At 45.5% G+C, this 234586-nt stretch overlaps 1 protein-coding gene, 1 non-coding gene and 2 pseudogenes across 2 annotated transcripts; 1 reads left to right on the top strand and 3 right to left on the bottom strand.

Moving 5' to 3' along the window:
• Nucleotides 1-22150: 22150 nt before the first annotated feature.
• Nucleotides 22151-141056, bottom strand: NUP210 (nucleoporin 210). Its single transcript, XM_037167396.2, has 40 exons — nucleotides 140654-141056; nucleotides 121026-121162; nucleotides 119455-119586; nucleotides 113197-113293; nucleotides 110363-110513; nucleotides 108455-108587; nucleotides 103919-104077; nucleotides 103298-103366; nucleotides 100720-100826; nucleotides 99911-100051; nucleotides 98933-99070; nucleotides 97790-97945; nucleotides 92764-92962; nucleotides 87662-87807; nucleotides 79232-79453; nucleotides 77362-77535; nucleotides 67479-67671; nucleotides 66849-66955; nucleotides 64822-64926; nucleotides 64635-64736; nucleotides 57557-57685; nucleotides 56361-56488; nucleotides 56132-56267; nucleotides 54661-54723; nucleotides 54253-54432; nucleotides 51651-51731; nucleotides 50260-50391; nucleotides 48776-48934; nucleotides 45278-45369; nucleotides 42870-43044; nucleotides 41303-41478; nucleotides 38777-38997; nucleotides 32416-32552; nucleotides 30740-30863; nucleotides 29565-29711; nucleotides 27583-27833; nucleotides 26226-26442; nucleotides 24934-25029; nucleotides 24771-24854; nucleotides 22151-23516 (listed from the first exon to the last, which is right to left on the bottom strand). Exons 1-40 carry the CDS (start codon nucleotides 140836-140838, stop codon nucleotides 23416-23418), a joined length of 5682 nt encoding a protein of 1893 aa, XP_037023291.2. The 5' UTR covers nucleotides 140839-141056; the 3' UTR covers nucleotides 22151-23415.
• LOC119065388 (ubiquitin-conjugating enzyme E2 L3-like) lies at nucleotides 27844-29149 on the bottom strand (annotated as a pseudogene).
• Nucleotides 118641-118742, bottom strand: LOC119065465 (uncharacterized; annotated as a pseudogene).
• A 78397-nt stretch (nucleotides 141057-219453) lies between the features above and the next one.
• Nucleotides 219454-219672, top strand: LOC119065466 (small nucleolar RNA U3). The gene has a single exon (XR_005085598.2). It is a non-coding gene; the product is annotated as a small nucleolar RNA U3 (small nucleolar RNA).
• Nucleotides 219673-234586: the final 14914 nt, after the last annotated feature.

Here is a 234586-nt window from a genome sequence, read left to right as displayed (position 1 = left end):
ATGCGCCTGTTACATAGTGAGGGGTGGAGCCTTAGGTATTCACCCAGGAGGGGTAACCCATGTTGCTGCATTGTGACCCTGAGGGTAAGGGGTTTGAGAGGGAACAGTGGCACTTGCTCTGCTCTCTGTGGGCTTTCACTCCCACCACCTCCCATAAGCAAATTGGGACCTTCTGGTGCTGATTCCCAGGTGGGTTGGCTTGTGTGCATTCTAGGACCCTGTGGGTCTCTCCAACAAACTCTCCTGTGAGGCTGGGAGTTTCTCCCACTGCTGCCTCAACCCCCACAGGTGTTTTCAATCAAAGGTTGAGGCTTTATTTCTCTGCACTGGATCTCTGGGTTGCTGAATCTGTCTCATTCCCAAATTGTTCCTCTGGGTTTATCTGTGCAAGGATGTGGGACCACCTGCTCCACCAACTACCACTATAGCTTTACCAGCCAGCTGAAGCCTTGCCTGGCCAGTTCTCCGGCCACCACCTTGCCGGGAGTCTTCTCTGCGCACTTGTGTCTGCCCCTTTTACCAGTCTGGATGAGTGTGTCTTCTTTAACTCCTTGGTTCTTGAACTTCCATACAGTTCAATTTTCTGTCAGTTCTGGTTGCTTTTTGTTTTTAAATTGTTGATATCCTTCTTTTGGTTGTGCGTGGAGGCACAGTGTGTCTACCTACACCTCCATCTTCCATACTTTTATAGTAGACCACATGGTCTTCTGTCCAGCATGTAAGAGGCAATGGTGTAGCCACTGGGATACTTCTCTTCCTGACAGGCCAGTAGGCACCATTTCCAGCCACTGTACCATGGGTAGAGCCTCATCATTCCTGGGGGAAGCAAGAGGTGCATGCCTGGTCACATGACATATTGATTTGTTTCTGTGCCCTAATTCCCAGAGGTCTTGCCATAAGGCCTGTCCCCATAATGGCCTATGCATGACCATCCATTTATTTGCATGCCATGTAGAGATCCATAATGTTAGTGCCCAGTACACCACTCGATTCTCTGCAAATAGTCAGGGACAGTGCTTCATTGTCAGTCATGAGCCACACAGCCTGAAGTTCTGCCCACTGCTACTGTCCCCTACTCCAGTGTCAAACCAGATTGTATCTGTTTCTGATTGAATTGCTACAGTAGTCCGCATGGTGAGCTGGCCCCTGCTGGAGGCATATTCTGAGGGAATAGCTGCCTGCCCTTCATGGAAGGAGCTGGCTTCCAGTTCTTCTATTGTGGTAGGGACAGCAGAGGGTTCATCTACATAGGTAATAGGACACAGAACTTACTGCACCATGGCCCATAGGGGGCTAGTTGACAGAGTATTTCTTTGTTGCAGATAAGCCCCCCACTTAGCCAATGTGCAGTTCCACTATGAGGCTTGGCCATCCAATCTTGGACTCACCCAGCAATGGGATAAGTGGTCCTTACAGTTACTGGGGCAGTTCCTGTTGTAGACTCCATGGCCTAAAGGACAGCATACACTGCCACCAGTTGCTTTTCAGTCATGGAGTACTGTACCTCTGCTCGCTTCCATAGTTGGGACCAGCATCCCCAGGGGTCGACATAGCCATTCCCATCACTGCCATAGGCCCCACCCAAAGCCTTTTTGTGTCACATGTACATCTAGCTCACAGGATCTAGCAGGATCCAGAGCATGCAAGGCCTCAGAGTATTTAATTATGCGCTTCTCTCCTTGTAACACTTGTTGGGGTCTAAGTCCCAACTTGCTTCCTTTTTTACCAAGGCATACAAGGGGCAAACAACTTGAGTGAGGTGGGGTACAAACACTCTCCAGTACCTGAGCAGGCCCCAAAGCGTTTCGAGCTGTTTCATAGCAGTAGGGGTAATACACCCGAATCTATCACATCAGGGATTGCATTTGTCTTACCTGACCAGGCAACCCCCCAAAATTTGACAGACAATCCAGGCCTTGCAGCTTGGCCTCACTGATGGCCCAGCCACATGACTTCAGGTGAAACAGCACTTGCGGCACTGCTTTCTCTAAACTCTGCAAGAGCATCACTGGTTAGAAAAATGTCGTCAATGTGGTGAAAAAGGCACATTTCAGCAGGCCATGCCACTTAGCCAGGTCCTCTGCCACAGGTCCATGACAGGTAGTCAGGCTGTGCAAATACCCTTGAGGGAGCACTGTGAAGGTCCACTGTTGGCCTTTCCATGCGAAGGCCAACTGATCTTGACTCTCTGGGGCAATATCAATGGAGAAAAAGGCATTTGCTGGATCAGCTACAAAGTGGTAACCATTAGTTACCCAGCCCATCAAGACTACCACAGAAGGGACTGCTGCATAGATTGGGGGAATGAACTTATTGAGCTCCCAGTAATCTACCGTCATTCTCCACATGCCATCAGGCCTCTGCACTGGCCACATGGGAGAGTTGAAGGGACTATGGGCAGCCCTAATTATCCCTGCCTTTTCCAACCCTCCTAAAGTAGCTATGATATCCTCATAGATTCTGGGCAGCCCATACTGTTTAACTGCCATCACCAGTCGTAGGAGAAGCAACTGAACAACAGGGAGTTACTTAGCATGTCCCCACAGTATGGCTTTTACCACTCACACTCTTAGGTGAAACTCCTACTATAGTCTGCAACCACAATCCTTAGAGCAAGCACATCAATGCCCAAGGATATGCTCAGGAATAGGGGCACATATACCACGTATTCACGGGGGCAAACAACCAATACCCAGGCAGAGCTTCATGGCCTTCATCTTTACACTATGCCCCCGAAGCCATCAATAGAGGCCTCAGAAACTTCTCAGGGTTTTCATATAGGACAGCACATTCTTCCCCTGTGTCTACTACAGTCAGGACCCACTGAACATTTGTAGGGGACCAATGGATAGCCAATTCCACATGCATCTGTCCCCTATAGATGGGGTTCTCAGCCCTCTCCATATTCAAACTGCCAAAGAATATCCCTTCCATCTTCTCAGGAGGTTGGCACAGCCAGGCATTCTTCCAGCCAGACAGGATGGGCCTTCTGAGTCACATCCCTGGGTTTCCTCCTCACCACCTTCTTTTTCTGGGGCTGCAGGAAGTGTTGGTGAGCTCGCAACTATTTCCAGAGTTCTAATCTGTAGGCATTTGGCTTCCTATTAATCTTATTTTGATCTACTCCACCCTCTAAAAGGTCTAGCCATGTCTGGGTTCTGGTTACCAGCAAGGGGCCACTCTTTAACTGCAAGACATTATCTGCATTCCTTTCTGCTACTGCTGAGTCTCTGCCTAAGATTTGCTACCATTGTGGTGACATCATTAATGTGATGCCCGACATATGAGGCCAAGATTGCCATGAGGGATCCAAAGGAAGCAGAAGTGTGCACCAGATCCCTCATTCTTGCCATAAAGCATTCATCATTGGGGCCATGAGTACTGGGATTAAACATGGCCTGGAGCATGTCCAACTCCTGTAGGATCTGTAGTAAGTCCATGTAGGACTGCCATTTGCTCACAATGCCTGGCACATCTCCTGCATCCACCCAGATCGAACATATCTCAGCCATGACCCATTCCAACAGAGAATGAGATCTCTCCTCCCCTCATGTTTGGCCAGCTATTTTGTAGCTGCTGTTGCAGGAAGGAGTGAGTCATGATGGAAGCCAACTTTTCCATCTCGTTACCAGTGCACATAATACTAGCCACCTCTAAACCTCAAAGGCAGGGGAGCCACACTGTTAAGGACTCCCCAGTCTGCTGCTGAAACTGCTTTCCTAAGTTGACTACTTTGGCCTCCATATAAGGGTGATACGTGCTGTGTTCAACCATGTGAGCAGGGCCAACCAGATTCTCCTCAGGCACCATGGGCTGCTGGGACTTCATCTTCTGTATCACTACTGAGTGGGCCATCAGGGAACTCTGTGTTTCTCCCTTCCCCTCTTCTGCCTCATGCACTACAACAGGGGAGGGGGATCGCCATGGCCCCGCTGTTTGGAGGGTTTCCTTCAGTGCTCAGATTTTGCCCTCCAAGTCTTCCTCTCTTACTTGGAGATCACATAACTTCACTACATTGCAAAATGCAGTGTCCGTCTCAGCTCACAAAGCTGAAAGAAACCCCCAGCCCACAGCCCCTGTGGCCACCCGAGTGTTAAGCTTCTCCAGGGTCTCCCCAAACGCCTGCAGGGATTTCTCTACTGTGCCTGGAGTAGCACTAACACTAGGCCAGTTTGGGGGGGACCCAAACCAGCAGGAGACTTGCCACCAGATACTGCAGGTCACCCTTCCAAGCCCCCTCCAGGAGTGCTGATGGCTCCTCCATGCCTACTGAGACAATCCTGCTGACAGCGCCAATTGTCTTGCAGCCATTCAAGGCTGGGCAGGTTCACCTGGGATTTGGGCAGATGGAAGAGAAGTCATGAAGCCACCAGGATGACTGGTGTGTCTTAATTTAAGGGTGGGGTGAGCCACATGTGCTGAAAGCCCTGTGCTGCGCCACAGGAAGTCCTGACTCCCTTATATACTAAATGCACACAAAGCTGATAGGGTGCCAAAATATTATATAGCAGAGCTTGATTCTGTGCATGCGGGCCCATACTCAAGATTATATGAATACTGCTAAATCATAGTTGCCCAAACATCTGGGCGAGGGACTCCATTTTCCCTATACCTGGGGTCAAGCCTGGAAGAGTGAAATGGCAGTCTTGTTTAACAAGGTCATAGACCTGCTAGGCAAATGGGGCCACACAGCAAATGGGGCTGGCTCTGTCCTCTCAGGAGTGACATAGCATGTCAACGGCAGCCCTCTCCACATGCAATCCCAAACTCGTTCACTTATGTGCTGCCTTCTTAAATTTTGCTATCACTGGGTACACACTAAATGCCTATCTGTTTTTTCTTTGCTTTTTTTAAAAGCAAAAATATCTTCAGTTTAAAAGCTTTTCTACCAAGATATATGTAGTCTGAAATGAAAGTGTGTCACTTGCCATAATTAGAAGGTAATTCATAAAATAAAACAGAATGAAAGAAATTGTTGATTTCTAGTTAGAAATGGTGGTCATTGTGACTTTTCTACATTGTGACTTTGAAGCCTAATCTTTCTAGATCCAAGTGCTGGAGAGGTGTTGAAGACCTGTCACTGTTACAGAACAGAGGTCCAAGGGGGGTGCAATATTTGGCCAACCCAGGGACACCAAAAACTGTTACAGAATACAGGGGTCGAGTATGGTATACTAATACAAAAAGGACCCCCTACTGGGCTTGATTATCCATCGCCAATAGAAAAGACATCTCTCAATGCCAGAGATTTGTGAAAAGGAAAGGAAAAGTTTATTTAATGCTATACAGACTTAAAGTAGTGACCTAACGTCCCCATTAAAATATCAAAGTCCTTTTGGATACTCACAAACACTCATAGTGCTTCTTTCTCCCCCTGCCCTAATTCGGGGTACCGTAACTCAGAAAAAGAAGCAAATGTCCATGTTTCAGGCTGCTGGTACCATCAACTGTGTTGCCATCCAGGCAGAATTAATCCAAAGCCATGTGGCACCTTCTCATGGACCTACTGGCAAGAGTTCTTTGTATCCATCTTCCAGGCAAAGTTTCTTCTGCTTCCCAGGCCACATGGCCAAAGGGAGCACCCCAAAGCCATGTGGTCCTCTTCTACCAAAGCTGCAGGGATCTGCACTCCGGCCAAAACCGCATGGTTCTTCTCTCCACCAGAGCTGTGGAGAGGGTAGGGTTGCCACTCTGCCAAAGCTGAGTTGTGATTCTCTACTAAAGCCACATGGTGGTTCCCCCTACTAAAGCTGCGGGGGGTCCCTGCTCTGGCAAAGCCTCTGGATCTCTCTCCCTGGCAAAGCCAAGAGGGGGTCCTCACTCTGGCAAAGCCGCATGGCACTCTCTCCAATGGCTGCCGTGTCTGGGTTTAAATCCTCACACTAATCTTCATCTGTACCCCCATTTTCAACTCCTCCTACAATCAGTTACACCTGCCAGCATTCATGTATTATTCCAAGTTTACTGGGCTGCCATGGTGAGTCTGGGCAGGTGTGGCCCCATATCATGGAGCCAATCTTCTCCAAGCTCCCATGCAGGTGCTGTGACTTGGGGGACCTCTTACCTCTTGTGGGGGAGTGACTTCCATTCCCCTGGCTCCAAGCATGGCCACAGCTATTTAACGCATCTAAGCAACCCGCAAAAGGTTATAGATATGTTAAATGACCCTGCCATGGATTAGCTGCAAGGCTGTGGCTGTACAAAACAGCCCTGCATGTTCCTGCTCCAACTGTCCCTTCCCCCAACTCACACCTGTGGGGGAAGGGGGAAGGACATCTTATATGTCTCTCCAATATTTCCTAGACACCTTTAGTTCCGGACCACATTCCAAATCCCTTTTCGCCCCCCCCCCCTTGGCTGCACCCTGTATCATCACCATGCAGCCAAGCCCTTCTACTTCATCTAATAGAAGTATTGAAATAGAGATGAAAGGTGGGGGTTGTCTCCCTGATATTCCATATCGTTTAATTTGCTCCTGTTCACAATCTTGAAACGACCTTGGGGATTTAGTCTCATGTGTGTTAGGGCCCCATAGGACTTGTCCAAACTCTTCACCCCCAGTCTCGCCTTTTAATCTGTAAAATGGGGATAAGGATATAAACGGAGGAGGGATGTTGGAGACCCTGAAATTCAGTGAGGTGACATGTAAAGCACCTAGCACAGCTCCTCCTCTGAGGGAGTTACAACTATTATCACTAAAATTACTCTGAAAGAGGGGATTGCATTAGCAATGAAAGGAACATGCACAGTAGGGGGCACCTCTTTCAAACTTCTTTTGAAGATGGGGAGTCTGAGGCCCCAGAGATAAGGTTTTCTCCCTTAGATTCTGGGGGTACAGCATATGCAGCCAGGAGTCTGTCAGGGACCCATGAAGATGTTTGAGATGGGAAGTGGGGGGAGGAGGAAAAAAACACAATATGTCAAAATGAATAAATGTTTAATTAAATGTCCATAGAACATAACATTAGACAATTAGTCAATTGCATCTCAGCTCAGCTCCTGTGTGGTTATACATAAATTCTATTTAATGAGGTATGTGTGTGTCTTTTCGTATATTTGATGTGATGTGGTGTGGATATGCCAAAATAGAACTTAGCAGAAGTCTTAGAATAGTTCTGGCCACAAAAGGCAGGAGTTTGCTGAGGAGTCGACATTCAGTGGTTGGTTGGTTGGTTGGTTCATTCATTCATTCATCACTCATTCACTTATTCATTCTTTCATTCAACAAGCACTTCACAGAATGAAGTCAGCTGAGCCCACATGCAAAGCCCTGATTCTACCCAAGGGGAAGCTCAGAGTCATCGCCTCCCTTTAGCTCTGATCTCTTGGTATCCTGTCCTGAACTCGATTCTTTTATTCATCTCCTGTAGGGAAGGTTCCCTCCATACACATGGGGGAAACTGAAATTGAGAGGGGGCAGAACAGGACTGATATCACAGAAATTCACCTATAGTTAGTGCTAGAGCAGGGATTTGCACCCAGACCTCCCTGCTGTACCTCTTTTGGGAGTGAGCCAGTCTGCATCCCCTACCCCCAGCTCATCAATATTTACACAGCTGACCTAGACCTCTTTCCTTCCAGCCGTCTGCAAGGAAGCCCATTACAGATTCATGTGGCACTGAATGTACTTCTAATTAAGAGAACACAGTTGTTCTAATTTTAACATCACTCGCATACTACCTCCATCTGCCTCCCCTCCTTCTCATTTCTGTTAAAGGATGTTTGCACCTCCTGACAGCATGCCACAGCTCTCTTGTCTGTTAGTTGGGATGAGTCACCTTTTAGAGGGCTCTCCATAGCATGGGAGACTCAAATACTTCTTCTGGGGTCCCTAATGTTACAGAACAGAGGTCCAAGTAGGGGCAATTTTGGCCCACCCAGGGATGCCAAAAACTGCTACAGAACAATAGGGCCTGCTCCCACAAGGACGGGATACTAATACCATCCTGACAACCTACTGGGCTCGATTGTCTGCCGCCAATCGGAAAGACGTCTCTCCATGCCAGAGATTTGTGAAAAGGAAAGGAAAGGTTTATACAAAGCTATACAGAACTAAAGTAGTGACCCAATGTCCCCATTAAAATATCAAAGTCCTTTAGAATACCCACAGATGCCCACAATGCTTCCTTCTCCTCCTGCCCTAATTCAGGGTACCGTAACTCAGGAAAAGAAGCACACATCCATGATTCAGGCTGCTGGCACCATCAGCTGTGTTGCCATCCAGACAGGATCTCTAATTAATCCAAAGCCATGTGGCACCTTCTCATGGTCTACTGGCAAAGGGTTCTTTGTACCCATTTTTCCAGGCAAAGTCTCTTCTTTCCTTCACCAGAGCTGCAGGGGTCTGCACTCTGGCCAAAACCACATGGATCTCCCCGCAAAGCTGAGGAGAGGGTAGGGTCACCACTCTGGCAAAGCCAAGTGGCGATTCTCTGCTAAAGCTGCATGGTGGTTCCCCCTACTAAAGCCGTGGGGGTCCTCACTCTGGTGAAGCCTCATGGTTCTCCCTTCTTCCACCAGAGCCAAGAGAAGGTCCTCACTCTGCCAAAAGCACATGGCTCTCTTTCTGCACCGCCACAGCTGCATGGTTCCCTCCCCTTCGATGGCTGCTATGTCTGGGTTTAAATCCCCACACCAGTCCTCCTTTGCAGCCCCCTTTCCCACTCCTACAATTGGCTACACCTGCCAGCATTCCTGTATTATTCCAAGTTTACTGGGCTGCCATCATGAGTCTGGGCAAGTGTGGCCCCATGTCCTGGAGCCAATCTTCTCCAAGCTATGATGCAGATGCAGGTGCTATAACTCAGGGGACCTGTTCCCTTACCTCTTGGGTGGAAGTCACTTCCATCCCCCTGGCTCAGAGCATGGCCACAGCTATTTAACATATCTATGAAGTCAGTTAAAGCTTATAGATATGTTAAATGACCATGCCAGAGGTTAGCTGCAAAGCCCTTGCTATACAAAACAGCTCTTAATGGCCCTGCTCCATTTGTCCCTTCCCCAACTCACACCTGTGGGGGGAAAGGAGTGAGGACATCTTAATATTTCCTAGAAACCTTGAGTTCTGGACCCCATTCCAAATCCCTTTTTAGGGCCCCCCTTTTGGCTGCACCCTGTTACACTGATAGGATTTTTCCCATTGTAACAGGGTGCAGCCAGCAGGGGGGCCCCAAATAGGAATTTGGAATGGGGTCCAGAACTCAAGGTGTCCAGAAAATATTACAAAAATATATAGGATGTCCTCACCCCACAAGCCGAGAAAAGCCGAGTGGGGATTCTCTGCTAAAGCTGCACAGTGGTTCCCCCTACTAAAGCTGCAGGGGTCCCCACTCTGGTGAAACCTCATGGTTCTCCCTTCTTCCACCAGAGCCAAGAGGGGGTCCTCATTCTGCCAAAAGCGAATGGCTCTCTTTCTGAACTGCCACAGCCACATGGTTCCCTCTCCTTCATGAAGGAGATGGGACACATGGAGCAGGGCCATTGAGAGCTGTTTTCAATAGCAACAGCTTTGCAACTAACCTCTGGCATGGTCATTTAACATATCTATAACCGTTAACTGGTTTCATAGATATGGTAAATAGCTGTGCCCATGCTTTAAGCCAGGGGGGATGGGAGTGACTCCCACCCAAGATGTAACTGAGAGGCAACTCCCCCTAGTTACAGTGCCTGTGTGAGAGCTTGTAGAAGATTGGTTCCACACCACAGGGCCACACCTGCCGGGACTTTCTATGGCAGCCCAGAAAATCTGGAAGAATATAGGAATGCTGGCAGATATTACTGTAGGAGGAGTTGGAAATGGGGCTGTAGAGGAAGATTGGCTCGGGGATTTAAACCCAGGTGCAGCAGCCAAACCAGGGAGAATCACTTGACTTTGGTAGAGTGGAGACCCTGCAGTTTGGGGGTTCTCCCTTTTCCCACCCCAAAGGGTGGCAAGCAGGAAAGACTTTGGCTTAGGAAGCAGGAGACACTTTTCCTAGAAGAAAAGGGGTGAAAGGATTCTTGCTGGTGGGCCATGAGAAGGTGCCTCATGGCTTTGGATTAACTGGAGATCATGGTGGTGACACAACTGATGGTGCCAGGAGCCTGAATCACGGATTTCTACTTCTTTTCCTGAGATACAGTACCCAGGACTAGAGCAGAGGGGAAGGGAAGGACTGTGTGCATCCGTGGGTATTCTAAAGGACTTTAATATTTTAATCAAGACATTAAGCCACTACTCTAAGTCTGTATAGCTTTAAATAAATATTTCCTTTTCACCAATCTCTGGCATTGAGAGATGTCTTTCCTCTGGCAGCAGGCATAGCAAACCTAGTGGGGGGACCCCCCAGAGAAAAAAGGGGGGTTCTTTCAGTAGTAGTATATTGTACACCCACCCCCCAGGTCTGTTCTGTAACACCATTAAGCAGAGAACGCCCATCCAGTTAGCACCTGGGCCAGGCTGGAGGTCGGTGGCCTTAGCCCCTGTTGTCTCTGACTCTTAGAATAAAATTCATCTGCCTCTTGAAGCCTGTCAAACATCTGCCCTGTTGCTAATTTCCCCCACCTTTCCCCTCCCTCCTCTCTAGCCTAGGATTCCCAAATAAAATAGAGGGTGCCCACTTATATTGAAATGTCAGGTAAATAATTAATCTTTTTTTTTAAGCGTAAGTACATCCCATGCAACATTTGGGACATAGTTACACTAAAAAGGTATTCACTCTTTAGCTAAAATTTTAATTTCAGAAGTTTAACTGGATTTCCTATATATATGGGGTAGGGCAAAAATAAGTTTACAGTTGTGAGTACATGAAACAAAGTTTAGTCTTGTATTATTATTTATTACTTATCATATTATTTTTCATATGAACAACTGTAAACTTACCTTTGCCCCACCCTGTATATTATTTCTATGTTAACATGTAATTGTTTTTTATATTTTTCGATTATAGTTGACATACAATATTATATTATTTTCAGGTATACAACATAGCGGTATGTAACAGGGAATATCAGGGTCCCCGAAATGCTTAAGTTCTCCCAATAACATGGCTGGGGGAAGGAAAGGAGAGCAAGGCCATGGAGAGTCACTGTGCATATCTAAAGAACTTGGCCAGTGTTTTAGTAAAGTTAAGTAGCTGTGCCCACTTTGCTTGGAGCCAGGTGGGTGGGCGTGGCTCTACCCCTTGATGCAGCCAGGAGGCAGTCCCCTGGTTGCTTGGAGACGGTTCTTACGTCAAGGGGCCCCGCCCGCCCAGAATAACTGCAGCTGAGGCCAGACTACTGGCAGGTGTAACCCAGTGTGGGAGGAGTTGGAAATGTTGTTATGGAGAAAGGTCTGCCCAAGGATTTAAACAGAAGTGTGACAGCCCTGCGGGAGTTCTGGACCATGTGGGAAGGAGACTAGGAGAGTCATGAGACGTGTGCATCTCCTCTCTGGACCACACAGCTTAGAAAGGAGCAGAACAGCAGAATGCAGCAACCATGTGGTTTTTTGGACACGTGGTTTGAAAGCATGCAGAAGGACACCCACTGGCCCACCAGGAGAATGAGGTTTGGGATTAAGAGCAGGAGCCTAACTGTGCGCAGACCCCTGGAAGAAGCCAGAATGCAGACAGGAATCTGCCCAGTTGTGCCACAGGCTTCTGTTTATTTTTCTGAGAGACGGTACCTCTGACTGTCCTGGTTTGTCAAGGGGAAACAGGACGGTGTATTTTGGCGTGTTTTTTTGTTTCTGAAGGACATGGAATTTAATGGCAGAATTCTGACATAATTAAAAACCTTTATATCTTTTGAATAAATAGTTCCTTTTCTTTTCCTAAGACTTTGCAATTGGGAGTCCCGGTTCTTATCAGTGGTGGGCCCAGTGGTTCTATTAGAGTTAGACATTTATGTAACTTACTAAGTGATCACCCCAATAAGTTCAGTTACCCATCTAACACTATAAATAGTTATTACAATATTATTGATTGTATTGCCTATGTTGTACTCCACATCCCCGTGGCTTTTTGTTAACAACCAATTTGTACTTTGTAATCCTTTCCTCTTTTTCACCCACCCACCAACTTCCCTCCCCTCTGGCAACCAACATTTCAAAATGTTCTCTTGAGTGCCCTATATTTTTATTTGCTATATCTCCCAACCCCACTTCAGCCACCAGCCACACTGCCCTCTTGCTGTTTCACAATTACCAATAGCATTTCCACCTCAGGGCCTTTGCATGTGCTGTTTCTTCAGCTGGATCATACCTCCTGCCCCCTCTTTGCTGATTCCCTGACACTGAAATGTTGCTCAACTCGAACGTTGCCACTGCAGTACAGTTCTTCCTGACCATTAAACTGAAGCAGTATCCCCATCACCTCTATTATTCTCTCTCCCATGATCATGTTTTATGTTTCTCATGGCACTTAACACTATCTCTGAAGTAGTCTTTTCTATTTAAGATTTTTCCATATCCCCCACTACAAGGTCAGCTCCATAGGAGAGGTCGAGTCTGTCTAACAGAGTCTGCTCACATGCATATTTGTTGGGTGTTGTTAAATATCTGTCTAAAAGTGACCCTGCAAGTCTTGGTCAGTGTGGCTCAGTTGGTTGAATGTCATCCTGCAAAAGGAAAGGTTGCCAGTTTGATTCCTGGTCAGGGCACATGCCTGGGTTTCTTCCCAGATTGGGGCATGAACAAGAGCCAACTGATCAATGTTTCTTCCTTATATTGATGTTTTTCCCTCTCTTCCTGTCTTCCCCTCTCTCTAAAAATAAAATAAATTAAAATTAAAAATTAAATAAATAAACAAAAGGGCCTCTGCAAGAGAGGTCTCATTTTGTCCAGACCACAGCTGGGGGAACCAAGGATCAAAGAAGCAGATGACCCTTCCTTGGTCTCCAGTTGGCCTTTTATATACCAGGACCTCTTTCCAGTATTTTGTATTAAGTTATTTTATCCCAAATCAGCCCAAAGATGGAGGTACTATTATGGAGGTACTCAGTCAAAGAAAAGAAACTGAGGCACAGAGAGGTTTACCAACTTGCTCATGATCACATAGCTCATGAGAAGTGGAGCAGGATCTGAACTCAGGCCTCTGTCCTGAGCCTGCATGTACAAAACAGTGATCTGGTTCAATCTCTCACTTTTCTCATTTAAATGTTAACAGACCCACAGAAACCCTGACCAGTCATATAACCTCAACCCTCTCCTGACCTTAGCCATGCCCTTCCTTGCCGCCACCACCAGCTACCCATCACACACAGCTCCATGCCCTCTTCTTGGGCATTTTTTGTAGGTTCTGTCCCCTCTGCTTGGGAATCGCTCCCTGTTTTTTTTGTCCATCAGAGAAACCTTTTATTATTCCATCAAGGTCACTAAGCAAGATCTTTCAGGAGATCTTCCAGGCAGATCTCCCTGATCATTCCCTCTCCTACACCAGGCTTGGGCTTCCATCAAGCTTCCTCAGGACTGCTCCCACTCTGGCCCTGGTCTAAGCCTGGGCTGTTTCCACATTGGACTGGGAGATCTGGGAGGCACGGATGGGTCAGAGGCCTTTCAGGTCCCCGAGTGCCCAGTGTCTAATGCCCAGGGCAGGCTGAGCTGAGAAAATGAGACAAGTTCAGGATTACAAGGGAACATCAGCTCCCATCAGCAAAGAACCATCAGCAGGGAACCTCAGTTGCTCTTATTATTTCTGTCCTCAGCAGAGCTTTGGTCTGCATCCCAGGCTGATGGTGGCCAACCAGGGCTGGCTCCTCTGGTGTGACTAGAGCAGGGACACCCAGAGTTGGGGTGGCTGGTTCAAGGAGAGACTTCCAGGAAGTTACATCCAGTTTGGCTCAGTATTTCTCAAGATCCACACAGAGGAAAGCAAATGCCTGTATCTAGGAAGTTGTTATATGAAAATAATCAGAAAAGCACACAGAGTTGTGTGCATGAGGATGTTTATCCAGTGTTGTTTATGACACTAACACATTGGAAACAAGATAAGTGCTGTGGACTTCTGGCCAAGATGGAGGCACAGGTAGATATACTTTGCCTCCTTGCACAACCAAAAGAACAATAACAAATTTCAAAACAAAAAATAACCCGAATTTCCAGAAAAATCAAACTTTATAGGACTCTGACAACCAAGGAGTTAAAGAAGAAACATTCATTCAGACCAGTAGGAGGGGTGGAGATGGGCAGCTGAGGCAGAGAGGGTATATGTGGCAAGGCAGTGGCTTACAGACCAGGCGGTCCCACATTTTTGTGCAAGACAGACCGTGTAACCCAGGAGTCCAGCGCAGGAAAAGAAAGCCTCAAAACATCTGGCTGCAAAAACCTGTGGGGGTTGTAGTGGCAGGAGAAATTTCCAGCCTCACAGGAGAATCATGGGAGAGACCCACAGAGTCCTAGAATGTACATAAAACCACTCACCAGGAATCAGCACCAGAAGGGTCCAATTTGCTTATGGGTAGCAGAGTAAGTGACTAAAAACTGGCCAAGAGCAGAGCAAGCAGTACTGTCCCCTCTCAGACCCTCCCCCACATACACTGCTACAACACAGAGACATGGGTTGCCCCCCATGGATTACCTAAGGCTCCACCCCTTACTACATAACAGGCGCCCTGAGATAAGAAAATATGGCCCAAATGAAAGAACAGATCAAAGCTCCAAAAACAGAACTAAGTGATGAAGCAATAACCAACCTATCAGATGCAGAGTTCAAAACACTGGTAATCAGGATGCTCACAGAAAGGGTTGAGTATGGTTGAAAAATAGAGGAAAAAGTGAAGGCTATGCAAAGTGAAATAAAGGAAAATTTACAGGAAACCAACAGTGAAGGGAAGGAAACCAGGACTCAAATCAACAATTTGGAGTGGAAGAAAGAAAGAAACATTCAACCAGAACAGAATGAAGAAACAAGAATTTAAAAAAATGAGGAGAGGCTTAGGAACCTCCAAGACATCTTTAAACGTTCCAACAACTGAATCATAGGGGTGCCAGGAAGCAAAGAGGAAGAGCAAGAAATAGAAAATTTAGTTGAACAAATAAGGAAGGAGAACTTCCTTAATCTGGCAAAAGAAGTAGATTTTCAGGAAGTCCGGGAAGCTCAGAGAGTCCCAAAGAAGCTGGGCTCAAGGAAGCACACACCAAGGCACATCATAATTACATTACCCAAGATTAAAGATATGGACAGAATATTAAAAAAAGAGGAAAGGAGACAGTTACCTAAAAAGGAGCTCCCATAAGACTGTCAGCTGATTTCTCAAAAGAAACTTTACAGGCAAGAAGGGGCTGGAAAGAAGTATTCCAAGTCATGAAATCCAAAGACCTACATCCAAGATTTCTCTATCCAGCAAAGCTATCATTTAGAATGGAAGGGCAGATAAAGTGCTTCCCAGGTAAGGTCAAGTTAAAGGAGTTCATCATCACCAAGCCCTTCTTCTATGAAATGTTAAAGGGACTTATCTAAGAAAAAGAAGGTAAAAAATAGGAACAGTAAAATGACAAAAAACTCACAACTATCAACAACTGAACCTAAGAAATAAAAAAAACAAACTAAGCAAACAAATGGAAGAACAGAAACAGAATCACAGAAATTGAGACCACATGGAAAGTTATCAGTGGGCAAGGGGAAGGGAGAGAATCAGGAAAAAGGTACATGGAATAAGAAGCATAAATGGTTGGTAGAAAATAGACATGGGTAGATTGAGAATAGTAAAGGAAATGGGGAAGCCAAAGAACTTATGTGTATGACCCAAGGACATAAACTAAAAGCAGGGGAATGCTACTGGGAGGTGTGGTCCAGGATGGAAGAGAATAAAGGGGAGAAAAAAATGGGACAACTGTAATAGCATAATCAATAAAATATACTTAAAAAAAAGAAACAAGGTAAGTGCCCTTTCACCAGGGACTGTGTTAGTGACCCATGCTACATCTGTGCTAGGCAGCTGGCCTCTTGCACTATTCTCCCCCTGCTCACTGCCCATTAGCCACGATAGTCACATTCACTCCCTCTTAGAGCCTTTGCATGCACTGTTCCCACTGCCTGGATCACTATCCCCTTGCCTGCTTGGGTGGGTAACTACCAATCACTCTTCCAATCATCACTTCCCATCCTCCCTCTTTGATCAGATCAAATCCCCCAAGAACATGGGTCTTCTAGGGGCCTGTTGTATTTGTCAGAGACGAGCTATCAGTGTTTATCTTTTTGCCCAATTGGACCGTAAGCTCCACAAAGGTAGGAATTGATCAGTTTTTGTTTCTGAGTATAAACGCAGATCCTAGCATAATGCCTGGCACACATTAGGCACTCAATATTTGTTGAATGGATGTATAAATTAATGAAGAACTAATGGATATAGACCAATACTCATATTCATGCCAAGATGCCCATTTCTGCAAGAAAATTCATGTGTATGTATGTGAGAGAAAGTCTTAAAAGAAAGCATAGCAAGTGTAAAACAGAGTTAACAGTCAGCAGGAGGTGATTTTTTTTTCTTCTTGCTTATCTATCTTTTTTACTTCAATTAACTCAGATTACTCTGTAGTTAGAAAAGTACATACAAGTCACCTGGGGGTCTTGTTGAAATGCAGGCTCTGATCCAGCCAGTCTGTGGTGGGGCCTGAGAGTCTGCACTTCTAGGCCGGTGCTGCTGATCTGAGGACCAGAGTGTGAGTAGCCAGGTTGTAGAGGACTGCATGAGAAGGAGAGAGGAGGGAGAGGACGGGTGCAGGAGGAGGACAGGAAGGAGGGAAATTGTAAAAGAGGTGAGACATCTGTCCCTGACTGAGAAACCAGGCAGGTGGAGATGGGAGAAAAGACAAAGGGAAGAACAAACGGATTGGCCAGCGGCTGAGATGGGGTATCCCTGGGGTAGAAGAGACTTGGTGGTGGGAGGGGCAATGAGGCCTGGCCACTGGGGAGAAGAAATGGCCAGACGGGTGTAGTACTTCCATGATGGGCGGGCAGGCATAATTCAGGGGTCCAGTGTTCAGAGCCCTCCCCTTGGGCCGAGCGTTTCCTGGTGATGAGTGCTCTCCATGGGCCTGTCCGTCTCTCAGGTGTCTGTAGTCAAGCAGGGACAGACAGGGACTGCTTGCTGTTTCCTTCAGAACCTCACTGTGCATGTTGACTGAGTCGGGCTGCAGTCTGCAGAGGGTCTTCCTACTGTCACACCCAGCTCGGCTAAGCTGTGGCCTCTGTCGTCTCTCTCCCTACTGCCAAGGAGAGGACACCCTGTTGAGGGAAGCAGGTGTTCCTTGAGGGCTCGACGTAGGTGGGCAGACTGGGCTCAGGCCTTCCGTCTGCTCCTTTGCAGGTTCTCAGCTCCTCAGAGCTGGGGCAGGGCCTGATCAGGGCCAAAGAGGACACTAAGGGGAGGGGAAGGGACTGGCAGGACTATGGGCAGAAGCCCGTGAGAGCCTGGTCAAAGGACAGAGGGGCAGAGAAGAGGGGAGGACACACATTTTCTCTAAGTACAGCTCGTGCACGCCCTTCAGACAGACTGGTCATTCTGTTGGTTAACACTAAAGGGGATTCTACCAACACACACGTGTAGCCCCAGCGCAGCCCTCCACCCGTCTCCAGTCGTGCGGGACCTCTCCCACTCTCGCACCATCCGTGGCTCCCCACACCTACAGGAGAGGTTTACAACTTTTGGGTTGCTTCCTCAGAGAACTTTGGCAAGTTTATATCCCCCGACAGCCTTTCTAAGTTGACATCTATAGTTTTTCACCCTATGTTTAAAAGTATATTTTTATTAATAGCAAATAAAACACATTAAACATTTGACAGGATAAAATACACGGAGGCTCAACTAATTAGAATATTTTGACATTACTTGATTAAATGGGTTTAATTATCAAATTAAATAGCCTGCTCAGAACCTGAAATTATGTGAAATTTTATTAAGTAGGTTTTATCCATTTTATAATTCAAAATGTGAAAAGAGTCCCATTAGATTGAGAAGAACCAAAGTTGCTGACTTAGATCCTGGCCGTGCTGCGTCAGAACGTCTCACCCGGCACGCGTCCCCTTAGCGAAAGTTGTCAGAGCGCAGAGACAGGACGCTTGCGGTTTGAACGTGGCGACCCAAGGTGTCCAAAATCAGGACCTCCCGTCATCCCCTTAGTGTAGGGGCCCTGGGGCTTTTTACACCCCGCACAATATGCCACAACTTTGTTCCCAACGTATGAAGATTTAAACCCAGGCCACTCCCCGTTCCTTCTCACTGCTCAACACCGCCCCCACGTGAGGTTAGACATTTCTGACCTGGGCCCAAACCTGCCCTTTCCCTGAGATGCCCGTTGTTCCGGGCCTGGCTCTGACTCATCTCCTCCCAGGCACAGTCCCTCCTCCTAGGCTTCAGCCCTCCCATCCCATGGGAGGTCCTTTGGTGGTCTGTCTGTCTCCCACTCTGTCTCTCCCTGTGGCTCATCTCTCTGCCCCCCCCAGCACATACCTTGAGCTCATAAGTGGTTGGAGAATAAATGCCTGGCAAGAAGGGCACTGACAAAGGGTACGAGCATCCCTTGGAGGTTATAACAGGAACTCAATTTTCTTGGCTTAGGAAACAAAATGATCAACTTGGCAACAGACATGCATCTGCCTCCATCTCTGGTGCCCAAGAAATAGCACTTAATAATTTTCTTCTGATTTAGACAAGGAGTCCCCATTCCCCTCCCTCATGTGAATGGAAAATGTCATTTTAATGGTTCCTGAAAACACAATGAAATGACTACCTTTACACATTCAACACAACCCCCACGAAATCCCCTTCTCTGCTGTTTCTGAGACCCTGGGGGCAGTAGAAGCAGGTGGCTGGGGAATTAGTTGCCTGCTGGAGCTTTCTAGGTGAGGTCATGCACTCCAGGTCTCTGTCTCCGCACCCAGCCCCTCACAGGCTGGGGGTTTTCAACATAGGAGCTAATTAAACCCACATAGCAAATCTACAGAGGAGCTCCTGTTATAATAACATTTTGTAGGCAGGGCATCTGAGGCTCAGAGTGGTGATGTGAGGTTTCCAAGGTCAAAGCCATCCACTGGGTAAGTAGTAGAGGCAGGAGTGCTGGGTGCCTGGGCCCTGTCTACCAGCCTCACTGGCCACTGCTCTTTGCCTCCATGGAGAAGGACCGAGAGGAAGGGAGTGCCCACTGCCTTAGAACTGTTGTGCCTTAAAGCAGAAGAGCAATGCGCCTTTCAGATTCTATTTTCCTGGTTTTTATAAATCAGAAAGAAGTCTGAGATTCAAAAGAGCAACAATGGAAAAATTAGAAAAAGATCATCAAAAGTAAAAATGTGCCATTAGAGACTAAAGCTAAGATCATCCTCACCTTCATGTTTTCAATTACTGTATATGGATGCAAAAGTTGGCCAGTAAAGAAAGCTGATAGGAAAAAAATAATAATTCACCCAAAACATGGTGTGAGGGGAGACCTCTGTGGGACACCCTGTCCTACCAGGAAGCTGATCCAGTGAGTCCTGAGCAGGGCTGTTGAACGGGATGTATGGGCATCATTAATTTAGGGCTGCCAGGGGCTGGAGCTGACAGCAGGGCAGAGAACATAACTGGTGCAGGACCTGTGCTGAATGCGTGACATCAGGTGAATGCTTCCTAGGTCTTTCTGTGTCCCACGTCCTGGGAACAGAGTTGAATCAGGCTTGTTCCCACACTCAAGGAGGTCCCAGCTGGGAAGGGGAAGCGGGTCAGATGATGGCAGCGCAGCTGGAGAATAGCAGCAGAGGTCGGGGGCCGGAGGAACAGCCTCCTGCCTACTCACCTGCTGCCTTTTCATTTCATTATGACGTGAACCAAGGGTCCTTCCACACAGGGCTCCTTGCGGGCCCTGTGTGCCAGCTTTCCCCCAAACAGCAACAGCGGCACAGTGGACACAGCACCTACAATACCTCTCCTTTATTAGCTCAGGGGCTCTGGGGTCCCTCCCCCAACCCCATTCCACACAGCAGGAGGTGACCAGCAGGCAAGCGAGCTAGCCAAGCTTCCCACGCATTACCGTCTGACCTCCAGCTCTGGAAGTAATTTTCTTCCGTGAAGACGTCCCTGGTGCCAAAAAGGTTGGGGACTGCTGTAAATTAGCTCCTTTTGTCCTCACAGAATCCTCGTGAGAAAAGTGTCCGTCCTCCTGTTTCCACTCAGGGAAAGCAGGAGCAGGGCAGGACAGTGCCTGCAGGGGCTTTTAGATTCTGCATTTAGTCCCAGCATGAGCAGGCCACCTTCGACAAAGCCTAACCTCTTCTGAAGTTACCATTCGTCCGCCTGTGAGTCTGCGCCCAGGCGTCCCCCGTCCTTCGGGGCCCTCGGTGTGGGAGCTGGGCTCCTCCTTGCCCCGTGGGGCCCTCCACCTGGTGCGGAAGCCTCTTCCTCACCTTCCCCCTCTCCTGCCTGCCACCTCCTCCGGGAGAAGACACCCCCACTCACCCACCCACTGCTGAAATGAAGGCTTCACACATGGCGTCTCATTTATTTTTACAGTAACTTTGTAGGCATTGTGCCCATTTCACAGAGGAGAAAACCAAAGCCCAGAAAGGGGAAGAGACTAGAACAGGAGGGAAGGGGTGGATCCAAGCTCTGTCTGATCTCAAAGCTGAGTGGGAGGTGTGGAGGATGGGTAGGGTCTGGAAGGCAGCTTCCAACGGAGGACAGAGCAGAGGTGAAGGCAGCACAGCCTGTTTGGGAAACTGCCGTTTGCCGAATGTGTGCAAAGAAGAGGGGCCAGTTACACCTGAAGGGGCCACACCCAGGCAGGGCTGTGGTGGACTTGAAGGGCAGCGGGGATAAGACAGCTGCGATGAGAAGAGGCTGAGGCAGGGAGGACAGCAGGGAGGCCATGCCTCTTCCCTCAGGGAGGGTCCCTGGACTGAGAAGTGGGCCACGGGAGGCCAGACAGATGAGATGAGGAGGATGGATTCATGGCAACCTGGAGGGTGGCTGGATACAGGGGGATGTGACAAGGGCCCCAGGAGGGGACCTCAGTAGTACAGGGGCAAGCGTGCCCATTGCGGCTAAAGGAGAGCGCTGGCCAAGGGGTGACTAGACATGTGGTGTGGCCTCAGGACTGGGGGCACAGAGCAAGGAGAGCTGGGACTTCCGGGCTTACCTTGGGGTGCTGCCATTGAATTTGAGGAATTAGTTTTGGCTGTGAATGAAGACCACCTTGATCATGAAGCTGGTGGGTGTCAAAGGAGGCCTTCCTGTGCTGGGATGCAGCATCATGGTCTTGATGGTCCAGTGACTCTGGTGGCTGTACTGGCCTTTACAAGGAAGCCCCACCTGCTCTGCTCAGCCAGGGGAAGGGACACTGAGGTCAGGAGACCATTTCTGTGCCCAAAACACAGTGGTATGTTGGCTCCTGCATATGCTGGCTGCTCTTTTCCCTGCTCTCAATCAGGGGTTTGGGTCCTAAGGAAGATGATGAAGTGCCATTGGGGACAACTGGTCTCCACCAGAGGCACCTGTGGGTGGCCTGTGACCTTGGGCAGCTACCTCATTTCTCTTAGCATCGGGTCCCATGCCTGTGACCTGCCTCATGGGGCTCTCAGAAGCCGGTGTGAGTGCTCTGTGAAGGCAGGGGGGGCCCTGGGGGCCGAGTGGGAATGGGGGGGTGGGTGAGGAAAGGCTGACAGAGGACCAGTCCTGAAGGGCACGAACAATCCAGGCGCAGGTGAGGGTCTGGGGAGGTAAGGTGGGACAGCAGATGGGAAGTCACCCACAAGGCAGGAGAGTTAGTGGGGAAGCATTCAGACTGTAGAGGTCAGTGAGAGGACTGGCTGAGCAGAGGTGCTGGCAACCCTGGGAAGATCAGCCTTCGAGGAGAGTGGGGGTGGCAGGGAGGAAGGGAGGGCTGGCAGAGGGAGAGATACCAGAGACAGAAGGCTGAGCTGACGCCCGGTAACACGTGGGTGTGGGGGCAGGGCTGCCACGTTCTCCTACAGGGAAGGCACCTATGGGCACCCTCGGCTGCCAGCTGTGGGAAGACACCATGGCCACATGTCCTGGCTACTGGCTAGTCTTTTAGAGGTGGGAGGAAGGCCTTAGTGGTCAGCCCAATGAGGGAGGTATAGTACAGAAGGATCAAGGGCAGCAAAACAGACCTTCTCCCCAAATCCACACGATCAGAAGCAGTCACCGGGGCCTGGCCAACTTCTAGGCAGGACTCATGCAATTCTGGCAATGATCATGCTCCTCTTAAGAAATTATATTGCGCTTTATTAAATAAACCAAGTAGAAATACGTCAGTTTGAGCTCAAGTAATATGCAAGGCACAATTCTTCCTGTCTCCAGCTTTTCCAAAATAAATCACAAAGACCAGCCCCACAGGACTGAAGTGCATTCACGCTGCAGCTCAGAATCAAACCAGACCCCACACGCAGCACCCGTGTGACCGGCTCTGGGGCGTGTCTCTAGACCTGGCCAGTGCACAGGGCAGATGTTGGAGGCCTCGGCTGCTGAAGAAGTAGGAGCTGGGAAGGAGGCAGGGCTTTTCCCACTTGTCTTCTCCGCAGTCTCTGCACTGACCCTGCTGGACTCTGTACCTGCTGCAAAGCTGCCTGGAGGGCAGGGAGGCATCTTCCATTTGCAGCAACATGGAGGCTCAGATCTGCTGAGGTGTGACTGTTGTACAGAAGGAGGGACAAATAACACTGGGTCTCTGTGCTTGGGCGGGACACAGAGGCTTCTCCAAGGGAACAGACAAGGACGTTTTCCTAATGAGGCTTCCGCTGTCCCTGTGCTGACAGAGCTAGGGTGTCCTTACAGGGCTGGCGCTGAAGCCAGGAGACGTTTCTACAGGTCATAGGAAACGAAGAACCCCAAAGGCCAGCAGTCTATTCACAGTGGCCCACGTGGGGTGAAAAGCAGCCTGGCTGGTAGTTCCCACAGTGTCTCACATCTCTGGGAGGCTGAGCTGGTTCAGGGGCCCAGCCGCTGCCGTCCTGAGGCTTCTTGTGCAGTGTCGGGGCAGGCGAGAGACACTTGCCATTCACACTCCTCGTTTTCTCGCAGGAGCCAGATCAGGGGAAAAGTAGTTTCCACAGGGAAGATACCCCACACAGATGAAAAAGTAACTAAAAAGTCCTTTCCCTGAGACCAGTGCAGTAAATATCTTCTACAGCCAACTTCTAAACAGAGCTCTGCCTGCTCAGAGTCCTGAGAAAGGAGTGATTTTAGAGAGTCTAGGACAACTAAAGCATCATCCACAAACCCTCCATAACCAGGCATAATGGAATGAGTCAGAAAGTCTTAGCCTTTGCAAGACTGAAGTAAAATAAACTGGGATAGATAAGAAGAAGCTAATGAGCAAAGCCTAAGTAAATATGTATAAGAACAGAAGCTTCAGAGAGAGTGGAACTATCAGGCTCGGGCCTCAGGGGCTAGCTCCAGGCTGGACGCTGCAGGCTGCCCCTCTGTGCAGCCACAGGAGTGTCAGGGCCTTGAAGGGGGCCACGACTAGTGGGAGGTGTAGGCAGGGCTCCACAGCCCTGAGGGAGGACTAGCCCTTCGACCAGGAGGCAGTGCTTTGCAAGGCATCAGTGATGAGGCAGCAAAATCTAGGGTGAAAAGAGAAACAAGTGAGCCACGGAGCACAAGGGGAGGGGCCTCCTCAGAGACTCCTCTGAGCAAAGTTTACCAGGTGCTTTCCTAAGTACGCCCCCAGGCATCTCTGGGCCACACATGAATCTACTGGGGGCTGGCTGAGCTGGCCCTAAGACGGATGGAGCAACAGCTGGACATGAATAGAGTTCTGGAGCGTGACTCCTGACCTCCCGGAACTCAAATACAGAGTCTCAAGGTGACAGAGAGGCATCCAGTCCATGGTGCAGCAGGGAGGGGCCATCCAACTAGGCAGGAACAGATTCTTGGGCAGAGAAAGCTGCACGAACAAAGACTCTAAGGTGTGCAGAAGGGTCTGAGTATTGGGGAGGCAGTGCAAAGGCCTGGTGTGAATCAGGAGGGGCACAAACACAGGGAGGGGTGACTGGCAGAGATGTGGTTAGGGCGAGTGCCTCTGTGAGGACAGATGGTTAACATAACCAAGCTACAAAGCAAGTGAGCTGCTGAACTCTGCATGCCTTTCACTGGGCGAGTTCACAGACCTAAGAGGCACCTGGTAAAAGACTATGATTCTAGGGATCCAGGTTGCATGTGGGAGCTTCTTGTTCTACAAAATGCATCTATACAAAACTATGTCCTCTTTTAAAAAAATCACAGACTCCTTAAAACCCAGACATAACCCCCGCCCCTCGCCCCACCAAAGTCAGTAGACATCAGCTCAAGGATTTCTTAGGTAGGGAAGGAACGCTTGAATGGGAATAAGGAGACACGGGGCTGCTGTGTACAGCTGTGCATGTTGGGTACTACTTCAGGGAATACCACTTACAGAGAGAGGTGCTCCCTGAAGTTGTGTAGAGTTGCCAGGGCCTTGGTGCCACCAGGGACAATGGACTGTTAAGAAGGATGAGCCTTGGCATTCTAAATTTTTTATCAGGACTCCCAGAACCCTTGCCTCTGAGCCAGCCAGCCCAGCCCCAGCTTAGAGCCCACTGTAGTCACCTAGGAGACTCGAGCCAGGCCCAGTGTACGTGCCTCAGGCACAGAGCTCCCTGCCACCGTCCCTCTATCCTGCACGGGTCTGTTTGGGAGAGCCCTCCTGGCCCATGGCCAGGACCAGCCTTGGAGCTGCGGGGTTCCCTCCCACCATCTCCCAGCTCTGCCCTCGATTTAGGGCCTGGACTGCCACTCCTCCCCTAGGCTCCTCCTCTTCCTCCCAGTTCTGCCTGGCTGTGCTCAGGGTGGCTACTCACAGTGGGGGCTGTGCTGAGGACCGGCTCGGTGGGACAGGGCTGGCGGTGTGCTGAGCTCTCGCGGGGCACAGACCATGTGGTAAGCTGCAAGATCAAATGTGTGGCTGGTAAGAATGGCGAGGGTGGGGAAGCAATCCAAGGGACACAATGTAGTCTGCCTTACCTATGATCATGACGGCAGTCCCAGCCAGCAGGGCAAAAAGTGTGAAGAACATGACTTGGTAGGAATCCAGGAAGTGCTGGAAGAGGCTGGCTCCATCTGTGATCAATGGAAATATAACTTACTAAATGCCACACGGAGTCCTTTTGTGTCCATGTGCACAGTCAGAGCGTGAGCTGGCCTGCTTGAGGCCAGGGACAGAGTCTGGTCCCATGAGGCTATCACCTCAGTCCCGTGTCACCTTCTACTTGTTCTGCCTGATCTGATCTTGTACTGCCTGACGATCTGCTTCCTTGGAGGAGACACCTCATGGAAAGGCTCAACACTGCTCAGCAAGAAGGTTTGGTTTCCTTACAGTTCAGCTCGAGGGTAAAATAGACCTGTGTGGGGGAGTATGGAGGGTGTGGGCTGCTTGGGAGTCAGCCATACCGCCTTGAAAGCAGCATTGAAAAAGCCAAGTTGAGAGTTGGGACCACAGAAATGGAGGTCAGGGGCAAGGCATTGTATAGCCACCCCACTGCTCTCAGAGGTGAGGATGTCAAGGACACACAGCACCTTCTGTGCCAAAGCCTCCCTTACTCTGGGGCCTTCCTCGGCATGGCCAAGGCCTCATCTCCAACCTTTATCAAGGACCCTCCCTCTACCTCACTGCGCTGTCCTGTGCTCAGCAGGAAGGCAGTGGCCTCCTCAAGTGTTCCTGCCACTGGTCATACCCCTTCAGTCCACTCCCAACCAGGCCTGACCAGGTCACTTCCTTCCCCTCGGGAAAAAACCCAAGTCCCTGGGTTGGCATTTCAGTCCCCTGGGCCAGTCCCATACCCTGCACATCACCCCAGGGGCATTTTGACTGTACCACCCTGTCCCCCACCCCGTCTCCCCCTTCCAGACCCAGCTGAAGCAGCCCATTGGAACTGCAGCCCCTCCCAGCAGAGGTGAAACTGCCCCTCTGTGTACTGCGCCCGTCTCAGCCACATTCTAGAGTCATTCCTTATGCAGCTGTGAATCCGTGCCTCTCCACTGGGGATGACAGGGGGAGGCTGTGGGGAGTGCTTCTCAGGCAGCTGCCCAGCACAGGCTCCGGCACACAACAGGTGGCTCCCTGCGGCTGCCATGTTGAGAGTGAACTAGGGGGAGCAAAGTGTGCGAGGTGGCTGAAATGGGCACTTTTCACTTTGTGGTACATTCTGACTCTTCCAGTTCCAATGCTCCCAGGTTTCCATTAACACCCAAGGCTACTCCGGTCCATCTTTCCACACCCAGGTCCATCCCAGCTAGTGTCCTAGCCCACGACTCACAAGGACCAGGCCCTCGGCGATCCATCACAAAGGCCACAGTTACTGGGATGGTGATGGCTTGGCTAGTCAAAGGGCTGGAGAAGGTCAGCGCGGTAGACAGAGGTCCCTGGCTGCCGGCTGCAGGGTCTGAGAGGCTGACTGTGTACGTGACAAAGCTGGGCGGCCCCCGAGACTTTTCCTTCTCAAAGGTCAGCACGGCTGGGGATCTTGATTTCACCTGGGAGAGACATCAGGGCTGTAGGTAAGTGCCCTCACTGCTGCTGAACATGCTGTGCTTCCCTCCCATGCCTGGAAGCCAGAGGCTGGGACCCCTCCCAGTCCCCCCCACGTGCCGGGCGGGTGAAGATGGCTGGGCACCTTTAACTGACAGCATGCCATCTGCTACACCCAGGAAAGAGCACACTGTCTACACCAGAGCTGTTTTTAAGGAAAGGTCAAATCAGTATCATTGAATTCTAACCAAGTGCACTTTTAAAAATGCTAAACTGACATGAACTATCAACACACACTAAGTCTCAAGGGGAGTAGCCTGGAGCTCCATTCGTGGTGGATCACCAGCAGCCCCATCCCAGGGCCTGGCAGACCCTCCATTGCCAACAACCCTCTCATCCCCTTCTCTCAGCTCAGCCACGTCTGCTGCTGTGAGACCAAAGAAGGAGCTGGCAGAGAAGCCAACAGCTCCATCGCACATTCCCCTGGCCTGTAACCAGCCTGCTGGACTCCAGGACATCGTTTACCCACCATTCAGTAGGTGGGGAGACTGAGGCACAGAGAGAGGGGACTTGTTCCCAGTTGTACCTGCGTCAGTGACAGGTCACAGAGCAGGGCATTTCTTCCTGCCCCACGTCAGCAGCATTCCTGCACTGAACCATTCATTCAATCTACTAAATACTCACTAAGCCCTGGCTGGTGTGGCTCAGTGGATTGAGTGCCAGCCTGCAAACCAAAGGGTCACTGGTTTGATTCCCAGTCAGGGCACATGTCTGGCCTATGGGCCAGGTCCCCAGTTGGGGGTGTGAGAGAGGCCACCACACATTAATGTTTCCCTCCTTCTCTTTCTCCCTCCCTTCTCCTCTCTAAAAATAAATAAATAAAGTCTTTTAAAAAATGTCCACTGAGCAACAACACTGTCAGAGAGGCTGTGCTAAGTGCTGCCCTCACATTCCTAAACTTCTACTTGGGGAGACCAGCAGACATCATAAGAGTGCTATGGGGAGAGAAGGGTTAAGAGTATTAAAATGTTTTTCTGTTTTAATTTTAGAAAGAGGTGATCTAGGATCTCCACGTTCCATCTAGCCTTCTCTGCCCCCTGGTCCTCTCTCATGCCCGAGGCAGGTTTTATGCTGAAGCCACTCACCTCCAGGTTCTCCAGAACCTCCATGGCACCAAAGACTTTGACCTCAGAGCTGGTGTAATGGTTGCTCAAGAGGATTTCAGCCTGGTCGGTGTACAGTCCTGGGCTGAAGGGTACCTCGGCCCCAACCTGTTCTCCAGAGAAGTGGCTGCCCAGGAGGGAGGCAGTGACCAGCAGCTCTGTCTTCTTCATGCTGAGGTGCTTTAGCTGCTTGTCCGTCAGTCTGTGCATCATGACTGAGCAGAGGTACTGACCTGTGGAGACAACGGCGTTCTACTTTGTCCTCTTTCCCACCCATGCCCTCATGCTATTCCTTCTCTCTGCTTTTCTTTCTTTTTTTTTAAAGAACATCTTAGATTTTTAATCTTTTCTTTACAGGTTACCTAGGCCAGTTTTGATTAGGAAAGTGCAGAAAGTTAGTAACTGCCACCGATGGTGGCATGTGTCACATGTGTCTGTTTTCCAGAGTCCTGCTTTGCAGGTGTCAATGCATTGCTGGGGTCTCTGGCCCCATTTGCTGGATTCAAGCATGGCAGAGTTCAGCAGATAGGTTGCTTTTCTCTGTATTTCTTTGTAAATGCTTCAGTGTTTTTACAGATGTTCTTAGGGTCCTCAGAGTAGTCTTCAGCTACGTCTGCCCAAAGGGGGTGCTTGGGCTGGTGGTCGTTCACCAGTGCTCTGAGGGACTGGATCACTTGGTCGGTTTGGGTTGCTGGTTTGCAGTTTTTAGCACTGATTACTGGCAGACAGATCTTCCCCCTTTCATCAACGTTGAGGCTGATAGATATTCATTTGAAATGTGACCTTCAGCAGTTTGAATGGGCACTCAGCTAGAAAGTTGATCTAAATTCTCAAGGCCCCTTTATCATATAGGCAGTCAGGGACGATAGGCCCTTGCCAAGTCAATAACTTTGTGTCATCAACGTGGATGTTTTGGAAGTTTTTAATCCCACATCTGCAGATTTCTTCAAGCTCCTTCACCAGCGCCTGCTGGCCACCATTTGGATCCGCCACTGCTGGTTTCCCAGTCTTTCCCTGCTGTTCTGTTGGAGAACTCCTACTCACTCCTCAGAGCCCAGGTGAGACGTCACCTCTTCCAAGGGCTTCCTGGGAAGTTCTTCGTCAGTGTCTCCAGCCCACTACATACCAGTGCTCTCCCTCACTGTCTCAGAACGCTCTATTCACCAGATCCTCATTGGATTCATACTCTCTGGGGCAGGAACATGGGTCCAGCCAGCTCAGAACAAGGCTGAGGTAAGCAGCAGAGGTTGCAAGTCCAGCTGTAGCTGACTCAGGGTATAGCCTATGGCCCTGGATACAGTAAGAAGTTCTGTAAAGGCATGAGTTAGGACTATTTTGGTGTCTCACATCCACCATGTGTAACCCAGAGTAGACAAATGAGCTGAATAAACACTGTGAGCAATGCCTTGGAAAGCTCCCTAAATCTAAAACTGGATGTCTAGATAGGGTCTCTAGTTGGCCCATGCCAACCAAGTGCCCCACCATGCTTTTGCCCACCACGCAGGTCTTCAGTTCCACAGCTCTAGTTACTGGTACCTTGTGTGGCCATTGACTATTGAATAAGGAAGGGCCTTCCACCCCTCTCTGGCTTGCGCTTCTCAGAGCCCAGACCTGCAGGTAAAGTAAGGTACCACCCACCCCATTTCACTGAGGGACGCAGTCTCCATACCCACAGGATCAGAGCTGGAAAGAGCAAAAGAGTAATCAAGCCCAGGGTTTCCAACTCTGAATAATGTCCTTTCTGCTGCGGTAGGTGGTTGCTGAAAATGGCCATGACCCATCACAGGAATGCCCACTTCACCTGGAGGACACAATGAACCACAGAGCCAGAGTGACAGAATCAATCCCCAGGCTTGGCTCTGGACAGACTGCCTCTCTAGATGGATACCCATTGTGAGTGAAATGCACTGAAGGCAAACCCTCCACAAAAGTCAGTTTCCACTTTCAAACCCCTGCAGACTTACCTAGTCCAGCATCAAACGCTGGTTCTGCATTGAACACGTCATGTGCAGGGAAATCGAAGACGTTTTGCTTGAACTGGACCTGGCAGCTGATGAGGGATTCTGGACGCAGGGTCTTGATAACTTCCAACTGGGCCAGGGAGCACTCACCTAGATATGGGGAGAGGTTGAGATGGGTGAGGGCCAGGCCTGCGGGCCACCACACCAAGACCTGGCAAGGTCTCTACACCTGCCTGAAGAGCCCCAAAATGAAAGAACAGGGATGGGCCACATGGAGGCTGGCTGGGCCACGAAATGGCACCTGCACCCCAAATTCCTTCCATGTGGGGCCTCCAGGGTTGCCAAAAGATCAAGGTGCCATAGTTTATCGAAGCTGAGGACGAACTTTATAGAGGAGGGGGCCATTCTGAATCCCAGACAATTTCAGATCAGATTTCCGGCATCTACTCTAGACCCTGTGTCCAGGGGCAGAGCAGATGGGTCAGTCAGGCCCATAAAGCGGGTTGTCTGTTCCTGTCAGCAGGGGAAAAACAGGAAATGTATTTCTGGACATTAGGAGGGCCACAGTTCTGCATCGATGTCCTGAATATCCTGTCTGTAGCAGCACGGTATTGTTCACTTGCACTGAGGTAGGAAAACAGAGGTTATCATGACGAAATAAAGCTGTCTGCTTACTCGGAATGAAAACAGTGGTATTTAATTCTACCAGGTAAGTAGTCTCTTAATTTAAAAAAAAAAAAAGCCTGAGTTGATATATTTCTTTCTGGCAGCTGCTGTCTAGGGCTGCCATGGGCATGACCTAGGAGAGGTAATTACAACGCCAACATCAGCAGTGAGGCCTGTCAAGTCGTTACGTTCTGGGATTAACAGTGTTTGGTTGGCTTTCTTTACTCTGCTGCCCTAGAGCTAATGTTGCATTAACAGCTCAGAAACAGTTTCTGGCTGCCATGCTCTTTTAGGAAAGTCCTTTCATGGCTTCTGCTTGTGTACAACTCAAATTTCTAAGAAGATATAAGGAACAGGCCAGCTGGGGTTAAATGTTCTCTCTGGAGTGGGCATGAGTTTGAGTAGGAAAACCAAACAAAACCCCATTAGAAGGGCACAAGAAGCTGCCCTCCCCCCTCCCTGAGACTGGCAGGGCCCCCACCTGGACAACCTACATCTTGTTCACTCTCTACCTCTCAGATTAGAGCTTCTGTCTCCCACGGTGATCATCACTTTGGAAGTTGTGACATCCTGGAAGTTGGTCTGGACAGGACGGATGTGACGAGCTACGATTCTTTGAGGGACTCCAATAAGTATCTGGAAGGAAGCCAAGGGAACTTTATTGAGTGCTATGTGCCAGTCTGTGCAGTTTTTATCTTAACCTGTGGCCTCGGACACAGGAATTGCCCATTTCACAACTGACAAAACTGAGACTCAAAGCCTAAATGATGTGCTGGAACATGGCAGAGTAGGGGTTAGACTCCTTGTCTGGTCAGACTCCATAGTCTCCCACTGAACAAGAACTGAACAGCAGGCCTGGATTTATTCATTGGTCTGGGGTGGGCTGTGGATTTGGCTTCTACGGTATTTATCATCATTTCTCTGTTCATCAATTGGGTTCATTAAACTTTCAGCAAAGAGAAAAGAATATATTTTACTTTACTGTCATTTAGTCAAAATAAATTAACCCAGCCAAAATGCATATTCACTCGGTTTTGGCACTGAAGGCCCCCAGGCTCCAGTCTTCCCAGATGTCTCTTGTTCATGCCTGTTGCCCATCTCACAATCCCAGATGCACGCCTTCACGTCCTCCGCAAAGCCCAACCCTGTCTGCCCTGCAGGCCAAGCTCTAGAGCAGACTTCTTCAGCTGGAAGGCAGCCTGCCCAACTCTGTGCAGGCATTGAACACTTCCTGCCTCCTCCAGATGTGATTTCTACCAGAACTTGATCTCCTGGAGAATGGGGATAGTGTCCCACTTTCCCAGAAGTGCTCACTGCTCCCAGGACCATGGCAATCAGAGCTGTAGGCAGGCCCCCTAGTGGTCACCCACACCTCTGTGCTGGCACCACCCACGTTCTCGTCTTCATACCCTGACTGCCCTGTGGTAGTCCTTTCCCAGCTTCTTCCTTCCTCCTCCACATTTCAGAGAGAGGGTCAGGGTCTTGACCCCACTCCCTTCTTGCTCTGGTGTGCCTTCCAAGAACCCAGGTCTTCAAGAACCATCTCTGTGCTGTAAACCCCTACCCCCTCTCCAGCTTTTTGCCCTGGAACTCCAGGTAACCTGCTAGCTGCATTACCACCAGCCTTACCTGGAGGAGCTCAAACTCACTATGTCCCAAAGTCACTCATCATCTTCCCCTGAAACTGGCCTCCTTTTCTGTGCTTTCTTTTCATAGCAAAGGACCAACATCTACCTCGTTACCCAAGCCAGACCATGGGGAGTCATCCCCAAGGCCTCCTTCTCTTTCACCCCTACTTCTAAATGGTCACCAAGCTTTGATGACCTCTCCTCCTGAGTCTCTTCCAAAGTCACCCTTACTTTCTACCAACTCAAGCTGTGCCAGTTCCAAGCTGCCCTTCCAGGCACAGCTTGAGTTGGGTGGGAGCCGAAATCAGTCCTAGGAGATTGCCTCTCATCATCACACCATTTGAAAGTGGGGAGATGGAGGCTGGAAATAAAAGGGCACTTGTCCCAATCCTAGAGGTAAGTGGGTGGCAGACCCGACTCATGACTCCCAGATCCTGATTATCTCCCAAGGCACTGACACTTATTTCTTAAAAGGAATCATTCAGTATCATAAACTGAAAGTTTCACCCAAGAATTTCTCGCCTCTCAGGCGATTGAACCGTATATGTCCTCAAGCTCACCTCCTTGTAGGTCCTCAGATGCCCAGTGACCTCATAGTAAACTGTCACAGATCCGGCATCCCGGGCCACAGCCACTCCTGTTTTGGGGTCTACCTGAAGGATGCTGTTGGCTGAGGAGCTCCAGGTTCCGGAGAGACCTGGGAGAGAAAGCCCGAAAGTCACCCATCTTTCCCACATTTGACACACCTGCCGAACGCCATCTCACCTGGTGACCGTGCCAGCCTCCTCGCTCTCCCATCCCCACACGCTACATGGCTGCCCAAGGGAGCTCACTCATCTCTCTCAGGACAGACTTTATGCTCTGCCTGCCTCTGCAGCCTGGCTGGCCCACTCCCCTCATGTTCTTGGCTGGCACCCCCAGACCACCTGCAGCTCTACCACACCTGCTTAGTGCAGAGCCACAGCCCCGGGAAGAAGGAGCCTCTGCCCACTCCCATCCCCAACACCTCCCTGCTTGTTGTCTCCCAGTCACTCCCTGTCCTGAGATGACCTGGGTGTTGTCCCTCCCAGGCCCCAACCTGTACATGCTGTTCCCTACGGCAGTGCCTTGCACATTAGTTGTCAGTCCTTTTCTACCAAACAAAGCAGGTGTTCGGTTCAGAGCTGTCGCTAGACAGCCTTTGTTAATTAAAAGCCAATCATATCACATGGTAAGTACAATAAAAGGACTTGGCAACCACATTCTATTTATGGCAACTTATATTTGCTTTTCTTTAAAGGCAGTGTTTACCTTTCTTTTAAAAGGAATTGAATTTGACAAAAAAGATAGGGGAGAGAGGCAAGATGGCGAAGAGTGAATGGAAGCCACACTATCCTCCTCCCAGGACCAATCTGGAATTACAACTAAATTGTGGAGAAATCACCCAGAACAATAACTGAAAATAGAGAGAGAGAGAGAGAGAGAGAGATGCCTCACAACCTCGGACAGACAGAAGAACCAGCTTCAGCACAACCTGTCTGGTAAGGAGTATGGTGGAGACTCGAGAGTGCTGGCTGGGCACCCACAGGTGGTAATGCTGGAGGGATAAGTAAGCAGCAGATTAGAATCCCCCCCCTGCCGAGAAGAAACAATGGGGTCTAAACCCTAAGCTGGGATCCCCAGCCTAACACACCAGAGCCCAAAAAGTGCACAGATAATAACTGGTGGCAAAAAGTGGCAGGGTTGGCTCTGCCAGAGAGACGACTGGAGACACAAAGAGCTGTTTAAAGTGTCAATGCACGAATTTTCATTTGCTGCTGCTTACCCAGGGCTCTGGCAAAGTTGGGGGCAGAGTGGGCTGGAGACCCCTGAGGAGACACTGGGGACAGAAGCTTTGGGGAGAAAGTGGCCACAGGAAACCTGGTATTGAGTCATCTCCCTTATGGCAGCAGTCATTGTGCTCAGGCAGAGCACTCCCTTCCCAGTGGCAGCAGCCCCGGCTGCCTTGAGGGGAAACAATAGCCCTGCCCCCAAGAGAGGCTCTGCCCCAGCTCTGTGGTGCTTAAGCCTGACTGCTGAGTGCAGAGTGACTAGGTTAATAACTAATGGAGATGGTCACAGATGTAGATCCCTGGCAAAGGGGACACAGAGTAGACTAGATATGCTTGAGGAGAGACTGGAGACAAAGGCCTGGGAGAGAGAACTGAGAGAGCAGCCACCAGGATCCTGGTGCTGAGTTGTTAGCCATACTTCAGCAGCCATCCTGCTCAGCAGACAACTCCACTTCAAGCAGCCGCAGCCTGATGGGAAATATTAGCCCCAACCCCAGGAGGGACTCTGCCCTGCCCTATGGGGCTTAAGCCTGACTGCTGAGTGCAAAGTGACTAGATTAGCAATGGAAGGAGACAGCCACAGACAGTAGATCACTGGCAGTCTCAGAGGAGGCTGCCTAAGGTCAGACGGGGTCAACATCTGACATTACCAGAGGCGGATCCAAAAAGAAAAAAACAGTGGTAAATACCAAAGGCTACTGAGATAAAATCCAGTGTGGTCTTCTCCATGATTAGTGATATTTTCTTTCCTGAACAGCTTTTAAACATTCATTTCTTGTCCAGCAAGGTTGTGCATATTAAGTCACAAGAATTTATACCATAGTTTATTTCTCTCCTTTCTTATAATAGTCTTAATCTCTTTAAACCTTATTAATACTGGTTTACTTGCTGTTGATACTGAGATTTCAGGGGGCATATATTTTTACAGATGTGAATTTGTTCCCTTGGCTTTGTGGTTTTCTTCTGGAAGCACCTGCACAATGCATATGAGATGTGGTTGGCAGAGTGACCCTCAGTCAACCAGCTGGAGGAAAGGACCTACCAAAGAACAAACCAACAACAATCAAAACGCAATTACCTCCAGACAGCCAACATAAACAGCACCCAAGAACATCAACTTCAGGAGATCAAGGAGACTGCACCACTGTATCCCACCAGTCTCGTATCATAGATGTTCATACCACAAACTCAGGGGTCAGAACAGATCAATTTAAGAAGCAGAGGCTAACAAGAAGAGTCTCACAAAACAATGGGGAGACAAAGAGACAAACCCCAAATGAAAGGAAAGGAGGAAGCCTCAGAAAGAATGCTAAATGAAATAGAGGCAAGTCAACTATCAGATACTGAGATCAATGCAATGGTTATAAGAAAGTTCAATGAACTCACTGACAATTCCAAAAACTACAGGGAAACAATGAGGAACTTACTGCAAACTATATCAACCTGAAAAAGGAAATACAAACCATCAACAAGAGCTAAGAGGAAATGAAGATACAATTTCTGAAGAGAAGAACACAGTGGAAGGAATCAAAGGCAGACTAGATGAAGCAGAGGATTGAATCAGTGAGCTGGATGACGAGGTGGGAAAAAACTCCCAAACTGAGAAAGAAAAGGAAAAAAGACCCAGAAAGAACAAAGGGGTGTTAAGAGAACTGCAGAACATGAAATGTAATAATATCCATATGATAGGGATACTAGAAGGAGTAGAAGAGGAGCAAGGCATAGAAAACCTGTTTGACAAAGTAATGATGGAAACTTCCCTAATTTGATGAGAGAAAAAGTCACACAAGTCCAGGAAGCACAGAAGGTCCCAATCAAGAGGAACCCAAACAAGTCCACTCCAAGATACATCATAATTAAAATGGCAAAATTCAAAGATGAAGTGAGAATCTTAAAAGCACAAAGGGAGAAACAGGAAGTAACATACAAGGGAGCCCCAATAAGACTAGCAGCTGAATTCTAAATGGAAACGCCCCAAGCCGGAAGGGAATGGCAGGAAATATTACAAGTAATGAAAACCAAAGGCCTGCAGCTAAGACTACTTTACCCAACAAAGCTCTCAATTAAAATGGAAGATGAAATAAGGAGTTTCCCAGACAAGAGAAAACTCAAAAGAATACACCACCACTGAACCAGCATCACAAGACATGCTACAGGGTCTGCTTTAAGAAGAGGGAGAAAAAAGAGTGAGAGAAGAACACAGGTACAAAGGAAGTAAAATGGCAATGAGTACGTACCAATCAGTAATAACCTTAAGTGTAAATGGATTAAATGCTCGAATCGAAAGACACAGAGTAGCTGAATGGATAAGAAAGAAATCAAGACCTGCAGATATGCTTCCTACAAGAGACCCATCTCAGGACAAAAGACTGACCCTGACTGAAAGTGAAGGATTGGAGAAAAATATTCCAAGCAAATGGACAGGAAAAAAAAAAAAAGGCTGGGGTGTTGAGAACCACCCTGCCTGGTTTGAGCGACCTTTAGACCATAAGTCACTAAGGACTAAGTCACATTGATTATCTCCCTGGCAGGGGCACCGCCTCTGCTCCTTTTACTTCACCCTGCCAGGTCCCCAATGCTTGATTGGTTAGCCAATGACTGGTAAGACTCCCCAAGCAGGGAACGACCTAAAACAGGCATGATTATGTGGAGGCCCCAGGGAAGGACTTGGGGGGCTATAGAGAAAGGGGGTGATGGACCATCATCCCTCGGCTTTGACAGTCATTCTGTCTGTGGGAAGTCTAATCTCTTGGCTGCCTTATTTCCACTGCCTGACTTAAGCCTGAAATAATGACAGAGGTTGGTACAGCCCTGTGATGGAAAGGGTGGGCTCCCCAGGTGATCAGGCCTAAGAAAGAATGTATAAAATCCAGTGAAACCTGCTTTGCTAAGAATGCTCTCAATTAAATGATAAGTGTCCGAGCAGGAAATAGGTTTGTTTCCCAAAGTTTTGTAGCCCTTTAGCTAACAGACCTTGACTCAGAATAGGCCTTCAGAGTTCTTTGTATGCTATCTATTGTTTGCTCCTTCCTGCCTGGCAATAATCAATGAGCTTTACCTATATTCCTGTACAAAATGAACCCAATAAAAGCCCATTGAGGATAAGGCTCTTGGTCATTCTCCTTTGAGAGATTGACCACCTTTCCTCCCCAAGCAGATCATGTCTTGATAGACTTATTCTCATTTGTGGTGGCTGGGGGTGGGGGAGCCCTGTGAATGGAATGCCCCGCCAACCTGACTGGGGTAAGCAATACTCCTATCAGACAAAACAGACTTCAAAAGAAGGGCCATAAAAAGAGACCCAGAAAGACACTACATAATACTCAAGGGAAAAATCCATCAAGAAGACAGAAACACTATAAACATATATGCACCCAACATAGGAGCACCCAAATACATAAACAAAATCCTGGAGGACTTCAAGAAAGATACTGACAGCAACACAATTATAGTAGGTGATTTTACCACCCCACTGTCAAAAATGGACAGATCTTCCAAACAAAATATCAATAAAGATATTGTAGCATTGAACAATGCCCTAGATCAAATAGATATACACAGAACCTGTCATACCAAAGAAGCAAAATACCCATTCTTTTCAAACGCACATGGAATATTTTAAAAGGTAGAACACATGATAGGACACAAAACAAGTGTCAACAAATTCAAGGAAACTAAAATATTATCAAGCATTTTCTCAGATGATAAGGGCCTGAAACTGGAAGCCGAACTCAAGGAAAAAACGAAAACACTCAAACTCATGGAGATTGAATAGCATGCTATTAAACAAACGAATGGGTTAAAAATGAGATCAAGGAAAAAATCAAAAAGTTTCTGGAAACAAATGAACATGGACACACAATAGTCCCAAACTACTGGGACACAGTGAAGGCAGTCCTGAGAGGTAAGTTCATAGCAATACAGGCCTACCTAAAAAACAGAAACATTTCAAACAAACAACCTAACCCTACATCTACAAGAACTTAAGGAACAATAACAAACAAAGCCCAGAGCATGCAGAAGGAAGGAAATAACCAAGATCAGAGTAGAATCAAACGACATAGGGATTAAAAGCACAATTCTAAGGATCAGTAAATGCAGGTGCCGGTTCCTTGAAAAGATAGACAAAACTGACAAGCCTTTAAGCAGACTTATCAAGAAAAAAGAGAGGAGACCCAAATAAACACAATCTGAAATGAAAGAGGAGAGATTACAACTGACACCACAGAAATACAAGAATTTTAAGAAATTACTATGAAGAAATATATGCCAAGAAATTTTAAAACCAGGGTGAAATGGACAAATTTCTAGAAAAATATAATTTCCCAAAACTGAATGAAGAAGCAGAAAGCCTGAACAGTACAATAACAGCAGATGAAATTGAAGCAGTAATCAAAAAACTCCCAGCACACAAAAGCCATGGACCAGACAGTTTCACAGGAGAATTTTACAAAGCATTTAAGGAATAGCTAACTGCTATCCTTCACAGACTATTCCAAAAAATACAAGAAGAGGGAAGACTACCAAACTCTTTTTATGAAGCCAGCATCATCCTAATCCCAAAACAAGATAAAGACACAACAAAGACAAAAAACTACAGGCCAGAATCACTCATGAATATAGATGCTAAAATGTCTCAACAAAGTCTTGGCAAACCACATCAAGCAATACATTAAAAAGATCATATACCATGACCAAGTGGGATTCACCCCAGGGATGCAAGGATGGTACAATATTCACAAATCAGTAAACGTAATACATCACACAAACAAAACGAAAGGCAAAAATCACATGATCATATCAACAGATACGGAAGAAGCATTTGACAAGGTACGGCATCCATTTATGATAAAAACACTCAGCAAAGCCCCTGACAAGTAACTGAATGAGTGTGGCTGAGTTCTAATGAAATTTTATTTGCAAAAAATAGGCAGCAGGCTGGATGTGGTCCAGTGTGGTAGTATTTTGACTCCTGTTCTAGAACATCAACGAAATTCTATTTGTACATCTCCTACAATAGGAAGCTGAGCATCTCCTCTGGGAGTCCACTCATGTTTTTGAGGGTCCATATCTCACACAGGAGGGTTCCTTTGGCGAGTGTCTCTCTTACCTTCCAGGCTGACCAGAACAGTGGCCAGACAGAGGACGTCCCCCACTACCACTGTGCCAGACAGCTCCGGTGAGATGGTGTGTAGTACGGGCAATGGGACGAAGTCAAAAAGGCCCATGTGTTCTGTGTCCCACACGCTGAGCAGGGTCAGGCCTACGCTGATGGTGCGGATGACGCAGGTATTGTTGGTTGTGCCCTTCCCGATTTGCACAAACTCATCTCTAGGCACAGGAGGAATATAAAGGCTCTCAGTAAGTATCAGGGAAGAGCCCCCAACTCGAGAGGGAGAAATGCAGCATGAGTCCTCTGCTGGGCAATGCTTTTTGCTGACTGCAGCCCCGGATGTCGCCCAACTCATGGCCACCCAGCAGGTGCCCCCAGTAAGAAAGCACCACAGGCTGAATAAGCCTGGTTCATCTTCCAGAGGAACCCATGGCTCTTGGCCAGGGATGGCCCACACCGCCATCCCCATACGGGGATGGGGAGGCTGAGGCCCAGAGAGAAAAGTGACCTACAGAGTGTTTTCAAATAGGGAACAAGTGTGTCCTGGGGAGGCAGAGACTGCTTTTCGTGGTGTGACCTGAACAAGCAAAGTAGCCTCTGTACGCTTCCTCATCTGCAAGATGAGTATAAGAATGAACCCTTGTTGCCCTGGCTTGTGTGCACTGAGCACTGGCCTGTGAACCAAAAGGTCACCAGTTCAATCCCCAGTCAGGGCACATGCCTAGGTTGTGGGCCAGGTCCTCAGTTGGGGGCGTGCAAGAGGCAACTGATTGATGTTTCTCTCACACATTGATATTTCTCTCCCTATCTTTCTCCCTCCCTTCCCCTCTCCCTAAAAAAAGTAAATAAATAAAATTAAGAAAAAAAGAACAAACCCTTGCCACAGACTTGATATGAGCAGTGAACCAGATCAGTGGTTGTAAGTGCTGAGACCAGTGCCTGGCAAGCAGGAACAGCTCAATCCACACCAGCTAGTGTTGTCCCGTGAAAACGCTTGGTCTAGGCAGGCTGAGGGTTGGGGTCCCAGCTTCATCACTTCCCTCCACCATGCCTTTTGACTCCTGAGCCCAGACTGGTCTCTTTGAGAGAGACTCTTACCACAAAAGGGCCAGTGTGACTTCTGCAGAATAGCTGACAGGCTGCAACAACCCAGACCCGTTCCCTCCAGGGCAGCCTACAGCCCTAACTGACAAACGGCCAGTACCATGTGCACAGAGCTCCACAGCTGGCCAGAGGCCCTCACAAACACAGTCCAGTTGATGACTCTGAGGGCTAGGCCATGTTCCCCATGTGACAGACGAGCAAACAGAGGTCTGGAGAGGTCACCTGCCTTGCCCAAGTTCACAGGCTCCATAAAGGGCAGAGCTGGGCTTGAACCAGGTCTCATTGCAAACCAGGGTCCTTCTATCATGACATGCCCCCAGCACCTGGCCTTGACCGTTTCAGCAAGAGGGGTCACTTCTGTTGCAGGGATCCTGGGAAGGCCAGGTTATCATGGTCATCAGCACTTGGACACAGTCTTCTGTGCTCCTCCCCCAGCGCTGCCTAGACAACTCCCCAAGCCCTACTCCCTCCTCCTGGTCTGATGCTTCTCTCTCCTCCTCCTCTGAGCTTGGACTGCATTCCCCTGGGGCAGTGGTTCTCAACCCTGGAGTAATGCGGAAGCCTTATTAAAAGACAAATTGTTGGGCCCTGTGAATGTGCGCTTCTAAGAGGTCCCCAGTGATGCTGATGATGTTGGTCTGGGGAGCACACCTTGGGAACCACCTCTCCAGCAGACTCAGAGTTTCGGCAGGCCCGGACTGATGCTATGGCTCTCTTCTTTGCTCTGGAGACCACCCCCTCTCACCTCACATTAGGCTGGAGACTGCAGTTGTATTTCGGGACAGTCATTCAAAAAGAATTGCACTTGAAGCTGGGTGGGACCTGGTATTAAAACCCCACTTCTGGATTGGGTGGCCCTGGACACGTGGCTTGACCTCTCTGGGCCCCAGCATATGGACTACGGTGAAGAGTGAGATGTCATGCAGAAGGGCCTGCACACAGCACCAGTGAGCACCTGAGCGTTGGGAGGTGTACCTTGCTCTGACCAACTCCTGTAGAGTCTGTAGTTGATGATTTGCACCCACAGATTACAGGGCCAGGGCAATGGCCAGGGTTGTTTTTATCTCCCCTGCCATCCAGCTTTCGAAGGTACACTAAAGTCTTATTACAAACACCCCAACATCTATGTTTTCCTTTCTGACCCTCAGGATATGTCCCCACCAAACATCATCCTGCCACACAGCAAACAGGCTTCCAGCCACGCTTTCCTCTCACTCCTCCTGCCTCCAGACCAAGCCTCGTGCTTCCCCTGGTGGCCCTGTGAGTGTGGCATGCTTCTCTTCCTAGAAACTCGAAGTAACAAAAGTCTTATTCCAGTGGCATTTGCCTCTTTGTGTTGTCATCAGTCACCTCTATAAATTAAATCTGGTTACAACCGAGACACATTCACATGAGAAATGTACATCACCCACAACCTACCTATTAGTTGCAAAGTTGAGGACTGAATTGTGAGCATGGAAGATGTCTCCAGAGTTGTCATGGAAGTGAACAGTGAATGTCATGGTCATTCCCAAAGGGAGGGCCATCAGAGCCTCCTTGTTCTGGGTGTGCAGGGCAGGGCTCATGGAGATCCTCAGGTAAGACACAGGAGACACCTGAAGGACAACGAGCAGATGTGGTCATGACTGTGTTGGGAAACGGCTGCCCCCAAAACCCACCTCCCAAGTAGGAGATGCTTGCTCCGAGCTGGTCCCCATCTCAGGAAGGACTAGGGACTGGACCACCAAAGAGCAAAGGCCTCACTCCCCCGCGTTCCAACCTACTGTCAGAATTGCTACCTCTCTGCACAGTGAGCCAGCCCAACCCACAAGAGTCAAAATCCATGACTTTGAAAAACAGATCATTAATCACATTGCAAAAATATCCCTGGGCTTTGACTATTCAGAGTCTTCAAAGCCTCTCCAGGCGTTTGAAGTAGAAATGCTGCCTGCTTGGACTGTAGAGGCAGCAAGAACTGGGGGCCACGGCGCAACTGCAGCTGCTCCAGGGAAAGCAGACGGGGAAAGGAGGGAACGGAGGGTTCTGGGAGCCCGAGCCCCAGAAAGATCACCCTTGGTTCTCTACCCGGGTAAAATCGACCCTGAACAAAAAGCTAAGTCCCCAAATCCCTACTTTCTTTGACAAAGTTCAGTGATGCAGTGGCTGGTACACAACAGGTACTCAGGACATATTAGCTGACATCAGATGAGAAGCAGTCACTTCCACTCACTCCCAAGCTAGGGTGGAGGTTCCCTGCCAGGCACTCACCTCGAAATAAAAAGACATTACTTAAGGAACTAGGCCTGCGACCCAGGGAAAATCTGAAAATGAAAGTGGTCATGGATTCTGTCACCTAGGATTCAGAAGATGGCTGTAATGAGAGATGGAATATCTCATGTTTAGAATAAACCCTAGCACACAACCTAGAGATGCCCAAGAAGAAAAGTCCTCTCACTAAGAAGGGACATGGGAAGCACCCTGATATGACCAGAGGACACAAGCTTGAGCCAGGCCAGTGCAGGTTAGCACCCAAACTCTCTCAATCACTGTGACCTTGAGCAACTCACTTCCACTCTGAATCCTGTGTGTTTGTTTTCTTGCCTATAAAATGGGTCAGCTATTCCTTCAGGCTGCTGTGGGTGTGGTGTGGTTATTTGCAGGTCAGGTATCTAGCACATGCATTCAATGGTGCCCACCATGTTCCAGGTTCCACCAGCTAGCTGGTCAGGATCCTGGGGTGCCAGTTCCGGCAAACCATGGACTTTGCTGGACCTTAGTTTCCCCAACTATGAAAAAGGTCATTGTAATCTACAATCTCCAAAGATCTTTGGCTCTGACAGCCGGAAAATGCTGTAGCTTTTTATCTAGGATCTTTGCCCCTGGTTATTCTGAACTAAATTCTTATAACTGAGAGGTAAAGTATTCACTTTTATACATGCGAGGGGAAAAATACTGCCTCGGCACTACTGCCTTTATTACTCTAAGAAGGAACAAACTATGACCCCACCTTTACTGCGATGATGAGAGTTTGGTTGGCCCCAAAAGGCTCCTGGGCGGTCACTTCAACTGCTGCCGTCCCAACCGTGGAGCCCGACACCAGAAGGCCTTTCTCATCAATGTGCACCACGGGCATGTTCTCGGGCCCGTTCAGGACGCGGTAGCTCAGGGACGCTGCGCCATCCCTTTGGAAAACAAAGCAGAGCTGTTTGTCACACAGAAATGGGGGGAAGGCCCAGTGTCACCACCACTGTGCACATACGGGAGCGTGCCTCTTCAGCCACCCACAGGAAACGTCACTGTGAAAACCCAAAGTCCCAAGGAAAGCATTTCTTCTTCCCCTTCTTGGAACAAACAGCACCGACCCACCCAGCTGGTCGGTGAGGAGGGAAAGACCATGAGGGCTGGTTTTCTTTCATCATGGGGCATTTGTTGTAAAATATCGTTTCTGAGGCAAACTGTGTTCAATTTACTGAAATCAGGAAGCCTGGTGTAGTGGAAAGAAGATGGGGCTTTGAGTCACTCAGACCCAAAGGCAGACCCAAGGCCCCAGAAAGAGCTGTGTGCCTTGGGGCACATCATATCCCCTCTACGTCCCCTCAGCTGTGAATGGGGAGCAATGCCCTATTCCAAGGGCTGCTAACAGGGTAAAAATGAGCTACTTGCTCAGAAAGTGATCTACAAAACTACTCACATTATACACTGGGCTAAAGACAGATTGTGTAGTATTTCATGTCTCTTACATATTCATTAATATCATAAAGTAACAGGAAGGCTTTGTGCCCCAGCCCTATAAACCTGCTCCTTAGAGAACTTTAAACAAATGCTATCTTCTCTGCTTCAACATTCAATCCCATCACCAACCTCTCCTCTTAACCTAAAAAACTCCTATGCATCCACCAAGAACCAGTCAAGCATCTCTATCTATGACATGCCTTCCCGAACCCCTCACATGAAAGGCCCTTCTTTGGGCTATGGCTTGAATATTACATTTCGTTTCATTATGGCTCTTATCATGCTAGCTTCCTCTTTTCCCCCCACCAGATTCCCTGAGGGCATCATGTGTTAGTCACCTCTTTTCCTGAAGCCAGGCACCAGCGTTTAGACAGTTTGGCTCAATGAACCATGCATATGTGTTTCATGACCATATAAGTGCTCCTATGGTCCTTACAGTCCCTCCCCATTTTGCAACTGTAGTTCAAGGGCAAGTCATCCCTTGGAATGCAAGGTAGGAATTGTTTGCAGATATGCTTTAAAACTGTGTTTCTCAAATGTGAATGTGCATTCCCATCATTGGGGGATCTTGTTTAAGTCCAAGGTTGGCATTTTCACGTGTTCCCATGGGATGCTCACGCACTTTGAGTGGCAAGTTTGAAGACACACAGGCATTTGGAAAATTTAACACTTTCATGTTGGTACTTTTCTCCTTTTGAAGTACTGGATTTCAGCAGCAGTTATTAAACAGTTTCCAGGCTACAGGGGGGAGAAGAGGGCCCCATGGGGCTAAGTGATGAAGAATAGCAGGGATGTCCACACAAAGAAAAAGGAATGAAAAGACCACACCCATTTTAAAGGCAACGCCGAGACCTGGCTGGTGTGGCTCAGGGGTTTGAGCACTGGCCTGAGAACCAAAGAGTCGCTGGTTTGATTCCCAATCAGGGCCAGGTCCCCAGTGAGGGGTGCACATGAGAGGCAAGCACACATTGATGTTTCTCTCCTCTTTCTCCCTCCCTTCCCCTCTCTCTAAAAATTATAAATAAAATCTTTTAAAAAACTTTAAAAAAATAAAGGCAACATCAAGAAAGATGCTCAGTTCACCTAAAGTAGCCAAAGTTGCTGACAGCTTTTTAAAAAATGTTCTTTTTCATCTTCATCTGAGGACTTTTTAAAAGATTTTATTTATTTACTTTTAGAGATAGGGGAAGAGAAGGAGAAGGAGAGAGAAACATCAGTGTGTGGTTGCATCTTGTGTGCCCCCCACTGGGGACCTGGCCAGCAACCTAGGCATGTGCCCTGACTGTAAACTGAACTGGCAACTCTTTGGTTTGCAGGCCAACGCTCAACCCACTGAGCCACACAAGCCAGGGCCACCTGAGATTTTTTTCATTGCTTTTATAGAAAGAGAATGAGAGAGAAAGAGAGAGAGAAAGAAAATGAGAGAATGACAGCAAGACAGAGAAACATTGATGTGAGAGAGAAACATCAAACTGGTTACCTTCTTGTACATGCCCCAGCAGGGATTGAACCCGCAACCTGGGCATGGGTCCTGCCCAGGAATCAAACCCGCCTTTCGGTCCTACTGGACGACACTTGAACCACCTGAGCCACAGCAGCCAGGGCAGCAGCTGATGACTCTGACAAATGAATTGCTGGATGGGAGTGCAGATTCATGACCTTGCTAAAAACTGACTCACGTACCTGTTTGTCTGAAGCTTTATAAATGAGTTGGGTGACATTAATATTTGTTCCGCTTCTACTTCAGGGTTCAGCAGCAGCAGCTTCTCAAATACCTGGAACGGGGGCACATTTTATTCCACATGATGCACTGGAATCACATCCAGGTATCTGTTCTCTGTCAGCAGGGACAGCCAGAGGAGCTCACAGATGAGAAACAGTTGTAAGCAAGCACCTGTCAGGTAGCTGATGATGTGCTGGTAAGGGGTGAGCATCGAAAGGCAGAAGTGTGATGAACAGAAACAGGCAGGTGCACGCCGTGTACCCTGATGGGAGCTGCTCCCAGAGCCAGGCAGCATGGGTCTCTGCCTCAGTTCTGAGGGGAAGTGAATCGTTTGTCAGGATGTGTGCACAAAAGGCAGCATGCAGAACTAAGGGTCTAGGAAGAGTCTTGCTCAACTGTAAGCCTGCCAAAACTGAGCTTGCAGAAAGCACCATCTAAATTCTCCTTCCTCTCAGCAACACATCTTGCCCCTCACCATGACCATCTTGAAACAACCCCCGTCTCACCCCTTGGTCCTTATGTTGCTCCCTACCCTGCCAGGCTCTCTCTGGACCCAGAGAGGGGGAGTGGGTGTAGGGGCAGCACAAGATAATACACCTGATAATGGTGGACTGTGTTGGGAACTGCCCTGCCTGGTTTAAGAAGCTGTAACTGCCCCCTCCCTCCCATGACTAAGGCTGAGTGAGTGATCTTCGGACCATAAGCCACTAAGGAGACAAAGCTTATCTCCCTGGCAGAAGCGTCGCTTCTGCTCCTTTTACTTCATCCATAACTGGCCCCAATGCTCGATCAGTTAGCTAATGATGGGTAAGATTCCCCAAGTAGGGAATGACAAGACACACATGATCGTGTGGAGGCCGCAGGGAAGGACTTAGGGGGCTACAGAGAAAGGGGGTGATGGATCCTTGCCCCTGGGCTTTGACATAGCCTGAGTCCTCATTCTGCCTGCGAGAAGTCTCCCAATCTCTTGGCTGCCTTACTTCCCCTGCCTGACTTAAGCCTGAAACAATGTGCTAGAAAGGGTGGGTTCCCTGGGTGATCAGGCCTGAGAAAGAATACCTAAAATCCTATGAAACCTGCTTTGCTAAGAATGCTCTCAATTAAATGATAAGGGTCCCAGCAGGAAATGAGTGTGTTTCCCAAAGTTTTGTAGCTTTTAAGCTAACAGACCCTAACTCAGAATAGGCCTTCAGGGTTCTTTGTATGCTATCTATTGCTTGATCCTTACTGCCTGACAATAATTAATGAACTTTACCTGTATTCTCGTGCTAATTGAACCCAATACAAGCCTGTCTAGGTAAGGGTCAGCACGCTCTCCCCTTGAGGGAGTGGCCATGCCGTCCCTTTTCCTCCACAGGACTCAGTAGTCCGTGTGAATTTGTCTCGTCTCATCTGTGATGCCACAGACACTGTGGGTGGTGTCCGCATCAGGACCGAATCTAATCCTGTCACTCCCTGGGGGCCCTGAGGCCCCTGATGGCTATAGGGTTTCCAACAGGAAAGCAACCTGTCTCCCTTCCAATACCACTGTGTTTTGACCGTATAATCCTTAAGCCTAGATATTTTTTGTCTGTAAAATATGTTTAAAATATCCTTGCCATTCCTGTCTCAAAGAGGTTTGGGATTCACTTGATACAATGTGAGTGGCAGTGCTTCCTAAATGGGGAAAAATAAACAGCCTCTGACAGCTGCGTGGGGATCTGATGTCCGGTGAGTCCTTCTGCACGGCAGGTGGCCTTCAGTGAAGGGGCCTCGCTGAATTGAACTCAGACACACACGCTGTGCAGGGAACAGACACAAATACGTTTCCCTCTATTTTTCTTAATCCTGTATTCTTTGTTGTTCCCCTTTACATGGGGGTGAAGGTACAAGAAATCTCACTTTCCTGTTAACCATGCAAATACCACAGTAAACGGCAATGGACACAGGGCCTGCCCGGGAGAGAGCGGAGTGGGGAGGCCTGTGGCAAACTGCAGCGTGGCTCTGCTGGAGCGGAGGCTGCTGTTCCCCCTGCCCATCGTGCCACGTGGCAAATGCACGTCTTATGGACCACCTGCATACTGGATTTTTATACAAAATCTTCCTATTTTTAAATGTTGGCAACAAAGAAAAACTGTTTCTAAGCATTAAGTGAACTAAATAAAACACATGTGTGGATCCAGCTTCTCTAAGTTTCTATTGTTCTCAAAACTCCGCATGCTGTCAGTTAGGGAAACCAAGGCACAGAGGCCTGAAGCGACCCAGGTGAGGTTCCAGAATCTGAAAGCTGCAGTGCCCTGTCTGCAGTTCCGTGAGGGGTGGTGGAACTTAATGTCTCACCAGAAAAAACATGTATTTGTGTTTCTGTGTACGTACATGCATGTCTGTGTGCCCGTGGTGTCGGTCTGCCTGTGTTCTGGGAGAGATGTGTGTGCCGGTGTCTGTGGACGATGCTCCTGTGAGGTGGCATCGAGGGCTGCTGGCAAACAGGCCTTTCCTTCTTTGAAAATCTGCTTCTTGGTAATACCCCTATTGGGGTATGCGGCTGGGTTACAAATGGTTTCTTTCTTTTTGAAGAGGTGCTTGAATGCATTTCTTTTCTCCTAATAGTTAGGGGGTGCTTTCAGTTTCTCTTTGTAATTTAGGAGGACCCGAAGGTTACTGAGTTCCAGATCAGCCAAACAGGGTCCTTGAAGCTAAAAATGTACTTCAAAGCAACTTGTCAACTCCCCAGTTTGACAGAGGGGCCCAGAGAGGCAGAGGAGGCGGGAGGGCAGGCTGGAGAGACACAGGAAGCTGAGCAGAGGGTGGGGGGACTGCTGGGCTCTGGGTCTGGCGTCCGTACTGAGCCCTCCAGGGGCTGTGGGCAGGCCACCTCTCTCTCAGAGGCTTCGTTTCCACCTATGAATCGATAGGTCACACTATCTCCCAGCCACCCACAGGGCCCACCGCCTGTCTACTGAGGCATGGAGGGGCCGCTTCCCCTCCACACCTTCCTGTGGGGCTGCAGGCTCATTATCAGGCAGCAGTGTCTGCAGCTCCTGCCCCTCCGGCCTCACAAGGGCACCGGGAAATGGGGGAAACATCTCTCTGCCTGTTAGATCTTCTATGAGGGTTTGTAAAATAAACTCAATTACATTAAGGCCCAGCTCAGAGCATTTTCCAGCCTCTTCCTCCCACAAAAGCACCCCACATTGCAAGCTCAGAAAGTTTTTCTACTTTGGAAACACATCAAGCTACTTCAGATCTCCAGGCCTTTGCCCCTGGCGTCCAGCCAGTCCCTCCCCACTGAGAGGCCGCTCCCCTGCAGAGCTTTTGGTCAGTGCATCTTGAGGCTCCCACAGCAGCTGACACCCCCCCAACCCCAGACCCTCCCGACCGAGAACACCTCGAGGGCTGGGCAGTGGGAGCACTCATGAGCACCTGCATGGCCCCTGGCACTTTCTCTCACGCGTGGTTCTGGCCCACCTGTCCTTTACCTGGATTTGGATCTCATCGGAGAGTTCTTCGGCGAGGCCGTGCAGCTGCCCAGCTTTGGGGTCCAGAGCCTTGACTACCACCCTCAGCCCCGTCCGGCCTTTTACCCGACCGTGCACGGTCATGGCAAAGTTGTACTGCGACGGGAGCCGAAGTGACGCCTGGGACAGACACCAAATATGTTTTCAGGAAGAGCCATGGGGCCCCAGAACCCCCAAAAGGGCAGTCAGTCAGAAGCTCCAGACTGTTCCCAAAGGCTGCTGCCTTCCTGCTCTGGTCAGGGCTGGTTAACCCCAAAGTGTGCAGACTGCATCACCCCAGAATGAGCACAGAACGCCCCACGCCATTTCACTGTGTTCTCAGGTGAATGCAAAAAAGGGCTGGGCCCATCCACCACGGCCAGCATTTTTACAGCAGCACTCCTCAGAGCCTTCAGTGTGTAGAAGTGGTTATGAATCAAGAGGGATGCTAGACTTAGAAGTGTTTCCCTGCAGAGCTCCTATGTTATGGGATATCTGTGAATAGATCATTCTGCCCATGTACTACCAGGAGTCTGGGGAAGCCCCCTGGCCCTGGGAACAGGACCCTGGCCCCACTGGGTTGGCTGGGGAAGGCATTCGCCATCCCCAGCCAACCCAGTGGGGCCAGGCTTGTCTATACCAGACAAGCTTGCAGCAGCCTCTAGGAAACTCCGCCCCTGTGACTGGCCCCTCCCCTTCACAACCACTCTCCCCTCACTACCCGTGCGTGAGGGAAGGAGGCATATGACAGAACCGCCTCCCGCTCAGGTCCTGTGTGCCCACGGCCTACCTGGGGTGACGGCCTGGAGTCACCAGGCCTGGCACCCAGTCCCTTCTCCCTACTGGCTTGTGGGGCAATCCTAAGTGTGTCCCTTCCCATATATAAGCTCCAGTTGACATGAAGAAAAGTTTAAGTAAGTCATTTCCAACACGCTCCAGCTCTGAGGTCTGAGGAAGGGCAGGGGTCCACCCAGTGGAGGTCAGGCTAAGGGAGGGGAGTTTGGCCTCTGCCATAAACCAGGAGAAAGCCCGAGGTCTGCGAGGCATCATCTCAAAAAGGGACTAGAAGTTACAGGTCAGGGACCCTCTGGAACTCCTGTGACTTCCCCACAAAGTTGTCATTTCCCCTACCCTCTGTTTGGTAGGTTATCTATGACCGACTCTGTGGTGGTTAGCAAGAATGTGCTTTAGAGAAAAAGGGCTGGGGACAGTCTTTTAGCACCACAAAAAGAATCGCTGGGAGGCCACTATACCCAGATGCAAGGACTCAGAGGAAGGACAAAGGGGGACAGGGAGTGGTGGCAGTGTCTGGGAGGAGTCCCTGTGAGCCTTGAGAGAAAGCAGAAAGAACTTAGGACTGGCCTGGTGTGAAGATGCAGACCTAGTGTGCGGAGAGTTGGGGGAACCCTCTCCACCCCGGACTCTGGCCTGGGATGGAGGGTGGGAGGCTCTGGGCAGGTGGTTACCTCGTGGTGCCGCCCCCGGATGTCCAGGATATCCCGCTTGGTGACTGACCAGTGGAAGGTCAAGCCTGGCACAGCATTACCGAAGGAGAAAGGGTTCTGGTTGTTGGTGATTCCAGTGATGTACACGGGCATCTGTGGGGGGAAAGCCAGGCACATGACTAGCAGAGTCCAGCTGACAGGAGTGTCCCCTGAAGCCTTGGGGCTCCGCCAGCTCCCTCCCCACTGCCTGGGGACTTTGGTGTCTCCTTTGAGCCACCTGAGCTGCATCCACTCTGCCCTCACCAGAGACAGGTACGGCACAGGATCAGGAAGATGTGATACAAAAGCAAATGATGGCGCCAAAGGCAGAACTAGGCCCTCTCCACCCTGTCCCTCTTGGGCCGTGGGCTGTGTTTCACTTTGGCTGAACGGCCCCATTCCTGAAATGGCTCCCTCAAGCTCTAGGACAAATGCAGCCCCAGCAGCACAGCACACTCTGCCCACAGTTGCTGCCTGGGCTCCTTTTCTCAGTCCAATGGGGCCCCTGCTTACATGGATGGGTACAGGTGGGGTCGCAGCCTCCTCCAGCCTGTACTCACTGAGTGTCTATGGGGGGCCACATGTGGGGGCCATGCAGCAAAAGGCAGTAACAGACTCTGAGCCAGGCTGCTGAGCCAGTTCCCAGCTCCATCATTTACTAGCTGTGTGACTTTGGGCAGAGCTTTAAGCTGTCCGTGTGTTCACTTCCTGGTCTATCACATGGGGATGACACTGGTGGCAACCTCACAGGGTTGTGATAAACACCAAATGAACTAATACACAGAAAGCACTTAGTACTGAGTACACGCTATACAGTTGTTAGCTCCTACGTGTGGGAAGGTCAGACATTATGTCAGTAAGTGCACCAACGCAGGACTGGAAGGGGATACACGCTGTGGATAAAAGGAGCTTTTCCCTGTGGGAGACAGTACCAGGGAGTGCCCGTGTGGTATGGAGCAGGAAATTCAGGGAAGGCTCCCTTAGGACAGGGTGTCAAACTCATATTCACCGGGGACCACATCCACGGTTGCCCTCAAAGAGCAGAATGTAACTTTAGGACTGTATAAATGTAACTACTCCTTAATAGTTAAGCAAGAGGTCAGTGCTGCCACTGGGTAGAAACATGGCGGATAAAACAAGGTGGAGGGCCGGACTCGGTCCTTGGGCCTTGTGTTTACCACCTGTGCTCTGGGAAGTAGAGCTGAACCCCGTGGGGAAGGAGGGTTATGCAGATAAAGGGGGAGCGGAGAAGTGCTCCAGTGAAAGGTGTAGTGTCCTAGCAGTGGCTCCCCTGACCTCGCCCTGAACCGGAACCTGCTACAGGGCTGCTCAGACAGCACAGACAGGAAGGGCTGGAGAGGAGCCGGCCTCACCTGGGTCCCCGTCCTCATCCGCGTGATGGGGGCTCGGATCCTCACGGCCTGAAGAAGCAGCACCTCCACCTCCACGAGATCCTAGAAAAAGGGCTTCGGAGCTCAGGCTGGCTGGCAGTACGTGAACATGCTAGCAACGGGGCTTTCCAGAAAGGACCCCTCTCAGGAAAAAGGCTTCTGCCGAGGCCTGCTCATTCCTATGGCTAGAAAGCACCCACAGGATGTTGCTCAAGGCTTCTCCTCCAGAGGCAGCCTGGCTTGTGGCTGTCTCTCCCATTCCCCAGGGTGGGGTCAGGGGGAGGGAGGGCAGGTCCCACCCTGGTGCTCCAGGTAGCACTGTAGAGACTTGGGGGCAGTGACTAGAGACTGTTCTTCTCTAGACTGGGATGCCCTCACAGGACAGGTTTCCAGACTCTTCCAACCTCAAATCCAGAGCCTGTTGATCTCTCTGACTAAGCAGAGTAAATGGACTAGTGCGGGAGCCAGGCGGAGACTGATGAGAACGGACCTCATACCTTCCTTCATTCTGAACCCTATATTCCTTTAATCCTGGCCAAAGACTAACTTGAATGGCTTCTTCATCGTCCTGTTGACTTACTCAGAACATAGGCTAATGAGACTCTTAAGCCCTTTTTACATATCCTGATACTGAGCCTATCTCCTGTGTCTTGTGATCTGGGCTATTGCCTGGCACATAGTAGGTCTTCAATAAGCATTTATTCCCTTCCTTTCCCTTTATCCTTTTCAGTGCTCAGTCTTCCTGCCAGTCCTGGTCCACCTCTTGACCTTGGGTGCTGACTCTTAAATGGATAGAACTGGAAACTTATGACCAGAATCATATACCCTTCACATGGAGCTGGTCATACAGCCTCTACATCTTCCAAGGGGCATCAGGGCCTTCTCCCAGCATGTCCCTCCGACTGCCAGAAGGGAGACATCAAGAGAGAGGTGGCCTGGCAAAGTCCAATGACAAAGAATAGCGACGGCCAGGAGGGAAAGGTGGGCTACGTGCCTCTTTGGCCAAATTTCCAGTCAGCTGCCATTTTCAACAACCTGGGTTCCCCAGATGGGAATAATAAGCCAGTTCCTGAAGCCATAATGCCTTCTTTAGAGAGAAAAAAGGGCAGAGCCTCTTTGGTCCTTAATTTTATTCTCGAGGACATCTACCTGAGCCCTGCTGTATGCCGCAGCATAGACTTTTATATCCCCAATGCTTTCTTGTCTTTAGAATAAACTGATAGGCAGAATCAGAGTGCCACCTCCATAATTCAGGACGGTGCAGTTTAACTAGGATACTTGAACAGACACCGAAACTACTGGAGAAAGGTGGAAATAAATGAACTCAACGTCAGCTCACGGTCAGCCCCAGGGAAGCCTCCTTCCCCGGTGACACGTGCACCAGCTCGCTCCCTGGGGCATTCCGTGTCCTTCCTGGGACCCAATTCTGGACAAGGAACAGGATGACTGGGTTCTGAAAAGTTCTTGTCCAGTCATGTTATGCAAAACAAAATGCTCTTAAGCCCAGATGGCCAGCACAGTTGTAACTGTGCCGCAGCCTCCCCCGAGAGGCTTCTGCAGGTCCCTGCAGGCCAAGGGTATCGGGGAGAGTCCGAGCACCCCGAGCCCTTCTCAGGAGGTGGGAACAACCTCCCATCTCCTTTCCAGAGGCCCTAAGAGGTACCTACCGTACCTACCCCCTGGCAAGAAGGGAAATGATCAGATTTAGGGACACCAGCTTCCATGTGCTTGGTGTCAGTCCCACTGACATGGAGCAGGGGTCTCTCCTAGGGGAGGGGACTCCCCTAACTTGGCCTTCCAGCATCATGTTAACCCAGAAAAGCAATCAGGACATGTCCCCAACTTTAGCAAAGAGGCTGGGGAGATAAGCCTAGTGGAGCCAAAGGTATTAATGGATGATTCAGGTTTTCTGTTTCTCCTAGAAATATAAATCCAGGCTGTTGGTATCCAATTATTTATGTTTTTAAGAGCCAAGCCAGCGCACACCTCTGAAAACTCACACTGCAGTTCACGAAGTGTGACGGCGCCGACAGCACCCACTTCTCTTCTCCCAGAACACCCCCAGCCCCGCGTGAGGAGGATGAACAAAAGGAAGGAGAGCTCTGCGGTCGGCCGTCCCGGGTCAGGCCCTAGAACTGCTTTGTAGGGACTGACTCACTCACGGCTTCTGTGGCCCCTCACCTGCAAATGGAGAGTGACAAACGACACAGGTGCTGAAGGCTAAAGGAGGGATCTAAACACTCTGGGCAGTGTCTGCCATCACAGCTGCTACCATCACCGGGCCCTCGAATGTCCCCATGGCAGGGGGCTGGAGACACTGTCCCTTTAAAAACAGCTGCAGAGACTCAATCTGGAAAAGCATCCAGGTGCTCCCATGTTGGCAGGGCCGACCCAGATGACAGGCAGGGGCTGTAGACTCAGAGGGCAGGAGCAAGAATCTCAGAGAGGGGTGGTCCTCAGCAGCAGGGCCCAAAGCCAGTAAATAGGGCTTCCTCCCCTTCACAACTGACCACCCCAGCAGCTGCTGGGGGGAGCAGGATGCCCCATCGCAACAAAGGACTCAGAAGGCAACCATCTCTGTTACCTGAGACACGATGACGAGCTTGCCAGTCTCAGCATCCACGGCCTGAACAACCCCTGACACGGTGCTGTTGCCAACGGCTAGCCCCCGAACCAGCCCAGCACAGTTCACCACTGCCACGCTCTCGTTGGTGATGGAGAAGAGGATGTTGGACTGAGGCTGGGGGCCTCCCTCAGAGGTGATCTGGAGTGGGGATAAACAGCAGTGCCCGTCAGCCCCTATCCTCCTGGCCAGTCTGAGCCTCACCTCTGAGGGCAAGGACATGAACACCCCAGAGCGTTCCAGTTTAGCCTGTCTGATGTCCAAGGCAGATGGACATGCCTGAAGCCAAGGGCAGGGTAGGTGGCTACTACCTTGCAGGTGTCTGGCCATGGAGAGGAGTGGGGCAAGGGTGTAGCCTTTGGCTCCTACCTGTAGCATGGCCCCAATAATCAGCGTCACCTTCCTGGGTATTAGCTTAAATGGGGGGAAGACCTGAGTGTGGAGACAAAAGAGAGAGAGAAGACCATTGCATTCCCAGCTCACGATGCTGGGCATAGTTCACACTTAATATCGCCAGGGAGAGGGGAACACAGTGCACGGACATCGCTCCTCTTGCAGAGGCGCCAGGGAGAGCCTGGGTCTTGTGCCAACTCTGAAGGAGCCTGAGTGGCCTGCAGAGAATCTCATCCTGCCCATAGGCCCAAGAATCTGTGGTTGGGGAGGGCACATTCTACTGTTTGTGAATGTCTCCTGGGAACCATCACAGGTGCACTTCTTCTAGCCCAGACCTGCAGAATCAGGTGGGGCCCTGTGGTTTGGGTCTTTAGACCTCCAAGAGACGCTAGTGCATGTCAGTTTCCAACCCGCTGCCTTTGCTGTTTCCCCAACTGTTTGGAAGGTTGCCTCTTTCACTAAATTTCTCCTGACAATTTGCCTTAGAAGTTCTCTACTCCAATGCCCTGAAAACTTTTCAGAAAGTGGGCCCAAGGGTAGAGATGAGGATGCCCAGTGTCTGTAGTAGGGCAAAGCCCCACACCTTCCTCTTGCACCCCTTAATCCCAGCCTAGCAAGTGAGAGAGAAAGTGCCAGTCTGCCAAGGGGATGCTTTGTGCCTGAAGATTAGTCTCTTAGAGCTGTGCTATTTACAGGCAGAAACAAATTCTGCTTTACCAGGAGACAGGTGCAGCTCCATGTAGTGATATAATTCACATCCTTCAGAACACAGATTTATTAACACAAAGCCTGCCAGCCTAGGTGTGGCTGAGACGCTCGGAGGACGCCGGCAGGAGCCGGACAGTTTAGTGCTGCTGCTGAGGAGGAAGCTCAATACCTCTTGTCCCCTTGTGACTGTGTGGCTCTGGTCAAAGCTCATAGCATGAGAAAGCGCCAAGTCACTTGTTGAGATGATGCTGGGGGACCCCAGAGCTTCCATATCCAGGAATTACTCATTCCAGGTGCTCCCATTCCAAAAACTCACCCCTTCTAGGGGCCTGTTCTGAAGTTCAGACTGACTTTCATGAAGAGCTTCCACACATGGACCCACAACTGTGCAGCTTTTGCCCATCCGTTACTTTCTGGAACTTCCACAGTTTAAAGACTGTCCTGCTATGACCCTGCCAACTGAGAAGCTTCCCTTCTCTGAGCCAAATCAGTGCCCTTCATGATCCAGAGGGAGATTAAAGTAACTCAGCCCCACTTCTCTGGGGCTGACCCCAGATCCTGTGCCTGGTGGTCAGAGCACACAGCTGGGCACAGATTCTAAAAATGCCTCTTCACAGTGGCTTCCTGGACTTCCCTTGAAATTTCCAGCCTATCACAAAAAAGACATATTCCCCTACCCACCCGTGTGTCCCACAGTGGCCGGGCTCATCCCATGTGGCGTGAAGAGAAACAGCTTTACCTCGATCTGTTGTGGGGCTGAGGTGATGGTCTGGCCGGCTTTATTGGTCACAAGTGCAGTGAGACTGGTCTGGCCAATGGCCACACCGTGGACGCGGAACGTGGCGGTGTAGTTGTCGAGGGCCTCGTCAAGGGAGCTGGAACAGAGGGAAGGGCTGGCACTTTTCCCCGCAGAGAGACCTGTCTGCACTGACCCCAAGATGCCCTGTTCTGACCCCTGGGGGACTCACACCAATGAGACAATCTGGGAGGCTGCTTGGAGCTTCAGGTCCATGAAGGCAAAGTATTTGGCCAGGAAAGGTTTCTTGTGAGAGTCCAGCACACGGACATATGCCTTGACTGTCTTCCCAATCTCCACCTACATCGTGGGGACAGACACTCAGGGGGGCCTCTGAATGACCACTTCTACCACCTATGGCAACCTCCAGCTTTCTGAGAAACATCACCAACCTCAAACCCACAGACCTGGAAATGAAGGACAGGTCACCTGGGTTGACCAGTCCCTAATTTCCGACTATTAGCCAACCAACAAATAAAAATCAACTGAGTATTTGCTGTACACAGGGACCTTGGAGATACTTAGATGCATAAATTACACTCCCTACTCTTAAAGAACTAACAATCTAGTTACTCTGATAAGGCGTAGCTTAGAATGGCGGCCAGTATACAGTAGGGGTTCAATAAGTGCAGCATATAATACATACAGTAAGAACTTTAGGAAATGGGAGCCAGAAATGCTTAGTGAAGAAATCAGTCTGGTCAGCGAATTACCAGTGGAAGTGACACCACAGGAGGAATATGAAACTGTAAGAGAACATTGGCTTTTTCAGTTGTCTAAGCTGCTCGAACGCCCCTTTTAATCACCAACGCTTCTCTCCACTCCGGAAAACAGGAAGTGACAGTAACCCTCTATAAATCTGGCTATAGTTACTTTAGGTATGTGAAGTATAAACATTTCCCATTAATATTTTTTAAAAGCCTATATCTATTATGTGTTTACTTGCAAAAGATTTGGCATTAACGAGCATCATTCCTGAGAATCCAAAAACCTAAATAGTGGGGAGAAAAAATCATGTTCAGCAAGGTGTGCACCTGGCTGGTTAGTACCTACACCAGCTAGAGGACAGAAATTCCCAAGTCAGGGATGATAACGGAGTCAACTCCAAGTGGGATTCAGAGCCAAACTTTATAGATGTCAACTGGGCTAAAGAAACAACCTCAGAAGTTATTCTGTATCATGTCCACAGAACAGCAGAGATAAGACACAGAACTGCAAGCTTGCTGCAACTCAAGAGCAGGGTGAGGGACTGCAGAAACCATGGGGAAAAAGCAAAGAACATGAGAAAAATATCTCCCACAGCCATGGCATTTTCCTGGTTTTTGTGAATCAGCAGAGAGGGAGCCACATGAGGAAGTTGACACTGACCTTGTCTACCACTCGGACGTACAGCTCCTGAATGTCTGAGACATAAACAACAGCCTTTGCTGGGGCTGGGAAGGCGAGGCACAAGTCGTGGATCATGATGGTTGACGTGCCTGGGAGCAAAGGGTGGACCTGCAGGGTTGAAGATGGGCTGCTCAGTTACAGCTGCTCACAGCAGCAACACACCCACCATGGAACGCCACTTCCCAGAGACCTCTGGGGCAGAGGTCAACATTAGTGAACAAGAAACATCCTAACCCAAATGTTTTTGCCCTGCCCACCTCTCATCATGAGCCCCCAAGGCCAGCCAGGGGATGAGCTTGAAATGTAAAATGTCAGTGCTGGGATGGATCTCAGAAAGCATTTGTTTCCTTTGTCCATTTTACAAAGAAAACGAAAGCTGCTCAAAGTGGGGCAATCAGTGGCCTCGGGGCACGTAGCCATATTTCCCATCTGGGCAACCTGCCACTGCGGCTCCAGTAATAGAAAAGCATCTGGCAAGTCAGGGGCTGGAGGGCACGAGACAGCAGCTTCTCACTCACAAGTCTCACCTGAACTCACAGCATCACAGAACCTGGGAACAGACCGTGGAGGCCTCTGTGCTCTTAAGTGTAAGTTCTTTGAGTTTCACTCATCTCTACATTCATTTCTAGAACAGCTCTGTTCGAAGCAGAGACCTCCTAAAATGTTCTGAGTAAGTGACCTCATCTGAGCTACTGTTTCCCAGCCTTTCACTGCCAAAGACCACCTCCTTGTTAAATCTTCTCTCTCTACCCACTTTCATGGATCCCATCTGAAAGAACCTCTCCCCAAACTATATCCAATCATTCTCTCATGCTACAGGTAGATTTTGAGCAACTCGTCATACTGCCTATGTGTATATTTCAGTGACGCAGTGTGGAGGCTGGACAAGTACAGGTAAGTCTTGGAGCTAGTGGTGAACCCTGTGGGGTGCATGCCTCCCATCCCTGTCTGGCTCTGGCTCTGGCTCTGAGATCTGATACTCTTTTGGGGGCTGTCTTCACCCCTGCTGTAGCCTCAGGGCTGAGCCTAACCTGTGGTACTGACTACCCCCAATAAACTTGTCTTGATTAGATCAATAGGCAGGGGCAGAGTTGAGTCATACAGTTAAAAAAAGAAACCTGGTGCTTCAGTCTGCTTATTTAGCTTTACTTTTAGCTTTGTTAAGACCCGGAAATTCTGGGGGGAAAGTCTGCAAACCCAGTGTAACCTCATCTATTTGGTAATGGCTGTTTCTGGTCCAACTCCTTCAATGTACATATGGGGAAACTGAGGCTCACACAGGCTGATGGCACAGCCCGAAGGGGCAGCACTGGGAGGCAACACAGGTGCCAAAGTGCCCTGTGTAGGGCTCCTTCTGCTCTACTCTTCCACTTCCCGAGCCAGTGTGTCCAGGGCCTAGAATGGAACTGGGAGCAAGACAGGGAGTGGGGTATAAAATCTGAGCCATCACCAGGCCAAGGAAGGGGTCTGGGAGCACTAGGTCTCCTTTTTCACAGAGCACAACTCATCCTGGTTTATTATATTTCCCCAGAGAGAAACAAAAGCTTTCTTTGAGAATATAATGCAAGAAGCTGATGCAATCCTGAAAAAGTTACTGCCAGCAATAGCTGGCATACTTCACAATGTGGAGAAATTACACATAGTACCAACTGCTGATGGAAGGCTTTTTCTTCTTCATTTTTTTCCTCCTTCAAAAGGACAGTTTTGTACATTTTAAACAAAGACAAAGTTGTGGTTGGGAAATCCATTCCTCTTCCACTTGATTTCACAGAGGTGGGATGTCAAGCCACCTTCTAGGTGACATGAGAGAAAGACAGTGTCATGCTGCCGTTCATGGAGAGGCTGTGTGGTATCCTGCTCTGTGGGCTTGAACACGTCAGCTCACTTCATGCCCACATGACACTGATTTAAAGAAACCACTTTGGGGAAGTAAGAGGACTTGCCAGCTAGCTGGTGGCACAGTGGGGACCTTTCTCTAGTCACTCTAGACTGTGCGCGTTTGTTATACCACCCTGCTTCTCCAGGTGCTTCAGACCCCCCTTGCCGCCTGATTGACATAAAGGAGGTGTGTGAAGGAGAGGAGGCAGGGGAAATCCATGCCTGGAATGAATTCTAATTTCTAAGTGTTGAGAATTTCAGCAAGTACTAGCCAAGGGGAAAGTCCTGTCGTCTCTTCAGAGGTGATGAATGCATTACTGCTCATTAAGATTCTGCAAGTGGACCCAGAGGCAGCTTTGTTCATGAGTGGGCTAAACTGTGATGTCCACTTGTGCCCACCGGGCACTGAGGTCCTGCTTACACAATCTCAGCTCCTTCTTTCCTTTGGCCCCATCATGCTTTACACTTGTCCTTTCCCAGGCATCTGCAGAAGAGCAAGGATCCTACAAATTTCTGAATACCACTGGGGCCAACAGCTCTTATTTCCCACAGTGTGGCCATCAATACCATGTGGTGGGCCAAGTAGTGCCAAGCAAGAGTGTTGGGGTCTGGGCCCCAAGTAGATGCCCTCAGGGCTCATGGAGATGACCAGGATCACACGAGTATCACAGGCACTGAGGGGGTCCTGGCTTAGACACAGGATGAGACTTTATCCAGGGATTCTGGCCAGCTCTGAAACCTCCCACAGGGTCAGGGCTGAGGACATGCACTTCTGTCTACAGGTCATTCTCAGAAGAAAAGCAGGACACACCCAAGTCCAAGCCCTGAAGCTGCCATCTACTGCCAGCTTCATCTCAAGTACCCTCCTTCGATATACAATATCGTCATAATGGGGTACGTGGCACAGGACTAAGGAGATGGGGGAACCACTGCAGCTCTTGAGTGCTGTGCCTTCATCTCACTTGTCTGCACTGAGTCCTCAGTGCTGGGACCAGACCCTGACACATGATGGGCCCGATATTTGCCTTAATAAAGGTGTGAAGTGCTCAGCCCACAGCAGGGTGCTTCCCTTGCTCTTACAATCCGTGGGTTCTCCTTGGAGGCCTTATTTTGGAATGTAAAGAATTGCTGGGAAGAAAGAAAACCTAAGTTTAAATCAGGTAATCATTCCAGTGTGCTAGCCAGCCAAAAATGAAATAAAGGCCCCTTGCAGAGTTTCGGGAGCTGTGTGAGCAAAATGGAGCCCAGTCCAGCGTGACCCCTGGAGGACTGTGTGGGCGTTGGAGCTTCCACAGTGGCACTGGCACGAGCTCCACAGCTCCTGCCACAGACACTCAGAAGCCAAAACACACCCAGGAGCCATTTCTGCATCCCAAATGTGTGTCAACAGGGAAAGAAAGCAGCTTTTGCTATGACCAACTAAAGAACTGTTGTGGGCTTTGTCTCTGTGTTTAAGGGAAATGAGAATGCTACTAATTAACAGCTGGAAAATGCCAAAGACATGCAAATGTCCTTCAGAAATAGCCATTTGAGAACAACTGCTAGGACCTATTGCAGATAGTCAACACTCCACGAAAACTTCATCTGCTGGTTACAGAAGAGGCAAAGGAAACCAGAACCTGATTTGTACCTAGAGCTGCAATGGTCTCTGCGATTTGTACCTAGAGGTTGAAGATGATGGGCAGCAGAGACCCTAGTGGTGAAAGTGTCCCCTTCTTGGGCCAAAGTAATCCTTGTGGGGCCTGGCACATGGGGTGCTGCTGGTACTCCCACAGTGCTAGACTGGTCCTGGGGCTCCTGCCTGCAGTGGGCACTCTGTACCACTTGAGAGAGCCATGCAAGAGATGAGACCATGAGCAGAGGCCAATCCACAACTTGAAGACAGAACTGCTTGAGCTCTATTGGAATCATCTGTAAAATGGGAACATCAACTCTTGTCATGACTACGAGACTCCTAGAATCTGTTGCTGAGAGGCCCTGTACAGGGCGGGGGGGGGTCAAACTCATTTTCACTGGGGGCCACATCAGCCTCACAGTTGCCTTCAAAGGGCTAGATATAATTTCAACTCTCTAACAGTTAGGGAGTAGTTACATTTATACAGTCCTGAAATTATTTCGGCCCTTTGAAGGCAACCTTGAGGCTGATGTGGCCCCTGATGAAAAGAGTCTGACAGCCCCCGTGTAGGGTAACCCTAGAACTGCAGCGCTGTAGAACTGAACAGGGGTTCATAGCTCTCCTGCAGAAGTTTCGCTCTGATGCTGGAACCCCATGTTGTGTCTTTCAGACAAGCATCCCAGTTTCTGTTCGAATATACCTCCAGAGGCAGATGTTCACTGCCTACAGAGGCAACCTAGTCCACCATGGACTCTTAGATGCTTTCCTTCTTGGAGGAAATGTCTCTCTCTGGTCACAGGTTAACCTCAGGGCTTATACAAAATGTAAGGTGGCAGGTAAATGTGAGTAAAAGTGTTTCCAAGTATAGCTGGCACTGTGCACATCTTTCCCAACTCAAAACTTCCTCTTCCTGAAAACAGAAGAGCTACTTTTAACCTCCAAAAGTAAAGGAAACAGGAATATTTCAAGTAGTTGGGATTACTTAAAACTTGAGGTTTTCCTTTTAATGTAGAGGATGTGACAACGAACACTCATTTACGTGGCAGGAGGAATGGAGAACTACTCTCTCTTTTATAAAGGGAATAAAAATGCTAGGGAAAGCTTCAGATATGGTCTCAGGCTTCCAGCAACCCTCCAGCTTCCTCTAAAACACACATTTGTGCCCAGGTGCTGAGAGACAGTTTCTCTTGCTCTGATTTACAGCAATAAACCTACAGTCCTGCCATCTGTGGTTTTGCTTTGAAAAGAACAAAAATATTAAGACTTACTTCCTCACCCTCATCAAGGGACTAAAAGCATGCTCTCCACAAGACAGCTAAAGACCCAGGTTGACCACTGGAGGAATGTAAAAAACGTCTAAAAAAAACCCCAAATAACAAAAAGATCTGAATTGTCCTAAGACACATGCTGGCAAAACTGATGAAAAGAAACAATCCAAACAGACCTATAACAGGTGAAGGATTGAACTGGTTATCAAAAAACTACCCACAAAGAAAAGCCTGTGTCCGGGCAACTTCACTGGTTAACCCTACAAAATATTTAAGAGTAACTGTTACTAATTCTATAAGAACTCTTCCAAAAATTAGAAGAAAGAGCACTTCTAAGTCCGCCCATGAAGCCAATATCACCCTTGTACCCAAACCAGACAAACACATTACAGAAAAAAAAAAGCCTTCAGACCAACATCTCTTATGAATATGAGCATAAACTCCTCAACAAAATATTAGCAAACTGAACCCAGTTACCTGTAAAATGAATTATATATCATAGTCCAGTAGCTGTTTTCCTAGGAATGCAAGGTTGGTTTAATATCTGAAAGTCAATTAATGTAAGACATCGTGTCAACAGAATAAAGAAAAAAACCACACGATCATCTCAAGAGACACAGAAAAGCACTGGACAGAATCCAGTGCCTTTCACGTGTATGTGTGTGAGTGCACAAACAGCTGGCAGCCAAAGTGTGTGTGGGGTTCCTTTCTGAAGCAATGAAAATGCTCTGAAACTGACTTGGTGATGGCTGCCCATATGTCTGAATACACTAACAACAACTAAGCTGTACATTTTAAGTGGGTCAATTGTATAGTATCTAAATCATGCCTCGATAAAGCGGTTACTAAAAATTCCAACAAAAGACGCGTCGTGGCTTTTCCTTAGACATAACCTGTGTTCCCCAGTTTTCCACAGCACCCCCCCCGCCCCTGCCTATTAGTCCCCTACCCTGAAGCTAAGCATCGGGTGACAGCATAGCAGGCCCCAAACATATTTCTCACAGCCTGATGATTTAACACTCACTTTACACCTGTCCCACCTCACAGGCAACTGATTTTGTGACTCAGCTGTCAAGAGTCAGTGGGTGCAAACAGAGAAATGAACCTGCAGAGAGTTACGGCTTGAAATACCCTACAGAGACTGAGGTGACATATGTTGGATTTCTGATCAGGCCACAGACTTACTGTATAGTTGTGGGCAAGGCAGCCTGGCTGTACTTCTGAAACGAGATTTGGGGATCAGGTCTCTACAAAGGTTAATTCTGACATGAGCCTTCTCTGGAATTGAGAAGTTTGTCCTATGCTGCTGCTAGCTTGAAAGGGCTCCCCTGAGGGACCAGGGCAGTGCTAACAGCCAGTGTGGACACAGGACTGCAGGTGACGTGCAGCCAGGGGACAGGCCCTAACCTGTTCCATGTTGCTGCACTGTCTGCACTATACCCACCATGTGCCAAACACTGAATCAACCTGGCCTCTTTCAAGTCCAGGAAAGTCTCCTTAGGTGCTAGGACAACTGCAGCAGCCCTCACGTACTTGGCAATCATTGCTTAGCAAAGGGGACGCAGGTCTGAGGCTCAGAGCTGTCCGTCGGCAAGAGCGGAGCTGCAGTTTAATGACCCTGCTTCAGTGTCACGGCTGTTTGTGTTGGGCCGCCTGCATTCACAGCTCATGGGGGTGGTTTGACACATTCAGTAGGAAGAGCTTCCTTTTAAAGGAAGTTCAGTTGTCACTGGTGTTTGTTTTTAGTCTTTGCTATAACTATAGGGTTATTGAAAAACAAAAACAAAAACATTTAAACTACCCAAATGATCCACAAGGAGAAAACAGCTGAGGACAAACAGCTGCACAGAAATAACCAGCCAGCCTACACGGTAACATAGGGAAAAAACTTAGGATAAAATAATAGAAAAAAGTAGAATGATAAATCTTTTCATGCAGTGGACAAAGATGCCAAATTTGCAAGAATAGGGAGAGGATCAAGAAAGGAATGTGGAAAAAATAGAAAAGGCTAAAACATCTTTTAAAAGCAACTTTATGGCTGTTATAGTGATGCTTTATATAAGGGTATTTACTCTTAATAAAGATTGAAAGGAAACCATTAGGTAACTAACAGTGTAGGTAATTTGTGGAGATGAAATAAAAATTACAAAGGTAGGCAAATGACTAAAGTTTCTCACCAATGAATCAGAAAATTCAAAAAATTCACCAACTGCAGCTGATACAATCAAGTGCCAGCTTTTAAATCAATCATGAACCCACAGCCACCCGGACCGTGGAGACGAGAGCCCACACTCACCATGGCACTGCCCCTGGCCTCCTGGTAGGCCACCTTGACAATGTCTGTGGTGCTGGTGTTGAGGAAGAAGTAGCCAGAACCTTCTCTGATGTGCAGCTCCGCCTGCAAGGAGGGTCAGGCTAGGAGGCCAGAACTGCCAACGCAATGGGCCACGTCCAGGCAGCAAGGTGGCAGGGAAGGGCTGTACCTGTATCCCAGGGTAGTTGTAGATGGTCATCTCTTCCGGACTCACCCTCACGTCCTCTACCAGGATGAGTTCTATGGAGGCCGACACAGGCACAAGCGGGTCGTGCTGAAGGGCAAGGCCAGAACCATCAGATCCAGGAGGCAACAGGCCAACTCTGCGCAGCCCACAGGCCTATCTCCTACCCCCTGGGAAGAGCGGGACAGAGGCCCCAGGTCCTGGTGTCGCCACAGGCCACTTGTTATGTCTGGGACACAAGCCCCAGTGAACCCATGTAGGAGCCCAGCTGAGAGGCCGTGTTTCTTTGAGGCATCTCATAATCCTGCTAAGGCAAGTGCCCCATCCTACCTGCCAGGATCCATGTAGGGGGCAGTGCACACACACACCTGGAGAGCAGGGGCACACAGTAGATGACCAGCTGCAGTCCCACGTGCCAGGGACAGGTGCTTGACCAGCCTAAGCATGGGTGGTACTAGGCAGGTGTCCTCAGGTTACACGCACAAGAGAGCAAGCTCAGCCCTCACCCGTTAGGCCATGTGCATATGTAAGTATCTTCGTTTCCTGCCACATGTCCTTCCAGGGAGGCTGCTGGACCAGACTCAGCTCCAACCTGCCCATACGTTCACACACTTGAACACCTATCATGTGCTAGGCACTGTGTTGGGCACTAGAGGGACAGTAGCTTTCTTCAGGGAGATGTATTCTAACACAAGGACTAAAGAGAAAAAGTAAAGGGGCGACGGAGATGTGAGTGTGGTGGAGGCTGAAGGGGCCGTGACAGGTACTAGAGAGAGAAGAATTCTCAGGTGTGCCTCTCAGGTGAGCAGAGACTCAGGAAGTGAAGGTATGAATGATGTCAATAAACTATGAAAAGCCCATAGGGCAAAGAGTGCGAGAGCAGAGAGCTCTTGAAAAAAGAGCTCTTCATGTACCTCCCCAGCAAGGAGGTACATGAAGCCACCACCAGCCAAGGAATCCCTGGTGCTAGTGGATGACTGAGGAGCTAAGCCATCAGCGACAGACACTGGTGTGCTCCTCAGGGCTCCTTGCCTCCAGGCCAGCCTCCTAGTGCTGCTCTCACTAGGGTCACACCCTCTTCAAAAGTGTCCCCTGCTCCCCACTACCCAGGAGACAATGCAAGCTCCTCATCCTGGTATTTAGAGTCTCTTGGAGTCGGACCCCACATTCTCTTTATAGTCATTATCTGCTGCCTCCACTCCACTCTGCTTAAAATCTGAGTTGACTGCCACCCCTCTTCCACGAAGGGGTGGGTGTTACCCAGGCAGCGCCGTTCTGGGGGAACCCATCTGCCACTCACTGGCAGCACCTCTGCCTGGGCCCCCTGAGATGCTGCTCTGTAGAGGTGTCGTCTAGTAGGTGGGCCACATGTACATGCAGATGGTGGCAACGGTGTATACGTGTGTGTTGGGCGGGGAGGGATCTGCACCATGAGAGCAGGGAGCACGAGGGGCTCTGGGCCCTGGGGCAAAAACAGCTGCTCTGTGCCCTACGTTCAGGGAACTTTCCACACGAGGGCTCATATTGTGGATGGAACTAAAAGAACAGGAAGCCACCTGCTAGAGAAGAGTAAAAGGAGGGAGGGAATGGCATCCAAGCAGCGGGAACTGGGGATTCAAAGGCTTGACAGCCTAAACCACCTGGGTGTGCCAGGTTGGGTAAGCCAGGTCCATCAAGGACAAGAGTCTGGGTAAACAAGCCCTGCCTGAGAATGAAGACAGCTTCAGCCAGAAGGTCTGAGGGCCCCCAAAGCTGTGTGCTAGAGCCAAAAGGTGGCACTGGATCCCTCCAAGTCACCTGAGTGCAAGGCCTGTGGGGTGGGGGAGCCTGGACGCAGGAGGCCAGCGAGGAGGATCACCAGTTCAGGTGAGCCCACCACACCCAGTTCAGGAATGAGGGTAGTTCAGGAACTGGGGGCTGCAGCCCAGCGAGGTGGCTCAGGACACTGGGACACGGGGAGAATGCGGGCAGAGCAGGACGATCCCCGACCACCAGTGTGCCCTGAGAGATACCGGCTGCTTCACGCTGGCTGCTCGGAGGTGGGACTGCTGATAGCCAGTCACGGTAGCAGAGATGGCTGTGGTTCCGGATGCCTTGTGAACTGAAATGGCCTGCAAACCTGAGTCCAGGAAGAGGGAAACCTGTGTCATTTTTTTTTTGCACCATTACTGCCTCTGAAACACCCCCTCCCCCCTCTGATTTGTAGTTTTAAACCTTCTGCAGTCCTAAAATAGCTGTTTATTGAAACTGTATGTACCATAAGGGTTAACAGGCCCTGAGCAAGGTTCCACGAAGCAGCTTAAGATGCTTTGGAGAAGATGGGCTTAACCCCTGGCTGTGGGGTCCGTGACGGTAGCACGGAGAGCACAGCTCTAGAGGCAGGATGACATGCTACACAACCTGGGACTTGTGGGTCACCTCTGATGTGCCCTGAGCCTGTTTCCCCATCTTTGAAACAGAATGTCACAGGATTAAAGAACACTAGTGAGTTTACACGCTCCCTAAGTTTTCGTCCTAGATAAAGGGAGTCTCAGACAACAGCTCCCAACAGCCTCCAGCACCCCTCAGGACACATCTCATCCGTAGGGTTTCACTGCTCTGCCCTCCTGTCCTGGGCCAGTGGGCTCGCCACCCCAGCTTACCGTGCAGCTTCTTCTGGCCATTGCCGTCATCTTGGAGCACCAGCTGCATGGGCAGATCAAGCTCGATGCTGGCCAGCAGTGGTCTCGTAGATTCCCACTGGATGCTCAGAGAGCTGAAGTTGTTGAATCTGCGGCCCTGCTGGTCATAGACAACCAGGTCCAGGAGGGGGTTGCGGTGGCTGGAGACTGGGACCTGCAGGAAACCAAGGTCAGGAGCTGTGGCCGTGCCCAGGCCATAGTCAGTACAATGTTCAGAGTGAGCACTGAGGACCATACTGGCATGGCCACTTGTGACTACATGATGTACCCTGAATCTGGCTGGCTGCCTTATGGGCTCATGAAGGTGTTGGTGAGCAGCTTGGGGTGAGCCACTAACCAACCATCAGTACTGCCTGGCAATCAGGGTGCCCATAGCCCTGTCCAACTTGGCCTCTTATGCTAGTGCACTGTCTTCAATGGGGGCAAAGGGCTTTGACAATGTCTAAAAGCACTTTTTTAGTGGGTGGAAGTCAAGAGTGCTGCTGAATACCTTATAGTGCACAGGACAACACCACAAGACTAAAGAATCTGATCCAAAATGTCAACAGGGCCAAAGTTGGGTGACTCTGTCTGTCCTGGACTCCCCACCCCAGCCAGGCTGCTGTCCTTCCCCTCAGCCCTCACCTTTCCAAATCCCTTTCAAAACTTTCTCTCTGCCCCACACACACCTCCAGGATATGTCCCCTGGTGGTTTAAAAGGAATGCCATTTCCAACCCTGAAACTGTCCCAGAGCCACTGAGTTTGCAAGGCTCTTGCAAAGCTCTTTGCTCCCGATATGTCCCGGGGATGTTAAGAGCTGTCATCTACATATTAAGGGCAAGAAAACAGGGTCCCACGGAAGGGAAGGAACATTTAAAGGCAACTCAGCGGCCAAGTGGCACACCTATAGGATTCAGTTTCAAACCCTGAACTCTATCGCCTACCCTCACCTCTCCATCCCTGAGAAACCTGTACCTTGGAACCCATGCTGCCTCACCTCCTGCCCCCACCAGAAGCTGGCTCATCCCTTTCTCTCCCTGACCAAAGAACATGGGGGCAGGTGGGGTGAGCAGCAAAGCAGGAACCCTAAGCGCCTAGACATCTGGGTCCCACAGCTTGGACTTGAGCCGCAGTTCCGCCTCTTTCCACCCAAGCAAGCAACAAAAATAAGGACAACAAAAATTTAAAAACAAAAAACAACTAGAACTACCCTGGCTGGTGTAGCTAAGTGGATAGAGCGTGGGCCTGCAAACCAAAGAATCGCGGTTCGATTCCCACTCAGGGCACATGCCTGGGTTGCAGGCCAGTTCCCAGCAGGGAAGGCAACCATACGTTAATATTTCTCTCCCTCTCTCCTTCCCTTTCCCTCTAAAAGTCAATAAATAAAATCTGAAAAAAAAACACACAACAACGATAACTGACAGAAAATTGATCTGTATGGAAGTCAGACAGCCAAGGAGCTGAAATAGACACATTCAGCCAGACCGGTAGGCAGGGCGGAGTTGGGCAGCCCAGTGGAGAGGGGTTGCGGCACAGGAAGCAGTGAAACTGGGTGTGCAAGGCACTCCGGGTGCGCAAGGCACTCCGGGCACGCAAGACGGCACCAGGCAGACCCTGGGCGCCCAGGCAGCAGCTGGCAGACCCCAGATGTGGGGTGGCAATGGGAAGGCCCAGCGAGGCGGCGACTGAGAAGTGGGGCACCAAGTACAAGGTGGCTGTCTGACTGGGCAGCGGTCCTACATTCACCCGCAGATAACTGGGGAGCAAGACAGACTGCGCAACCCAGGGTCCTAGAGCTGGAAAATAAAGCCTCAAAACACTGACTGAAAATACCTGTGGGGGTTGAGGTGCAGGGGGAGACTCCCAGCCTCACAGGAGAGTTCTCTGAAGGGACTCACAGGGTCCTAGAATGCACACAAGCCCACCCACATGGGAATGAGCATCAGAAAGGCCTGGTTTGCTTGGGGGAAGCGGCAGAAGGGACTGAGGTCCCACAGAGAATGGAGCAAGCACCATTGTTCCCTGTTGGACCCCACCCTCACATACAGCATCACAACCCAGTGACTGGGTTGCCCTACCCTGGTGAACACCTAAGGCTCTGTCCCTCACTACGTAACACACACATCAAGACAAAAAAAAAAAAAAAGGCCAAAAAGAACAGATCAAAGATCCAGAAATAATACAATTAAGCAACCAAGAGATACCCAACCTATCACAGGCACAGTTCAAAACACTGGTGATCAGGATGCTCACAGAATTGGTTGAATTTGTTTGCAAATTAGATGAACAAATGAAAACTACATTAAGTGAAATGAAGGGAAGTGCACTGGGAACCAATAGTGATGGGAAGAAAACTGGGACTCAAATCAATGGAGTGGACCAGAAGGAAGAAAGAAACAACCAAACAGAAAAGAATAAAGAAACAAGAATTCAAAAAAATGAAGAGAGGCTTAGGAACCTCCAGGACATCTTTAAATGTTCCAACATTCGAATTATAGGGGTACCAGAAGGAGAAGAGGAACAGTCATGAGTGGAAAAGTTATATGAACAAATAATAAAGGAGAACTTCCTCAATCTGGCAAATAGTCTTCCAAGAAGTCCATAAAACTCAGAGAGTCCCAAAGAAGTTACCCAAGGAAGCACACACCAAGGCACATCATAATCACATTAGCCAAGATTAAAATAAAAGAGAGAATCCTAGAAGCAGCAAGAGATAAGGAGACCGTTACCTACAAAGGAGTTCCCATCAAACTGTCAGCTGATTTCTCAAAAGACACCTTATGGGCAAGAAGGGGCTGGAAAGAAGTATGCCAAGTCATGAAAGACAAGGACCTACATCCAAGATTGCTCTATCCAGCAAAGCTTTCATTTAAAATGGAAGAGCCAATAAAGTGCTTTGCAGATAAGGTCAAAATAAAGGAGTTTATCATCACTAAGCCCTTATTATATGAAATGTTAAAGGGACTTATCTAAGAAAAGGAAGATAAAAAACATGTATAATAAAATGACAGCAAACTCACAGTTATTAAGAACCACACCTAAAACAAAAGCAAACTAAGAGGACAGCTAGATCAGGGGCAGAACCATAGAAATGGAGATCACATGGAGGGTTAGCAACAGGGGAGTGGGAGGAGTAAGGTGGGGAGAAGGTACAGAGAATACGTAGAAAATAGGGGGCAGGCAAGAATAGTATGGGAAATGTAAATGCTAAAGAACTTAAGATACATAGACATGAACTAAAGGGGGGGAATTTGGGTGGGAGAGGGTGTACAGGGCAGAGGGGAATGACGGGGGGAATGGGACAACTGTAACAACATAATCAATAAAATATATTTAAAAAATATAAAAAGGGTCATGTGAGATCACTTTAAAGGGCCTGGATTACTGTCATTAATGCATAAATAGGGAAATGTAGGGAACCACTTCACATGGCATGGAAATGTAGCTCAGCCCTCATGTGGAAAACCGGTGGGGTGCATGTGGCACACAGGGCCACGCCCAAGGAGAGGTTTTCCCGTGGGGAATCAGGCTTGCATTATACCTAGACTGCTATGAGACTTGCTTTTGCTAAAACTCCCTCACCCAGAATTGATGCAGAAAGTGCCTTCTGCAACTTCCTAAAGACTGTGCTAAACCTCCCAAGTAGGGAATGTGCCCGGATCAACCACCTTTCCTCTTGGTCTGCAACATCCTTCTCTCTGAAGTAATTAGCAACATTCTTTCCTTTGTTATCTGTAAAAGGTAGTCCCCTGCAGTGAACCTGTGCATAGTAAATGAGGACTACCTTCCATGTAATGTACCCAGAGAAGCAATAAAAGCCTGTCCAGGCAGGGACTGAGGTTGCCGGCTCTCTCTCTCTCTCTGTCTTTCTCAGAGAGTGGCCATGCTGTCCCTTTTTCTCCACAGGACTTCTGCTGTCTGTGTGTATTTGTTCACAAGTAGCCACAACATACACAGGTCCTGCTGGCCAGGATCTGCCACAGGGAAACATGTCAGTTCTCAGCGATGGCCACTAATGTGTCCAGTGCACTTTCAGGCACAGGTTCAGAAGGAAAGACTGTATTTCTTTGGCCTATGTGGTTAGGAGTGACCATGCCATTTACTTTGCTAGTGAAATGTGACAAGTGTCATGAGACAATTCCAGGATGCAGAGCTTTAGTAGCCAGAACAGAATCTGCTATGCTCTCCTTGTCAGCACAGTCCCACCTGGCCATGTTCAACTTGGCAATGCTCACATTTAAGTGTGGGGAGGAAGATCACAATACACACAGCAGGGTCCCCCAGCTCACCTGGATGCAAAGGCAGTGTGAGCAGAAGTAAACCTGTGTGATGTGAGGCCACTGGGACTTGGGGCTGCTTGTCACTGCAGCCTCACCTCTGCCCTGACTGATGCAGCCCCCGGACAACCACCTCCCCCGGCATGGCTCCTCAACCAATCCTAGCTCTCTTGGCCCCAGAGTACACTAAGCCAAAAACCATGCTGCAAACTGTAAATGCCACTCAGCACAACTACCTGAGAATGCAAAGGATTTCTTAAGTATATGCAAGTCGGGAACTATGACAGAGGCATGTTCCGGGTGCCCTATTCCTTTCCCTAGATGCAACCCTGGGTGAAACATGACTGCTGTTCCCTTCTTCCTGCTCTCCCAAGGAAGGACATTATTACTGCGTGTCGAGTATACTCACAAGCTTACTAGATCCTCCCAATGGCCATTTTAGGCAACAATATAATCCCTATTTTACAGATGGGGGGGGGGGCTGAGGCTCAGAGACATTAGTAAGTGGCCCAAGGTTACACAGGCTTAGGGGTAGAACTCTGCTTGCCTGAATTTAAAGCCCACAGGCCTCACCTGACAATGTACAGCCTCTTCCTGGTACAAAAGTCAGGCTCAGATGGCTAATTAGTCTCCTTGTTATGTGACTGGTACTCAACTGCAGTGACCTGAACATGGCACGATCTGCTCAAAGTCCCAGGGACAGGCCAGAGTGTGGTTCCACTCCGTCACTCCAACTGTTTTTGGTCAGCTCCATTCCGGCATCTGGCCTTGCCAATAATTTACTCTGCAAATGTGTCTTGGGCAGCCTCTAACTTTGGAGAGGTGTAAAATAATTAAATTGATACTGCACCCAGGAGGCATGGCAAGGATATAACTTTCTCAAGGTTCCCTAATGATACCATAAGTCACAGGAACCATGTCTAATTGGCTCTCAGCTCCAGAGCCCCAGGACTGATCACATGGCAAGTCCATGCTCAAAGTCCATCACTTCCTGTGAGCAAGGTCTATGACACATACAAGCCAATGCAGAGCTGTGCTCCACTGCCTGGCCAGCATCTTTCAGTCAAGAGAGACAACCCTGTGTAGACCCAGAGGGTACAGACTATGGACAGTCAGACTCCACCCGCTCCCTAGGTGAGAAGCTGATGTTTAAAGGCAGGAAGCTGTACTTAATCTGATTGGTTTTGTTTTGAAAATGAGGTTTGGCCAGTCCAGGGTTGAATGGGCTGGAGCTGAGTGGGAGGCTGTCCTCTGAAGGGCACTTGCTCTCTGGGTCGGCACCATCCCCCTGCCCCTTTCCTTAGCAGAGTCTCCACTTGGCTTCTCCAGCACCTACACTATCAAGAGTCATGGGCAGACGACAACAGGGACAGAAGCAGTGAGCCCTTCTCCACACTTATTCACCCATCACATTCACTGAGCTCCTGAGCTGGGCTCGCTCACAGATGTTCACAGAGAAGAAAGGAAATGTGTACATTTTACAGCATTCAATGACATTCAGTGCTTAGGGGTAGGGAGGAGAAGGGAACAGGAATATTGTAATAAGGGTCCACACCCCACCCAGAAATGGGAGAGGAGTTTTGGGAAATGCCAAGGACTGCAAGTGAGTGGCAGCTGCACTGTGGCAGCCAACCCAGCTACGCTGCCCCAGCAACCAGGGCAAATGCACAGGTAGGCCATACAGGGGAGTCTGGGGGTGGTGTCTGGGAGTCTCCCAGAAAGGAGAGTGCAAAAACACCACACACTTCTTTGCAGCCCTCTCTCCTCACTGGTCTGGTTGGCCAGCAGAAGCTCAGGTTCCCAGAGGTTGCCAGTGCCCCTACCCCAGCACTACAGGGCCGGCCTAGAGTACAGCCAGGGCAGCAGAAACAAAGGAGGAAAGATCGAAGCAAGTGGACCCTGGGCGCCACAGCTGGCAGGTTAGCCCCATGCTGCATCCCTACATGGGAAGCCACCTCCCACCCAGAGCCCAGCAGCCCACAGGAGCTCCTCCAGTGCTGGCCACCAGTGGAGCTGCTGCTGCGGCCGCTACTGCTGTTCCTGCTGCCAGCCTGGGCTCTGCGGGCCACAGGAGAGACCCAAACCAGTGAAGAGGAGTGTCACTTCTTCGTGGGGGGGGGGGGCGCAGGGGACTCCCAGTTTTTGGTCACTCTAGCACCTTGAAGGGAAGGAACAGCACCCATGGATTCCTATGATGCCCAGAGCAGACTGTGACCAGATAGTTGCTGCGAGGTTATGGCAACTTTAGTACCAGTGAGACTGAGTAACAATGCCGGGCTGCAGATAAGCAATAATGGGGGACTTGTGGGCATGGTTTTGGAACTTAATCTTCCCGGGGCTGGCTGGTTTTCTGTGCTCTATGGATGAGTCCAGCTCAGAGCAGCAATGCTCCCAGCCCCCTTAAAATGGGTACCCTGTTAATTAAAATCTGTTTCCCTCCACACAAATCTTGTTATGCATGTGCATGATGACAAGTGGCCAAACCCCAGGCTACCTGGTTATAACATGAAATGATGGGGGGGGCGGTGAAGCTTTAGATAAGGTCTAAAGGCCTATGAAGGCCCTGCCGAGGAGGTAACATTTGAATAAAGGACCCAAGGAGGCAAAAGGGGAAGGCATGAGGCTGGGAGGGGAGAGAATTCAAACCAAAGGGAATGGCAAGTCAGAGACCCCAGCAGGGCTGTTCCCGCATGCTCACGGGTGACAGGGCTTCCAGGCAAGGATGAAGTGGGTGACAGAGAAAGAGTGATGGGGAGGACTCAGCCCTGCAGGTCACAGGAGACAGGGCTCTTCCTCCGAGTACGTGGGATGTCGTAGGCAGGGCTGAAACAGTTACCACTCCGAACACCTTAGGTCTAGTCATATTGTTCTCCTACTGCAACGCTAGGAAGCCACTGTCGCCCCACGATCACTGAGACCAGGCGAACCCACATAGAGGGCACTGCTTGGCCCCGAGCGCTCAGACTCACACAGTGGACCCAGCAGGCCAGGTTTTCCCGGAGTCTAGAATTAATGGAATTTTCTTCTTTCATCAAAGGATAATTTACTAAATACATAAGAGTGATTTAAAATGTAAAACTTTCAGGGTATTCACCTCAGTAGTCATCAAAGTCGGGGAAATAAAAATGTCTTTTCCCGAACACACAATTTCAGTTAGAAAAGATGGCCATCCACTCCATGCCACAAACACCCTGGCCTGACCTGGGCTGGGGGTCAATGCTGGCTTCTCAGGGCTCTGAGGCCCATTCTTCCCACTTATCCAGAGGGCGCAGACGTGGGATATTCCTTGCCCAGTCCTTGCAGGAGTAGGTAGGAGAGTGCTCTGAGGCTGAGCACAGAAAATCCCCACTTTTACCTGATGCCGTCAAGGCACCAACACTTACAGGACCAGTGTGAGGAACAGCGGAGGAGCTCACACACCCATTTGTCTCAGGGCTGAGTAGGCAGTAACGTCCAAGAGAAGGCAGAAGCCCACCCATTGACTGCCAGACAGTGGGATGAAAAGTTGAACTAAATGTGCAGCATACATGGAGGCTGAGTCACATGTCAGACGGCAGAACCGTTCACAAGTCCCAGACACGGGAGGCTGGTGCCTTCCCCGGAGCTTTGAAGAGATTCACTTTGACCAGCTATAAAGCCACCCTGACCTGCCCCCAGTAGCAAGCCAACTCCCAAATCCTGAAGACTGCCAGTGCAGGGCGAGGCTGCTGATATAAAGAGCTGCAGAGAGGTCCCCGAAGGCATGAAGAAGATCCACACTGTTTTCTGGATGACTGCAGAAAGCCAAGAGAGCCCCACCCTGATGCCGCTAAGGCAGAGTTCAGCTGGACACAGAGCGGGGGCTGAGAGCAGCAGCAGCTTCTGAGGCCACTGAGCTTGGAGTCAGCCACATCTGTTCTGCCTCTGGGACCCTGCCCATCCCTGGGTCCCGCGGGCAAACCTGGGAAGGGGTGCGAGGACCCTGGTCTCACAGATGGATCTGGTGACCAGCAAGGAGGCACAGAGGTCAAAATTCTTGGCACAAATTGTAGGGGACCGGTTTATTTTAGTCTGACAAATGTGACTCAGCTCTGTATGGAAAAGCTACAGAAGCAAAGTGGTGGGCAGGAGCCAGACTTTCAAACTGAGTTTTCCCATGGGAATCAGGCCTAGAAAATGCATACAGATTGTTATGGCTTGCTCTTGCTAAAACTCCAATACCCAACAAATGTGTATTGTCTATTTTCAAGATAATATCCAAAGCCTGTATGAGTTTTCCCAAGGACAGAGCTAATCAGTTCATTGCCATTCCCCTCTGCATGTTATTTTCATTTTCTTGATTGTACCTAAAATGTAGACAATAATATTCTATATGATAAATCTCTGATGTAAGACCCCAGGAAAACAATAAAAGCCTGTCTAGGCAAGGGTCAAGGCGCTCCCCTCTTGAGGGAGTGGCCGAGGTACCACAGACACTCTCCCCTTGAGAGAGTAGTTGTGCCGCTGCCTTTTCCCCCACAGGATTGTTGTCACCTGTGCATTCATTCTTGTCGTCAGCCACAACAGGCAGACTCTGCTGGACAGGGTCTGCCACAGCAAATGACTTTTCTGATTGCTGTCTGGGCACAGGGGCACAGAGAACCTTGTCTGGCCTCTGGGTCTTTGCACTTGCTGTTCTACCTGCCCAGGGCACCCTGACCTCAGCTCTTCTCAGCCGAGGGGCCTGAAGGGGTGTGTATCCTCTGCTCCGAGGCCTTTCTGAGCCACATCTGAAGTCGCTTCCACTGGTAGCTGTCCCTCACTCTGTTTCACATCCTCCACAGTACTGCCCACCCTCTGATCCATCTTGTCTCTCATTACCTCTGTGGGGCAGGTGCCTCACAGGTCCCGCTTACTCTGTATTACAGAACCTAGAACTGTGCCTGGCACAGAAGAGATGCTCAACAAACAAATAAATGTCAAAGGAATGATGGAAAAGAAGCCCACTCTCCACCTCTGAGAAGGGGCTGGTGCTGGCTGCAGCATGCTCATACACCTGGACCTGAACAGGGGGACTTCCACCATGTTCGCTTACCTGGTCTCTGAGTGCCTTAGAGGTAGGGGGTTGGTTGGCCACAACCCCAAAAGGACCAGACCTGTGCATTTCACCTTACATCCTTGCTGTCAGAGTAACCCCCAAGTGACTTTCTTCTCTCTCCTGACATTCATGTTTGAAGCACTGTCCCTGAGTCTCTCAGACCCGTGGAGAATACTACAGCTTGTCACCTGTCTTTGGCAGTTCCCACTCTGACCACACACACATTGCTCACCAGCAATGACCCCCTCAACCTTAACATCCTTGAGACACAGTAAAAAAGAAAGGTTTTTTACAAACTGCCAAGTGCTGTGCAGAGACAGAGAGCTCAGTCCAGGGTCAGAGGCTCTACTTTCACCTGGTGCTTCCACTAGCAGCTGGGACTCCTGAACCCTGTCATTTCTCCAGGTCTCGGGACCACCCATATGTAAAACTTAGATAAAAGCACCCACCGTGCAGGGCTGGCTGAGTGTAGAGATCCAGGTGGCGTGCACCGAGCCATCACCGTACCGTCATTGAGCAGAGGTCACTCACCACTTGTTTGTTCTGCTGCAGCAGCGGGCACGACAGGCCCAGCTGGGGGCTGGCGTAGACAGGCATCAGGGTGATCCTGGAGGGTGAGGCACACACAAATTTCACCACGGCAGGCTCCAGCGCAGGGAAGGGGTTGGTGATGCTGGGCTTGTTCCCCACCGTGAGGGCAATGACCTGGTGGGGTAAAAGGAGCTGTGAGAAGGAGCAGTGCTCTACTGTGCACCTTGCCGCCCCACCCAGCTCCATGGGGCAGTTTGCTTTCTGCAGAACGGAAATGATGATGACATCTACGTCGCATGGGGGTCACAAAGGTCCAGTGACACGTGCTGGGAGACGGGAGCCCCTGGTGCCCTCTACAGACATCAGCCAGAACCCCCGCTTGCTCCCTGCTCCAGGGAGGAGGTGGATTGGTAGTACCATGTGGCTTCCCAGCGTCCTGTGAAAACCCCACCGCTGCATGAGCAAATTCCTAAGTTTGTGGGGGTTTAAATGAAGGGTCCATACTGACTTGAAAACCTTCATCACAGTGAGGTGCGGTATGAGAGAATGTCTGCTAACAGACTGAAACCTGTGAAATGGGTGAGAAAAGGAAGCACCCCGGCCCCTCACTGACACATACTTTCTGTAGGAAGCAATGGTCTGATCTAGAAGCCCCTCACCCTTCCTAACCTCGAGGCGGGACAAAGGGCACTTTCCACACTGACATGCAGGGCTTCTGCCTCCAGCCTGACAAGCCAAGGAAGTAATACACAGCCCAGGGCAGTGGGAGTGGTACGGAGGGTCCGACTCTGACAGCCCTGGGGCGGGGTGGGGGGAGAGGGTGGGCAGATGACCACGCCAGGGATAAGAAGCTTCTCCAACGTAGTTCTTGAGTATATTTATTCTTGTCATGTTATTTATTATTACCTACTTATTTTTCTTATTCTTTTTTAAAACAAAGCCAGTGGGAAGTGGGACCTTTCACTGTGCACGTCTTCTGCTCACACCCAGGCAGTGTCAGTGTGGCCGACCTCACAAGGGCACCTGGAGATGCAAGTGTCTGTGTGTTTTAACATCAACTGACATTCTCTGCCCTACGAAACACACAAGGATACTCTTCACTTCTCCAAAGAAATGGGCTCGCTCTTCTTCTGATTTACGCTGGCCTCCCACTTGCTTCCTGCCTTCCGGCTTTCCGGCACCCTGAGGGTGCGGCGGTGCGGCCACACTGCGAGCCCGGTGAGTGCAGGGCCCCGAGACCCGGGACCTCTAGGCGCAGCGGCCTGAACTGCAAGCTGCCCCTTGATCCAGGCGATCCCAGCCCCGAGGGTGTTCAGTCTAGCTAGTCTCCTCATTTCTTGGTTTTCAGGATTAAAGAAATAAAAATTAAGAGATTTTATAGAGAAAATATTGGCATTCCCAACTTATCCTGAAACACCAAAAGATCTGCCACACCGGCCCTGAGACTTCACTTTTTACAAGACCTGCCTGCTCTGGAGGCATCTGACTATGTGCCCTAATCTTGGCTCACTCCTGCCCTGGTGGTGCGCAGTGCTGACGCCTGGAGAGAGAACAGGTCGCCAGGGTGTTGAAAGGGAGCCAGGGCAAACTAGCTCTGTCAAAGCCAGCAGGTGTGGAATGGGGTGCAGGTGTGTCCCAACTGCCACGCCCCGCTTGGCCTGCTGTGTTCACTAAGTCATTCCACCTCACTGACAAGCCGTTTGTCTATGAAGTGAGTATAGTGGCAGCAGCTATGTCTCAGGGTTACTTCAAGGATTAAATAAAATGATGCTGGGAGTACAGCAGGGTAGTCAAGGGGTCCTCGAGAGGGGGGACTTTGCACTCCTCTCTCTGGGCAAGATGGGTCTGCGGGGGGTAGCTGCCTTCTCACCTGTTCGCCCAGGGCTTGGCAGGTCACCAGGATCCAGTGCTGCTGATAATTACGGGAGGCAGGGGGCCCAAAGAGAGCCAGACTTATGCTGTGTGTGTCCTCAGAGGTGACGTTTCGAAAGAACTTGGATGGCTCGAGGACCCAGGGCCTGGGACCTCCTTCGAACAGCATCTCTTTTGAGGAGCCGAGGGTCACCAAGGCAACAGAGGAGGGGTCCACAGCCTGTGGGAGCAAAAAAGAGAAGAGTCAGCACCTTCCTCTGGGAGCCACGTGGCACCCACTGGAGACCTGGGCCTGCGCCCGTACAGGTCACACAGGCTGCTATTCCTGGGGCTCATCGGCAGTGCTCCCAGGGCTACGGGCGCAAAGTGCTCTGGGCAGAATTCTGTCCTCCTCTCTGATATGCTGCCGGAGGGAGGGGGGCATACATTGATCTGCTTCCTTTGTAAAACGGTCCAGTAAAAGCCTTGAAAATACCCACAGACCCCGAAACAGGACTCTGCATCTGGAATCTAACCTGAGGACAGAACAGGAAGGAGAGAAACAAGTTCGTGTACAGAGATGGTCCCCACGCTGTCATCTATTACAGCCAATTACCAGCTAGTCTACCATCCCCAGCGTGGGGCTGTGTAATGCACAAGGCCTGTGTGGGTCTCTAAGGCAGTATTTACCAAGAGCTGGGTACACAACTGACTGAACAGTTTGATCCCAACCACGTTGTTTTAAAAAGCATACACAAGCCTAAAAAGAAATACACCTGATGATCAAGGGAGACACAGACTGCGTGTCCTCGATGTCATTGTTACTGGTGGTTTGTTTCCCTAACTTTTTACTCCACTCCATTACCCTGACTTTCTACAATGGATACACGAGTTTTGGGGAACAAGCCTCTTCACTTGTTTCATTCCCAGCATTTAGAATAGTGCCTGGCATGGAGGAGGTGCTCAATAATTATTTATTAAGTAAACGAGTGAATATTAAGCCCTGAAAATACCCAATAAAAAAGGAAGAATTAAATATTTTTTTACACAAAGTTCTCATCTGTTCTCCCAGCCTCGGATGACCACTGTACTGAGGCCCCAGGGGTTCCCATGTGGACGGTGGCAGTGCTTGGGGTCCGTGGGACAGAACGTCCTCCTCACCCCACAGCACGGAGAGGAACAGCACCTGCAGGAAGATGTGGTTTGCTCCATTGGAGGGCACCCCCCTTTACAGACACGGCTGGGCGCAGAGAATAATGGAGCCCCTGAGGGCCCTGCTCCCTGACTCCCTGTCATGGCTGCGCTGATCTCCCACCCCAGAGGGTCCCAAAGAGGTTGCCACCAAGTTATGACTTGTGAACCCACTTCCCTGTTAGTCACTCCACTCTACTCTCCAAGAGCTACCAGTGTCCCTTCCTAAAGCATAGACAATAGCCCCCCTGCATTAAATGATTCCACAGTGCCGGCTCCCCCAGGAGGGAAGGCTGAGTCAGCATGTTAGCCTGGGATTTGGGGTCTCCCGGTCCCTGGCCTCATCTCTCCCTAGTCCTACCTCCAGACTAGTCTGTCCCCAGGTTGTCCTGGCCCCTGATCACACCTTCCTGCAAGCCCTCACTTCCTCTCTCACCAGGTAACCAACCTGCAACCTTCCAGGAAGATTGTGGCTCAATCACACTGGGAGGAAATTATTTGTTTGGTATTTGTCTCCTAATCAGGACTTGCTCAATAACAGTAGGGAGGATGTATCTTCTTCTTCTGTATCCACAGAATGATCTCAACTACACAAAAAATGAAACACTGTAGAGCAGGGTCCCCAAGACCCAGACCAGTGCCAGTCCGTGGCCTGTCAGGAACCTGGCCACACAGCAGGAGGTGAGCGGTGGGTGACCCAGTGACGCTTCGCTCGCATGAGCTCCTCCTCTGTCTACCCCCTCCCCGCAAAACAGGTCCCTGGTGCCAAAAAGATTGGGGACTGCTGCCATAGAGAAAAAATTAAGATATTTTAATTTAAAAAATTAAAATATTTTAATTTAGACAAGAACTTACAACTACAATGTGATATTATTAGCCATCTGATCAGCAAAAACCCAAAAGTTTGCTGGTGGGTCTATAAATAAGGATGTGCTTTTTTTCAAAATTAATCCCCTTTGGTCCAACACGCGTGCCTTCCACTGCAGTGTGTCAGCCTGTCTCTGCATTGCCCGCCAGGTCTGAGGTGTGTGCCGACCCACACAGAGCCTCTGACTTCTCTCAACTCTACCCATGTCCTCACACCTGTGGGGGCAGTATCCAAATCTGCCAACAGCCTGGAGTCATTACAGGTACAGGCTGGTAATCACTCAGCTGTCACCACAGTTCTGGACGCACAGCAAAGCCCCAAACAGATGCCACTTGAAGATGGAAATGAACTCTCACCTGAGTGACAGCTTTAGATGCACACATCAAGAACGGGCTGGGGCAGGGGCTGAGGTGATGGTCCGCTGAGGCCAATGGGCACAGGTTCCCTTGGCTGGGTACTTACACTAAACCCTTAGCAAAAAAGGACATTGTTTTCCATGTGAATTCTGTCCTTTTGACCTACTTCTTGCAATATGAACACTTCTGAATTTGCCACCAGCCATCAACTCTCCATGTACCCCTCCGTGCACACACGCACAGGTGTGTAACGCTCACAATTCCAAGAGGCCTGCATTGCCCTCACTGACATCCACCCCAACTCTACCTTGCTACACACCCAGGTTTTGAAAGTATCAAAGGCCCTTTTTACCCAGGTCAGGTGGGTCAGTTAGTTGGAGCATTGTCCCATACACCAAAAGGCTGTGGGTTTGATTCCCCGTCATGGCACATACCTAGGCTGTGGTTTGTATCCCTGGTCAGGATACATCTGGGAGGCAATTGATGTTTCTCTCCTACACTGATGTTTCTCTCTCTCCCTCTCTCTCCCTTCATCCTCTCTTTTAAAAAATCCTTTTTTAAAATTGTTGTTCAATTGGAGTTGTCCCCACTTCCCCCCATTACTCTCACCTGCCCTACCTACCTCCCTGCCCCAATGTTGTTTCTGTCCATGGGTCCTTTATAAATCTTCCTCGTCTTTACCCTTCCCCTTCTGTCCTGTTCCTCTCAACACCCGGTCTGGTCACTGTCAGTTTCCTCTTAATTTCAATGTCTCTGGTGCTGTTTTGCTTGCTTGCTTGTTTTGTTGATGTTCTCCTCCTTTCTTTCTGATGTGTAGAATTCCATCGTGTACATGTAGCACAGTTTTTTGTCTACTCATTTACTGATGGGCATTTACATAGCTTCCAGCACTTGGCTATTGTAAATTGTGCTTCTATGAATATTGGGATGCACAGGTTCCTTTGAACTGGTGTTTCAGGATTCTTAGGGTATAATCCCAGCAGTGGAATTGCCGGGTCAAAAGGCAGTTCCATTTTTAGTTTTCTGAGGAAATTCCATACTGTTTTCCACAGTGGCTGCACCAGTCTGCAATCCCACCAACAGTGCGCTAGGGTTCCCTTTTCTCCACATCTTCTCCAGCACTTGTTTGTTGATTTGTTTATGATGGCCATTCTGACTGGTGTAGAGTGGTATCTCATTGTGGTTTTAAGTTGAATCTCTCTGATGGCTAGTGATGCTGAGCATCCTTTCGCATGTCTCTGGGCCCTCTGTGTCCTCCTTGGAAGTGTCCTTTGCCCATATTTCAATTGGACTGTTTGTCTTCCAGCCCAACTCAGGTCTCACTTCAGACCTGCCCTGGTGGGCACAGGTCTATCTCACTTCAGGTGCCCCGTCCTGCCCATGTCTCAATGCCACAACCAGCAAAACCCAGCTCTGGGTATAGGAGGTCATGGTAAACCTCACCAAAGGATGTTTTTCATGCACCCTAAAGGGAAAGGTTGTACAAAAGCACCATATGTCCCATAATAAACAACTGGAGAACTAGGGATGATCACCTTACCATGTTATTCCCTTCTCATATGCCAGGGAGATAGATCAATAACCAACATCACTAATGAGGGACACTCATCAATCGCACAGGCTCCTCAGTGGGCATTAGAGTGCAACTACCCAAACAGGCAAAGCCAGACAGGAGAGTGCCTCTTTGGCTCAGACATGGTCTCCTTGCTGGGCATCCATTCCCTGGCTTGCAAAGCAGGAGGACGGGTCTGTTCATCAACAGTTCCTTAGCACTGGCAGTAGGTGTTTCCAGGAGATGGAATTGTGCCTCTTTACAGAGCTCCTCACACTCGGTCTAGAACCAAGAGACAGAAGGCAAGGGGCAGGGTGGTAGGAGGTTAAGGCCTCAGCATACCTGCTTGGCCCAGAGACTCCAGGGTCAACCCATTCAGTATGCTGACATTGCCAGAACGAAGGAGCCTGGTGGCCTCTCCAGATCCAGGCACTTAGGGGCTTCCAGAAAGTAACTTGCAGGTGGGACAAGGCGCTCTAATATCCTGCAACAGACAAGGGCTAACGAATAATTGGGATGTTAACTATGGGGGGAATGAGGTCACTGGCAAGCATGAGTCCCTCCATGATCCAGAGAGAGAAGATAACATGTAAGTCATGGGCAGGAGAAAAGGGCTGAGTATTACTCATGAGATCTGGACAGGAGCTTCTTCTGTGGATGGAAAGAGTCCTTACATTGTGTTTCCAGCATATGCCCATTCCCAGACCTTCACCAGCTGCCCACTACAAGATGAGAATATCCAGGTCCTAAGCAGATTTCAAAAACCTCCTTGTTCTGACCCACCGCAGCCTCAAATCTCATCCCAAGATACACCATACTACTTCTAGTGCCCCCACCAGCCACGCTTCCGGTCTCCTTCTCCTCCTTCCATTTCTGTGTTTATTGGTGCCCTGTCCTCCCAGGGACCCTTCATTATCTCTACTATGCTCACTGCAACTATGAGTGTCTGTCTGCCCTATACACTGACAGCCTCCCAAGGCACAGAGTGTATGATTTCTCCCTAGATATCTGTCTCCCCAGCCTGGGCCTGTACCAACAAAGTACCCTACAACTATCTGCAAAGTAACCTGACGGATGGACCAGCAAACACAGGTTATAGCAATGGCTATTTTCTGCCTTCCCAGTTTTCACACTCCTCTCTTCCTTAGAGAAAGAATCCCAATTTTATCATAGTAGTATAGAGCCCAGGTAAAATACTTCCCTGGGTGTGACCAACAGATTAAGTTAGGGCCTGTGAGATACAGGTGGAAACTGCTGTTTTAAACTTATGCCAAGGCTACTACAGGAAACTAACTCAGCTGAGAAGTGAGCTCTTTCCCATTTTGGCTATGTGGAATGCAGATACGATGGCTGGAGCATCAATAGCCATTTTAGACTATGAAGCAACCTTGAAGATGAAAGCCATATAGTAGGATGATGAAGTCAAAAGACAGAAACCTGGAGTCCCTAATGATCATGGAGCTGCCACACTAGCCCTGTGTGAGAGCTCTTGTGTGAAAGAGAAATAAATTCTCTATTGGTTAAACCACTGTTATTTGAGTTTTGTTACCTTTCTTAGCTTATATGAAGGCATAAGAAAAATAAAAGGAGAAGAGACCCATATTCTTCTATATCGTCTAGTCAGGAAGCCACGCTGATTGGGGTACCGTATCTTCACCTTTAATCCCACACTGGGACAGTGAGCTCTGCTGCTGGCCTCTGATGTTCCAGACAAATACCCCGATAATCAGACTTTCCGGTCATCTGGAGAAGCACTCATGGAGGGCCCTACAGAACCTCTTTGAAGGGTCCTGGCCAAACATCCCACTTCGTGGAAGGCTGTGGCAGGGCTTCTTCAAGAATGACCACTGCTATCTCAGGAATATCAGTTCTCTTCAACGCTGTTCTCTGAGCCCTCTCACCTCATCTGGTACCCTGATCAGTGAGAAGAGTCTGACCTCCTACACTTAAGATGCCACCCTCCCTTCCCCCAGGCTCTCTACCATCCTTTCACGCTTGACTTTTCCATGACACACATATACAAAAATACATTACTTACTTGTTTTATTCACCGTCTGTCGCTACCTCTGTCTCTATTATAATGTCAATTGATGAGGACAAGGATTTCTGTGGGGTTTTTTTTTTTCAATGTGGTATTTCTCAGGTTAAGAGCATGGACTGGTACAGAGTATTCATATATTTGTTAAATAAATGGATGAATGGAGTAAGAGGAGTAGGGATGGGCCAGTCTTCCTAATAAACATCTAGAAGTATCTGCTATTTTAGGTCTGGGGGTTAGGAGACCTTGGTTTCAATCCTGGTTGGTTAACTCTAAACACACTTCACCTACTTATTCACTTTAATTTTTTAAAGATTTTATTCACTTATTTTTAGAGAGACAGAGAGGGAGGGAGAAATAGAGGAAGAGAAACATTGATGTGCAAGAGAAACATTTGCTCACCTCTTCCACACCCCCAATCAGGGACTAGGCCCACAACCCAGGCATGTGCCCTGACTGGGAATCAAACCAGCAACTTTTCATTTTACAGGGTGGCACTCAGTCCATTGAGCCACACCAGCCAGGACTTCTACTTATTCATTTAAAATAAAACAACCCTTTTCAAATAATTAGAACCCTTGTCATATAGTAGTTCTAGTTGGAACTATTATTTGAAAAGGGTTGTTTTATTTAAAATAATAATAATAAATGTAAATATAATAATAATATAGTAGCTGGAACTTCTATACGATCCAGCAATTCTACTTCAGGATATAAAAGAAAATGAAGGAACAAAAACATTAACTTGAAAAGATTTCTGCACCCCATGTTCATGGCAGCATTATTTACAACAGCCAAGACACAAAAACAACCTAAATGTCCACTGATGAATGAATGGATAAAGAAAATATGGCACATATACACAGTGAAATATTCTTCAGGCATAAAAAAGGAGATCCTGTCATTTGCAATAACATAATGGACTTGAAGGCATTGGTGCTGTGAAATAAGTCAGAGAAAGACATATGGTATATGATCTCATATGTGGAATCTAAAAACAAACAAACAAAAAAATTCATTGGTGGCTGCAAGGCGGGGAAGAAGTTGGGGGAGGAAATGGGTAAAGACACAAACTTCCAGTATAAAATAAGTAAGTTCTGGGGATGTAATGTACAGCATGGTAACAACAGTGAACAATACTATTATATATTTTTAAAGACAGTAGAGCTTAAATGTTCACATCACAGAAAAAAATTGTAACTATGGGTGGTTACAGATGTTAACTAGACTTATCGTGGTGATTTCCCAATATATACAAACACTGAATCATTACAATGTACACCTGAAACTAATATAACATTATATGTCAATTATACCTTAAAAAAACAAAACAAAACCCTTGGTTGCTGTCTGCTCTCCATGAGACGCCATGCCCAGGGTTAGGGGTTCAGAAATGAAAAGATTCTAATGTTACTGGGCTTGCTTTGACGGGTAAGAGTCACAGAGCAAGGAGACCAGCAGTGTCCTGAAGGTTGGTGCTTGGACGTCCGGGCAATGCAGTGCTGACTGGCCCCACCCAGAGGCTGAGGAAGAGCCTCCCCCAGGCCAAGACTTGAGCCCTCCCCTAAAGAAGGAGCCGGTTTACCCCTCTCCGGGCCTCCTGTGTGAGGAGCACATTTCCAAGTAAGAAATAATCACATGCACCATCCTGCTGCATGATTGCTATTGTGTAAAGCCTTCACAACTACCCTTCATGGAAGGTCCAGTTCTTTTTTATTAGTATTTTAAACTATCCCTCATTGAGCACTCACTACCTCTTAGGTAGTGTTTTAAGCCCATTTTGTTCATAGCTTAGCTAATTCTTATAACCCTATGAAGTGCGTACTACATTAGCCCCATTTTACAGGCAGGGAAACAAGCCCAGAGAAATTAAATTAGCCAAAGTCACAGAGTTGGTGACAGACCTAGATTTATACTAAGGGTTTGGTGTCAAAGCTGTGATGCCAAGTACTGGAACAACACACAAAGCTGTGTGCTTCCTACCTACCATGGGTACGTGAGGACTCAGACACTTCATGGTTACCTGACACCAGGCAGGGAGAGAATCCAAACCTGCGCCCAAAGCCTCAGAGGGGTTCCCAAGTCTCAAGTTCCTGAGGCCCCAGAATGTGCCCCCTCAGGGTGGGGCCACCGTCCCCATTCTAGGATTCTGGGGAGACCCTGCAGGGTAACTCCGGAGTTCACCAGGATCGCCCCTCTGTTGTAATCCCTGCAGGCCCCAAAGGGCAACATTTCATCCATACGGATGTCAGGAATCACTGCCTATCATCAGGGAGGCTCTGCTCCCTCTACATCTTTCCTAATTTCAGCGCGAAAATCATAGAAAGAGATTGCTGTTCTAAAAGCTATTCTGAATAATCATGAATTTTTAACACAAATTCGCCAGAACAAATGAATAATTCACATGAGGGAAGGAGATGGGGGGGCAAGGGCCCCAGGCTCACCTTGAGGGGCAGGTAGGCGGCGATGGTGATCTGGGCACTCAGGTGGATGTGGCCGTGTTTGTAGCTCACGAGCAGCGCAGTGTAGCCCTGGGCCTCGGCTCTCACCCTGACACCACTGCAGTGCTCAGACCCTGGATGCAGCCTCCCTGCAAGAAGAGGAGAGCAAATGGTCGCTGGGAACTTGTCTTTTCTGGAAAGACATGACAGGCTGGCAGTCCTTTCATCCAGGGCTTGATATGCAATCTAATTTTTTAACACAAAGTTTTAATTCCCATGCCAAAAAGTACACACGTCAGGAATGGTGTTTGTTTTGCCTCACAAACTGAGCACATGCAGCACCCACGACTGGGATCACCAAACAACTGGACCTGCATCCTGGGATCTCCCATGGACCCTCCAGCCACTAGCTCCTCCCCTAAGGAGAACCACTGTGAGCTGTCTTCCAACAGTGCAGCATAATTTTGCTGGCTCCTGTATTTTACATAAAAGGAACCACTGAGCATAAACTCCTCTGTGTCTGCCCTTTTCAATTCACTGCTAATGGTGAGATCTCTCCTTATATTTTGTACATCTTTTATCCACATTTGCATATATTATCCTGTTGTATGAAGACTCTGCAAATCGATTTCTCCATAATTCTGCAAAGACCTGGGATGTTCCCAATGCAAGGCAATGATACAGCGCTGCTGAGAACATGTCTTTTGGTTCATATTCCTTGTACACACGTTTCGGCCTTTCTGTTGGGTGTGTCCCTAAGAGTGCCCCACGTGCACCCCTGGTCCCTGCTGCCTAGGAGCATGCGTGTGTTCAGCTTTCATCATCACTGCCAAACAGCTTTCCCAAAACGGTTGTATCAAGTTATACTACTTTTTTTAAATTTATTTTTAGAGAGAGGGGAAGGGAAGAGAAAGAGAGGGAGAGAAACATCAATGTGTGGATGCCTCTCACAGTGAGGACCTGGCCTGCAACCCAGGCATGTGCTCTGACTGGAAATCAAACCAGCACCCCTCTGGTTCACAGGCCAGTGCTCAATCCACTGAGCTACATCACCCAGGGCAAGTTATACTACTTCTGATGGCTATGCTATACCCCTGCCAATGTGTGGTGTATTCCACCCTTAAAAAAAAAAAGCCATTATAGTGGCAGTATATTGTTTTCTTTCCAAACATTTAGAAAAAGTTATGCTGTGAAACCCCACATTCCCAGCCCCTACATTCCACAATTATCACCTTGTTCTATTTCTCTTACTGCATTATCTATCCATCTCCTACCCATCCATCAATTGATCTTATTTTAGAATGAATTTAAAACTAAGTTACAGGCATCAGTACACTTCATTCTAAATATTTCAGCAAATACATAATTATCTCAATATTTCTTTATGGTTCTATTTCTTAAGGTCCAACTTACTTAGAGTGAAATGCATGGGCCCTGTGGCTACTGTGAAACCCAGCCCACCGTGATGCAGAACACTGCCCCCAACCCCAACCCAGGTCCCTTACGCTTCTTCCCAGCTACTCATTCCCTGGAGGCCATCACTGTACCATTCTGATTTTTCCACCATAGTTTAGTTTTCTTTCTTAATAGCAGTTTTACTCAAATATATAATCCACATACTGCAGAATCACCCATTTGAAATGCACGTGCAAATTGGTGGTCATTAACGTATTCACAGAGTTGTGTGACTATCGCCACTAAGCTTAGAACAATTCACTCCCCAGAAGGAAAACCCGTACCCATGAACCATCACTGTCCTTTGCCCACCCCCTGGTGCCTGGCAGCCCCTGCTCTACATTCAGTCTCAGCGGAGATCGGTTTGCCTCGCACTGCTCATCAGTGAACACACAGTGTGTGGGCTGTCTCACGCAGTGTATTTTTGAAACGCAGCTCTGCTGCCGTGTGATCAGTGGTTGCTTCCTTTGGATGCTGAGAAGTATTCCGTTGCCAAGATGTTCCACGTTTTGCTTGTTTACTCACCAGTTGATGGGCATTTCGGTTGTTTCTAGTCTGGGGCAGTTAGTAAAGGAGCTCATTGGATATTCAAAAACAATCTCCTCCACACTCTTTGGACATATTTCAGTGCATGCTATTTTGTCAATGGCCACTGCCATGCCCTTGGTAGAAATCCTTATGCCACCAAGAAGGGTAGGCCAGAGTCCACAGGCAGAGCCCGAGAGCTCCAGAAAACTGACATTGGCCCACAATTACACAAACAAAAAGAATGGAGAAGTGACAGGTCTGAACATGGACCCTGCTGTCTTCCACTCTGGTACGGGGGGTCTATGTAAATGCTTATCTGGACATGACCCTAAATTATGAGAAGGGAGCTGGGTCCTTTGTAGAGCTAGGAAGAGATGCTGAGGAACTGAGCCCTGAGGGGCACACGCAAGCTCCACGGCCCTGCCTGGGAGTGGGAGGGCCCCTGCTCTGACCTGGTGAGCTGAAGTGTGCCACACCCTTTCTTGTCCCTATGAGGCTTGTGACACTCTGCACCTCAGAATACTCTTCTATTTTCTCCTGCTCCCATCCTTCAGTGCTAGTTATTTCTTCCTCTAAACAGCCTTCTCACACCCCCCAAAACTAGCTTAGACACGCATCTTCAGCGCATTTCTCCTGGGGAACATGTTTAGGCATTTTGAGTGAGCACAGGTCCAAGCGTGGAGGGACTCCCAGGACCACGCTATGCTCCTGGGGCTCTCTGTCCCAGCACCACGCCTGCCTGTTGCACCATCTGTCTGATGGGACTGTCAGAGCTGTGAAGGTGAAACTATATCTCTCGTGTTTACCAGGGACCCCTAGAGCATAGCACGTAGGAGGCGCTCAGTGAACGGGGGCTGAAGAACAGCGAGGCTTATGACAGGAAAAGGGTCAGGACAGAGCAAGAGCCGATGTCCTGCCAACCCCAGAGGGTGAGCCGGGTCAAACCCAGTAACTCCACGGAGTTCACAGTGATGCTCAGAAGCCAAGAGGCCTCTAAGGGTGCTTCAATGACGAGGACAAGCCGGAAATGGGATCCCAGCAGCCAAGTCCAGCAGGAAGAGGATGAGGCCCCCAAATAACCCAAATGTGCTGGCAGGGTGGTGCCTGGGACTGCAGTTACCAAGGGAACCCAGTAGTTCATTCCAAGAACCATGACCTGAGTTTCATGTGTGCTCTTAACTTGGTCAAGACCAAGGACATGGACTTAAGGGGGAAATGGAAAAAGAGAAGGAACCCATTAACCTAACATGGGATCACACCTGCCTTTACGTTTCTATTCCACGAGTTTCATGTGTCCTAGGGGCAGGTGTCAATCAGCTGATCCCATCTGGTCTTAAGTCCCATGGATTTCCATTATACCAGTGTCTTTCTACCTGACCAGAAAGACATATAACCTGGGCCCTACCACAAGCCTTCACAAAGCCACATATACTCTTCATTAGGGGACACTTAAGGAGCTTGCTAAGGGAATTTCAATGCCACAAGATTCTGTCTCAGCTGCTGTCTTCAAAACCAAACCTGGCACTGGGCTTAGGGACATTCATTCGTACCCCTACAGCAAACAAGGGGCCAGTATTCCCACTTTATACATGAAGAATACAAGACTCAGAGAGGTTGAACAACTTCCCTGACATCACACAGCCACTATGTTGAAGAAGGAGAGTTCAGACCTAGGAAAGTGGAATTCTAAACCCTGTTCTTTATTCCTGGGACTTCCTAGATGCAGACCAGTGCCTGGGCTGAAGCCTGCGACTCCTCTCCAGGATACACGTGGGGTGCGTGCGGTGCTGGGGAAGCAGGCTCCTCTCCTGCCATCAGTGGGACTCTCTCCCACATGCTAATGTTTTTCTCCATTCTAAATGGTCTCCTTGCTGAGGACACTTAAGATATCTTAAAGCTCAATTTCTCCTGTGTGGTACGAGAGGACACAGCAATGCCCTCCAGGGAAGGATACAAATATGGTTTGCTTAGTGATATCTCAGACACACTGCCTCCTTCCTCTGCACAGCTTCGCATCCAAATGGCTCCATGGGTCACCACAGCAGTAGCATGTAAACCTGCCTGGCATCTCAGGCTGTCCTACAAACACCCTGCCAGTTAGGCTTCCTAAACTCACCAGGATCAAGTCATCACTCCTCCGCTCACAAACCGTCAGTAGCTCCCACTGCCTGAAGGGCTCCCAAGCCCTCCAGCACCCCACCATGATTCAGGATCCAACAGGTTGAGCCATTCCATGTCCACTGTGTGTCCATATCCCCAGAAATGCCAACCTCAGGGCCCTGTCTCTGGAGCCCCACCAAGTGCCATTCTGGTTCCCTGTTACTGCTACCCCTGCCCAAACCTCACTCCTCCCTCACTAGCTCAACGGTTCTTGCTTTTCTTCATCTGCAAATTAGAGAGGAACCCCTCTGCTGCCCTTGACTGGTTTCCCTGGGGGAACCCATTTCTAGAGGACTCAGGCTCCAGACAGTAGTCCAGACATGGTCTGATGTGTACTTCATCCTGCCTGGTGGTCTTGTGAGAGTCTGGATGGCTACACAGCCTCAGTCTCTATCTGACATGTGGCCCAACCACAGCTCCTCCTCCCATGGTGGCTGTGAAGTCTGATGCTGTCACACAGACAAGGTACTTATTTACCCTGCACCTGGCAGGGCTGACACTCCATAAACTAACTTCCACCATCACCGTTAAAATCCTGCAAGCGATGCTACAGAGAAAAAGGTCAATGTGCATGGCTTCGATGGCTGTGGAGGGATGGAACTTGCATGTCACAAAGGTGCTGCAATTCCATCACTAACCAAACCCCCCATCAACAGCATATTCCGAGCACCTGCACCCCAGGCACTGTAATAGGCACTGTGACATGCAATTCTGTTTAGAATGACACTCGTTTCAGAGAAATGGAAACTGAGGCTCAGTGAGCCATGACAAAGTGGGTAACCTGGCAGGTAAGATCCAAACTGCAGACATAGGACAGAGGGACAAACGCCATTTCTCATGCTGTGTCCCCCTGTTGCCTTAGGCCCTCTACTTAGGAATCTGAGGCAGCCCATGCTGAACACCCAGGCAGTCTGGCTCAACCCCCCCCCCCATCTGGTGCCTGCTCATCAGCGCCAGTTTACCTGGAAGCATCTGGAACACACCCTGGTTCTCCACCTCAACCTCCAAGTAGAAGTGGGAGCAGTCACTAAGAGTAACCACCTCGTTGGCCCCACCGGGCATTAGGCCGTTTATCCTTAGGGGCAGCTCCAGGGTCTGGCCCACTCGTGCCTCCACCTGGCATGGGGCAAACTCCATGCCTCTGGGCTCGATCACATATACCTGGAAGACAAGGCATGGACTAGGGTCATCAGGCTCCATGGGAGCGGAAAGGCCTGCTGCTCAGATTTACTAAAAGTACTGTGTTGGGCATTGAATACATGTCAGTGAGAAGACTAAGCTTGAGGGACATGAGGGATTCATGCTGGGGACTGAGGTGATGTTCCAGGGTGAGCTGTCAGGGAAGGCCCCTCTGAGTGGTGATGTAGGAGCTTAGACCTGAGAACCATATCGGAGGCAACCAGACAAAATTCTGGGGAAACACTTTCTGGGGAGAAGAGACAACTGTACAAAGTCCTGAGCCATGTACCAGCGCAGCACAATGGAGAAATACAAAGAAGGGAGGATACAGGGTGAGAGAGACATTATCAACAACACATATGTATTAAGACAAAACTCACAAGACTCCAGGTTCTGTTCTAAAAACACTGCTAACTCATTGAATCCTCTCAGTCTCCTCCTTAAGAAGGTTCTGTTACCAACCTCATTACTTGATGAAGAAACTGACATGGGAGGTTGGAGAGCCTGAATGCACTGCAGCGTGGTGCAGTCTGGCCTAAGCAGTCAGTCCTGCAAGCCAGGCTGTAACCATCACACACATTGCCTGTCAGGGAACTGTCCTCTGGCTTTTGGCTGAGCCACCAGATGGAAGGTGACATGTTTACTTAGATGAAGCTTGGGAAATGAGGAGGGGGAAAGATGGTTATAATTTATACAAATATTTGACGATATGTTGCAGCTAAAGAGTCTCCATTATGACCCTGTTCACATGAAACTTTGATCAATCTTAAGAGAGGGGTGTGTGTGTTATGTGTGTCAACAAAAAGACAAAATAACCCATTATCCAAATGAGTGGGAAAAATAGCTATGTTACATTTACACAGTGGAATACTACTTGGCTATAAAAAGGAAGAATATTTTACTCTTTTCTGACAGCATGGATGGACCTGGAGAACATTTTTCTAAAGTATATTTTATTGATCATGCTATTATATTTGTCCCACTTTTTTCTTTCCTTTATTCCCCTCTACCCTGCATCCCCCCCTCCTTAATTCATGTCCATGGGTTGTACATATAGGTTCTTTGGCTTCTCCATTCCCTATACTTTTCTTAACCTCCCCCTGTCTATTTTGTACCTACTACCATTTATGCTTCTTATTCCCTGTACCTTGTCCTCAAGTCTTCCTCTTCCCACTCCCTGATTATAACCCTCCATGTGATCTCCATTTCTGTGATTCTGTTCCTGATCTAGCTGTTTGCTTAGTTTGTTTTCATTTTGCTCTTCTTAGGTTCAGTTGTTGACAGTTGTGAGTTTGTTGTCATATTATTGTTCATAGGTTTGATCATCTTCTTTTTCTTAGATAAGTCCCTTTTTTTAAAAATTTTTTATTGATTATGCTGTTACAGTTGTTCTATTCCCCCCTTCATTCCCCTCCACCCTACCCCCCATCCCCACCATTACCCCCCCTTTAGTTTATGACCATGTGTCTCAATTCCTTTAGATTCTATATTTCCCATGCTATTCTTGCCCCCCCCATCTATCTTCTATCTACTTCTATTTTCTATGCTACTTCTTTTCTGTACCTTCTCCCCCCTTCTCTTCCTCCCACTCCCCTGTTGCTAACCCTCCTTGAGATCTTCACTTCTATGTTTCCACTCCTGATCTAGCTGTCCTTTTAGTTTGCTTTCGTTTTAGGTGTGGTTGTTAATAACTGTGAGTTTGTTGTCCTTTCACTGTTCATGTTTCTTTAACTTCTTTTTCTTAGATAAGTCCCTTTAACATTTCATATAATAAGGGCTTGGTGATGATGAACTCCTTGAATTTGATCTTATCTGAGAAGCACTTTATCTGTCCTTCCATTTTAAATGAAAGTTTTGCTGGATAGAGCAATCTTGGATGTAGGTCTTTAGATTTCATGACTTGGAATACCTCTTTCCAGCCCCTTCTTGCCTGTAAGGTCTCTTTTGAGAAATCTGCTGACAGTCTGATGGGGACTCCTTTATAGGTGATTGTCCCCTTAGCTATTGCTGCTTCTAGGATTCTCTCCTTCATTTTAATTTTGGCTAATGTAATGATGATGTGCCTTGGTGTGTTCCTTCTTGGGTCCAACTTCTTTGGTACTCTCTGAGCTTCCTGGATTTCCTGGAAGTCTAAGCGACGAAGAAATAGCAAAACTCACAGACACACAGTTTAAAACATTGGTGATCAGGATCCTCACAGAACTGGTTGATTATACCGACAAATTAGACAAATATATGAAGGTGAAACTAATTGAAATGAATGGAATTGCACAGGATACCAATAGCAATGAAAAGGAAACTGGGACTCAGATCAATGGAGTGGACCAGAAGAAAGCAAATAATGGCCAAACAGAAAAGAGTCAAGAAGCAAGAATTCAAAGAAATGAGGAGAGTCTTAGGAACCTCCAGGACATCTTTAAACGCTCCAACATCTGAATTATAGGGGTACCAGAAGGGGGAAAGGCAAAGCCACCAGTGGAAAAATTATTTGAACAAATAATAAAGGAGAATTTCCCCAATCTGGCAAAGGAATTAGATAAGTCCCTTTAACATTTCATAAAATAAGGGCTTGGTGATGATGAACTCCTTTAACTTGACCTTACCTGGGAAGCACTTTATCTGCCCTTCCATTCTAAATGATAGCTTTTCTGGATAGAGTAATCTTGGATATAGGTCCTTGCCTTTCATGACTTGGAATATTTCTTTCCAGCCCCTTCTTGCCCACAAGTTTTCTTCTGAGAAATCAGCTGACAGTCTTATGGGAACTCCTTTGTAGGTGACTGTCTCCTTTTCTCTTGCTGCTTTTAAGATTCTCTCCTTATCTTTCATCTTGGGTAATGTAATAATGATGTGCCTTGGTGTGTGCTTCCTTGGGTCCAACTTCTTTGGGACTTTCTGAGCTTCCTGGACTTCCCAGAAGTCTATTTCTTTTGCCAGATTGGGGAAGTTCTCATTCATTATTTGTTCAAATAAGTTTTCGATTTCTTGTTCTTCCTCTTCTCCTTCTGGCACCCCTATGATTCGGATGTTGGAATGTTCAAAATTATCCCAGAGGTTCCTAAGCCTCTCCTCATTGTTTTGAATTCTTGTTTCTTCATTCTGTTCTGACTGAGTGTTTCTTTCTTTCTTCTGCTCCAAATTGTTCATTTGAGTCCCAGTTTCCTTCCCTGCACTGTAGGTTCCCTGTATAATTTTCTTTATTTCACTTTGCATAGACTTCACTTTTTCCTCTATTTTGTGGCCATACTCAACCATTTCTGTGAGCATCCTGATTACCAGTGTTTTGAACTCTGCATCATCAGATGCAGAGTTGGCTATCTCTCTTCATGGCTTAGTTCTGTTTCTGGAGTTTTGATCAGTTATTTCGTCTGAGCCACATTTCTTTCTCTCGGTGTACCTGTTACACTGTAAGGGGCAGAGCCTTAGGTATTCATCAGGGTGGGGCAACCCAGGTCACTCACTGTGCAGTAGCACTGTGTGTTGGGGGGGTCACAGAGGGAACAACGCCGCTAACCCACAAGCCAGTCAGGCCCTTCTGGTACTGATTTCTTGGCAGATGGAATTGTGTATGTTCTAGGATCCTGTGGGTCTCTCCAATGAACACAGGAGTGATCTTCCATCACCACAACCCCCACAGGTTTTTACAGCCAGAGATTTTGAAGCTTTTTTTTTTCTTGTACCAGAACCCTGGGTTGTGTGGTCTGTCTCACTCCCAAGTTGTTCCTCATGGTTTATCCACATGCAAATGTGGTACCACCTGGTCCTCTAGCTGCTGCCTTGTCTGCCCCATGGACCTGGAGAACATTATGCTAAGTGAAATAAGCCAGTCGGAAAAAGACAATTACCATATAGTTTCACTTGTATGTGGAATCTAATAAACAAAATGAAGTAATAAGTAAAACAGAGACAGACTCATAGATGGAGAGCAGGTTGACGGCACTGGGTGGTGGTGGTAGAGGGATCGAGCAAAAGAGAAAAAAAGAGGAAGAAACTCATGGACATGGACAACAGTGTGGGGGGTGTGGGGGAGGGCGGAGGTAGAAAAGGGTATAGGGAGGATAAATGGTAATGAAAAAAATACAGTTAAAAAACTATTGTCAATATCCCAAAACATATAAGAGAAGGTCAGGATTAGACACACAATGTATGGACCTTCAATTCCTGCCCTTAATGAAGTAACAAAAGGGATTGTGGTCAGGGTCAGGCAGTAAGGAAGGAGGAGGGGTCAGGAAGCCACCAGGCTCAGCTGCAGGTGACCGCTCCCACATGTGGCCTTTGCTCAGTAGGTTGATCCCACATCACCTGGGGTCAAAAGCCAGGTGTTGAGCCCTAGTGCAGGGAAGTCCTCTCTGTATCTGAACAAGAGTCAGATGAAAGGAATTGGAGCCGGGTCCTTTGGAGTCTTGGGCCTTCCCTTCATGGTGAATTTACAACCCAACTTTCAGGGACCCTTTCCACTTGGAGAATCATATCTTTGAGGTTTGGAAAATTTCCTAGGACAACTCTTTAGATGATCTCATGTCTTCTGTGTTTTCTGGGATCCGTTCCAGAAACTCCAGTCGTGTTGACTCCGGCCCTCCTGGTTCCATCCCCTGCCTGGTGGGGGATGTCCTTTCCATTACCCTGATATGGCTGTGAGCTCCTCACCGATAGGGCTGGGGAGTGACCCACCACCACCTTGCTTATTGCCAACACCAAGTATAAGACAAACAAGGACCAAAGGGTGGTTCTGAATTAAACCCGAGGGCTGGTTAAGAAGAGGGTAGCTAGACACCACCCCCTGGGCTCACCTGACCCCTGAGGCCTCACCTTCATCTCCCCAAAATGTAGTGGGTTCTGAACATCATGCGCCTGGATCACACTGAGTCCTATGTCACTGCCTGTGGTCATCACACCCTTGACAGTGACTGTCGCAACCATGTGGTTTGATGAAGTCCAACTGAAGTTCCCACTCCCACCTTGGGCCTAGGGAAAAAATCATCATCTCATCAGCACACCTGCCTGGTCTCTGTTTCACACACACACCCACTCACATTCACCTGACTCTCACACCTATTGACACTCATTTTCTCTCACACACGGTCAGCATCAAGCGAACATCTGAACAGAGGCTGCCACCACCCCTTGATTTCTCTACCCCACCTTGTTACTAGTCCTCACATGCTATGGACCTTGGGGCTGATGTACACGTACACACACACATTCATGACAGTGGCTCAGAACCCAGGGCACCTCCCAGAGCTCAGGCTCAATAGAAAGACACTTGGCCGAGGAACTGGGTTTATGATGCTGCTTCCCTGAGCAGACAACACTCCCTTTCAGCACACACCCCTGCCCACTCTTAGTCATTTGCCCTGAAGTAAAGGATAGCCCCGCAGTTTCCAAGAAAAGGGACCATCACCTCAGAACCCAAGAGGGCCAGGAAGATGACATGGCTGGTAGTAGGCACCAGTGACCACACAGAACACCTGTCACCACTGCCGGAGAAATAGGGACTGATGGGGACCATGTGGACCACAAGGGCTTGAGCCACAAAGGAGTCAGCCCATGCTGACGAATGCCAGGTGGGCACGTGAATATCAAAGACAAAGAACACGTGGTATAAGACAGGGTTGGAGACATCTTCCCTTGAATTTCAAATTTTATTCTAAGGATGTTTACACTGCTTTGGGAAAATAATTTTTTTACAAAAACAGATGCATGTGGAAGTTACACCTGTATTCCAGGTTTTCTTTATCTTGCTTTATTTTCTGTTTTTCAGTTTTTTTCTGATTATTAAAATACACTACTATGATAGAAACCTCAGAAAATATAGAAAGCATAAAGACTCTCTGGTTTTAAATTCTCTCCAGTCCCTAGAAGGTAATACTAGAAGGAAGAAAATGGCCACAAAGTCCTAACCCCGTGGAAACACCTGAAGGAGGGCAGCCAGACGCGGGGGCTCCCACTTACCTTGATCACGTACTGATAGGCGCCTGTCTTTGGTTGCCATGGAAATGTCAAGATGCTGGGATAGAGGGTGATGGGGATGTGAATTTCCACCTCCTGCTGGTTCCATACAGGCACTCGTAACATGTGGACCCCTCCATCCTACAAGGGGGTAAGGAGGCCCCACATCGCCATGACAACCAGGTCGTCAGCAGTTTTCCCAGTCAAGCAGGCCCCTGCCTTTCCCAATCAGTCACAAAGGTAGATTTTGTGATTGTGGGGAGTGGGAAGGAAGATGACAGACAACCTGCAGCCTCTCTGTCTCCATGGAGATGGCTTTCCAAGTAAACATGCTTGACTTCATCCTCAGGGACCCCCCTAACATGATGGATGTGGATATCCCCACTTTATGATGGGGAAACTGAGGTGTGGGATGCTAAAGCAACTCATCCAAAGCCTCCAGAGCTAAAGTGCAGACTCTGGTAGGAATCACGGTGTGGTTTACAGGCCACTGCTTTCTGCTGCCTCTTATAGGTCAGTGCAGGGTAGGAAGATGAGAACGCCCATGCCAATGTTCTAATCAGGTAAGAACTGCTCCCACCTAGAACTGATTGGCTTTCTAAGTACAGGGGAAGAAGACTTTGAATGGCCCACAGCCAAAACAGCCAAAGGGATGCTGGCGACTCTTGCCTGGTGCATAGCAGGACACAGAGGGCCCAACACTGTTCCCCAGCAACCATTCCAGCCCTCGTTCCAGGAGGTATAGACTCACCTTTAAGGAGCTGGCAGAGTAGGGGCTCTAGCCTGGTGTGGGGACAAGTGACAGGAAGAGCCCAAAGCCTGCCCCCCACCCCTGGACATCCTCTGTAAGCCCAAAGAAGACCCTCAGAGCACCTGTAAGAGCAACACACAGGCCAAGGTTGGGACCCTAATTCCCCAGGGCTCACGCGCAGCCTGACTGACATTCTATCTGTGGGGTGGATAAGAGAGATGCCAACTTGCCTGGTCCACCACAGAAGTGAGGGCTGCCTCTATAGTTGTTTGGCCTCTCTTTATTGCCCTGACGTGATGGAATGACCCATTCCGGGAAGAAGAGAGCACCTCGAAGAACTCGGAGGGAAGCACAGTTTCAATGCGGATGTTCTGGAAGGTGAGGCAGAATGGGTGAGAGGTACTTCTCAGACAATCCAGGTAAGCCAGAATGCAGGACAAAAGCAATGTGACCAGAAAGCATAAGTTATGCCAGGCCAGGGTCCCTTTGAGGCTTGCAGGCCTCCAAAGGCCAGCAGGTAAGCTGGGTGGAGCTCTGGAACTGAGCTCTGACCACTCTGGCCTCTGACTCCTCCCAGGCTCCCATCCCTGCAGCCCCGATGATCCTGTTGTAGTTATCTGTGTGGTGCTCGTGGGCAATCAGAGACTACAGCTGGCTTTCTTAGGCCCTGATATCCCAACGAGGAAACCACCAAATACAATAAGAGACATCAAAATTCCTTACAGATAATTACAGTTGGCAGACACCACTTCGCCATCACCGTGTCCTTGAAACCCGCTGCCTGCATCTTCCTCTCCCTGCCCCAGCCCTGTAGCGAGTGGGCCTGTGGTGTGTAGATGCACAGGTCTGCTGGGTCCTGTCATGTCCCAGGGATCCCATAACAGTGCCTCCTGTGGACCCACAGCTCCACTAGGAAGTTCCTGAAACCAGCCTGCCTGCGTGGGGGGGCCCCATCCCTTTGGGGGCACCTCACTGAGCAGCTATTCCAAGAGACACATCCCACCTCACCACCCCACCAGGACCCCAGGCAGGCACTCACATCTGATGGGTAGACCTTGTTCCCAGACTTGTCGAGCACCTCAATGGTAATTTCATAGAGGCGTCCAGTCTCAAGCACCCACCTGTCACCAGGGTGTACTGTGAACCCTATAAAACAGGCAAGTGGCAGTGCCTGCCAGCTCAGGCCTCAGGGGGATACAGGTAAGGAACAGGATGGAGCCAAGTACCATCAGCATGAGAGCTCCACACTGCTTACCTGGAGGCCCCACAACCACCTATTTGGAAGGGCTCAGACCACTTACCTGAAGAGACATAAAACTGCTCAACTTAAAGATACCTACAACCACTCACCTGGAAGACCCACTGTCACTTGGAGGGTCCCAAAACCACTACCAGGAAGGGCTCATACCACTCAACTAGTAAGACTTATAACTGCTCACAGGAAGGGCCCCATAACTGTTCACCTACAGTCTGCAACTGCTCACCTGTATTTCTCCATGGAAAAAGACCAGCTGTTAACTGACTGTGAGGTCTAATGCTGGCCATCAGTGCTGAGCCCTAAAACCCTGAGCCGATCTCCAAGATTCCCCAGAACTAAACATTAACAATCCCACATTGACTGCTCAAGACTCATTCAAACTTGATTCTGTCTACAGCAGGTTGCTGCTCAAAATCCATATGGGTATATACTCTGAATACACAGTAGGCCTACTCTGGATCCATGTGAGTCTGAACTCTGATTCCAAAGTGGGTCTATGTTTTGAGTCCAGGGTGGGTCAATGTTCTAAATCCACAGTGAATCTATGCCCTGAATCCACAGAGGTTCTATCTTATAAACCACAATGAATCTATGCTCAGAATCCATAGTGGGTCTACACTCTGAATCCACAGCAGGTCTAAGTCCTGAATACAGAGAGGGTCTGCTCTATCTATGAATCACAATGAATCTATGCTCTGAATCCATAGTAGGTATACGTTCTGAGTCTACAATGAGAATACATAGTCATTCCATAGTAGGTCTGCACTCTGAATGAATCCACAGTGAGGCCAAGCTGCATGCACACAGGGTTACACTCTCACTCCACAGTGACTCTACACTCTAATCCACAGAAGACCTACACTCTGAATCCACAAGAAGCCTAAGCACCAGTCCACAGTGAGGCTGCACTCTGAATCCACAGTAGGTCTGTCCTCAGAATTCAGTGTTTCTATGCTCTGACTCCACAGTGACTAAACTCTGAATCCACAGGGAGTCTAAGCTCTCAAACACAGTGAGGCTGTACTCTGAATCCACAGTAGGTCTACCCTGTAATCCACATTGGGTCTACCCTCTGAATTAACAGTAAGTCCACACTCTTAATCACTATGGGTCTATGCTCTAATCCACAGTAGGTCCACACTCTAAATGCACAGCAAACGTACATTCTAAGTCCACGGTGAATCTACACTTTAATTCACAGAAGGTCTACATTCTGAATCCACACTGTGTCTACATTCTGAATGCACAGTAGGCTTACGTGTGAGGCCTGGCACTGAGCACTCTCTCTATATGAGTTTGCACTACTTCCTCTTGCTCTGTTCTCATAGAAGATGCCATACCAGCTGCTTGCTGACCTCTGTGATATCATGTACTTTCCCACCTCCACATCATTACCCCAGCAGCTCCCTATGCTATGACAACACACCAGAAAAAGAGCAGCTTCCTACAAAAGGTCTGTCTCAATTATAATCCACCTGAAGTCTTTCACATTTACTGACCCTTCCCAGTATCCTGCCACCACCTGCTGTGCTGGTCTCTCCCCACAAAACCAAGCACCAAGGACCCTGTCTTGCTTCTCCTGGAACTCTAGTGGTCGGCAAAGACCAAACAGATGGAAGGTACCAAAGATGCGTTTCTGAGTAAATGGATCTCCTAAGACACACAGGGTCATCCTGCCTGCTGTCACCATACTGTCCAAAGAGCAATCTGATATGGCAGCACACGAGAGGACCTTGGGGTCTGCTGCATATCGAACGTCACCTTTCCTGAATCACATCACTGCACTCAACAGGTGAGTAAACTCAGGCCAAAAGAAGCGTGGCATCGGTGACACAGGGTGTGTTCCAGACATCTCTCAAGTGGCCAACTATTACTGCAGCTCCCAGGCACTGACTGTGCCCCTCCAGGCCCTCCACAGCTGTGGGTTCCTCCCCTCTCCTCTCAGACAAATGCCTCCCCTTCCTCCCTGAGGAGACACCGACCAACTGTCGTGTTACCTTAGGGCCCCCTAACTGAGCAGGCCCCTACCACCAAACACCCATGGCCATGTTCAGGTCTGGACAGAGTGCTGGTATAAAAACCAGCAGGAGACCAAGCCCTTTCCCACTCTACTCATTTCTCTTCCTGGCCACCTGCCATCTGATCCTGTCTAGCCTCCGATTGTTTCCGGTTTCTGACAGCGGAAGGAATGAGGAGCAGCCCTGGCAAGGGCAGGTGAGTGTTGACGGCCCTGGGCCTCCCAGCTGGTAGAGCTGGCCAGAGTGTAGCGTTTTCTGGGGGGAACTGTTACTTGTATTTTACTTCTAACTCATATGATCAAAAAAGAGCAGCGTAGAGGACCCAGAATGCCCACACTCACCCAGGTATCCAGGTTCCACCACATACACCGTGCTATTAGGTAACCTGGAAGCACCCTGCATAAGAATGCCTGAATTCTTCATTAAGGAACAAAACACAAACAGCAAATAAACCAGCTGTCACACTTCCTCATGGCTATGATGGTATATCAGGACATCACATGGACGGAGGAGGGAGGAAGACGCCTTGCCTAATGTCAAGTGGAACAGAGGTGTCTCCAGAATCAGAGCTACCTGGTGTCTCCTACACCAGCAAAGTGGGGAGGGATTCTCTACAAAGGGACACTGGAGGTACACAGGGCACAGCAACATGTCTGAGACAACGAGATAACCCACACGCCAGTGTGGATAGAGCCTCAGTCAGGCCCTCAGGTGAGACCACAAGTGCCACCGGTTCCAGAGGTGGAATAAGACTGCCTGCCCTCCACCACCTCCTGCCCCTGCAGCCTCTCCAGTCAGTCACCTACAGAGGTGAGCAATCTTTCAGATTTTCAGACCTTGAGGAGAAATGGCTATTTTGAGCCTAGCCCAGCTTTCTGGGAGAAAAATGATTTGACTTCCAAACAGCAGATCTGCACACAGAACATGCATATGGGGTGTACACTAGCCTGAGAAAAGGATATTCCTGTGGCCGAGGACCAGGTTGCTCTGTCCCAGCTGCACAGCGGTGACCGTCGACGTGTCCTGAGCCAAGACAGCCACAGGCCGGCCTGGGTCTCCAGCGTGGCCCTGGATGCTGTTCTGAAGCTGCAGCTGGTACTGGTCTGAAGGCATTGAGAGTTCTGGCCGCCCAAATTCCAGACAGCCAGGTGGGAAAGAGCAAGAAGATGGAAACATTAGGAGCCAGTGTGTCAACCACGCCTAAATCACTGCTCCCGGTACAGCTGTGTGATGTTTTTTTGCACTTAATTTTTTTCAACACTTTAAATTTTAATATCATTTCCACACCTGTGGATAAAGCTGACATTCTCCATTAATTTTCAGAGGCAATCTTTTTTTGTGTGACTCCTGTATGCTGCTTTTTAAAATTAAGTACAGCTTTGGACTCAAATTACTGCCTGCTTGTAGCATACATTCTATACCAACATTAGACCTTTTTGTACTCATAGCAGAAGTAAATTCTGCTTCCACACTGAGGGATCCAGGATGGGGCTCTCTGGGTCTGGGCACCCTCTAGGAGTTTCAAAAAAATGTGCTGGTCCATGGTGTCCCACAGTTTTGTGAGCTGAGTCTAGAATATGCAAAGAATCTTCTCGGTTGCTATCCTGAGCATCCCTCAGTGCCTCCCTGCTCTGTGTCATGTTGCGAGAGGACTCGCTCAACTGGGGCCAGGATGAAAAACAACAGGCTGACAGAATCTACCCCTCCACCAATCTCCCATACCCTGTAGGTCAAGACTACAACCATTTTAATATAAGTGACTGCTGCTGACCAGCAAACCAAGATGTGGCTGAACTGTGCTAATGTTCTATGTGAACGTCACACCATTTTGTCCCCCAGCAACCCTTGAAATATCAGGTCTGCCTGATGTCCACATCTTGGAGATGAGAGAACTGTGGAAATGAGGATGAGAAGCTTGCGAGTGGTCCCACAGTGGGTGAACAGCTGAGCTGGGACTCAAACCAGAGAGAGCTTGACCACTGACATGCCCTCTCCCCAGCCAGTTCACCGTCAAATAACCCAGTCACCAAGCCCCCAGGTGCGGCCCCACTCCAGCCCTCCAGCAAGAACCACTGGCAACTTCCCTGCTCAACATGGGAGCAGTTTCAGCTGGAGCAGCCTTCGGAATTCTCAGAGATTCTGAGGAGGATTCCAAAAGAAAGGCAACATGCCCATTTCCTGTCTTAGGGCACCTTTTCTGGGTTCTAATTAGTCCCCACGAACCTGCCCTGGGGCAGAGTGTTCTCAGTGTGTGGTCCCGGGACCGGCAGCACATCACTGGTCCTGCCTCAGGTCTGCTGAAGCCAAACCAGGGCGTGGGCCCAGCACCAGGTGGGAACAGGCCCCCCAGGAGATTCTGATGCGCCCTGGGACTGAGAACCGTTTCTTTGTCTCCAACTGCAGGGAGTCCAGCCAAGCTGGGCTCTGATGCTTGCAGATCATGTACCCAGTGTTTAAAGAATGGCTGCAGTGAGTCAAGGACACATGTCATAATAAAATAATGCCACTGCTCGGTTAAGCAGCATTACTTTATGCTGCTTTATAAAGCACTAGCCTCCTCCCTTGTTTAAAGTTCTACAGTGAATAAGGCCCTTTTACGAAATGAATATATTGACTTTTGAGGGATCTTGCACAACTCAAATGTAACCACACAGGTGGGGCAAAAGTAGGTTTACAGCTATGAGTATGTGAAACACAGAGTTTATTCCCATATTGTTATTAATTATTGTATTATTTGCATGCCAACAATTATAAACCTACCCTGTGTATACAAAACACTAAAATGATGAAAATGAGGAGCTTCTTTGGATCCTTAAATACCTCTTGTAGCACAGAACACACTACTTTTTAAAGGCACTGAAGATACAAGGCTTTGCAGATGTTCAGGGTCACTGCCCACAAACAGGGGAAGACTGCTCCTGGGGTCCCAGACCAGCTGTCTGCAGACAGTAGATGGCCATCCCCAAGGCTGCCCTTGTATTCTTCTTGGAAACATGGTCTCTGACCCCTCCTGACCCTGGCTGACTCCCCAGATGTGCTTCTGACTGTCAAGAGTCTCCCCACCCCCATGCCATGGACAGTCCAGGGATGACGAAGCAGCTCCTGGGGTGGTGGGCCTGAGCCCAGGACGGCAGGGAGCTCACTCTGCTGCCTGACTGCAGCCCCTGCTCATGCAGCCCAGTGTGCTTTAGTTCCGAGCAGCCATGGTTCAAAGATATATTAGGTTTCAAGTCCCTTTCACATTTGGGTCTCTGACACAGGACCCCAGCACACATCCAACCGTGCAGCTGGTTTTCCAAACCTCAGCGCATTTTATGTCAGTAATTTCCACCATTCCAATCACTGACGTTCTTTTCAGATGCCAATTCCTTCAGCCAGCACGTCCTTCCCACTTCTGTTCTAATAATTTGGTTACTGTGCCCACCATGTCTGCAAGTCATCCAAATGCCAACGGGACTGAAAACTGAGGAGAGAGACCTGTGGCCCCCACCAGAAACATCGTCCTGTAAGCAACACAGATAAGCCTCTATAAGCACCAAGAACCCCTCTCCTCCCTCACTGTGGGTCCCTACTTGGGGAGATGTTTATAGGGTCCTCACTGGCTTGACCGTTCCCCTCCCCCTGGGCTGTGCATGCCAGGAGGGCAGGGATCTGGGCACCCCTGCCGGCCACTGCACACTCAGCCTCAGCAAAGCGCCAGCACAGAGTAGGTGCTCAGTAAAGGGACTGGCAAGAAAGCAAGCAGCCACATAAAGGAAGGAAAATATGGCAGAAAAAAGGAAAATCACATTTTAAGTAAAGAAAACTGAAATTTAAAAATCATAAAGAATTAGTGTGGAGTTACAATTATCTGCATGTTAACAGGTCCATGTAACTGTCCTCTAGCCTACAATTTTCCTCTGCAGGATGCTGTGTAAGACAGGCCCTTGCTGAAATTCATGTCCCTTGTAATGATACTGTTCCCCCGACTTTCCGGGCTAGTAAGCATGTTAAAAATGACAATGATGTAAATTATATCTCAGTTGGAAAAAAAACAATCCATCTTTAAAAATACTGGACAGTGAATTTCCATTTGTATTTCTTGTTCATGTGGATGTTTATATGCTGGCTCGGTTCTCCCAAAGCATCCTTCTGGAATGCATCAAGCCCCATGCCAGCCAGTACTTCAATGACAGAGTTTGTTTTCAGAGGAACCTTCCATCTCGTTACCCCACTGACAAAAGAAAGACAACCTGCCCATCTGCTGTCAGGGATCTTTCACGTGCTCTAAGTCTTTGACTTATGTGTCAGGTCAGTGACCAAACCCACAACTTTTCTTGATACTTTGGGATGTTTTCCCTCTGGCCCTCCAACCCCCACACACACGTCAGCGAGAACTGGGCCCAGAGGCAGCAGGGCCTAATTTTGCCTCCCGTGGCCTTCTGAGGGGCAAGGGCTCTTCCACACGGTCACGACTGACTGCACTATTCCCGTCAGTGAAGGTGGTGTCTTTTCAACCACGGTGACTGAAAGCTGGGACATCTACAGCTTCTTAAACAACACCTTGCCCCACAGGTGTACGACCTGGCCCTCAGACTGAGGGATCCGAGTGCAACACTCATGTTCCAGAAATGCTTGACACCCTGTGTTCTGACCACGAAACATGTAAACAGTACACATTATAATAATAATTATTATTATTATTAATATTATAATTCTTAGTAGGATTAGCGCTGCATTAAGAACACGCACCATATGAAATGCATCACATATACACAGACAGCACTTTAGAATTTCCAGAACAAATCCACGTCCGTTAATTCAATTTGTCCTCCCAGCACAAGCAGAAAGGCCTCGAGAGTTCTGATGCAGACGCTGAGTCCCCAAAGCAGGCATGGCTTGTGAAGACTGCCCAGCAGTCAGTAGCTAACCAAGGGTAAAACCCAGTCCAATGTGAAGCCCATGACTCCTGGCATTAGTAAAATAATGGCATACATACCCAAAAAGATTGAAAGCAGGGTCTTAAACTGATATTTGCATATCCATGTTCACAGCAGCATTACTCACAACAGCTAAGAGGTAGAAAGAACCCAGGTATCTATCCACGAATGAACAGATAAACAAAATGTGGCGTGCCGTACACGGAATGTTATTCAGCCTTAAAAAGAAAAATCCTTCACATGCTACCATGTGGAGGCATCTACAGGGCATTATACTACATGAAATAAGCCTGTGACACAATGACAATCACTGTATGATTGCATTTATTTCAGATACCTACACAAGTCAATTCACAGGGAAGGAGAGTAGAATGGTGGCTGCAGGGGCTGGGGGAAGAGGACGGGAGTTGGCGTGTCTCAGGGACGCAGGTTCAGTTCTGTCGGATGGGAAGTGTTCTGAAGACGGATGGTAGTGACGCCTGCACAACACTGTGAACGTACCTGATGCCTCTCAACTGCACTTACAAAATGGTTAAGTGGTGTCATACCATGTACGTCGTACCTGCCTCAGTGACTCACCTGTAATCTTTCCTTGCCTGATCTTCTGCACCTTGTAGCGAATGGAGGTTCCCACCATCAGGTAAACATCATAAGCTGGGTTCAGAAGGATGTTCTCCAAAATCAGCAGCCTGACCTCTGCAGGGTGGACATTCTTGGCATAAAGGAGAGCATAGAAAAAATAAGGTGGGGTGGAGGAATAGAAATGGGGGTGTGGGCAAGGGAAAGGGAATCATTAGAATTTTTTACTACGTACATGAGGGGACAGGAAATTTGGGAGTGAAAAACAAGGCAACACCCCCAGACCCCAAAGCCCTGGGGTAGCCATGCATGTATGGCAGGTATGCATTCACTGGTCACGTTAAGTGTGTTACAGGTCAGCTGACAATAATAATTAAACAGAAAGAAAAGTGAGGAGCCAGGAGTGATATCCATGAATGCTGTGGTCACCAGGGGCTCAAGGGGTCTCCCCAAAGAAGCCCTAAAGGCCAGCAAGGTTGGGAAACCTCAGGCAAACCTGGAAAGGGAGAGGTGTGTGTCCCTGTGGGCACCAGCCCCTGCTTCTCGGCCCCTCTGTGCCCACCCTCATCTCTCCCTCTGCACTGAGACCTCCTCCTCAGCAACGTGAGGTGGGGGAAAGACTGCCTGCACAGTGCGCCTTCATCATCGGGTTTTGGGGAAGCTGCACCTTTCACTGCCATCAAACCGCTCCACTGCTCTGCAGGCTGGAGAAAACTGATGGCACAGCAAGCGGTCCCCGTCCACAGACGTGCAGCCCCGCTTTCTCTGGTGGGGTGTGGCTGACCACCACCCAGTGGTACTGACCAGCTCTGCATCTATTCACAAGTTATCCGGGTTCTCCTTTGACCTGGTTGTAACATCCTACAGGTTTCCTGGCTTAACAATAAGTTGCATAATATCTTTGACTCATTAAAAAAGAAAAAAAGCACAGAGCCCCTACCTTGAGTCAGGCTCTATGGTGAGTACTTTCCCACAAGGCAGGCGAGGAAGCCATTTACCAACACAGGCGGGACAAGGGGGCCTTTCCAGCTCAGCAGTGGTCTGGCCCCTGTCCAGACCTGCACACCACTCAGGGGCCCAGAATCCTGAGAAGCAAACTGTCTCTATATACTAACTCCAGAGAGCTGTAGGGTCAGCCCTGGGACATGGCAACTCCCATGTTTCCAAAACTCTCTGGGACTCCCAGACTGCTGGCTAATCCACCAAAGAGACTGAATCAGGAGGTTTCTTTCATCTTACAGTTTACAAGTTAAACAGCACATGAAGTACCACGACCTTCCTGCCTGTGTTCCAGGAATCAGGCAAACAAGAGGAAGAGCTCAGGTTTGCAGGTCAAAAGAAGGCATGGTCAGGGTGGACATTTGTCCACAAGAACCAGAAAGGAACCAGGACTGTGACTAAACCCATTCTTTTCCTCTGTTGTAACCCTCTCAAAACAGGGCACCGATGCAGCAGTAGATACTGGTGAGGTCAGTAGACGCTGGGGGTGAAGGGAGGCTGAGGCCTCCACAAATGCGACCCCCCCTTATCAGGGGCAGTGCAGAACAGGGAGTGACAGCATGGAGGGCACCTCAGGATTCACGGAGCCCCAGATGTGTCCCTATACTAGGACAGTGGAGAAGTTGTTGAAAATAAGCCAATGAAAATCCCACTGCTCCTGAACCTCCCTCAAAACTAAGAACACAATGAATGCTTTGTGACTCTAGATGGTATACTCAGGTGCCCCAACCACCTTGCTAAGCTATGGCCCCAAAACACAAAACCGAACAAATGAAAATATGGAATTACACCCTGAAGGCCCCCTTTCGTGACTAGTGAAACTTTGGTGGTAGGGGACCTCATTTCCACTATTTAATGTGTGTATGGTCCCACCCAGGAAGCCCGCATCCCCCAGGGCCCAGGGCCTACCTTGTACACAGCCTCCTGGATGCGTGCCTTGAGCTTGGAGCTCCCAGTTTTCATCCCTGACACCAGGATGGTGTCCCCCTGCTTGGCCGCCTTCTCCATCTCTGATATGTAGGAAGGAGGTATGTACGTAGACTCCGAGAACGGGAGGATGCTGGAAAAACACATGTCGTCAGACCTGATGTGTGGGACCAAAGAACCCAGCACGTTCATTGTCTATCAGGACCTCCGGGTGGGTGCCAGACGCTGAAATAACTGGTGTTGCCCCAGCTGGTGCTGCTTAGAAATGTGTTCCTGAAACTTCCTAGATCAGAACTGCCAACATCCTTGTGAAAGTGCAGATTCTTGACCCCTGATCCAGGCCTTTATTTGCATGAAGCCTGGCAGTCTATATTTTATCAAAATCTATACATGATTATGACAAATGCTGAAATGTCAGAATCATGCACTCAGAAATGCTTCACTCTCATAGATGTGAAAGGTGAGGCCCGTGGAAACTAAGAAATCAGCCCCAGACTACAGACTCAGCTGGGGTGGTGGCAAAAATGCCCACCAGGCTCCCCAGGGCCACCTGCCATGTTCCAGCCCAGCCCTGGGCTGGCTCCTGCCTCTGCGGAATGAGTCTCAGTGACCAGCCTCCAAGCATCTGGACAGGGAGCCACGTCACATCTTATTCTTTCTGGGGATAGGCTGTGGGGAGAAGCCCAGGCAGGGAGAGAAGTCGAGACGTGTGGGGCCTCCCAGGAGGGTGTGCTGGCCAGCACAGCCAGCTTGAGGGACCCTCTTGAAACAATTTCTTACTTGCAGCCTGTGATTTACAAATTACAAGAGCCACACACTAGACACGCTTCCATTCTTCCCAAGGTCTGTTGGGTACTGTATTGCATGATGATTTATCTCCTTGTTCTATCTTTCTAGTTGTCATATGCTGAGATGAATGAAAATCCAATGCGCCTGGGATCTGTGTTAACAGCTGGCTCAGGTTCAGAGTGACCAGAGGCTCAGGGGCCTGGTGGTGCAGAAAGGGGCAGGGAACCAGCACCCCCTGGGTATCTAGTGTGTTTCAGGCCGTGGAAGGGCTCTGAACACAGTCCATGTGCTGACCACATGGCCACCCTGAGGAAACACAATTACTTCTGTGTGTGATAGAAAATGAAGCTGGTGCTCAGATGGGTTACATTTCTTGACTAGGGCCACAGGCAGGAAGTGATGAGGCCTGAACGGAAACCCAGATCTCTTTGACCACAAAGCCCACGTTCCTGGCTTCATGAGACACCAGCAACTCCAGAGCTCTTCCAAGAAACACAGACGGAAGCCTGCGCTGCATAAAGAGCTCTGACCCAGGACGACGCCTCAGTGCGCACAGTGTCAGGACATGAGAGTATCCGCCACAGAGATGCTGTGCGCCAAGCCTGGACGTTTCCTAGCACCTTATGCTAGACTTTTAAAGTGTAAATACCAGACCCTTAACTCCCCACAAAATACTTACTAATTACAAGGAGATAAGAAGGTGACTTTATCAGGAGGCTCCCCAGTACATACCCTACCCAAGTGATGACAGTGATGGACCGACAAAATCGTAGTGAAATGCAATTAGCATAGGGAATCTCGCCTTTGTGATATTCCTGACAAAGATGCAAAGTTCGAATCTGACTAGGAGGGGACAGCAGATAACGCCAGAGTGAGAGACCTTCTACAAAAATAACTGGACTATAATCTTCACAAGTGCTAAGGTTCCAAGAGTCAAAGACCACGAAACTGCTCCAGGCTGATGGAGACTGCGTGACAGGACAACGTATGGGGACTCTGGGCTGGGGTTTGCCACAAAGGATTTTGACCACTATCCTGTGCTCTTCACGGTCATAAATACATATTAGTCATCAGGGTGACGGCGCAACAGGCTGACAACCAGCTCTCAAGTGGCTCAGGGAACCCGCTTTTTGTACTGTACTTGCAAAATGGCTGCAAAATTTTTACCAAATCCTCCCCCTCAAAGGGACTATACTCTTTAGAAGCTTACTTGATAAAGCATGAGGCAATGCGTATAACAGGGGTAAAGCCCAGGCTTAGGTCTGTGCCAACACTGGCCCACAAACCTTGCGGCAGTGATGGATACGCTCCACACCTGCTCTGTCCACGACATGACCACTGCCACACAGTGAATGAGCACTGCAAATGCAGCTAGTGCATCTCAGGGACTGAGCTCATTATTCTACCCAATTTAAATGCAAATAGCCAGGAGGGGGTGGCAGCTACCATACTGCACAGTGAAGATTTATACAGATCTGAGTTCAAGCCTAGCTCCGTAGTTTACCAATCTGAGACAAATGGCTTAAAATTAGGCCTGCATGGCTGTTGGGAGGAGTGACTGAGTGCAGATGAGTCAGGGGTCCATCTGTATCCCGTATCCCTTGTGGTGGGAACGCAGCCCCCTGCACCTGTGAAGGGCTGTCACTGCTGGAAGGTCCTCTTAGTCAGAAGCTATCTCCCTATTAACTGGCCCCCCGATAGAAGGGCTGCCCTCTGGGACCACGCAGAACCCTTCTCCTGCACCCCCATTACCTGGACAAGTTTTCTCTTCTGCAAAATACATCCCAACCTCCTTGACAATTGCCCACAGAACATAGCCAGTGGCCTGCAAAAGCACCAATATTCCTGCACAACTAATGTGGGCGGAAATGTTTTTTCCTAACCCAGTCAGGGAAATGCTGGCTAGCACCCTGGGAATCATCCCGGGCCCCGCCCCTCACTGACAGTGCTGATGACCATGATGAAAGCTCCTAGCCCACTCAGAGCCCAGGGACATCCCCTTCCCTTCACCGAGAGGCGTCTCTCACCGCAATGCATTGTGGGAGTCTGAAAACCGGCTGGCTTCCGTGTCCTTCATGATTGTCCAGTCAAAGACCAGTCCAGCCAGGGTGCTGAATGTGTTCCCTATGAGAGCAGATGGGGGAGGAAGGAAAAATGCAGGAGTTAGGTCCCTGGGGCCAAGAGAAGGGAAAGCACTTGGCATCACTGCAAAGGAGGCATCCTGCCTCCATCTGGGAGGGGGAAATTGAGGCTTAAAGGACCAGGGCCACATGACCATGAGGGGCTGGCTGAGTTGGGATGTGAACTCAGGCTTGTCTCAGGTGAACACTCATGTCCTTCCACCGCACCTCTGCCTTTGCTCACAACAGGTTCACTGTAGTGTGTAACACTATCACCTCTGGCACCTGTAAGTACTTTACAGTTGAGGCAGCAGCTCCTGAGGCTTGATTCATTTATGCCTCCTAGCACCTCCCCACCCAGAATCTCAGATGAGGGGGCAGAATCCCCAACCACCAGGCTTCCCATAACTATTCTTGTCTCTTCACCTGGACACTGAGACTCCCAGAGTCCCAAGGTGGAGAAGGCAGAAAGCCTTGTGCAGCTGGCCTTGGCTCTGAAGTCATGGCTTGTGTCTGTGCACCCTCAGACAGGGTGTCAGAACAAGCAGAGCCCAGTGGATGACTGGGCAATGATTCTCAGAGGAACGGGGCTCACAGTCAGTCTTAAACACTCTGTAAGGACATTCTTAGTGTAGCTATTAGCACCTATTATGTGGGGCAGACAGAACCAGGGACCTTGCAGCTTCAGAGCCAAGTTGATAGTGAGGAGGAAAACCCAGTGCCCAGTCTCCATAGGACGCACCTCCCCTGTCCTGGTTCAGGGGGCAGCAGAAAAACATTAAGCAATTCAATTAAACAAACACCTGCCAAATGCCTGCTGGTTTCAAAATCCAGTGTCAAAAAGAAAAGTCCAGAAAAATGGAGTCCTTGTTCTGTCCTCCAAGTGTTGTCTGTGCTTGACAACAGCGAGTAAATAACATAGGGACAGATTTTTCCTTGGAAGTCAGGGAGAGGTCCCCGGAGAACAGAATGTCTGGAAGGAGATGCCCAAAGGAACTGGGGCTTTTGAAAGCAGAAACAGCAAGGAATGATGGAAGGTGGTCTGAGCAGAACACACAGTGTAAGGAAAGGAGAAGGGAAAAGGAGGGGGCATCTCTGCTGTACATGAGGTGTCTGTGGGCTGGAAAATACTATGAAAAATGTCAACTCAATGCAGGCACTTTGCAGACAGCCTCAGGGCAAAAAGATGGACCTCAGTGCTGTGCAGGGACCCCATTCCTGGGGGGACCTCAGTGCTGTGCAGGGACCCCATGCCCGGGGAAAAAATACTGCAGCAGGAAACAGGCAGTGTGTCCTGGGGGACAAGAGCTCAAGCAACAAAGTCAGATATCCTGAATTCCACCCCCTACTCTGCCACCTATGAGCCATGTGACCTTGGACAAGTTACTTAAGCTCTCTGGGCCTCAGCTTCCTTGTCTATGCAAGCAGCATTGTCCACTGGGAGTAAACAATTGCACTTGTAAAGGGCCTGGCACAGTGCATGGCGCACACAGGGCACCTAGCAATGCTTCCTGAGCCAGAAGCAGAGTCTTTTTTGATGAACACCCTCCAATCTAGACAAGATGTATCCCCTGAGACTGCTATATCCTCAACTATTACAAGGGTCAAATTCATCTTCACAACAGAGACTGTACCCAGTAAAAAGGACACAGGCTCAGGGAAAACAAAGAAGAGATAATAGAGGTTCTAATCCAATGATTTCTGGGCAAGAATTACCAATAGAAAGTGATACACCCTCCCAGGGAATAATGAGGAAGGGAGTGAATCACCTGCTTACTGCAAAGTTGGGGCCTTGATTTGGGAGATTTATGAATGATCTAGTGTTTGTAAGTCAGCTGGTAAACTGTCCTCACGTGCCACTGAAATCTTAGGAGTGGGAAAGGCGACACTCACAGGCCACTGGGCATCTGTCCTGCGTGGGTAGGCCAGGAGCAACCCCCTCCCCGCCCGACATTGCCACTAACGGCCTGAGGGAAAGGATGCACAGCCAGGAGAAAAACAAAAGTGACTTGAAAATGACTTAACGATAACAGAAAAGATGAACAGAAACGAGTGTTGGTGAGGACATGGAAACACTGGAAGCTTCATACACTGTTGGTGAGAATGTAAATAGTTTAGCTGCTGTGAGAAAAAGTCTGGTAGTTCCTCAAACCAAATTAAACATAGACATTGCTGATGGCCCAGCAGTTCTACTCCTAGGGCTATACCCGAGAGGCACTTCCTAGGTGTATCTCAAACATGTGTCACACAAAGACTTGCACCCTCCGAATGTTCACAGCAGCACTATGCACAGTAGCCAAAAACACGAGAGAACGCAAATGTCCATCAACAGATAAATGAATACACCAACTGGTCTGGCCATGTAATGGAATATTATTCAGCCATGAAAAAACGAAGTACTTAACAAAAGGTCACACATTGTCTAATTTTATCCTTAAGAACTTGTGGCAGGAGGCAGCATAGGATGAACTCTGAGACCGCGCTGCGGTTTCTGGCCAGAGGCTAGCATGTCCTGGTTGCCAGGCAATACCTTTTAGCCCTTAGGTAGCAGCTAGGAATGAGTAGCCAGCAGGGAAATAAAGGCAGGGTGCTCACCATTGCAATCTATCAAAGAACTTAATAAAGGAGGCTAAAAGCAAAGGCTCACTCATTGACCCAGAAGCCCTGAGCCTGGTTCAATAAGACCGCCAGGCATTCGAAACGACACAAGTAAACTCTGACAGTGCAGGAAGGGGGAAGCCCTGGAAAGTCTGTGTGCATCATCTCCACTAGCTGGGAAAAGGAGACCTTGAGACTGTGTATTCATCCCAAGGCCTAGAAGGCGGAAGAGGAAAGGGATCCACAGTGAAGCCCATAAAACAACTTTGGGTAACTGCCTGCCTCCTGTCATGTATACAAAATGAACAAATAGAGCCTGGAGTAAGACAATGATTCAGGCTAACAGACCCCGACCCACACTTATGTTTGGGTAATCATGTCTGCCTGAGGGAAGCTGGCACCACCTTTACCTGTCAAGCAATATGTAACTTCTTCAGTCCCGCCTCACCAACTATATAAGTCATCAGAACAAAGGACTTGTTCTCTTGGCCTCTTTACTCTTTTGCCATGTGGGGGGAGGAAGGGCCTCTGGCCATCCTGCTCTGGCCCCTCTTGCCTTTGCTCTCCTATTAGAAAACAGAGCACTGATAAACTTTGCTGGTACGCTAGTAGACTTCCTCATCTGTAATTCTTTACTGCATTGGCAAGAAGAGCCAGGGTTTCTCTGGTAACAAAATGTCTACAATAGGCAAATCTATATACACAGAAAGTAGATCGGTGGTTGCCAGGGGCTGGATGAAAGAAAGAGTGAGAAGTTACTACTAATGGAGATAGGGCCTCTTTTTCATAGTGATGAAAATTCTACAATTAATGGTAATGTTTGCATGATTTTTGGAGTATATTAAAAACCACTAAATTATACATTTTAAACAGGTGAATTGCATGATAAAAATAGTGATAAAAATAAAAAATCTTTTTAAAACCTGTGACTTTAAAAAATGTGACTTAAGTTAGGAAATAGAACACAGTGGTCAAAAGAATGGATGGGTAAACTAAATTACGGCCCCTGGGACAAATAGGGCCCCCTGCCAGTTTTTCTAAATAAAGTTTTATTAAAGCAGAGCCATGCCCATTCATTTACATATCATATAAGACTGTTTCAAGGCAACAATGGCAGAACTAAGTAACTGCAGCAGACTGTTTGGACAGCAAAGCCTCAACGTCTACTATCCAGCCCTTCGCAAAGTTTGCTAACTCCTGGCAAATAGAGTGAACTCTGGAGCCAGGCTGGGGCTCAGACTCTGTCTCTGCTAAACACTGACTAAATTTCTATGTCCTCGTGTGCACGTTTGTGTTCACTCTCTGTGCCACAGTCTCATCACCTAGACATGAAATGAGTTGGAAAATGTAAGGTGTACAGAGGAGTGCCTGGCTCAAACTTTGAGTTTTTTGTTCCCAAGAACAGCACACGAACACTCCCTCCCCCCGAGTCCTGCATGTGAGTTCCTATCACCTCACTGTACAAACCCCTTTCTCAGCTTCCAAATGCCAAGTCTGGTGCACAGCATCCTGCATCTCACCTCTGTCTGAACTTTACTCTCTTCTAGAATAAAATGGCCTTCCCTCCTTTGCAAACTCCACATCCTCAAGGCTCAGTCAATCATCATGTCTTCTAAGAAACTGTTCTACTTCTGTCCTCCACACCCCACCTCCAACCTTCCCAGGGGTTGGCTCTCCCTAACTCTGTGGTCCATTCCCACTTGCCATCTAATTTGATCTAAACAGTACCTCCTGAGATGCACGTGGGCATTTATTTACACACGGACCTCTCTCAAAAGTGGAGATTATGGGGGCAGAGGCCAAGACCTTCCTTCCCTGGAAGCAGCCCCAGGACCTGGCAAATGCCCAGTAGGTAGAAGGTGATCAGATGCTACCCGCCTGAGTGCCCACTATGCACCATGCAGCACTACACCCTTTACATGCTTCTTACCAAGTCCTTCCAGCCCCCAGGTAAGCATCACTATCTCACTTTCACAGACCAGAAAGCAGGGAAGTTAGGCAACTGACCTGATGGGTGAACACATGGAGGAAGAGAAGGTTGCTCCTCCAAGGGAAATCTGGTGCTGGTTAGAGATGTTTCATTGTCACACCTTGGGGAGTTCTGCTAGCTTCGAGTGGGCAGAGGCCAGGTATGCTGCTAAACACCCTCTAACACACTGGACAGCTTTTCACCACAATAATCATCTTCCCCCAGTGTCAATACTCCCTAGGCTGAGAAACCCTGATCAGAAATTTTTTTTAGAGGGGCTTGAGAGGGTGGTCAGTGAAGATTTCAAAGACAAGGTGAGACTTGGTTTGAATTTGAAGTTTGGAAGATCCTCCATCTTAAAGGCATCTTTTGCCTGAGTTACTTTCTTCAACAAGAATCTTAACCTACGTACGTACTAGATTTATTAAGGTGATCACTTCGTAAGATATATAAATGTCTATTCACTATGTTATACAACTAAAACTAATGTTTTTAATTTTATTTTTAAATTAAAGTTTACATTCAGTATTATTTTGTACTAGTTTCAGGTGTATAGCATAGCGGTTAAACAGTTATATACTTTGCACGGTTTTCTCCTTGATGTTTCCAGTTCCCCCCCGGCACCATGCACAGTTACTGTAGCACTCCTCCCTGCATTCCTTGTGCTGTGCTTAATACCCTGTGACTACTCTGAACTGCCAGTTGTACTTCGTAATCCCCTCACCATTTTCCACCCAGCCCCCAACCCCCTCCACCTGAAACTAATATAGTATTATATGTCAAATGTAATTGAGAAATAAGTTTTATAAATAAATTGATTAAATGTAATTTAAACTGACAAGAACAGATGCCACACTTGATCTTAGGCAAAAGGCCGAGAAGATATTAAATGTAATTTAAAAAGAGAAGAAAAAGAATCTTAACCTACAAATTTTTCCTCCACTCCTTTACCACCAGGTCAGGCTACGACCAGGACAGTCTGCTACACATAACAGACATCCTAAGAGGGGTCCGAGCCCAGGCAAGTTGGTACTCAGCTCTGGGGCAGTGAAACGAGAAGGATGGGCATGGAGCCAGCAGCACAGCTGTGTCCCAGCTGCGTGCACACACACACACACTCACAAACACACACCCCACACACATTCGTATATGCACACACTCATAAATACACACTCACACACTCTGCATTCTGGACCAGGAGCCAATACCCATCACTGAACACCTTCCCCTGTTCACACCACGCTGACCCAGGCGCAGGAGCCTCTTCTAGCTTCCCATCACCCAGATATCATGTCCCAAAAAGGAGCCTTTACTAAACACAGTCCCCGTGCACAGGCATGAAGTCAGCCTCCAAGAGATGCAAAAGCTCTCGACTCATCAGCCCTACTATACAGGGACCAGTGTGCACCAGAAGTAGCTATGGCCCCCCTGCCAATAAGGGCCTAGGGCCACCTCAAGAATGGTCCGGACCTCTTCAAGCCCCCTTCAGGGCTAGCCCAGCACCAAATTTAATTTCCTGGTTGAAGCAGCCTTCTGTGGGGAACAGTAGGGCCATTACAGGGGAAAAAAGAAAGAGATGGCCAGGGGGACGTCCTCACCTTCAGAGTCCAGGGCCTGGATCTTCAGCTCCAGGGGTGAGTCCTCCAGGTAGAGTTCGCGGGTGGTGGAGACGATCTGAATGCCATGGATGAGGTCAACAATGGCATCACAGCGCAGAACCTGTCCTGTGGCTGAAGGCACAAGACCAAGGGGTCAGATGGGTCCGTGCCATGACTGCCACCCTACCTACAAGGGGTCAGATGGGTCAGTGCCATGACTGCCACCCTACCCACCACATGGCCTTGCAAGTCAAGTGGTCTTACACTTTGGCAAAGACTAGAGCAACCAACGAACCAAGCACCACAAAATGGGGCTGGAAGAACCACACTAAGCCTCAGAAGCCAAGCAGGTTCGTTCAAGTACCACCATTAAGTTCAATGACAAGGGCTCCAGTATGAGTGAACACCTGAAGCAGTACTGTTCTGACGCCTGTCCCTAACTACTGATTTTAGAAATGCCACCTGTTCGTTTCTATTACCTACACTGGTATTTTTACATGAGACTACCAATGATACCATGGAAGAAAAGGGGTATGTTTGCATGCATATGGATTTTTTCATTGTTCCACAAATAAGACATACAAATGGCATGTGTCTTATCTGGCAAACTCTCTAGCGCAAAAATAACCATATGTTACATAAAATCATCCTGATCATCTCCAGGCACCACACAAAAAACTTCCTGTGCACTATCAATGGTACTTTGTTAGAAAGCAATACAGCCCCACTTATCAAAAACCTTAAAAATATTCATATGCTGCTCTGGCTGGTGTGGCTAAGTGGATTGAATGTCAGCCTGTGAGCCAAAGGTTCACTGGTTCAATTCCCAGTGAAGGCACATGCCTGGGTTGCAGGCCAGGTCCCCAGTAGGGAGCGTGCAAGAGGCAACCACACATTGATGTTTCTGTCCCTCTCTCTAAAAATGAATAAATAAAAATCTTTAAAAAATATTCATATGCTGTGTGACCCAGTAAAACTGGGAATCTATTGTTAGCTAGAAATGGCTTAAAAGAATCCAAAATTGTTCTCTGATTAAGAATTTTTATTTTTCTATATAACACTGAAACAAACATCTGAAAATAATATAAATGCCCAATGTAAGGAATGCTGATAGGACAAGCTCCTGTGAAGAATATTACTCAGCCACTAATAACAATTCCATAATAAGAGAGAAAACTTTTCACATCATGTTAGAAGCATGACAGAAAATTACAGTAATCATTTTCTAAACATTTTACAACCATAATATGGTAAATTAAATAGGGGGAAGTGAAAGGATTGCAACGACTTTCTTCATTCTGACTCAATACCCATTAAGAGTGATTTGCATAATAAATATTGAGAAATGAAAGTCAGCCTCTGTGAGAGGGAAAACAGTACAAAGTGCTGGCAGAAGGAACCCAGGTGGGTGCTGCCTGCTCAGCACCCCTGTCCTCCCTGGGTGTCCTCTGGCCCAACAAGAGAAACAGCACTGCCACCACGGGCTCCGGTGGCATCTATGGCTGGGGGTCTCAATGGGGTATTTTTCACATCATTGCCCCAGGGACTGCACAGGACATCCAAACCCTTACTGATGTCCTCTGCAAAGATGATGCTTGTCAGGCGGGCCGGCTGGGACAGACGAGCCTGCACCACTGCCTTCTGGGAACACTGCTGCTCGTCCAGATCCAGGGGCTCTATGCTGGCCACCTCTGGCCGGCTCGATGACCTGTGGTAAGAAGACAAGACTTTACTCCCTGGAGCCACCCCACGAAGCACAGCTGGGACCAGAAGCAAAGCCTTGGCTCCCCATCCAGGCTCTTTTCCTGGCTCACACACAGATTAGAGGAGGGCAGTCTCCACAAGCTTCAAACCCAGAGGAGAAATGAGGCCCAGCCACAACCCCTCTGATAGGAGGATGACTATTTGAGGACATGCACCCCTGTACACATTCCTCCACTGAAATAGGGCATCCAAGGAGACTGAAGACTTGGAAGGCACTTCAATGTTCAATAGGTAAGTCGCCTTACAAGGCTATTCTCTGGAATTGGAAATAATGCTACACTAGGAGGAAAACTGCCTGTGCTGTCTGGTAAGAAGACACTTGTATCTCTATTGATCTCTATGCCGGGCCTGGCAGACAGCTGGCTCCAACATTAGGTCCCATCACCAAATAGGCCCTACCAAACCTGGAGATGACCGACCATAATGGCCACAATAAAATAAAGTCCCCATATGATGGCGCTGACATCATGGTGATGCGGTAAGAAAGGCAGATCAACAAACAAACAAATAAATCAGCAAAATCTGCGAGATGGCTCCCATGGAGAGATGGGCTTCAAGAATACGAGGATGAAGGGGCAGCATGACTCTGGGAGGCACCCAGGGCCAGCACCATGGTTTCTCACCTACGACATGTGGTAACAGCTGTTCCGAGTTGAGGTGAGATGGGAGTAAGTGGGTATGGGCAGAGTGGACACAGCATGGAGAGCACAGAAGGATGAGCACTGCCCTGCAGCTGTCTGTAGGCAGAGTGCTCAGGGAAGCCTCTCTGAGGTGGCCTCTCAGTGACATGGTGCAAACGCTGGTGTACCGGTCCTGGACCAGTCAGTGAAGGTCCTGAGGTGGAAAGCAACTAGGCATGCTCCGAGAGTAAGAGGGCCAGGGCAGTCCAAGCCCTGGGGCTCCAGAAGATAAGAGATGCTACAGACAAGAAGATGGGCAGCTGCTGAAGTCAAGGAGAGAAGAGGCTGTGAAGTCAAAGGCAGGCGGTCAGGTGAAGGTGATGGCTGGGCTCCGGTCAAGGAGATAGGAAGGGCTGAAGTCAAGGAGCTAGGTTTTGGAGGTCAAGGAGATTACAGAGGCTGAAGTCAAGGAGATGGGAGGTGCAGAAGTCAAGGACAAGAGAGGTGATGAGGCTGGGTAGGCAATGAAGGCGACAGTAAGGAGCTTAGATTTATTCAAAGAGAAATGACAAGTCACTGGGAATCTTAAGCAGGTGAACATTATAACCCAATGAACCTTTACAAAACAGAGAGTAAGATGCTGCCCTCAGTGAGCTCACAGTGCGATGGAGGACCCAGGGAAGGAGTACTGGCTGCACACAGCACCCAAGGCTCATTCCTAGGAATGCACTCAGCACAGCACCCAGCAGAAGCAGGCACAGCACGTCTTTGCTTCCCTCCCCGCCCTTAGCTTAAATTCACTGAAACATCAATGTTCTGGGATAGTCAGAAGGAAACTTGTAAAAACTGCCTGGTGTTAAAAAGCAATGATGTGAATTACATTCAAACAGACACGTCCAAGTCCTCCAGCTTGAAGCCAAGTGTCTCCCCATGAGCCACGCAGCACAGCAGTGACCGCAAACACGCCTACGGAGGCTTTGATTGCACCAACATCACAGGCGGCTGAGCTGCTGGCAGGGTGCCTGGAGTGGGTCAATACCTTTACTGAAAGTACGCTGAAAACAAAGGCCACCCACAGTCAAGGAAAGAAGTCTAAGCCTCTGAGGAAATGCAACTGTGGTCCCCTCACTGAGAGATCTGAGAAAAGAGAATTTCAGACACTGAAGGCAGACAACAAAGTGGACGAGGATACCTGAGAGGTAAGAAAAGGCACCTGTGTCAAAATGCTCACACTGTGCTAGAAACACACCCCATTTAACTAGTCACAGATTTGGAACTCTAACAGCATTTTCAAAGGACATTAAGTCTTCTATACACATACGTACACACACAACACTTGCTGTGAAAACAAGAGGACAAATTAGAAAACTCACACAGATCAAAGGAGGCAGGACAAATAAATGCAATACAGGATCCCGGATTTGGTCCAGGGACAGAAAAAAGCCTTACTGGAAAAACTGGTTAAATCCAAACAGCCTAGAGTTTAGTGAACTGTCAGGTACCAATGTCAATGTCTTCATTTTGACAAGTGTTCCTCGTTATGGAAAATGTCAACATTTGGGGGGAGATGGGAAAAAAGTTTACAGGAACTCTGTCTCATCTTTGTAACTCCCCTGTAAACCTTGTTGGGAACTGCCCTGCCTGGTTTCAGAAGCTGCAACCCCCCATGGCTAAGGCTGAGTGAGCAACCTTTAGACCATGAGGCACTAAGGAGACAAAGCTTATCCCCCATCCCCCTGGCAAGGGGGCCACCTCTGCCCCCTTTACTTCATCCATAACTGGCCCCCAATACTTGCTCGGTTAGCCAATGCTGGGTAAGATTTCTCAAGGGAGAATCGACCTAAGACAGGCATGATCATGTGGCCCCCAGGTGATCAGGCCTAAGAAAGAATACATAAAATCCTGTGAAACCCGCTTTGCTAAGAATGCTCTCAACTAAATGATAAGGGTCCGAGAAGAAAATTAGTTTGTTTCCCAAAGTTTTGTAGCCCTTTAGCTAATAGACCCTGACTCAGAATAAGCCCTCGTAGTTCTTCGTATGCTATGTATTGTTTGATCCTTACTGCATGATAATGATTAATAAGCTTTACCTGTATTCCTGTGAAAATTAACCCAATAAAGGCCTGTCAAGGTAAGGGCACAAGGCGAGAGAGTGGCCATGCCGTCTCTTTTCCTCAACAGGACTCGGTGGTCTGTGTGAATTTGTCTCGTATCTCATCCATAACACCGTGGATACTGCAAGCCAGTGCATGCATCAAACCTAAAATTATTCCAAGTTTTAAATTTTTTAAAAAGACCGAGGGAGAAAGGAATAGGCAGAATGTAGAGGATTTTTAGGGCTGTGTAACTATTCTGTATGAGATTATAATAATACAAGCATTCATACATTTGCCCAAACCTGGAGAATTTACAACTCTGAGTATAAACTGTGATGTAAACTGTGGACTCTGGAAAATAATGTGTCGGCGTAGCTTCATCACTTGTAGTAAATGCACTACGGTAGTGTGGGGTATTAATACTGGGGGATGCTGTGAGGAGGAGTGCTATATGCGAAATCCATAATTGGGCTCAATTTTTTTATGAACCTACAACTGCTCTAAAAAACCAAGCCTGTTGGGGGAAAAAAAAGCAATCCTGCTTCTACCTGAGAAACAGTGTAGTTTTTCTTATTTAGCAGTCCCTGGGAACTAGAGATCTGGACTCCAGTCTGGGCTATAAATCCAACCCCCCTCTCCGAGCCTTACTCTCTTCAAGAATAAACTAGGGACAGCACCTTTGTTCTCGCTCCCTCACAGCACTGAGTTAATCTCAGGCAGAGCTCCAATAAATACATCAATGCACATAAGAAAAGAGTTATTCTAGTTCAAGTTGGAGACCTGAAATCTCCATCCCACCTCCCCCAGCCCTTCCATGGTCTGCTCCTGAGACGCCCAGACAGCCATGAAAGCCTGACTGGAAACACCACACCTTTCCCTTTGTACCTACTGTTTGCAGGACTTTGTCAAGTGCAAGTATGGTCCCTAAAGCAGGAGTCCCCAACCTCTGAGCCACAGACTGGTACCAATCCGGGCCTGTTAAGAACTGGGCCACAGAGCAGGAGGCGAGCTTGAATGTAATGTGCTTGAATTGTCCCAAAACCATCCCCCCTTCACCCTGTGGAAAAGTTATCCCCAACAAAACCAGTCCCTGGTGCCAAAAAGGTTGGGGACCACTAAAGCATCTGTATCCAGTGAAATATGAGGTGAATCACACTTAAAAATTTTAATTGACTTATGAAAAGTAACAGGTAAAATTAATTTAATAAACAAATCTTTTTTAGAGTAGTTTTAGGTTCACAGCAACATTGAGTGGAAAGTACATTTTCCCCATGCTCCCTGCCCACAGTGCACAGCCTTCCCCACTATCAACCTCCCCCACCAGATGGCGCATCTGCTATAGATGATGAACCTACACCATACCTCATCATCACCCTGAGTCCAGTTGACACAAGGGTTCACTTCTGGTATTGTACATTCTATGGATTTGGACAAACATATGATAACACATGTCTGCCACTGTGGCATCAAACAGAGTAGTTTCACTGCCCTAAGAATCCTCTCTGCCAATTCATCCCTTTTTTCTCATGTTGTCAAAATTTTATTTTTGTCAGTCTAATGGTTGAAAATATTATATCTTGTTTTCTGTATATTTTATTGATTATGCTATTATAACTGTTCTACATTTTCTCCCCTTTATTCCTCTCCATGCTATACCCCCCTCCTACCAGAATTCCTGCTCCTTAGTTCATGTCCATGGGTAGTACATGTAAGTCCTTTTGCTTCTACATTTCCTAAACTATTCTAAACCTCCCCATCTATTTTGTACCTGCTACCATTTATGCTTCTTAGTCCCTGTACCTTTTCCCCATGTCTCCCTCTTCCCACTCCCTGCTGATAACCCTCCGTGTGATCTCCATTTCCATGATTCTGTTCCTGTTCTAGCTGTTTGCTTAGTTTCATTTTTCTTTTTAGGTTCAGTTTGTTCTTTTGTTTCATTTAGGTTCAGTTGTTGATAGTTGTGAGTTTGTTGTCATTTTACTATTCATAGTTTTGATGATCTTCTTTTTCTTAAATAAGTCCCTTTAACATTTCATAGAATAAGGGCTTGGTGATGATGAACTCCTTTAACTTGACCTTATCTGGGAAGCACTTTATCTGCCCTTCCATTCTAAATGACAGCTTTGCTGGGTAGAGTCATCTTGGATGTAGGTTCTTGCCTTTCATGACTTGGAATACTTCTTTCCAGCCCCTTCTTGCCCATAAGGTTGCCTTTGAGAAATCTGCTGAGTCTTATGGGGGCTCCTTTGTAGGTAACTGCCACCTTTTCTCTTGTTGCTTTTTAAGATTCTCTCCTTCTCTTTAATCTTGGGTAATGTAATTACGATGTGCCTTGGTGTGTGCTTCCTTGGGGTCCAACTTCTTTGGGAGCCTCTCAGCTTTCTGGGCCTCTTGGAAGTCTATTTCCTTTGCCAGATTGGGGAAGTTCTCCTTCATTATTTGTTCAAATAAGTTTTTGATTTCTTGCCTTTCCTCTTCTCCTTCTGGCACCCCTATGATTTGAATGTTGGAATGTTCAAAATTATCCCAGAGGTTCCTAAGCCTCTCTTCATTGTTTGAATTCTTGTTTCTTCATTCTGTTCTGATTGAGTGTTTATTTACTTATTCTGCTCCAAACTGTTCGAGTCCCAGTTTCCTTCCCTTCACTGTTGGTTCCCTGTGTATTTTTCCTTTAAAATATTTTTATTAGTTTTACTTTTTTTAAAAAAAGATTTTACCTATTTATTCTTAGACATAGAGGGAGGGGAGAGAGAGAGAAACATCAATGTGTGGATGCCTCTTGCACACTCCCCCCAGGGGACCTGGCCCACAACCCAGGCATGTGCCCCAGCTGGGGATCACACAGGCAACCCTTTCATTCACAGGCCAGCACTCAATCCAGAGCCACACCAGCCAGGACTGTATATTTTTCTTTACTTCATTCTGTACAGTCTTCACTTTCTCCTCTATTCTGTGACCACCTCAACCACTTCTGTGAGCATCCTGATTACCAGTGCTTTAAACTCTGCGTCTGATAAGTTGGCTGTCTCTTCATCACTTACTTCTATTTTTGGAGTTTTGACCTGTTCTTTCACTTGTGCCATATTTCTTTGTCTCAGCACACCCATAACACTGTGAGGGGCACAGCCTTAAGTATTTGCCACGGCGGGTCAACCCAGGTCACTGTGTTGTGGCACTGTATGTGGGGGAGGGGTCAGAGAGGGAACAATGCTTCTATCCCACAAGCAAATTGGGCCCTTCTGGTGCTGATTCCCAGGTAGGTAGTTTTGTGTACGCTCTTGGACACTGTGCTCTCTCCAGTGAGCTCTCCTGTGAGGCTGGGAGTTTCTCTTGTAGCCACGACCTTGACATGTTTTTATAGCCAGAGGTTTTGAGGCTTTTTCCATGCTAGAATACTAGGTTATGCAGTCTGTCTCACTCCCCAGTTGGTCCTCCAGTTTATCTGCACCCAAATGTGGTACCACCTAGTCTTCCAGCTGCTGCCTTGCCGCACATCCTCTCGGCCCCTCCTATCAGTCTGAATGAATGTTTGTTCTTTAACTCCTTGGTTGCTGGACTTATACACAGTTCAATTTTCTGGCAGTTCTGGTTATTTTTTGTTTTTAAACTAGTTGTCCTTTTGGTTGTGTGAGGAGGCAAAGTGTATCTACCTATGCCTCCATCTTGGCCAGAAGTCCATTCATCCTATTTATAAAGTCCCTATTAAAAAGCCTTATTAAAGAAAAATAACTGGTAAGATTAATTTTAATAATACATGTTATTTAACCCAACATACCCCAAATATCACCATTCAACATGGGGCCCCAGTGGTATGTCAAGCACTCACAAGTCATAAGTGGTGAGTGAGTATGGGATTCGACAGCCAGCTCTGGAGACTGGACTCAGGTGGAGAGCCAGTCCCATGGTGCTCTTCATTCACCACTCCATGTAGGCATCTTCTGGTCCTTGCCCAGGGTTGGATGGGTGTAGAGGGTGGGGGTGGGGAGGGGAGGTGGCAGGTGCTGAGCCCTCCTGCCATCTCTTCAGAAGGCTCTTGGCACAGAGGGCTGACCCAAGGGCAGTAAGTGTAGCCTGGAGATGAGACAAAGCAGCAGGCCTTACCTCCAGCAGCTTGGGAAGGAAGTACCCAGCCTGATGCAGGTCTGCAGCAGGGTGGCTGTTCCAGCCTGAAGACAGTGGGATCCTTTGTAGGGGGAAGAGCCCCAACAGGAGCCTGAAGCAGTTGGGAATCCCTGCCCCTATTCAACTAAGGCTGAGCTCCATGCAACGGGAGCCAGACTGATCCTCACAGGGCTGGCAGGAGGGCTGGAAACACTTTATAATAAATGCTAAAGTGCTGAAAAAAGTCAGCAGCAGACATGGCAAACTACCAGGGTGTGAACAACCACATACCCACTTTCACTTGGGAATCTCCTCTGGGCTCCAGCTCACTCCATCTGAAGCTGGAAGGGCTCGTCCCGATATCGCAGAAGGTTTATGACAGCCTAGGCGTTGTTTCTACAACCAGCAGAAGGTTCTTTTTAGTTGTCTGACTCTTTGTTGGATATTCTGAAGCCATTTGCCTTGGCCATACTTTTAAGGGGCACAGAAAAACACAGAATCCAGCAATGATGTGTCCTTGGGCCTCACCGTCCCCCTGACAGTGAGGTTCTGGTGATCCACACTGTAATCTGCCACCACCAAAGCCAGGTCCCCTGCTCCAACAGCCCAATTCACTTGGATGCAGCATCATGTTCTCCCAAAGAAAGAGGTCCTGGCTCATTATTGGCTTTTCTGCTGAAGAGTCTTTGTGTGCCCCGCAGTTTAAACTGACTACCACTCCTCAAAAAAGATGTATACTGCCCCAACTTGCATACACTTGGCTCTTCCATGCATCTTGACTGCTGGCTGGCATGTCTGTCCCACCATCCCAAATTCAACAATACTCCCCATGGGCCACATGGAAGTGTTAAGGTCTTTCTCTGGGCCCCTTGTGTTTTGGATAACATTATCATTTACACTAGTAGACTGAGTTAAGCAGACTGCCCTCTCTAATGTGGTGGGCATCACCGAATCAGTTGAAAGCCTGATGCTGAGTGGTAAAGTAGCACTCTGTGACGGCAACATGGCTTGCTCAGTTCTCTATTGAGAACTGCTGGACAGTGAAGTCCTTAAAACAGCAGGGTGCTGCCACTCACTCACCAGCTGCGGGACTTTGAGCAAATGATTTAACCTCTTTGGGCCTCCACTGCTCTTCTGTAAAATGGGAATAAAAATAATACCTGCTGCAAAGAGTTGGAGTAGTTTAAATACATAACAAAGCGCTTATCATAGGGCTTTGCATATAGTAAGCTCTCAACTTTGGCAAACAAGAGGAAGCTCCCAAATAAAGGGCTTGCGGCCCTGCAGTATTTGGTATGATTCCAAGCACAGGAACGATGCTCTTTAAACAAATTAAGAAAAGGTGGGCGCTTCTCTATTGTGATCATTTTTGCTTGACCCTGTCCATCCCCTTCTCTTAATGGAACCTCACCCTGATCCCTGTTGTCAGGGTCCCAAGAGCAGCCTCCTCAATCGCTCATCCCCATCCCACCTTCCTCAGACCCACAAGCAAAAACCCAGTCCCAAAAGAGGGTTCCTGATCCAAGGTCACATTCCTGGCGAGAGCCTGGAATGGCTCTTGGGAGGAATGCGACTTCAAGTCTAAACTCTGCTGAGAAGCCTCTTCCTTCCTTTTAGCTTTCTCACCTCTCGGCCTCAGTTCCTTTGCTTATGTCGTTCCCTCCATTTCACATGCCCTTCTCACCCACCCTGATGTTGTCCAACTTCTATGGCTCATGGCAAACAGCAACTCTTCCGTGGACACATCCATGAGCCTTCTCACCTACCCTCTTCTCAGTTCCCTCAGTATCACTGGTCTACCTTGAAGTCCCTACTTCATTTATTCATTCACTGAATCCACATTCACTGGGTTATGTGCAATGTCCCAGTTACCACTCTAAGTGCTGGGGATACAACAAAGTACTAAATATACATTAATCTTCACCTTCACAGAGCTTACATTTTAGTGGGAAGAGAACAGAATAAACAAAATGAATGCTATGGAATCTTGGGAAATAGAGCTACGGAAAACATAAAGCAGGGAAGGGGAAGGTTGTAATTTTCAGGAGCATGGTGAGAACTTGGAGAGGGTGATGTGGGAGCAGAGGCCCACATGTCTGCAAAGGAGAGGCAGGTATGGACTCCTGGACATCTGGAAGAGGAGTCTGGGGGAAAGAATCAGCAAGTGCAAAAGCTCCAAGACAAGGGCTTGGAAATAATGCTCTTCCCTGTCCAACTTCCTCCAGATGTGACAGCAGGACAGAGCCCATGGCTGGTTCATTTCTTGCTCCACTGCACTAGCATATGACTATTGTATGAGGATGATTATATGACTTTTCTTCTTCATTTTATTGATGCAGTAAATTATACTGATAGTTCTGTTAATGTTAAACCAGCCTTGCACTACTGGTCTTTGACCCCAGGTGGTCATGATACATTATCCTTTTAATATTTTCCTGAAATTGATCTGCTAGTATCATGTTAAGAAATTTTGTGCTTTTGGTCTATGGATTTCTTCTATTTGTAATGTTTTTGTCAGGTTTGCAATCAGTATAATGTTGGCCATACAAAAATGAGCTAGGAAATGATCATTCTCTTTCCTGAGTTTATTTTTTTAATATATTTTATTGATTATGCCATTACAGTTGTTCTATTCCCCCCTTCATTCCCCTCCACCCTGCACACCCCCTCCCCCACCATTCCCCCCTTTAGTTTATGACCACGTGTCTCAAGTTCTTTAGATTCTATATATCCCATACAATTCTTGCCCTCCCCCCTATCTATTTTCTACCTACCGTCTATGCTACTTATTTTCTGTATCTTCTCCCCCCATCTCCTTCTCCCACTCCCCTGTTGCTAACCCTCCATGTGTTCTCCATTTCTGTGGTTCTCTTCCTGTTCTAGTTGTCCTCTTAGTTTGCTTTTGTTTTAGGTGTGGTTCTTAATAACTGTGAGTTTGCTGTCCTTTCACTGTTCATCTTTTTTATCTTCTTTTTCTTAGGTAAGTCCCTTTAACATTTCATATAATAAGGGCTTGGTGATGACGAACTTCTTGAATTTGATCTTATCTGAGAAGCACTTTATCTGTCCTTCCATTCTAAATGAAAGCTTTGCTGGATAGACTAATCTTGGATGTAGGTCCTTGCCTTTCATGACTTGGAATACTTCTTTCCAGCCCCTTCTTGCCTGGAAGGTCTCTTTTGAAAAATCAGCTGACAGTCTGATGGGAACTCCTTTGTAGGTGACTGTCCCCTTAGCTCTTGCTGCTTCTAGGATTCTCTCCTTCATTTTAATCTTGGCTAATGTAATGATGATGTGCCTTGGTGTGTTCCTTCTTGGGTCCAACTTCTTTGGGACTCTCTGAGCTTCCTGGATTTCCTGGAAGTCTATTTCCTTTGCCAAATTGGGGAAGTTCTCTTTTATTATTTGTTCAAATAAGTTTTCCATTTGCTCTTTCTCTTCCCCTTCTGGTACCCCTATAATTCGGATGTTGGAGCATTTAAAAATGTCCTGGAGGTTCCTAAGCCTCTCCTCATTTTTTTGAATTCTTGTTTTTTCATATTTTTGTTTGATCATTTTTTTCTTCCTTCTGGTCCACTCCCTTGATTTGAGTTCCAGTTTCCTTTCCATCACTATTGGTTTCCTATGTATTTCCCTTCATTTCACTTAGTTTAGCCTTCATTTGTTCCTCTAATTTGTGACTAAAATCAACCAGTTCTGTGAGCATCCTGATCACCAGTGTTTCGAACTGTGCATCTGAAAGCTTGGCTATTATCAGCTCTGGGGATTTAAGTTCTTCTTGAGCCATGTTTGGGTCTGTTCATGCCTGTTACATATGAGGAGCAGAGCCTTAGGTGTTCACCAGGGCAGGGCTGCCCAGGTCGCTTGGTTATGACACTGTATGTGAGGGTGGGGTCAGAGAGGGGCAATAGTGGTCCCCTCTGCTGCTTCCCGTTGCTGGGGCCTGCGTGGTCTGTCTCACTGCGCACTCCTTCACTGGTTTATCTGCACGCGAATGTGTGACCACATTCAGCCAGCAGCCTTGCGCCCTCACTGGGTCCGCCGTTGCTACCCCACACCTGGGATCCGCCCACGGCTGCCTGGGTGCCTGGGTTGGGGGATCTTCCCTGCCTGACTCAGCTCAACTGCTGGCTCCGCCCCTCTCACCCGTCTGGCTGAAAGGTTTGTTGTTGTCGGACTTCCGTATAGTTCAATTTTCTGTGTTTTGGCTGCATTTTTTGTTACTAAAACTTTGTTGTCTTTAAACTTGGTTGTGTGAGAAGGCACAGTGTTTCCACCTACGCCTCCGTCTTGGTGGAAGTCTCTTTCCTGAAGAGTTTATAAAGGACTTATGTATTTCCTCCTTAAATGTTCACAGGATTTATAGGCAGAGCCATCCAGAATTAGAGTTTTCTTTTCAAGAAGGTTTGTAATTTTATACTTAATTTTACCAAGTGTCCTTAATAGATGAGAATACTCTATGCCTTTCCAAGTGTTTTCAGAACCATCCCCAAAGTCTTACACAGGAGGTGCGTCCAAGGCACCCACCTTAAAGCTGGGGAAACTGAGGCTCAGTGCTGGCCACATTGCCATACTGCCTCCTTTCTGTCAGGATGGGCGGGGCAGGACAAAATGGTGGCTGAACTACAACCCAGAAAAGACAGCCAACGTCAAACCAGGGAGCCGAAATGACAGGCTTTGCCAAAACAGATATCCATATAGCAACCTGAGTCCAAGGAGAACCACCAATGATTATATTGCCACTTTGTTCAAAGGGGACCAAACCCCAGCTCCCATGAAGAGAGCCAACCACAAGTAAAACCCGCCACATTCCCTGCTTGGGCGCGACTTCCCTGGCCCCACTTTGCGGACCTGAGAACCTCACCCGGGTGTGCAAACCCCAATAAAGCTCTTTACTGCCTAACTTTGTGGCTGATTGCCATTTCTTCCTCGGCGGAGCCTAAGAAAACCTTTCACTTTCCTCTCAGCATTCTCACTCACGACCCACCATGACCTCCTCCCAGATCGAGGCAGCTCCCCTCAAACACCTGAGGGGAGACCGAGGTATAGCTGCTCTCTCTCTCTCTCTCTCTCTCTCTCTCTATCTCTGGCTGTTTCTCTCTCTCTCGCTCACACACACACATGCAAACACATGCAAACAGGTGCCTGGCCACCTGTTTCCAGGGCCTGGCCAATCAGCTGTGTGTTCTATTAGCTGGACTAGGGTTCAGACCTGAACCCATGTGCCTCACTAGACTTTGACTCTGACAGCTGCACGGCTGGAACTGTTATCTTGCTACCCCCAGAGACACCTTGCCAAAGTCAAGACCTAAGGACTAAGAGACCAATTCCTGCTAACAAGACACTGTAACACAGAAGCCCAAACAAAAATACTACTTGGCTCTTAGGGTGATGAGCCAGAACAACTTCATTGTTTTATTAAACTATTGTGGTTTGAGTTTCTTGTCACATACAGTCAGAAAAATTTGCACAAATAAAATCCCCTGACTGAACTCTTTTAAGGCTTGTTGCCTTATTTTATTCAAACAATTGGTAATATATTTTTTAAAAGAAAAAGACTTTCATTTATTATGTGTCAGGTACAGATATTTCATTTGCATTCCAATGATTCTATTAAAACCCCCTTTTGGTGTATCAGGAAACCTCTGCATGGATGTTGAGGAACCTGCCCATGTTCATACTCCTAGAAAAATGACTCGGTCAAGTCTAGCTCTAGACCCTTGGTCTGGACACATGGCTTATTCAAAACAAGGATGAAGGCTTCCCACCCCTACCTGGGCTGCCCACAGGGAGGGGCTGCGCTTCCAGATCTGGGCAGAAGATGGCCTCAACCTCCTCCTCAAACATCCCACTACCATAAATGCTTTTAAAGTGTCACTAACTTTTCTAAAACCGTCTTAAAGGCACTAGGTAAACCAACCATTAGCTGAGAAGTGCTGTATCACTTCCTCTTGCCTCCCAGGTCTGAGCTGCCTCTAAAGCCAGTGACCTGGTTTTGAAAGTGGTTCTGCTACTATGTGTGAGGTCCTTGGTCTCTGGCTGCCCATCTGTGCAGTGGTCATCATTCCTGCCAAAAAGGGTTAAGTTTTTGTTTTTAGAATTAAGTGTGGAATAACATGCAAAGGGATTAGTAGAAATACTGGTTCTGTTATTTTGGTTCCCTCTGCCACACACTCTCTGCAACAGGGGTGTCAAACTCATTTTCGCTGGGGGCCACATCAGCCTCGCAGTTGCCTTCAAAGGGCTGAATGTAATTTTAGGACTGTATAAATGTAACTACTCCTTAACAGTTAAGCGAGAGCTTGGCACTGCCAAGGGGTAGACATAAGGTGCCAGGCCGGATAAAACAAGGTGGGGGACCCACAGGCCTTGTGTTTGCCACCTGTGCTCTACAATATTCCAGGACCCTGTCTCTGGACATGTGCCTCTGGCGGCGGGGCAGCTGCCCAGACACCTGCACCTCTGCCAGCCCTGCCCCACCTTTGGGCCTCTGTCTGGATGCTGCCCTCCTGCATCCAGTCACATCCACGTAACCCTTATATCCTATTCTTATTTTTCCCTTTGAATTGATTCTTCTTAATGGAAACAGTACTTTAAAGGAAACCTTACATCGTTACTGTAAATAGAAAGCTCCTATCATTTGCCATACATCTGCAGTTAACCATAAAACAAGGTGAATCAAAACGATGTTACTTGATTCTGGGAAGGGGTTCTGAGCCTTTTGCCTGCTCTCCCTGAAGACAAGCATATAATTAAAAGGCATTAAGGAAAGGAGAATGATGGTGGCAGGGGCTGGAAGGAGGGGATGAGGAGTTAGCGTTTGATGAGTGCAGAATTTCAGTTAGGGATTAACAGAGTTCTGGAGACAGATGGTGGTGATGGCTGCACGAATGTATGAATGCGCTTAATGCCACTGAACCAATCACTTAAACATGCTTAAGAAAGTAAATTCTATGAAATGTATATTTTAGCACAATTTTTAAAGAAAAAATGTAAACAACATACTGGTACCGGAAGTAAATGCATCTCAAAGAACTCTAAAAGACTGGCATTGAATTCCGAAAGGGTAAAGTTTTAACACCATATAAAGCCCACTGGCACAGAGTATGTCTGGTGCTCTGCGGGGCACCAGTTCCGCACTCTTCTCAACACAGGAACAGGAGCTAAGCAGAGAACAGGGGGCCAGAAAATGACATTCAAAAATGCAAGAGGTGTGAAAAGAATGGGGGGGGGCAGTGGAAGTGAGAGCCCACCCTCCATCTACCTGCAGGGTCCAGCCCGTCCTGGGCAGAGTCAGGGCCTGCAGGCTAGGGCGGAGTGGGGAACTGAGACAGGAAGCAGGAGGTAAACAACCCAGGCACCGGGTCAACTGAAGGCAACACACACTTCAAGGCACTTCCCTCTATGGGTCTCATGAAGTGAGTTGAGCAAGGCCCCACCAGTCCTGCGGAACCAAAGCCGCAAGCAGCCCACAGGGCCGGATGCAAAGGGGAGGGCGAGGCACACACAACCCCGTCCCAGGCTAACCCCACCCAGCTCCTGACCCTGGCAACCCCTCCTGTCTCCTAACCGTAAGCCACAAGATCCCATGTGGCCCGGCCTCTCCCTACTTCTCTAGCCTCACCTCCTAACACCCTTCCCCTCACCAAACCTGCTTTGTTTGTGCTCTTCCAATAAGCTCGGTCCCTCTCCAGGGCCTCTACACTTGCTGTTCACTCCAGCTGGTGCCCACTTAGGTCCCAGTTCAGCTCCAAGGAGGCTTCTCCTGACCACTCTCTCCTGCACTGACCTCCTTCTGCCCTTATCTGCCACAGCACACTGTTACCTCCTCACGACTGTATCGCCCTAAGAAATGTAACCATGTACTTCATCTTAGTTTATCTAAACTCCCACAATCACCTACATGCCCCAGGAAAGCAGGGTCTCATCTGCTTGCTCGCTGTCACATGCCCAGGACCTGGAATGGTGCCTGGCTCATAGTAACAGTCACGAATATTCATCACCTATCTGTTAAGTGAATCCCCAACCCTCATCTGTGAAATATAACTGTCATCATGCTTGTCCCTAGGGCATTCGGGCAGGGTGGTCCTTCCCTGTGAGCACTGTCCTGGGCACTGCAGGTGCTTTGGCATCTTTGCCAGAAATAACACCAAACATGACCCCCAGGAAATGACGCACAACAACGGTTTACCATTCCAAGACCCCTGAAGAAGAGAGCAAAAGAGAGATTGGTCTGGGTATGTAAGGGTGAATAGTGCCTACTAATGGAGAGTCGAGGGAAAAACATTCCGGACCAGGGGAACAAAAGGAGTTATGGGCCAGGGAATGCCCCATGTATGGGTACAGAAGTTGCAAACCGGTGGGCCTCCAGTTGAATTAAACCTTTTTTTTTTTTTTTTGGTTAAGCTTCTACAGCGTAAATTTCTAATTTTAATGTCATAGCCTAATTATCCAGTTTCCCTCAGGTCCTGTCGCCTCACCTGTCCAGCTTCCAACACGTGACTGCCTCTGTCCTGCAGGCTGAGTCCATGAACCCAGCAGAAGGCATGGGGGCCGGATGATGTTACCACTTGGCTCAGTATGTAGAGGGGCCTTCGGAGGAGCCAAAGGAAACCTTCACCTCACCCTCTCTCCCCCACTTTCACCCTGCAAAGCGCTACACTGTGACTAGCTGCTGCTTCCTCTTGCTGGGTCCGGGGGAAGAACCCTCAGAAGTGCATGGCCCGGGGTGGTAATGGACTCTCTGCCCACAGTCGTGGGTCAGCAAGAACTAAGGGACAAGAGGGTCTTTCATGCCCACTGATTCTCAAAGCATCACAGAATACTCCAAGGACAAGCTCCACTGTACAGGGCCCATGCCGCAGAGAGTACTCCCACCTGCCTCCCCCCAAATCCTTATACCTGTGGCTGAGAAGTACCTAGACCATGGTGAAAGGATGCAACCTGGTTCAGGGCCAAGCCTGGTAAATCCAAGTTGCCCCAGCAAGAGTTTCCGGCAAGAGAGAGGAGGAGGAAACATCTGTGCACAGCTTGGTTTTGGGTTTCGTGCACACTGTGTAGGTCCTACCGAGTGCTCTTTACCAGGCAGATGGGGGAGTACTGGTGCTCACAGTTTACCCCTGTAACCTTGTCTAGTCAAACACCCTTAGCCATAGGAGTGCTTCACCCAGAGGCCTGCGAGGCTGCATGCATCCCCCTTCTTCCAGAAGCAGCCAATGGGTAAAAAACTTGGTCTCCCCCATCCAACCACCCTCCCCCTCACCTTCTTCCTCGTACTCCGCACCCAAGGGAGAACAGCCTGTAGTACCATCCAACTCCAGGGGCATCACATGGATTAGCCCAAGGTTAGACTTTCTCAGAGACCACATCTTCACTCATCTTCCCTTCCCACTTCTCAGGAGAGCAGCCTCTTAATAAACCTCACACACTAAATCCTTGTCTCAAGCTCTGCTTCTGGGAAGCCAACCTAAAACACTCACTTTTTCCAAGATAAGGCAGCCCACTGAAGAATCCAGAAACCATGGGACTTACACCGCAAGGAAAAGAATAAGCAGATAATGCAACATCTACCCCACAGAACAGTGCCTAGACACTGAACACTTAGGGAGATTCTGAAACAACATGGAAAAATACTTGGGCTTTCATTTTAGCTGGTGGTTGGAAGAGAAACAGGTTACCAGGTGGCCTAAATATCAGGTTTGTGCTTTGAGGAAAAAAATAAGTCATTAAAAGGTAACCAAAGTGGTGACTGATTGACTATATTACAGTTAAAGAATTATCATCTATTCTTCTTTCTCTCAATTTTCTCTATAATGTCATTTTTTATATAAAGGATACCTTAAAAAGGACCTAATGAAATACGCTTTATGGAGCACTTTCAATAACACAAAATATCAAAAAAAAGAATCAGGAACTTGTTACATAACCACAATGCTGGATAACTGGAGGAATTCACCTAATCTGGCAAATTAGCCAGAGGCCGTAAGCCTCATACAGCATGCCTCTTTGAGGGCAGTTTAGACTGGATGATCGCTATGCCTCCTCTGGCCCTAAAACTGTCCAATTATTGGATGCTATAAAATCGAGAAACAGCGAAAGTAAACATTCTTGGCTCAGGCATGTGGTGATTTCTGTAAACTTGGAGCTTGGCCACAAATTCAAAGAATGAGCAAAAATAACCCCAAGATTCAGGAGCATTGATACTTTTTTATGTTTCATCACAGAGACTTAAAACTGAACTCCTTGGATGCGGACTATATCTTCTTCCCAGGTTTAGATTACCAAAGACATACAGCTTGTCTGCATATTGACTAAGCCAGTAATTTACCGCTGCCATACTGCAAGAATTTCTAAAACGTGCAATACCCCACTCCTTAGGCACACTGACCTCCTTTCCCTTAGATTGTCAAATTTTAAAAAATGACAACGGCGAACACAACAATAGCCATCCATTGTGAATGAATCAAAATTTTACCTATTTTTTGGTCAGATCAGCAAAAATTATAATTTTTGGTGTGCCATAAGAGTTTAGTCATTTGTTCATGTGTGCCATGAGATGAAAAAGGTTAAAAACTGCTGAACTAAACAATAGATGATGAAAATAGGAACAGCATTACTAAAAATTAAAAAAAACACATTTTCAGGATTTAACTGATAGAAGATTTTTCTGTGAAGTTACAGGGAAAATCACAACCACCAAACATCTCTGAGGAGACACATGAGATGAGTACTCACTCACTTTCAATAAACACTATAGGGCAGATGCAAAACAAGTTATTTAATATAGTGCACTTAATGCTTCTCTGATGCATCAGAGACTAAGAATTTTTTTTCTCCTTCCTCATAAGAAGCTGTACAAGTAAATTAAAATCTCCTGGTCCATCAGCTCCTTTCAGAAGAAAATGCAATTAGGTAAAAAGAAAAAAAAAGATTGGTACTTCAGGGGAAAGAAATACAGATATAGAATCTCAAAGGAAGTAGCATACAAATACACCCAAATGGATGTATTCATTTCAAGCCAGCTGTTTTTAATAACCAGCTTCCTCTTTCTTGCCCATATATTAAGAGAACTGACAACTTCAACCAGAGAGTGAGCATGTATCTTCTGCAAAGGATGGACTAACAGCTGGTCTTCCCATACAAGACAAGGCCCTAGACAGGGATACAGAAAACTTCAAGCCACACATGAGCCTCTGAAGCAAGCCAGAAATAAGACCCTGGAGGCACAGAAGACATAAACCCAAAATGAAAATGGCTGACATGGCATGTCCTTAATTTAGGAGGCCAACTTTCAGAAAATAAAAAGGAGCGAGTAAGAAAGAATGCTGCTCTGGGCAACACACTTGCACAGACGAATATTCAAACAAACAAAACACACACACACTTCTCTGTAATGGGATCCGCACCTTGCTGAGCCTCACCTCTAACCCAGCTTTGAGACTGGGAAAGAAAGGGAGGAGCAAAAGTGTATCACGGGGGCTGTCTGGGTGGGGACTGCCTCCTCCATTTCATCTCCGGCAAGCTCTGCCTATGAAGTGTGAGTGGGGACCTCAGTCACACCGAGGGCTGTCTCCTCCCTGCTAGTAGAAACCGCATTCTTTTCCAACTGCATGATGAAAAGGCTGGACCACATCACCCTGCTCAGCCAGGAGCCTAGCCAGGTCTCCCTGATGTGGAGGAGGAACAGAGCCCTCTAGTTTCACTGGTATCTGGTGTTTCTCAGATGATACTCCCTACAGTAAGTGTAGAATTCCTGAGTTCCCCTGGGAAGCCAGGAGGAGGGCGTGGAACAGGATTGAGTTTGAGGCATCAGGGCTGACTCCACTCTGGGAAACCTGGGAGTGAATCACCAACCACTCACTCCCTTGTGTCTCACTTCTTGACTGTCAAATGGATCCCTAATACTTTCTCCTAAAGACCTTTCATCAAAGGTTTATGTTCCTCCCAAAGATGCTGCAGGAATAGGATTTGACTCCCACACATGCCTTACACACTTCTCCACAAACCCAATTCCCACACCAATGTGGTGCCAAGGATGAGTCTACTGTCACAAGACAATCTCACCAAACTTTTGTCTCTTCACTAGAGTTTGGCAGAGCCTTGTCCACCTGCTCCCTGGAGTCAACAAGAAGACTACGGGACGCCAATCCTGAGCCCAGCAGCCCCAGTACCTTCCATTCCCTATGGGGTGAGTCCTGAGAATCTTTGTCCCAGAGTCAGGCCGCCTGGGTGATGCGGATGAGACCCCTCCTACCAAACAAGCCACAAACACGCAGGTCAAGACCAGCCAGGCCCAGGCAGCTCGGTTCCCGCGAGGCGGCGCAGAAACCCGGTGGCGCCATGCGCAGTGGCGGCGACCCGCGTGCACGCAGCCAGGTCACGCTGGACCGCCGCTGAGGCCCCGGGCCCGGGCACCCTGCCGCCTGGCCGCCGCACCTGCTGCGCACGCGCCTGCTAGGGAGCGCCCGACCACCGTGCCGGCCCTCCGGCGCCAGTCCCAGCCCCAGTCCAAAGGTTAAGCGCTCTCAGGCCACGAGGGACTAGCCCGCGCCGCCTCCCCAGCGCTGCGCACCTGCAGCGCGCCCCAGCCTCCCACCACGGGCCGCGGCCGCGCCTCACCAGCGGTAGCAGCCCTCCGAGGCCTCCAGCGTGAAGTTTACGCGCGTGGCCCGCGTGAAGGGCAGCAGCACTTTGGGGATGTTGAGCTTGGCCGCCACTGCGGCGGTGGGGCCCAGCGTCAGCAGCACCGAGAGCTCGAGCAGCAGCCATGGAAACTGCGGTAGCCCCTGGGCAAGCGCCGCCATCCTCGCCCGGCTTCACCTCCCGCGACCCAGTAGCCCGCTTGCTCCCCCTCGCGTCCTCCGTCCCGCCCAAGCGCCCAAGTGCTCCGCCAGCAGGTGAAGAGCGCGGGAGCGAGAGGGGCGGGGCGAGGGCCCGGGCCTCGGGCTACTTCCTGGGCCCTGGCGAGAACAAGGGAGCTGAGCTCCGGGCGACCCCACTCGCAGTAATGCTGGGCGGAGGTAGGCACTGGGGTGCTCGCCTACGACCATGCAGTGCGGGCACGAGACGATGCGCGCTCCCCGGGATCCGGTGGCGGGACGTGGAGCGTGCCTGAGACACCGTAGGTAATAGAAGCTATGGGGCGCGCGCCCGCGTGGGAAGAGCCTGCAGGGGCGCGCTGGCCTGTGAGACACCCTGGACGACGCGGGAAGCCTTAACCAGTTTTCTGGCTTCCAAGTTCACACCTTGTGGTTTCACGCTCTGTGGCTGTACTGCACGTCAATGTGGAGCCTTCCAGCCATTCCCACAGTTGTTCATGGGCTCTGTTCAGCGCCTCTGGGCCTTGGAGGAGCTCAGAGGAGGCTGCCAGTTCCTCCCCTCCCCCGCAACTTCTTTACCTTGAGCTCAGTCAATGGGGAAAAGGACAGGCACCTAGGAAATCTGGGATGGAGAGGGCCAGAGTGCGCTTTATCCAGGTTCCTGCTTTCCAGAAGAGAGACTGGGTTCTTGCAAGGTGAGGAAGACATATGGGAGCACTGAGGGCCCTATGTATGCTTCCTCCCCTGCACAGTCTTGCCAGGAAGTCCTTATGATCCCTATTTCTCCAGGAGGAAACGGAGATTAGGAAGTCCGAAGGTCACTCACCCAGTAAGTCCAGCAATGGGGCTCTCTCATTCTAAAGTCCTTGTTTTATGATTTGCACCCACTCACTGTCTTCCTGAAGCGGTACCGAGGTAACCCAAACAGTAGATTAAGGGTGTTAGCACTCCCAGAGTTCACTCTTACCCTCATCCCGCCGAGAGAGGGTCAGGGGTTGAGGGGGCCAAGGGGACAGTTCAGCATCACTGAATTCATGTGCTCGCGGAAATCCCGGATCTTAAATTCAACCTCTTTATGTTTTGTGGTTTATAGTCGTTTTTTGTAATGAATTGCATGAGGGTGGGTTCAGCAGGCACCAGGTGTACCATTATCTTTAAAGTGTTAATCTGTTGGAGGGAGGGTTCAGCCTAGTGGGTGGTCAGAAAGGAGGCAGGGTGTGCAGGCACAGGCTCAACTTGTGTAGCTTCCAGGAAGTGTGCACTGAATGCCACACTTCCATTGTGTACCAGGAAGGCACACGATGATGCCACCGCCCGACAAGGCTGGGAGAAGCTGGATTTCAATCATGCTCTGGAAGGAGTGACTCCTGAGCTGGTCAAAGACACCTTTACTGGTCTTCAGAGAGGCCCAGATGGGTCTGAGCCTACCCCTCCAGAATCATTGGGCTTTTGGTTGGTGATGAGGGTTTCCTTAGGGTCACCCACAAAGCCAGAAGGTGTGGGTTAGGGGAACCTCTAGACATCTCATGGCTGGGAGATTTTTCCTGGGTGGAACCAGGTGCTCTGGGAGGGGGAATCCCAATGTGTTATCTTCTCTGAAAAAGTGGAAGAGTTGTATGGAAATGTAGCCAGCCCCAGAGGGTTATCTGTGAGGAAATCTTTGTGTTCTTGTACATTTTATTGATTCATTTTACAGTCAGATGGCTTAAATTAAAATGACTCAAAAGGGCTTATAGTGAAAATGATTTCCCCTGGCAGTCCCATCACCAAGTACTTTCTGGTGAACAGTGTTTTCTCCTTGAGTACACTTCTAGAGAAAGTTTATGCACACATAAACACATGTACTTTTAAAAGCCAAGATATAACTCATTATGTTTCAGTTCTGCCCACTTAAATCGGCAAACCAGAAGCCTCACCAAGCAGGTAAATAAGTAAAAGGGACTAAGCAGAACATTAGGGGACTGAAGCACTCTATCTGGCCGACTAGGATCATGAGTCCCTGTGGTCCCATCTTCCCAGATCTTCTAATTATTGAGGAAAAATGAGGAACATGGATTTGCAGGTGAAATATCCTGATCGTAAATAAAGGGGATTAATTTATTAGAAACAAACATATACACTCTTGGATATTTAATCTAGAGAAATGAAAATTCATGTTCACACAGAACCGTGTATGTAAAATGTTCATAGCAGGTTTAGTTGTAATAACCCAAAGCTGAAACAGCACAGAGGTCCTCTAGTGGGTGATAATTAAACACACTGGACACTACTCTACTGAGTAAAGGATGGATCTAATGATATACACAGTAACTCAGCTGCATCTTCAGGGGAGTATGCTGAGTGAAAAAAAAAGCCAGCTTGCAAATGTTATGTACTATACAATTCCATTCAAATAATATTCTTGAAGTGGCAAAATTTTAAGAGAGGGAGAGCAGATGAGAGATTGATGAGGGAAGGCCAGGCCTGTGGAGGTGGGGGTGATGTGTTTATGATGGACAACATGAGAAATCCTTGTGGTGGTAGAAATGCTCTGTACCTTGACTGTGTTGATGTTAGTGTCCTGGTTGTGGTATTGTCCTGTGGGTTTTGCAAGATGTTACCATTAGGGAAATCTGGATAAAACTAGCTCGGCCTAGCTAGCTGAGCCCAGACGACTGGAGGAAGCCAGGATACAGACAGGAATCTGCTCAGCTACGCTAGACTTCTATTTTTCTTCGTGAGAGAGAGTACCTCTGACTGGCCTGGTTTGATGAGAGTGGGCAGGACTGTGTGTTTGTGAGTCTTTCTTTGTTTTTAAATGGAGTGAGATTTAACAGCAGAATTCCGCCATTATTCTAAACCTGTATAACTTTTTAAGAAATAGTTCCTTTCCTTCTTACCAAACTCTGGCATTGAGAGCCACAGTTCTTATTGGCGGCAAGCAAAAATAAAAAATACTTTAAAAACCAGAGTAATAGAACCCAGGAGTTCTGTTACATTCTGGCCTGCAAGGTTTCTTTTGAGAAATCAGCTGACAGTCTTATGGGAGCTCCCATGTAGGTAACCAACTGCTGCTTTTAAGATTCTCTCTTTGTCTTTAACCCTTTGTATTTTAAATATGATGTGTCTTGCTGTGGGCCTCTTTGAATTCATCTTGTCTGGGACTCTATTGAAGATAAAGACATCTTCCTGGGCATGTCTATTTCCTTCACCAAGAAAGGGAAGTTATCTATAATTATTTTTTCAAATAGGTTTTCTTTACATTATTTTTACTGTATTTTTTCCATTATGATTTGTCCCCCTACACCCTCTTCCACCTTCATCTACCTCCCTCCCCTGTGCAATCACCACATTGCTGTCCCTGTCCATGAGTTCTTTCTTTTTCCTTTTTTGCTTGAAACCCTCACAAACCTCTGAGACCTCTCAACCTATCTCTGTCTATGAGTCTGTCTCTATTTTGCCTGTTAGTTTTGCTTTTTTCATTAGATCCCACATGTGAATAAAATCATATGGTAGTTGTGTTTCCCTGACTGGCTTATTTCACTTAGCATAATGTTATACAGGTCCGTCTATGCTGTCACAAAGGGTAAAATTTTCTCCATTTTTATGGCCAAATAATATTCAATTGTGTAAATGTGCCATGGCTATTTTATCCAGTCATCTACTGATGGACACTTGGGTGTCTCCTAAATGTAGACTATTGTAAAGACTGCTACAATGAACATACAGGTTCATGTATCCTTTTGAACTAGTGTTTCGGGGTCTTTGGATAAATCCCCAAAGGTGGAATCACTGGGACATAATGCAGTTCCATTATTAATTTTTTGAGGTAATTCCACACTGTTTTCCACAATGGCTGCATCAATCTGCATTCCAACCAACAGTGCATGAGGGTTCTCTTTTCTCCACATCCTCACCAACACTTGTTGTTGATTTATTGATGATAGGCATTCTAACAGGTATGAGGTAATATCTTGTTGTGGTTTTAATTTGCATTTCTCTGATGATCAGTAACATTGAGCATCTTTTCACATGTCTGTTGGCCATCTGAATATCCCCTTGGAGAAGTGTATGCTCTGGTCCTTTGCCCATTTTTTAATTGGGGTGTTTGGTTTTTTGATGTTGAGTTTTGTAATTTCTTTATAAATTTTGGATATAAACCTCTGGTCAGATGCATTGGCAAATATATTCTCCCATTCAGTGTGTTATCTCTTCATTTTGTTGAGTTTCCTTGCTGTGAAAAACATTTTTATTTTATATAGTCACATTTGTTTATTTTTTTTTGATTCCCTTCCCCAAGGAGATATATTTAAAAAATGTTGCTTGAGAAATGTCTGAGATTTTACTGCATATGTTTTCTTGGGACTTTTGTGGTTTCAAGTATAAATTTAAGTCCTTAATCCACACACAAGTAAAATTTGAATTTATTCTTCTGTCTGGCATAAGAAGGTGATCTAGTTTCAGTTTTCTACACATATCTGTTCAATTTTCCCAACACCATTTTTTGACTGAACTATCTTTAGCCCATTGTATGCTTTTATCTCCTTTGTCAAATACTAATTGACTATAAAGGCATGGGTTTATACCTGGGCTCTCTATTCTGTTCCATTGATTTATGTGTCTGTATGCCAGTACATTGCTGTTGTGATTACTATGGCCTTATAGTGTAGTTTGATAGCAGATAGTGAGATTCCTCCAACTTTGTTCCTTTTTCTCCAGATTGCTGTTGCTATTTGGGGTCTTTTGTGATTCCATATACATTATTGGAATATTTGTGAATATCCCAATATTTCACAAATATTGTGATCTGTGAAATATACCATTGGTATTTTAATAAGAACTGTGTTGAATCTGTAGATTACTTTGGGTAGTATGGACATTTTAATGATGTTACTTTTTCCTATCTGTAAATATGATGCATGCTTCCACTTATTTCTATATTCTTCAATTTATTCCTCAGTGACTTACAATTTTCTGAGTTGTAAGGGTCCATCACTCTCTTTTTCTATAGCCCCTTAAGTACTTCCCTGATGGCTCTTTTATGACAATGCCTGTCTTAGGTTGTCCCTCCCTTGAGGAATCTTACCCATCATTGGCTAACCAGTCATCTGCCCGGGGCCAAGCAGGAAAAGGGGCAGAGGTGGCACCCCTACCAGGAAGATAAGCTTTGTTTCCTTAGTGGCTTATGGTCCTAAGGTTGCTAACAGTTTCTGAAACCAGGCAGGGCAGTTCCCAACAAATATAAATAAATAAATAAATAAATAAATAAATAAATAAATAAATATATATATATATATATATATATATATGTATATTTTGATTGATTATGCTATTACAGTTTTCCCAATGTTTCCCCTTTATACTCACCTGCCCTGCCCCCACAACCCTCCAACAGCCCCCCCTTAGTTCACGTCTATGGCTTGTACATATAAGTTCTTCAAGTCCTCTGTTTCCTATACCATTTTTATCTTTCCCTGTATATTTTATGCCTACTACTTATGCTTCTCCTTCCCTGTACCTTCCCCCCCATTCCTGCCTTCCCCCTGCCAACTGAAATGCCTCCATGTGATGTCCATTTCTCTGATTCTGTTTCTGTCCTGGTTGTTTGCTTAGTTTTTGTTTTCATTGTTCTTTTCTTTTCAGTTCATTTGTTGATAGTTGTGAATTTGTTGTCATTTTACTGTTCATATTTTTTATCTTCTTTTTCTTAGATAAGTCCCTTTAACATTTTATATAATAAGGGCTTGGTGATGATGAACTCCCTTAACTTGACCTTATCTGGAGAGCACTTTATCTGCCCTTCCATTCTGAATGAAAGCTTTGCTGGATATAGCAATCTTGGATGTAGGTCCTTGGATTTCATGACTTGGGATACTTCTTTCCAGCCCCTTTTTGCCTACAAGGTTTCTTCTGAGAAATCAGCTGATAGTCTTATGGGCACTCCTTTGTAGATAACTCTATCCTTTTCTCTTGCTTCTTTTAGGATCCTCTCTTTATATTTAATGTTGGGTAACTTAATGATGATGTGTCTTGGTGTGTTCCTGTTTGGGTCCAACTTCTTTGGGACTCTCTGAGCTTCCTGGATTTCCTGGAAGTCTATTTCCTTCACCAGATTGGGAAACTTTTCCTTCATTATTTGCTCAAATAAGTTTTCAATTTCTTGGTCTTCCTCTTCTCCTTCTGGCACCCCTACAGTTTGGGTATTGTTTCATGTTGTACCAGAGGTTTGTAAGACTCTCTTCACTTTTTTGAATTCTTGTTTCTTCATTTTGTTCTAGTCGGATGTTTATTTTTTTTTCCTTTTGGTCCAAATCATTGCTTTGAGTCCTGCTTTCTTTCCTATCACTGTTGGTTCCCTGAATATTTTGCTTTATTTCACTTTGGGTATCCTTCATTGTTTTTCATTTTTCAACCAAGCTCAATCAGTTCTGTGAACATTTTGATTACCAGGGCTTTAAATTCTCCATCAGGTAGGTTGGCTATCTCCTCATTGCTTAGTTCTCTTTCTGAGGTTTTGCTCTATTCTTTCATTTGGGCCATATTTCTTTGTCTTGGCACACCTGATAAGTTGTAAGGGGGCCGGGCCTTAGGTATTCACCTGGTATTCACCTTAGGTATTCAACCAACCCTCTTTGCTGCACTGTGGCACTGCCTGTGGGGAAGGGGCCAGAGATGGAACAGGGCTGCTCGCATGCTAGTCTAGCGCACTTTCCGATGGACTCTCATGAAAGACTGTGAGTTTCTCCCACTGCAGCAACTGTTGTAGTCCACAGTCAACTCTTGAGTCTCGGGTTCACCTTAAGCCAGCCCTGACTGCCTAGTCTGCCGCCTCACCACGATTTTTCTGAGTTGGCCCACGCGATCCACTGCCTTACCAGTCTGGTTGTTCCTGTCGATTTGTTCTTTAATTTATTTGTTTTTGGAGTTCCATTCAGTTTGATTTTCTGGCGCTTTTGGTTTATTGATTTTAGATTGGTTGTTATCCTCTTTTTGGTTGTGTGAGGAAGTGAAGGGTTCTACTTATACCTCCATCTTGGCTGAAACTCCAAGCTTCTTTATTTCTCCTTCAATTTATAGTATAGCTTGTGGACTTCCATTCAGTATGGTGGCATAGGTAAACATGGCTCTCTTCCTCACACAACCACATAAAAATAACAAGTAAAATATAGAACAACCATCATTCAAAACTATCATAAATTGAGCTGAATGCAAGTCCTATGACTACAGAATTAATAAAGAAAAACACTGACCTGGTAGGAGGGGTGGAGATGAAAATCAGGGTGGTCCCACACCCACATGTGGCAGATAAAATTTGGGAGGGACATCTAAGAAGTGAAGGGTCCCAGGCCCCCCAGCCCAGGATTCCAGTGCCAGGAAGATTCATATCCATAACTTCTGGCTGTAAAAACCAGCCAGGATTGAGGCTGTGGAAAAGAAACTTCTGAAATCCCTGCAAATCCTTTTAAAGGGTCCATGCCCAGACTTACCCAGACTCTGAGCTCCAGTGCCAGGGAAGCAGATTGAAAGGCATCAGAGACAATGAGGAGAAACTGAATTGTCGGACATCAAGGCAAGAGCAGGGGTGCACCGCTCTCCCAGACAGAAGTTCTGGCAGAAACCTTTTCTGAGTGCTCCCCACACAGCCAGCAGGCAGGGACCATATGTAGAACTCCATCAAGTTGGCTCACACTGTTTGCCCCACCCTGTTGATTCCCAGAGCCCTGCTCCACCCAGCTTTGGGGACTACTGAAGCTGTTGGCAGTAGCTTTTCCATATGCATGTCTTGTTTTGGCCCATGCTTCAGATTTTCCTAAATTCTCTCAAACAAGCACTGTAGCTTCAGTGAGTCTTGTACCTCTTACTAAGTTGCCCCAGGCCCTGGACTAACAGCTGATGCTCTTCGTTTATAGATTGGCCTCTTCAGAACACCTCCAAGCCAGGACAAGTAGCAGCCATCTGCAGGTTACTGTGTAGCTAATGCTGTGTGACTCCAGACAGAACACAGGTGGTGGCTGAGCTGGCCCTGGATGTGCCAACAGCAATCAAGGCTCAACTATAACAGGAGGGTGTACACAGCCCACATAGAGGATACTTTGAGTACCCAGCTTGGGGAATATGGGAAGCTGTGTCACTGGATTCTATTAAACAGTTACTGTATTAGGCCACCCAACCAAGCCTGAGAGATGTAGTAGCTCCACTTAATACATAAAAACAAACACAGGAGCTTTGCCAAAATGAACAGACAAAGAAACATGGCCCAAATGAAAGAACAGAACTACAGAAAAATAACTAGACAAAATGGAGAAAAGCAATCTAACAGATGCAGAGTTCAAAACACTGATTATAAGGATGCTCAAGGAATTTAGTGAGGACCTCAGCAGCATAAAAAATACAGTCAGAAATGAAGATTATACTAATTGAAATAAAGAAAAATTTACAGTGAATCCACAGTAGAGTGGATGAAGCCAAGAATCCAATCTCAATTTAAAGCATAAGGAAACAAAAACAACCAATCAGAACAGCAAGAAGAAAATCCAAAATAAAATGTGGATAGTGTAAGGAGCCTGTGGGACAACTTCACAGGTACAAACCTTTGCATCATAGGGTGCTGGGAGGTGAAGAGAAAGAGCAAGAAATTGGAAACCTATCTGAAAAAATAATGAGAGAAAAATTTCCTAACTTGGAGAAGGAAATAAACATACAAGTCCAGGAAGCACAGAGAATCCCAAACAAGATGGACTCAAAGAACCCCACTTTAAGACACATCATAATTAAAATATCAAAGGTGAAAGACATAGAGAATCTTAAAAGCAGCAACAGAAAAGCAGTTAGTTACCTACAAGGGAGCCCTGGTAAGACTCTCAGCTGATTTCTCAAAAGAAGTTTTGCAGGATACAAGGGATTGGCAAGAAATATGCAGAGTGATGAAAAGCAAGGGCCTACAGCCACGATTACTCTACCCAGAAAAGCTATCATTTAGAATCAAAGAACAGATAAAGAATTTCCCAGACCAAGAAGAAGCTAAAGAAGTTCATCATCACAAAACTAGTATTGTATAAAATGTTAAAGTGTGTTCTTTAAGATAAAAAATACTTTCAGAGTATTTATAATTAAGAATAACAAAATGGCAATAAATACATGTCTATCAACAATTGAACCTGAAAATAAATAAATAAACAAACAAGCAGAGAAGAAACAGAATCATAGATACGGAGAAAGTTTTGATGGTTGCCAGATGGGAGAAGGGTCTGGATGATGTGAAAAAGGTGAAGAGATTAAGAAGTACAAATTGGTAGTTACAGAATAATCATGGGGATGTAAAGAACAGCATAGGGAACATATGTATGACCTGTAGACATAGAAAACATTGTACAGATTGCCTGAAGGAGTGGGGGGCTGAGCTAAGGGGGACATAGGGAAAATTTGGGACAACTGTAATAGCATAAGGAATAATTACATTTTTAAAAAAAACTAGCTTTGTAAGTAAAGTAGCCTTGCTTGTAATTCCTTGCTTTACATCACTTTGAATATTTCATGTAAATCCCTTCTGTCCTGAAATGTTTCTGTAGAAAAATTTGAATACAGTCCTATGGGAGCTTCATTACAGGAAACTAACTGCCTTTTTATTGCAGCTTTAAAGATTCTCTCCTTATCTTTAAGTTTTGCTGTTTTAATTATGATGTGTCTAGGTGCGGGCCTCTTTGTGTCCATCTTGTTTGTGTCCAGCTTCCTGGACTTGTGTCTCTTTTTTCACCATGTCAGGGAAGTTTTCGATTATTATTTCTTCAAGTAGGTTATTGATCCCTTGCACTCTTGATGATCCTTCTGGTCCCTCTATGATGTGGATGTTGTTATGCCTCATATTATCCCAGAGATCTCTTAAACCCTCCTCATTTTTTTAAAATTCCCTTTCCATTTTGCTTCTCTGTTTCGGTGTTTTATTCTACCTTGTCTTCTAAATCACTGATTTGATCCCCTGCTTCATCTAACCTCTGTCCACTGAGCACTGAGGATCAGCTGTGCAGGAACTCACCCCACAGAGCAGGACTTATTTCAGTGGGACTCTGGCGCCTGCAGAGTTTGCCCCTTGAGAGTGTTGCTTGTGGAGATGGCTGGGTGGTCATGATTTGATGTGGTTTGGTGCTGCCCACCAGGTTCACTGGCCCTAGGGCCTCCTGGAAAGTGCAGGTTAATGTGGCAGACTCCGGCCCTCAGAGTCCACATGTTGTGACTGAAGATGAAAGCAAACACACAGGCTACAGCAATCCTGTGGGGGAAAAGGGATGGTACAGGTATTCTCTTAAGATGAGTAGTCCTGAGGCTACTCCTCAAGTGGAGAGCACCTTGGCCACTCTCTCAAGAGGAGAGCACACCAACCCTCGCCTGGATAGGCTTTTATTGTTTTTCTCGGGTCTTACATCAAAGAAGCCTTTATTATCTATTACATAGAATATTGTTGTCTACATTTTAGGTACAATCAAGAAAATGAAAATAACAAATGCAGGAGGGAAAAGCAGTGAGCTGATTAGCTCTCTTTTGGGGGAAATTCACACAAGCTTTGGAAACTACCTTGAAGATAGGCAATAAACATCTACTGTTTCAGACCAGGATGATGGAGTTTTAGCAAGAGCAAGACATAACAGTCTGGATGCACTTTCCAGGCCTGATTCCACGGAAAAACCTAGTTTGAGGGTCTGGCTCCTGCCCACCAAATCCCTTCTGTAGATTTTTCATACAGAGCTGAGTCGCATTTGCCTGACCAAAACAAACCAGTTCCCTACAGGTGAAGGTCAGCCATCACCTGTGCTCTGTCCAGGGCCACCCAACATGAGCTATAAAGCAATCTCCAGGTGACTTTTACTTGGTTTGTTTTGTTTTTAACATTTTTTGTTGTTTTTCAAGTACAGTTTTATGCCTTTTTCTCCCACCCCTCCCCATCACCCCAGCTTTCCCAACCTCCCTCCCCTGTTTCCACCCACCTTGTTATTGTCCATGTGTCCTTTATAATTGTTCCTGCAAGCCCTTCACCCTTTTCCCCTATAATCCCCTCACCTCTCCTCTCTGGTCACTGTCAGCCTGTTCTCTATTTCAGTGTCTTTGGTTATATTTTGCTTGCTTGTTCATTTTGTTGATTATGTTCCTGTTAAAGGTTAGATCATATGGTATTTGTCCCTCACTGCCTGGCTCATTTCACTTAGCATAATGCTTTCCAGTTTCATCCATGCTCTTGCAAAGGGTAGTAGCTCCTTCTTTCTTTCTGCTGCATAGAATTCCATTGTGTAAATGTACCATAGATTTTTGATCCATTCATTTACTGATGGGCACTTAGGTTGCATCCAGCACTTAGCTATTGTAAATTGTGCTGCTATGAACATTGGGGTGCATAGGTTCTTTTGGATTGATGTTTTAGGGTTCTTAGAATGTAATCCTAGCAGTGGAATTGCTGGGTCGAAAGGCAATTTCATTTTTAGTTTTCTGAGGAAATCCCATACTGTTTTCCACAGTGGTTCTACCAGTCTGCAATCCAACCAACAGTGCACTAGGATTCTCTTTTCTCCACAACCTCTCTAACACTTGCTTTTTGTTGCTTTGTATATGATGGCCATTCTCAATGGTGTGAGGTGGTATCTCATTGTGGTTTTGGTATGCATCTCTCTGATGGCTAGTGATGCTGAGCATCTCTTCATGTGTCTCTGGGCCCTCTGTACATCCTCCTTGGAAAAGTGTGTGTTCAACTCCTTTACCCATTTTTTAATTGGGTTGCTTGTCTTCTTAGAGTGGAGTCATGTGAGTTCTTCATATATTTTGCAGATTAAACCCTTGTCTGAGGTATCATTGGCATAAAAATCAGAATATTTTATACAAAATCTGGATTTATATTTTTTCTTGAAATAACAGAATTTCTACCAACACTGGGCCCATATTTCTATATGAAAACAATATATTAGAGATCAGTGGCAGCCACCTTGAAAAGGATTTGTGACCTCTTCAGTTTGCCACAATCCCCACCATTCCATATTGTAACCCCAGGCTACTTCAGTTACCTGCCAGTTTCAATTACCATTCAGACCAGTAGGTGTTTGAGTGTATGGCCCTGTCCAGGAGCCATCTATAACTTTTCCTAATGCTTATCCCCCAGCTCTGCCCCTTAGTTGAATTAAATAAAAATCACTTCTTCTCTCAGAGCCTGACTTTTCCAGACTGACAAATGGGACCAACAATTTTCACTTCACTGGGGGTTAATGAAAATATCAAAGAATATCTCTAATATAAAAGCATTTCATAACAACAAAGGATACGTTAGGTATAAATGATTATTCTGATTAGGATGGGATTAGGATATTCAGTTTGTTACATTTGGAGTGTTCTTTCCATCAGAATGAATTATTACATGTAACCAAGAGAGTATACAGGATATAAATAATACTTTGCATCCATATAGCCAAACAAAAATGGAGGTTCAACAGCCTTTCATCACAAAAGCAAAACTTGTGAAGATGGAGGCATAGGTAGATGTCGGGAGCCGACTAACAGCCCTTGACAGTTTGGATGGATGAGATGCATCTGCCCAGCAGAGGCAACTGTGGCTGGATTTCCTGTCTATCTCTCCCTTGCATATTTGTCTTTGTGATTAATAGGTGGTGGGACTTTTAGACACCTGCATTTCAGGTCCAATGATCCGCATAATTCCAATGAAGTTATACAAAACAATTTCTTGGCCAGAGAACAAAGTCCCCCCTAATGAAGTAGCCCCAGAATATCTAAAAGTTGATGGAGTAACAGCCCCTCCTCTACCTTGGACAGGAATATGTATTAATTAGAAGTAGACAAGCAAAGAAACAGGAGAAGCTGGTTAGCTATTACAAACTAAGCATGTAGAAACAATTACCAAGGAGTCAGAGTCCATATTACATAAAGAAACATTTTAGACAGAAAGATAGATAGCTAAGTTAGACATCACAAAGACCTTACAATAAATTTCCTATAGCCTCTGCTCAGTCTAGCGTACCCTTTTGCCCCATGCCAAATCCTAAGAACTTTGATAAACAATAAGACATTCAAACTCTGTACATAGAGCTATTTTAAATTGTCTGATTAATGGTTCTCCTAGTCAAAACAACTTTTGTTTAACATAACTGAAACTATGGAAATTCTTGTACTTTTCCCGGTTACCTCTGTATTGGTTTTTTCTGCTTAACTGATCATGCCATGCACCTGTTCCTTTAATGTTATACAACAATCTCTATAAAAATAAAGGCTAAATCAAATTCTATGAATTCAGTCAGACACACAGAGGCTGGCTGTTCTCCAGCATCCAGTCAGGTGTCTGACTCATCATTCATCGCCTGCACTGTCCATCCTTCGGGGACCCTGAACCCAGCCAGGGCTGGACCCTGGCAGGTACCTACTCTTCACTTCCTCACACAACAAAAAGGACAATAACAATGAACTTGAAAACAAACAAACACCCCAGAACTGTCAGAAAATTGAGTTGTATGGAAGTTTAACAACCAAGGAGTTAAAGAAGAAATATTCGTCATTCAACCATGATCAGAGCAGAATTAAATTACATAGAGATTAAAAGCACAGTTTTAAGGGTCAGTAAGTCCAGGAGCCGGTTCTTTGAAAAGATAAACCAAACCTACAAGCCTTTAAGCAGAGTCATTAAGAAAAAGAGAGGACTCAAATAAACACAATCAGAAATGAAAGAGGACAGATTACAACTGATACCACAGAAGTACAAAGGATTGTAAGAAATTACTATGAAGAACTATATGCCAAGACATTTGAAAACCTAGGTAACTTCCGCCAAGATGGAGGCATAGGTGGAAATGCTCTGCCTTCTCTCACAACCAAGTTTAAAAACAACAAAGTTTTAGCAACAAAAACACAGCCACAGCACAGAAAATTGAACTATACAGAAGTCTGACAATAATGAACCCTTCAGCCAAACCAGTAAGAGGGGCAGAGCCAGCAGCAGAGCAGGGTTGGGCAGGAAAGATTCACTGGACCGACTGGGCACACGACCCAGGCAGGCAGGCAGTGGGCGGATCCCAGGTGTGGAGAAGCAGCAGGCAGACCCACTGAGGGCTGACTGCAGTTACACATTCACGCGCAGGTAACCAGTGAAGGAGTGAGCAGTAAGACTGATACAGACCACGCAGGCCCCAACGGTGGGAAGCAGCAGAGGGGACTGCTATTGTTCCTCCCTGACCCTGCCCCCATATACAGGGTCAAAAACCAGCGACCTGGGTAGCCCTGCCCTGATGAACGCCTAAGGCTCCACCCCTCATACCTAATAGGAGCAAACAGAGTAAAACATTGTGGCTCAAGAAGAACAGCTAAAAGCCCCAGAGCCAATAGCTCTAAGCCACCAAGAAATAGCCAACCTTTCAGATGCAGAGTTCAAAACTTTGGTGATCAGGATACTCACAGAGCTGGTTGATTTTAGTCACAAATTAGAGGAACAAATGAAGGCTAAACTAATTGAAATGAAGGGAAACACACAGGAAACCAATAGTGATGGAAAGGAAACTGGGACTCATATCAAGGGAGTAGACCAGGAGGAAGAAAAAAATGACCAAACAGAAAATATGAAGAAACAAGAATTCAAAAAATGAGAGGTTAGGAACCTGCAGGATATCTTTAAACATTCCAACATCCAAATTATAGGGGTACCAGAAGGGGAAGAGGAACAGCCACGAGTGGAAAACTTATTTGAACAAATAATAAAGAAGAACTTTCCCAATCTGGCAAAGGAAATAGACTTCCAGGAAATCCAGGAAGCGCAGAGAGTCCCAAAGAAAGTGGACCCAAGAAGGAACACACCAAGGCACATCATCATTACATTAGCCAAGATTAAAATGAAGGAGAGACTCCTAGAAGTAGCAAGAGATAAGGGGACAGTCACCTACAAAGGAGTTCCCATCAGACTGTCAGCTTATTTCTCAAAAGACACCTTACAGGCAAGAAGGGGCTGGAAAGAAGTATTCCAAGTCATGAAATCCAAAGACCTACAACCAAGATTGCTCTATCCAGCAAAGCTTTCATTTAGAATGGAAGGACAGATAGAATGCTTCTCAGATAAGACCAAATTCAAGGAGTTCATCATCACCAAGCCCTTATTATAGGAAATGTTAAAGGGACTTACCTAAGAAAAAGAAGATAAAAAAGATGAACAGTGAAAGGACAGCAAACTCACAGTTATTAAGGACCACACCTAAAATGAAAGCAAACTAAGAGGACAACTAGAACAGAAATAGAACCACAGAAATGGAGATCACATGGAGGGTTAGCAACAGGGGAGTGGGAGAAGGAGATGGGGGGAGAAGATACAGAAAATAAGTAGCATAGACAGTAGGTAGAAAATAGATGGGGGGAGGGCAAGAATAGTATGGGAAATATAGAATCTAAAGAACTTGAGACACGTGGTCATAAACTAAAGGGGGGGATGGTGGGGGGGGGGGGTGTGCAGAGTGGAGGGGAATGAAGGGGGGAAATAGAACAACTGTAATGGAAAAATCAATAAAATACATATTTTTTAAAAACCTAGGTAAAATGGACAGATTTCTAGAAAAATGTAATCTCCCAAAATAAAATCAAGAAGAAGCAGAAGGCCTAAGCCAGCCAATAACACCTGATGGAATTTAAGCAGTAATCAAAAAAGTTCCAGCACACCAGAATGTTTCAGAAGTTTGCAAAACATTTAAGAAAGAATTAACCCCTGCACTTCTCAGACTATTCAAAAAAATCCAAGAAGATGGAAGACTTCCCCAACCCTTTTTAATGAAGCCAGCATCATCCTAATTCCCAAACAAGACAAAGACACAACAAAAATAGAAAACTACAGGCCAACATCGCTGACGAATATAGGTGCTAAAATTTTCAACGAAGTACCAGAGAACTACATTCAGCAATACATTAAAAAGATCATACATCATGATCAAGTGGGATTCATCCCAGGGATGCAAGGATAGTACAATATTCACAAATCAATAAACATATATAAACAAAACAAAAAAATCACATGATCATGTCAATAGATGTGGAAAAAGCATTTGATAGGGTACAGCAACCATTTATGATAAAAACTCTCAGCAAAGTGTGCATAGAGGGAGCATTCCTCAACATAATAAAGGCCATATATGAGAGACCTACAGCCAACATCATAATCAATGGACAAAAACTAAAATCTTTCCCACTAAGATCAGGAACAAACTAAGGTTGTCCAGTTTCACCACTTCTATTCAACATAGTACTGTAAGGCCTAGCTGTGTCAATCAAACAAGAAGAAGAAATAAAAAGCACACAAATTGGAAAGGAAGAAGTAAAGCTCTCACTGTTTGCAGATGACATGATAGTATACATAGGAAACCCTACAGTCTCCATCAAAAAACTACTCGACCTAATAAGTGAAATTGGCAAAACAGTGGGATACAAAGTCAATATTCAGAAATCAAAGGTATTTTGGTACACCAACAATGAAATGTCAGAAACAATAATCAGAAAAATTATCCCATTTGATATAGCAACAAAAAAATAAAGTACCTAGGAATAAACCTAACCAAGGAGGTAAAAGACCTGTACTCAGAAAACTACACAACACTGAATAAAGAAGTTTAGGAAGACACAAATAAATCAAAGCATATACCAAGTTTCTGGATTTGAAGAATTAACATCATCAAAATGTCCATACTACCAAAAGCCATTTATAGATTCAACACGATCCCTATTAAAATACCAATGACATATTTCACAGATATACAACAAACATTTAAATGATTTATATGGACCCATAAACAACCCTGAATGCTGCAGCAATTTTGAGAAAGAAGAACAAAGTAGGTGGGATCACCACACATGATGTCAAACTATATTGCACAACCATGGTAATCAGAACAGCCTGATACTGGCATAAGAATAGACACATAGACCAATGGAACTGAATAGAGAAGCCAGAAATACACCCAAGTCTCTATGGTCAATTAATATTTGACAAAGGGGACAGAAGCATAAAATGGAGTAAAAATAGCCTCTTCAACAAATGGTGTTGGGAGATCTGGACAGCTACATGAAAAAAATTGAAACTTAACCACCAATTTTCACCATACACCAAAATAAATTCAAGATGGATAAAACACTTAAATATAAGTCATAATAACATAGAAGTCCTAGAGGAGAACATAGGCAGGAAAATCTCAGATATTCTACAAAGCAATATTTTTACTGATATGTCCCCTAGAGAAAGGGACAAAGGAAAAAATAAACAAATGGGACTTCATCAAAATAAATAGCTTCTGCTGGCTAAAGAAAATATTAGCAAAATGAAATGGGAACCAACTGTATGGGAAAGTATATTTGCCAATGATATCTTGGACAAGGGTTTGATCTCCAAAATATATAAAGAACTCCCACGACTCCAGGAATACAATCAATCCAATTTAGAAATGGGCAAAGGGTCTGAACAGACATTTCTCCAAGGGGGACATACAGATGGCCCAGAGACATATGAAAGGATTCACAGCATCACTAGAGATTCAAATTAAGACCACAATGAGATACAACTTCACACCGGTGAGAATGGCCATCATAACCAAATCAACAAACAATAAGTGATGAAAAGGTTGTGGAGAAAAGGGAACCCTAGTACATTATTGGTGGAAATGCTGACTGCTGGAGCCGCTGTGGAAAACAGTATGGAATTTCCTCAAGAAAGTAAAAGGGAAATTGCCTTTTGACCTAGGCATCCCATTGCTGGGACTATACCCTAAGGTTCTTAAAACACTAATTCAAAAGAACCTATGCATCCCAATGCTCATAGCAACACAATTTACAATAGCCAAGTGCTGCAAAAAACCTAAGTGCCCTTAAGTAAATGAGTGGATCAAAAAACGATGGTACATTTACACGATGGAACTCTATGAAGCAGAAAGAAAGGAGTTGCTACCCTTTGTGACAGCATGGATGGAACTGGAGAGCATTATTCTAAGTGAAGTAAGCCAAGTGGTGAAAGACAAATACCATATGATCTCTCCTATAAGTGGAACCTACTTAATGAAACAAATAAGCAAGGAAAATATAACCAGAAACATTGAAATTACAAACAAACTGACAGTAACCAGAAGGGAGGTGGGAGGGGATAATGGGAGGAAAAGAGGGAAGAGTTGTTGAGGCACATGTGTAAAGGACACATGGACAAAGCCAAAGAGGGGGTAGGATCAAGGACGGGAATTGGTAGTGGGTAGGGTGGGGGAAAGTGATGGTGGGCAAACAAACTAATAGACAAAAAACAAAGAGAAACTAATGGGACAAAAAAACAAAGACAAACTAATGGAACAACTAAAAGAGGAACAGAATCACAGAAATGGAGATCACGTGTCAGGTTATCAGTGGGGAGTGGGAGTAGGGATAATGGGGAAAAAGGTACAGGGAGTAAAAAGCATAACTGGTAGATACAGAATAAGACAGGGGGAGCTTAAGTATAGTGTAGGAAATGGAGAAGCCAAAGAACTTATATGTACCTCCCATGGACGTGAACTAAGGGCAGGGGAGGAATGCTGGAGGGGGCAGTGCAGGGCAGAGGGGGATAAAGAGAAGGAAAAAAATGTGACAACCGTAATAGCATAATAAAATCAGCAGAGGGCCTCAACAGACGTGTCTCCAAAGAGAACATAAAGATAGCCAACCAACAAATGAAAAAGTGCTCATCACCAATCATCAGAGTAATGCAAACTATAACCACAATGAGATATCACCTCATGCCTGTCAGAATGGCTATCATCAATAAATCAACAAACAACAAGTGTTGGTGAGAATGTGGACAAAAGGGAACCCTCATGCACTGTGGGTGGGATTGTAAACTGGTGCAGCCACTACGGTCATCAGTATGGATGTTTCAAAAATCTTAATAATAATACTCCCATATGACCCAGGAATTCCATGTCTGGGTATTTACCCAAAGAAATCCAAAACATTGATTTGAAAAGATATGTGCACCCCTGTGTTCATTGTAGTATTATTTATAATAGCAACATTAGGAAGCAACTAAGTGTTCATCAATAGACACTTGCATAAAGGTGTGGTACATATTTAAAATGGAATACTGCTTGTCCATAAAAAAAGAATGAAATCTTGCTATTTGCAACAACACAATGGACTTTAGATATTATGCTAAGTGACATAAGCTAGACAAAGACAAATACCATATGATTTCACTTTTAAGTAGAATCTGAAAAACAAAATAAACAAGACAGAAACAGACTCATAGAGAACAAACAAAAGGTTGCTAGCTGAGGTGGAGTGTGGGGAGCAGGTGAAAAGGTGAAGGGATTCATAAATACTAAATGGCAATTGCTAGATTGTCACAGGGATGTAAAGTTCAGCATAGAGAATATAGTCAATAATATTGTGATAGCTATGTATGGTGTTAGGTAGGTTAGACTTATCAGGATAACCTCTTTGTGAGTTATATAAATGTCCAACCACTATGCTGTACACATGAAATTAATATAATATTTATCATCATTTGTAAATAAAAAATTAAAATTAAAAATGTGAAGAGCCTGAACAGGCATTTTTCTGAAGAATATATACAATGAATATATATTCATTGCTCATGAATATATATTCATAGCCAATAAACACATGGAAAACTGTTCAACATCATTAGTCACCAGGGTCCTGCAAACAAAAACAACAATAACGTACACTTCACATCTGCCAGGATGGCTGTAATAAAGAGGTAGGCAAGAGTACGTATTGACAAGGGTATGGGGAAATTGAAACTTTGGGGGGAAAACTTTTCCTCTGACCTCTTCTTATGTTTAGTGTTTAAGCCTTGTGAATTAAATGGGCAAAGGGCAGGTTAGCAAAATACCAATTTTTATTCACATATGTATATGGAATTCACAGAGAAATGTGATTCTCCAAACAGCCAAAGCGAAGGTTTTATAAACATTTGATAGGGGAGAGGAATGGGAAAAATAGCTTCTATGGAAAGAACAAATGGGTTTCCAGAGAAACAAATGAGAGACTAACAAAAAGTGTGATTGTGCCCTGGCTGGTTTGCCGGCCTGCAAACCAAAGGGTTTCTGGTTCAATTCCCAGTCAGGGCATGTGCCTGGGTTGTGGGCCAGGTCCCCAGTAGGGGGTTTACGAGAAGCAACTACACATTGATGTTTCTCTCCCTCTCTTTCTCCCTCCATTCCCATCTCTCTAAAAATAAGTAAAATCTTTAAAAATATATATTTTTAAAGTGTGATAGTCCTAGCCAGGTGCTCAGTTAGTTGGAGCATTGTACTATACCACAAAAGGTTGCAGTTTCAATTCCTGGTAAGGGTGCACACCTAGGCTGCAGGTGTCATTCCCAGTCTGCATGCATACAGGAGGCAACCGATCAATGTTCCTCTCTGACATCATTGTTTCTCTCCCTCCTTTTCTCTCTCCCTTTCTTTCTCTAAAAGCAATGAAAAAATGTCCTCAGAGAGGATTTTTAAAAAGTTAAACGTACAGTTATTATATGGTCCAGCTATTTCACTCCTAGGTGTATAGCCAAGAGAAAGGAAAACATACCACCATACAAAACTTGTACAATAATGTTTATAACATTATTCATAATAGCCAAAAAGTAGGACAAATTCCAACTGTTTATCAAGTGATGAATAGATAAACAAATAGTGGTATATCCATACAATTGAATATTCTTGGACAATAAAAAAGGAAGTGCTGATACATGCTGCAACTTAGATGAATTTTGAAAGCATTAAGGTCAGTGAAAGAAGATAGTCACAAAAGACCACATGTTGTATGATTTTATTTATGTAAAATATCCAGGATAGGCAAGTCCAGAAAAGCAGAAAAATGGATTAATTATGGCCTGGGGCCAGGGCTGGGTGTGGAGAGCTAATATAGGAAATGATTGCTAATGATGATAAGGTTTATTTGGGGGGAGATATGAAAATGTTCTAAAATGAGATTGTGGTTGTCCCTGCACAACTCTGTGAAATACTTTAAAACACTAAGCTTTAAATTCATTAATGTTATGATGCATGAAATATATTTCAATAAAGATGTTTTTAAAAGTTTGGTTAAAACTACTCACAACTTCTCAACTCACTGATTAGTTATAACCTACAACTTGACAAAACAGCTACAGAGAAATTCTCACAAATATACAAATAGATGTGAAGAAGAACATTTATTGCCAAGATTTTTTTGTAAATGTAAACAAATTGGAAACATCTCAAATTTCACTGTGAGAGTGGATAAGTAAACATGGTATATTCATGGGATCAAATACTGTACAACAGTTTTAGAGGATGAACCAAATGTACAGATTGACATGGCTAGATCATAGTGTTGCATGAAAAAGTGCAGTGAAAGGATACGTTGGGAATTTCTGATGTCATGAATGTTCTGATTCTTAACCTAAGTGGTGGTTATGTGAGTGCTCACTTTGCAACCTTTTGTTAAACTGAACACATTCCTGTATCTTTATAATTTATAATTAACTTTAGAAAAAGAAATGCAAAATGGTAAATATAGCTTGGTGCTGTTTGTGTAAATTATAGGAACATGCCCATCAATAGTACTTAATTTATCCTGACTGGTGAGAAAAATAGAAAGTCATTCTAGCTACTTCGAGCAAAAAGGCATTTAATGTGAAGAATTGTTTTCAAATGTGTTGAAAGGGGTGAACAGTAAAAAAAGAATGTAGTACTCAGATATCAGGAGGCTGTTTCTACCCCTGGACTGAAGCCAAGAGCTCACACTGTTGATCTGCCAAAGGCCCCACCACTGACTGTGGATGCTGGGCCACTACAACTATCACCCATCTGCCAGAGATGATGCTATGGAGGAACAATAGTTTCTTCTTTCTCCAGCTTTTACAATGTCCACCAGTGCCTTCCCAAACCCAGCAGGAAATGGAATTGGGAAAATGTAGTTTGGAAATGTAGGGGTTCAGGATGAGCCGCCCCAAGATGTGACTCTGTGGCGTGCATATTGTTTTTAGCTAAAGATAACCAAGAATCTTTGGACTCAAGAAAAACTTCCACCCTCCCCTCCCTTAACTACGTAGAAGTACTTGAATTAGGGGCCATGCCCATAATAAGATGATCAGAGATAACCTTTTTGGACCTATCTATAGGGCAAGGCTAACTGAATTGCTGAGCATCTGGTCCTCTTATTACCCTTTAAGGACTGTTCTCCCCTACAAAGCTCCGAGGGGATTCTCAGCTCAGGATGTCACATAGACCTCATTTTTCCTTTCTGCCTTTGACCCTCTTGTGTATGTGGATTCCCATGAATTAAATTTGGGTATTTTTCTCGTTAATCTGTCACATGTCTATATTATTATTAGAAAAGATGAAAAACTTTGTAGAGGGAAGTTTCCTCTTCACCCACAGAAACTTTGAGCCACACACAAAAAAGCAGAGAGCAGGGAAGCGCACAAATAGAACTGACAAGCAGAACCTATATTTTGTTTATATAGGAAGGATTCCCACCGAAGTCATGAGAGTGATTACAGCCAACTTTGTAATGTTTTACTTGTTTAATTTAAAAAGTCAAAGCAATTGTAATATTAATGGTTGTTGATTCTGAGTTTGGGCACTATAGGTGTTTATTTTATTATTATGGCCATTTTTTTCTATATCTCCTTAAATTCTAAAAATGTACAAGTAAATTAAAAATTTTCATAAAAAGGAACTTACTAGAAAAGAATATGCAAAATATTTATGTTATTTTGTGTTAAAATGGTTAACATAGAAAATATTTTCTATTTGTTTTAAATTTTCTAAATATTTACTGATACTTGTTGATTGTATAAAAATAAGATATATGTGTATGATAAAAGACAGTATAGTAGAAATGTATTTGTGATGCAGGAAAACTAATATTGTTCTAAAGCAAAATGATTATTCCAGAATAAGAAAGGAAAGAAATTAGACAAAAAATGAGAGGTTTATGAAAATTGCTGAAGGTTTGCAAATGTTGCAGGTTTATGGAAAAGGAATCTTGGAAAAGAAAATTTTATATATGGTTAAACTAAGATTAGAATGGATTTGTTTAAATTAATGTTCTCTTAATATGTATGCTGATACAGAATTTGAATTTGATTTTCTCCCTATTAAAAGAACAGTTTTCCTCTACTGTTGGTATGTTCCTAAGAAGAAATTATAAAGGAGAAGCAAAGATTTTATGTTATATTAAAATTACTTCCTGTGCTCTGAATCATCAGGTATTTGACCGCTTAGATAAATCACATCTTCTTAATGTTAAAGCAGCTGGATTTTGCTTCTGTCCACTTAACTTTTTGTATTTGACTATGAAAATTAAATGGATAATTAAGTATTATTTACATGACCTATGATCTCATTTGACTGTTAAACTTTTTAAATAAATTCTATTTATTTATGTTTAGAGAGAGGGGAAGGGATAGAGAAGGAGAAGGAGAGAAACATTGATCAGTTGCCTCTCGCACACCCTCAACTAGGGATTTGGCTCACAATTAAGGCATGTGCTTTGACTGGGAATTGAACCAGTGACCTTTTGGTTCACAGGCCAGTGCTCAATCACTGAGCATACCAGTCAGGTAGTGTTTTAAACTTTTGATATATTTGACTAACTTCCCAAATTTTAAAAGTAAAATAGAATATTGATTTTAGTCTGAATATAACCTTGGAATTCTTCATAAGGATCCCTGTAGCATTGCAAAGGAATTGTGTCTCTCTCTTTATAAAAGGAGAAATATTGAACTAATTAGGCCAATTGGATTTGTTAAAATTTTGAGGTTTGCAACCTAATCAGGTTTACTCTCTGTCCCCCCAAAAAGCCCAATATTTTCCAAAGCTTTGGTATTATATCTAAAGTAATGAAGAGATTAAAATATGATATTGATAGAGGTTTATTAAAATTAAGAAACATTTCGGTTTTCGTAATTCCTTCTTATTGACTTTAACAAAGTGTCTCCAAGTTAAAAAATTTTAAAAACTCAATTAGTAAAACCTGTTAAATCTTTTAATCTGCCTTGGCCTAAGGCCCTTGCCTTAGTAATGTTTAGCCTACTATCTTTTCCTTTGGTAAACATCAGTTGTATCCTTTTGAAATCATCACTGGGAGACCTATGAAGCTAGACCAAAGAAATATATTAACTTTTGTTTTTACTAAAATGAGACCTTATGATCCATTGTAGAAAACTTTTGAAGGCCCTCAAAAATAATATAAGCTCATAGAACAATCTTTCCACAGCATGACCTGGGAGATAAGACATTGAATATCATGGCCTATAAGAGGTATGGTCAGTTAGAAAAGACACCTCCAGAAAGACTCCCTCCACACCTGTATTGAATATATAATAATACTTTGAAATAGTATGCTCTTGTGGGGGGGTTGCCTCATTTTACATGAATGCTATAATTTGAAAAAAAAAACTATATCCAAAAATAATTAGCTTTGGACATCTGTTAGTATAGACAGCATATTTTAAAATAAAAAAGGAAACAATAGAGAAGTCAGTGGATTGTTTATTTATTTGTAGATGTTAGTTGAGTGCCCTGGTATGTATCGTCCAATTGACAAATTGGAAAGACAGTGATGAATAACGTGGTGTCTCAGGTTGTTCGCAGTGTGATATTGTGATTTAAAAGAAATATATACTTGAGCCCTGGCTGGTGTAGCTCAGTGGATTGGGCGTGGGCCTGCGAATCAAAGGATCACGGTTCGATTCCTGGTCAGGACACATGCCTGGGTTGCAGGCCAGTTCCAACTGGGGGACACATGAGGGGCAACCATACATTGATATTTCTCTCCCTCTCTCCTTCCCTTCCCCTCTAAAGATAAATAAATAAAATGTTTAAAAAAAAAGAAATATATACTTGATTATTCAAATGCCCAAAATATATTTCTCATATATATTTGGTCTTTGTCCACACTTTCTGGCTCAAAGCTCCAAATCTTTGGAATTTCCAGGGCAATGAGTCAAGATGATGGCATAGGTAAACATGGCTTGCCTCTATTACATGCAGAGTTCAAAACACTGATTATAAGGATGCTCAAGAAACTTAGTGAGGCCCTCAACAGCATAAAAAGTACAGCCAGAAATGAGGGATACATTAATTGAAATAAAGAACAATTTACATAGAATCAACAGTAGAATGGATGAAGCCAAGAGTCAAATTAGCAATTTGGAATATAAGGAAATAAAAAACAACCAATTGGAACAGCAAGAAGAAAAAAGAAGCCAAGAACTGAGGGTAGTATAAGGGCCTCTGAGACAACTTCATGTGTAGCAACATTCTCATCCTGGGGGGTGGGAACAGAAGGAGAAGAGAGAGAGCAAGAAATTAGAAATCTATTTGAAAAAATAATGATGGAAAACTTCCCTAACTTGGTGAAGGAAATAGATTTACAAGTCTACGAAAACAGAGGTCTCAAACAAGATGAACCCAAAGAGGAACACACCACTACACATGATAATTAAAATGCGAAGGGTTAAAGACAGAGAATCTTAAAAGCATCAAGAGAAAAGCAGTTAGTTACCTACAAGGGAGCTCACATAAGATTGTCAGCTGATTTCTCAAAAGACACTTTGCAGGCTAGCAGGGTTTGGCAAGAAATATTCAAAGTGATGAAAAGCAAGGACCTACAACCAAGATTATTCTACCCAGAAAAGCTATCATTCAGAATCAAAGGACAGGAAAGAGCCTCCCAAACAAACAAACAAACAAAAAGCTAAAGCAGTTCCTTGTCACAAGACTAGCATTGTATGAAATGTTAAAGGGTCTTCTTTAACGAGAAGAAGAAAATCAACACTATGAACAATAAAATGGCAATAAATACATATCTACCAACAATTGAGTCTAAAAGACAAAATTAGCAAACAAGCAGAACAGAAACAGACTCTTAGAGACAGAGAACATTTTGATGGTTGCCATATGGAAGGGAGGTCAGGGGAATGGGTGAAAGAGGTGAAGGGATTAAGAAATACAAATTGAGAGTTACAGAATAGTCATGGGGATGTAAAACACAGCATAGGGAATAGAGTAGCCAAAGAACATATATGCATGACCCATGGACATGGACAATGGTGTGGGATATCTCGGGAAAATGGGGGTTGGGGAGCTGGGTACTGGTCTACAAAGGGAGAAAAACTTGGACAACTATAATAGAAACAATAAAATCTAATTTATAAAAAAAGATCATTGGGAGAATCTTTTATAATAATACTTTGTCCTGTCTGAGTTACTGAAAGCACTTTGAAGCCATAAAGGTAAAATGGGTATCTTGTCATACATAATAACAAGCTGCCTTCCACCAAGCTGAGTTTATGCTAATGAGGTGACTTTAGGGAAGCACATGATATTATGTGCTTGTTGTCAGGGAAACCCACTAGCAAATTAATCAAACCCAAGGAGGGGGTTGTAGGAACTTCTGACTTATAGCCATTTAGTGAAGAGCACAGGTGACAATCTGGACTTGGGTTTGGTGTCTGAAATGGGGGCAGTCTTGTGGGACTGAACTCTTTACCTGTGGAATCTGATATCTCCAGGTAGACAGTATCAGAATTGGATTGAATTTTAGAATACCTAGTGCGTGTCTGAGAATTGCTTGGTGTGTGTGGAACACACATTTTCTACCTCCCATCTGAACTGGTGACCAGAACTTTGAACAGTCTAGTGGCCAAGACTGACAAACAAAAAAAGTTATATCTGGGATGTGGAACAGCAGGGGAGCTTTTGGTTTTTGCCTATATATTTTTGTACAGTTTGGATTTTTACAAGAATATGTCTAACTACTCTAAACAACAACAACAAAAAGTTTAAAGTCATAGAATGCAAGCTCTTGGAGTATAGTGGGAAATATAGAATGTTCAGTGTCAAGTCGGGGTAGGATAAGACTGGACAGAAATCAAGCCACATACCAAATGTGACAAGCTCAGGGAGGCCTGCATGGTGGCCCTACAAACTCGGAGACCAAAAGTAATCACATAAGACAGCCTGAACAAAAAAATAATAATTAAAAGCAAGTCATGGTGGTTAGTCACATCCTAGCCCTGTAGCTTCTTTGACAAAGGTTAATTTTTTACCTAAGTGAAACTGTCTCCTGTTTTTGTTTTTGTTCTTTGCATCTAAGAAAACATTCTGGTGAAAAGTCAGAGTAATATTTTCCATACTCCTCAGGGCACAATCTTCCACCAGAGCAAGAGACCAAGAAACCCCTCATTGCTTCTTCCCTAAATACTATTTCTGTGTGCTGTAAGAGTTCATTGTTAACCAACCTGTGCCCTCCAGTGTAAAAGAAGTGTGTGTCTCTCCATTTTACTCATTAAAGAATCCCAGAGAGTTCCCGGTTTGCTTTTTTCCCACCTCCCTCTTCTACCATCAATGTATTTCGTATAACCTTCCTTACATCTCCTCCTTTCATTCTACTGTATAAAAAAGGCTGCAAAACTGCCATTCTCTCAGTCTCTTGAGATTTTGTTTCCTGGCAATTGTCATCAGTTTGGCTCAAATAAACTCATAAAAAAATCTTCTCAGGTTTGGACGTTTCTTACATTCACAATGTCCCAAGGTATGCTTCTAAAGAAGTGTGAAATTTTTCTGCCAGGTGAAGAATTTTTTTACAGTTATAATTTTTTTCTTTTAACAAATTTTTTATATGTTTTCAGAGAGAGGGGAATGGAGGGAGAAAGAGAGGGACAGAAACATTGCTGTGTGTGATACCTCAATTGGTTGGCTCTTACACACCCCCTACTGGGGACCTGGCACACAACCCAGGCATATGCCCTGACTGGGAATGGAACTGGCGACCTTTCTGTTCACAGGCCAGCACTCAATCCACTGAGCCACACCATCCAGGGCTGTTTTTATCTAATATAAATACACTATACACCTCACAGCTAGGTAGGTGTAGAGTGTAACCATGCAGAAACTTCATTTCTTTAATATTATCTTTTATCCTTTTTTCTCTTTGATTCAAACTGGCCTCATCCAGCACCCCAACTCACCTGCCTCCTTCTTCCTTGCACCAGTGCTTCCTTAATCATTAAGCCCTGGGACAATGAGATTCTGGTCCGCATCAAATAATTTTAGAAAACAAAGCCTCAGGTCTATTAACCACAGAGACAAAGTTTCAGTCAAGGTAGAAGCAATATCTAGGCCTCAGTTGTGTTTCAGCTACAGGCCCAGAAAGCAGCAAAGACAGATGAAGTGATGCCATGGCTTGCTCAGGACAATGCACTGACCAATGACCCCCTACTCTGGTGGTAACCAGTCAGTAGAGACCATGACCCTGACCACAACCCTAACTCCTTCAGTCACCATGGTGAAGGGTTTTTCTCCTATATAACCCATCCCCTGGAAGCCATCGGGGAGCCAGGTCTTTGAGCATTAGCTCACTCATGTTTCTGTGTGTGGGCCACTTGGAAATAAACCTTTAAATTTTTTGCTGCAAATTCCTACTTATGTCTTGTTGGGCTTTAATGAGTGCAGACAAATGGACCTCTCTGATCCAATAACAATAGGAAAAACCCCTCCTGTTTTTTTGTCTTTACTCTCACACTACTGCCACTCTTCACTTCAGTACTGATACCAGATGTGTGGGGTTTCCACACATCAAGCTCTTCTTCACCAGCAGCTGGGTGTCCTGCAATTCAACTCAGTTATGACATTGTTAACTTGAAGACAGTGTCAGAGCCCACAAGCTAAGAGCTCAGTCCCATCATACTGTCCTCACTTCAGATGCCAATCACAAATTCAGGTTGTTACCTTGTTATTGAGCAAGGGTTTGCTGCTCAACATGTATTGAAGCCAATACTATGACATAGGCTTTTAAGAAAAGATGGAGTGATTTATTTAATGCTGAGTCAACTTGCAGTAGACAGGATGCACTGCTCAAATTTGCTCAATCCAGGATTCAGGTGTTCAGGGTCGGAGGGTAAATTTTAATTGGAAGACCTTGGAACTTGGCAGTTTATCATTAGGGACATCAAAACTGATCCTCCTGGAAACAGATTCTTTGCTTCTGAAAGTGTTCTCATATTTAAGTTCCTGTTATGTCCAGGTTCTTTGGTTCCGTGGGAGAAGGGGGTAAGACTTTGGTTGCAGGTGTGGCAGGAGTTCCAAGCTTTCTCCTTTGCATATGCTTTAGCTGCATGTCTTGTGGTTTTGGTATGTTGTCTTTGAAAATCAACTCATTATCTTGTTAGGACCATTTTGAGCTTGTTCCACAGTTACAATTTGTGCTTCTGACCACCCAGGTCTAAACTGAGGTTCTCAACACCCATTTCTGGAGGTAGGTAATTTGTTAGACTGGCTCACTAAACTCAGAGAAGTACTTACATTCACAAGTTTATTATAAAGGATATTATAAAGGATACAGCTAGAATTAGATCAGGCGATACATAGACTGAAGTTTGTCAGGACTCCAAGCAGAGGAGCTCTCTCTCTGCAATTGGGATGTGCCATCCTCTTGGCATGTGGATGTGCTCATCAACCCAGAAGCTCTCTAAATCCTGTATTTTGGGGACTTTTATGAAGGCTTCATCATGAAAACATTGTTATTCGTCAACTCCATCTCCAGATCCTCTCCCTTTGTAGAGGATAAGGGTGGAGGCCAAAAGTTCCAAGTTTCTAATCATGGCTTGGTCTTTCTGGGGCAGGTTAGGAAGAGACTAGGAAAATTCCCTGGCAAGTGGAAGGAGGAAACTAAGACAAATGGTTGAACAAATGGTTGGAACAGCTGAGCAATTAACAGCCAGCTGATAGATGACAAGGATTTATCCTTCCTAAACCAAAGATATTTAAGAGCAGATGGTTTCAATCATCATTGTTAGAGAAGTATATAACAAAAACCAATTATAGCCAGACTAAGCCAAAGTGAAACTAACCAGAGAAAGATCCCAAAGCTCATTGTGCTATCATTAAAATCAAAATTAACACCATGAGCAGAAAGGGGCCAAGGGGGACAAACGCCATGACACTTCCAGAATAGACCATATTAGGAACCAAGCCCCCTTCCAACCAGAAGGTAGAATTGGAATTTGGCTCCATGAAGCTTGGAGACAACCCCCTCTTGGAAACCCATGAAATGCCAAGAACTAAGTGACCATGTACAACTCACTTTTGAGTTCACCTGCATTCATTCAGATAGGTACTTTTTCTGTTTTTAATTGTGGGGCCTGACCCCTGGTTCTTTTTTTTTTCTTTACCTGAATAGAAATTGCTTTGTTCTCATTTTCCCCTGGACTCACGTCTTGAAATTTTTCCTGCATGAGTCAAGAACCTGGAGGTCACCTGACGCATCAAAGATTCTGGACTGTGTTGAGGCAGGGCCAGCCCCCAGCACAGAAGTGGTCCAGTAACATTCCTGGTGACCAGCCCTGATCTGAGGCTCTCTAGGAGTCCACTGAGTCACCTCATTAAGACAAAAGACACTTTTGTCACTCAGGAAATTCCAAAGGATTTAGGAGCTCTGTATCAGGAACCAGGGTCAAAGACCAAATATTAGAACAAAAGATGGTCCCAGTGGACAAAAAAGGGCCACATACTAACCCTGACAAGCTGAGAGGAGACCTGTGTTATGGCCATAGAACTAGAGACCTAAGGTAACCATATAACATGGTTTGAAATTCAAACTTTCTAACTAAAAGCAGGTCATGGTGGCAGTCATGTCACAGGCTAGAATCTTCCTGTTAAAAGTCCATCTTTACCTTAATTGAACCAATTATCTTTTTGCGACTACCATAACATCCCTTTGGAATGTCAAATTTTCTTTTTCTGGACCCCTCAAAGCACAAACACCACACCAGAGTGGAGACCACAAATTCCTTGCGTGTGTTAATTATTGATTGTTAACTATCCTGCACCCATCTATGTAAAAGAATTGTGTCTACTATTTTACTTTTTATTCAGTCTCAGAGGTGTCCACCTCTTTGCTTTCTCCTGCCTCCCTAATTTATTAGCAATGGATTTCGTGTAACTCACTTATGTCTTCTCTTTTCATTGTGATGTATTTTAAAAGGTGCAAATTGCCATTTTTCCAGAGCATTTTCTCAATCTGTTGAGGTTTTGCTTCCTGGCAATTGTCATCATTTTGGCTCAAACTCATAACAATTCTTACATGTTTAGACATGTTGACAGCAATTAGGAAATAACAAGAGTTTTAGGAGCTCTGTGCCAGGAACTGGGGACAGAGATCAATATTTTTTTCTATTATTTTGCAGTAGGTAAGTAATACAAACTTCATTTTACAGCTGTGTAAAGTGGCTTCTAAAAGGTCACATGACCGCTTGGCTGATATCCTGGATATTGCTAAGAATATTCCCGATAAAAAATCTTTTTTTAAATTTCTGTTTTTAAAGATTGTATTTATTTATTTTTAGAGAGAGGAGAAGGGTGGGAGAAAGAGAGGAAGAGAAACATCAATGTGTGGTTGCCTTTTGTGCGGCCCCCATTGGGGACCTGGCCTGCGACCCAGGCATGTGCCCTGACTGGGGATTGAATCAGCGACCCTTTGGTTCACAGCCAGCACTCAGTCCATTGCACTACACCAGCCAGGGCCCAATGACAAATCTTTTAAAAATCAATCTTTTTTTGTCTTCATTCTCACTGTGAGTGTGAGATAGCCATGAAAACAGGACTAGACCCATTTGTATTACCTTTTCTACCCTAATCTGTGTCAGTTTTTCTTGCTAGTATCAGCTCAGGGATACTCTGACCCACGGATATGAGTCATTAAAAAACAGTAAAGACTTTGTCCAGGAGCTGCCGTGCAGCAGTGTTTGTTCTTAAATGCCAACCTCAGACCCCATGATGGGATGAGATGTTTGTCTATCACAAAACTGAATGTGTATTTCAGCAAAAATGGACCGCCCTTGGATGCTAAAGAGGTGATATACTGCAAAGTTTAGACTTTAAAGATCAAGTTCTTTTCCTTCTAAGCAGGAGAAAATTACACCCACTGTGTACACTCAGCTTTTAACTGTTCAGATGCTGTTTTCATTTGTGATCTTTTCATACTCACTAAAAATCAAAAAACAAAACATAGCAATTGGGAAAGTGTTTTTTAAGAAGCTAAGTGGATACATGATTCTTCTGTTGTTCCTGCCGTGCAGATGAGGACGCCGAAACCCAGTGAAGTAGGTTAACATGCCCATGATCTCACAGAGTCAGACCGAGATCTCGGGGCCAGTGTGTTCTTTATTTGGGGGCTGGAGTTGAGGTGCAATTAGAACACCCTCTCTACACTCCTGAGAACAAGATGGTTTTGTTTGTTGGTTTAATTACCTTTTCAGACATGGAAATGGTTTATGTTCCTATTTAAATTATCTTCATGGTCTTTATAAAACAATGTCCAGAAAGTCATGGCTTGTGATAAATAATCTTTTTTTTAAATTATAGCTTAGGTAGAACAAGATAGCTTCTTGAAATGTGTCAATTAAATGCTGCTTTGAGCATGAATTATTGGGTTTGCCTGTGAGTACAGCCAAGTTGTTCTGACTTTGTCTTGAGCACCTCCAGAGTCAAAGGAGTCATTACAAAGCCAGTTTGTTCACTCACTCTGCTCTATGCCAATCCAAAATCTGCCTTCCTAGAGCTTTTCTCCATCCCATACAGGGCCAGCCCTCCCTCTGTCCCCTAGAGCACTGCCAGTTCTCTGCAAGCTGAGTACATGCCTATGGTAAGAGCAGATGCCCAGACACAGCACAGATTCTGGAACCAGGCCATCTGCATTCAGGTCCTGGTCCTTTTACTTACTGAGTGCAGGATGTCAACCAAGTACAATAAACTCAACTTGCTTTTGGGCCTTAAGAGTATTGATTATGCACCTTTATTCTTTTCTCATATAACTGTTTAGAGCTGTCTTAGAGTTTTCTATAGAAACAGAAACAGGAGGCTATGGCCCTGGCTGGCATAGCTCAGCGGATTGAGCATGGGCTGTGAACCAAAGGGTCGCTGGTTCAATTCCCAGTCAGGGCACATGGCTGGGTTGCAGGCCAGGTCCCCGGTGGGGGCCACTTGAGAGTCAATCACACATTGATGTTTCTCTCCTTCTCTTTCTCCCTTCCCTCCCATCTCTCTAAAAAAATTAATAAATAAAATCTTTTAAAAAAGAAACAGTAGGATACACATATGTATGTGTGTATGTATGTATACATATGTATGTATCAATATGTATAAGAGATCTATAAGAGGGATAACTCACATGATTATGGAGGCTTGCAAATCCCAATATCTGGAGTCGGCAGGCTGGAGACCCAGGGAGTGTCGACAGCATAGTTCCTGTCCAGGACTGAGGGCTGAGAAACAGGACAGCCCATGGATGTAAGTTTCCGTCTGAAGCTAACAGCTCAAGCAGTGAGGCAAATGAAATTCCCTCTTACTTAGCCTTTTTGTTCTACTGGGTTGTTCATTTATTGGACACACATTAAGGAGGGAAATCTTTACTCAGTCTATCAATTCACATGTTAATTTTATCCACAAACACCCTCAAAGACAATAGAACAATGATACTAAAACTTTCATGTCCAGCTGACATTAATAATTAACCATCATAAAACCTACCAAGAGGAGTTGCAAGATGGCAGGAGAATAAGGAGGATCTTTCTTGCACCTCCTCCCAGAACCAAATTAGAAATAAAACTAAACAAGGAAAGAATCACCAAGAATTACCAACTAAAGACTATCAGAAGATGAGACTTTTAACTAGGGACAGGCAGAAACTACCACAGGACCAGCAGGAAAAGCAGGGTCATGAAAGGGGCTGGCCCTGCTCCCACAGGCAGCAGGCCGGGGTTATGGAGAGAGGGCACAGCTGTGGGAACTTCCCCCTGAGAGGAGTGAAGCCTGTACCACAGATTGGGCTCCCTAGCACAGAGCGCCAGAGCCAGGGCCAGCCACCTCCATAGCATCCAGCAGTGAAAGGTGGTGAGGTTTCTATCTGCTGGTGAGATATGGGGTCTGCTGAAGACAAAGCCACTTTTTTTTAGGGGCCAAGCACAAGTGTTTTATTCACAGGTACTCATCCAGGGCTCTAGTGAAAGAAGGGCAGTGTGGACTAGAGTCACTTGAGGAGAATTCGGAGTGGGAGGCATTGGGAAGAGACATGGGGGAATGGCTGTCAAGATCCCTGTGTGCAGTCATTGCCCAATATCACAGCAGCCATTTTTCTTTAGAAGAGCCAGCGCCTCCCAGGGTAATCAGTCTGGAGAAAAGCAATTGCCCCACCCTCTGGAGCCCTGGTTCCCCCAGCATTCATCTCACCCCAGCTGAGGAGACAGCAACACAGGCAGATTCAGGGTGTGTCAGAGAGAGGCTTTGGGGCATGGCTATTCCCTACAATTTCCCAGGAATCAGACTGAGTTTTCCACCTCAAAGGAAAGTTGATAGAAATGACATAAAAATACCCTCCTGGTTTCGGGCAGACCCAAACTCTGGGCTCCAGAGGCCTCACCCTCCTGTCTACTAGGGACTCTGTTCTGCCAAGTTCAAGGAAATAATCTGGGACAGACTCAGATGTGTGGCTCTGGTGTGGGGAAACACACCAACCATCCTCCCTGAAGTCTGAAGAGCATCTCTCCATCATGGGAGTTCCAGGGATCACATCCTCCCAATTCTGCCAAAAGCCCTGTCCGAAACAGTGGTTTTAGTGGCTAAGAATCATAGCTGACAAGCAAGCAGAGGCAGATGGAGGCAGGTTCTGCAGTGTCAATATTTACTGACCCACTTCTGGTCCCTGGGCTGGTACAAAGCGGACTTAGAGTGCAGCTTGGCCCCTCCCATGCACAACCAAGCCTGTTGTTGTTTTTGCTATTGTTGTAGGAGTTTTCTTGTTTTTGTTTTGTTTTTTATATTTTGTTTCATTCTTTTTTGTCAGCACCTGTGCAACAAGATGTCATTGGGGTTGAGCCTCTCAGTCAGCCAGCCTGAAAGGAGATTCCCACCTATGAATGTGCCAACAATAATCAAGGCCCAATTACAACATAACCTACACAAGGGACATTCCTAGAGCATCCAGTCCAGGAGATCAAGGAGACTGCACCACTGGGCCCTACAGGACTCCTACCACATAAGACTACCCCGTGAAGACTAGGAGTCAAAGCAGACCTATCTAATATTTAGAAACAAACATTATTTAGAAACAACACACACACACACACACACACACACACCAACTAAAATAAGAAGACAATGAAAAAACTCCTAAATGAAAGGAAAGGATCTCCAGAAAAATAGCTAACTGAAATCAAGGCAAGCAATTTTTCAGACATTGAGTTAAAAGTAATGGTTATAAGGATGCTCAAGAAACTCAGTGAGTACTACAAGGAACTTAGTGGAAACTACATCAGCATGAAAAAGGACATAGAAACTATGAATAAGAACCAGCAAAAATGAAGAATACAATATCTGAGATGAAGAATGCACTAAAAAAAATTAAGCTAGATGAAGCGAAGGATCAAATCAGCAATTTGGAAGACAAGGTAGAAAAAACACCCAATCAGAGCAACAAAAAGAAAAAAGACTTAAAAATGAGGATACTTTAAAGGAACTTTGGGAAAACATGAAATGTAATAATATTCCTATCATAGGGGTACCAGAAGGAAAAGAAAATGAGTAAGGGGTAGAAAACCTGTTTGAGGCAATAATGACAGAAAACTTTCCTAATGTGGTGAAGTCATACAAGCCCAAGAAGCACAGAGTCCCATTCAAGACAAACCCAAAGAGACCCACATCAAGACGCATCATCATTAAAATGGCAAATCTGAAAGACAAGGAGAGAATTTTTTTTTAAATTTTATCTTTATTGTGTTTTTTCCATTACCATTTTGTCCTTGTATACCTCCCCCAACCTCAGCAATCACTACACCATTGTCCATGTCCATGAATCCATTTTCCTTTTGTTCAATCTCTCCACCCCTAACCTCCCCCACACCAGCGGTCCTCCTGCTCTGCATCTATGAGTCTGTCTCTATTTTTCTTTAGTTCAGTTTGTTTATTAGATTCCGCATGAGTGAACACATGGTCTTTGTCTTTCTCTGACTGGCTTACTTCATTTAGCATAATGTTCTCCAGGTCCATCCACATTGTTGCAAAGAGTAAATTTTTCTTCTTCTGGCTGAGTGGTATTCCATTGTGTAAATGTCCCATAGTTGTTTTATCCATTTATTTGTGGATGGACACTTGGGCTGCTTCTATATCTTGGTGATGGTAAATAATGCAGCAATGATCACGGGGGCACTTAGCTTCTTTTGAATTAGTGTTCTGGGTTTCTTCAGATATATTCCCAAAAGTAGGATCACTGGGTCAAAAGGCAGATCCATTTTTAATTTTTTGAGCTATCTCCATACCTCTTCCCACAGTGGCTGTACCAGTCTGCATTTCCACCAACAGTGCAAAAGTGTTCCCCTTTCTCCACATCCTTGCCAGCACTTCTTGTTTTTTGATTTATTGATCGTGTAAGATGGTATCTTATTATAATTTTTATTTGCATCTCTCTGATGATTAGTGATGTTGAGCATCCCTTCATATTACCCCCTGTATGTCTATTGGCCCTTTGTATGTCCTCTTTGGAAAAGTGTCTATTCAGGTCCTTTACCCATTTTTAATTGTTTTCTTGTTGCATTATGTAAGTTCTTTTAAGAAATTATGGATATTAACCCCCTATCAATGTATCAGCAAATATGTTTTCCCAGTCTGTGGGTTGTCTTTTTATTTTGTTGATGTTTTCCTTTGCTGTGCAAAAAGTTTTTAGTTCAATGTAGTCCCATTTGTTTATTTTTTTCTTCTGTTTCCCTTGCCTGGGAGATATAAAATTTTGCTATGAGCAATGTCCAAGATTTTGCTTCCTATATTTTCTTCTGGGTTTTTTATGGTTTTGGGTCTAACATCAAGTCTTTGATGAATTTGAATTTATTCTTGTGTGTGTTATAAGAAGGTAATCTAGTTTTATTTTTCTACATGTATCTGTCCAATTTTGTTGACACCATTTGTTGAATAAACTATCTTTAGCTCATTAAATGTGCTTACTTCCTACATCAAGTATTAATTAACTTTTAAAGTGTGGGTTTATTTCTGGGCTCTCTATTCTGTTCCATTTATCTATGTGTCTGTTTTTATACAAGTACCATTCTGTTTTGATTACCATGGCCTTAAACTATAGCTTGATATTGGTTAGCCTGATTCCTCCAACTTTGTTCTTCTTTCTCATGATCCCTGTTACTGTGCAGGACCTTTTGTGGTTCCATATAAATTGTTGAAATATTTGATCTAGTTCTGTGGAAATGTATCATTGGAATGTTAACAAGAATGGTGTTGAATTTAAGATTGGGTAGTATGGATATTTTAATGATGTTAATTCTTCCTATCCATGAATATGGTATGTGCTTCCACATTTTTTTTATCTTCTTCAATTTCTTTCTTCAGTATCTTATAATTTCCAAATATAGGTCTTTTGCATCTTTGGTTACGTTAATTCCTAGGTATTTTATTCTTTCTGTAGCAAGTGTGAATGCCATTGTTCTCTTAATTTTGTTTTCCATTATCTCATTGTTAGCGTATAGAATGCAACTGATTTCTGGATAATAATTTTGTTTCCTGCTACTTTGTTGAATTCATTTATAGTTCCAGAAGTTTCTTGCTGGAAGCTGTGTGGTTCTCTATATACAGTATCACATCATCTGCAAATAATGACAGTTTTACTTCTTCCAATTTGGTTGCCTTTTACTTCTTCTTTTCTGAATACTGTTACTAATAATTCCAGTAGTATGTTGAATTGGAAAGGTGAAAGTGAACACACCTGTCTTGTTTCCAATCTTAGGGGGGACACGTGTAGTTTTTGCTTGAGTATGATGCTGGTAGTGGCTTTGTCATATATGGTCTTTATTATGTTTTGGTATGTTCCCTCTAATTCCAATTTGCTTAAAGTTTTTTTTATCATAAATGGGTGCTGAATCTATCAAATGCTTTTTCTGCATCTATTGATATGATCATGTGTCTTTTACATTTTGTTTATGTGGTATATCACATTTATTAAGTGGCAAATGTTGTGCCAACCATGCATTCTCAGAATAAATCCCACTTGATTGCAGTGTATGACATTTTTGATGCATTGCTATATTCAATTTGTTAATATTTTGTTGAGTATTTTAGCATTTGTGTTCATCAGAGATATTGGCCTATAATTTTCTTTCTTTGTAGTGTCTTTATCTGGTTTTGGAATTAGGATAATGTTTGCCTTGTAAAATGAGTTTGAGAGCCATCCCTCTTTGAATTTTATGAAATAGTTTGAGGAAAGGTGTTAGTTCTTTTCAGAATGTTTGGTAAAATTCACCTGTGGAGCCATCAGGTCCAAGGCTTTTGTTTGTTGGGAGTCTTTCTTATTACTGCTTCAATTTCAATAGGTGTAATCTGTCTATTCAGATACTCTGACTGTTCTTGATTTAGTTTTGGAAGATTATGTTTTTCTAGGATTATATCTATTTTGTCCAGGTTGTTCATTTGGTTGGCATAGAGTTGTTGATAATATTTTTTTACAATCCTTTGTATCTTTGGTGTTAGTTGTTATTTCTCCTCTTTCACTTCTGGTTTTATTTATTTGGGGCCTCTCTCTTGTTTTCTTGATGAGTTTGGCTAAAGATTTGTCAATCTTGTTATTTACAAAAAAATAGCTCTTGGATTCATTGACTATTTCATTTTTTTCTGCTCTGATATTTATTATTTCTTTCCTTGTACTCACTTTGGGCTTTGTTTGTTGTTCTTTTTCAAGTTCTTTTAAGTGTGGGGTTGAATTGTTCATTTCAGCTTTTTCTTGTTTTTGTTTTTGGTTTTTTGAGATAGGCCTGTAATGCCAAGAATTTTATTCTTAAGATTGCTTTCCCAGTGTCCCACAGAGTTGGGATTGTTGTGTCCTCATTTCATTTGTTTCAAAGTATCTTTAGATTTCTTCCTTAATCTTGTTGTTAACCCATTCATTGTTTAATAACATGTTATTGAGTGTCCATGTCTTTGCATGTTTTTCAGTGTTCTTCCTGTGACTGATTTTTAGTTTCATAGCATTGTGAACATGCATTATATGATTTCAATCTCTTAAATTTATTGAGACTTGTTTGTGTCCTAACATATGGTTTATACTAGAAAACACTTCATGTGCCCTGGAAAATATGTATATTCTGCTGCTGCGGGGTGAAATGCTCTGAAGATACCAATTAAATCCATTTGAGTCATTTAAAGGTGTTTTCTCCTTGTTGATTTTCTGCCTGAAAGATCCATCTATTGAATCAATGGGGTGTTTAAATCTCCAGCTATGACTGTGTTTCTGTCTATCTCTCCCTGTATGTCCATTAAGATTTGCTTCACATAATGGAGTGCTCCTGTGTTGGGTGGGTAAATGTTTATGAGGGTTCTATTCTCTTTTTGGATTGTTCCCTTTATCATTATGTTGGTCCTTCTTTGTCTCTTACAGTAGCCTTGGTTTTAAAGTCTGTTTTGTCAGATATAAGTAGTTACCTAGCTTTTATTTTCCCTTCCATTTGCATAAGATTTTTTTTATTCTTTTACTCTTAATCTATGTGTATCTTTTGATCTGACATGGTTCTCTTGGAGGCAACATATATATGGGTCTTCTCTTATCCATTCAGCTTCTCTGTGTCTTTTGGAGCATTTAAGCCATTTACATTTAAGGCTATTATTGATAGATAGCTATTTAATGCAATTTTATTGTTGACTATACTCTTCTGGGTTTTTTTTTCCCTTTCTCTTCTTCTTCTTAAAGCAAGCCCTTTAACATTTGTTGCAATACTGGTTTTATGTTAACAAACTCATTTAGTGCTTTTGGGGGGGGGGGTTGGGAAGCTCCTTATTTCTCTTTCAATTTTAAATTATAGTCTTGCTGTAGAAAGTATCCTTGGTTGTAGGTCATTGCTTTTAAATTACCTTGAATATTTCATGCCTCTTCCTTCTGGCCTGAAATGTTTCTCTTGAGTAATAAGATGACAGTCCAATTGATACACCCTTTTATGTAACTATCTTTTTTTCTCTAGCAGCTTTTAGGATTCTCATCTTGTCATTTTAATTGTAATGTGTCTTGGTGTAGGCCTGTTTGGGTCCAACTTGTTTGGGACTCTCTGAGCTCCCTGGACTTGTGTGTCTTTTTTCTTCACCAGATTAGGGAAGTTTTGGTCATTATTTCTTCAAATAGACTCTTTAACCCTTGCTTGTTCTTTTCTCCTTCTGGTATTCCCATGTTGCGATGTTATTATGCTTCATGTTGTCTAGAATGTTTCTAAGGCTCTTCTCACTTTTAAAAATCTTTCCCCCCTATTTTCTCCCCTTTATTCCCCTCTGCCCTGTACCGCTCCTCCCACTATCTTTCCCCCAACTTAGTTCATGTCCATGGGTCATACATATAAATTCTTTTGGCTTCCCCATTTCCCATATTAGTCTTAACCTCCCCATATCTATTTTGTACCTGTGATTTATGCTTCTTATTCCCTGTACATTTTCCCCCATTCTCCCCACTCTTCCTCCCCACTGATCTCCATTTCTGTGAATCTGTTTCTGTTCTAGTTGTTTGCTTAGTTCATTTTTGTTTTTGTTTTTAGGTTCAATTGTTGATAGTTGTGAGTTTGTTGTCATTTTATTGTTCATAGTTTCGATCCTCTTTTTCTTAGATAAGTACCTTTAACATTTCATAGAAGAATGGCGACTTCCGCCAAGATGGAGGTATAGGTGGATGTGCCGTGCCTTCTCACACAACCAAGTTTAGGGACAACTAAATATTAGCACCAGAGAACACAACCAGAACACGGAATATTGAACTTCTCGGAAGTCGTTAACAACAAATTCTTCAGCCCGACCGGTAAGGGGCGAAACCGGCGTCTCGTGAGGAGTTGCACGGGAGGGCTTCGGTCGGACGGACCCAGGCGCGGAGTCCAGACGCGCGAATCCAGACGCTCGGGTTCCAGGCCCAGGATTGGACCTAGTGAGCGACCGAGCGACCCACTGGGTGAGTGACTGCTGAGGAGACGGTGGGGAGGCGGTGCTGCGTGTTGACTGCGGTTGCCTGTCTGCGGGCGAGCAGACGGGCGAGGGAGTAGGCGGTTGGACCGGGCCCGGCGGTCCCCGTGGCTTGCGACAGTAGAGGGCGCCGCCATTTCCCTGCTCTGACCACGCCCCCACATACAGCGTCACAACCCAGCGACCTGGGAGTCCAAGGCGCCGCTTCTCACATTTAAAGGGCCAGAACAGACCAAAAATGTCGCAGGAAGACCTCAAAGCCCCAGAGATAAATCTAAGCGACGAAGAAATAGCAAAACTCTCAGACGCACAGTTTAAAACACTGGTCATCAGCTTCCTCACAGATCTGGTTGATTATAGCCACAAATTAGAGAAACATATGAAGGCTAAGTTAAGGGAAATGAATGGAATTCCACAGGAAACCCATAGAGATGAAAAGGAAACTGGGACTCAAATCAATGGAGTGGACCAGAAGAAAGCAAATAATGGCCAAACAGAAAAGAATCAAGGAGCAAGAATTCAAAGAAATGAGGAGAGACTTAGGAACCTCCAGGACATCTTTAAACGCTCCAATATCCGAATTATAGGGGTACCAGAAGGGGGAAAGACACAACCACCAGTGGAAAAATTATTTGAACAAATAATAAAAGAAAATTTCTCCAATCTGGCAAAGGAAATAGACTTCCAAGAAATCCAAGAGGCTCAGAGAGTACCAAAAAAGTTGGACTCAAGAAGAAACACACCAAGGCATATCATAATTACATTAGCCAAAATTAAAATGAAGGAGAGAATCCTAGAAGCAGCAAGAGCTAAGGGGACAATCACCTACAAAGGAGTCCCCATCAGACTGTCAGCAGATTTCTCAAAAGAGACCTTACAGGCAAGAAGGGGCTGGAAAGAGGTATTCCAAGTCATGAAATCTAAAGACCTACAACCAAGATTGCTCTATCCAGCAAAACTTTCATTTAGAATGGAAGGACAGATAAGGTGCTTCTCAGATAAGATCAAATTCAAGGAGTTCATCATCACCAAGCCCTTATTATATGAAATGTTAAAGGGACTTATCTAAGAAAAAGAAGTTAAAGAAACATGAACAGTGAAAGAACAACAAGCTCACAGTTATTAACAACCACACCTAAAACGAAAGCAAACTAAAAGAACAGCTAGATCAGGAGTGGAAACATAGAAATGAAGATCTCAAGGAGGGTTAGCAACAGGGGAGTGGGAGGAGGAGATGGGGGGAGAAGGTACAGAAAATAAGTAGCATAGACAGTAGATAGAAAATAGATGGGGGGGAGCAAGAATAGCACGGGAAATATAGAACCTAAAGGACTTGAGACACATGGACATAAACTAAAGGGGGGTAATGGTGGGGATGGGGGGGCAGGGTGGAGGGGAATGAAGGGGGGAATAGAACAACTGTAACAGCATAATCAATTTTAAAAAATAAATTTAATTTAAAAAAATTAAAAAAAAGAATACATAAAAAAAAAAAAGAAGAAGAAGAATGGCTTGGTCATGATGAACTCCTTTAACTTAACCTTATCTGGGAAGCACTTCATCTGCTCTCCCATTATAAATTATAGCTTTGCTCAGTAGGGTCATCTTGGATGTAGGTCCTTGCCTTTCATGACTTTGAATATTTCTTTCCAGCCCCTTCTTGCCTGCAAGGTTTCTTTTGAGAAATCGGCTGATAGTCTCATGGGAACTCCTTTGTAATTAACTGTCTCCTTTTCTCTTGCAGCTTTTAAGATTAGCTTCTTCTTTCAATAATGGGTAATGCAGTTAAGGTGTGCCTTGGTGTGTGCTTTCTTGGGTCCAATTTCTTTGGGACTCTCTGAACTTCCTGGACCTCCTGAAAGTCTGTTTTCTTTGCCAGATTGGGGAAATTCTTCTTCATTATTTGTTCAAACAAGTTTTCAATTGCTTGTTTTTCTTCTTCTCCTCATGCCACCTGTATCATTCAGATGCTGGAACATTTAAAGTTGTCCCAGAGGTTCCTAAGCCTCTCTTCATTGTTTTTGAATTCTTGTTTCTTCATTCTGTTGTGGGTTGAATGTTTATTTCTTCATTCTGCTCCAAACTATTGATTTGAGTCCCAGTTTCTTTCCTGTCACTGTTGATACCCACATTTTTCTTTATTTCACTTTTCATAGCCTTCACTTTTTCTTCTATTTTGCGACCATATTCAACCAATTCTGTGAGCAATCGGTGTTTTGAACTCTGCATCTGATAGGCTATCTTTTTGTTGCTTAGTTATACTTTTGGAACTTTGACCTGTTTTTTCATTTGGGCCATAGTTTTTTCATCTCCACACACCTGTTACATAGCAAGTGGTGGAACCTTAGATATTTGCCAGGGCGGGACAACCCTTGTCACTACATGGTGGGACTGTATGTGGGTGAGGGGTCTGAGAGGGAACAATGCCACTTCCTCAGCTCTCAGTTGACTTTCAGTCATGTGCTCTGCTACCCATAGCAAATTGGGCCCTTCTGGTACAGATTCCTGGGTGGGTGGTTTTGTGTATGTTCTAGGACCCCGTGGGTCCTTCCAATGAACTCTCCTGTGAGGCTTGGAGTTTCTCCTGTCACATCACTTCCCACAGGCTTTTTCATTCAGGGGTTTTGAGGCTTTATTTCCCCACACTGGAACCCTGGGTTGTGTGGTCTGTCTCACTCACAAGTTATTCCTCCCAGTTTATCTGCATGCCAATCTAGGACTGCCTGCTCCACCAGTTGCCTTCTCACTCAGTCTGCAAACCACCACCTTGCTGTGAGTCCTCTCTACCCTGGCTGTCCATCTCTGCCCCTCCTACCAGTCTGGATGAATGTTCTTTCTTTAACTCCTTGGTTTCTGGACTTCCATACAGTTCAATTTTCTGGCAGTTCTGGTTATTTTTGGTTTTTAAATTTGCTATTGTTCTTCTTTTGGTTGTGCAAAAGAAGGCAAAGTTATCTATTCCTCCATCTTGGTTGGAAGTCCTGAAATCTTTTTTTTCTTTTTGCTGCTCTGCTTGGGTTTTTTTTCCTACCTTGTCTTCCAAATCACTGATTTGATTCTCTGCCTTATTTATCTTACTCTTTATTCCTTAAACTGTATTTATTTCAGATATTGCATTCTCTATTTCTAACTGGTTCTTTTTTGTGGTTTCCATGTCTTATTTTCACGCTGTTGAGTATCCTTTTATTGTTAGTCTAAAGTCTCTATCTGTTAAATTTTTGCCTCCATTTCATCTAGCCCTTCTGGAGAATGCTCTTATTTTTTCATTTGGGATCTGTTTTTTTGTCTTCCAATTTTGGCTGCTACTTTGTATTTGTTTCTATGTATTAGGTAGATCTGCAAAGGTTCTGGTGTAGGTCTTTGTCAGATGCTGCTTGTGATTGGCCCTGGTCTACCTGTTTGGAGCTTTCAGTGATTCACAGCATGTGGCTCCCTTTGCTGAGCCTGTATGTGTGTGGAGAGAACTAGGCTGCACACCAAGACTGGCTTTTATCAGACTAGGCCCTGGGGAGGGTCAGCTGAAGTCTCATTGAGCTCCCAGAGATCTTCCTGAGTTGTTGAACTAATCAATGATATAGACGCAAACTGTAACCAGCAGCCTGGCTTAAGTTGCATAGCATGGTGCAGAGTAATTTCTGTGTGGGGGGCTATTGCTTCCCTCAGGCTGATGTCACTTGGAGAGGAGTGATCTGCAGTATGAGAAGTGACTCAGCAGAAGGATCCTGGCAGCTGTTCCTTCAGTGCTTTCCCAAGAGCCACCAACCCCAAGTTCTCTTCAAGTGTCTCTAGTCCACACTGCCCTCCCTCTGCTGGATCTCATGGTAAGTGGCTACAAATGCAGGTTTTTTGCACTAGCCTCTTAAGAGACTATCTGAGTTTCCAGCCATGTCTGCCTGGCAGACAGGAACCCTGCTACTTTTCACAGCTAGATGTTATCTGAGTTCCTTGCTGGCTCTGATGCTATAGTCTGGGGCGTCCAGCTTGGGGTTTAGATGCCACACTTCTCAGGGGAAACCCCCCTGAACACTAAAATAGCCCTCTGGAATATCAGCTGCTGCCTATGGAAGCCTAGTCAGCCCTCTCACACTTTCTCTACAATTCCTACCAATCTTGTGGTTTCTTCTGACTGTGCTTCATTATAAGACTTCTCTCCAGCTACTGTTCAGTTAGTTATTCAGGATGAATTCTCCACAATTTAGTTGTAATTCAAGATTTGTCCTGAAAGGAGGTTAGTGTAGCTCCCACTTACTTGTCTGCAATCATAGGTCTACCAAAGAGAGAACCTTAAAGGCAGCAAGAGAGAAGTAATTATTCATGTACAAGGGAGCTCCTGCAAGGCTGTCAGATGATTTCACAACAGAAACATTTCAGGCCAGGAGTAATTAATTGTCAGGAAGTATTCAAAATAATGAAAGCAAGGACCTGCAACCAAGACTACTCTATGCAGCCAGGCTATCATTTAAAATTGAAGGTGACATAGAAATCTCCTTAGACCAAAACAAAGTCTAAAGGAGTTCATTAGTACCAAACCAGCATTGCAAGAAATGTTAAAAGGGACTACTTAAGAAGAAAAGATAGAGAGAGAGAGAGAGAACATAAGTATAAAGAAAAAATGGCAATGAGTAAGTACCTACCAACGATAACCTTAAATGTAAATGTATTAGATGCTCCAATCAAAAGACATAGGGTAGCTAAATAGACAAGAAAACATGACCCATATATATGTTGTCTATAAGAGACCCACCTCAGAACAGAAGATCTATGCAGGCTGAAAGTGAAGGGGTGGAAAAATATTTCAATCAAATGGAGATAGAAATAACACTGAGTTACCAATACCTATATCTGACAAAAATAGATTTCAAAACAAAGACCATAACAAAAGACAAAGAAGGCCACTACAAAATACTAAAATGATCAATCCAACAAGAGGACGTAAGACTTGTAAACATATATGCATCCAATATAGGAGCATCTAAATATATAAAGAAAACCTTGGTAGACTTTAAAGAAGGAATCAACAGCAATGCAGTCATAGTAGGGGATTTTAACACACCAATTTCACCAATGGAGAGATTTTCCAGACAAATATTCAACAAGAAAAATGGCGTCATAACCAAATCAACATACTAGTGTTGGTGAGGCTGTGGAGAAAAGGGAACCCTGGTGCACTGTTGCTGGGAATGCAGAATGATAGAGCCACTGTGGAAAACAGTATAGAATTCCTCCAGAAAACTAAAAATGGAACTGCCTTTTGACCCAGCAATTCCACTGCTGGATTATAACCTAAGATCTTGAAATACCAGTTCAAAAGAACCAATGTTCATAGCAGCACAATTTATCATAGTCAAGTGCTGGAAGCAACCTAAGTGCCCATCAGTAGATGAGTGGATAAAAAAAAGCTATGGTACATTTACACAATGGAATACTGCGCAGCAGAAAGAAGAAGCTCCTACCATTTGCAACATCGTGGCTTGATCTGGAGAGCATTATACTAAGTGAAATAAGCTGGGTGGTGAAAGACAAATACCATATGATCTCACCTATAAGTGGAACCTAATCAATAAAACAAAGAAGCAAGCAAAATATAACCAGAGACATTGAAATTAAAAACAAACTGACAATAACCAGAGGGGAGGTGGGATGGGATAATGGGAAAATGTGAAAGGGTTGTCAGGAACATGTATAAAGGACACATGGACGAAGCCTAGGATGGGTAGGATTGAGGGTGTGAGGTGGGGATGGCTGGGGTGGGGAGGAGTGGTGGTGGGGAAGTGGAGACCACTGTATCTGAACAACAATTTAAAAATGAAGAAAATGGCAAACCTTAAATAACACACTAGATCAAATGGAATTAATTGATATTTATGGATCACTTCATCCCAAAGCAGCAGAATACACATTCTTTTCAAGTGGACATGGATCATTTGCAAAGATAGATCATGTGATAGGACCCCCAAAAAGTCTTAACATATTCAAGAAGATTAAATCATATCAATCATTTTCTCACATCGTAATGGCATGAAACTAGAAAACATCTCAATTAAAAAGAACTCAAAACAATGACATATATCACAGATCTAGAACAAATATTTCAAAAATTTATATGGAACCAAAAATGACCCCAACTGTCCTCAGCAATCTTGAGAAAGAATAAAGTAGGAATGATCACAATACTTATATCAAATTATACTACAAGGCCACTGTAATCAAGGCCACGGTCTGGTACTGGCATGAGAATAGATATATAGATCAATGGAACAAAATAGAGGACCAAGAAATAAACCCAAGTTTTGTGTGGTCAATTAACATTTGACAAATAAGGCATGAACATACAGTGGAATAAAGAGAGCCTCTTCAATAAATGGTGTTGGGAGAACTGGACTGGTACATGCAAAAAAAAAAATGAAACTAGACCACCAACTTACACTATACACTTGAATCAACTCAAAATGCATAAAAGATTTAAATATAAGTAGTGACAACATAAAACTCCTAGAGGAAAACATAGGCAGGACAATTGCAGATATCCCACATAGCAATACTTTTGCTGATATATTTCCTAGGGAAAGGGAAAAATGCCAAATAGGACTACATCAAACTAAAAAGCTTCTGCACAGCTAAAGAAACCATAATTAAAATGTAAGGGAACCAACTGTATAGGAGAACATATTTGCCAATGATGTATCAAACAAGGTTTCAATCTCCAAACTATATAAAGAACTCATATGACCAAACACCAGGAAAACAAACAATCCAATTTTAAAAATGGGCAAAGGACCTGAATAGCTACTTCTCCAAGGAGGACATAAAGAGGGCCCACAGACACATAAAAAAATGCTCAAAATCACTAGTCATCAGAGAGATAAAAATTAAGACCTAAGTGATTACCTAAGGCTCCATACCACACAACCTACAGGTATCTTTTCCAAGACAGGGAGTCAAAGCAGCTCTACCTAATACAGAGAGACAAACACTAGAAGGCTGCTGAATTGAGGAGACAAAGAAATGTGGCACAAATGATAGAACAGAATAAAACCCCAGGAAAATAACTAAATGAAATGAAGATAACCAACCTATCAGATGCAGAGTTCAAAACGCTGGTGGTCAGGAACTGCAAGAACTCATTGAGTACAGCAAAAACATAAAGTAAGAAATGAAGGTTACAAATGAAATAAAGAAAACTTCATAGGGACCAAACAATAGAGAGGATGAGGCCAAGAATTATATAATTTGGAACACAAGGAAGGAAAAAACATTAAATCAGAACAGCAGAAAGAAAAAAGAATTTTAAAAAGTGAGGGTAGGGTGAGAAACACCTGGGGCAACTTTAAATATATCAACATCTGAATCATAGGAGTGCCAGAAAGAAAAGAGGAAGAGCAAGAAATTGAAAACTTATTCGAAAAAACAATGAAGGAAAAACTCCCCCAATCTGGCAAAGGAAATAGACTTCCAGGAAGTCCAGGAAGCTCAGAGAGTCCCAAAGAAGTTGGATCCAAGGAGAAATACAGCAAGACACATCATAATTAAAATGCCAAGGGTTAAAGATAATGAGACAATTTTAAAAGTAGCAAGAGAAAAGCAGAGAGTTGCCCACAAAGGAGTTTTTATAAGACGATCAGCTGATTTCTCAAAAGCAACTTTGCAGGCAAGAAGGTACTTGCAAGAAGTATTCAAAGTGATAAAAGCAAGGACCTACAACCTAGATTACTCCATCTAGCAAAGCTATCATTTAGAATGGGAGGGCAGATAACCTGCTTCCCAGACAAAGTAAAGGTAAAGGAGTTCCTCATCACCAACCCATTATTACATGAAATGTTAAAGAGACTTATTAAAGAAAAAGAAGATCAAAACTATGAACATTTAAAGGGCAACAAATTTACAACTATCAACAACTTAATCTAAAAAAATCCCCAAACAAACAACTAAGCAAACAACCAGAACAGGAACAGGATAGATATGGAGATCATTGGGATGGTTACCAGCTGGGAGGGGAAAGGGAGTGAATGGGGAGAAAGGTGCAAGGATTAAGAAGCATAAATGGCAGTTACAAAATAGACTGGGGTGGGGGTGGTTAAGAATAGTATAGGAAATGGAAAAGCCAAAGAACTTATATGCACAACCAATTTACCTGAACTAAGGAAGAGATTGCTAGAGGGAAGTGGAATAGCATGTGGAGGTGTTACAGAAGAGACCTGGGGTGGGGGGTGGGCAGTGAATGATATACTATTACTGGAAAGACCCTCCTTTTTTCTCTGGGGGTCCCCCCCACTGCAGTACTAGGTTCACTTTGCCTGCTGCCAGAGGAAAGATGTCTCTCAATACCAGAGATTGGTGAAAAGGAAAGGAATTACTTATTTAGAAGTTTTACAGACTAAGAGTAATGGCTTAATGTCTTCATTAAAATACTAAAGCTCTTTAGAATACCCACAAACATACACAGTCCTTCCTTCTCCCTTTGTCCAGTCTAGGGTAGCTATCTCAGGAAAAGAAGTAGAAGTCTGTGATTCAGGCTCCTGGCACCATCAGCTGTGTTGCTGCCATGATCTCCAGTTAATCCAAAGCCATGTGGCACCTTCTCATGGCCCACCAGCAAGAATCCTTTCACCCATTTTCTTCCTTGCCTGTCTCTCTGCTTTGGGAAGCAGGAAAGAGGCGAAGTCTCTCCTGCTTCCCAAGCCATCTGGCAAAAGGGAGCAACCCAAAGCTGAGTGGTCCTAACTTTTGTCCAAGCCACATGGTGATTCTCAACCTCTGCCAAAGCCACTTAGTGATCACCCTCATGGCTGCTGCATCTGGGTTTAAATCCGAACTGATCTTCCTCTGCAGCCCCACTTCCTACTCCTCCCACAATCAGTTACACCTGCCAGCATTCCCATATTCATCCAGCTTTCCTGGGCTGCCATACTAAGTCTGGGGAGGCATGGCCCCATGGCATTGAGCCACTCATCTCTAAGCTGTTACTCAGGTGCTGTAACCAGAGGGAGTTGCCTCCCAGTTACATACTGGGTTGAAGTCATTCACATCCACCTGGCTCAAAGGGTGGCCACGGCTATTTAACATATCTATGAAACCTGTTAAAGACTATAGATATGTTAAATGACCATAACAGAGGTTAGCTGCAAAGCTGTTGCTATGCAAAACAGCTTTCAATGGCCCTGCTCCATGTGTCCCATCCCCCAGCTCAGAGTGGTTGGGGTGAGGACATCATATATATTTTTTCTCTAATATTTTCTGAACACTCTGAGTTCTGGAGCCCATTATAAGTTTTTATTTGGGCCCCTCTTGGCTGCACCCTATTAGGGAGGGGGGAAAAGAGGGAGAAACTGGGACAATCGTGATAGCATAAGCAAGAAAATATATTTTTTAAAAAGATAGAAAATTATAGGTCAATCTGATGAATATGGATGCTAAATCCTCAACAAAATACTAGCAAAGCAGATTCAGCAACACATTAAAAAGATCATACACCACAATCAAGTGGGATTTATCCCAGGGATACCAGGTTGATGCAATATTTGCTAAAATAAATATGATATACCACATAAACAAAATGAAAGGTAAAAACCACATGCTCATATCAATCAATGTAGAAAAAGCTTTGCCAGCACCCACATATGATAAAAACCCTTGGCAAAGTGGGGATGGAGGGATCATACTGATACAGGGTGCAGACAGGGGGGCCCCCCAAAAAGATTTAGAAAAGTGTCCAGAATTCAAAGTGTATAGGAATATTGGAGAGACATATAAGATGTCCTCACCCCCCCCCACAGGGGGAAGAAAGAATGGAGCCAGGCCATTGAGAGCTATTTTGCATAGCAACAGTTTTGGAGCTAACCTCCGGAGGAATGGTTATTTAACATATCTATAACCTTTAACTGGTTTCATAGATATGTTAAATAGCAGTGGCCAAGTTTGGAGCCAGGCAGAAGGGAGAAGGATCTAGCTGGGACTGAAGATGGGATCTATGAGCTGCTCTCCTGAGTGAGGAGGGCTTGGACTCAGGATGTAACTAAGGGCTGCGCTCCTGAGTGAGAGGGCCGCTGTGTGGGAGCTTGGAAAAGACTGGCTCCGAGACATGAAGGGTCCCCCGCCTGGCCAGATGAGGGAGAGCCACGCGGTTTCAGCAGAGTGAGGACCCCCTGTTGGTGGGGTGAAAGAGGGAGCCACGTGGTTTTGGCGGAGTGTGGCCCCCCTCTTTCCCAGGTGAAAGGGAAAAACCACGCAGCTTTGCCAGAATGGAGATCCCTGCAGCCAGGTGAAGAAGACAGCCACATGCTTTTGGTGGAGTGCGGACTCCTGCAGCTTTGGTAGAAGAGGCCCACGCGGCTTTGGGGTGCCCCCTTTGGCCGCAGGGCCTGAAAAGCAACAGAGACTTTGACTGGAACTGGGTACAAAGGACTCTTGCCAGTGGACTATGAGAGGGTACCACAGTACTTTGGATTAACTCGAGATCCTGCACAGTGACACAGCTGACGGTGCCAGCGGCCTGAAAAAGGGATGTGTGCTCTTTTCCTGATTTACGGTACCCGGAGTTGGGACAGTGGGAGAAGGGAACGCTGTGTGGGTGTAGGTGTACAACCTAAAGGACTTTAATATTTTAGTGGAGGCATTAGGCCTGAATAGCATTAAATAAACATTTTGTTTCCTTTTCACAAATCTCTGGCATTAAGAGATGTGTTTCCAATTGGCGGCGGACAGAAGGGCCCAGTAGATTTCAGTATTTTGGTTTTTGGGAGGGGCCCCTGTTGTATAGCAGTTTTGGGCATCCCTAGGTGGGCCGAATATTGTATTGCCCCTCCCTCGGACCACCTCCTCTTGTTCGGTAACAATACTTCAACATAATAAAGATCATATATGAAAAACCTATAGCCAACATCATACTCAATGGGCAAAAACTAAAAGCATTTCCCTTATGATTAGGAACAAGACAGGGATGTATGCTTTCCCCATTCTTGTTCAACATAGTACTGGAAGTACTAGCCAGAGGAATCAAAAAAGAAGAAAAATAACAGGCATCCAAATTGGAAAGAGAAATTAAAACTCATTTTCCACAGATGACATTGATACAGGGTGCAGCCGGGGGGGGGGGGCAAAAAAAAGATTTGGAATGGTGTGCAGAATTCAAACTGTATAGGAATATTGGAGACACATATAAGATGTCCTCACCCTCCCCGCCCCCCAAGGGGGAAGGGACGAATGGGCCAGGGTTATTGAGAGCTGTTTAGCATAGCAACAGTTTTGCAGCTAACCTCTGGAATGATTATTTAACATATCTATAGCCTTTAACTGGTTTCATAGATATGTTAAATAGCTATGGCCACGTTTGGAGCCAGGGAGAAGGGAGTAGCAGGGACTCAGGATGTCACGAGGGGCTGTGCTCCTGAGTGAGGTGCCTGTGTGAGAGCTTGGAAAAGACTGGCTCCAGGACATGAGGCAATAACTGCCCAGGTGAAAGGGAAAACCATGCAGCTTTGCCAGAATGGAGATCCCTGCAGCCAGGTGAAGAAGAAAGCCACATGCTTTTGGTGGAGTGCGAACCCCTGCAGCTTTGGTAGAAGAGGCCCACGCAGCTTTGGGGTACCCCCTTTGGCCGCGGGGCCTGGAAAGCAAGAGAGACTTTGACTGGAACTGGGTACAAAGAACTCTTGCCAGTGGATCATGAGAGGGTACCACAGTACTTTGGATTAACTCGAGATCTTGCCTGCACGGTGACACAGCTGACAGTGCCAGCGGCCTGAAACACAGACGTGTGCTCTTTTCCTGATTTACGGTACCCGGAGTTGGGACAGTGGGAGAAGCGGGAGCTGTGTGGGTGTAGGTGTATACCCTAAAGGACTTTGATATTTTAATGGAGGCATTAGGCCTGAATAGCATTAAATAAACATTTCATTTCCTTTTCACCAATCTCTAGCATTGAGAGATGTCTTTGCAATTGGCGGTGAACAGAAGAGCCCAGTAGATATTAGTATTTTGTCCTTGGGAGGGGCCCCTGTTGTATAGCAGTTTTGGGCATCCCTAGGTGGGCCAAATATTATATTGCACCCTCCCTCAGACCTCTTGTTCGGTAACAACATGATGACGTAGAAAACCCAAAAGATTCCATCAAAAACTACCAAACCTAATAAATGAATTTGGCAAAGTTCAGGATACAAAATTAATCTTCAGAAATTGATTGTGTTTTTATACACCAATAATGAACTATCAAAAAAGAAACTAATAAAAAGATCCCGTTTACTATTGCAAAAAATACATATAAGGTATGTAGGAATAAATTAAACTAAGGAGGTTAAAGACCTGTACTTGGAAAACTTTAGGACACCGATGAAAGAAATTGGGAAGATACAAATAAGTGGAAGCATATACCATGTTCATGGACTAGAATTTACATCATTAAAATCTACAGTACCCAAAGCAATCTATAGATTCAATGCAATTCCTATTAAAATACCAATGGCATTTCACAGATCTAGAACACATATTTCAAAAATTTATATGGAATTTAAAAGGACCCTGATTGGCCACAGCAATCTTAAGAAAGAAGAACAAAATTGAAGGAATCAAGCTACCTGATATCAAACTATACTATAAAGCCACTGTAACCAAAACAGACTTGTACTGGTGTAAGAAGAGGAATATGGATCAATGAAACAGAAGAGAGAGCCTGGAAATAAACCCAGACTTTGCAGTCAACAATATTTGACAAAGGAGGCAGGAGTACACCATGGAATAAAAACCCAAACAAACAAACATACAAAAAACCCTAGACCACCAACTTACATTGTGCACCAGAATAAAATAAAAATGAATGAAAGATTTAAATGTAACTCATGATACCATAAAAACCAACCTAAGTGCCCAGCAGTAGATGAGTGGATAAAAAGCTGTGGTACATTTACACAATGGAACACTACTAAGCTGCCATAAAACAAAAGGCAATCTTACCTTTTGCATCAGCATGGATGGACCTGGAGACTATTCTGCTAAATGAAATAAGCCAGTCAGTGAAAGAAAAATACCGTATGATCTCACTTGTATGTGACATCTAATGAACAAAATAAACTAACAAGCAAAATAGAATCAAAAGCATAGAAACATGAAATGGGCTGACAGCTGTCAGAGAGGGAAGAGGTGAGGACTGGTTGAACGAAGGTGCAGAGACTAGCTAAACAACATATGAGTATGACCCATGAACATGGAGAACAGTGTGGGTATTGCCTGAGGGAGTGAGGGGGGATAGATGGAGTGGGGCAAACAGGGAAAATTTGGGACAACTATAATAGCACAAACAATAAAATATAATCTAAATTTTAAAAAGAGTTACTGATTTCCTCTAAGCTCTGCTTTTTTCCTCTGGGGAAAGTCTATCGAACATTTATAGGAAAAATACTAATTTACACTATTTCTTCTGCACATAGAGGAGGTGGAAATGCTTCCCTACTCATTTTGGTACTAAACTGACAAACACATTACAAGAAAAGAAAGTTACAGACCAATATCCTTTTTAAGCATAAACACAAAAATCCTTAGCTAAGTATTAACAAACAGAACTCAGATGCTTATCCCAGGAACACAAGACTGGCTTTACATTCAAAACCCAGTATATATCATCACTATTAACAAGATAAGGAGGAAAAAAATCATAGGACCATCTTATTAAGGCAGAAAAGCATTTGAGAACATTCAACACCCACTCATGGTAACAACTTTCAGGAAAGTAGGAAGAGAAGGGATCGTCAATGTAATGAACTGCACATATAAAATACATATTGTCAATAACATGGCTTAATGGAGAGTGAGTGTTCTTTATGACAGCGACGAGGCCAGGCTGTCTGATCTCACCACTTCTATCCAACGCTGCTGAATGGGCAAATTTAGCCAGTGCAGCAAGGTAACAGACAAATCAAAAGAATACATGTGGGAAGGAAGAAATAAAGTTGTTTCTATTCAAAGGCAACATAATCATATATATATATATATATATATATATATATATATATATATATATATATTCCAAAGAATTTAAAAAAACAAAAAGCCTACAAAAACTAATAAGTGAAATTACCAAAGCTGCAGGATAGAAGATTAATATATTAAACTTGTGTCTATGTAGCCCTGGCTGGTGTGGCTCAGTGGATTGAGTGCCAGCCTGTGGACAAAAGGAACACTGGTTCAATTCCCAGTCAGGGCACATGCCTGGGTTGCAGACCAGATCTCTGGTGGGGGAGCGCATGAGAGGCAACCCCAGATTGATGTTTCTCTCCCTCTCTCCGTCCCTTTCCCTCTGTCAAAAATAAATAAATAAAATATTTGAAAAAAACCTTGTGTATATTTATACTAGGAACAAGCAACTGGAGAAGAATTTGAAAGGACACCATCAATAATGATATCAAAACAGCAAATATTTAGAAAGAAATTTAATCAAACAAATTTATGGTTTCTACACTGACAACTACAAAACAATACTGAGAGAAATTAAAGATTTAAATAAATGGCAAGACACATTAAGTTCATGGATTAGAGGAGTGAAACATTTTTATGATGTCTATTTTCCCCAAACTCACCTATAATTTCAACACAAATAAGAAAAAAATCCAGCAGGCTATTTAGGTAAAAATTGACAAGCTGATCCTAAAATTTATATAAAAGTGTAAAAGGTCTAGAATAGCCAAAACAATTCTGAAGAAAAAGAAATTCAGAGGACTTGCACTTTTAAATTTCATATAAACCTATAGTAACCAAGCTTTTATGGTACTGACATAAGAATAGACAAATTTATGAAACAAAATAAAGTCCAGAAATAGGCACTCACATATATAGTCAACTGATGTTTGACAAAGGGAATAAAGGAATCAGTTGGAAAATTAAATTTTTTAAATAAGTGCTGCTACAACCAATGGATAAACAAATCTATACATAATAGTAATTTAAGCCCCTACCTGGAACCTAGAATAAACCATAAGTCTAGAAGAAAAAGTGAGAGAATTTCTTTGTGACCTTGGGACAGTCAGAGATTTCTAAGTAACAAAATTATACAAGAAAAAATGGATAAATTGTACTTGATCAAAATTTTAAATTTCTGCTCTTTGAAAACAGTGGTAAGAGAGTGAAAAGACAAGCCACAGACTAGAAGAAGATGTTTGTAAATCATACATCTGAGGAAGGACTTTTATTCAGAATACAGAAAGACTTTCAGAACTCAATGAAAAAACAAAGAATCCAAAAAAAATACACAACAGGTTTAAACAGACACTGCACCAAAAGTATATGTGTGGCAAATAAGTACATAAAGAAATACTCAATATCACTAGTCACTAAAGAAAAGCAAATGAAAACCACAGTGATATACCCGTGGGGACGGGCAGATTGAAGGAGGCTGACCATACCAAACTGATGCCAGTGTGGTAGAATTAGAATCCTCTTGCATTGCTGGTGAGAATGTAAAATTGATACAATCACTTTGGAAATCAGTTCTGCAGGTATTTTTTAAAGTTTAACATAAATGTACTGTATGATCCAGCAATCTCACTCTTAGGTATTTATTTACCCAGAGAAATGAAAGCATATGCCCCACAAAGACTTGTGTACAAATGTTTGTAGTGACTTCGGTCAATATAGCCAAAAACTGAAAACAAATGTCCATCAACTGGTGAGTGGATAAACAAACTGCAGAAGATCCATATCATAGAATACACATCAGCAATAAAATGAGTGAGGTATTCATATATACTATAACATGGGTGAATTCAAAATAGTTATGCTGAGTGAAAGAAGGCAGACATAAAGAGAATAATACTATGTGATCCCGTTTGTATGAAAATCTAGACAATGCAAACTCATCTATAGAAACAAAAAGCAGGTCAGTGGGTGCCTGAGGATGGATGACAGGAGCTAGAAGGGTGCCAGCGGGATGAGTCACAAAGGGGCACCAGGAAACTTCTGAGGGTGATGGATATGTTTAGTATCTTGATTGTGGTGTTGCCTTTCATGGTGCATGTGCTTATATGCCAAAACATACCTGATTGTACACTTTATGTGCAGTTTATTGTATGTCAATTAGACTCCAAAGCAATTTTTAAAAATGAAAAAATAAATAAGCAAGACATAAACTAGGAGAAATTTTTCATAATACTTATATCTGACAGAGAAATTGCTTCCAGAATACATTTTTTTGAAAAAAACTCCAACAAATTAATACTGAAGAGACCAACAGTTTGATTTTTAAAAAGTGGGTAAAAACTAACAGACACTTCACAAAAGATACACAAACAGCCTATTAGTACATTAAAAAGTGCCCATGATCATTAGTCATCAGAGAAATGCAAAGCAGTACCATGAGACACCATTTCCCACCCACTAGAACAGCTGAAAAAAAGAGTGACAACCCCAGATGCATCCAAGGCTGTGGAACCACTGCAATGTGCCTGCACTGATGGGGGGAAACGAAATGGCACAGCTGCTTTGCACTGTCTGGCAGTTTCTTACAAAATTGAACTCTATGGCCCAGCAATTCTGTTACCGAACAAGAGGAGGTCCAAGGGAGGGGCAATACAATATTTGGCCCACCTAGGGATGCCCAAAACTGCTGTACAACAGGGGCCCCTCCCAAAAACCAAAATACTAAAATCTACTGGGCCCTTCTGTCCGCCACCAATTGGAAACACATCTCTTAATGCCAGAGATTTGTGAAAAGGAAACAAAATGTTTATTTAATGCTATTCAGGCCTAATGCCACCACTAAAATATCAAAGTCCTTTAGGTTATACACCTACACCCACACAGCGCTCCCTTCCCTCTTGTCCCAACTCCGGGTACCGTAAATCAGGAAAAGAGCACACGTCTGTGTCACTGTGCAGGATCTCGAGTTAATCCAAAGTACTGTGGTACCCTCTCATGGTCCACTGGCAAGAGTCCTTTGTACCCAGTTCCAGTCAAAGTCTCTGTTGCTTTTTCAGGCCCCGCGGCCAAAGGGGGCACCCCAAAGCCGCGTGGGCCTCTTCTACCAAAGCTGCAGGAGTCCGCACTCCACCAAAAACATGTGGCTGTCTTCTTCACCTGGCTGCAGGGATCTCCATTCTGGCAAAGCTGCGTGGTTTTTCCCTTTCACCTGGGAAAGAGGGGGTCCACACCCTGCCAAAACCACGTGGCTCCCTCTTTCACCCCACCAACAGGGGGTCCTCACTCTGCTGAAACCGCGTGGCTCTCTCTCCATCTGGCCAAGCAGGGACCCTTCATGTCTCGGAGCCAGTCTTTTCCAAGCTCCCACACAGCGGCACCTTCCCTCAGGGGCGCAGCCCCTCATTACCTCCTCAGTCCAAGCCCTTCTCACTCAGGAGAGCAGCTCCTAGTTCCCATCTTGAGTCCCCCAGTTCCATCCTCAGTCCCCGCTAGTTCCATCTCTCTGGCCCTGCTAGTTCCTTCTCACTCAGGAGTCCAGACCTTGATTACATCTTCCTGAGTCCTAGTCCACTCACTCAGGAGAGCAGCCCTTAGTTACATTCTGAGTCCAAGCCCTTCTCCCTCAGGAGAGCAGCCCCTAGTTCCCATCTTGAGTCCCTGCCAGTCCCTTCTCCCTTCTCAGGAGCGCCGACCCTAGTTACATTCTGAGTCTCTGCCCTCCTCACTCAGGAGAGCAGCTCATAGATCCCATCTTGAGTCCCAGCTACAACCCTCTCCTTCCTCCTTGGCTCCAAACTTGGCCACAGCTATTTAACATATCTATGAAACCAGTTAAAGGTTATAGATATGTTAAATAACCATTCCTCCGGAGGTTAGCTCCAAAACTGTTGCTATGCAAAATAGCTCTCAATGGCCTGGCTCCATTCTTTCTTCCCCCTGTGGGGGCGGGGGGGGGGGGGCGAGGACATCTTATATGTCTCTCCAATATTCCTATACACTTTGAATTCTGGACACCATTCCAAATCTTTTTTTGGGGGGTCCCCCTGTCTGCACCCTGTATCAATTCCACTGCTAGTATTTACCGCAATAAATTGAAATGTGCACACACACACACACACACACACAGCTTGTACACAAATGTTCATAGGAGACTTATCCATAATAGCTTTAAACTGGAGGTAACCCAAATGCCTATTATCAATTGTGGTGTATTTTATTTATTTATCTTTAAAGATTTTGCTTATCTATTTTTAGAGAGGGGAAGAAAGGAAGAAAGAGAGGGAAACAAGCACTGATGTGTGAGAGATACATCGATTGGCTGCCTTCCCCATGCTCCCAGCCCAAGACCTGGCCCCCAGCCCAGGCATGTGCCCTGACCAGGAGTCAAACTGGTGACCTCTCGGTTCACAGGCCAGGGCTCAATACTTTGAGCCACAGCAGCCAGGGATGATGTGGTGTATTTTATTTATAAAATGGAACATCAGTCAGTAATAAAAAGGCACATATTACTGATAAGTATAAAGACAGAAATAATCCCATTAGCATAATGTTGGATGAAAGAAGCCAGAGCTAAAATGAAGCCAGGTATAAAAAATGCATACTGTATGATTCCATTTATTTGAAGTTCAACAAGTAAAATTAATCTATCCTTCTTAAAACTTCTCATCACAGGGAAAAAATAATTTTACCATGTGTGCTGATGAATGTTAACTAGATTTAATGTGGTAATAATCGTGCAATGTATACAAATAACAAATTATTATATTGTACACCTGAAACCAATATGTTTTGCATCAATTATACCTCAATTAAAAAAAAAATTATCCTGTTAGAAATCAGTGCAGTGGTGACCTCTAGTGGGGAGGGAAATTAATTGGAAAAGGTGAATGCATTTCTGTGATGAAGAGGTTCTGTATTTTGATTTGGTGAATGAGTGCATGCATACGGTGGACACCAAAAAAACCCCAGAATTTATTTATTATAAATTGTGTACTTATTCTTCCACATTTAAACTTCAGTCACCTTCAAAGTGCTCTCTGTTTGTTGCAATACATCTATCGAGACATTTTTAGCCACTGCTCAAAACAGTTTTGAACTCATCGATTCTAATGCCTTTTAAAGCTCCTGCCATTTTTCTTTCACCTCTTCCGTATTGGCAAAACATTTTTCTTTCAGGACTCTTTTTATCCAGGGAAACAACAATAAGAAAAAGTCACTTGGGGAGAGAGATCAGGTGAATAGGGAGGGTGGGGCATAGGGAGTCATGCCGTTTTTAGTCAAAAACTGCTGAACATTCAGTGTAGGTATACTAGTAAATCACCCATCACAAAATGGGTAAATGCACTGAAATTGAAAGAGTCTTCAAAGCAAATTCACTGAAGCTGAACGCAGCCTCTCACAACAACACTAGCTAGTACACTGGTACGGATGGGTTCCTAGAACACTCAACTAGCAGGGGAAGCCTGTACTATAATGGGCCCACCCCCCAGAAGATAATTCCAGTTTTTGGGGGGTGTCCCCCTCATATATACTTAAGAACTGTGACTATACCTGAATTAAATTATAATTTTTAAATTTTAAATTTTATTTTAATAATTTTTTAAAAACACTCAGATGCCCAATGTGCTCCAATTTATTGTTTCCTCCATGTGGCCATCACTAAACTTTGTGGAGCAGGTGCTGCTACTAATCTCACTTTATAGATGAGGAAACACAAATGCAGAACAGCTGGATTTACAGGTTGGGAAGGCAGGTGAGGACACTGAACCCTAAAGTCTGATTGCTGTTTGTGCCCTTAATTACCATGTTCCCTGTTCTAGGCCCTGTACTGGCCACTGAGGCCCCTGTCTGAGCCCCTGGCTGGTGGGGAAGAGGGTGCACAGGTGGGTGATGACCCTAGAGTGTGCCAAGGGTCTGTGGGAGCTTGGCAGGAGCAAGGCCTGACTCCACCTCCGAAAGATAGTGAAGGGATGGGCTGAGGTGGACAAACCAGTGAGCATGATTGCCACCAGGGAGATAAGACTAAATCAGACATCTGTGACCTGCTTGAGCTGTTCACAAGCCCCCTGGCCTTCCAGCCAGGTTCTCAGACCTTGCTGCTCCTTGGATCCAGCCAGTGAGTGTAGTAATAGTAAAGATCCCCAGGCCTCAGTGGAGAGTCCCACCATGGGAAGGGGGAGGCTCCAAGGGGATTGTGCCAGACGTGGAGCTTTCTTTCCTCATTTGCATTCATCTTCTGGGAAAGAAGAACGCAGAGGTTGGTACGGACCTCATTCACGTTTGGTTAATTTCTACCTGCCTCCTGGAAAGAAAGCGAAGATCGATCGGTGCATGATGGGTATCAGAGGTCTCCAGGCCCACATGAGTGTTGAACCTAAGCCATCTCATCAACAGCAATGGTGAAGACTGGGATTCCCGGAGAGTCCTTCTGCCTCTGTGTCCTATAGGCCAGGTACAGTGTTGGTCTGCTTCTCCAGGAATCAGCTTAGAGTTTCACCTGCTCTGTCCTATGTGAGGAGAGTCCATGGAATGTGGGGAGCAAAACCCTGAAATAGGAGCTGCTGTTTCATAACAAGTCAGCCCCAAACTCAGTGGCTTAAAACACAATGATTCACTGTTGTTGACAACTCTGTGGGTCAGCTTGGCAGTTCTGATGTGGGCCAGTCTTGGTCGATCCTAGCTACAGTCAACTGGCCGCCGGCTGGGCTGACAGCTGCAGGATCACGTCCGACAGCTGACCAGCTCCTTGCTGGGGCAGCGGGAGTGCCTGGGCCTCAGTCTCTCACCATCCAGCACACCAGCCTGGGCTTGTTCACATAGCAGCTGTGCAGATTCCCATGAGGGACAGAGTGTGAAGGGCCTTTTTTTAAAAAAAGATTTTATTTATCTTTAGAGGGGAAGGGAAGAAGAGTGGGAGAGAAATATCAATGTATGGTTGCCTCTCCTGTGGCAGGAACTGACCTGCAACCCAGGCATGTGCCCCGACTGGGAATCGAACCGTGATACTTATGTTCGCAGGCCCGTGCTCAATCCACTGAGCTACACCAGCCAGGGCTAAAGGGCCTTTTTAGGTCCAAGCTTGCAACTGATGCAGCTTCACTCCTGATGAGAGCAGGAAATGGCTTTATAAAGGCCTTGCCTCAGAAGTAGATCCCTGGCTTTAGCCTTCCTCTCAGCATGTGGCATTTTAGCTGCCCCAGAATGACAACTGTGGACACTGGAGACAACCTCTTGCAGTTTGCAAAGGAAGCTTGCATCCCTCGTTTCAAGAATTCTTTTCACAACCCTCATCTTGTTTACCTTCTTTCATCATTCAGGCCCCAGCTCGGACATCACCTCTTTCTCTGATCACTCTGGGAAAAGCACACCTTCAACCCCACTCAGACCTCAGCACAGTCCTCATTCATCTTCTCCACAGCAGTGATGGCATATTTACATATTTGCTTAGTGTCTTCTGTGCCTGTCCCACCTAGAACATAAATTCCCTGAGAACAAGAAGTAGTCCATTGTTTTTGTTCATTTCTGTACCCCAAGTAGATAGAAAATGCTCACGAAGTATTTGGGAAATGAAGATATTTAACCCCTGAAATTCTGTGATAGAGATATACATCTTCATTTAAAAAATGAAAAAATGGAGTCTCAGGCCAACTAACATCCTGGAATGACACAATAGGTAAATGAAGAACCTGGGCTGAAAGGCAGACCACTCAAAACCATATGCCATAGCCACCATGGTGGAAACATTTTGACTTGGTTCTCTGTAGGGACGGGGTACATTACCAATAAAACAGTCCCCCCAATTCAGATGCATGTGAAAGGTGTGTTCACTGAGCATCATGTGAGAGCAGACGAAGCATCAAACAGCATCATGCCCCGTTTGCCACTGCCGTGTTACACCTGCGAAGTTATTTATGCTCTGTGGCAACAGGTCTGGGAGAGGGAAGAGTTGCTAAGTCACCCATGTGGAGTGGGTTTTGGGTGGATGTACATGGAACTGCCCACTGAAGAAGACAGAGCATCGCATTTTCTATGGCAGGTTGGTTTCCCAAGGAAACTGTCTCTAAGAGAGACTTTTGTACGGAGGTTTATTCAGCAATGCCCTGGGAACGACACCCAGGAGGGCTCCAAGGACTAAGGCAGCAGGACTGGACACTGGGAAAAATTGAACTGCTACGCAGTTAAAAGGTCTCAATGGATTCCAGGGTTGGGGAGAAGAAGGTGATGGAGGGGTCTCTGGAACTGGGATGGTCCTTCAAAGATGAGCTGAATTGGAGCGGGGGGGCAATGGGCTTTATAAACACTTCTCCATTCACTGGTACTTTGGATGTGGGCTGTCCCCAGGAAGGGAGATATAACTTTGGGTGAAGCAGCTCTCCTCCCAGGACAGCACTTTGAGGGACTCAGCTGGGAAAATAGCAACTGAACACGAGAGGGGTCTTCTGGGCATGGACCTAGAGCATCTGTTACGTACATCCTCCTGTTCTTCCCACCAGCCTGGCCAGCAGGGCATAGAAAGGCACACAATATAGGTCTGGCCAATGATTAGGAATGGCATCAGCCAGGACTGCATCCTTCAGTAGTGAGTGACAGTCAGGGACAGTTGAAAGCCACATTGATCATCATGGAATGGGCACATGCAGAGTGACCCATTCCTGCAACAGGACGTCTACTAAAGATCCCAGTTGCCTACCACCAGCACCCTGGGTCTCAGCCCATTTTCCAAGCTTCTTCCTTCAGACTCCCAACCATCCTTTCATATTAAGTCAGCCAAGTCAGTATACAGTTTTTACAACCCCAAACAAAGCATACCCATTCCAGAGCATTTCCAAGATGGGTTGGAAGAAGAATGTCAGAGTGAGTAGGTTTTGAACACCATTGTGTGACTCGGTAGGTAGGATATAAATAAGCAGGAAACAGCTCTATTCTTTCTCCAAGCTGCCCCTTTCCGACCTGCTCTGGGGACTTGTTTACCCATCCTTTGGAGAGCTCTCATGGTTTTGGGTCACTTTCTGGTTTATCCCGAACTATGCCCAGCCTGACAATCACATACACCTGCAGCCCTTTCTGCTGAGGTCACTGTACTTTTGTAAGAAAACTCTTCTGAGAAAGGTCTTTCCAACAATAGCACATGGCCTGGCCCTGCCAGAGGAGCCACACCTCATCCACAGAAAACATATCTCACCTTTACCAAGCTCAGAAAGGGCAGGCCCTCCTGACACCACTGGTAAACTGGTGTCTGCACTGCCCTCGATCAGGGCCATCAGACCTCCAGGTCTCTCCTTTAGATTCTCCAAGAGCGAGTAGTAAGGTACAGATTCCCTTTGGTAGTGAGGTTTGCCCCCAAGTTGTAAGAGCATACCCTGCTTCCACTTTGTGAGGCCCAGGGAGCCAAAGGGTCACCTTGGTATCAGGGAGATAAGCTTCCAGTCAGGAAGTGATTTGCAGCCCAGGTATTGCTCACTCGCAGGTAAACAGGAAGTGGGTCTCTAGAAAAAGCAAAAAAATTTGGGGAACCTGAAGTGGACCTCACAGAGTATCTTCAAGGCTGGCCTCTCCTCCCATTGGCTCCTTATCATACAGCTCTTCCTGCCTTCCAAATAGACTCAAGGCATTTTAGCTGAGCCACATCTCCCACACTCTCTTGTAGCCACTTTCATAAAAGCCAGGTCTTTTATGAAAGAAGGAAATAAAATTGTAGCTAATTCAAGCTGTTTCTGGTGTCTTTTATTTCTGGTGTCTCTATTGAAGCAGCAAGTTTTTATCCTAATCAACACAGAGGATTCTATAAAAGAAACGCTGGCTGTTGAAAAGACAGTAAATGAAGTGGAGGATTCCAACACATGCAACAATACAACCTGGTCCTTTAAGCCCTCTGCGAGCCATCACCTCTCTGCCAGCTCCAGATCTCAATTTTCCCTCCCCCCGCATAAAGTTCCAGCACAAGCAATGTTTCTTTGATAAGAGAAAGTCCAGAAGCACTGACAAAGTACTAAGGAACTGGCAGGATGTGGAGGCTGGGACAAACTGGGAATGAGTTCTCTCAGATGTGTGCCTCACCTTCCTGATTCTTTCCATTTTAAGTGGGAGGCAATTACCTTATCTCAGTAACATCAAGCCCAGGATTTTTCAGTCACATGTACAGATCTAGGAATAAACAAGGAAAGGAAAAGAGAAACCTCAGGTGGGGACTGAGACTAAGGGGTGGGGGACTCAAAAAAATTAATAACAAAATTAAGGATAACTTGTGTTGCACTTTAGTATCTTAGGTATACAAATCGAGTTCACCTCTTTTTTTTTTTTTTTTTTTAAATTAAAGCACTCTTGAGTGTGCACATGCTAGATTAGTAGTTTCCCTTATTGAGAAAACTTTGAGGGGTTACTTAGTCCAGCAATTCAAAAGTATTCTTGAGAAGAGAACTGGACCAGGTATCTAGCAGGGCCCAGGTTTTGGTTGGATTAACTTGTCCCTGCCACGCAGTATTTCTGTTGAATATTAGCCTTGTGCAACCTTGTCCCAGGCTGATGTGCTCTACTCAGTGGTCTGGATCCTTCAACTGACCACAGCACTGTCCCACACTGTTTAAGGCTTTGGTTTATAATCTCATCTTAACCCATTGTCCTCAAATCATGGGCACCAGTCCAGAACTCCTAGTCTGGTCCAACATTTTGGTCCCTTCCACCCACAAAACACAGACCTGGCATTGAGCAGGAGTCACTGTGCCCCAGTGGTGATTTCTTCTTCATTGTCCATCCTTGCTAGGGGTTTCTAGTCAGGAATATCCCAATATGTCAGAAACTTTTTAAATATATATTTAAAATAGATTTTAATTTATTTTTTAGAGAGCGATGAAGGGAAAGAAACAGCAATGTGTGGTTGCCTCTCATGTGACTCCCAACTTGGAACCTGGCCCCCAACCCAGGTATGTGCTCTGACTGAGAGTCAAACTGGCAACCCTTTGGTTTGCAGACAGGACCTCAGTCAACTGAGCCACACCAACCAGGGCCAGACAGTTTTAGCATAGTGGAATCTCTAAAGAGGATTGGCTGGGATCTTGATTACTTTGTACCTAAGAGGTAATTTGATCCTAATGCAAAATTTCCTGACTTTTTCCCCACCAATAACTTTGACTAACTAGTAGGTCCCATTATAATCTCCTCTTAAGGCATTGAGTGACCCTCCACACTTGCTGTGTAGGTAAACTAACTTAGTAATTTAGTTAGGTAAACTAACTAAGGGGAGGTACTTAATAATTCTTCTCGAAATACCAATTTGCTCTAAAATGACTTTTTAAATTTATCTAGACTAGGAAGTAAAATATAACTTCTGAAAAGCAACTTCTGTTATTCTGAAACAGAATAAAAAACCCAAGTAAGAGGGCATCTGCCACACCAAGTAAATGACCACCCATTATCACAGCACCCAACAAATGATGTCTTTGGCCACCGTGTGCAGACTTACCTTTACAGAGCTGTTCCAGCATTTGTCCAGGAAACAATCACCCAGGCGGAAAACAAGCTTCCACTGGGCTTTGCAGTGCTGGTGTTCCACAGTGACACCTATGGCAGCAACTTAAGCAGCAAGGCTAGAAAGGGGAGTCTGTGCCTGGTGTTAGCCACTAGGACCGAGGTCTGTGGACTAGGCCAACCCCCTAGGGCCCTAGATAAGTGGTTGGGAAGAGGAGGCTCAAGGAAGATATAAAGGTAGTTATGATCTCACCTATAAGGGAACCTAATCAACAAAACAAACAAACAAGCAGGGAAAAAACAACCAGAGACATTGAAATGAACAAACTAACAGTAACCAGAGAGGAAGGAGGAGGGAGATAATACGGGAAGGGCCATCAAAAAATATGTGTAAAGGACACATGGACGAAGCCAAAATGGGGTAGGTTCAAGGGTGGGAAGTGGAGATTGGTGGGGCTGGGGGCATGGTGGGGTGAAATGGAGACACTGTATGTAAACAACAATAAAAAAGGGGGGACTTCTGCCTTCTGTGGAGGTTAGGTTCTGAAGCTTGCCTAGAAGACTTGAAATGTATTATAGTCGAGTTACCCTTGAAAATTCCACAAAATTAACAGAATTTAAGGCCTTTGAAAGCTCAGAAGCTAATGGTTAACTATTTTTCTGTCTTCATTTTTATTATGGCCTTGGTTTCTTTAGAACAGTGAAGACAAGGTCTAATATGAATGGGGTAGAAACTAGGGAAGGGATAAGAGGTTAATAAGAACTATTTCTCTCATTAAACTATAATGTGGGATATGTAGTAGTCATGGATATATTATGTCATTTAATTTCATAACAACTGTGAGAAGCATTATTTCCCATCCACCCTTTATAGACATGAAAATGGAAGCTCAGGGTGGGGGCTGATATTCAGCCTCACAGGTAGCCTTGTGCCTAGACCACTCTGAACCCCAGTGTAGGCTCAGGCTGGGACTCTGACACCTGAGACATCACTGAATGCTCTTGGCTCTTGGTTCCCACCAAGGTCTCTTGGAAGCTGTTGGAGTGGGGTATATCAGTTAGGGGGATAGGAATCAGGGACATGTCTCCGAGGGGTGGCAGTATGCGTTGTTTAGGCAGGTGCTCAATTAGTGAAATACGGAGCATGAACAGAGCAGAAGGGCTGTCAGGCAGAGAAGAAGCGTGGAGGCTGGGAAGCAGAGCCTGTGTTCTACAGGCTAGAGAGTGTGGCTCAGTGTCAAGTAATTGGGGCTGTTCTGGGCTAGAAAGCTAAGGGGTGCCAAATTAGGGTGCGACTTGAGTGCCACCATGAGGGGTGAGCTTGGGGGATGGATGGACATGGGAAACAACCCACCCCCTAAAGTCCTGCTTGGGGTGCCCACAAAATGTGGCCATTAGATCCCAAACACAGGTGGAAATTGCCTGTCTTGATGCCTGACTATTAGAGGCATCAAGGAAGCAGGTGTTCCATGTATAGGAATTGAGAGTGAAGGCATCAGAAGCAGAGGGATGAAGCACTGGGAGGCTTGGTCTTCATTTGAAGATCTACTTTCTGTGTATCTTAGCAGACCAGAGCCGTGTGCCCATAGTTGGCAGGTAACAGAAAATCCCGTTCAAACCAGCACAAAGTGGGCTTCCAGACGCAGGGAACTATGTAGGCATTGAACTGGCTTCAGGCCTGGCTCAGACAATACCAGGGCCTCAGCTCTCTCAGGCTCCCTACTTTGCTTCCAAATGACTTGGCCTCACTCTCATCCGGGTTCTTCTGACTCGACAGCAAAGTGATCACCGGCAACTACTGACGTAGATTCCTTATCCTTTTAGTGGACAAGCTGCCTTTTCTAAGAGCTACATCAACAGTCTCAGAGTTTTTCTTGATTCAGCTCAAGTCACATGCATGTTTGTGACCAATCACAGGCATGTGTGAACTAGATGTCAACCCCTGGAGGACCTCATGAACTGGTAAAGAGGAGGGCCAGCTCCCCAGTGAGGATAGGTGGGTCTTTTTTTTTTAAACCTGTTTAGATCACTTTTTTCACCCTCATTTTTTATTGTGGTAAAAAACATAAAATTTATCACTATAACCATTTTTAAAATATACTGTTCAGTGTCATTAAGCATATTTATGCTGTTTTACAACCATCACCACTCTTGCCAGAATTGTTCATCATCTCACCTGAGAGTTTGACCCCATTACACATGAACTTCCCATGTCTCGCTTTCCCCACAACCCCTGGCAGCCACCATTCTACCATCTCTATAAATTTAACTACTCTAAGTAGCTCATATAGGAGGGATCATACAATATTTGTTTTTTTTGTGCCTGGTTTATTTCCATTAATACAATGTTTTTAAGGTTCATCTATGTTGTAGCATGTGTCAGAATTTCCTCCCCTTTTAAGGATAAATAATATTCCATTGTGTGGATTGGCCATACTTTGCTTACCCATTCATTGATAGGTATGGATTAATTTCACCTTTTTGCTATCACAGCTAATGCTGCTGTGAACATGGATGTGAAAATATCCCTTTGAGACCCTGATTTTTATTCTTTTGGGTATCTACTCAGATGTTAAATTGCTGGATCATATGATAATTCTATGTTTAATTTTTTTGAGAAAGCTCCATACTGTTTGCTACAGTGGACGCATCATTTTACATTCCCACCATCAGTGTACAGGTGTTCCAATTTCTCCACATCCTCACCAGCATTTGTCACATCCTGTTTTCCTTTTCTTTTTTTAAATTATACCCACTCTAATGGATGTGAAGTAGTAGCTCATTGTGGTCTTGATTTGCATTTCCCTAATGACTAGTGATGTTGAACATCTTTTCATGTGCTCCTTGGCCATCTGTTTATCTTATTTGCAGAAATACCCATTCAAGTTCTTTGGCCACTTTTTCAATTGGGTTGATTTGTTATTGTTGTTGTTGTTGAGTTGTAGGAGTTCTTTATATGTGCTAGATATGAATCCCTTATCAATATATGATTTGCAAATATTTTCTCCCACTCTCTGGGGGGATGAGATCAGTCCTTTTAACAAGAGAGGGTGCTGGGTAGGTATTTCCACAGATGTTCAGCCCATTGGTCTAGGATTTCGGGAGGTGGGAATCAAATGAAATCTGCTCTTCCCTGACAGCAGAGACATATCCAGGGGCCAGAAACTATGGGAAAGACTCTATTCAAATTGATTAATTTGATTGTCCTAGATTAGTCAGGTTCTCTCCCAAATGGGAATCTCAAAGCCTAGCTCATAAAAACAAACAAACAAACAAACAAATAGGCATGACTCTTTTCCAGGATTGCACAGACTTCTTTTTCCCTAAAGTGTCTAATTCCTTTTCAGTTCAAGCACTCCTAATCCAGATTCTTAATGGACTCTTCCTTTATGGAAGGATTCTGTGAAAAATTGTTTTATACTGAAAAAGCTGGCCCTATCCTATTTCTAACAATACCTGGAACCAAAGTCTAAACCTGGGGTATACCACTTGTGAGTAACACTTATTAAACATCACTTGGAAGTAACACTTGTGAATTACTACCCTTTACAACCCCAACCCAAATCCCGGATCAAGGAAGACAGCTCTGAGCCTTGCCTCCTATGTACTTACAATCAACACAAATAAATCTCCCTTCTTTTCTCAGAAGCAAGGGCCACAGTACTGGCTTCTGTGCTCATTGGGGTTTGTTTTCATAACAAATGTCTTCCAGCTTGCACTGTATTTCTATTTCTCATGTTTGGTAGAATGTGTCACACACAGTAGACTTTTTAAAAAAATGTTTTATTTTTTTGAGTGAGGAAAAGGAAGGGAGAAAGAGAAACATTGATGTGAGAAGGATACATTAATCAGTTGCCTCTCATACAAACCTTGACCGAGGACCAAACCCATAGCCCCGGCATGTTCCCTGACCAAAATTGAGCTGACAACCTTTTGCTTTGTGGGATGACACCCATCCCACTGAGCCACACCAGTCAGGTCTGTAGGCTCTTTATAAATGTCTGAGGTTGTAGCACATTGTCAGTCTATAAAGGGATTTTAATTATGTCTTTTCATTTGTGCTCACATCAGTTCTAAGAGATAACCAACCAGGAATTAACATGTCCACTTTATAAGTCAGGAAACTCGGTCTCAGAGAGATGATGTGACTTGCCTAAGATTACACGAGAGTGAGTGCATTTTGAGATTCAGAGCCAGGCCTGCCTTCCGCACACCCACCCCCCTGACCCCCACCCACCTCTGCCCTGAGTGCTGCATCAGTCTGCTTCTATAGAGCAGGATGGGACAGAATTTTCCATCGGGGTTAGAGCTGTCACATAAAATACAAGATGATCGGTTAAATTTGAATTTCAGACTAAACCATTTTAGTCTACACATGTCCCGTATTGCATACACACACTTACGTGAAAAAATTCTTTGTTATTCACTAAAATTCAAATATAAATGAACATCTTATATTTTTATTTACTAAACCTAGTAATCCTAATTTGGGGGAGACTTTTACTGTTCCCCCCAAAATCACACAGGGAGTAAGTGGCAAACTGAGGATTGAATCCAATGAACTACTCTGAAATCCCTGGAAGAGGGAATGATGGTGAGAACAGCAGTGCTTTCTCCAAATGCTGCCTGTAAACCCCCAGCCTCTCCTAAGCTGTCCTGCTGGGCAAAACCGGGAGACAAATCTCAGAGGACGTGAGAAGAGCAAGTTTCCACCATTTTATAGAAGATGGTGTTAATAGAGATTTTCTAGCAGGGAGCACAGGCTGCTCAGGAAGCAGCTAATTAAGCGGGGAACTCCAATCAAGAAGCAATTTGAGTGTTTGCAACAAACCCCAGCAGCAGCCCAAATCAGCAGCGAGAACCACAGGGGTTGTTCGTTCTTGCCTCCTATGCCAGCTCACTGTGAGACCTCAAACAAGGCATTTAACCTCCTTGGGCTTCTGTTTTCTAGGCTATGAAATGAGGGGATTATGCTGATTGATATGTAAAGAATCTGATGGACCAAAAATGGGCTTTTCCTAGGGAGTGGGAGGATTCCTTCCATTCAACATTGAACATTTTTTTCACAGCATTCTAGTGTTTTATTGCCCTCTCTCCTTTTCACCTAACCTAAGTCCAATTATTCTCTCATCAGTAGTGGACTCAAATTCCAGTCCATACACTCAGGTGTGCAAGAATTATACCAAAAAACATTGTACCTTTCTTGATTTTTTCATATCTCAACTTCATTTCTTTCTCCAGATCCCATTCCTCTCAGGTTGCAATTCAAAGCTTCCCCTCTTCCTTCTCCAGGCAGCCCCTACATTTCAACAGGATTAAATGTCATGTGTTGGGGGCAGTCAGTAGCCTCTATTGAGATAACATCATGGTATTATTTGGGCCTAAGGAGTGGTCCTGCTGGTTGCCATGGAAATCATGTTCTCATCTGGTGAGGGTGCAGCTTCCCAAAATTTTCAGTATTTGTTAGTACCACTCTGGCTATAAAACTGATTGTGTGGCTTTCTTTGGCAAATGGACTAGAGGGACACAACGCAAGCAGAAGTTTGAAAAGTCCTTGATCATTGTGACTTTCTCTTGGAATCTTACCACTGCCATGATAACACACACGGGCTAGCTAGTTGGAATTATGAAAGAAATGCACTTAGAAACTTAACAGTGGACTAACTCAGAAGGCTGAGTCAATCCAGCCAGGGCATCCTAGCTGACCCCGAAGGTGGTCAGCAAAGCTCTACCCAGAATAGCAGAACCACCTAACTAACCTAGAGACACATAAAAATAATAAATATTTGTTGTCTTCAGCCTTTAAATTGGGGGTTGATTTATTATGTAGCAATAGATAACTGATACATGGATTTTTCCTATAATTCCGAGCCACCCGGGATATGAGCCTTTTTTCCTAGACCTACCTGGATTGTTGATCTTTTATGTGTAGCATAGGAGCAGTTCTCCTAAAAGTTAAGGAACTTTATAATTCAAGGCACAGGAGGTCCCACCAGGTAGTGATCATCAAGGTCCTCTCATACGGCTCTGGGGAGTAGAAATAGGTCCATTGTTTGTAGAATGCAATTTGATAATGTATACCAGGGACCTTTAAATTGTTCGCACCCTTCATTGAATTTAGTTAAGGAAGTAATGTGACATTAAGGAGGAAAAAAATCAAGAGTTTAATTATAGTGTTATTTATATAGCAACAAATAAATAAAGCATTTAAATGTACAGCAATATAGTAATCTTCTTGATTATATATTATACATAACCATTTAAATCAAGGTTTAAAAGAAATTACTAAACAACATGGGAAAGTCTTGTGCTGTTAGCTGAAAAAGCAGATTATAAAATTCTATAGGATACAATCTCCCATATTTTTAGACTAATTTTATTGTTGCTCAATTACAGTTGTCTGCATTTTCCTCCCATCGCTCCCCCATGACCCAAGCCAAACCCCCTCCCTCCCTTGCTTCCACGCTTGCCCTTGGTTTTGTCCCTGTGTCCTTTATAATAGTTCCTGAAAACCCTTCCTCCCCGTTGTCCCCTCCCACATCCCCTCTGTTTACTGTCAGATTGTTCTTACTTGCAGTGTCTCTGGTTATATTTTGCTTGCTTTTTTCTTTTGTTGATTATGTTCCAGTTAAAGGTGAGATCATATGGTATTTGTCCCTCACGGCCTGGTTTATTTCACTTAGTACAATGCTCTCCAGTTCCATCCATGCTGTTTCAAAGGGTAGGAGCTCCTTTTTTTCTCTCTGCTGCACAGTATTCCATTGTGTAAATGTACCATAATTTTTTGATCCACTCATTTGCTGATGGCCACTTAGGTTGCTTCCAGCACTTGACTACTGTAAATTGTGCTGCTATGAACATTGGGGTGTATAGGTTCTTTTGGATTGGTGTTTCAGGGTTCTTAGGATATAATCCCAGCAGTGGAATTGATGGGTCAAAAGGCAATTCAGTTTTTAGTTTTCTGAGGAAATTCCATACTGTTTTCCACAGTGGCTGCCCCAGTCTGCATTCCCACCAACAGTGCACTAGGGTTCCCTTTTCTCAACATCCTCTCCAACACTTGTTTGTTGGTTTGTTTATGTTGGCCATTCTAACTGGTGTGAAGTGGTATCTCACTGTGGTTTTCATTTGCATCTCTCTGATAGCTAGCAATCAGAGAGATCACCTCATATGCTGAGCATCTCTTCATGTGTCTCTGGACCCTCTGTATGTCCTCCTTGGAGAAGTGTCTGTTCAAGTCTTTTGCCCATTTTTTTTTGTCTTCCTGGAGTGGAGTCATGTGAGTTCTTTATATATTTTGGAGTTCAAACCCTTGTCTAAGGTACCACTGGCAAATATGTTTTTCTGTATACTTAGCTCTCTTTTCATTTTAATGCTGTTTTCTTTAGCCATGCAGAAGCTTTTTAATTTAACAAGGTCCCATTTGTTTATTCTTTCCTTTATGTCCCTTGCTTTAAGGGACCTATGAGTTTAGATGTTGCTGCATGGAATGTCTGAGATTTTTCTGCTGGTGTTTTCCTCTAGGACTTTTATGGTGTCATGACCTATATTTAAGTCTTTTAGCCACCTTGAATTTATTTTTGCATATGGTGTAAGTTGGTAAATGAGTTTCTTTTTTTTTTGCATGTAGTTGTCCAGCTTTCCCGACACCATTTGTTGAAGAGGCTATTTTTACTCCATTTTATGTTGCTGCCCCCTTTGTCAAATATTAATTGACCAGAGAGACTTGGGTTTATTTCTGGGCTCTCTGTTCTGTTCCATTGGTCTATGTGACTGTTTTTATGTCAGCGCCAGGCTGTTTGATTACAGTGGCCTTGTAATACAGTTTGATATCAGGTATTGTGATCCCTCCTGCTTTGTTCTTCTTTCTCAAAATTGCAGCAGCTATTTGGGGTCATTTATGGTTCCATATAAATTTTTGAAATGTTTGTTCTATGTCTGTGAAATATGCCATTGGTACTTTAATAGGTATTACATTAAATTCGTGAATTGCTTTGATTAGTATGAACATTTTGATGATGTTAATTTTTCCAATCCATGAACATGGTATGTGTTTTCATTAGTTTGTGTCTTCCTGAATTTCTTTCTTCAGTGTTGTGTAGTTTTCTGAGTACAGGTCTTTTATCTCCTTGGTTAGGTTTATTCCTAGGTAGTTTATTTTCCTTGTTGCTACAGTAAATGGAATTTTTTTTCCTGACTTCTATTTCTGATGTTTCATTGTTGGTGTACAAAAATGCCTTTGATTTCTGAATATTGACTTTGTACCTGGCTGTTTTGCCAAATTCATTTATTAGGTTGAGTAGTGTTTTGGTGGAGTCTATAGCGTTTTCTGTGTACACTATCATGTCATTTGCAAACAGTGACAGTTTTGTTTCCTCCTTTCCAATTTGGATGCCTTTTATTTTCTTTTCTTGTCTGATTGCTGTGTGGCTAGGACTTCCCGTACTATGTTGAATAAGAGTGGTGAGAGTGGCCATCCTTGTCTTGCTCCTGATCTTACTGGGAAAGCTTTAAGTTTTTGTCCATTGAGTATACTATTGGTCATAGGTCTCTCATACATGGCCTTTATTATATTGAGGAATGCTCCTTCTATTCCCACTTTGCTGAGTGTCTTTATCATAAATGGGTGATGTACCTTATTAAATGCTTTTTCCGAATCTATTGATAAGATCATGTGATTTTTGTCTTTTATTTGTGTGATGTATTATGTTTATTGATTTGCGAATATTGTACCGCCCTTGCATCCCTGGGATGAATCCCACTTGGTCATGGTGTATGATCTTTTTAATATATTGCTGGATGCAGTTTGCCAGTATTTTGTTGAGGATTTTAGCATCTATGTTAATCAGCGATATTGGCCTGAAGTTTTCTTTCTTTGTTATGTCTTTATCTGGTTTGGGGATTAGGATGATGCTGGCTTCATAAAAAGAGTTTGGGGTCTTCCATCTTCTTGAATTTTTAAAAATAATCTGTGTAGGATGGGGGTTAGCTCTTCCTTAAACACTTTGTAGAATTCTCCTGTGAAACCATCTGGTCCAGGGCTTTTATGTGTCAAAAGGTTTTTAATTACTGTTTCAATTTCATCAGGTGTTATTGGTCTGTTCAGGCTTTCTGCTTATTCTTCATTAAGTTTTGGAAGATTATATTTTTCTAGAAATTTGTCCATTTCACCTGTTTTCAAATTTCTTGGCATACAGTTCTTTATAGTCATTTCTCACAACTCCTTGTATTTCTGTGGTGTCAGTTGTACTCTCTCCTCTTTCATTTCTGATTGTGTTTACTTCGGTCCTCTTTCTTTTTTTCTTGATGAACCTGCTTAAAGGCTTGTCTATTTTGTTTATCTTTTCAAAGAACCAGCTCCTGGGTTCATTGATCCTTAGAATTGTGCTTTTAATCTCTATGTCGTTTAATTCTGCTCTGATCTTGGTTATTTCCTTCCTTCTACTTGCTCTGGGTTGTCTTTGTTGTTGTTCCTTGAGTTCTTATGGTTGTAAGGTTAGGTTGTTTATTTGAAACGTTTGTATCTTTTTTAGGTAGGTCTGTATAGCTATGAACTTTCTTCTCAGGACTGCCTTCACTGTTTCCCATAAGTTTTGGGTTGTTGTGAGTTCATTTTCAATTGTTTCCAGAAACTTTTTAATTTCTTCCCTAATCTCATATTTGACCCATTAATTGTTTAATAGCATGCTATAAAATCTCCAAGAGTTTGAGTGTTTGAGGTTTTCTTCCTTGAGGTTGGTTTCTAGTTTTAATCCCTTGTGGTCAGAGAAAATGCATGATATGATTTTAATTTTCTTAAATTTGTTGAGGCTTGTTTTGTGCCCTGTCATGTGGTCTATCTTTGAAAATGTTCCATGTGCATTTGAAAAGACTGTGTATTTTGCTTCTTTGGGGTGAAGGGCTTTATATATATCAGTTAAATTCATTTCATCTAGGGCATTGTTCAATGCCACAATATCTTAGTTGATATTTTGTTTGGAAGATCTATCTATTTTTGACAGTGGGGTATTAAAATCTCTAGTATAATTGTGTTGCTGTCAATATCTTTCTTGAAGTCCTCCAAGATTTTCTTTATGTATTTGGGTGCTCCTATGTTGGGTATACATATATTTACAATGTTTATGTCTTCTTGATGGATTCTTCCCTTGAGCATTATGAAGTAACCTTTTGGATCTCTTTTTATGGTTCTTTTTTTTGAAGTTTATTTTGTCCAATATGAGTATTGCTACCCCATCTTTTTCCCTCTCAATAAACTCATTAATATTGATCTTAGCAATATTTTTTGGATATGTCTTCTATGGCAAAGACAACAAAAGCAAAAATTAACAACTGGGACTACATCAAGCTAAAAACCTTTCATACTGCAAAGAAAATCATCAAGAAAACAAAAAGACAACAGACTGAATGGGGGGAATGTTTGCAAATAATATATCCAGTAACGGAATATTGTCCAAAATATGTAAAGAATTTATTCAACTCAACATTAAAATAATCCACACAGGACTTCTGGCCAACATGAAGGCGTAGGTAGATACACTTTGACTCCTTGCACAACGAAAAGAAGGACAACAACAAATAACTATAACCACCAGAAAACTGAATTGTAAGGAAGTCTGACAACCAAGGAGTTAAAGAAGAAACATTCATTCAGACTGATAGGAGGGGCAGAGATGGGCAGCTGAGGCAGAGAGGACGTGTGGCAAGGTGGCTGCTGGAGGACCGGGTATGCAAGGCAGCAGCTGGCAGACAGGCAGTCCCATGTTTGTGTGTGGATAACCAGGAGGAACAACTGAGGAGTGAGACAGACTGTTCAACCCAGGGTTCAATGCAGGAAAATAAAGCCTCAAAACCTCTGGCTGTGAAAACCTGTGGGGGGTTACGGTAGCAGAAGAAACTCCCAGCCTCACAGAGAGTGTGTTGGAGAGACCCACAGGGTCCTAGAACATACATAAAGTCACCCACCCGGGAATCAGTACCGGAAGGGCCCAGTTTGCTTGTGGGTAGCAGGGGAAGTGACTGAAAGCTGGCAGAGCTGAGCAAGGAGCATTGTTCCCTTTAAGACCCCTCTCCCACATTCAGTACCACTGTGCAGTGACATGGGTTGCCCTGCTCCAGTGAATACCTAAGGCTCTGCCCCTTATTACATAACACGTGTGTGGAGACAAAAAAATATGGTCTCAATGAATGAACAGATCAAACCTCCAAAAATAGAATTAAGTGATGAAGAGATAGCCAACATATCAGATGCAGAGTTCAAAACACTGGTAATCAGTATGCTCAAAAGAATGATTGAGTATGGTTGCAAAATGGAGGAAAAAGTGGAGGCTATGCAAAGTGAATTGAAAAGAAATGTACAGGGAACCAACAGTGAAGAAATGAAAACTGGGACTCAAATCAACAATTTGGAGCAGAAGGAAGAAATAAACATTCAATCAGAACAGAATGAAGAAACAAAAGTTCAAAACAATGAGGAGAGGCTTAGGAACCTCCAGGACAATTTTAAATGTTCCTACATCAGAATCATAGGGATATCAGAAGAAGAGGAAGAGCAAGAAATTGAAAACTTATTTGAAAAAATAATGAAGAAAAAGTTGCCCAATCTGGCAAAGGAAATAGACTTTCAGGAAGTCCAGGAAGCTCAGAGAGACCCAAAGAAATTGGACCCAAGGAAGCACACACTAAACCACATCATAATTGCATTACCCTATTAAAGATAAGGAGAGAATCTTAAAAGCAGCAAGAGAAAATGAGACAGTTACCTACAAAGAAATTCCCATGACTATCAGCTGATTTCTCAAAAGAAACCTTGAAGGTGAGAAGTGGCTGGAAAGAAATATTCAAAGTCATGAAAGTCAAGGACCTACATCCAAGATTACTTTATCAGCAAAGCTATCATTTAGAATGGAAGGGCAAATAAAGTGCCTCCCAGATAGGTCAAGTTAAAGAAGTTCATCATCACCAAGCCCTTATTATGTTAAATGTTAAAGGGACCTATCTAAGAAAAAAAAGATGATCAAGCCCATGAACAGTAAAATGATGACAAACACATAACTATTAACAACTGAACCTAAAACAAAAACAAAAACAAACTAAGCAAACAACTAGAACAGAAACAGAATCACAGAAATGGAGATCACGTGGAGGGTAATCAATGGACAGGGGGAGGAGGAGCATGGGGGGAAAGGTACAGGGAATAAGAAGCATAAATGGTAGGTACACAATAGACAGGAGGAGGTTAAGAATAGTATAGAAAATACTATTCTTTCAGTAATAATTTCTATAGTTCGTTACTAGAGAAGTGTCTCCGAACATTTAGAGCACCTGAAACTACAGAGAGGAGATGCAATGTTTTCTCCTGAGGGGGAAGCTGGCTTTTGGTGTTGCTTTTGTGACTGGTAATATTTCTTGATGATTGTTCTTCTCTTCCTTTGGAAGAGGAAGAGGGAGCGAACACAGTCTGAATGGTTACAAAAAGAATAGTATAGGTAATGCAGAAGCCATGGACATGAACTAAGGTTGGGGAATGCTGGTGAGAGGGCATTGCAGGGCAGAAGCAAATATAGGGGAGAAAAAAATGAAGCAACTGTAATAGCATAAGCAATAAAACATATTTTAAAAAACCTAAACAATGCAATTCAAATACAGGCAGAGGATCTCAATGGACATTTCTCTGAAGAGGGTATACAGATGGCCAATAGCCATATGAAAGGATGCTCACCATCACTAATCATCATGAAAATCCAAATTAAAACCACAATGAGATATCTCCTCAAGTGTGTCAGACTGGCCATCATCAATACATCAACAAACAAGTTGGATAGGTTGTGGAGAACAAGATACCCTCATGCATTGTTTGTGCATACAGATTGGTGCAGCCACTGTGGGAAATAATATGGTGGTTCCTCTAAAAACTAAAAATAGACCCAGCTATTCCATTTCTGGGTATTTTTCTGAAAAAAATCCAAAACATTAATTTAAAAAGATATCTGACCACTGTGTTCATTGCAGCATTATTTACGTTAGCCAAACTATAGAAGCAACATGAGTCCAAGGATAGAATATGGATAAAGAGTATGTAGTACATATAAACAATGGAATGTTAGTCATGAACAAGAATGAAGTCTTGCCGTTTGCAACAACATTGGTGGTATTATGCTAAATGAAATAGACAGAGAATGACAAATATTATATGATTTCACTTATATATGGAATCTAATAAAATAAATGAACAAATAAATCAGAAAGACTCATAGCTAAGACAGACTGATGTTAGTCAGATGGGGGGTTGTCGAAGGGATGGGTGAAAATAGTGAAGGGAATTAAGAAGTACAAATTGCCAGTTATAAAAACAGTCATGGAGATTTAAAGTACAGCACAAGAAATATAGTCAATAGCCCTGGCTGGTGTAGCTCAGTGGATTGAGCGCAGGCCTGTGAACCAAAGGATTGCAGTTAGATTCCCAGTCAGGGCACATGCCTGGGTTGCAGGCCAGTTGCCAGCAGGGGACGCATGAGAGACAACCACACATTGATGTTTCTCTCCCTCTCTGCTTCCCTTCCCCTCTAAAGATAAATAAATACAATCTTAAAAAAAGAAATATAGTCAATAATATTGTAACAGCTATGTGTGGTGTCAGATGGGTAACAGACTAATCAGGGAGATCACTTCTTAAGGTATAGACATGAATAAAGTATGTTGTACACCTGAAAGTATTGTAATATATTGTATGTCAACTGCAATTGAAACATAAATGTTTTTTAAAGGTTTCCAAGGGCTGGTGAGACAAATGAAATGTGACAGAGACTGTTAGTGGGAATAGGATTTCTTTGGGGAGGTGGCATGACGAAGGGACGGAAGTTCTAAAATCACAATGATGGTTGCACAACTCTAAATATATTAAAAACTATGGATGTACCTACTTCAAATGATTGATTAATAGCATGTAAATTATATCTTAACAAAGTTGTTAAAAAACCACTGAGATATGAATTTTTATTCCTCAGACTGGCAAAATTAATGCAAGTTAGGGGACGGTCTCTCTCATAATTGTTGATAGAAGTATAACTAGTGCCCACTGTTTTTGAAGAGCACTTTGGCAATCTCTACCAGAATTTAAAAAGCATATACTCTTTGACCTTGCTTCCATTTCCAAGTCTATGACAGTGATTTTTAACATTTTTCACCTCATGGCACACATAAATTGATCACTAAAATTCTGCAGCACACCCAAAAATATGTTTTTTGCCAATCTGACAAAAAAAAACAGGTATAATTTTGATTTATTCACACCAGATAGCTGTTATTGTATCACTATTGCCATTTTTTAAATTTGACACCCTAAGAGAAAAAAGGTCAGTGCTCCTGACTAAATAGTCAGGTATTGCATGTTTTTAAAATTCTTGTGGCCCACCAGTGTGCATAGCAGTTGAAAATTGCTCACCCATGGAAATACTCAATAGTACACTAAGTTGTTTGCTGGAGCATTATAAGAACAAAGAAATTGGACGTAGCTCTGGCCGGTGTGGCTGTTAGTCGCAGTGTCTCCAATAACCAAACTTTGTGGGTTTGATTTCCAGTCAGGGTACATAACCTAGGTTGCAGATTTGATTCCTGGTCTGGGCATGTATAGTCACTAGTTCAGGTGCATTTGGAGGCAACCAATCAATGCTTCTTTTTTGTATTGATGTTTCTCTCTCTCCCATCCTGTCTCTCTAGAAGCAATGTCTTTGGGTGAGAATTTAAAAAAGAAACTGGACATAAAAACATTGTCAGAGAATGCAATCATGCAATGGAGCAAAACACGGCCATTAAAAACAATGTGATAGATTAGACTCTGTTAATGTGGAAAGACCCATAGATACGTGTTTTAAGTGGAAAAAATTTGCAAGGTACAAAATAGTGGGCAGAGTGTGATTCTCTTTTCATCATTAAAAATGCTGCTTTATCAAGGTGTTCTGGAATTGAATGCAAAAAGTGGTGTGAAAAGGACCACTCTTTCCTCAACTGTGAAAGGGACTGCCAAAGAAAAGATTTTAGTTTTTATTCTATCTTTTGGAACTGTTCGAAATTTCTAAATGTGTGCTTATGTTAACTTTCTTTTTAAAATATCACCGGAATTATCTGCTTGGTGACATTACAAACCATTTTCATTTTCTTTATGCTTTTCTATATGGAAAAAGAAAACCTTTTAAAATTTCCTGGATTCCAGAAGAATGAGATGATTCTCTGTGTGTGTGTGTGTGTGTGTGTGTGTGTGTGTGTGTGTGTGTTATACTATAGTTTCCTAAGAGGATCTCCTGCTTTGGGCCTGGGTTTCTCATCCTCAGGAAAAAGTAGTAGAATGCGCTGGGGTGTTTACTGGCTTTCGTAGCCGGAGACCAACATTTTACTGAGTGTTTGCCTGAATGTTTCTCTAGAGGCAGCTCTCACCTCCTCCCAGCCCTTCCTTGCCCTGCTAATCTGGTGTAAAGCCAGCTCATATTGGGCAGGGAGTGGGGCTTGAGGGTCTGGATGAGGAGACAGGAACAGGGTCACTCCTCAGAAACAGCAAAGTGCACATGCAGGAAATTGTCCCAGAGGATGCTTTGTGGGTGCAGAAGCAGCTGGCTAGAGCCTACTTTCTAAGTAGGGCTGCGGGGGTCTTGAAGACTGGTGCCAGGTGGACCCAGCCCCTGATACCAGTTGAGTCCTGGAGCCACATACGTGTGTGTCTGGGAGTTGGTTGGGGGCACCTGTGTCTGTGCTTCCACATGTGTTTGTGATTTACAGGTCTGCGTTTCATGTATGTGAAAAGCAGCTTTACTGTTAAGCTCCAGGGACCTCACATACTCCCTTTCCAAGGCTCTGCCTTCAATTTGTATTTAGTTTTAATCTTCTGATTTGGAAAAACTCCCCCTCCCCACTGAATAAACATCAGGCCAAACCTGCTCCTGACATATTTGTATCATGCCGTCACATGTTTATCGTGCCCATGTATGTCTGCCTCCCTCCTTTCTCTCCTCCTCTTCCTGTCTTTCTTCCCTCCTTCCTTTCTTCTTTCCATATTTGTGTTTCAGGAACTTCCCTTTCTGGGAAAGAGGTACAATAATGGGGAAGACACTCAATTCCAGAGAGGTTCAGGGGTCCACACAAGCATATTGTGGGGCACCTGACCTTGAACCTGGGACAATCAGGAAAACAAATACTGGAAGAATTGAAGAATTGGCAGGGGTGGCCAGACCTGAATAGATATGGCGGAAAATACTGTGTTTGCGTGACTACGAGTATCTGTGAGTGCCTGTACCTGTCTTGCATGCGATGAGGTGGGTGCGTGCCTGTGGCTTGTGGGTTATTTTTGTCCCTCTCCATTGGTGCAGCTGAGGGAAAATCTGAGGGCATGTGTGCTGTTGGCCTCCAGTGGCAGAGGCCAGGCAGTGATGTGGGCTAACGAGGAATTCATTAGCTAAGGAATTCCCTCTGGGCCAGTCCTTCTGTGGGAGCAAAGTGCTAAGAGCCCAGAGATGAGAGTGATGATTTCATCCATCCCAGGGGATCCAAACATCCCCACTGGTCTTGAGAGGCCCTGCCAACCTCTTCTAAGGCTGAGGCTGGGTACTCTAACAGTTGTAACGATTTCTCATCCTTTGGACACCTCCTGGTCACAGGCCGGATTAGCTTTTTGATTTGGGGTATGGTGTAAATGATAGGCAGAAGTGGCCAAGCCTGAGTGTCAGGTTTCCATGGTGATGGGCCCTGTGAGTGCTCTATGTTAATAAGATGTTTGCAGGCAGTACTGAGTACAGGGTCAGTTTTCAAGCCCAATTCACTTCTATTACAGAGTTGGCTCAGAAACGGCTGTTGAAATATCCAAGGTCACCTAAAACACTAGGGTTTATTCTCTACTTACTCTCCACTCCCCAGATCCACTTGCCACAGTTTTCCACCTTGCTTTGTGTCCCCCAGTGAAGCTGCCCCCTGTGGACACCATTACCTGAGCTTGCTTGGTGTCGCCCCCAGGCTGGCTTCTGCCGATGGGAGGTGCCAGTGGGCATCAGAGAGCACGAGGAGAGAACAAGTTGGGATATTTCCCCACTTACCCCCAATTTTGGCAGTGGCTGTGTTTCTCTGTAGACACTGCTCTTCTCAGGGGACCCCTGACCCATAGCTGCAGCTCTCCCTGGTTCCAGGAAACCACACTTCCCCTCCTCCCTTTACCTTTAGTGGGTGGTCTCCCACTACTGCCAGCCCAGGTAATGCACCGTCATCTGTCGACTCCCTTAACCTCCACACAAACCTCAGGTAAACTGCCTCTTTATGTAACTCTTTTCAGTAAACCCTACCAAATGGGTCCTCCTGCTAGAACCCAGTGCAGTTTCCCATGTGGTAAGAAGAAAATATACTTTTTCTGCTTCTTGATCACAAGCTCCTTCTGACCTCAAGACCTTTGCACTTGCAGTTTCTTCTGCTTATTTAAAAGTCATCTATTCATCAATAAGATAATGTGGAGAGCCAAGCAGGATAATGCCTGCCAAGGCAGTTGGAAGCGGGCCTTGGGTCAGCACAGCTGCCCTAGGCCACGGAAGACTGCCTGATAGATTGTTGCAAGAAAAGAATGACTTGGCTGCTTGCTATATCACTGTACCAAGAAGGAGCAGCAAATGTTTTTTTAAAATAAAATGTACCTAGCCTTGCAGTTTGTCTTTCTCATGCTTTGCTTCAAAGCTGGCTCAATATATACAGCCTGACTTCACCAATAAACAGTTCCCTCCTCTGCATCCCAGAGAAGGGACTCCACCTGACCCCGCTTTGACTCTGTCTCTTTATTTCTCAGTCCCCCATCACCTTCCCTCGGGACCTCACTGATCCAGCTGCATGGGTTGCAGCAGATAACAAAACACATTTTATGTATTTACCAGTGTTTGTCACTCACTAAGTGCTTAACAAATACTAGTTAATGTTGTTATTGTTGCTGTTGTGTTAAATATGTATAAAATTGCTAGGCACCAGAATGGAAACCATGTTTACTTGATGTTAAAGAGCGTGGTTTTAATACTGTGTCAGTTTAACTAATATTGAAATATTGCACCTGTGCCAATTATTATTCATCTTTGGTGCATTTCTATAGTTAATGTTGTCCTTCGCATGCCTGTATTTTTCAGAAGAAGAGTTATGGTTTGGGGTTTTCCTGATTCACTTTAAGTTGAATTATATTCTAAGATTGCATAAAAGGGGGAAATAATAACTATACAGTATCTAGCTTTATCGCAATGACATTTAAAAATAACACACAAGGTCTGTCCAGAAGGTATCCAGTCATGTACCATGAAAAATAGAAACATTTATTGAAGAAGATAGAAGGTACAAGAAGCATTGTACATAGGATAATGATGCCTCAGTCCCCTTCAAAGTAGGCACCGTGGGACCTCACACAGTTCTCCCAGTCGCCATCAGCTGCCCTGTTGTATTTTCCTGAATCTTATCAATGGTCTGAAATCTCTTCCCTTTCAAAGGTGATTTTAGTTTTGGGAAAAGCCAAAAGTCACAGGGCACCGAATCTGGGCTGGAGAGGGGCTGAGTCACCTGGGTGACTTGAAGTTTCTCTAAACAACTCTGCATTAGCCATCATGTTGTCCCGACAAAGCTGCCAGTCACCGGTTGCCCATAGCTTAAGCCTTCTGAGTCATCCAAACAGTTTCTGCAGAGCAATGTTCAAGCTTAACACAAAATTTGATGCAGATTTATTGCTCTACCCACTCAGTCACTTTGAATGCAACGTCCACACAGTACACATGCTCTCTCAATCACATCTACCGCCCTCCCGGACTAGCACAGTGAGGTTGTCATTGTTCACACATGCACATTACAGTCCACTCTCTTTAGCTACCAGGTTACATCATTGTCACACAAACTGTTTTCGTTATAGTAAAAATGGCTGGACCTTTTCCAGACAGACCTCGCATGCATGAATTTTAAAATAAAGTAAATTTAATGAAATAAAATCTACATAATTAAAAAATCAAAACAATCATCTCTTCAAAGGGCCTTCCTGACCACTGTCTAAATCAGGGGGCCCATCGTGCTCTCTCACCATAGCACTTAACACATTTTGTAACTATGATCATCTCCTAGTTAATGTTTGTCTCTCCCACTAAACTGTGAGTTTGACAAGGATTTTGGATCTGGCCTGCAGAGTTCACTGCCTATGTCCCTGTGCAGTCAATGAGCACATGCTAAGATTCTGTAACAAAGAGGCCCCCCAAAACACACAGCCTACATAACATGGTTTATTTCTCCCGAGGTGATAGCGTTGTAATGGGAGATGCCCCCCACGGCCCCCCAAATGGGGGAGGGGTTGGGGAGCACCAAAACCAGCACATTAGCAGCAGGCACATTGCAGCTGCCTAACCAGCATATATCACCCTTGCTACAGAACAGACCCGGGTGGGGGAGTGGTGAATGATGTGCTATTACCGAATAGACCCCCACTGTGCTCCGGGAATGCCCCCACCCCGCACTAGGTTCACCTTGCCCTCTGCAAGGGAAAAACAGCTCTCAATTCCAGAGATTGGTGAAAAGAAAAGGAATTACTTATTTAAGTTATACAGACTTAGAGTAATGACTTAATGTCATTAAAATACTAAAGTCCTTTAGAATACCCAGAGATGCATCCAGTCTTTCCTTCTCCCCCTGCCCAGTCTGGGGTACCGTATCTCAGGTAAAGAAATAGAAGTCCGTGATTCAGGTTCCTGGCACCATCAGCTGTGTCACTGCCACAATCTCCAGGTAATCCAAAACCATGCAGCACCTTCTCATGGCCCACCAGCAACCTTTTCTTCCCACCAAGGTCTCTCCTGCTTCCTAGGCTATGTGGCAAAAGGTAGCACCCCAAAGCCACATGGTCCTGACTCTCACCAAAGCCACACAGTCTCCCCTTCCATGGCTGCTGCGCCTGGGTTTAAATCCTGGCACCAATCTTCCTCTGCAGCCCCATTTCTGATTCCTCCCACAGTCAGTTACACCTGCCAGCATTCCCATATTTGTCCAGCTTTACTGGGCTGCCACAGTAAGTCTGAGGAGACATGGCCCCATGGCGTGGAGCCAATCATCTTCAAGCTGTCACTCAGGTGCTATAACCAGAGGGAGTGCCTCCCAGTTACATCCCGGGTGGAAGTCACTTCCATCCCCCTGGCTCAAAGGGTGGCCACAGCTACTTAACATATCCATGAAGCCGGTTAAAGGCTCTAAATATGTTAAATGACCATGCCAGAGGTTAGCTGCAAAGCTGTTGCTATACAAAATAGCTCTCAATAGCCCTGCTCCATGTGTCCCAGCTCCCAGTTCAGACTTGTGGGGGTGAGAACATCATATATATATATTTCTAATATTTCCTGGATACTCTGAGTTCTGGACCCTATTACAAATCCCTATTTGGGGGGCCCCTGGCTGCACCCTGTATCACTCTGGAAACCAGGGCAACAACATGGGATTCTGGGGGAAGCCTTTAAATAGGAGGGTGTGAAGAAATGCAGCCATCCTTGGATCTCCCCTTTTTTCTGGCGGGCCCCTTGGGGGCTAAAGTTTCTAGGCCGCAGGCCTGCATGCTCTAAGTGGGCACTAGGCCTGTAAGAGGAGAGGGGAAGAAGCTCTGGACAGTGGGCCAGAGGCATGGCTGGGCAGCAAGCCCTGCACCCCTCCCCTGCATGGGAAGCCTCAGTGGCCTCTGCTCCCCTGCCACCTCCCTCCTCCAGTGCAGGCCTGTCAGCTATAGTTTTCCGCCACTGCTGCTACTCCCCCTGCTGGGCAGGCTGAGTGGACTGGTCAGTGCCAGTCCTGAAAGTACTGCAGCAGGAAGAGAGATGTTAAAGGGGAGGAGTCCTGGGCCAATGGATGTGGAGCATCACGAAACTGGGTGACAAGCCCTAGACCCCTCCTTGCCCCCCCTGCACATGATGTCTCAGCAACAACTGGAACTGTGCTGCATGGGACACACTGGGGGACGGCAGCCAGAGGTAGAGGCCCGGATGCACAGACCCTGAAAGATGCCTGAAGCCTGACAATGACTGGAAACGAGCTAAGCCACTGCCGTGGTCCGGCCACAGCAGGTCAAGGGGTCCCACAGGTGAGGGTAGGCGTCGGCGCTGGGTAACAGACCACAACACGCCTCAAAGGACAGTGAAGCTCTGTTCCGTTTATTGCAAGTACAAGCAGGTTTTTATATTTTCATTTTAGGTAGTGATTAACATTTGTAGTATAACATGATCAGTTAAGCAGAAAAAATTAATACAAAGGTAATCAGTAAAAGTACGAAAGTTCCCATAGATTTAGTTATAAAGAACAAAGATTATTTTAACCAGGAGAGCTATTAATCAGACAATTAGAAGTATCTCATTGTATATTAAAGTTTCTCAGAATTTGTCATAGGGCAAAAGGATATGCTAGATTGAGTAGAGAAAATAGGAAATTCATTATAAGGCCCTTGTGATGTCTAACTTAGCTATCTACCTTTTTTTTTTTTTTGCTTAAAATGTTTTTCTGTGTACTATAAATTCTGACTCTTTAGTAACTGTTTAGTTTGTAATAACTAGCTAGCTTTTGTTATTTCTTTGCCTGTCTAGTTGATATATATTCTTATTCAAGGTAAAGGAGGGGCTATTCCTATGTTGCAGGGGGCTTTCAAGGGTACTTCTTTTAAGTTTCTCTAGGAGTTCTTTTATAGACATGTTTTGTACTTTGATTCCCTCTAAGAAAGCAGTGAGATCATCTCCTGATTTCCTAGAGTTTTCTAACTTATCTTGGGTGTTTTTCCAATGATCTGTTATTGATTAAGCTTGAATTCTCAGATTGTTCTGGTTGTTTCTTTGTACCTATATTCCCTGACGTTTCTAGTATGATATCATTATTCTGTTCATTGAGCTGGGAAAGGTCTAGGCGCACTATCTGAATCACTGCCAGGGTATTCATAATGATTAAAGCAGAAAAGGTCATGATCCCCAAAGCAAGCACAATCACAATAGGTATTGCAGGGTCTTCCATGCCACGTCCACCAAGTTGGAAACTGCTTCCTTGAAGTCTTACACCCCCTCTCAGGACCTTGTCACGGAGAGAGGGATCCAACAGTGGACGCGGCAGTGGACGTGGCATTGCCCCCTTTTTTATTTTTCAGCTGAAATTGATGAAATTCCAACGTAGTTTTTCGAAGGGAGGAGAGGATTACTCGGAAGACGACTGGAAAAACAAGGATTAAAATGAGAATAATTAAGCCAGTGATTCCAATATGTATTAAACTAGACCACCACATGGCAGGGTTGATGGATTCTTGAATAGACTTCCAGATTCTGTCTGCAATTTCAGAACCTGGTGCAGTTAAATATGCCTGAGTAATTTCTGTAATTTTGGTATGTAGGCCCTTGAGATCAGGTCCTAACATAGTATCATCGTGCCAAATACCTTGCAAATGAGTTTTCACCTGAGGCCAAGTGGTGAAATTTTGATCCTAAGGCAAAGGTGTGACACAAGTCCATTTAAAATCTGCATGACAACTAGTAGTCATTTGAGTCTTTATATTTTGAATCTGGTCACCTAAACATATAACTGTATGTTCTAAGGCATTTACTCTAGTTTCTAATCAATTTTTTCTTGTAGAATTAGTGCAAGGGAAATATTGTGAGAGAGCTGATTAACATGTTGTGCAGTATGTACTTCTTGTACTAAAGCGGTAGTTGATAGTGCAATAGAGGTTATATTATACTGATTAAAGCAGTAATTCCTAATATTAGAGCGGCTACAAATTTTTTGGTTTTATTAACCCATCTATTTTTTCTAGTATATATAAACCTGTATCAGCATGCCAATCTCCAGATAGTACTACAGGCATCGGGACATGCGAGGGTTGAAAAACTATGAGAAATGTGGTTAGGTTTTTGGGAAGCCCAGGATCAATACAGTTGGTTAGAATACAATTAGAACAGTTAATATAAAAAGAGGAGCCCCGCTGCTCCGTATGAATAGATCCGATTAAGATTGCATGAGGGGTATTAACACATGCTCTAATACTATAAATAGTTGAAACATTACTAGTGGGTCTATCAAAAATAATCATATTGGTGGCTGCAAACAATTTGTATAAGTCTGGATAAATGGAGGATCGAGAATGACTTGTGGAATTAGTTACATAAATAGGGGCGACCCATCCTGGGGAGTAATAGCGGCTCAATGGTTCATGAGGATTAAAAATCCTTGTGTTGTTAAGAAAAAACTTGTGAGTAGAATTCAGTAGGTAAGAGGTATAATTATAATAAGGAGAGGAGATTGAATAATCAAAAATAGTTCAGTTAGTTCCCGGAATGGCATGTTTCCCTGGAGTTCCTGGGAACCCACAAACTAGCCATCTTGGAAATCCTGAATTAAGATCAATATTTTTCCAGTATATATCTTTTTCTGGATAATCAGTTAAACATGAATCTATAGCCTTAGGGAGGGAAGTATTATTTTTATAAGTATCATTATAATTATAATGACCAAGGGTGACTATATTAAGTCCCCAAAGAGAACGGCTATAGTCTGTTAAACTAGAGGGAGAGTCAGTAACAAAAGTTCTATAGTTAATAGGTAGGCACCCGGAAGGAGGGGTGCCAGAGGTCGAGAAACATAGAGGGGCATCGTCTGCAAATCCTTCAAAGGTGAAATTCTTAGTAGTAGTGTGGGAAATTAAGGTATCGGGAATTCCTCCGAGAAGTTCAGTATTGTTAGTGTATACCTTAGGTTGGTTTTCCCCCCAGACTGCTGGGTGAAAGAGGGGAGGATTAGGGATATATGCCCAATAGGTCTGATTAAGAGACTCTGCTGCTGCTACCTGGAGAGACAGGAGTGTTACTATAGCAAGCAGAAATGTTTCTGGGGTGGTAGGCTTTCCTGTAGTATTAGCTACAGTATCAGCTACCCGTTGTCCCTCGTGGCACAACTTCTTAATCTGACCCCAGGTGGGTAGGTCGCTTTCTTGAGTGCGCCGAGATGGTCGAGGAGTGGATGGGTACTGTGGTGGAGGAGCAAGCTGCAAACGAGACATCTTAGGGACCAGACTCTCAGGTTCTTCTTCTTCGAGGATAGGATTAAGTATAGGAGGTTTTAAGGGCGGCATCCGTCGCTTCTTTATCCCTCCGGATGAGTCTTTCTGGGATCCATACGGGTACTTCTGCATCCTGTGGAAAAACACAGGCGTATCCTCGCCCCCTTGTTAATAAAATATCAGGTCCTTTCCATTCTCCTGTAATGGAGTCTTTCCATTTTACCCATTCTTTAGGCACATTTTGAACTCCCCAATGTCTCATCATTGGGGTTAAACCCTGTTCATTAGCATTTGAATGATTAATGACGAATAAGGCATGATTTAAAATGTGATGAGGAGACAGATGAGATTGCTTATCTCCAGTCTTTAATTTTTCAATTTGAATTTTAGGGGTTTGATGGGCTCTTTCAACAATCCCTTGCCCTTGGGGGTTATAAGGGATTCCTGTTTTATGAAAAATTTGAAATTTGTTGCAAAAATCTTTAAATGATTTTGCAGTATATGCGGGAGCATTATCAGTTTTTATTTCTGCTGGTTGACCTATATAAGCAAAGGCTTGAATTAAATGTTGAATGACATTTTTTACTGCTTCTCCTATCCTAGCAGCGGCAAAGATCACATGAGAATAAGTATCTATTATTACATGAACGTAACACAGTTTGCCAAACTCAGGGATGTGGGTAACATCCATTTGCCAAATAGAGTTAGGTTTTAGCCCCCTCGGATTAACCCCTTCAGATTGAGCGGGGATATGTGTCACACACGAAGAGCATTCTCTCACTATTTGCCTGGCCTGCTCTCTACTTAGATGAAATTGTAACCTTAGAGCAGTAGCATTCTGATGATGCAATGCATGGGAAGTCTGTGCTTCTTGGAGAGCAACAGCAACAATCTTTTGTGTTAATTTATCTGCTCTGTCATTTCCTTGACTTAAAGGACCTGGCAGGTTTGAGTGCCCTCTAATATGACCAATATAGAAGGGGTTTCCTCATTTTTGAATAAGCTTTTGTAACAATTTCAGTTTTTCATGGATAGAGGAATGAGATGAGATAAAGGCAGTCTCTATAGCAGGAAATAAACTTTTAATATAGTATGAGTCCGTGTACAAATTAAATCTATCTGGCACCTTTTGGAAGGCGAGAATGACCGCAGCCAACTCTGCCCTTTGAGCTGAGGTTTCCTGTGTCTCTTGAACTATTTCTTGACCTTCTATGATAATCGCAGCCCTTCCATTGGCTGAGCCATCAGTAAAAATGTTAACCACTGGCGGGGCAAAAGGTGAGCTTTTGCATAAATGAGGAAAAATAATAGACACTTCTTTACAAAAATGGAGAAGGGGGTCTTTTGGCAAATGGTAATCAATGTTCCCTGCAAAATTACTGAGTGAGATTGCCCATTGATCTTCCAACTGATGTAATTGGTCACATTGTTGTCTAGTATAAGGGACAATGATATTATGGACATCTCTTCCAAATAGAGTCTTACTTCTCTGTCTTCCTAGCCAAATCAATTGTGCAACCAGGTATGGATATGATGGCAAGTTTTTCTTAGGGGTCACAGACAAATGAATCCACTCTAAGGGTGCTCCTTGCCAGAGACAGGTGGTGGGAGAATATATAGTTTTCATAATAATAAGACTCCAAGATTTATTATAATCTACCTGAGACAACTTTGCATCAGTCAATGCCTGATCTACTTTTGCGAGAGCTTAAGATGTCTGGGGGATTTAGGCTGACTATCACCCCTTAAAATATTAAAGAGGGGCAATAGCTCCTCAGTTGTTAATTTTAAAAATGGCCTTATCCAGTTAATGTCTCCTAGTACCTTTTGAAAGTCGTTAAGAGTCTTCAAACAGTCTCTTTGAATTTCCAATTTTTGGGAAGTAATAGTTGGGGGATCTAAGACTCTACCTAAATAACCAAATGGAGGATTTTCTTGAATCTTGTCAGGAGCAACAGTGAGCCCTGCATTTTGCAGCATTTCAATTAAATCTAATAGAGCTTTTCTTAATAATAGTAAATCAGCCCCTGCTATCAGGATATCATCCATATAATGGATACAATAAATTTGACTATAACATTGTCTAAATTTGAGAAGGGCAGTGTCAACAAATTTCTGACACAAGGTTGGACTGTTTTTCCTCCCTCGAGGTAAAACTTTCCATTGGTACCTTTGATAAGGTCTTTGTAAATTAGGAGAGGGTAAACTAAAAGCAAATCGTTTCCTGTCTGCTTGACTTCATGGAATCGTAAAAAAAAAAAAAAAACAGTCTTGAGGGTCAATTACTATTATTGAATATCCTTTTGGTATAGCAACAGGGGAGGGGAGCCCAGGTTGAAGGGCCCCCATATCTTCCATAGTAACATTAACAGCTCTTAAATCCTGTAAAAGTCTTCATTTTCCTGACTTCTTTTTTATTACAAATATAGGAGTATTCCAGGGGCTAGTAGAGGGTTCAATATGTCCTTTTTCTAGCTGTTCTTGGACCAACATTGCAGCTGCATTAAGCTTTTCGGTAGTAAGAGGCCACTGCTCTACCCATACTGGTTGTTCTCCTTTCTAAACTATCGGGTCTGCTGTTAATTGAACAGTGGCCATTATTCTTAAAAAGGATTCCTCTTTTCATGGGTACTCTCCTGACTCTCCGGGACCTTTAAAACTGCTCCCATCTGTTCTAACAGATCTCTTCCCCAAAGAGTAAAAGGCAGCGATGGAATGACATGAGGTTGAAAATGCCCTGTACTATTTCCATCTTGCCATTTCAAAATACTACTGCTTTTCGCTATGTTATTGGCCATACCTAACCCTATTAGCGTTGAGCCGCTGGTGGTGGTGGGCCAAGCGTTAGGCCAATCCTTTCCAGCTATACAGGAGACGTCTGCTCCTGTACCTAGCAGACCCTCAAATGGGACTCCTTCTATAAGAATCTTTCTCATAGGTCGGTTTTGTCTCAATTGGGCCATCCAAGCTACTATATTGGTGGACCCAAAACCTTCTGCTCCCCTCTCTCTCTTTAAGGTAAGGTTAGGCAAAGCAAAATAGGGAAGCAGAAGCAACTGTGCAATTCGTTGCCCTGGATATATTTGCACAGTCTTCTTTGGAGGTCCTATCATAATCATAATTTCTCCTTGGAAGTCACTATCAATGACTCCAGGTAAGACAGAAATCCCAGCTCTGGAGGCAGAACTTCTTCCAATAATAAGACCAGTGGTTCCTTGAGGTAAGGGTCCATAAATCCCAGTAGCAACTAACACTACTTCTGATTCTGGGGTAATGATAACATGTCTATGAGACGGAAGATCTAGTCCTGCGCTCCCCGGGGAGGCTCGGGCCAGGT

The sequence above is a fragment of the Artibeus jamaicensis genome, unplaced genomic scaffold, assembly GCF_021234435.1.
Source record: "Artibeus jamaicensis isolate MK-2021 breed Jamaican fruit bat unplaced genomic scaffold, CSHL_Jam_final contig_793, whole genome shotgun sequence".
NCBI classification, from domain to species: Eukaryota; Metazoa; Chordata; class Mammalia; order Chiroptera; family Phyllostomidae; genus Artibeus; species Artibeus jamaicensis.
The sequence above is the reverse complement of the archived record's forward strand: the minus strand, read 5'-3'. Positions and strand labels throughout refer to the sequence as shown.

What these genes read in the sequence shown, in the direction of transcription:
- NUP210 (XM_037167396.2), bottom strand. Translation starts at nt 140,838, where the DNA reads ATGGCGGCGCTTGCCCAGGGGCTACCGCAGTTTCCATGGCTGCTGCTC. An exon ending in GGATGAGGACGGGGACCCAG is followed by an intron (nt 50,392 to 51,650) that starts GTGAGGCCGGCT and finishes TTCCCCCCACAG; the next exon opens with ATGCCCGTGTACATCACTGG. An exon ending in CTCAACTTTGCAACTAATAG is followed by an intron (nt 38,998 to 41,302) that starts GTAGGTTGTGGG and finishes TCCTGTGCCTAG; the next exon opens with AGATGAGTTTGTGCAAATCG.